The 285,529-nt window shown below is 39.0% G+C and overlaps 4 protein-coding genes across 5 annotated transcripts; all 4 read right to left on the minus strand.

Moving 5' to 3' along the window:
* Window positions 1-958: 958 nt before the first annotated feature.
* Window positions 959-20,231, minus strand: LOC145994214 (uncharacterized). Its single transcript, XM_083130309.1, has 4 exons — window positions 20,112-20,231; window positions 10,108-10,260; window positions 6,876-7,034; window positions 959-1,159 (listed from the first exon to the last, which is right to left on the minus strand). Exons 1-4 carry the CDS (start codon window positions 20,208-20,210, stop codon window positions 1,004-1,006), a joined length of 567 nt encoding a protein of 188 aa, XP_082986435.1. The 5' UTR covers window positions 20,211-20,231; the 3' UTR covers window positions 959-1,003.
* Window positions 20,232-21,943: 1,712 nt separating this feature from the next.
* LOC145994216 (uncharacterized) lies at window positions 21,944-46,584 on the minus strand. The gene is made up of 4 exons (XM_083130310.1): window positions 46,417-46,584; window positions 36,886-37,038; window positions 28,782-28,940; window positions 21,944-22,573 (listed from the first exon to the last, which is right to left on the minus strand). The coding sequence occupies exons 1-4, from the start codon at window positions 46,510-46,512 to the stop codon at window positions 22,076-22,078; spliced, it is 906 nt and encodes a 301-aa protein (XP_082986436.1). The 5' UTR covers window positions 46,513-46,584; the 3' UTR covers window positions 21,944-22,075.
* A 46,805-nt stretch (window positions 46,585-93,389) lies between these two features.
* LOC145994217 (uncharacterized) lies at window positions 93,390-128,502 on the minus strand. The gene is made up of 4 exons (XM_083130311.1): window positions 128,333-128,502; window positions 122,387-122,548; window positions 107,927-108,088; window positions 93,390-93,811 (listed from the first exon to the last, which is right to left on the minus strand). Exons 1-4 carry the CDS (start codon window positions 128,435-128,437, stop codon window positions 93,626-93,628), a joined length of 615 nt encoding a protein of 204 aa, XP_082986437.1. The 5' UTR covers window positions 128,438-128,502; the 3' UTR covers window positions 93,390-93,625.
* An 8,790-nt stretch (window positions 128,503-137,292) lies between these two features.
* LOC145994218 (uncharacterized) lies at window positions 137,293-241,288 on the minus strand. Of its 2 annotated transcripts, none has more exons than XM_083130314.1 (4): window positions 241,242-241,288; window positions 152,900-153,055; window positions 144,292-144,450; window positions 137,293-137,620 (listed from the first exon to the last, which is right to left on the minus strand). In XM_083130314.1, the coding sequence occupies exons 1-4, from the start codon at window positions 241,260-241,262 to the stop codon at window positions 137,423-137,425; spliced, it is 534 nt and encodes a 177-aa protein (XP_082986440.1). In that variant the 5' UTR covers window positions 241,263-241,288; the 3' UTR covers window positions 137,293-137,422. The 2 variants fall into 2 exon arrangements, with proteins under 2 accessions (XP_082986440.1, XP_082986438.1); XM_083130312.1 differs by lacking the exon at window positions 241,242-241,288 and adding an exon at window positions 176,874-176,999.
* Between the last annotated feature and the right edge of the window lie 44,241 nt (window positions 241,289-285,529).

The raw sequence follows: 285,529 nt of genomic DNA on the forward strand, positions 1-285,529 counted from the left end.
TGAATGGATATTCACAAACAACCAAGCCCGAGCGGGTTTCGAACCCGGGACCCTTGGCGTCGCAGCGCGATGTGCTATGCTAACCACTCGTCCACAGGGTCCGTCAGTTAGTAAAGGAATTAGTTACTTTATGAATATCTGATGCACACTAAAGTAGCAAATTAATTCCTTTTATAGCATTTAATAATAATGTATTTTTAAAATATTTAGTAATTTATGCTTAGATTCAATAACATTATAAATACGTATATCATATATTCCTGCAGTCGTCGAAGGCATGATGAATGGAGCGACGTAACATGTTCACAGGAATCAGGGCAATTTCCCCACACATCCTTTCGACTCGGCCTGCTGCAACTGAAGAATCTCTCTGATTCATGTAGACATGTTACGTCAAGCTATACAGGATGTCCCTTCACGACTGCATGAATGGTTCCTTAGAAAGGTCGTCATCTACTGGGCGTCGTCATCAAGTAATCTCTTCAGCGGTATGTAATGGCATACTCTTCACTATTCATTTCCATCTGTATGTTTCAAAATTTCTCGTCTCCTTGAGACACCCTGTATGTGATAATGGTTAATATGTTTTAGTCCTTCCCAATAATTTCTATGACTCAACCCGCGCGGGGTCTCCGAGATACGTATAATAATAATAATAATAATAATAATAATAATAATAATAATAATAATAATAAAAGTTTCTGTGGCTCTGCCCCCCCCCCCCCTTTCCAGAGAAAAAATCCTGCGGGCGCCCTTGGTCGGATGCATAAGCATTACCAAGCAAAATGCCCATCATCATACTTACTCTCTTTGTCTTGACCATTGAGATCTTCAAGAATTAAAACGAAACTTTGAACAAGTTGCTGACAAGCTCTGTACCATAATACGTAACAGCCTCTTCAGGGTGGAAGGGAAAAATCAAGGAAATATTTGAGAGGAAATTTCTATTTTATTCACATTTCACGTAAAATTACAAAATAGTCAGCCGTTCCAGTAGTGACACCTAGTAAACGGAGCACAAGGTACGCAGGCACACCCTTGTCTTACCATCTTGATCTTTCATCTTAACAGTGAAGGTCAAATCACCGATCAACGTTTCGAGTTTGTCCTTGTTGATAGCTAGATCCTCTTCGTGGCGTGATTTCAACTTTAGGGATCCCTGTTATGAAAACAGAATGAAAGAAAATATTAAAATATTTCATAATTAACCAGATACAGAGTAACTACGGCGCTATATATAAGTCAATTTATGTTGATTTTCCATTCTTAGATTAATCTTAACAATGCGGATGAAGTTTATGATGGGGACAAACACAATGACCAGTGACGTAGGTACGTAGGTGATGTCCCAATTCAGGATCTGCTATTTCACGTGGAATGCTGGGATAGCAGCAAGTGCCTCCTATGTCGCTCGTAGGAAGTGTATTCAACAAGACCCATGAAAACTAATAATCTAAATATGTTTAATTTTATTTTGCCATTAAAATATTATGTGTTTGTGTCTTCGTCTCAAGCAATAGTGTGTGTAAATGTGTGTGTGATTGTGTGTCGTTGTTTGTGTACTCGTTTCCACCCGATGAAGAGAAGAAATAACCTGGATGTGTGTCTTAGAAATTTTCGTGTAAGTCAGGTAAGTGCTTGCCTTGATATATTGTTCGCCTTTTTTTATCAAAGAACGTCCCCACAGCTACGTATTCCGATCGGCCGCAGAGAGAGGGGAGGGAAGGAGAAACAGTAGCGCCTTTTTCTTTCAAGAATGGGTGAAAACGTCATGAGAGAGAGCGACCCCTACCCGCCTGACCATCAAACAGTCTCAACCCCCGTTACTCGGACAAAGACCCACGACGACCATGGTTCGGAAGCAGAGGTTGCCAAATTTATCCGACCTCAGCATAGCACACGCAAACGTTCGTTCTTTAATCCCGAAAATAGACGAACTGAGGTTCGTGGTACGCCAACGTGCTTACGATATCGTAATAATAACGGAAACGTGACTCTGTAGCGCAGACGGGACGAACGAAATCAACATCCCCGGTTACTCGGTTTTCCGTAACGACAGAAACAAGAAAGAAGGCGGGGGCATTGCCATATTTATCCGCTCGGCGCTGGCAGTAAAATTCGTAGACTTCCGACCATCCGAAGACAATGATATTGAATATATTAGCATGATAGTTAGTGTAAGTGACTTAAAATTTGGCATTTGCGCGTTTTACCGTCCACCAAATGTACCCTATACAAATCTCGCCATCATAGAAGAAATTATTTCAGATAACTATGCCAGTGTAGACACTTTCCTTATGCTAGGAGATTTTAATTGCGACATGCTCAGCACACAAAAAGCGGAGACCCTGTTTCTTAAAGATATTATAAAATCATATAGTTTAACACAATTGATTGATAAACCCACTAGAATAACAGAATCTTCCGAAACATTGTTAGATTTAATAATTGTTGACAACCCCAACATTGTATCTTCTTTCGAAATCGCGAGTCCAATCGGAACTTCAGACCACTGCTTGACGAGCGTGTCACTACATTGTGCAAAAACCCAGGGATAAAGCGAAGTACGTTACGTACCGAGATTTTAAGAAATTTGAATATGAAATTTTTTGTCTAGATGCTGTAAACATAAATTGGAATGAAACGTTTAAACTTGGAAACATCGATTCTAAAACAGAATTTCTTGAGAAAAATCTCGTCGACCTGTTTAACGTTCACGCCCCATTACGAACGGTTAGGGCGACGAAAGAGCCAGCGCCGTGGCTAACGGATAATCTTAAGCTGCTCATGAAACTGAGGGATGGTGCGCTGCGAAAATACAAGCGAAGCAAATTAATTTTACATTGGGACGAATATAAAAGATTAAGAAATTTTACCACCTCTGTTACGAGGCAAGAGAAGAAAGCTTATTTTTCTTTTATTGTAAATAACAATAAGAGAAATTCAAAAAATATGTGGAATAGCCTGAAAACAATTGGTATCGGTAGCAAACGGAACGCGGGAGAACTTCCGCCTCACCTGAGCAGTCCCTTTGAAATTAATAAACATTTTGCAAATGTCTACGACAGTGTTCCTCGAGACAACGCCATTATTGCAAAGGAGTGCAAGTATTTCTTAGAGAACTGCTTTCAAAACGATGCAAAAGAATTATCCTTTCGCCAGGTTCAAGATTCTGAGGTTGAAAAGGCATTGTACAGCATTCGATCAAATGCTGCAGGAGTGGACAACATTACGTGCAAAATGCTTAAACTGGCCCTTCCCTTCATACTTACGGCACTCACGCATACCATAAATTTTTCTCTGAAAACCAGCCAATTTCCAAATGCATGGAAAGAAGCTCGAGTTATTCCGCTCCCAAAAAAGCAGACGTTAACCTCTCTAAGCGATTTAAGACCAATCAGCATAATTTCAATATTTTCAAAAGTCACAGAAAAGATAGTATCTATACAATTAAAAGAGTACATTGCAAAATATAAAATCTTACCTGATTCTCAATCAGGTTTCCGTACTTCTCATAGTACAACCACGGCATTATTATCTGTCGCGGACAATATTTTACGTTCGATTAACCATAAAAAACTAACTATACTAGTATTATTAGACCTTTCTAAAGCTTTTGATCTTGTCAATCATAACCTTCTCCTAGCAAAAATGAAATACTACAGTTTTTCGAAGCCTGTAATAAACTGGTTCCAATCATATCTACACGAAAGAAGACAAAGGGTTTTTTTACCCTGCCGACACCGGATCATCACCGATAACATTAAATGGAGGAGTCCCGCAAGGTTCCATTCTGGCCCCCCTTTTATACACCTTATACGTCGCTGATATATCAAAGACCATCAGCCATTGTAATATACATTGTTACGCGGATGATACGCAGTTGATGATATCGTCATCACCATCGGATTTGTTAAACAAGATAGATAATCTAAACAATGATCTACATACCCTTAACAAGTGGCTCACTGCAAATGGGCTCATAATTAACCAGAATAAATGCGTATACACAATTTTAGGCTCTAACTATTATCTTGAAAAAGTAAATTATGATACAATTAACATCAAAATTAAAAACCAAAACATAATTTATGCACCAACCGTTAAAAATCTAGGCCTTACTTTTGATCCCAAATTTTCCTGGGCAGGGCATATTTCAGCGCAATGCACAAAAGCGCTAACAATAATGATATCACTCTACAGGAGGAGAGACTTTTTCACTAGAGAAACGAAATTATATCTCATCGAAACTCTAATATATCCTATTTTCGATTACTGTGATGTGGTGTACGGCACGAATTTACAACGTAAAATATCGAACAGAATACAAAAAATACAGAATTCTTGCATTCGTTACGTTCTCTCGATCAGGAGAAATCAGCACATCCTACCCTTGCTCAATACATACAAAATCCTTAACATGTCTAGGCGACGCCTTCTGCATCAGTGTACTACAATATATAAAGTATTAAAATTGCAAACACCTAGCTATCTCCACGAGAAACTGGCATTTAGAAATTCCATACATCCATACAATACTAGAGGTCGGCGAAAAATCGACATTCCCCGCCACTCTGCTGTCAGTTTCGAAGGCTCCTTCTCCCTTTGGTCTGCAAAGGTTTGGAATGCTCTTCCCGATTATGTTTCTTTTGCTACAACACCCAAAAACTTCAAAGAACACGTCATATTATTTTTATTGCAAAGACAACAATTGAGCATTAGCTCGTACGGCTAAGCAACAGGAATCAAGTAAAGTAAAACCATGTATGTTGCAAACACTTATCTGACACAACGAATATTTCAACCTGTGTGCATGCTATTTTAGTATCGATCTTGAAATAGCGTATGTACACGTGTGTATGTGTGTGTATGTGTTAATGTATCTGTCATTGTATTCTCTTATAATTTTATTATTTTTCATTTATGTCATATTCATTCATGTTATGTTATTTGATTTCAGTATTATTCAGTATTATAAATGTATGTATTGTAACTTTTATTCACCAGAGTTAGGTGGTAGAGCAGCCCAAGGCTGAATCTCACTCTGTAGCAAATAAAAAGACTTTTCAATTCAATTCAATTCAATGCTTGAAGTGGAATGTCCCAACTTAGGAACGGATGCCTCGGAAGGGAAGATGGAGTGGTAAGGACAGGTTTTTGAGAGGTTCTTGTCGTTACTGCACGTTACTCTGAAATACTACTTACATATACAGTATATCCATTTGCAGAAAAAGGACAGCTTAACGGGGAGTTCCTTGTTTCCTCTAATATATTTTGAGTATATTGCAAATCTTTTGCTTGTGGGTTAGGTAATGTTAGCAGTTACACAGGTGTGCATAATGTAAACTATTTCAAACGCAAATTGATCTTTCCCTGGATCAATTAGTAGGATTTCCTGCGTTGGGAAGACATTTCACTGAAATATCCAACTGGTAAAACCAACTCCTGAAATGGCACTTTTTTTAATTGGAATTTCCATAGTTTCTGAGTTGAGAAGACATTTCACTGAAATATCCAACAGGTAAAGACCAGTTCCCGAAATGGCAATGTTTTAATTGGAATTTCCATAGTTTCTGAGTTGAGAAGACATTTCACTGAAATATCCAACAGGTAAAGACCAGTTCCCGAAATGGCAATGTTTTAATTGGAATTTCCATAGTTCTTGAGTTGCGAAGACATTTCACTGAAATGTCCAACTTGTAGAGACCACTTTCTGAGATTGCACTGTTTTCATTGGAATTTCCATAGTTAGGAAATCCTGAATCTGGAATAAATCGAAACGGAGGGTACAGGGGACACAGATATTTGGAAGGAAATATAGTAGAACACTAAATCCTTCTACGTAATTGCATCCCTTGTACCCACCCTAAAAACAATTGATATGCACAAGATGCAGCCTTTCGGAGAATCTCGTCTTTAGTAGTCAAAACACAAAACGTTTCTTTTTCCTCATTATCTCTCCATCCAAATAATTGAACCACGTAAACGTATCATACTACTCTTATCTGTGCTCTCGGAAAACTTTGTAAGGAATTCTTAGAAACTGTTGAAACATGTATTGTGAGAACACAGAATCATGAACAGCATTTGTGCGTCAGTTGTTTTCTTTTTATTTAACCTTGTTGACAGACTGATACGAAGACATGTCCCTCCTAATAAATTTAAAATGAATTTTAATATATTTAAAATTCCATCTTATTTTTAATCATGCTTTGTACTTAGGTTGGAAGGTGCCTTGTCATCCAAACATGTGATGTGAAATCTGACCTATAGCATACGTCGGATAACAGGTTCAAACAAGAATTATGTATTTAATTAATAAATAACACGATATAGCACACGTTTCTTCGATATTTATTAACTTATTTCATATATTTAATGTTTGAAATAGCCTATTCATAACCCAGAGGTGCCCATCATCCCCTCAGATCACACCATTGTGACGGAGCTTTGTCGGTGATCCATACTCCGGGGGTGGCCGCACTATGGCATTGACTTTCGGGGTCTTCCCACATGAAATCTATAATCTTGGCACTTTTTAACTATGCTGGAACTACTAAAAGTTGCATCGGAAAGTTTTACAATGTAGCCTTCCCAGAATCGATTCAATTTCAGCGGCATTAGAATTTGCACAACGCAACCACTCTTCTACCAGATACAACAAGCACTCATGTGTGCGTGGTGAAAGTTTCACATCACTGTGTTGCTCCTGCAGTGTAGTGTCACGTTTCAAACTTGTCCTGCTGAAAGTCAATCAACCTCTGTACTCTATGGACACTGTAGGGGGCCGTTTACTATTGGGATACTGGGGAAAGTTTCACACTACTCGATGAAATGAAAGTTTCTAAGAGTGTAGAAAACCCCACTTTACTTACTTTCTTCAAAGGACAGTCGTCAACAGGGTAGAGTCCAACCAAAAAAGCGCCCAACCTCCTCATAAGATCGGAAGGTGCATCTGTGATATCCAGAAGATTTTGGCAACCCAAGTCCATTTTGAAGGTGGTGCTGGGTTCCCCTTGAACACTTACTTCAATCTGAAAATAATTTTAAAATTTTCTAGGAAATTATTAAATGTTCATTGATAAAAAAAGATAGGTTCTATTTACAAGAGACGAATCATGAAGGAAAGAAGTTGACACCGGAATTAATTGCAAAACATGCGTGTGCAAATTCGCAGAAGAATCGTTAAAATGTCGTACCAAACGTCCATTTAGACATAAACTCCTAACAGTGAGCTATAACGTTAAAACGATGCTAAATTGTGGATGTTGTACTGTTGTTCAGACTCGTGTGTGAAGATACCTTTAGTATGAGCTGCGAAAGAAGAACCTTACCTACAAATTGGCTTACTTAAGTCGACAATCTCTTCTATTACTTCCATGTAGTATGGACTGAAAAGAAACGTTATATAACTTTGACTTACTTCAAAGTTATTAGTCTCTTTCACCATTAGATTTATCATGGGGTTCGAAAGAAATTAAGCTAGATTTAGTATAGGCAGCGAAAGAAAACTTTGCATGCACACATTGGCTTACTTCAAATTTATAGGGTCAAGTCCTGTAATACGGCCACATAAATTTTCTTACCATAATACATGATAAACTACAGAGCATTCCCTGACATTCGCTACGAGACTCGGCGGAAAGCGGCCCGGCATCAGCGCTTGTCTTTCCCGGTGAACGGGTCCGCTACAGTCGCTAGAGTCGGCTATTAAAATTACAGTTTTCCTATTGTGTACTAACTTTGACTTCAGAAGGTGTTGAAAATGATGTCCCTCTGCTACAACACATTCCTGGCATATCCGAAGAAAATTGGCATTTACACGTGCAAGTTCGTCTACTGTAATTCTCCCGATTTCTCGTACAATACTCTCTTTTAACTCACTGATGGTGTGCAGATTGTCTTTGTATACTTTATTTTTTAGATTTCCCCATTTTCCTTTCCACTTTTGTTCAGAGCTGACACTGTTACTCTAAACTTTTTTACGAGATTTAATATAGTGGTCCTATGTGGAACGGGAACACCAGGAAATTTTGTTACAAAACGTCGTCGCACTTCTCCACAATTCCTCTTTCCGAAGTAACGCTCGACAAGATAAATCCTTTGTTGTAATGTAAACTTTTGTGGTGCCATATTAAGCCACAATCTTCAACACACGGACAGGACACAACACAACTTCCGAGGGAGGATTATACTGGCGTCAGTCTGCAACGCCAACAGAAAGGGAAAGAGAGCGAAGGCAGGGAGAGCGACAAAAACAGACTGTAGCGTGCGACTGCCGCGGTACCCCGTTCGCCGTGAAAGACAAGCGCTGACGCCGGGCCGCTTACCGCTGAGTCTCGTAGCGAATGTCAGGGAATGCTCTGTATAATCGGAAATACCTTGAATTTAGGTTTAATATGAAAGGCAATACAGTAAGTAATAAATCAGGAAAAATGGTTTATGTTGAACTTTTTCTACACACACTAATATTAATATTTTCACAAAAACAGTAAATTGGCCAAGTCCTTCAATATGGCCAAGGTATTACATATGATGTTCTCAATGAGTACTACAGTCTTTACACACGAAAATGCCCACATTTTCAGCATGTGCACATTCCTTGTGAGATCAGTTCTCACAACGAGTACAAGAAACCCATATTTCACCTCCATAATCATCTCTGTAAAACATGTTACTGTGAATTGTTATCTCCATTTTTTATTTTTGTTTGGTAACTTTTTCGTTCCCTTTCTGCTTTCTGTTACTCTTTTTCTTTAATTTATCCACTTTCTTCTCTGACATCTTCCTTATGTGGTCTGGTGACGTCAGGACTAGAAGCCAGGCCATTATACAAGACTATGTAACAATACATCGTTCCGTTTGTGGCTCATAGATGGCAGCAGCTGTTGCCTTCACACAGTGCCTTTTGTATACTACAATGAGCACATGTTACCGACACAGGACGCTCCCGTTTGCAACACACATCTAATACTTATGCTACGTAAGGATACAAATAATAATAAAAAAACAATATGGCTGTTCTTTACTCACCTTCAGACACAGTTGTTTAATTAAAAGACGCGTGCGGCTGAACAAAGCGCGGAGCTCAACATTCACTGCCACAAGACGGTCGCCATTACTGTCACTAACAGTTCGGCAGTACCCGAACAGATGTCTCTTCAGTCGTCGAGGCACAGCAGTACGAAATACAATTTCTGGCTATTTTACAAGACTGGCCGTATAACAGGACTTGACCCTAAGTTTGAGGTATATAGGGCGCTCTTCCTGCATAAGGCACCCAAACGTCAACCTTACTTCCACGTAGTACACTCTGGTTGCAAGCCAACGAGGCTCTGGCGCCTGAACCTAGGGCCATTATGATCCTGTATGAGGTTGTGTGGTCCTGTGTTGGTTCTATGTGCTAAGTCCTCAGTACTTTTAGTTCTTGCTAAATAATGAGTGAATGAATTAGGTTTAGAAATTTAATAAATAATTGTTATTGTGGGGGAGGGGCTATCCTCAATTTCGTGTTAGTTAAGAAACTTGTCTCAGTATTGTGTGACTGACAAAAATAGCATATGTCAGCGTTTTCCAAAGTGTTACAATATTTTCACTGAAATGACACCTGTTAGCCAATGATATGACTGTTCCAAATGTGTGCTTGTGTAGTACTTTTTACACATAAATTGTTTCTGAATTTTAAAGATGTGTTAATTTTTTTAACTTAAGGCAAGCAACCTTACCACACTAACGTAGCCTTTCAAGTGTTAGATAGGCCTACATTCTGACTTAAGAACCGCGGAAAGATCTTGAAACACTAAGGGGCCGTGAAACGAAAGAGTTTGGGAACCTCTGTACCATAGTACAACCCACCCATAGTACCATAGTAGAACCCACCCATAGTACAATAATCAATCAATCGAAGTCAACAATCTCTTCCACTTTTTACTATATTTAGTAAACTTTGTTTCTACTTACTTCAAAGTTATCAATCTATTGCACCACTTCTACTAGATCTAGTGTGGGCTGCGAAAGACTATATACACACACAAAAGTCATCAGTGTTTTCCATATTAAATTCAGTATAGACTTCAAAGAGAAAACATTTTGTACACATTTGCTTACGTGAGTATTATCAATCTCGTCCAATACTTCCAACTGCCCCTCCGTCTTGAAGATGCATCCGTCTAGAAGGATCTTGAAATTTCCAGCTTTGATCCAAGGGTCTTCCGCCACACACTCCTTGAAACTGTGAACCTTAATCTTGTAGTTTCCACACTGAAAGAAAAGTAACAAAAGATTATTCTTACATCTAAATCATACACTCATCGGAGAAAAGTTTGTAGGTTGGGTTCAAAATAGAAATGGGATAAATTGAAGCGTGTGTGTGTGTGTGTGAATTAGGGATGGCCAGATCCGGATCCTGGCGGATCCGAAATCCGGATCCGGTTGGTTCCGGATCCTTCCTAAAATTTTTCGGATCCGGAATTTTCAGATCCGGATCCGGATCCAGAATTTTCGGATCCGGATCCGTTTTACCATCCCACATTCGCTTCTTTGGAAAGTAAGAATGTGCTTATAACATATTGTTACCTGCTAATATACATATATATATATATATATATATATATATATATATATATATATATATATATAGTGTGTGTGTGTGCGCGTGCGCGATTTGTAATTAATTAATACACTTACAAGGGAGGTCTAAGTCTCCCCCTCCGATTTCCATGAAACTTGGCAGGTGTATAGAGCCCCCCCCCCCTCAAATGTCAAGATGAGGAGAAATTGAAGTGGGGATCTGACCCTGAAACAACGTAAATATGGCATAGGAAGAAACAGGGGGCATAGGGCCTCTCTATACACCTGTCAAATTCCATGGGAATCCGAGGGGGCACAGGGGTCAGATGATCCCCACGTCAATTTGTCCTCATCTTGTCATTTGAAGCGGGTTTTGCCCCCTAAAACAGTTTTTTAGCCGAAACAAAAAAAAACACGTATTTCTTCCTTTGGGCCCCTCTATACACCTGACACGTTTCATGGAAATCGGAGGGGAACACAGGGGTCAGATTCCCACTTCAATTTGTCCTCATCTTGACATTTGAGGGGGTTTTGCCCCCTAAAACAGTTTTTTAGCTGAAACAAAAAAAACACGTATTTCTTCCTTTGGGCCCCACTATACGATTGCCAAGTTTCATGGAAATCGGAGGGGGACACTTAGATAACCTCCCTTGTTAGTTTTACACTTTGTAATTATATAACACTGCATATATTATAATGTTTTATTTTAATTTGTAAAACTGTAACTGTTGAAGAATTGTATAATTTTTCTTTAACATTTCTATCTTGTTATATGTGTTAAAGGTTTCATCCTGAAATGGAATGTCTCACATTTATGTGTGTTTTCATTTCCAATACATTCGAATGAATACATATTCGTTTCAATGGCATTTACAAAATCACCTCTGACATTTTATGTTAAACAAGTAAGATTATTTTTGTGCACGAGTGTGTTAGCCGATGCGTAGCAAAGTATTTTAGGAACAACACTTGAAAAAAATTCTTGTAGGACTAACTAATGAAAAATTTCTTTGTAATCGAAGATCATAATACATTTTAAGGTGTGGTAACATTATAATGGGATTGAGATACGAAACTCTGGCGGAATTTTCGGACCCAGATCCGGATCCAGATCCGGAACTCTCGGATTCGGATCCAGAACCGGAACTTTCGGATCCGGATCCGGATCCGGAACTTTCGGATCCGGATCCGTTTGGCCATCCCTAGTGTGAATAGAGAAAAAGGTGGGAAAAGATATAAATTGAATGGGGGAAAGTTTTAAACATTCAAGATAGAAATGGGGAGAAGAGGAACGTGAAGGAAAAACTCAAGATTGTTAAAAAGAATCGAGAATATAGACAAAGATTAAGGAATGAGCAAGGGAAACAAATAAAGGAGAAAATAAGAAATAACTTTTCCTTGTCCTGTTGAGGAAGGGAGAGGGCGCCTAGCGTCGACTTGACAGCATTTTCACAAACCAGTTTATAACTTAAATCGCCTATCCAAGCATGGTAATTAGAGCACTTGGGTAAATAAGGAGATAGATAACTTTTACTGGTTACTTGGATTGAACACAGTAGGAGGAGAAAGGTAGTTGACCGAAGGATACGCAGCACTTACCTCTCCTTCCTGGCGACGGCCCTGGTCGCTACTCTCAACGATACACTTTGATAGTTCTTACTAAAAAGGAGGCCTGCCTCAGGACTTACATAGTAGCCAGTTCCGCTGTACTTCGTAACGTCCGTTTTCTGTGGAATTCTCCTACGCAAGTCTGAGCATTCCAGGAGATGTGAAGAATAAATTTTTTGAAAGAAACCACAAGTGGCATCCTGTCGTTCAGCTTAGACTATCTTTCGACGGCAAGTGTCCTTGTGTGCCAGAGATGAAGTTCGCTTCTGTTGGACCCCTAACGGCTGTTCGTAAACTCTAGCCAACTCAGCCAAGGTCTTACGAGTGGATTACGCAGGCGTCACACGAAACGTTACTAGCGAAGCTGTTCCACGCTGCCGTTTACGAACAGCGTGGATTATGGTGTGGTGGATCGTCTGCTTGACTCTTGAGCATGTTTAAAAGCAGTTAACTTTCTTTGGAAGTAGTATTAGGTGTAAATGGCACTAAATCTCACCTCTATATAAAGCTCGGCTACATTATATAAATTAATAGAATATTTTGACAAGTTTTAGAATTTGGCCCAAAAAATAGATCGCAACGTCTACGCAAAAAATAACGGAAATAAATGAATCAACCGTAGGCCTACACATCAAAAATAATTATTTTGTAGTATTTTATTGGTGGTGAATTTAGTTTTGTGTACCGTGTATTAACACCCAACTAATAACGTTGAATTATGGTAAATGAATTGGTTTTAAAAATATTTATTTCATTACAGTTCAGATCAAAATCTTCTTTTTTCATTGTTTTATACTTTTTTCTCTTCGGATACCAGTCTTTGCATATTTTTCCCATATATATATCTACGGAAAGAATTATAAGATAATATTAACCTTTTCCTTCAGCTGTCTTTCTGACTTACGAAGGCAGCAAATAAATGATTGTCTGCCATTGAAAGCTACTGCATCGTGCTTTCAGCTAATTTTCGTCTGCAGTCAGCCAACTCAGTCACATCGGGAACGGCTTACAAATCTTACGAGCCAAGTAAGCCGGATACGTCACCGTGACGTCACGGAGCCGGAAGTGGGCGGAGCTAGCCGTACTTGGATTGAGTTTAAGAACAGATGAAGTCGACTTCGGCTGACTTGGCTGGAGTTTACGAACAGCCGTCTAGTCACGTGGGCATCAATGGGAACGTAGCAGCCAAATCTGCTGACGACGGCGTTTTCTTCCACCTTCTGCCAGCTAGGGAGCTTTTGATTGTTTTTCGTCATTCCATTCTTGACACGTGCCAGGCAGAGTGGGATGAGATAAGGGAGGAAAAGCTTCGAGCTATCAAGTCCATTAGAACTTGGCGTTCCTCGTCCCGTTCCTCCCGCCGAGAAGAAGCTACCTTAACGCGGCTCCGAATCGGACACAGACGTCTCCCACATCTTCATTTCCTGCAAGGCCTGGACCATTCGTTGTGTCGTACTTGCAACGTTGTTTTAAATGTAAGGCACATTCTTCTTGAATGTGCAGATGTTAATTACCTCAGACAGGGTTTTAACCTTCCAAACGATTTATCATCCATGTTGGGAGACGATGACAGTGTTTTTTAGCTTTTTTGAGAAGAGAAGGTCTTTTTCACTGTTTCTTTTTTAATATGCTGTGTTTGCCCTAGTCAGGTCCATTCACAACTTGCATTTTTATTCTTTCCCAAGGGGTTTTTACATCCCTTTATAATTTTGAGGTGAGGGTTTTAGATAAGGGGACCTTGCCGGCATACACTGAAGGGTGTAAAGTGGCCTAAAGTGACGACGCACTCAAACATTTTAAATCAATCAATCAATACAGTCTGTAACAAAAAAACTGCACCAATTAACACAATGGAACGCAAACTGTGTTTTAGGTGATATGTAGACAATTATACCGCTCATATTTTACTTTAGATTAATCCTGGGGCTTGTTGTATATGTTAAAGCCTGGATATTGACCGTTTTTCATTTTTTTCATTTTCAGCAAAATAACCATTACATGTTGATTTTGAACAAACTGACATTATTAATAAATCGCATTTCAATCACAATTTTTTTTAGCTAGATTTGTTTTAGTTTTTGCTAGCAAAACTCATTGTTTCTGCTCAAACTATGAACAGGGAATAGCCCATTTAACATTAAGAGAAACATGAAAATTATTACAACACAAATGGCACTCAGAACTTGGTATGCCACCCCTTACAGGCGGCAGCCATTTGCACACAGACGTCAGAGACACCTGTTGGCGGAGAGTGGAATGAAAGACAGCAGTGCAAAAATGATAAAAAAGAATCAAGATGCACCAAGGAACAATCCCAGGGTGCGATTTGCCAATGGCCATTGTTTTGCACATTATTACAATGGCAATTTAAACATATTTCGATATTCGCCTCGTTCTTAGCGGTGGTGCAGTTACTTTGTTACATACTGTAGTTTACATCTGCCACACTCAGTACTTCCAAACACATGTGTCTCAATGTGACGTGGAGTAGATGGTTAGCCTAGTTTCTTCAATTAAAGACGAGAGAAGATCTGCAGTGGTGTTCACGTATCAAATATTTTACTTCAATATGTTATCACGGACGACCTATATTTGTCACAAAAAAGATACATTTTGGCGTCGAGTTTTACGTTCGTGTTTTGTTAAGTTTATTTTCTTATTGTATATGGCTGGAGATGCGGGCGCGGAGAGTTTGCTTTCTGGTGTACTTCACCTATCACTCTCTTGCAGATCTGGTTATTATTTTTGTTTTTAGATTAGCATAATTTTCTTACCTTCTGCTACTCACAGAAATCCATCTGACATATATAATTGGGACATAATCTCCAGAATAGTCAATGGATCACTTTCAAAGAACTTGGATGAAGTGTTCAGTCACACTATTAGATCTTAATATTTCTTATATTTGGATTTTTGCTCATAAAGCCACTTTCAATCGTGCATTTTGTATCTGGACATATATGGGATCTATCTATTCTTCCAAGTCTATTACAATGTAATCATTGTAATGAGCTAATTAAGATTTATACATCTTTATGTACTGAAAATCACAAAAATAATGTTTGTCTCTTGAATTAAAAAGTGGTCAAATTGATGGACTTGTATTTGATCGCTGTTGAGAGTTGGACTATAATGTAGAATCTAATATGGTTGTTGTTTCATAGTACGATGTTTGCTGCCTATGTAAAGAGTTTTCAATTCAAGTAATTTAAAAAAATGGTTGGATATTTACAGAGAAATACAGTTTTTAAATTAACAAGATAGCATGAGCGAAATTTTCAACATAGGTTTTTTCTTGTAAGGTAGGTGTGCGCAATTTCGCCACGTTAAGCTTTGAACGGCCGTTACAAATTCCTGATAAGTATGATGATAACGTCTGTACTGGAAATTGATAGTATATATGTTACGGTATGTGTGGAAAAAAAATCACGTTCATGCGCTATTAATCAGGTACTTCAAAAGACAAAAGAAAAAAACCTTGCAACTGGCGAAATTGCATACACCCTGTACACAATTTTGCCACCCACTGTAAACAGAGGGGACAGGACAAACCGCGCTACAAAACAAACATATTTTCACCCCATGAATATAATGAAAAAAGTATAGATAGTAATGACATACATAATATACAGGGTGGGCCAAAAGTCCCTTACCACCCCCTTGTAAAAATCGTTTTAGTGGAAATTGATGAATAACAACCATGTGTGACCACATTAGGCCTAGGGGGAAGTCATAAGGGGGGGTGCCCTTGACGGCGGCCATCTTGAAAGCCGCCATCTTGGATACAAGTCCAGTTTTGTAAATAGGAAGGTAGGCATGCGATACATGGCGAAATTGCAAGCACTTCCAATGACTACACAAATGGGGTGAAAATATGACTCTCAATGTATACGACACAACACTACACATATCATTGTAGGCAGAAAGCGTTCGTCTTCACAATGCAATACTTGCTACATAGCTTCGAACCCTCCTTCCTGGACAAAAGGACCGCACTTTGTTGCTCTCGATCTTATAACAACGCTACGTCTCGCACACACAATGGCTGCCTGTCTTTTCCGTCTAGCTCCTCCCCATCAAAATGAGACAAAACACGATCAGCGTGCGCTACCTACCTATACACTAGCACCATCTGCCGACTTAGGCCGACGTGTTGGGAAATACAGGTATCTGGCAGAATTGAAAACATGGCGAAATTGCGCACACCCACCTTATATTCTTCATCGATTTTTGCATTTCAAGCTTTAATGAGTTCATTATACAATATATTTTAGTCCAAACTGGATCTTAAAGCTGAAGACATTATTTTTGTTTTCATTTTAAAAGGAAAACTCTTGAGCAGCAGTTTTTGCTTTCTCATCTTTTTTTCTATTTACTTTTTGACGATATTTTATAATATCTCTACTTTATAATACATGATCCGTAAGGCAAAATATGTACTGAGATTAATTGGATAGCTGATATCATATTCGCTGCATTTTGATGTTGTTTTGCATTTTTTGATTTTTGTTGAAATAATATGAAACTAATTTCTTTATAATACTGTACAAATGGATTTTTATTTTAAGTCATGTGTCAATTCTAGAGTTTATTAGTGTGTTACGGAACTTGGAAAAAAATTGATTTCTTGTAATTTTTTTTGCGTCTATGCAAAATTGTAAGTTACAAGCTAATATGCTGGCCTCCAGGCACTTTGCCAGGGGGAAGGCTGAGGGGACTGAAGCTTCCCCCGAAATCCTACAAATATCTGATTTGAACAGGGTATAGTGGTAATTAATTTTACTTCCTTAGCAGGAATGAACATTAGATCGAGAAACGTTTAGTGTATAACAAAGGAACCTGGTTATATTTTTATTTTCTACCATTTAATCCAAAGATTAAATGGATTCACAGCACTCAAAATGTATAGTTTTCTTTGTGAGAGGTCACAGAATATAAACTTTATGAGTAAAATTTGGCCCTAACTTTTAAAGCATTTTTTTAACGAAATGTGTAAAAGTTAATAACAAAATACAATAACTATGAATTTCAGTACACTAACTGTACAAGATGTAAGATAAATGATGGACAACAGTGTTGGATATTCACTCATAAGGTGGATAGAGTAGCAAAGTGTCTCCATTTATATAATAATAATAACAATTATAATAATAACAATAAATTTGGAAACGAAATTGGTTTATTTTTAATAAGTTATAATAGTTTTTATTGTAAAATGACAATTATAACCGTGGTATTAATTATTACTGTCATTATTATTTGTAGTAATCAAGTTTTATCAGTGGCCTCTAGCAATATTTCTGGCGACGCCTGTGCTGATAAGGGATAAGCCCTCCCCGAAATAAAATCTTGGCTACGGGCCTGCCGGCCTCTGTATCGGAGTTGTTAACACAGCACGCTACGACGCTAGGTGTCCAGTGTTCGAATCCAGGCCCGGGCATGGGTGTTCTTTGTGGGTGTCCCTTCATCAGTTTCATCATATCATCACTCATTCACATCTTGACGATTAGCCAAAAGTGGCAGAAAAGCGAAGCGAAATAAGCCAAATCAATCAATATGAGCTAATAAAAGCTGCGTGCAGAGAACGCATGTGGATACGGTCAGTGGCGTATCCTGGATTTTCATAAAGGGCATGCTGTACACAATTTTTTTAAAACATATATATTACGGAATGGGTGATAGCATTATACGTATTCAATAGTTGACGATTTGCACATTAACATTACTAAATATTGCATAACATATAAAGTAATGAAATATGGATAATAAAGTATAAAACTCACCAGGTTTGATGTCTGATGTGGAAGTCTTCATAAAATTATAAGACCACTTGATATTTATAAACAGTTTATATGTACATTGAAGATTCACAATTTAGGTTTATTTGGATTATGCAAATAATATTATAGTAGAGGCCTAAATTAAATGTAAATGTAAATTCTGCTATTCTGTTTTGAGTGGTAAATTCCCTTATAAGATCTTCGTAAAATGAGGGCAATGCTTTAATTTTCAGAACCAGCTCTTTTTCAATGGATAATATACCAAGCGCACTTAATCTTTCTTGCGATTGGGTTGCTCTAATATAATTATTCATTCTTCTTAATGCTGAAAAGGATCGTTACACTGATGCAGTTGAAGCTGGTATTGACAAAATGAATGTAGCCAACTTGTAAGTTTCACTCATAATGTTATGAATAGAGACCGGATGTTAGGCAAAATGCCTATTCTTTCCTGTTAGAGATATGATGAAAACGAATGTTGCGAAGGCCAGGGTGGAGGGATTAGCTTCATTTAAAGGCAATTTAATTTTGCCTATCTTGCCTATTTCATACGATATTGCCTATATTATTTCACAAATGGCAGATATTGCCTATTTTAGGCATTTTCTTCAAATTGGGACATGACTGAACTCGGTGCATACAATTTCCTGTTCCCAGGATTAGTTTCCGATGCTTCCCAAAAATTTAGAAATAACAGTTAGCGAGTTATTGCAGCTAATAAGGACTTGGACAAATTCAGGGCAATTCAACAAGTTCTGTAAGGTGAAAATATACAAACTGAGTTAGATCCACATGTTCTCGCGTGCTTTAAGTATGCTCCGGTAACATCTGTGGAGGTTGAAAGATCTTTTTCAATTCTAAAAAATGTGTTGTCCGATCGCAGACATAACTTGTCGGTTGATCACCTGAAGAAATACCTTGTTGTGATGTGCAACCGCAATTAGTGCTTCTTATTCAGAGACTGCAAAACCGTACAGTACAAACTTGAAATGCATTTAAACAGATTCTTCGTTCGAACTGCTGTGTGGAATATATAGTGTAAATTTTTTAACTGAAATAACCCTGTGTGCAGTGATAAAATGTATATTTAAATAATTTGCGTACTGGTTGGAAGTAGTCAACAATTTCTTTTGTCAGACTATTGTGTGTAGCCATTATACAATAGAAAATTTTGGGCTGACGTGACTCCTGTTTGCAGTGATTTATTAAGTACAATATTGGACTGCTGTCTCTCTCTAATGATGAGCTCCTGGTTTATTTTAAGCAACTATAAAGAATGTACAGGTATGTTTCCATATTTTTTAAACACCTATTTCTTTTTGTATGTCTATGTTCATTATTTTGAGTTAAATTTAATTGCCTATTTATTGCCTATTTGTATTTTAATGCCTATTTTACTGCCTATTTTGAAAATTATAAGTGCTTATTTGCCTGCCTATTTTATATGTTTTTAGTGCCTAAACATCCGGTCTCTAGTTATGAACATTGTTCGTGTTCATATATAGTACTTGTTCATGAACAGGTTCATTTTCAAACTCGGGGGAAGAATAGAGAGCAATCAACTCATTCTTTACCTTTACAAAGTCAAATAATAATAATAATCCTGTATCACACCCTCTATTTCATTTTCCGTCATTTTTTAAAAATATTTCGGGAAAATATTGCACTAAGCCATGTAGAACTTTGAAAGAGGCCTAGAAATGAAAATAAACCAAACTTGAAACTAAATGTGCATTACACTGTACGTCCAAGGAAAAAAAATCAATCGCTGCCACCTCTTTGTTCAACGAAACAACAAGCATACTCTTCTCTATAGCTGTCACCTCACAGCATGCAGACAATGCGATATTCACGCATTGTGAAGGGGAAGAAGCGGAAAGGGGAGGGAAGAAGCACGGGAGCAGCGCTTGCCCACGTTAAAATCTTCCTTCGCTGATGCGGTAGATCGGACAGCTTGCTCTGCGACGACATTAATGAGCATTTCTACATTCTAATTTCTTCGTATAGGAGAAGTATTTATTTTACACGAGAGCGCTCAACTAAGCTTATATTACATTTCTTGGATCTGAAGTGAAAGAAAGTAATAATTCTTTTGCCACCAATGCATCACATGCGCCCAGAATACGCCTCTGGATACGGTATATACGCACTTACCTTTCCTTCGGCCATAGGCTTGGAATTATCCACCGTAGGCATTGTGAAAAGAAGTAGGCACACGACGATTAAACAGTACAAGATTTGAAACTCAGTCATCCTAATTGAATGTTGAAGCAATGGTCGCAAACAGAAAAAAAGGAAAGAGACAACGTATTTATATCACTCACACCAAATGTAGACATACTTATGGCTGCACTTAATGTCATTAGTTGATTTAGTGTGTCCTCCCTTTAATGACTGTGGAACTATACGCATTGTGTAATGGCTAATCGAACCTTGAGAGCAGAAAATAACGACAGACGCTCTGATGAAGTTGAAGGGTGTTTGGTCGAATACGTAGATTACTTGCAGACAAAGCGTACGTTTATCATCAGATTCTGATGGGTTTGTATAATGAATATTCGGATCGTTTTGAATTCATCGAAAAATTAGATTTGGATTGTAAACGAATCACATTAGATTCTCCAATATAGTCCAAATCTCAACAGTGATCAAATACAAGTCCATCAATTTTGAAAATCAGTTTACAAGAAAATGAACTTTTAAGAAAATTCTTGAAAGAAACCATAAGTGACATACAGTGTAGCACGAATTATAGTTTAAATCCTCCGTACTCAGAATTCTTTATACGAGACATGTTACTTCCACACACACAGGGATATCAGCGTATCGTGGAGTAATTGGTTAACACACTGAATTTGTAGTAGTTCATAGGTCTGTCATAGATTCAAACTGAACCACCGAAAGAAAATAAAAATGTTCACTTGAAGACGAGAGATGCTTTCTAGAAATGTAGTGTTAACAGAGGGGGGGGGGGGGGGTTGAGAGCCGTGGTTCTAATTTCGATCAGAGGACCTGTTACAGTTGAACGGAAGAAGACAGATTTGCTTAAGACTCACTTTCCGAACAGACAAATAATTTTAATTTAGATGCTTTCTATACAATTTCCGAAATATGCTTTTCTTTTCCTCATTTCACATTTTCGTTTGTAAGCACCACTTGCACTATGTATTTTGCCACGCAGCGCTAATACCGCGCACACACCAAAGGAAAAGAAACCGACACTACTTTACGGTAGCCACATTGGCCGCGAACCGAGAAACAAGGATGTTGATTTCAACCGGCAGTATGTCTCCAGTTGAGCATTCAAAATGCTTACATTCATTTCTTAGAGGAACAATTGTATATTCGAGCATTGTTACGTGACCTCAAGCGACTTGCTTTGCAGTCTGCTACACAGACTTGCACTCCGGTTAAAATACAGTACTGAAAATTGGGTTATGATGTAAGAAATCGTTTAAACGCAAGAAACTCCTTGCTTCTTTCATGAAGTAAACAAGTAAAGGGACTTGACATGTTGGCGTCTCATTTTTTTGGGCCCCCTTGGACTTGTGGCCACTAGACTATAGCCTAGTGGAAAATCCCCCCCTGAGTGTTAGAATGAATGTAGTTAAAATCACTAGATAATAGATAACTAAAAGCATTAGGCAAGGACTGCGTGGTAAGAAAAATAAATGCCACTGACAACCCTGAATTTCTGAAAGATAATCCAGTTGTTATGAGGTGAGGGCTTGTAGCTTCGAAAGGACACCTCAACGATCAAAACGTTGCCAAGGAAAGTATGTAGGTCTTCATGTTGTCTGCACGCTATGATATAGTTGTAGGGCAACGTGCTGAGATTTTGTTTCGACGCTATGAGTCAATTTCCTATCCTGTACTTATACAACTACGCAGCAGATAATCAGAGTTGCCACTGACATGTTTTTTTTCTTCCTGTCCGCCGAGCAACAGTATCATGCCAGAAGAGACGATGAAATGAATATACTCAGTGATGCCCCAATACATTTAATACCTATCACTTACAGGATATTAACAAAGCATTCCAGAACAGTATCAACATTTTCTTTCACCACAAACCTTACGATGGTTTGCTGTACACTTCTTCAAATTTCTTCCTTCTTTCACCCTCTTTTATTTCCTCTTCCACCAAATCCACCTCCACCGCCAGGTTTGAACCCACCCCCCATTTGGAACCCTTTCCCGCATTTGCAGACATGGTAGTAATCTGTGAACTTCTTTCCGTTGGCCAACGTGAACGTGTCAGGATCGAATTTTAGGTCCTTAGGGCTGTAACGGGTATAGTTGTGAGTCCCTGGGGTGATGCTGAAGTCGGATGGCGAGAAGGAGTTGTCCTTCAACTGGTAGTAGGTGTAGTCGCCAGGGGCGTGGCAGGGGCAGACAGGGCCCGTAGGTACAGGAGGAACTTGGCCCCCAGCTTTCTTCATGATGTTCTCTACGCTATCCCGAACTATGGAACAGTTAGCGCGTAGGCAAACTCTCACTTTCTCATCCTCGTCTTTCATCTTGACGGTGAAGAGGAGATTTCCTGCCAACTGTTCTAATTTCTCCTTGTTCGATTCGAGGCTCTCTTCGTGACGTGGATTGTGGCGGAAGATGCCCTGTAATGGAAATTAATAACTATATAAACAATACTGTGTGTTTAGGAAAGAATTAAAAGAAATGAAACTTGTATCGCCGTGGCTTAGAGTTTTAAATGACTGCCCAAATAGACGCTAACCTTAGTCGTTCACAAGATGGCGTCTATGAAACAGAATGTTAAATTTTGCAGACTCTTCAAATGACCAAAACGCCGGGAAATTATCGACCGCTATAAAAAGTAAAATCCAACCGATATTTTCCGGTACCGATGCAACGGTATTGGCTCAACACTAATCTTGAATGAATATATCCAGGGCTCGAAATGGACCGGAGCGGACCGAAACAGCATTCCGGAACCTTCCCCTTTCCGTCTCGTCAGAAATTGCAACGAGTAGAATAGAAAAGAATAGCGGGACGTAGCCTATAACCGCACCTGCACCACGTAACGTTGCCTAGGGAACTGGGACGGAATTCTGGGTGGCGTAGCTTAATACTACTCGCTTGGCTATTGAGGGCACACCTGACCAAATACGAGAGGTACACAAATAATTGAATGGCAACACTAACATGAATTTTACACTCTTCAAGACTGACTTGGCATGATAAGGTAAAAGTTAAAATATCTGTCTTTGTTGAAGATCTGCTCCGTATTCAACTCAAACTCCAGTCCCTTTAGGAGCACCAACTTAACTCCCTCCTCCTGATAATTCAAATCACAAAAGGCCCCTCATTTACTTTCTATTTACTATTTATTCAATCCCCTGACATTTCCTGACTCCAAGTCATTCACTCCTCACATTTGAAGCTTAATCAAGCCTTTAGTAATTTCCACGTACCTGTGTTACTTTAATGCTTGCTCAAAACTAATACCTCTTGCTAGTCATGTTGATGCTTCCTAACTTACAAAGATTTCTATCTTACTATTAATGAGTGATATATATACGGTATGCGCCAAAATATACAGTACTGAAACTCGCGCATCTCGAACACGTGGTTGCGTTTGTCGACGGGCATAGCTCCAGCTGCACGTGTAAGCAGTAGTGGAAAGGAAGTTGTGTTGTGCAGTTGTTGTTGGACATGGGTCTCTCGACGGAGGAAAAAGTATTCATAGTTGAGTATTATTTCCGCTCATACGGAAGCGATCGTGAAGGTGGACCGAGTTTGAAAAAGGTGACTGGTCTCTATGCAACCCAAATGACAATCGTCCACTCCACATGCCCTAACCTAACCTTAGGTTTCCTGACAGTTATGCAACCCAAAAGGCACGATTGTTATTTGGGTTGCATATAGACCAGTTACTCTACGATAGAATTGTCTTTATTTAAGCAGTCGTGTTTCGGCCTCATGGGCCGTTCTTACAACCAACCCTTGTCAGAGATACAATAAATCAATAAAAACAAAGTGAGAGAGAAAAAAAACATAATGATCATGATAATACAATAAAGATAACATAAAGCTTAATAAAATGATACATTGATTTGATTAGTATGTATACTGTGGAGGAAAGATAAGTAATAAGTAATCAGTAGTGTGACTGTGTGTGTTAGGTATATATTATATGGTGTGTAAGTACAAGTGCAATTGTTAAGATGTGTACGTGTTTCGGTATTTTCAAAAATAGATATCTCACTGCATTTTCCTTTTGTGTAAACTATACTCTACAGCATTCATATAAGCTTTCCTATACATGGTAATGTGTTGTTGCAGCGAGGGGGTTTAGCAGAGTATGAATGCGTCTATGTTGTCTAAGTTGGAACTGCAACCAGTACAACTGCAGTATTTTATTTCTTTTGAATTCCCCTTTTTCAGTGCCCTTTCGTCGTTGTTTTTTCTTTGTCCCGATTAAGCCAACAGTAAAATTTCAAGTCAGTCAAAAATAAACCCAGTCCATGATCACACTCAAAATAACAATATTGAAATATTCTTCACTTCCACAAATTGATTTGTTAATAAGTACTACTACAGCGCCTTGAATAACGGAGTGTGGAAAACGCCACAGCTGGCTGGTTCCACTCGAAAATGATCCGCTAGAGGCGCTGGTGTTGAACCCGGTGCTTGGTATTCGTCTGCTTATAATGAAAGTAAATGTAGTTTTCGCTGCAACGTCTGATTCTTTTACATGAAGCATTTCTATGAATGTGATAATTGCTATGAACAATTTTTACAGTGGTCGCGAAGATATTAACGAACATTCTAGGCAGTCGACCACGTCCTGTTATCGTCATAGTTTCGTTAATAATACGGGAGAAAAAAATACGCGTGGAATGCTCTTGGCAACTACATTTTTGTGTATGAATTAGGTTCGTTATTATTATCATCATCATCATTTCTTTTAAAGACATACACACTGAAGCATTTGTATTTTGGATATTTACTGTCTCTTTTCTTCCGCTTTAAACTAATCGCGGCGATGATGATAATGATGATTCCATGAAACGACAAGGGGAACCCCACAAAACGTTCTTAGTGCCATCGACATGAGTGTAAGGAAACTTTCAAACCAATGGGACAAGCGACATGGGATGTTCACACTGTCACACTAGTGACACACACTTCCAGACTGTAAAATAGAATTCATTGCACATGAGGGTCCAAACAGCAAACGACACATTCATATGGCGTATTCGCGTGCTACTTGTTACTTCGGTCGGAAAGCTCCTTGAAGGAAGGTTGCTCAGACCGAAGCGACGCGCTACAGGGGAAGTTCCCAACTAAGTGACAAGCGACATGGTGCCTTCAGTCTATTGGCAAGCGTTCGCTGCTAATTGTGCGAACAACAGATAGGCGACACGGAAAACAGCACATTACAACAACAGATCTAGGCGACACGATAAGTCACACTTGTCGCTTTGTCGCTTGTGCGTCGCTCAAACTGGGCCATTTCCTCAATAGCTTGCAACATGTTGCCGTGGTTTGTTGTCCGCGCAAGCGCGATGCAATGAGTGTCTTGCTTTAGGGAGATTGCGCACCAAAGCGACAAGGGGCACGCAACACTTATCGCTTGAGGATTTCACCAACCGAACGCTGGCCTGTGCTTCTCGTCATGCCGCTAGGATGTGAAATGTTGCTCTTGATTGGCTCGTTTCCAAGCAACATGTGTCGCTTCGGTGTGAAAGTTGCCTTGGACCGAAGGACCCGTGTCGCTTTGGTGCGAAATCCTCGTATCGTTTGTCGCGTGTCGCTTTGGTGTAAAATCTCCTTGAGGAAACGGTGCGGTCAGAGCTTGTGTCCCTACGGTTCGAAAGGCTGCATTGATTACGGACTGCTCGCTTCCAAGCGACACTTGTGGTTTGTCGCCTCGGTATGAAATATCTCTCAGGATACTATTTATATTCTAATAACATAGAAAAATAAAACTCTAGTACACAATCAAACACCTGACGTCCGGAATCACTTTGCGATGTATCTTCTTGTGTTGCGCATGCTATAAAAAAGAAGTAAAGTGTTCCCCTGTGCATAGTACCACGCCATGAAGGCGTATAGGGGGTGTGGGGGTAACGCCCCACACTTTCTTGATCCGGTCGTGAGTGGGGGTGATGTGATCAGCATCACGCCCCTGACCGCCAGGGTTTCCCCCAGGTACCCATGTTATTCGACGCTGGGTGGGCGCCGGGGCCGCTTCCACCGTTAGAAAAGTTCCCGGATTTGAACCGGGCCGGGGATCGAACCCGGGAGCTTTAGCATGGTAGTCAGACGCGTTAACGACTGAGCCACCGCGGCCATTTATTTATTAATTTTATTTTACTTTTCCTTCCAAATTAACGTCATTTCGTGACTGCAAATCACTCCACAAATATTACTGTTTCCATCAATTCACGTACCGACTTTCAAGACAAACAAATCTACATAATATATTCCAAAAACTAACTAAGCCGCATTACTTTCATAAGAAAATTAGCACCGACATTGATCGCACTGCCATCTATGTTTCTCATCCGTCTGGGGAACCAGTTTCTTGGGTCGTTTTCCACACTACGTTATTCAAGGCGCTGTAGTACTACTAAGGCAAAGTATTGAGGATATCAACATTTAATTGAAAAATTTCCCCTTTTGGGCGAAGTACCATTCAAGATTTCCGTCTGTTTGAATTTATAAAATAAGAAAATTCCAGAAGCCACTTGTCCAATGTATTTTGCATTATTTGATTTCATGTAAATATTTTAATAGTTATTATTAATTGTAATGCAGGACGCGCCATTTCAGTAGTAGTTAATCTCGTCGCTGTAGTAATCAGAGAAAAAAAGACAACACCATGTTAACGAAAATAAAGCGTTCCATTTGGTGAAAATTTCCATTTCGACCCTGAATATATCAAATTTAAATTAAGTATTTTGGCTTGGTTTTACGAAATATGTACAGGGTGTTTCATTCGTTTTCGGCCCCTGATTGTAAGCAATCAAAATTTGCTATTGTTCATAATGTAATGAAATCTGCTACGAACATACCCTGGAGTATGAGAAGCATGGTGACGTCATTGGAGATGGCGCCACAGTCTCCCTAGCCCCTGCGTGGGCATGCGCGTGCTTCTGTGCGATTCTGCCATTAAATACCAATCGTAGGGACGTGTGCTTTCAGTCTGAGTTATTGGCCCTGCTGTTGTAACGCACCTGACACTGGCTCGTGTTTGCTCGGGTTCGGTTGAACGTTCGTGCTTACAATCAGTGGTTCATGATTACAGTAGAGTAACAAAGCAGTACAGTATGAGTCGGTACTAAGTTGAACAGCCTGTGATTTCTTCGTATGGGGCATGCTGAAAATGAAGGTCTATCGCTACAAGTCACGGACTATCGTGGAATTCTAAGACAGCAATCGGCGAGAAATTGGCGCTGTGTGTTGGTGGCTATCTTCTGTAACATGGAGAGGCGTGTGCAGGCATGGATAGATGCTAATGGTGACCACTTCTAATACTCGCTGTGACGTCACCATGTTTCTCATATACAGCATGGTATGACCGTAGCAAATTTCATTACATTATGACCAATAGGTGGGTTTCATATGACGTCAGGATTCGCACCGCCGCCATGTTTCTCGGTGACATTGCATAAAAATGCAACGAAAGAGCCAACTCTAGTTCATCTGTGTTTATTTACTTGACCCAGCTACATGGAATCAGTTTGTTTTCGTATTTATTAGTGGTTCTGATTCTGCTTGAAATATTTGCATCCATTAAGTAACCTATGTTTCCCGCTCGGGGTGGGAGAAAGTGGACAACGACGACCTTGAGTACAGATTAACTGAAAATTCCAAGACTCAGCCACTATCTTCTATGTGTTTTTAACGTTTGTTCAAGCGCAGTAATTTGAAATGTTGAGTTGTTCAAAAACAGTAATTTCACTCCTTGCTTTTGACAATTTGGGATATGCAGGCCTCAGTGACGGAGTGGTTAGCACAACGCACTACGATGCTAGGTCCCGGATTCGAATCTCGGCCTGGGTATGACTGATCTTAACAACTAGCAAAATATAGCAGAAAAACGAAGTAAAATAAATCAATCAATTTGAGATACTTTGATATATCATTAACATGTTTTAACCATGTTCTGATAGTGGGCAAAACCTACTACCGGCACCTTTTCTCATGAATAGCATAACAATTAATAACAGTTTGTGTTAACGAATTAAATATAAATAATCAAGTACAAGCGCTCAATTATCAATATGAATTTAAATTTGAATGTTATCATTTTTATCACCAAACTTATCAACACCTTTCTACCAAATAACAAGAAAACGCTACTTGCAAGCCTGATAAAAAAACACCAGTTCAAGCCATTTGTACTAAAAGTCACAGAGTAAATGCGATATATGAACTTACCTGAAAAGAAATGTTCCACCGCTCTGTACTGTTTGTTTTGTTCGTTAATGTTGGCACGATTTGTTCTCGCCATGACGGCGTATTCTAATCAACAATCGGAAATTCTGTGCCGTGAATTGCACCTTCTGTTCTTCCTCGGAAAATTCTAGGATAAACCTAAACAACCAAATATTGCACAAAGTATACCATCGTAAACAAGGTTCAACTCTCCCGCCCGCCCGCTTGAATTCCGAAGAAGAACCCCGCCACAATCATGGCTGCTCGATCCCACAATGCAACAGTTTGTGATGTAGGTGAAACTCACCTATAGTTTGATTTTTGTATGCGAAAATCAGCGTCCGAGAACGAGAGAAACACCTTGAACTTGTGCACCCAATTTTTTCTAAGCGACTGTGTGTCTTAAATTAACTTTACCTTTTGCAGAGGACAGCTCTCCACGGGGTAGAGTCCACCCAAGAATATGACCAATCGCTTCAGGATATCAAAAGGCGCGTTCGTGATTGACAGAAGATCTTCGCACCCGCCGTCCATCTTGAAGCTGTACTTGATTTTCCCTTGGACTTCAAATTCAACCTGGAAAAGAAATTACACGAGGTAAGCTAGATTATGAGAGCTTTATTAATAAACAGAGTGAATTTGTGTCAGCATTTGTTTTCCCACGAGAGGCAGAGCCTGTACTGTAGTCCCAAATTGTCCACATCACCAAGTTTCCTGAAGCATTAAATGCAGATATGCTTCCATTAACTTTGGATTGTGCTTCCATTAAATGTATGGATGAAAAAAATTAACTTCTACAAAAACGTTACTCATGGTAGAATACTGGTGGTGATGTTGTTATACCCATAGTTTCCATAAAACAGGCATATTACAACAGAGAATACATCTTCTTTTTATATCTTCTATATATATGAAAATTGATGTACGTGTGTGTGGGGGTGTGTATGTTTGTTTGTTCCGGCATAACGCCTGGAGAAATTTTAACCAAACTTGGTACACGTATTAATTGCAATCTGGAAATAATATTTTGGGGTAAGACACCCCTGGCACCCTTAGGGGTGAGGTGGGAAGGGGTGACATGTAAAAATAGTTGAGAACCACCGATATTAAGTTCCGCACAAACAGACATCCGTGACTCTTTGCAATCCGCACAACGATAGTGTTTCTCTGGTTGTCTAACATTCAGGCTGTGTTGCGAATGGAATCCATAGTTTTCGTGACACTCCCAATGCGGTTCAACTCCAAGTTCATCACCTATCGGCATAGGCGGGGAGATGGGGGGTGAGAGGGGTTGAAAAATAAAATGCCACAAATGACCTAGATTAGTGTCGAATCCATAGTTTTCGGAGTCGCTAAGCTAATTGGTGACATTCACGATCACATTTAAAATTAGTTACATTTTACACAGAATTCATTATTTTCCTGTCTAATACAAGATTGGGATAAATAAATACCCGGGCAACGCCGGGAAATCAGCTAGTATATATATAAAAAAGTATGTATGTGTGTATATATGTATGTATGTTTGTTCCGGCATAACTCTCGAACGACTGCAGCAATTTCAACCAAACTTGGTACACGTATGGCTTACAATCTGGAAAGAAATACTATGGGGGTAACACACCCTAGGGGTAGGGGTGGGGGTGGGAATGTGGTGACATGTAAGAATAATCGAAAACGACCGATATTAGTGTGGAATCCATAGATTTCGGGGTCGCTAAGTTGAATAGTGACACTCCCAACGCCGTTCAATTTATTTATTCTTGCTCCTGGAGGTGAAACTAAAAATGTTGTTTATAATCAAGTTTTGAGTTAAATTAATATTATAGTGAATTTGTAAATGATTTTACATTATAATTTGTATACTGTACTTATACTTTTAAATACCTGTAAATAAAATTAGTTACATTTTACACTATAGTTAGAATTCATTATTTTCATGTCTAATAGAAGATTTGGATAAATAAATGCCCGGGCAACGCCGGGTAATAATCAGCTATTTTTAAAAATAAAAATATATGAAACACGTAGCATTTTATTTTATTTTATTGTTAATACTTAAGTATAATAAGTATTGAAAATACTTAAACTAAAGAAAAACGAAAAGTAAACAGAAAGAGCACTCCTTTTTCGTTCTATCCGTGTTTAGAAATGAAATACAAACATATATCAATTGCCGCGTTTAGCAATTACAGCTTTAATAGTCTGTCGCCAATTGTTGAGGTAAAGAGAAACAAGAACATTGTTGAGACTTTCGCTTGATACTTACTAGATTTTTCTAAAACTAAAGTCACGTAAAGTCAAATTTATGAATTGGTTTTGATGACAAAAGACAGTTCTCAATAAGCTCACTGGAATTATGGCCAAATTTCACAAATAGATATCAACGAAACGAAAGCGGAACATGTACGCATTGTAGCAGAATGTATACAGCTAATGAGCACCTTTAACCACAGGGTATCCAACGTTACACGCCGTGTACCCTCTACTACGACCCTGGACAGAGGATAGTACAGATGCATAAGTAGGCCTATTACGCAAGAGCCCCCGCATATTTTTTCTCAGGTGGGCCAGAGTCACAGAAACTTTTATTATTATAATAATTATTATTATTATTGCTATTATTGTTTTTATTTTTGATATTATTAATATTACATTACCTTTACTACTACTAGGTATGTTTCTTAAATGACATACATTTGTAATTCCCATATTTTGTATATCTACGTATATAGAATTTGCATAACTGTACATTAACATTAATTCATGTAGGACGAAAAGCTGTTTTTTATAGTTAGATAATCAGTGTAAAATAGACTGTAAGCTTAAATGTAACGCTACTTCAAATAATAATAATAATAATTGCTGTTACTTATGGCCTGTAAGTCACAGAAAACAATACACTATTCGAATTGAATTGCATTAACTCTTTCCACAGATCTCAGGGGGGCAAGTGCCCCCTGTGGCTCCCCCCTGCGAGCGCCCATGCTATTACCTATGAAATTATCCATCACTGTTTATTCTCTTTGTTTTAAGCAACGAGATTTTCAAGAAGTGAAATAAAATGCCAAACAAGCTGCTGATGAAATTTTCCGCAAAAGCGCTAGAACAATAAATTGTAGAGAATTATTGGAATGTTGGCAAAAGCAATCGTCAATTGTAGGGAAGACTTACTGTGGGAAAAAATATTACTCAATCCAACCACATATACCTAATGAACTTTGGTAACAACATACTAAACCTTCAACAAACTCTTTAACAACCCTTCTTAACGCCTAAATTACACTATCATCGCACCGAAAGACTAAAAACCAGGAAGACTGTAACATCCCCATGCTGTCAGTGTGGTCCAACTGAAGGATCATATTATCTTGGAATGTCGACGTGCGATTATTAAGAGAACTAAAAGAACCAGAATATTATGGGCCATATGCCTTATCAACACTTTTCAAGAATCTAACTTCGAAAATAATATACCGACTAAATTATAGAAGAAAAATATTGTATTATAAAATTATGAAATTGTAGTATCAAATTGTAACTAGTGAGTAGCTAAATAGCTGAAACTAAGTCAATAAATAATAATAAAAGCTGCTGACAACTTCTCTACGTAAGATTCGCGAAAATTTAATGAAAAAAATTGTGGGCAATTTGCCGAGCAAATTCGTGCATCCCACTGTATCAAACTGTACTTCTGAAATATACAGGGTGTCATTTTAATGGCGCCCACGGACCACGGAAACGTATAGAGGACATAAAAACAAACAACTTTTCTCCGTAACATTTTTCTCGTTGGTGCATTATTTCGGCGCTACAGTCGTTCAAAAAAGCCCGTTTTGCCGCCTGAATGCTGGCAACCACACACAACATTTGATTGCATTTGTGACGTCATATCCCGTCGTGAAGCGATGCGTTCCAGGGTTGCCAGGAACACACATATTCTGTGAAAAATGACATAGCTACAATCAGCCACATTATGTACCGTAAAACAAAACGAGAAAACACGTTCTGTAACCTAACAGGAAAAAAAAACAAACGATACGAAAAATGGTAGAAAGAAAATATAATTGAAGTGGAAGTGGTCATATCGAATTTTGTCTCAGCTTACATGTCAAATATTCGCAAATCTACTTGCCAAGTTGGCATCTACAATTTAGTCTATTCACTTCGTCCATCTGATACTAGTTGTCTGTAACCACTGAACGGATGACAAAATAGAAATGAAAGAACTCAAAATTCCAAAGGTAAGCAACACATAATATAATGTACATTCAAGGCATTATGAGGCAAGTGGCAAAAATGGTTGAAAATTCAGGGATATAAGTAGTAGTAATACAAACTCTCCGACGCTATGACTGTGTTTATCTACGCACCGGATACACATGTAATAGTTTGCAACTGTGAACAGGGCAGTATATTCGCTACTGATTCATCATTAGTGGTTGTACGTGTTTTAGCCGTGACGAAACAACGCGAACCTCGGATACTTCCGTTACCAGCACAAAAGTACTTCAAGGCATCTAGACACAAACCTGTAGATATCAACCTTGCAACGAGATTTGCATATATTTGACATGTAGCTGGGCGTAAACAGCCACATGTAAGCTGTAAGTTCAATAAAATTTATTGTTGTTGATATTTGACATGTAGGCTGCAACAAAATCCGATATTGACACTTAATTTTAAATACTTTTATACAATTTCTCATATCGTTGGTTCACTTCCCCCTTCCACTGAGATGACTGATGATCTTCTGGCTGGTAGGCTATGATGTTCGGTCTACTGGACGCGTTTCTCGCTTCGTTTTACAGCTAATAATGTGGTTGGTAGTTTGTCATTTTTCAGAAAATTTGTGTGTTCCTTGCAACCCTGCCGTGCGCTGTTTCGCCGCAGGAAATGACGTCACAGATACGATCAAATGTTGTGTTGGGTTGCCAGCATCTATGCGGCAAAATGGTCTTTTTTGAACGGCTACAGCGTCGAATCGACGCACCAACGAGAAAAATGTTACTGAAAAAGGTTGTTTGTTTTGATGTCCTCCATACGAAGAATCTGTGGTCCGTGGGCGCCATTAAAATTACACCCTTTATATAGAAATTAGCATCTGTGCTTTTATAAACAATAAGCAGTAGATATTTCGAAACTAAAAGATTCATTACATGTAGCAATTGACACAGTCCAACTTGCCACGGATGCTACTTTTTACCCTCATAATCTAGAGTAAGACTTGTTTGACTTAAACCAATTACTTAAATTATTGCCGTAACAAGTTGTCATTCAATAACCATGTGTGAACATTCTTGATAATGAAATCTGAAATTTATCGTTCAATTCCCAGCTATTTGTCCGATAAATTACAAATATTTTGTTCATCTGAACATTGGTTAAATAGCATAGCCAGATGTCGGGCACATCTGGTAACATCTGAAACGACCAATGTTGCCAGTAAAACTCGTAATTTCGAAATTGTTTTTTTGAATATGCCTTAATTTACCCCATAAATAACCTTGATGCATAAAAATGCGTAAAATATATCGCTCTTTATAAATTCGATAAATACCCATACAAGCAAGACATCGATACACATCGAAAATTTTTGCAAGCGACTCCACACAAGTCCGTTTTAACTTCTTACCAGTGGCGTAGCGTTATAGTACGCCCGTACGCCCGGCGTTCCCAGATTTAAAATTTCAAAAATGCTAAAATGCTGTGATTATAAAGTAAAACGTGACTAATTTCAAATATGTTTGACCTTCATGGCATTATAATAGCTATTTTTCGCGATCCGCTTGTAACGCTCCACTCTCAACACTCGTTCAATGCCTTTCCCGGCCTGACGCCGAGCAGGTTCGGCGTACAGGACTCCTATATTCCTTGCTGCCTTTATGGAGGGAAAGCTTCCATTTCTACAGCACGCGCGTAAATAGGCTCTCTTACGCTGGCGTATGAGAGGTCTACCGTGATTGGTTCATGTGACCCTTCCTGCTTTCTGAAGCAGACGACAGCGGTAGCATTCCTACCCGGTTCTTCGCTCTCATGCAACTCGTGCTATGTGATGCTACAATACGCAATATTGACTGACGTAACTTTACCAATCTCAAATATACTGCTTCTTAATGGTCACTGCATTGTATGATTTATCGCACGAACAGCGATGTGCATTAGAAACTAAAAGATCAACACAGTTTTTGTGAAGTAAGTTGGTGAAGTCCTCGTGGTAGAAATTCAGCGTGTTGCTGCTTCACCACTTAACCCGCAAAACTATTAATTTTTTTATTGTATTTTTTCGTTATTATCTAACTGCTTAATATTGTGTCAATGGAAATGTTTAGCATTCATTTGAAAACTCTTAACATAGAATGGTCTCTGGACAAAATTATTTTAAAATGTTTATCAGCATTCTCAAGATGTAATAAACAGTGGTCTGAATTACTAATCGGCACTGTTACGTCAGTAGAGTGTACGGTATTTGGATCATCCACTCTGCTTTGCACAGTGCGCTAAGACGACAGAGGTCCCTGGTTCAAATCCCAGCGTGAGCACGGGTGTTCTTTGTCAGTGTCCCTTCATCAATATCATCACTCATATTCATATTCGCGATTAACCAAAAGTGGTAGAAAAGCGAAGTAAAATAAACCAAATCAATGAGTAGTTGGATCAACCACAACAATGACGTCTGCTGTTGTTCAAAGGCGCTTGTGATTCAGGTAGGTTCTCTAATGACTTGCGTCATGCAGAAAGGTATAAAACACCAGAGTTCAAAACATTTGTGGCATAGTGAGGCATCTAATTGTCTAGCTAAAACATGCATGGATGATGTTTTATTGAAAACCCAGCTGACTTCAGGCAAATAAACAATACCTGTGGCGACTAATACCATAAGTAAGTTATTAAGCAAGAAAGGGCCGACCCTTCCTTCGGACTTGGCGTTCCCACCCGAAATGTCCATGCTACGCCACTGCTTCGTACAAGAATTTTTTCACAACTTACTAACTTTTTCCGCATACTGAACGTTCATGTAGAGTATGATTTTCTTGTTCAGTGTTTGAAAAATATCTACATGGACAAAGCTAATACCCAGCATAAGTTTCATGTCGCTTTCGCTATCTGTAACAAACGTTACATACGTTGAAAATCTCGGTTGAGTTACTTTTCGCACACCCGCACATTAATATATTTATAAACTGATCAAACGTAATACATTTTTGTTTAGGAATCGACCTTGTAAATGGGCCAGTTGAAGTAATCCAGAATATGGTTATTTTTACCCAATGAAAATCTGCTTTACAGTCCTTGTTTGTGTCACGGAAGTTTTATAGTTTCCAAGTTTAAAAAAGAAAAACGTTAGTTGGTAATCAAAGTTTCTGTACTGTTGAGTTTTATATATCATGTGTACTAATTACATTTCTTTTATTATTGTGAAAGGTGTAAAAAGAAAAAGGATTAAACATTGACAATCTTTTGAATCTACAAGCCACGTTAACAAGTCTCGACATCAACAATTACAAGTCTAACCTTGTATCCCTACCAACTGCTCTTCAGGTCTAGTTTTGGTGCAATAGCTACTCAGTCTAGTGCCGAAGGGGCATGGGGGGCTAGAACTCCGGGCCTGTGTCTGCAAAGGGGCATACACTGGGGAAAGGTTTGCTTCGAAAGCGGATACAAAATATAAAAGTGAGGTATTTCAAATATGATAAAAATATAACTTACCATATGACATAGCTTGGCCTGGAGCATCTAACTGAAGTTGTTTGTGAGCGTGCGTGGGGAGAGGGCTATCGATAATGTTAACACCAAACCTTCGTCCCGTATAAATCCTGGATTTTAATTAAAACTGTGTGTTAGTCGGCAATGTTATCTGTAATGTCCAATCTATCGACTCTGTGGCCGAGCGCGTTAAGTCTCCCGCCTTGCGATTTCTCCACTGAAGTTCCGGGATTCGAGCAACGAACCGAGCATGGGTGTTCTTTGTGAATGCCCCTTCATCGATTTCATCTAATCATCACTCATCCTCACCGAAAATTGCAGTAAAGTAACGCAATATCCACTCGGATATAAACAGCTGCGATTACCAATCTGCAACTCGATGTCTGTGAATTGATCAAGAAGAAAAAGGTAAAAAAAAAGGTAAAGTGCTCCTCTGTGCATAGCACCACGCCATGAAGGCGTATAGGGGGTGTGGGGGTAACGCCCCACACTTTCTTGATCCGGTCGTGAGTGGGGGTGATGTGATCAGCATCACGCCCCTGACCGTCTTTACCCCCCAGGGTTTCCCCCAGGTACCCATGTTATTCGACGCTGGGTGGGCGCCGGGGCCGCTTTCCATCGTTAGAAAAGTTCCCGGATTTGAACCGGGAACGGCCGGGGATCGAACCCGGGACCTTTAGCATGGTAGTCAAGAAGAAAAGGAAAATGAAAATCCAATTTCAATTTTATATTCTGACTAATTTCCTCAACGCACTTGTACCGGTTGATGTAACAGCTTCTAGCCTATAGACCTACTAAAACCTATTATACTTACTTCAAACTCGTCCATCTCTTCGAAAATTTCCACCTCCCCTTCAGTCTTGAATGTGCATCCGTCTATGATGATTTTTAAGGTTCCGGTTTTAATCAGAGGATCTTCAGCTTCGCATTCTTCGAAGCTATGGACCTGAATCTCGTAGAATCCACACTGAAAGAGTAGGAATAATAATAATAATAATTAATAAAACAGTCTCATTTGCTGCATATAGCCCTTCTTTCAAATTCCATTACGTAATGCATTTGCACACTTACTGACACACACACACAGCGTGGTGTTTAAATTTCCGAGATTAAGGTATCCCAGTAATTTCTTGTTACATACATAGGGGAAGGAGTACAAATATGGAATACCATTATGTCTCGCCTGGTAAGTGCAGCACTCTAGCAAGAACTACGTGAAATGATGGCAAGTGTCCCTCACCACCACAGGAAGCGGTTAGAATTCGAACAAGTGTTCTCAGGTTACCAGCCAAGTTAAGTCTATGTTGGCTTCCAACATTTCGAGCGTTTCGAGGATGCGATTAGTTCGCAGGTCGTGGTTCAACAGTGCGCGTTAGAGCGATTATTGTGTTCCCAGCCCGAAGTGAAAAGTTTGGAGGTAAGTACCTTTTTGCCTTGTGCTTATGCACTTATTAGTATACAGAATTAAAATTCATGGTGTACAGTTTTCTAGCATATCAATCAGGCTTTATTCTGGTATATTTACGTACATTGTTGGGGTGAGTTTTAACACACTTTTGGCTTTTGATATTCGAAGGTAACAGTGGCTCAAATATGGAATAGTAGTATTCCATATTTATACTCCATATATGTAAAAAAAATATTAACGTGAAAACAATGGATTTGTTGTTCCAGAGAGTGTATTTTAACCCCATGGGACATCTCACCTGCTCGTGCAATTAAGAAGAGGCAAGGAAGTAGGGTAAGGAAAGCGGGGACCTCTAATATCCTGACTTCATGACCATATAAGACTTCCATTGAAATGTGCACTGTTGTTAAGAAACAGCCTTTAAAAACGCCATTAGGAAGGGACTGCTAATCATCAGACTCGGGCAGTATCCGCGTATTCAGCGTGCGAGGACTCTTCTGATCTCATTATGTCAGGTGGCTGCGCACCAAGTAGTGGCGATGCTGAATGTCTCTTGTGTTCTGGAAGATTTTCTGATAAGGGTGGAGAAGGATGGGTTAAGTGCGATATGTGGGTTCATGCTCAATGTGCAGGATATGATAATGGACTTTACGTTTGCGATTTTTGTAAGTAGGTAAATAGCAGCCTCATAATCATAGTGATACAGACATGTGAAGTTCAGGAATTTTCCCATACTTGTGACTTTACAGTGTTCACTTATATAATGTTTTCATAATAACTGTGTTTATATGTTCATTTTGTGCACAGTGTTTCTAGTATTCCATATTTGTAACCCATTTTTTGTGGAGCAATCATGTCAACTTTTAGAAAAATAATTACCATAATGTAATGTAGTATAAACATTATATTATATTAAAGAACTAACACACACTTTTTAAAAATGTGTCGTTGAATGCGTGCGTTTTTCTGCCGCGCGCTTTTCTTTCTGGCGGTATGCAACGTTGCTTTTTTGGGGGAAGAAAGGTTCCAGGACTCTTCAAGTTGGTTTCTTATTATTGTTATCGTGTTGATAAAAACTACTAAAATATTTTACTCTGTTCATAAATGATAGTGCATTCATGTAGTAAAGAAATAATAAATAAAAAAATCCTTGGGCAATATATAATGTTATTAACTTTTATTCTCACCTATAAAAAAGATCCGGTTAAGTTAGGTTGCGAACCGCCAGAAAAAAGCGCGCATGCGCACATACTCACACACGTATGTAGGTTAGAGTATTGGACCATTAAATAGTATGCTGCGCCTCTCCGTGCTGTAACATCTGCTGCTGTTTCCTTCCATTGAGATAGCAGTACACCTGAACTGACACGAGAACGATTTTACAGGGCGCTAAAACGAAAAATCGAGAAACTTCCGGACTTATGGCATGGAAATTCCGCAAGCTCCTTCCGTGCGATACGTTGTGGTGGGGGGTTGCGCTACTGAATTTCATAGGAAATAGACAACGGTATTTTCTTCTTGGTGCCTGGCGTTGTTTGGCACCTCAGCATGGCGCGATAAGCCCTAACCAGAGCTCGAAATGGACCGGAACTGCTTTCCGGTTCGTGAACATATGGAATTTTCCCGTCTCATCAGAAATGGCAACGGGCCGTTCCGTTTCTATAATTCTTTAATATTTCACTACATTTATCTTTTCAGTGTGAACTAAATGGTTAATATTCTTTAATAGTTCATAATGGTATTACCAGTATTTATATCACCTTTCCCTCCACGTGGAGATGCGTTGTTGCTTCGAGAGGATAACGGAGTATTATGCCATTTAGTGGCTTGTAGTTCTCTCTCTTGCTTGTTAACCCTAGCTTGCCCGTGCCGTACGAGAAACATACTTAGCTAAGGGGGAGCGGGGGCTCAGAGGCCCACACTTTTTATCATTAAAATTCAAGAAACAATTTTGTTATTGAGTCACTGTTTCCTTTGTTGATTATATGTGTGCAGTTACTTATTAATTATAATAATTACTAAAATTAACATCATTAAGAAAAAATAATAATCAATTATTGTATGAGTGTGACGCACATATTTTGCCATTCGTTAAAACTCACAAAAACATATTTTCTTAAATGCTTTTTTGTTCATAGAGGGCCAGTTGTTTATTAATTATTATAATTACATTGCACAAATAATACTATCATTACCAACCAATTGTACAGTGTCATTAGCATGAGTGTCGCGAATATTACGCATTCAAAGATGGCGCCGGATAGCCCCATGTAGTGCATTTTGCCTCTTATTTACATTACATTTATATTTTTATGAACAAAAGTAATACAGAAATATTGAGAACATCCGAGGAAACTATGTAATTTATTTTCAATTTTTTATAAAAATTTCACGGTTGAAAATTCGACAAAATAGAGGTGGTGTGCCTCACAGTCCCCCTCCCCTTATCGGGTAAGCTAGGGATATTAATTATTATTTGTAGGGTTTGTGGATTCAATTGTTCTCACAGAAATATCCTTCTGCACAAGATTTTTACACAAATTAGGGTTCTCTTTTTATGTCATACTTACGTATTTTATATTTTCCCTGTTTAACCTAACGGTATAGTGTGGATTGGGTATCCTAAATGGAACTCAAATCAAATCGATCTTGTGGTCAATAATTTCTGCAATGTTTTTCTTTGTTTGCAATATAGTGAATTTACATTGTTAGGCTATATATCTCTACTGGGATTTGATAAAATTGAATATTTGGAAATCGAATATTGAGTTGTGGTAATAATTTGTTCACTTTATTTCTTAAGAATTGCATTGTTGTAAGTGTGAAGTTTTGTAAACATATTAAATATAGTTATGTGGCCATTGGCCATTCAGCATGAAGTCTCAGACATTAATTTTTACATGCATTAATAATTAAATCAAGTCTAATTCACTTGTTAAATACAGCTTCAGTTGTCATCTTAACCGGCGCCTTGTGGTAGGAAATTTCATTGAATAAAAATATATATTTTCTTAATTTCTAGCTATATCTAAGTAGGGATGATTAAATAAATGCTAAGAAAAAAATAGATCAAGAAAAGGTTAGGTAGGTCAAGAAAATGTCATGAAAAAGTCAAGAATTTTGGATTTGTTATTTTGGTAGATACTCTGCTGTAGTAATCAGAGTCCAAAAAAGTACAACATCATGTCAACAAAAGTAAAGGGTTTCTTTTCGTGAAAATTACCATTTTAAGCCCTAGCACTATCAAATAGAAATATCAGCTTAGGAAACCTTTTAAATGTGCCAAACTTTCAAAGCTTAGATTGGTTTAATATTATACAAATAACATTCCTTTCTACACGTGTCGCTTTTTCGTTGCATGTTTTCGGAAAGGATGTTTGAAATTCTGCACGCATATCCTCCTTTGGCCGAAAAAACTAAGACAATCCAAATACAGCAAGGTCAAACATGCACATTTTCAGGAAATTATTTCAATTAGATCTTAGATTTAGATATGAGTGACGTTAACTCCATTGCATGTCCTTTTATAGAACACGTGACTCGTTGTCTCGAATATTATGCATTCAAAGATGGCACCTCATACGCCAACCAAATGCATTTTGCCTCCTATTTACATTAGATTTATGTTTCTATGAACAAAAGTAATACAGAAATATTGAGAACATCCGAGGAAACTATGCAATTTATTTTCAATTTTTCATAAAAAGTTTCGCTGTTGGAGATTCGACAAAATAGAGGTGGTGGTCCTGACAGCCCCCCCCCCCCCCATCGGGTAAGCTAGGGTTAATAATTTATTATTTGTTGGGTTTTGTGGATTCGATTGTTCTCACAGAAATATCCTTCTGCACAAGATCTTTACACAAATTCGGGTTCTCTTTTTATGGTCAATCTCTTTTCTTGTACTTTGATACGTATTTTATATTTTCCCTGTTTAACCTAACGGTATAATGTGGATGGAAGCTAAACTCAAATCAAATTGTTCTTTATATATTTCTGATACTAAACTGAGCAGATAGATTGTTGAGGTTTTGAATTAAATATTAAAAAGGGGAACACAATTACGGAAGACTCGTATGATTTCATGTTGATGTAAATATTTTAATATGAACTATTTGTAATACCACACTTCATTTCACTATCGCTAATCTCGTCACTGTGCAGGATGTCTACAAAGTCAAGAATGTCAAGTAATCAACAGGTAGGTCAAGAAAGTCAGGAAAATGATTAGAAATTATGCTTGTGGTCAATGATTTCTGCAATTTTTTTTCTTTGTTTGCAATATAATGAATTTACATTGTTAGGCTATATACCTCTACTGGGATTTGATAAAATTGAATATTTGGAAGGGTTAAAGTTACAGCCGTGTAAGTCACTTTCTTAAAAAGAAAAAAAAAGTCTCACTCACAGCACTTTGCTGATGAACATAACAGCTGTATCCTTTATCACTGGACCTTAAACTGTCATCTGTTGTCAGTTGAATGAATCTCTGATTTACTTCACTTTTTCTGTTAACAGATTGACATGAATAGATCTGGTTTCTGTGTCTAAGTCTTTTTTTTTTTAAAAAAAGTTACTTACACCGCTGTAACTTTAAAGAATTACATTGTTGTAAGTGTGAAGTTTTGTAAATAAAGTTATGTGGCCATTGGCCATTCAGCATGGAGTCTCAGACATTAATTTTTACATGCATTAATAATTAAAGAAAGTCTAATTCTCTTGTTAAATTACAGCTTCAGTTTTCATCTTAACCGACCTTGTGGTAGGGGTTTTTCATTGAATAAAAATTATATATTTTCTTAATTTCTAGCTATATCTAAGTAGGGATGATTAAATAAATGCTAAGAAAAAGATAAAAAAAATCAAGGAAAAGTGAAGAATTTTAGATTTGTTTGGTTTGAGTTGGTGTTTTAAAATAAACTTTATGCACAGTAAGGCTAATCGGGACTGAACCTATAGTTTGAAGTGAGATCCGAACCACTTGTGCCTTCACCGGGTATCGAACTCGGGACCTCTTGATTACAAGGCAATGACGCTACCACTGCACCATGGGAGAGGACCTTTTGATTTGTTATTTTGGTAGACACTCTGCTGTAGTAATCAGAGTCCAAAAATATACAGCATCATGTCACAAAAGTAAAGTGTTCCATTTTAAGCCCTAGCGCTAACCAATGGAAATATCAGCTTAGGAAACCTTTTAAATGTGCCAAACTTTCAAAGCTTACATTGGTTTAATATTATACAAAAAACATTCCTTTCTACACGTGTCGCATTTTCGTTGCATGTTTTCGGAAAGGATGTTTGAAATTTTGCACGCATATCCTCCTTTGGCCGAAAAAACTAAGACAATCCAAATACAGCAAGGTCAAACATGCACAACTGTCAGGAAATTATTTGAATGAGATTATATGTTTAGATATGAGTGACGTTATCTAATTTCCAGGTTCTTTTCTAGAACACGTAAAGTAATGTATCAAAACAGACTCCATCAAAGTCCTCCCGGGCGGCGTTAGCTACGTTGCTGTCGTCAAGGTGATATCCGGTGGAGGCGTAGGTACTTTAAACTGTAGGTCCAGTCCCGACGAACCTATCTGTATATAAAGTGGACTTACAACAATTCCAGGCTTCTTCGTCAAGATTTATCGAAGATAACAATTCTTAAGTAGATGAAATACGAGTACAATATTCCATACTTCTAAATTGGTTGTAAGGCAAAACTAGATATAAAAAAGGAATCTAAATCAGAGTTATTAAAGGTCCAGGAATTTTAAATGAATCCAATTCCGGTCCAGGAGAGAAACAAGCATAAATTGGTTCTGGACCGTAAAGAACCTTTTTATCTGTAAAGTATTTGAATTCGGTCCAGGAACCTTTTTTTCCGGATCAATTCAAATACGGCCCAGGATCCCTTTTTTTTCCGGATCAATTTAAATACCGTCCAAGTTTCACATTAAATGAACGTAACGTTTTCACCGGTGCTATTGGATTTTCCTACTAAAAGAATTGGTGGGAAAGGGGGGGTCAAGTAAGCTTGAAAAATGGCAATAAACGGGCGAGGGAGCTCTAGCTCATCTTCAAATAGTTTTATCTCATCATGCTGCCCACCAAAATAACCTAGAAAGAAAGGAGAGAAGAATGAGGGACCGATGTACAGAGAGAATGTGATAACGAGAGACAGAAAAGATAAAAGAAGAAATAGAGGAAAAAGAAGTCTAGGAAGAGTAAGAGAAACTGAAGAAAGAATGAAGCTCGAACGAGAGAGGGGGGAGGGAGAGAGAGAAGAAACTGAACTATACAACTTTTCCGGAAGGTCTGGAGTAGCAACGCGCAGAGGCGAAAGCTTGTGGGCGGGGCCACACTCTCCTGAATGCAGAATTCCCCTAGTAGGCTTGCGAGCTGTCATGTTTATTACAGAACTACTGGACCGCGAATGAACAGTCGAGTCGCCCTCTCCCGCGCGTTCATTGGACGAGGCACACACCCGTAACGTGCGCCAGGACGCGTTCGCGTTCTCTTACTCCACGCATTCCGGAAAAGGAGTATACGTGTTTGTTAATACGATACATAATCAGGGGCGGCTTAAGGGTCGAGTGAACCGGGCAACTTCCCGGGGCGCCATCCTCGGGAAGGGAAGGGGTTGCCAAACAGTGCCACCCCCCCTGATTAGCTCCAAAACTTTATTTCTGATTACATAAGCGTGGCTATTTGTTTGTTTGAGTTTATTTTTAAGTCCATATTACTCACGGAAAGACTTGTCGTGACTGGACTTGCAGTTTAAAGTGAAATCCGAACTACTCAGAAATATACTTACTTCCACCAGAAACCCAGGACTCTTTGATCGCAAGATGTACATTAGTACATTTTTGTGAAATAGAAGTATTTAGTTGTACGTTATTTCAATCAATAATGATTATACGAGTATAAAGGAATATCGGCTCCGGTACCCTTTTCTACACCCTTGATTTTCCGCACTCTTCGAATGTTTTCTTTACAAAAATTAGTTTTTAATAAGAAACGATGTTTCTTAATAGCGCGGAAAGTAATTTTTTTTAGATCTACGTGCTACGAAACTTACGTTTTTCAATATTTCCATTCCTTATGTAACGTCAAAACTGTTTTGCAGCGATTTCATCATGGCGCATCTTGGATTCATGTTACAGGCGCAAGTCTGAAGATTTCGGATAATCGATTCATGTCACAGGCGCACGTCTGATTTTTTCTTTTTCTTCTTATGATTGACTTGTGCAATGGGAACATTTGCGATTGCGATATGTCATTTGTGTGATATATTGGCGGATTGGACATTTCAGACATTGGATTTCATTTATGCGACTTCAGAAATTGGAAATAATTATTATATCAATTATATGACTTGTGGGATGGGATAATTTGCGACTTCTAATATTTATGATGGGAAGGGCGTGGAGGTTGGTATTCTGTGGAAAAGGACAACAAGGACTTCCAACGTAGGAGTTACTTCATTTTTGGACTTACAAATTGAACTTCGACCCACAATTCAATACCTGGCCTTGGTAAAAAGAGATAAGTTACCTTCTTAGGTTTAATTTTAGCCTTCATTTTCGGTATCTTCATGTATCAATGCGGAAAACAGTGAGAAATAGTGTTGGGGGTAGGTGACTCCGGCCAATTTCTAACATGCCTTTAAAAGGGACTCTATAGATAAAGGCGGGGCCGCGGTAGCGGTAGGTGGCGATAAGTCAATTACCCCAGGGGCGGAGCCCGGAATGGGTGGGAAATTTGGACTCAACAATTTCAAACGACAAAATCTCAACTTTAAACGGCTGTTCAGTCGTAAATACTTCTCTCCGTGCTCCAATTTATTTTATTCACAATTAGGATCACATAATCTTCATAATGAAAGAAAAAAAAATTGAAAATTCGAGGGTGTAGAATAGGGGGGGAAGTGGGGCCACGCGCTCCTTGGAAAATGAATGTCCACCGAAAAATTATATATATCACATAATTTCATTTCGGTCACAGTGATTTATGTTAATTGAAGACTAAAATTGGTAAACGCTGTAAGTGCAATAATAATTCAAACACCGTTTTCCACTTTAAACTGTGAAATGTGCCATGCTTTATAATGTGGTAAACGTGAAATGTGGCTGGTAGCCGTCTAAGTAGTTCAAAGGGCGTTTAAAGAGGTCACTAGTGTGCACGTTCTTACGGGCTGATGTGTGGAACGATTTCCCAACACTTTCGCTTTTGGCATTTACAACGTTTACCACTTTTAGTCCTCAATTATTATAAATCCGTTGAAGGAACATGATAATTTGGGACTGGAGTAGTGTTTCTTGAGGGGGCATGCATGTTATGGAGAAACATATGACTCCTTTCACCCCCTTGAAAAGAAATACCTTGCTTGACCCTCCCTGGACAAAATCCTGCGGACGTCCATGCATACACTTTATAATACTTAGACATCCCTTTGACTGGGGCACGTGCCCCTGCGTCCCTACAGTTACATCCGCCAATGCTACAGTGTGTTCATTAATTCATCTATGCATGCTTTAGTTGTTACGTCGACTTTCACAGCCCGCATGTTCCAAACACTTAGGAGGATTAGAGAGAGAGAAAAAAGTGAAAAGAAACTAAGAATCTTTGTTTCCATGACCACCACTGGCGTACGCAGAGGGAAGGGGGGCTTATGGGGCTACAGCATTCTCCGAAATTTTGAGACAATCAACATTTTCAAATGCAGAGAACGCAGGAGAAACAGAGAGTGGTAAATGCAACCCCCCCAGTCAATATGACTCCAAATCGTTACTTTTGAGAGTGCAAAGTTCTAACTATTCGAAATGTCTTATTGTGTATGCAACCCCCCCTAGAAAGCGGGTATCCCCTTTATAATTCCAGCCCCCTCCACCCCACCCCCAAAATCCTGCGTACACCAGTGATGCCCAACTACAAGGAACTCACCACAGCGCTTGCATACAGATCCATAACGTTGCTTGGTGCCCCAAAATGCACCATCGACACCAGACAGAGAACTTGAAGTATCAGTTTGCCTTCCATGGCGAATTCGTTGAAATTAGAACGTTTCAAACCTTGCACTCTGGAAGCTTCAAAGCAATATCTGATTCGTGACACAAGGCCTTTGAGGAACTTCTTTGAAACCTTCTGTTATTGTGTGCTGGCCAGATTAGCGGGCGAGATAGCATTAAAGCTTTGGTTGAAACCGTGTTGTCAATCACACGCTTGCACGAAAAGTTTCCCGTTTCCTCTTTTACCTGAATCCAATGCTTACAACTTGTCAAGTTCATGGTTTCGCTGCAGAACATTGATAGAGACATCGCCGATTGTACCCTGTTACCTAGTGATGTAAGCAGGAAGCCAACAATACATAGTTATGAGTTTTTTTGTGTGTGATATTGTTGCGTTACATTCTTGGATCACGCGCAGATCGTTCCTAATCATTTACGCATTTGATGGATAAACGTCACGGATTTTTCCATCGAAACTCACCAATAGAAATGAAGCATAGATAATGGAAATAAAAGGGGACATTTAACTGTTCGAAAGTGGAACTTGATACAGCCATTTAACTCATTGTTGAACAAAGCCACTTTCCTCCGGGGAAAGCTTTAATGCTATCTCGCCCGCTAATACTTCACCCTATTTTCTACCTTACCGTGAGATCTCGAAGTAGCAGGAACTCTCTATTTCTTTCTCTATCTCTTTCCCTCTCCTTTGTTCTATTACTTTCTCCTATGCTCTTTGTTTTCACTTTCTTTCGTTCTATTTCTATCTCCCTTGCTCTTTGTTTTCACTTTCTTTCATTCTATTTCTATCTCCCTTGCTCTTTGTTTGCACTTTCTTTCGTTCTATTTCTATCTCCCTCGCTCTTTGTTTTCACTTTCCTTCGTTCTATTTCTATCTCCCTTGCTCTTTCGTTTCACTTTCTTTCGTTCTATTTCTATCTCCCTTGCTCTTTGTTTTCACTTTCTATCGTTCTATTTCTATCTCCCTTGCTCTTTGTTTTCACTTTCCTTCGTTCTATTTCTATCTCCCTTGCTCTTTGTTTGCACTTTCTTTCGTTCTATTTCTATCTCCCTTGCTCTTTGTTTTCACTTTTTATCGTTCTATTTCTATCTCCCTTGCTCTTTGTTTTCACTTTCTTTCATTATATTTCTATCTCCCTTGCTCTTTGTTTGCACTTTCTTTCGTTCTATTTCTATCTCCCTTGCTCTTTATTTTCACTTTCCTTCGTTCTATTTCTATCTCCCTTGCTCTTTGTTTTCACTTTCTTTCGTTCTATTTCTATCTCCCTTGCTCTTTGTTTTCACTTTCCTTCGTTCTATTTCTTTCTCCCTTCCTCTTTCTTGTCCTTTTCTTTCTACTTTATCTCTCGTTCTCTCTTTTCCTATATCTCTCTCTCTTTCACGCACACAACATCTTCCTTGCTCTTTCCGGCTGTCTATATCATTTTATCTATATGTGTGCTTTGTACACTGTCATACACAATCGTTTTGTTGTTGTTGTTGATTTGGTGTCTTAAGTCCACTTTATGCACAGTAAGGCTAATCGGGACTGGACCGACAGTTTAAAGTGGGATCCTAACCACTACGTGTCTCCACCGGGTATCGAACCCGGGACCCCTTGATTACAAGGCGACTACGCTACCGCTGCCCCATCGGGGAGGCCCTATTTGTTGATTGCTTAGGGAATTGGCGTTTATCGGAAATTTGTCACATAGAGATTATTTTATTGGGCCGGGGTTCTGCGGTACACACTGGTGGTGGCTACGCATGCCTTCACAAAATTAACATCAGAAAGATTCACAAACAGATACTAAGATTATGTCATTTGCCGGACGTATTTCCACATTTTAGTCAGGTTATCAAACAAAATTGTACAAAACACAGATTGTTGCAATCCTTTCTTTCAGTGTTGTATTTCATAAAAATAATTGAAACCACAACATGTAATGCTCACCAGATATAAATAAGAATAACTTTGCACGATTTCAAACATGTGTGGCACATGTAGTGACATAATCTTCAAGCTAATGACCAAATAGCATGTGTGCCTGGTACTGAAATTCAGTACAAGAAATGAAGAATGGGCAGTGTATTGCAGTCACTTTTGTACACCTCTAGCTTTCCATTGGCCAAATATAAATATTCTTCGGTATGGATCCAGCACATGCATGCCCTTTCACAAGTCCGCCAACACACATCCGTTTAGGACATTCAGCGAGAGATACTATCACAACATAAGCTTCCTATGATATGGAAGATGTGCGGAGTATCTCAACATCAAAGCATTACAAAAGGATTGGAATTACGTTAAGTGTGACCTTAACTTTAAAAGCGAACATGTACCTTTTATACTTAATTTACATTTTTTTTATCATACATAGAACTCCTTCCATGGTTGTCAGGGAAGGCACCTTGATTTTTCGCGAGGGCGACAACACCAAAGATTGCTAATGGTAACGTGCACGTGTTCCAAAATGTTATCCTAAAGAAAACTATATTCGAATCAAGCAATGATTTGGCTGTCGTTGAATCAGTGTATTTTGTAAATTTTTGACCTGTCAGATGTAAGTAAAAATGCTTAACAGACGAAACAATGGCTAATGCCTCTCTTTCTCCCTGACAGTAATTTTTCTGATCAGGTGGAAGAGTAGCTGAAAAACACCACCGTGCGATGTTCGCCATCTATCCTGTGCCCTAATCGTCCTCCAACACCGTAGCAAGAACTATCCGTTTCTAGAATTATTTCTTTTGAAAGGAATTAAGGGAGGTTTCTGAACAATCTTCTCCTTAACTACTTTTAATTGTAACGCACATTGATCAGTCTATACCAGTTTTTGCCTTTCCTCAGAAGCCAATACAGGTGTGGTATTGTTGATGACAAGTTGTGTAGAAAATGGTTTTGAAATGCAACCATTCCCCAAAACCTTTGTAGTCGTACCTATTCCTTTGACTCTGGACTTTCTAAAATAGCACGAACATGCTTTTCAGTTTGTGTGATTCCATTTTCCGTGAAACGTCTTCCTAAGTAATTCACTTCTTGCACTAGGAATTCAGATTTACTTAAATTAACCTTAACTTTTCAACATGTTCCAGGACTTGTTTTGTTCTCATGAATCATTCTTGTAGACTATCTCCAGAAATTATAACATCATCAAAAAATGCTGCAACTCTTTCCAAACCTTTTAAAATTGAATCAGTTATCTGTTGGAAAAGCTGAGAAGAAACATTTGTTCCAAATGGTAAACGTTGCATTCTATACAAGTGAGAATCATAATTTAAACACAATATCTTTTGTGAGTCTGGATGCAAACTTGTAAAAATGCTGAACGCAAATCGAGCCTGGTGAAGTATTTTCCTATTTTAACTTTTTGTAAAATACCAAGAAAATCTGTTGGAGGGTACAATAAAATGACTGTTTTCGAGTAATCTACACAGATATGTATATAATTATTTGATTCTATTAACTGGCACAATAGGACTAGCCCATTCTGAATGTTCTATAGGAGCTACGGTATTTTGCTTACACAAAATATCTATTTCTAGCTTGATTTCGTATCGTAATTAATATGCTATTCTGTACGCTTTTCTGAACATAGGCCGTGCAATCTTCTGTAAAGGTATTGATACCTGGAAATCCTTAATGAATATACCAATATCCTTATTAAACACTTCCCCAAAAGATGTCAGCAATTGTGTACGACAGTCTTCAACGTTTCTTTGTTCCAAATTACTAAAAATATTTACCTCGCCCTTGTGTTTATTCAAAATCATGGCTTCGCTATTTTGTTCTTGTACGAGGATCACTATTAATATTTTAAGCCTTGGCAACACTGATTGAAGGTAGGTGCGATTTTACGTTTGCACGGAATCGTCTGGCATTATTGACCATAACGTACTTCAAATGTTTTGTCAATAACTTCATTTGTGTTGTTTATGTTGCCTTGGAGATTGCGCGACAACAATAAAATGGAATTAACTCGTGAACATTTTCGTGCGATGATTTTTTACGACAAGACAAGAGTGCATCGATCAACTTACTTATACATTTGGCGATGAAGCCCCATCCTTTGCCACTGTGAAACGCTGGTATAACGAATTTAATCGTGGCCGCCATTCGCTCACCGACGAGATTCGCGAAGGTCGTCCAAAATCAGTTGTTGTTCAAGAAAACATTGATGCTGTGCAAAACCTAATACTGCAAGATCGTCATGTGACATACTGTGAGATTGAGCCAACCATAGGCATTAGTTCCACCAGCATATATAAAATATTACATGATCATTTAGCTGTGAGAAAGGTATGTTCTCGTTGGATCCCACACAATTTGACAAAAACTCAAAAACACGCTCGCGTCAATTGGTGCAAACAAATGCTCAATAAATACAATCGTGGTGCTTCAAAAGACGTATATAAGATTGTAACAGGTGAGGAATCATGGATATATGCATATGAGCCGGAACGTAAACAGCAGTCGACTGTATGGGTGTTTGAAGATGAACCCAATCCAACAAAAGTTGTTCGCGCTCGAAGCACATCGAAACAAATGGTCGCCTGTTTTTTCGGGAAAACTGGTCATGTGACAACTGTGCCTTTAGAGGTCAACGGTCAACTCTGAATGGTACACAACAATTTGTTTGCCAGAGGCCTTCGGTCAAATACGGAAAAGAAACAAACGCCGTCGGATCATTCTTCATCAAGACAATGCCATCTGTCACACATCTCGTCTAACAACCGACTTTATGAACAGTCAGAAAATCGAATTGATGGGTCATCCGCCGTACAGTCCTGATTTGGCACCCAATGACTTCTTCTTGTTACCGAATGTCAAGAATAAATTGCGTGGACAATGATTTTCGTCGGCGGAAGACGCCGTTGATGTGTTCAAAAACCATATTATGGAGGTGTCTCAAGAAGATTGGAAAAACTGCTTTGACAAATTGTTCGAACGAATGCAAAAGTGTATTGACCATAAAGGAGAACACTTCGAAAAACAATATAGCAGTTTTCAATGCCAAATTCCTGTTTTTTCATTGTTAGGCTCAAAATATAAATAGTGACCCTCGTACATGAATTGTTCTTGAACGTTTACCAATTTCATCAACCTTCTGTTTGTGTACATTTTGCGTATCCATTATGCCTGAACGCTGAATTTTCGAACAAGCATCTGGAAGCAAATCTTTCGGTTCCAGACCTAAACAAGCGTGTGTGGAATCTTCCTTTTGAACGTACACGTTTCAGAAAACCCACTTAAAAGTTTGCTACGCCAATCACCGAATAATATGTTCATTCCAGCTCTACACATTAATATACTACGTGTGTTAATATTATCGCCAACAACAAAATGCATCTAAAGTTGTAAGCTTAATTGGCGCAATAAAGTCAATCTTTCACCTGAAATCGACGTTTATGAATTTAATAACGGACTTAGTCTGATATTGCCTACAAGATTTGTCAACAAATCTTTGGAAATGAAATTTGCAAAGCTACCAGAATCGACAATAGCTTCTAATGACTTGTCTTGTTCTGTAAGATTAATGTACAAGGGTAAACATTCATTTCGCAATCAAGTTTGATCAGGCGCAGGCTTCAAAATAGATTCGTTTGCTTTTTTTATTGTGCGACATTTGTTGCGTATTTGTAGTTAGGAAAGTATATGTTCTATCTTCTTGCACAGAGAAAAAGCTATTTTGATAATTGAATTCTCCTTTGGTATTCAAATTACTGTTCCTCATTTCACAATTTCCCTTACACACATATTGGATAATTTAACTGCTGGTCCTTTCCATTGCTTATTTCTTTCGAAACATGCAGCCGAGAAATCCCCTTTCTTTTTACATAAGCTACAAGTAACATTGAATGCAGGACAGTTCTCTTTATATGTGCAATCTAACCTTGCACAGCGCTTATTTTATATAATTTTCCTGTTCTTGCTGTGATACAAATTTTGGGCTATATATACGCTGAGGTTTATATTGTAGCATGCCTTTATATGAATTATGCCTTCCGAATCTTGATTCTCTTGTGTCTTGTTGTTCTTTAAAAAAATAGCTTTTGCAAACGAATTCTTTGTACTCCTACTTGTGCCTTGTACGTACGTACCTGTTTACTTGCACCAACCAAAAATTAATTTTGATTGACTTTATTTTTTATTTGTGGGTATTATTTCATGTTGAAGTACTACATCACAAACCTTTTCGAATGTGTTGGGCATGTTGTAAGCCCATAGTGTACGATAACTCATTGGTGACGTATTGAACACGCAATAGACATGTGACTAAGGTAGGGTATGCCATTGGCTAGGCTTCTGCGCTGGATGAGCGAGGAGTTTGGCGTGGCAGATCCTTGCCGACTGGGGGAGACATTGGACTAACTGGACACAGGCTGAGTATACTGTATTTCCGTGCATCACCCTTTTTGGGCCTGCATGGGTAGATTGCTCCGGGTCATGTTGGCTGTGGAGGTTTTGGGCGGGGTTGCAGTTGACTCGTATAGCCGTTACGTACTGACTTTTGACGATTTAATTGGACTGACTGTTACAATTTAATGGGAAGATTAGATATGGCTATTTTTGTTGAGTAAACTAAAATGTTGTTCTTAGGTGTTTTGATTAGTTATGAATAAACCATGTGATGCATATATAAATTTGGAAAGTATATTTAATGATATGATTTGTTAATAAATATTATGATTGAATGAATATTAAGTTTACATTAAATAGTTTAAATACCTACTGAAAGATAATTAACTTCCACTGCGCAGATAATATAATCCTCGTCTCACTTCTTTATTATTTATAAAGGGGAAATAAGAGACGTAGAGGAGTATAATGTCTGACAATAATCTATCTTTTAGTATACTGCCAGGTAGTCCAAACATGAGTTTTTATCTAAGACGAGTATCCAATTCATGTGTTGTAAATTCACTTGTTATTGAAGCAACTTTCAAACGATTTATGTACGATGAAGCCTCCTCACCTTGTTCTTGCTTTAATGCATAAAAGAAAATTGTTGAATCCATTTATTAATTTCTGGTGCATATATTTTTCTCAATGTAGTAAGGAGTTCCTCCAAGACGCAATCTTGTGGATCCTTTGGACTATGTTTCAGCTCTTGATATGGTAAAATACCGATTACTGATAAGAGAGTAAACACTCGCTTTCTTTCTTGTATATTGGCTTCAGCAAAAGCCTAGAATCTTTTAATATACGAATTTATATCTTGGGTAGGATTATAAACCTCAAAAGCAGGTATACAACTTATGTTTTTTCCATAGTGGCTCAACTTGGACTTAGATACTATAATTATACTTACAGTACTATTATTTTGGATTGCTGCTTCTTGCAGTTTTTTCCATATCTATGTGGAATATCTAAGAGGAATTGCACAGTTTATGTGTTTTGCAGAATGTAATTCTTTCTTGTATGTATCTATTACACTCAAATATAATGTGGTGCATATCTTCCTTATTGCTATATATACAGTTTAGGTTTTGTACAATCCGAATCTTTTGTAAATGACTTTTAGTAGTTGCATGTCCTGACCTAATACGATTTAGCAATACTATCACATTTCTTGTACCTTTAATTTTTGTGAACCATTGTCTGATTCTTGTAACGATCCTGCTTGGTCGTCATCTAATTATTATTAGACCTTGCGTGGTCGCTATATTCTTTTTAATCGGATGAAAGAGTTAAGCGGAATGTCCCTGCGAGGCGTACGCTTTTAGTTTAAATGTATTCTGAAAACGTTAACGGTTCCACCTCTACGTTTACTAGCTTCACTCATTATTAGACCCTGCGTGGTCGCTATATTCTTTTTAATGTTATCAATTATTGGCATTTACACTGTTCAACGTTTTGTTTAGAATAGCAGAGTCCTGCGTGGCTCATTATTAATTGTATTGTCTGAATACACACAGTTTTAGTTTATATTGTTACGTGCATCTAGTGATTTTCCCACTAGTGATTTCTCAATGTCAAAACCTTGATATTTCTCAGTACGAAGTTTGCAATATGTAAAAAAAAAATGAGTTAGCAACGCGTATTTGTAGTTTAAATTTTCACCACCCATGCGCCACCGCGAGTATAAAACCCAGCGCAGCGAGACCGGAGCTCAGTTGGCTCCCGGATGTCAACTGGCAAACATCCTGGGAAAAACCAGCCAGAAGCCTAGCAGCCATCCCGGAAGAAAGAAGAAGAAGAGCCTAGCAGCAACCTAACTACCCGGTCTAATCGCTTCGGCTGATAGGTGCCAGGTTCTACCTGTCCGGCTTGTCTTGGAGCACCAGGACCTCCTTCCTAACCTGACGCCTTTGTACAGGAGACACCGGTCGGCTTGCCGATTCCTAGCTAACACCGGGGGTGTCGCGGCATCCTTTACCCAGCGCCCGCTTGTCGGAGGTTCCGGCTGACTACGGCCAGTTCCCGGCTGTGGTTGGGGGTACCGCGCACATACTACTTTCTCTTACAGGGGAGCCCGTGACGTCGGCCGCGAACAGCGCCCTAAATAAAATTAGGTCCCTATACTCCCCCTGGCGCCTCACTGCGAGGAATAAATTGAATGGTCCCTTCCCCCCTTTTGAATCCAGAAGTGGTGAATGCACGTGTATGGTAAATGTAAATGCACTTAAGTGATAAAGGTTAAAGACTAGTGTGCTAACAGACTTTCTTATGATAAGTTTATAATAAACATATATTTATATAAAGCTGTTGTTCACGTTTTACCCAGCAAGCCCTGAGATACTTGAGTCTATGTTCAACGACTGGAGGAAGTTAGCACTTATGGGTAGACTTTTGCCGTCCTCCTAATTGAAGTGTTTAGAGTGTGGTAATTGTGTGTAGGTGGGACGTTGCATTCTATTGAATTAGCTATCCTCTGATACAAACTGCCCGCATTTTGAAATTCACTTTTGCACCATTCCTTCCAGTTTCCTTTCAATTTTTTGTTCACCCTCGGTAAAAGGTACCATGTTTTCAGCTCCAGGACATGTTGAATTTCCCTAGCTTGTTTTGCATATATATCTGCCATTTCATTTCCCAAATTTTAATAATGTGCTTTAACCCAGATTAACTCTTTAAGGACAGGATATGTTTTTTCAATATACTCATTTGCAACATTGATTATATGTATTATTTGCCTTTGGACTTTTTCTTTATTTTTATTATTTTCATCGTTATTGACAATTACAATGTGGTTACCTATACTAACCACTGCCCACTTAATACACACATTTACGTTTTTGGTAAAGAATATTATGTAATGTTTATAAGAATGATTGTATCTAAAATCTTTTATTTAATCACTTGCTTTATTGCATTTTTTGTGATACTTTAATTTGAGTGAAGCATCAGAAAACATTTTCCCTTCCTTAGGCAGAATGGCACCTTGCAGGCTCTGCATGTCCAAATTGTCCTGATTTGCGTTGCACGCGTACTGAATGCAAATTGCACATTTTCTTGAAATTCCCTGCACTGGTTGCTGTGCATTGCCTCCAATCTTATTTGCTTATTTACTTTTGGTTTGTGATTACTTATTTCAACACTGTTCCCCTGCAAACGTCTCAAACTGTCTCCATTTTCATTATTTACAATAACCTTATTTGACAACAGTCCCTCGTACACTCTTCATCGCAAATCCCAGTTTGTCAGGGGATCATAGCCAAAATCCTCAATAATACTTAATTTGCTATTCGATCCAGATGGAAGTTCCTAATAAGCAAGATTTTCTACGAATTCTTTACACAAGTTCCAAATAAACAAGCTTTTCTAAGAAATCTTTATACGGAGTTCTCGAAGTTGGCAAGAATACACCGTCGCCTGTACGCGGTGGTTAGTGACACTAACCACAAATTTTATAAGTAGTCAGTGTCAGGACACACACATAAATCAAATCACAAATACTTACATGTGAGAACTACAGCTCAATTACTTATAAATATCTACGATCACTTCGAGGTGAGACTTATGTTTACGAAAAGCTAAGGAGAATCGAACTCTTGACCACACACCTTGATATCTAGCGCTGAAGTGAGTAAGAAATGTTCCATGCTTCTCTAACCTCAAACGAAGCAGCCAAGTGTAAAACCCTACCATCTACTGATGAATTGAGGAAATACATATGCGGTCAGCGTTGATAACCACCCCACAGGAAAAGAACCGTTGCAGTTTGAAAATGTGGTTTGGACTGTAATGAATTTAATACAGTTTTGGAATCCGTTCATGTTAATATATTTTTATTCCAAATTATATGCATAAATTAGTTCTTGGTAAATCGCATAAGCCTCAGCAGTAAAAATGGAAAAGTCTTCCGTAAATGTATCATAATTTTTCTTTCTTCTGTGCATCATAAACGGCACATCCTATACTTTGATTACTTTTTGATCCATCTGTATAAATAAAATAATAATCTTTCCATCTTTCCATGTAATCATATTTTGTATATTGTTCAGGAAAATAAACATCTTTATATTCACAAACAGGATAATCTAGAGCATAAAAGGGTTTACTTCTTATTTTTAATAATTTATGATGATCCTCATAGTACTCATTATATAATTGCACCCATCCTATATCTTCACTGTTGTTAATTTTGCCTGTATCATATAATTCAACCAAGTCAAATAGAATGTCGTTAAATGGATGATTAAATTTTAATATTGTTTTTAACAGATATTTAATGGACATTTCTTATTTCCTATAACTCAAGTTCCATTCGCATGCCTCCATGTATACTACAACATTGGGAGTACTTTTCATCAGTGCTAGACATATCCGAAGAACTCTCGTTTACGTACATTACTTCCAAAGGTCGTAATACACCTTCCGAGACAGAATTAAAGACTATCATTCCGTATTGTATTGTTGGTTTGAAATACTTTTTGTAAAAATTCATTGTGGTACTTGACTGACATCCCCATTTTGTTGTAGCCATATAAAGAAATACGTTGTAAATTTGTTCTGCATTTTTCAATAACTTCTTTACATAAAGTTTTCATTGTTAATTCATTATCAAATATAGCGCCTAAATATTTTACTGTATCTTCTATGGGAATGTTTAACTTTTTTGTGTACTGATTGAGATTTTTCGGTGCTCCTTTTTACTAAATATTATCAGCTTTGATTTTTTTGACGATATACTCATAATCCGATTCTCTAGAAATTTCATTATCTCTATTATTTTCTGTTTCAATTTGTTGATTCAATTATCATATAGCGTGAGCGTAAAACACTCCCTGATTTCAAGATGTCATAAAATTAATAGTTAATTGAATATATTGATAAAATTGATATCCAAAGCTCAGTTAACTCAAACAATTTTCATATCTTTCTTTTCGAATCGCTAGTTATGACTTCGGCAGCTAGAGGGCAGTGATAGCAAAGAAGCTGGCACGTGTTAGAACTTGCCAAAACATGCAGTGTTGTGAGAGTGCCGCGTGCATTTAAAAGGAATTTTGATGTTGATCCACCAACACACAAATCCATTTTGAAGTTGCATAAAACATTGGTGGAGAAAGATTGCATTTGTGATCAAAGAAAATAACATTCTGTCCGCCGTCCGTCTCTGAGGAAATTGTGGAGCGTGTGCCAGAAGCCTTTGTACGCAGCCCGAGGAAATCAACACGTCAAGCTAGAAGGCAGTTGCAGGTGCCACAAACAACCGTAAGCCAAATTTTATGGAAGCGTTTGCGGTTTTACCCGTACTGGCTGAAATTGGTTCAAAAGTTATATCCACAAGACAAGGTAAAGCGACGTGCGTTTTGCAAGACTACCCACACTTTTCTGACAAAGATAATTTTAGTGATGAGGCGACCTTCCACTTGAGTGGAAATGTGAACAAGCATAATGTCAGGATCTGGGGAAGCGAGCATCCGCATGCCACTCTTGTTGTGGAAAGTGACTCACACAAGGTGAATGTTTGAGTGTGTTGAGTGTACGGTCCGTTCTTCTTTAAGGAGCCAACAATCACAGGTGAGAGCTACTTAACAATGCTATGTGACTGGTTAATTCCTCAACTTGCTGCAGAGAGAGGTGACTACATTTTACAAGCTGAAGCGCCCCCATACTGGCATCAATCTGTACACAGTTTTCTGAACGACAACCTCCCACACCGAGGGATAGGACGAGCTGCACCCAAAGATCAAAATGTATGCAAGTGGCCACCACGATCACCGGACATGCCAGTTTGTGACTTTTTCCTTTGGGGATTCGTGAAGGACCAGGTCTATGTACCTCAACTACCCACAACCCTGAATGATCTTCAGTAACGCATCAGTGCAGTTGTCAACTTCATCACACCGGATACGCTTGAGAAGGTGTGGTTGGAGCTGGATTACAGTCTCTGTTTCCCGCGTAACAGGTGGCACGCACATTGAGTGCTTGTAATTCCAGTGAACACCACCAAAAACTTTATGAGTTTATGAAACTAGTGTGAACATTTCCGCAGAATATTACTTTTGGTATTAAAGTTATACCCTTTCAAAACCAGGGACTGTTTTTGTGCTCACCCCGTATATGCACAAATCGTCTGCCGGTTCTGCGCCATCAAGTGAGGAGCTGAAGTGAGGCTCGCCTTAATGGATTTCTCTCGTAAGGCATGAGCTCTATTTGATGGCACAGTGTTGCCAGCTCCTTACTCGAAAAAATCACCAAGGTTTTTGGTCTAACCTAACCTAAAGCAAGGAGCTGGCAACCTTTTTCTCGCAGTGTTGCCAGCTCCTCACTCGAAAAAATCACCAAGGTTTTTTTTTTTTGGCCCAACCTAACCTAAAGCAAGGAGCTGGCAACCTTGCTTGAGGCTTGCCTTACAGTGCATAAAGCAAGGTTGCCAACCTGCTGGTGCTTTTGCCATGGCTTTTTTACAAAAAAAGAGAGAGGAGAGAGAGAGAGGGAAGAGTTAAACAACCGACAGCCTACCTACAGCTTTTTTTTCTTGGTCTAACCTAACCTAAAGCAAGGAGCTGGCAATCTTGCTTGAGGCTTTTTTAATAGTTTGCTCTTGTAAGGCATAAGCTCTATTTTCTCGCAGTGTTGCCAATATTTTACTCGAAAAAAATCACCAAGGTTTTTGGTCTAACCTAACCTAAAGCAAGGGGCTGGCAACTTTGCTTGAGGCTTGCCTTACAGTGCATAAAGCAAGGTTACCAACCTACTGGTACTTTTGCCATAGCCTTTTACAAAAAAAAAAGAGGGGAGAGAGGGAGGGAAAAGTTAAACAGCCGACAACCTACCTACAGCTTTTTTTTGTCTAACCTAACCTCAAGCAAGGGACTGGCAACTTTACTTAAGGTTTGCTTTACAGTACATAAAACAATTTTTGCCAACCTACATATACAGGGCAAGGAGAGTCGGCACTGCCGTAAAAGAGAGAGATGGATGGATGGGAACACTACACGGGTTCAACGTCATCAAATAAAAATCGCCTTAATGGTTTTTTCTTGTAAGGCATGATCTCTATTTTCTCGCAGTGCTACCAACTCCTACCTACACCTTTTTTTAGTTGGCAAGGGCTAGAGAGAGAGAGAAAAACTTATAGCTGGGAACAGTAATGAGCGAATGCGCCATATCGTAATTTTCCAACTCCGGCAACGTTTGTATATCGTGATTTTTGTAAACCTCTCTCTCTCGGGGGAACGGTGTTTGGATATAGAGTTTTATTGTGAGATATAGATAAAAATAATTATGTTTATTATAATATTTTCTTGATGAAGATGGAGAATATGTGCGTGTTACAAATAAAGTTGCATGCTTTTTTCTAGTGTGTGTGTATGTGTTTTTGATGTTTCGACAGCATCTGAAACGATAAAAAAAGAAATTTTATTGTTAATTTTCACGTGTAAAAAACAACAAATTTTTTTGTGCAAATTTTCTGATTGTCTCGTGCTATAGTGCAAAAAAGATATTGTAACTGATAACTAATGAAATTGACATTTGTAACTGATCTGAACTAGTGAAATTCGTATTGTGCCATTGTAACTGATTGTGCTAGTGCAGAAAATTTCTTATTTGTGCAAGAAAAGATGTTAAAAACTTGTTAAAACTGCTCTGTGACCCTCTCGTTCTTCACGTCGTAGGCGAAGGACTTCTCTGCAATCAGGATGACACTGCATAGGGTATCCTCGGGCAAGGCATCGTGGAACTCGCAGACGACCTTGATGTTGGTTCGATCGTTGACCACAACCTTCTTTCTCTTAGATGTGTTGATGACGGTCATGGGTCTCCGTGCTTTGAACTCGCTGGGCGTGTAGTACATGTCCACGCTTCCCTCGGTCACGCGTTTGTAAGCCGAGAACGCTTCGTAAAGTTTGAGGTAATCGTTTTTGGTCACGTCGAGGTTGTAATTCTCGCGCGGGAACACTTCGTTGCGTCCATTCTTCAGATAAACGTTCTTGATCTTGCAGTCGTCGAACTTGCTGGAATCTTTTTCCTGATTCTTGTCCCTCCCGGTCTGAAAAAGCACTACGACGAAATCTGGCATGTCGAACTGTATGTTGTTGAACTGCGTCGTCACGTCGAATTCCATGTGACTTCCCGACGCCATCTTCTGCACGCACTGGTAACCATGAAAGTGAATCGGCACCTGCGGACTTTTCAAGATCTCCGCTTTGTACTTGAGGGCGTAGTTCGTTTCGTATTCCACCACCGGCATTCTCAATTCCATGCTTTGGATGACGCACTTGGCTGCTTCGGGTAGAGTGTTGGCTATCGGCGTGGTGCCGTCCGGACCCAAAGTAGCGTATCGCATCAGTGCGTCGTTGTCGTTGGCCGCTCTTCGAAACGTGACCCTCAGTCCTCCCTTCCACATGATCTCCTTGTAGTCCGAGAAGAAACCCGGCAGCAGACGCATGGGAAAGAGCACCGTGTGACTTCTCGTCGATATTTTGGTCCCGGCTTCGAATCCCCCGGCCTGGTAGTACGCTGCGTCCGTTTTGGATAATTTCAACGTTTTTAAATTTTTTTACAGGGATTATTAAAGCACATATTTGAGGAAAACAACGCCACCCATATATAAATAAACCCCCTCAAACTAACACTAATTAGAATTATCCTACAAAATTTTTCTCGTAAGGCATTTTTTGTAAACACTCTACCACCAACAGATCACATATAAATAAACATACCCCCCCCAAAAAAATGCGCTCCATGAAAAGTTGTCCTGTGTGCAAGATAACCATATCAAGCCAAAATTTTGCAAGACATCGTCGCACCTGCGCACCTGGTAAGCGTGTAACCGCTAAAAAATCATGTCCCAGGTGCGGTATACATATTACCATTACTAATTTGAAGAGGCATATAACATCATGCAAAGTTGTTGTTGGAGCACCTGTTCCACAACCGTCGACCAGCTCGACCAAGAGGAAAGCGGAAGCCGACTCGCCACCATCCGCCAAACGCGTCAAGCCTGTGGCGAAAGCGAACCAGACTGCTTTCGAGCGGTTGTTAGGGGACTTTGTCCTCACTTCGGAGGGCTCATGCGACGTGCGTAGCTTTTTGGAGAACGTGCAAGCCAAAATTATTTCCATCCTCGGCGATGCGCTTGCAACGCACTCCACCAAATTCTACGCATCGCTACGTTGCCAGTACAAGAAGCCGTCTGATGAAATTTACAGCTTCTGCCACAACACCAAGGCGAAGACGCTGCATCTGGCGGATGTCGACAACCTCGAGGTCATCTACAACCAGTTTGCAGAGGAGCTGGTGACCAAACAAGAAGAACATCAAGCTAAAGGCTCGGGGGGTTCGCTGTGTGGCGAGCCTCACGAACTGTGCGTCAAACTTTGTAAGTTCGTGCCTCTCTCCGCCTCCAGCTACGCCCTCTTACCACCTACCATTGTGGCAAAGAAGGCTGTCCTGAACATTCAGAACAATGACGCCAAGTGCTTTCTCTGGTCGGTGCTTGCAGCGTTGCACCCTGTCGACAGGAAAAACCATCCACACCGAGTTAGCCACTACCTACCCTACGAGTCAGAGCTGGAAGATGCGATGGTTGGGATCGACTACCCGGTGGCGCTTTCGGACATTCGAAAGTTTGAGGTTCGTGCACGGTTGGCCATCAACGTTTACGGTCTCACTGACGAAAATGCGGTGTACCCCATCCGGGTGAGCGACGTAGAGGACGATGGTGCGCAGGAAATTCACCTTCTGCTCATCAAGGACGAGACCCATCACCACTACACTCTTATCCGTTCCCTCTCCCGGTTGGTGTCGAGCCAAACAAGCAAACACGAACACCACATAGAAGTTTGTCGCAGGTGCTTGTCAACTTTTGACAATCGAGAACAGCAGGATTATCAGCACATCAAAGGTCCCAACATCGCTGTCGAGAAGCTCGCTCGCCACAAGTTCTACTGTAGTAACAACGAGCCTGGTGTGGCAGTCTTGCCCAAACCTGGCACCGTGGAGCGTTTCCACATGCACGGTGCTATGGTGGAGCACCCCGCTATCATCATCGCGGATTTCGAGGCCTTCCTCAAACCCCTGTCCACTTGCGATCCTGACCCTGAAGTTTCTTCCACCACCCCTTACCAACTCCACGAGGCTTCGAGTTATGCATACGTTGTGGTGCGACGTGACCAGCACATCGCCCCCGAGCCCTACGTGTATCGCGGTCCCGACGCAGCCAAACACTTCCTCGAGAGGATGGTTGTGGAAGCCAGCGAGATAGGGAAGGTACTGTTGGCCCCCAAGTCTATGCTCCCACTGTCTCCCGACGATCAACGTAGACACGACGAGGCCATTGCTTGCCCTGTCTGCGTCAAGGAGTACACCGCCAACAACCGTAAAGTCCAACACCACGATCATTTTAACGGTAGGTATGTTGGTCCATGGTGCAACGGATGCAACCTCATGGCTCGGGACCCGCGCTTCATCCCTGTGTTTTTTCACAATGGCTCGGGATACGACTTCCACCATCTGGTGCCTCACTTTGGGTACGACGACATGCGAATCAACGTCCTGGTGCAGAACGAGGAGCGTTACATTAGCTTGAGCAAGTGGGTGCGAATCTCAGGATCACACTCTACCGTCGAGCTTCGCTTCCTCGATTCCTTGAGGTTCCTCCCAGCCAGCCTCGATGCTCTCGCAGGGAAGCTTAGCGACGAGCAAATGCTCATTACCTCCGGAAACTTTCCGAACTTGGACGCCGGCCTCTTCAAGCGTAAGGGGGTTTATCCCTACGAATACATCACAGACCCTTCCAAGTTCACAGAGACGTCGCTACCTCCTCGAGCAAACTTCTATAGCAAGCTGCGAGGCTCGAACATCACCGACGAGGAATATCACCACGCCCAGTCCATGTGGCGCGAGCTGGGCTGTCGAACTCTCGGGGACTACCACGACGCCTACCTCAGACTTGATGTGACGCTCCTCGCCGACGTGTTCCAGACGTTCCGTGCGACTGCGAAGACCATCTACCAGCTGGACCCTGCCTACTTCTACAGTCTCCCCGGACTGGCGTGGTCAGCCATGTTTCTGGTGACGAAGATCGAGTTGGAGCTTCTTTCGGACGTGAACATGGTGCTGTTTGTGGAACGTGCCGTGCGGGGTGGAATGGTCCAGGTGTCGCAGCGACACTCGCGCGCCAACAATCACCACATGTCCACCGGCTACGACCCCTCACAACCGTCCAGCTACATTATGTACACGGACGTCAATAACCTCTACGGGCACTCCATGATGCAGCCACTCCCCTTTAGAGGCTTCGAGTGGGCTGACCCCTCCAACTTCGACATCGAAAGCTTCGACGATTCGGAACATGGGTTCTTCGCCGAGGTGGACCTTGAGTTCTCCGAGAAGCTGCAGGATTTGTTCAGCGATCTTCCCCCTGCACCCGAGTTGAAGTGTCCACCGGATTCCAACCAGAAGAAGCTCGTCATGGACTTCGAGTCCAAAGAGCGTTATGTCCTGCACTACCAAAACCTCCGGTGGTTGATGAAGCAAGGGGTTACCGTCCGCACAGTACATCGAGTTTTGATGTTCGAGCATTCTCCATGGTTGAAGCCATACATCGAGCTCAACACCGAACATCGCACAGTCGCCACTTCTGATTTCGATCGCGATTTCTTCAAGTTAATGAATAATGCGGTGTTTGGCAAAACTATGGAGAATGTACGGAATCGCATGGACATAAAATTGGTAACGAGGAAAGCACAATGTCGCAGGCTCGTAGCAAACCCGTTATTCAAATCGAGGACCATTTATAATGAGCAGCTTGCTCTGGTGCATATGAGGAAGAGTGAGGTGAGGCTCGACAAGCCAATTTATGTTGGTGCCTCAGTATTAGACCTGAGCAAGCTGCACATGTTCGAGACGTACTACGACATATTACGTCCACATTATAGCCACAACATCTCGCTTCTCTACACGGACACGGACAGCTTGGTGTACCACGTCCACTCAGCCGATGCATAGAGGAATATAGTCACGGTACCAGCTTTGGTTAACCTCTTCGACACCTCGGGCTATCCCCAGCCGAACCAGTACGGCATCCTGCCCCGAAACAAAAAAGTGCCTGGCAAACTCAAAGACGAGAAGGACGGTGATGTAATTCTCGAGTTTGCAGGTCCTCGCGCCAAGGCCTATGCCATCAAAGCCGAGGGCAGCGTTACCAAGAAGGCCAAGGGTGTCGGCAGACAGGTGGTTCGGGAGCATCTCACATTCGAGGACTTCGTCGATTGCCTCAAGACCAGGTCGTCGGTTCTAAGAGTAGAACAGCGCATCCAGAGCGTCGACCATGTGTTGACCACAAACAAAGTTAGAAAAATTGCGCTGGATCCCAACGACGATAAGAGGTGCGTCCTCGAGTGTGGTATTCACACATTGCCGTGGGGGCATTATCGCTTAGCAGAAAGCAAAACCTGCAACATATGCCCATCTTCAACAGAAGATTCATAAAAACAAAACAAAACAAAAAAAAATCATGTTGTTAGTTATTACAAAAAAAAAACATTGACTGTCATTACAAAAAAACTTTGACCGTATTCTTAAATAACCAGCATGCCTATGAACTTGTTCGGTTTCAAAAAACAGATCATTATGGAAACCATACCAGATCATGAAGTCTTACCTTCCGTGTTACCTAAACTCAACGGTCTGTTGATCATTCACCTCAACAGCATTTGGACGAAACTGAATGACGATGTGGGCAAGATGTTTTATGTTTTTAATAACAATTTACATTTCTACGAAATTCCGATCGACGGGAAACTTCGAATCACCGTGAATCCGGAAAACGCAGGCGAAATCAAAATTTCTACCGGCAAGAACATTTTTCGAATTAAGCACGACAAGATGCTTTCTAACATTACGTACGATGTGTCTGCAGGAGATTATCTTTACATGGAACTCCTCGGAGATTACGACAAACTTATTCCTATCTTCGTAGAATTACAAATCGTCTATCCTATTATAAATAACCGTTAACCAAAAATGCCTAACGACATTTTCGGCAACACCAAGCGTGTAGACCACGCAGAAGAGATTCTCATGTTGGACATTCGAGTTAAGAAGTTGAGGACCGATTTGATCGCTTTGCAGGAAACCTTAAACAAAAGTTTAGAGTCGGAAATCGCTACGCTCCAAACGCAATGTCTCGACCCCATTCTGAAAATCGATTCCGAACTGAAGACGCTGATAAAAAATTATGTCGACGTACCTTCTTACGACAGCGTTCAAAATATACAGTTGAGCGTGGATTCGCTTCAAAATGATTTGGCCAAATTACAGCAATTTCAATCGCAAAATGAAGATTTGGAAAAATTGAAACTCGAAATCGAAGAACGAACTTCCGCAATAGAAAAGAATTTCTCTGAACTTCAAACCGTGGTGAACGATATAGACGCAGAACGCTTGCATGTCGTTGTTTCCAAATTACAAGAAGAATTCACCAGCACGTTGGAAGAAATTAAATCCAAGTTGCAGACTTTGGAAGATACAATGACGAACCTACCATCGTCGGACGAACTGCAGGTCATCGGTAAAAGCGTCGCGAACATAAAAATTCAATTGGAGGCCTATCAAGATTTCGAACACATTCAAACCACCATCGCTACGCTTCAGGCGTCCTTGGAGTTGATCAACGAAGAAATTAAAAATATTCACGCTGAAGCGAGCGCGCTGACGAGCATTCAAGACACGTTGAGCACGGTTCAGCAGAAGATCGAATATTTAGAAAATTTAAACGTCGAATCCAATCTCGCTCATTTTCATCATGTACTGGACAACATACAGGGTGACTTGGAATCGTTACGGACGAGCGTGCCTTCGAGCGAAGATTTGGAAAAATTGAAAACGGCGGTGACGGCACTATCCGAATCGAGCGACATCAAAAGTTCTTTGAGCGATCTCGAGAGTAAAGTGGCCAATCTCCCCACCTCCAAAGAATTGCACGCTTTGAAAAGAAACATATCTCGAATGCTGAAACGACTAGAAACGGAAACGGCGAACGTGGAACAGATTCGAGACGAAATTAGTTCGCTGGTGTCGACGCTGCCCACTTCCCAGAGCGTCGCCGACCTTCACACGCAGTTTACAGAGATGCGAAGCATCGTGAACGATCTTACCGAGAAGAGCTCGAAATTGAATCAAGTCGAGAACCTTCAGAACATCGTCGTCAACATCAGAGATCAAGTCGGAGTGCTGGAATCCACGCAGGAATCGACGCTGGCCTCTTTCGGCGCCAAGTTGCAAGAACTCAACGAAAACTACAAGCAGTTGAACGTGGAAGTGAAAATCAAACCGTCGTTTTCTGCCGTAACGGATACCATAGTCGAGCATTTGCTGCCCATCGAAAATAAACTCGGACAAGTTCACAGTAATCTGCTCGGCGTCGACACTAAATTCGCTAAACTGCATTCTCTGCAAGCCATCGAAATCAACAGCGTACCCAATCAACAGAGAATCTCCACGTTCGTCGAAGGTAACAAACTGTACATGTTGCATCCTTATCATCCGTACTACAAGTTTCTCCTCGATGGCACGATTCAGATAAACGAATTTTCGTACTGGTCTCACGGCAGAAAAGCTAGCGTTCCCACCATGACCTTGATATCGAATCGTGGTGTTCAGAAAGCAGGAAACATTCCTCTGGCACGTTGGAACGAAACGCGCAACATATATGAAATACACGAAGACGAAGATCTTACCGTTTTCGACGTGAGTGCCGGCGATAAGCTGATCATTCAAAACACGAGCGAAGTGCCACCCTCTTTGAATCCCATCACGCTTGTGCTTCTCTTGAAACGTAATCTCTAAAAAAATGTCTAGGCAAGCCATCGTCGAAGAATTGCATAAACCTGCACGCCGTAACTACGAACGTTTGGCTGTGGTAACCAAGGGCATCGACGACCTCTGGCAAAGCGACCTCGTGGAGATGAGTAGCGGCAATTTGAAAAGCGTGCATAAATTGAACAAGGGCAACAAGTACCTTCTCACCGTCATAGACACGTTTTCGAAATTCGCATGGGCTCTACCTTTGAAGGCGAAAACGGGAACGTGCGTCACGGAAGCATTCAAGACAATTTTTCGCGAAAGCGGCGGCAGACGACCACGGTTTCTGCAAACGGACAACGGTAAAGAATTTTACAACGCCGTATTCCAAAAATTTATTCAAAAACATGGCATTCGACATTATTCGAGCTTCAGTCACATCAAAGCCAGCATCGTGGAAAGATTCAATCGAACCTTGAAAACACACATGTGGAAACGATTCACGCTTCGGGGAAATTACAAATGGGTCGACATCCTGTCGGAACTCGTCGACACCTATAATGATACGGTACACAGAACGATAGGCATGAAGCCAGTTGACGTTACCAAGTCTGACGAGCGGCGTTTAATTTCTACAGTTTACTGTCCAAAGTACACTCCCACGACAAAAAAAGCTAAATACAAAATTGGAGACCAGGTGAGGATCAGCAAATTCAAACGCACCTTCGAGAAGGGGTTCACAAAAAATTGGAGCACGGAACTCTTTACGGTGGTTCGAGTTTTAGCCGGAAACCGACACACGTATATAATAAAAGATAGTAGCGGCGAGATTTTGAAAGGAAGATTTTACGAAGAGGAACTCTCTAAAACGAAACACCCCGACACGTACCTCATCGAGAAAGTATTGCGTAGGAAAGGTGACAAACTGTTTGTCAAATGGCTGGGACTTCCGGAAAAGAGTTGGATCGACGCGGACGAAGTGATCTTGTAAGTACGTGGAACGTGGTGAAGCGTCTACCGGATCCGGAAAGTCAAACGAGAAAAAAAAAGAACGGCGAGTTGCTTCCCGACAGCATCCGCTGTCTGATCGTAGGTCCTTCGGGGTGTGGGAAAACGACACTGCTCGTGGACAATTTTCTCCTCGCACCGAATTGGCTAGATTGGAAGAACAGGCACCTGTACGTGTTCTCGAAAAGTTTGGAGCAATCCAAATACCAGCAACTGATGAAACTGTACGATGGTCTGGACATTGCAACGTTCGCCTCGGAAATAAAACCACTCGACGATTATCGTGAAAATTCAGTTGTTGTGTTCGACGACGCCATCCTGGAAAATCAAAATGAAATTCGCAACTTTTTCACGCAAGGTCGTCACAAAGGAATGGATTGTTTCTACCTAGCTCAAACGTTTTCCAAAATTCCAAAACAGTTAGTACGCGACAACGCTAATTTCATATGTTTGTTTCGTCAAGATCACACCAACCTCAAGCACGCGTACGATGACTACGTAGGCGGAGACATGAACTACAATCAATTTTCGGAACGCTGCTACTCTACTTGCTGGAACGGTGACGATTTCGGATTCGCGACGATCGACATGACGAGGAAACCCAACGACGGAAAATACAGAAACAAAATCAACGACTTTCTAAACGTTGCAACGTTGTGAGAAACGACGTATATAAATAACGTCATGACGAAACGAAAAATCGAAGACGAAAATCTCAAGCTTCGCGATTACCTCGCGAAACGCTTCAAAGGTTGGAAATCCGAGAATCGCGGATTCTACGAAGAGAAGAAACGTCAGGATCAACCCGTGATCGATGCCATCAGCGGTCTAGGTAAAGAAATTAAAAGTGTCACGGAACAAAATAAAAATTTGATTAATGAACTCGTACCGCTCGCAGCTAAAAGTTACGCCGTACCCACGCCCATTTCGAGCATTCCTTCGACGCCGTTCGAACTGAAGGATGCACCGGCACGACGTCGAGCCATTGGTAGCACGTCGTCTTCGGATAAAATCGAGTTGGGACCTTTGGCACGAGACTACCTGAGCACGGGGAAATTCGACAAGGATGAAGTGTTCGGATTGTATCCCAGCATGGAAACCAGCGAAGGCGGCGGTGTGGTGTGGAAGATTGGGAAATCGAAGGTGACCTTCGAAGGCAACGACATTAAAGTCAATTTAGGCGACAAGGATAGTTGGAACAGGTATCCGGGTACGGTGGGACTGTGGGAACTCGTTGCCAAAAAGCAGCCGAAAGATTACACCGACGAAGATTACCAGAGTTACAAGGAAATTCTGATCATGACGGATGCCTTGTACCAGAACAACGACGCCTCGCAGAATAGGGTGAAATCGAGCAGCGGCGAGAAGTACAGGAATCTCATCAAACCGATTTGGAACCAGGTCAAAACGGGCAGCGGCGTCAAACGCTACAACACGTTACCCAAAGAATTCGTTTGGGTGGACGACGTTAGGAAACTCGTGGACCGATTGTTGGTGATAGGCGGCGAAGAGAATGCAGGCAATCGTAATTTCTACAACGAGAAGGTTGGCATCGTGGACATGATCAGCACGAAACTTTCCAACTTCATCGTGAACGACGACAAGGGCATAGGTTACCTGATCAAAATCATCAACACGCTGCCTCCGAAATTTTGGAACGTGGCCGAAGGAAAGGGACTCGTGAACGACATCATCAACAAGTTACCTTTCGAGATGCATCTACCTGGCTACCAGTACTGCGGACCGGGTACCAAACTCGAGAAAAGATTGGAGAGAGGAGACAAGGGTGTGAATCCGTTGGACGCAGCATGCAAAGATCACGACATCGCCTACAACACCACGCAGACGGATCTGGACGCACGTCACGAAGCAGACAAAAAATTGGAACATGCAGCTTTCGAAAGGTTCGTGAGCAGAGACGCATCGCTGGGTGAACGGGTCGCCGCACTGGGTACCACCATCGCCATGAACACAAAACAAAAATTGGGGTGGGGTATATAAATAACATAGAGTAAAAAATAATAATAATAACAACATGTCTCGCATAACTGATTTGCTACCCGAGCTACTATCTAAAATATTCAAAAAGGTAGTTAACGGAGATGTTAATAAACTTGTAATCATGGCAAGAACAACGCCGGAATTTCGCATCCCTTGTGAAATGGTTCTCAAGGACCATCTTCGGGAGATCAGCGGCCTGAGGTGTGGTGATCTCAACATTCTGCTTTCGGCTGCAGGGGAAAAATTGAACGAGAGGTTGGACGAACTGGAGGAGGCAAGGCAGGGAAGAAGATGGTACACAGTAGATTGGTACAAGTCTATGCAGGAGACGAAAGATATCATTACGCACATCATCGCGTTTTCCGAAGCACGGACTTTCTTCCTCTGTTAAAAAAATAATAATATATATACGTGTCAAAAAAACTTGATATATAAATAAATAATCTTCGGTATATATAAATAACACACATCGTGAAAAACAATTAAATTTCTCTCTAACACTTTGAAATTTTTTTTGATATGACGACTGAAAAAATGAGTGATCTCCAAGCATTAAAACAAATGCTAAATTTGTCAGTCGAGTATGTAAAAATTCAGGAATTGGAAGTCGACAAACCTTACACGATAAGTTCCGGTTCAATCGTTTCTACCCAGTATGGTCCCAAGGTACGCCTGTTGCTCAACGCACAATACAGTCTATTTTTACCAGATCGATACGCTAACATGTTATCCGACGAGAAGCTATCTATTTTAATCGAGAACAAAACTCGAATCGTGTACAAGGGGACAAAGGAACTTCTTGGCAAGAAAACGAAGCACGTAATAGAATTTGTGTAACGACTGCGAGGCCTTGAAAATATATAAATAACATACCGTAAAAAACTACACAAGAAAAAATCTCAGAATATATATATAAATAACATACCGTGAAAATAACACATAGAGCATCAACATGAAGCCCAAGGGTGTCGTGTACCAGATACCATACTCCAATCTTAAAAATCTAGGTGCCCTCGATGGGTTACTCACCAAGAAACAACGCGAGAAGAAACGTTCTTGCTTGAGCAAAGGACACGGAATGAAATTGCTGCTCAGCACACCTCAATTGAAAAGATGGCAGCGTTCGCGGAAACAGCAAAAGATCGGAGGTTTCATATTCAGCATCCTGGCCATCCTGGCAGCATTGGGGGCCGTTGGAAGTTTGGCCGGCGGAAGTGCCGCCATCGCGAAAACCGTCATCGACTCGAAGAAGAACAAAGCGGAATTGGAAGAACAGAAACGTCACAACCTGGCCATGGAGAAGAAAAAGGGGAAGGGCGTGATGAAGAAGTTTAAAAAAAAGAAACAGAAGCACTCACCAACCGAGACATTGAATCTCTGATCGGACCGTTACAAATCAAACACTTCAGAGGAGTTTTCATGTCCGACTCGTTACCTTCAAGCGTTAAAAGAAGAGAATGCGGAGTAGTCAACTTGGACGGTCAAGAAAATCCAGGCACGCATTGGATATGTTACCACAAAAATGATGATAAAGCATTCGTTTTCGATTCTTTCGGAGGTGTTCCACCTACAAATTTAATTCATTATCTGAAAACAAACAAAACCTCTATATACTACAACGACGAACGCATTCAAAATTTCGGAGACGTGAACTGCGGTCATCTCTGCCTCTCCGTGCTCGCGTTTCTCTCTAAAATAAATAACCCTACGATCGAGGATTTCCAGAAAGCATTGTGGAACCTCAAACAGCATCACTAGGATGGGCGTGTTCCATCTCACGAGCGAATCATCGATCTTAAAACTCACGCTGCACGACGACATCGTCTATCCTAAATCCGTGGCTCTGCGTGCATTCTACAGCATGTACCTCATACCCAATGTTACGCAGTACAACAACAAAATTAGCGTCGGAAGCGAACACATCGTCGTCACGCCAGGACAATACAATCTTTCCACTTTGCAAGCTCAGTTACCCAAAGGCACATACCTTTCTCAAAATTCGGTCACGCACAGAGTGGAAATCCTATCCGCGACGGAGACCGTGGACCTGGGCACCATGGGAGAACTTTTAGGTTTCGAGAACGACACCAAACTCGAAGCTGGCATCAAGCACGTAGCAACCAACATTCCTAAATTCTTGGCCATAGAGACTCTGAACGTACACTGTAACGTGGCCGAAGGTATGATCACGAAATCTTCGGACGGATTGTTAGGAAGTCACAAGCAGACGGGAATCATAGCCACTTTCAAACCAAGTTCCGAGTTCATGGAACCGATCATCTACACGCCCTCTTCGCCGATCTATTTTCCAGTATGTCGCAACCGCATAGACGACATAGAGTTGGTGGTGACGAACGAGAAAGGAGACGTGGTGGATTTCGCAGGTGCCACTACGACGGCCATCGTGGAGATCAACGTATAATAAATAACCATACATGTAAAATGGAGCAAATCGAAAGTTACGAATTGCAATCTTTCCCTCCCAACCGTCGCACGTTCGCCAATCTCAACGAAGCGAACAGGGAGATCGAATACGATGTGGACGTAGGCGATGGGTTCGTTCATCCTCACAGAGCGGACCTCTACCTTCAATTCGACGTGGTGAAGAAGGAAAGCGGAGATGCGTTTCCCGCAGCAGCAAACTTGATACTCGTGGACAACTTCGTGCCTCACCTGTTCTCGCAGGTGGAGGTGAGGAAACACAACACCGTCATCGACAGAATAGATTATCCAGGCATCACGTCGACGGCGGTGGGAACGTTGAAATTATCCAAAACGGACGCAGCGTACTACCAGGCCGGGGGATTCGAAGCCGGGACCAAAATATCGACGAGAAGTCACACGGTGCTCTTTCCCATGCGTCTGCTGCCGGGTTTCTTCTCGGACTACAAGGAGATCATGTGGAAGGGAGGACTGAGGGTCACGTTTCGAAGAGCGGCCAACGACAACGACGCACTGATGCGATACGCTACTTTGGGTCCGGACGGCACCACGCCGATAGCCAACACTCTACCCGAAGCGGCGAAATGCGTCATCCGGAGCATGGAATTGAGAATGCCGGTGGTGGAATACGAAACGAACTACGCCCTCAAGTACAAAACGGAGATCTTGAAAAGTCCGCAGGTGCCGATTCACTTTCACGGTTACCAGTGCGTGCAGAAGATGGCGTCGGGAAGTCACATGGAATTCGACGTGACGACGCAGTTCAACAACATACAGTTCGACATGCCAGATTTCGTCGTAATGCTCTTTCAGACCGGGAGGGACAAGAATCAGGAAAAAGATTCCAGCAAGTTCGACGACTGCAAGATCAAGAACGTTTATCTGAAGAATGGACGCAACGAAGTGTTCCCGCGCGAGAATTACAACCTCGACGTGACCAAAAACGATTACCTCAAACTTTACGAAGCGTTCTCGGCTTACAAACGCGTGACCGAGGGAAGCGTGGACATGTACTACACGCCCAGCGAGTTCAAAGCACGGAGACCCATGACCGTCATCAACACATCTAAGAGAAAGAAGGTTGTGGTCAACGATCGAACCAACATCAAGGTCGTCTGCGAGTTCCACGATGCCTTGCCCGAGGATACCCTATACAGTGTCATCCTGATTGCAGAGAAGTCCTTCGCCTACGACGTGAAGAACGAGAGGGTCACAGAGCAGTTTTAACAAGTTTTTAACATCTTTTCTTGCACAAATAAGAAATTTTCTGCACTAGCACAATCAGTTACAATGGCACAATACGAATTTCACTAGTTCAGATCAGTTACAAATGTCAATTTCATTAGTTATCAGTTACAATATCTTTTTTGCACTATAGCACGAGACAATCAGAAAATTTGCACAAAAAAATTTGTTGTTTTTTACACGTGAAAATTAACAATAAAATTTCTTTTTTTATCGTTTCAGATGCTGTCGAAACATCAAAAACACATACACACACACTAGAAAAAAGCATGCAACTTTATTTGTAACACGCACATATTCTCCATCTTCATCAAGAAAATATTATAATAAACATAATTATTTTTATCTATATCTCACAATAAAACTCTATATCCAAACATCGTTCCCCCGAGAGAGAGAGGTTTACAAAAATCACGATATACAAACGTTGCCGGAGTTGGAAAATTACGATATGGCGCATTCGCTCATTACTGTTCCCAGCTATAAGTTTTTCTCTCTCTCTCTAGCCCTTGCCAACTAAAAAAAGGTGTAGGTAGGAGTTGGTAGCACTGCGAGAAAATAGAGATCATGCCTTACAAGAAAAAACCATTAAGGCGATTTTTATTTGATGACGTTGAACCCGTGTAGTGTTCCCATCCATCCATCTCTCTCTTTTACGGCAGTGCCGACTCTCCTTGCCCTGTATATGTAGGTTGGCAAAAATTGTTTTATGTACTGTAAAGCAAACCTTAAGTAAAGTTGCCAGTCCCTTGCTTGAGGTTAGGTTAGACAAAAAAAAGCTGTAGGTAGGTTGTCGGCTGTTTAACTTTTCCCTCCCTCTCTCCCCTCTTTTTTTTTTGTAAAAGGCTATGGCAAAAGTACCAGTAGGTTGGTAACCTTGCTTTATGCACTGTAAGGCAAGCCTCAAGCAAAGTTGCCAGCCCCTTGCTTTAGGTTAGGTTAGACCAAAAACCTTGGTGATTTTTTTCGAGTAAAATATTGGCAACACTGCGAGAAAATAGAGCTTATGCCTTACAAGAGCAAACTATTAAAAAAGCCTCAAGCAAGATTGCCAGCTCCTTGCTTTAGGTTAGGTTAGACCAAGAAAAAAAGCTGTAGGTAGGCTGTCGGTTGTTTAACTCTTCCCTCTCTCTCTCTCCTCTCTCTTTTTTTGTAAAAAAGCCATGGCAAAAGCACCAGCAGGTTGGCAACCTTGCTTTATGCACTGTAAGGCAAGCCTCAAGCAAGGTTGCCAGCTCCTTGCTTTAGGTTAGGTTGGGCCAAAAAAAAAAAACCTTGGTGATTTTTTCGAGTGAGGAGCTGGCAACACTGCGAGAAAAAGGTTGCCAGCCCCTTGCTTTAGGTTAGGTTAGACCAAAAACCTTGGTGATTTTTTCGAGTAAGGAGCTGGCAACACTGCGCCATCAAATAGAGCTCATGCCTTACGAGAGAAATCCATTAAGGCGAGCCTCACTTCAGCTCCTCACTTGATGGCGCAGAACCGGCTTAATTGGACTACTGCTCAAGACATATTTTTTGAACATCCATTAAAGATATACTGAAAAGCAAAGGGCTTTCCTGTGGAAGTCGCCTTGTTATCCAGTGTTTAATTAGACTAGATATTTATTTTGAATGTTATGGTTATTTTAAAGATATGTTTTTAAAACCTGTTGTAAATGTTTGTTCTGGTTCTCGCATCGGTCTCGTCAAAGTTTATTTTAGGTATGCTGAGATAGGCTAACAGGACAGGACAGGAACTAAGTTTAAACTGGAATTGGAGCCATGCAATACATTATGTCTCCGCACAAAGTCTCACAACGTTAAAGCAACGTTTTTCTGCTTCATTCCTCATTTCGATGCTGTGAACCCTCGAAATGTGAAATTTTATACCGAATATATGAAAGCACGCAGCACAGGCTTTCAACTATAACTGATTAATTAACAAAATATGTGACTTATTTGTCAATAATTAAGTAGAAATCCACTTTATATGTCTGAATAACTCGAAAAGTTATATAAATTCAAGGCGAATCCAAGAATACGAAACTTCTATCGGTAACACTTTTATTTTCCACATAATCTCTACATATAGGTTTAACTATACTTTTCCCAACATCCCCTCACAAAGTTGAGAAAAGAAATCGGTGAGCAATCTCAGAAAAACTGAAGAAGTTAGCTGATGAATACTATACTGTATAGGATGATATAAATAGCTAAAAATGATTTATTTGTTAAAATTACAATTGCATTTTAGGTGCCTTATTTATGCGGAAAACGAGAAAGATATGAATTCTGCTTACAATGGCTGAATATAAAAAGCTTTTATTTATGTGTTGGAAGCAGTAAAAATTCAAAATTACATTTTTGAGACAATTGCATCAAAGAGATAAAAAAGTAAGAAACTTTTGACCAAAAGTGACTTGAAGAGTGAACTCTTGTTATTAAATAGTTAGTTATTTCTTATGGTTTTATGGAAGTTATAGAAAAGAACATTTCATGGTTCTTTTATCGCCCTTGGTGTCTGTGACGTGTCAGTTGTATTTGATTTTGTCCATTAATGGTAGGTGCAGAAAATTGGAAAAGCCTGACGACTTGCTGGCATCAGGAAATTGCATTAAAATGCCAAAAGAGTCAAGTATTCCTCCGACATTTCACTGTAATTGTGTAGAAGAACGTCGAATGACCATATCCCTTAATTGTCAGAATTAGGCAGAGGTATATTTAGTTGTGCACTTTTGAACGTATACAACTTGATAACATATTCAACAGTACCTTCGTTAAACTTTTGTCCCCTTTTCCTACTCTTTTTCTGTTAAAAATGAGCCTCCCCGATGGTGCAGTGGTAGCGTCATCGCCTTGTAATCAAGGGGTCCCGGGTTCGATACCCGGTAGAGGCTCATAGTGCTTCGGATCCCACTCTATACTGTAGGTCCAGTCCCGATTAGCCTTGCTGCGAATAAAGTGGACTTACAATACCAACTCAATCTGTCAAAAATGAGCTCTTAACAAGCTTTCTCATTTCGATGTAAAATGTATTTCCTGAAACTTATTGCACGGAAGTTTCATATTCGAATTTTACCGTATAATTTTGATAAAATGTAACTAATGTTTTATAGTAGAAGTATATAGTTTCTAAAAATTCCATTTGAAAAATTCGAAAGTGAAGCTCAGCGCTACTCTTCTGAAGCATATTTATGTCTTCCAATCCACCTACACAGAGAAGTTGAAGTTCTTTAATTATCTGAATCCAAACTTTATCATAACCAACCGCTTTACACCCATTTTCATGCCTTTAGAAAAGTTTTCCCAGAGTGCAGATCAAGTGTACTAACTGGTAGGACAATGTATAGTAGAATAGGTTTTAATTATTTTGCAAAAGAAGATAATGTTTCAATAACAAACAGAGTCTTTGAACAGCAGCACCATGCCCCTGTCAGATTGCATGAGGGGGGATACAAGGGGTACAGCTTGGATCAGGGATGTAGGGGTGGTACTGCACCCTGTTCAAAAATTTAGGGGGTAAAATTGTACCCCTATACACCCACGTTCCTGCGCCACTGGATGCATGTATGGTATTTTCAGATTTTGTTGTAGGTTTAATAATTTATTTATATTTACATTATCATATGCTCCTTTAATATCTAAGAAAGCAGCAATAAGACTCGTTTTCCTTTTCATTGTAGGGCTATCGTAAATTTATGATGATAACATTTTCCAAGGCATTTGTACACACACCCCATGCTCTTCAGAATGGCCGCGGTGGCTCAGTCGGTAACGCGTCCGACTACCATGCTCAAGGTCCCGGGTTCGATCCCGGCCGGTTCAAATCCGGGAACTTTTCTAACGGTGGAAGCGGCCCCGGCGCATACCCAGCGTCGAATAACATGGGTACCTGGGGGAAACCCTGGAGGGTAAAGGCGGTTAGGGGCGTGATGCTGATCACATCAGCCCACTCACGACCGGATCAAGAAAGTGTGGGGCGTTACCCCCACACCCCCTATACGCCTTCATGGCGTGGTGCTATGCACAGGGGAACACTTTACTTTTACTTTTACCCCATGCTCTTCCTAAATCCAACTTGAAGCCTTGAAAATAATCCCTGTCGCTCTATATTCCAACATATTCTCTTCCGAATTATTTCTTTCAAAACTTTTTCCCCAGTAGTGAAGACAAAGCTATGGATCTATAAGATTCTCCCCTATGTGGGTTTTTCCAAGGTTTCAATATTGGTAAGATGATTTGAGTGTACCACGATTGCGGTACATTTCCTGATTTCATTATGTAGTTGTAAATGGTACAAAGGTATATTTTACCACATCATTCCGGCAAATTTTGTACTATTGAGTTTGATATTCCATCTTTTCTTGGAGTTGTGTCCTCGGCTCTTATTATTATTATGGCCATTGGTATAAAATCCTTCTGAATGTCTATCTTTAGGGCTAAAAGATAAAATTTCATCAGGGGCATCTGCAGGTTCGTGTTTGTTGTTACATGTTACGTTCTTAATACATTCATCTTTCCATGTTTCTTTGAGCGGTATTAATCGATTGGCATGTGGTTTGCGGATTGACTAAAGTTTAGCCCACATGTTACTGATAGACTCTTTATTATTTATGTCTTCACAATACTTTGCCCACGATTGCCTTTTTGCACTGATATAACTTTTCTTGGCCTGAAGCCCTGAGCTATTGCTTTCCTATACAGGGTGTCCCACTAGCTTTCGAACCCGAAAAAAACGTTATAATTTACGACCAAACATACATAGGAAAATGAAATTCACAATGCATATACCTTGTTTCATGCTGAATACAGGATCGTCACAGCAGTTGCTGCAAGTGTCTTCCCTGGACGTCCAGACATGTTTATACACGGCGTTCCATATGGGAAAAGTCCGATGTAGAGTCTCCGGCGTTATCTTGTGAATCGCATTCTCGATGTTGTTTCGCAACTCTTGCAGGGATGGTGGTTTGTTTCTGTAGACACAACCTTTAAAGAAACCCCAAAAAAAGAAATCTGGAGGTGGCAAATCTGGGGATCTTGGCGGCCACAATCGTTTGGAGATGATTCTGACACCAAAAAAGGACTCAATTTCTGCCATGGACACGTTGGAAGTATGGTATGTCGCTCCGTCTTGTTGGAAATAACCGCGACGCAGTTATTCATCATTAGTGTTGCCCACGAGACGAGACTTTGGCCTGTATCGTCTCGTGGAAGTCTCGTGGAAATGCTGTCTCGTCTCGAAAATATTAGTTTTTCTCATGACACATGGTCAATCTCGTCTCGTCTCGAATTTTTTAAAGCCTGTCCCGTCTCGTCCCGTGGACAACACTATTCATCATCCAGCTGATTCAAAAATGCACAGAAGATGTGTAAGTAAACTTGTGTGTTTACTGTATCTTCAAAGAAGATGGGTCCAATGATACGCTGTCGGGAAATTGCACACCAAACTCCCACCTTCAATGGTCCAAATTCACGTTCAACGGTCTGAATCGATCCCGATATCCAATATTTCTTTACAATGAACACGCGTTCTGGTACGGTGTACCGTTCCATCCTCGCGATGCAGGGACTAGCGCATCACACTAACCCACACGCACCACTTCCCCTGGCGCCATCTACCGTCTTTGTTTTGGCGTGTGCGTTTATGTTCAACCCTGCCTCGTGTTCAGCATGAAATAAGGTACGTGTATTGTGAATTTCATTTTCCTATGTATGTTTGCTCGGAAATTATAACGTTTTTTTCGGGTTCGAATGCTAGTGAGACACCCGTTATTTTATCCAAGTTTCTTGATTTGGTACTGTTTTATAAACTTTTGTAACTTCGATTGTCTGTATTTTATACACTCATTGACAAAAAAAAGTTAAAATGCGTGTATTCTTTCCAGATATCTTAGGGTAACAAGTTCCCCCCCCCAAACTGCGGGCACCCTTGGCCGTGTACACTCGATTGTCTGACTATTAATGATTTCAAAGTGAGAAGAGATTACCCTCGCGATATCATAGTGACTATCGACGTCACCTTGCAATCAGGAGAATTCGCGTTCGAATCCTGTAGCTGGCAGTGGTTGAGATCAGTGGTGCAACCACAAGGGGGCAGGGGGGCATTGCACCCCCGACCTTGGAAGGAAACATTGATGGCCAAGGGCACCTGCAGGGGGTCACAGAGGGACAATTGCTCCCCTCGAATTCAAATTTTATGCAAATAAAAATACAATTAATAAAATTTTCCTGATCGCTTCGCTCACAATACCTGCTTTTTTTAGTTCCATCTAGTTCAGAGCAGTAGCTATGTGCGTCGAACGATCTAAATGAAAAAGTTGTAATAGTGAGAATGTCATGGCGCCCCGTGAAATTATTTGCGCCCTATTAACTCAATATTGTTTATAGTTTGCAAAGAATTGGGTCTAAAAATTGTCTTACTTGCTTCGATTGCAGTATGATTATTTTCTTGGAATGCATTGTAAATTACCAGAGAGAGAAGAAATACTTCTCTTCATTGATTTTGTCTTAAGTGCATAAGCAATTGTTTTGAAGGAAAGGAGCGTACACATTTGAGAGACTATTTATATAATTTTTACTGTTGATATATTATGATGTGGATGAATTGATTATGTAATGCATTTAAATAATATGTATGTTGTATATTATCAGGGACGGCGACAGGGGTGGGCACGGGTGGGCAAGCGCCCACCCAAAATTTCCTGTGCCCACCCGATTCCCCACCCAATCAAATTCAATAAGTACATATACTTGGGGATATGTAAATGCTTCAATAAATAAGTGTATTCTGGTGTTCATAACATGTATATTTTACTTGTGAATATCATCTATGCTAGAAATGTTCACATATTATCAACCCATAAGAAGCTATTGAAACAAAAACTGTGATCAAATGAATACTTCCATGATTAAAAGCAGGTAGTAGGCTCAGGAGGCTCAAAATTATGCATGGTATGATCAAGATTAGATCAGAATTTAGGGTGAACTTGAGGACTGCAGCTTCGGGCCTTCACTGGGAAAGATTGCTTTGAAAAGTACCACACAATGAAAAAAATAGGTACTTCGGATGTGGTAAAAAGTATAATAACAAACCACACAATGTAACTTGGCGAGAAGTTATAACTGAAACTGTGTAGAGGGGATTGGAGTGAGGTCTTGGTGCTGTAAGCTCCGGGCCTCCACATACGTATATAAATCCCGGCCTGGCTATGGTTAAAATAATCTCCAAATAAACAAATCAAAACATCATCTTAGCGTTACTTCCTCCGGCTACACAATAAATTATTTCGACTTTTTAATTATTATTAGAATAATTTTATCAAGAAGACTTAGATGGGCAGGCCATGTGACACGAATGGCAGAGGATAGAATAGTTTACAGGATTCTTGTTGGGGAACCTGATGGTAAGCGACCAGTAAGAAGGCCAAGACGAGGATGGAGGGATAACGTTGAGATGAACCTAAAAGACATCAGTAAGGATGGAAAAGACTGGATTGATCTTGCCCTGGATAGGGACAGATGGAAGGCTTGTGTTGCTGCAGCCATAAATCTTCGGGTTTAAGTATGCTAGAGTGTATAATATAGTTTCAATTAGCTCTGCATTGAAATTCCAGAAGTGTGCCTTCTTTTTTATTTCATTAGAATTTTTATATACCTGTCATCTTCAAATATCAATATGGTATGCGAAATATCAACTTTATATTCGTTCTACTAATAAGACGGAATCACAATAATCACTACAATACCGAAGTGAATAAATTTTAATAAACCAGTTATGTATGGAAAAAGCTACAGAATTATTCAATTCTAATGAGTGGCTTATCCTATTTAGAAATCCTCGTTCCACACATAAATTTTGCCACATGAATCAGCCGAAAATGTCGACAGAATCTGAAGATGCAGCTGAAGTAAAGAAAAAAAAAGTTATGTCACGAAGTATCCAGAAGATGATTTTGTTAGTTTGTTTCTAAGCCCACTTTTATGCTCAGATGGGCTAATCGGGACTAAACCTACAGTTTAACGTGTAGTCCGAACCCGTGTGCATTGTGCTTCCACCAGAGGAGGGGGGAGTCGAACACAGGACCTCTTCATTATAATGCGACAGCGTTATGCCATTGGGGGAAAAAATATACAGAAAGAACTCGCACCAAACGTGTCATTTTATCACCACAGAAGATGCGTCCATTTTAAGAGGGTGATTGCCTGAGACAAATATTTGAGACTTTCGAAAAACAACGTAATTGTTCACGGAATTAGCTGCCTTGATCCACTAATGAAACGCTGTGCAAATAAAACTACCACCTCAACTTTCTAAGAGGTATGAACTAATGAAACTCAATTTCTGGAAGAGTAAGTTGTGGTTGATTTGTTATATTTTAAGTCATTTTTCTGCTAAATTTGATAATAACTACGATAAGGTTCATGAAAGCAACGAAGGGGCGTAAACAAACACATGCCGACACTCAAAATACAAACCCTCATGAATTCATAAATTATTACCCTGACAGTGGTTCTAGGCGCCAGGGACTCGTTGCCCTGAATGAATAAAGTTTCCAGGGTATGCTGCACAGGATAGAGGTTGACATTCTAGTGTGTTCGAAATTGTCACGCCATACAACCCAAGTCATCTATGAAAAATAGATGAATTATTACTGGTACGGTGATCAACTTCGATTAATTCCTTGTGTCCTAAATCATTGTGTTACCTCAAAAAATATGCACATGTAACCATACGTGTATTGCTTCTTCCGCATTAGTAACATGACTGTTTAGAAAACGAATAGCAACTTAGCTAATAATCTCTTCAATTCTGAACAGATTTTTCAATCTTGCTTGTTTATTACTTATGAGTGATATTTTGTCAAAATAGCCTTTCATTAGCCTAGGCATACTTCACGGACAATGAACAAAGAATTGGTTTTCCGTGTGTGTTTTAAACCATTCCTAATAAGACGTTCATTTTCATCCAAACATTCAGTGGCGGCGATTAGGAGGAGCGTGAAGTGGGGGATGCAGTTCGCCCCGCCACTTTTTGCCCCCGCACTATGCCTTCTTTATGCTAAGCCTTTCCTACCAAGAAAAGTATATTGTCCTTGCCCCTCAAATGTTGGCACCCAATCGCCACTACTACAAACATTCAGATAGATTTGTCAGTTGTACAAACCCTGTACGGTAGGAAAAGAGACCCCCAAGGAGTAAGGAAACTCTTCCAGTCAAAAACTCATACGATGGAAATACTATGCTCAGAAACATGCACTAAAATTACGAGAAACTTCACGATTGTCTACCATCGTACTTTCTATCACTGTCGCCGAATACATAAAATCAAGTATATGCCTTGTATTTGCAACACAAGCTTAAACCTAATTCACATTTATTTCACTGTATTAACATGCATGAAAGAATGTGATTAGAATGTATGGCTGTGCATGGGTAAACACTTCCTTGAAATAATTGTGTCCATTAGAGACAAAGCGCAAGGAAATGGAACAAGATGCGAGAATAGATTAGAAAATAATAAAGAGGAAAACAAGAAAAGGAAAGAGGAAAGAAGTAAGAGGAAAATAGGGAGTGTAAGAGAGAGGGGTATACATACGTATTATATACTATATATGGTCTTACATTTATACTGCGCACCCTAATCTATCAATATGGAGCTTCTGCCCACCCGGTCGAAAACTTCTGGCGCCGCCCCTGTATATTATAGACTTTGAATACGTACACAATTTAGTGTTAGCATATTGCATATGTATTTTATTTTATGTAGCTCCATGTTGCATATGTGTAAAACATATGTCATACATGAAAGTTATACATGTCATGTGTACAAAAATAATTACATTCGTCATTCATTTTTCATGCATTTTCTGCCTTCCAAAAGTACAGTTTGTGTGCTTTTTTCATTATTAGTTAGTGTGAAATCGAACGTTTTGGAATAATATTTCAAATCGTTTGTTTTAATACAAATGCTTTAGCACCGATTTCTACCCCCTTTTTGCGTAATTTATGGGGATAATAACGTCTTTGATGCTAATTTTAATACTACTATTACTACTACTACTACTACTAATAATAATAATAATAATAATGTCATTATTATAATTATTATTATCGGTACGTTTATCATTGGTACTTGTTCCCCCACCAGACAAAAAATCGTGGTTTCGTCTCTGGTTGAGATAAAGATCCGATCAGCCTATCTGAGCATAAAAATGTAGTCCCAGTTTGTAATAGGGCTTTAGGTTGAATGCCCCTGTCAGGAAAGAAGTATAACTTTGTAATCAAACAAACGTTAAGTAATATTATTGTGATAGCGGTAAAATAAATGACAAAATGACTCTCTCATCCAGCGTAGTAATTTCCAGGTGTTTGTAAGTAGTATAGTCGTTTCGCAACAGGTGACAGCACATGCCAGTGTGATCTAGTGCCATCTAGTGGCGTTTTTCAAAACTTTTAGAGATGGCAAACCTTGTGCATATAGAAAAAGAAATACACAAGCTAAACTACGAGTTGGAGTTTCCATCCATTCTTAACCAGCGCCGGGATTGTCATAAATTGTCAAAATAATTTCACACATATGAAATGCAACTATCCAAGTTTAAGTGGCAATGGTTCTGGCGAAGTTAACTCACAAATGCTCAATGTGAGAACCAGGGCCGTATCAAGGTTTGTGGAGGCCCCTGGGCAAAATGTTTTGTGGGAGCCCCCCATTTTTTATTATTTTTTACTAGGAGCTTTATTAGCTCAATATGTTAACCATCAATTTTCATCAGTTGAAATGGTAGACCTGATTTTAGAATCAGTAGTCATTCGTACATTTCAACATATACCCTGCAGCTAAGTAAATTTCAAGTAAAACGTTCACACATCGCCACTGACAATCCACGACAATTCAACAGTAAGGGAACTAAAACACAGAATAACAGCATGTTTCATTATTGTTAGGAAGTGGAACAGCATTGCCAACTTTTTACGATCAATTATTATTTCCGTTATTCAACGTCACTTTTTCCTATTTAAGTTAATCGGAATGATGGGAATGAAGAGATGATGATTATGAATGGAATGAAAGGACACATACAAATATCCATGTATTTAGAATACATGTATGATTGTTACTTTATGAGAACCTAGTTTAACTGGTGCTTATACATAAATAAATACACACATAAATGCAAATTGAATCACCGTGTCAGAACAACAATATGAACTTAACAAACGCCTCGCACAAGTCTTTCCGCGCCTGCTGTGCTGCATCACATCCCTGCAGGTACCAACATTTTGTGGTATTTCTTTAAAAAAATGCGATAACTGAGTCTTAACTTATGACTTTATAAAAAGGTAAAAAAAAGGTAAAGTGTTCCCCTGTGCATAGCACCACGCCATGAAGGCGTATAGTGGGTGTGGGGGTAACGCCCCACACTTTCTTGATCCGGTCGTGAGTGGGGGTGATGTGATCAGCATCACGCCCTTGACCGCCTTTACCCCCCAGGTACCCATGTCATTTGACGCTGGGTGGGGCCGCTTCCACCGTTAGAAAAGTTCCCGGATTTGAACCGGCCGGGGATCGAACCCGGGACCTTTAGCATGGTAGCCAGACGCGTTGCCGACTGAGCCACCGATAAACCGCCATGTGCTTTGCCTAATATGCTAGTAAAACATTAATCAAGGAAAGAACATACGTTTGTACTTACCTTAAAAGTCCTCAATACTACGTGAAGTAAGCCGTCTAGTTAAGAAGACGTCAGTATTCAACAATAACACTTAAGTCACACACTGTTGAGAAAAGTACTCAATGGCCGAAAGCCGAAAGGAAGAAATCAACTCATTCCGCCGTCCGTTAGCTTATGTTAGTGCGGTTCACAAAAGCACTGCTTAAAGTTAGGTGTCCCGTAGTTCACTGATGCACCGAAAGAGAGCGTTTGTATTTCCACAATTTTTCCCCCCTAGAAAAACTCACAGTTCTAATACGATGTTATTAACGAAAGAAAGTTATGTACTTCGGAGGATTATTTATTATCTTAATCGTATCTGAGAATTGATTGTTTGAATAAGTGTGCCTTATTTCCACACCACAGCTAAATCAATCCATGGTATAAAGTATACTGAGCTTCAGATATCTACAAACAGATCGACTGACAGCTGTGCAATAATTGGATCCAGAAGAGTGTAGACATACGACAATATTGAAGTTTTTTAAAATTTTTAAAATACAACTTCTTATGTAATTTTTCACAAGCATAGCCAGCTGGTTAAAATTTTTTTTTTGATGGAGGTTCTTCGCAGCTTCCTTTTGGTGGGGGCCTCGGGAGCAATTGCCCCAGTTGCCCATAGTTTAATCCGCCCCTGGTGAGCACCCTTCGTTACTCTGCACGCGTCAATACGATAATCTACTCCACTCAGACACGTTTCACCATGTTTCAGAATGTTCTCATCAATAATTTGCACCGTGGCGCTAATACGGTGGATCTAATAAGAGTTCTTTGCTGGTGGATCAGTTTGAGATCCACTGCTTTACAAGACACAAATAACTTAATCGTATTGTCGAACTGTTGTAAAACATTTATTGTTACCTTCAGGTTTGCAGATTGATACAAAAATGTAAAATAATTAGATAAAGTTATTATTCAACTAATTGCGGGTTAACAGTAGTGGCACCGGAGATCGCTGTATAAATGAATTGCTTTTCTTTCGCTATGATTAGGGTGTTTTTTGTTGTTGCTTCTGCTTTTTATGCTGCCTTTTTTAAACAAAAGATGGAGCAACCGTAATTTTACGGTGACATTACTGGTATCACTGAAAAGAGTTGACCGTAGAAATACGTTCTAAAGCGGCCCATATACAGCCGTGCAAATACGGACGTAAATCCTCTCCTTATTTACGCAAGTACGTTATGTCAGATTGCCGACACATACACTGCGACGTATACTTTCATCCGTACATCCTTCCCTAGGAGCCCAGTTCTTCCAAGCACAAGCTTAGGTAGTCCCATACTACCTGTTTTCCACAAAGGGGGATCCCCAGGGACCGACCTTTCAGCGGTGGTACCTCACGGATTACCGTTGTTCACAATAGCTGGATCTTGGCCGCATGTTCCTTCCAGTCCCAACCTGCCTTTTCATTCACCACCGCCTTTACGCACGCGTATGCGCAGAAAAGTTAAGGCCTCCTAAACGTTTGGGCCGTAGGAAAATTACGGTGGTGCGTACGAATATTACGGTGCGTACCATCCGCAGGTCTCCAATACTGTCGGATTTCTACGTTGCGTCCAAAATTTAATGACTTCGACGTGTTTTTACGGCTGTGTATGCCCGCCTTAAGACCGTCAATTTTGGCTGCCATACATCTACCGTAAAAATCACCATGATCGTATTTATATTATTAACTGTCATTACTTAGTTACCGTAATAGATTATGTAATTATTATTATTATTATTATTCACTTTATAAAAATGCGTGTATATTTATGATGCAAGCAACTGCAATTTGTTATCATTATCTATATTATGTCCCGGGAATCTGTGGAGTAAAGCCCGCATCATACGGAACTGGATATCCAGTAGGTATGCCCTAGTTGGCGCTGGACTTGCTACCAATTTGCTATTTTTCGCTTCACACGATACTTACCAGCGAACTTGTCGATATACTTTTGTTCCCATACGAGGGAAGTTGTAATGGCGGCCGCGTGAGATGTAAACAATGTATGACTTCACATTTTTAAAAGCCGATAACTATTCAACCGAGAAGAATAACGTTTCGTGTAAAACGTTATTAGGTTCAAAACAATGGCTTAAATACATCCTTTACAACGTTTACTGTACACGTATACCTTATACATTGCTGGAGTAATACTCAGAAACCACAGACAAAAGCGCTCCTTGGCACATTCACAGATTATCTTCACATGGCGATACTTTGCTCTGATTGGCTGTTCCACAGAATCCAGTCGAGGAAGGCTAGTAGCAATTAGAACATGTCATATTCCTCCAAACCAGTCAAGCAGTCAGCCAGGCGGCCATGATTGCTACGTAGAAAGTTAGTTCAGCGCCAATGAATGCACAGGTTTCCCCGCCACACACACACACACACACACACACTACCTTCACAAATGTTCGAATACATGAAAATTATATGTAAAAGTAACTTAAATATGTTGCTAAAATTATGATATGTAAAGATATGGAAAATAATAATAGCATTCTTCGAGTTTACCGCTATTCGCAAACATACAAACACATAGATTTTAGCATCATATGAAAATATTTATTCACATATACATCCGTTCCGCATGTGACATTTACAAGCTGCCCTTACTTCCTTGCAGGATAGTGCAAGGATCGAGTCATCGATCCTTGGGGACACCTAACCCCCTTTGTCCCCCCTGTTGTCTCACTTTGGTTTCCTGTACTGTACATTTTAGCTTAAGGATATCCGGATATGATCATTGATATTTGCAACAAGAATTAATTTAAGTCATACTTCACAAAATCCTTTTATTTATAATATTCATATCACTTTGTGCTCCCTTCCCCAGAACGACATGAACATTATTTCCATTTCAAAAGTGAAAATCACACTAAAAATTACACCAAAATTATTTCATTGAAAACAATTGTATTCACAATTTTGAGTATGCTGTTTGTGGGGGCATTTGCCCTTTTCCTTTTCTGTTGTTGTAATTACACGTGAGCTTCTCTGAGAATAATTTTAAACTACTGCTTATCATATGTATAATGTGTTTTTTTTTCGAAACCCATATACGTTTTTAAAGTTAGAAAAAATAATATTTTCGCTGTCTCCACCACTCACACAAGGAAGTGAAAAAAATTCTGCAATTTGAATTGTTTTTCTTGGTAGAGAATTTTGACGAACATTACAATACTTAGTGCTGAGAGCATATCTTATAAAAGGTGAAAAAGTATTGTCAAATTTTATAATGGCTATTTTGATGACGTCATAAGCAGAGTTAGGATTTTTAGGTGCGCACCTTTTTTTCGTAGTGAAAGTGAGACCTCTCTGGAAGGACTCAGTGTGTGTAATGTTGCCTCAACGTGAGAATGGAGCTAATTTTCCAGCACCTTTTTTCCCCTTTTTTGATAACCTTTCCCCTTCCCTCCCTTTTCTGGGACATTTATCTATTTTCCCCCTTTTTCGTGTTCTTAATCGCTTTTCCTCCCCTTTTTGTGTCCTTTTACTGGTGCTGTTAAATATATTTCCTCAGCAAATCATTGAATTTTTATTTTCTTTTTTCGCGACACTTTTCTCTTTAAGATGTTTTCACATTGTTAACTGAAATTGAATGTATTTAAACTGTGCTTGATTGTTGCCTACTTGAAATCAACAATGGAAAGACCACTACTGATACACACCAGATCGCCGTTATTTTTTTTAAGATAGAAGGAAGAAGGAAACGCAGTTTGGTTGTTGAAAGCAGTGAAGCAACAATGTGTTTCTGAAGTGGTGGGTTTCACGTTTCATGTGTGCGCAGTGGACAAATATTGTTTGTGGATGTAAGTTCCTTACCTGCTTTTTCACTCTGTTAGATCCTGTTAGTGCATGTACTTTACCATGCCGAAAGTGTCCAGATCCCGATTTCTCAGTCTGGCTCAAGAATTTAAGCACGAGTTCATAGAAAGTGATGGAACTGTTATTCGATGCACGGTTTGTGATACGGGAATCACATTAGATGAAAAACACCAGAGAGATCGCATCCAGCAACATATTTCCAGCTCTAAGCATCAAAAGAACAGAATCTGCAAGGAAGTAAATCTCGGCAGACTCTCTTACGCAATGCACTTGAGCAGTGTTCTTCAAAGAACCACAATTTAAAGGAATTTAATGTTGACTTGTGTGCATCTTTTACACAGGCGGGGATTCCACTCAACAAGGTGAACCATCCGGCCTTGAAAGGGTTCCTTGAAAAGTACACACGGTTGTCAGTGCCCGATGAGAGTACGTTAAGGAAAAACTATATTGAACCTGTGTATGAAGAAACTGTTCGTAAAATTAAGGTGAAAGTGTCAGATTGCGATATAGGTGTCATTCTGGATGAGACAACAGACTCAATCAATGTTTTGAACATTTTGGTTTTCCTCTGACAGGTGAGGAAGTTAAGCCCATGTTACTAAACATGTAAGAGTTGCAGAAAACCAATGCCCGTACAGTGATGCAGTCATTTATGGATTTCTGTCAAAAACTGTGGCCTGGTGGAATTCAGTTCGAAAAAGTTGTCGTCGTAGTTACTGACCAGGCTCCCTACATGCTTTCGGCATTTAACTAATTGAAGCCGTTGTTCCCTAAGTTAAAGCATGTAACCTGTTTGGCTCATGCTCTTCACAGGGTTTCTGAATCTATTAGGAACGAATACAACATTGTAAATGAGTTCATATCTGATCTGAAAAAAGTACTCCTTAAGGACCAAAGTCACATTCTTGCCTACAGAGAAACTACCTGCCTGCCCCTGCCACATTTCCCCATCATTACTCTGGGATCATGGATTGAGTGTGCTGCATTTCTGTGTGAAAATTTTGAAAAAATTAAGGAGTTTGTACTTTTCCTGGATTTAACCGACGCAGGTGCAATTTCCAAGACACAGCAACTTCTCCTCCCAGACAAGATAGATGATTTGCAAAAAGAATTATTTTGTGTACATTCCTACATGTACCTGTCGACAGCCATCAAAGCTTAGAAGAACAAGGCATCCAAAAGGAAAAACAATTGGATATCTTTACTACATTTACTACTGTGAGGGGACAGTTAGATGGTTTTGCCAGAGACAAACTTGAGGCTAGTCTTGACAAGAATCCAGATGTTGTTGAATTTGCCACTTGCACAGAGTTGCCATTCCGAGTGAATACTAAATTTGCCCCACTTGTTTCTGTGGATGTAGAGAGAAGCTTCAGCCTATATAAAGATATTTTATCTCCGAAAAGAAACAAACTCACTTTTGAAAATTTGGAAATGCTTAATGTTGTAAGGTACACAGCTTTGTGTTTTTCCCTGACTGGTGAATAACTGTAACACAACCTATGTGTGTGATGTGTACACAGCTTCGAGTGAATAGCTTAGACTAATAAAATAGGAGGGAAAGTTTTAATAAGTAGTATAATTATCAGCACCTTTTATTTGCCCCAATCAGCACCTTTTTTTGCCCCTTTTTGAGTCTTATTTTAGCACCTTTTCCCTTCCTTTTTCCCAATGAAATTTTCCCCTAAAAATCCTAACTCTGGTCATAAGAACCAAAAGATAAGAAAAATCCGAATGTATCTGAGCTAAAACTAGTTCTAGAAGCACACTCATGTTGGTTCTCGATTTCGTGGTTAACGTTTAAGGACCTATAATTAGTAGCGATTCTAAATAAGGCCTTTCATGACACACTGCCAACCTATCAGAATAGTGAAATCGAAGCTTCGGTACAGAATGCTGTTGCATTTATTTCTATTTTGTGGCCAAGAGCAAGCGAAGCGAAAAGTGTAAACACATGTTTGTGACTTGCGAGAAATGAAAGGCAGCGTGGTGGAACATTCTCGTCTGTATTTAATCTCAATTATACAACAAAGAATAATGAATATTTGTGCAGCAGTGAGTGGTCATATTCGACAACGAAACGTAAAATACTTGGTGTTTCAGAAATAGTTGGGGGGTTAACAAAAATTTATTGCGATCACGAAACCAGTCCGGAACGAAAGAGTAACGAAGTTTTTTTTCCACCTACAAATGTGGCATCGCGGGTGACACTGCACACATCGACAAGATAGTCTCGTGCCACAGTCACATCAACATTGGCCTGTCAATACTGTATATCGCTGCGATGATAAGCTCCCTTAGGGCAGCGATATAACGAGGTGGGACGAATACCCTGTCTTGGATGGAACCCCAGAAAAAGAAGACACACGCTGTAAGGTTCGGTGATCTTTGGGACCAAAATATTGAACAAAATACTATGAGTGATTTGAGTGTTGCCTAGCGGCAGGATTGTGAACTCTCAGTTTAACAAAACATACACGCACAGACTGTGTGCGTTCTTCGTTCATTCTGGTCTGGTTTCATTAACGTAAGTTCAATAGTTTACTTGCAATACATTTTTGTAACCTCTCAATTATTTATGAAACACCCGGGATAATGTTTTTGTATTAATATCAAATTGTAGTTTGTTCTTGAAAATGATAGTTCGTGAAATTATTTTTAATCATGTGCGGACAGCTTTAGGTTGTTATCCAATAAATGTAGAATCGAAGAGTATAGTTGAAACTTTATCCATCCAGATGACATCACACGCCAATTTTTGTTGGAGTATGACCACACACCTCTAGATACAGACTGGAAACGATGCGCTTTTGTTTGAAGCAGTGCATCTTCGCTCGCGCATTGCACTGGGGATAGAAATATGGCGGAGATGCGCATTGGAGCTTATTAAGTTTATATTTTTACGCTTGAGGAGTGTAATATGTAGTGTTATATGCTTGTTAGTAAACTTAATCGTCCGACTACCATGCGAGAGACCCGGGTTCGATCCCCGGCGGGTGAGAACCGGGATTTTTTCCACCTGTTCACCAGGCGTCGTATAAAGTGGGTACCTGGAGGAAACTCTGGGGGTAAAGGCTGCCAGGGGCGTGGTGCTGATCACATCACCCCCACCTTCGGCCGTGATCAAGAAAGTGTGGGGTCCTAACTCCACACCTCCTATACCCCTTCATGGCATGGTGTTAAGCACAGGGGAGCACTTTACTTTTCTTTAGTAAACTTAAAAATTGCAGGCTTGTGTGGTGCAATGACTCATGGTTGTTACAAGTAGATCTACGTATGAAGATATGCTCGAAATTTTTGGCTTCAAGTTGACCCATGTTAAAAGACTAATGTTTCCAGTCTGGTATCTAGAGGTCTATGAGTAAGACTACGCAAGGATGCATAATGATTAGATGAAAATTGATGAAGGGCATGGGCAGGACGGGACTTGAACGCTGCACCTCAAACGGTTTTTTTTTCCTCGTGACAATTAACGAAAAGGCGTAAACGTAACCGAAATAAGACGAAAAATAATTGCTTTAAGATAAATTTATTTCTCTCAAAACGAATGAACAAGTTCAATGAAAACAAATGGCTACCTTAGAAGTGAAGAAACTAGTTCATGCATCATGCCACGTGTTTATATATACTATATATACTGCCCGTCCGAGCAAGTGCGTAAAGAACCTTTCTGTATGCGTCGAGAGTGCGTCGGTGTGTGTGCAGGAACGGACACATCCAGGTGAAGGCTTAAACGACCAATTCTCCCCTAGCGCCCGGCTTTGGGTTCATCCTTCGTGAACCGACCAGCCACACGAATGCAACCGGTCATAAGTGAAGGTTCATCTAGGTCGTAGACTTGGACGAACATGGTGAGGTTGCCTTCCAGTTTGGATATCTTGTCCCTGTTATTTTCCAGATCTTCCTCGCAGTTGTCGATCCTTAGGTAGGGACCCTGGAACGTGAGACGTAACATGAGTCACAATCAATAACGTATTTAGGGTAAATCAGGTGATTTTTTAAAAGCAAAAAATCTGATTTAAATCCCTCTAAATTAATAATTTTTAGTAAGATGTACATAAGGATTTTGTAGATATCGGAAACACTTTTGGAGAAAGTACATGACTCTCGTAATCATTTAACGGTGATTATTAGATTCTAAGATAGGAAAATAAAGTAAGTACAACATGTTTACTGATGGTGTGAAGCTCACATGAAAGAAAATGTAAACACAGGATTTCTCTTGATTTAAAATTCAATAATTTTATGGGCAAAAATAGCAAACATTTTGTATAGAAAAATACAAAATACTAATAATGTGAAACCATGAATAGTTTCATTATCATTGAACTGTAAATAAACATGGCAGCTGATGTTTTTCAAACTATTGTTAAAAAAATCTCCAAAAGTCAGCTACCAAGACTACAAAAATATTTTAGTCAATATTTTAAGTTAAAATTATCGTAGTGTACGTTTCCTCCCAGTCTCGAGTTACACTTACCTTTGTAGAAGGCAGTAAATACAAAAGAATGCGTTTCTATACCCCGCGACAGGTTAAGTTTGCAGCAGGTTTTATGTATTAAACCGCGCGAGAACGGCGCTCAGCTTTTCCCGTGCGAGTCTTGCCTCGACCGCCGAGCTGTTCATGTCACAGACATTGAGAAAATCTGCAGTATTGCAGCGGAACTATATTCTGCGCGCACGTTTGGGTCTACATGGGCGAAAAGTTGCTGCAAACTTAACTTGTCGCGGGGCTTAGCTACAAGAAAGAAAAATGGAGGGATGAAAAAAGGAAGTAGGAGGAGTGTAATTTGGAGAACAGGCAAGTTGAGTCCTGAAGGTTGTCGGTTTTGAGTTTTGGAACGGACTCGGTCTGGAGTTTGGAAAGTAAACGTTCGTTTGAAAAATTGTTCGGGAGAGAAGTACAGAGGAGTTAAACAGGGTGCGAAATCATTGAAACCTGGTGGTGGGGGGGAGAAAGTTATTCATATACAAACCCCCTCCCCCACATACGATACATATTTGTAATGTTATGAAAAGTAAAAATAAATTACTCAATTAAGAATATATTATTATTACTATCATTAATTAATTAAAGTAAATTAATTTGTTACTTTTAAACATATCAGATATTGCAAAGCAGATAATTAATTCCTTTACTGACTGGTTAAAGAGGTTAATAAATTATGAAATAGTTGAAGTGGTTTTATTATGTGTAAGTTTTTCTTTAGTTTGTGCTTTATGATAAATCAGATTGCATAATAGTTATTGTGAACTTGCATTCTTGTTTTAATTTTATTGTGCGTATTGATGTAGATTTGTTATTGATCTCTTGAGAGAGGAATGCATTCAATACTCACAACTACACTAATTTGTGTGTGTTTTCGATATTATTCTTAGTAAAGTATGCTTAAAATTAAAAGTAATTGCTTATCTTTTGTTTGTTATAACAAAAACTGGTGGGGGGATTTTTGAGGCCACAATTGTTGGTGGGGGGAAATCCCCCCAGGATTTCGCAACCTGGAGTTAAGAGAAAATTTAAGAGACTAACAAAAGTGTGTGTGAGGGGATTAACTTTGGAACTCTTTTTCGATCATATCTTCGAGAAGGAGACAGGTAATATCCTTTTCTCATAAGCTAACCATGCCGATCCAGTCTTAAGGTCATTTAACCAAAAATGTGTGAGTTGCCATTCATTTAAGAGTTGTCTAGGTTAGGTTTTGTCTAGGTACCTCCGGAGATGAAGGATGCAGCATAAGCGAGTGCTTATGAGCTAACATAACCCCCATTAAGATCCCGACACAGGGTTGGTGTTAGACGTTATATATAGTACATCCAGAATGTTTTATTTTCACTGGGAGAAAAGTTACTGAAATTATTATTAGTTTCATTAACACACTCAACAAACATTGCCATAGTAGTTGGAGTATCAGAAAAATGTACATGTTTACGTATATTTTTTATTTGCTTTAATCAAACTGTTCAAATATTGAACAGGGCCATTTACTAGAAAAAGCCTTTCTATAACAGAACATATACTCGTATATATGTGCATGGTGCCAGAAACCATGCAAGAAGTTTTAAGCGCTTTTTTTTTTAAATCGATTTAAATAAAAAAACAAAATTATTTTTTAAAATAATTATAATATTTTTATCCACCCTCCCTTCACCCCCACCCACCCATTAAAGTTGCCCCTCCCCCCTTGAAGCAACGGATTGCGCTGGAACTAGGTGTAGAGCAGGGTTGTTAAAAGGTCCAGCAACCCGTAAATTCTAATGGGTTGTATTGAGTTTCGCTGCAGGACCGGAACCTTGTTTCCTCGCCACAATTTAAATTCGGGTTAAAGTTGCGTTTTGTTTCATTTCAATACTGAACTTGAATCATATTAAAACTGATCCGGTAGAAAAGGTTCCTGGACCGTATTTAAATTGATAAAAAAAATGTTCCTGGACAGAATTTAAATTAATCCGGAAAAAAATTATCCTGGACCGGATTTATATTCAGCCGGAAAAAGAGGTTCCTGGACCGAATGGAAATACTTCACAGATAAAAAGATTATTTTCGGTCCAGAACCACGGAATTGGACCTGAACCTGGACCATTAACAACCCTCGTGAAGAAGCTGTAGACAGCATTGTGAAGCGAATGCTCACATGGAAGAAAATAGTTCTAATTTTCACCACCAAGCCGAAACATGGCGCTGAAATCTGGTGTACAGTGAACAACATCCTGGATCACTGATCACACTGCCTTACACTTCCAAAGGGTTATTCACGTTCACAGGATGTATACTGAACACTGCTGTACCGACATAAACTCAAATTACTCGTTGTTGTTACTTCAGCGCCACGTTTCCACCTAGTGGTGATTTTTTTCGTCATGGGCTCCATAGCCTCTCTACCAAGTTTTAACGCAATCTGTGGTTTCGAAGGGCTTCCAAAGGGCTCTGAGTAGGGAGCACCAAGTACTAAAACGAAATAATAAGAATGTACTTGATTACAATTTCCTATGTAATGAAGGGTTACTTATTTCAGCCGTCATCAGGAAAAGGCAAGGATTACATGCGACTTTGAATTGACATTAACTAATAACATTTATGCACACTACTACTTATGATACAGGCTGTCAAAAGTCCCATAACACACACTATAAAATATAAAAGCGTTATACTGAGTACCATTGGTCATGATAGAAATAAGTTAGGAACAGGGAGAACCATAGTTGTCTGTGACAAGTGAAGGTCCGCCATATTGTTGACGGCCATATTGAATTCAACTGAGAAATGTTAAATGGGAAGGAGGTGATGTGACATATGAAATCAGGCTAGAATTTCACGAGAAATGCAATGGTGAAGGTTTTTTCCAACGTATCTTCAAACCCGTAAAAAATTACATGTATACATTCCAAGTATAAAATCTGCTTAATATGTTGCTTCATGCAATACTTGTAGACGTTTTCCCCACTCATGCAGAACATTTTGCAACGTAGCAGTTCTGACAGCATCGCATCACTCATATGATCACTATCACGTATTTCAGTGAATGTACTATTGTCTTATAATGTCCCCAGAAGTAAAAGTCCAAAGGTGTTAGATCCGAGGGACATGCAGGCCATTCAAGACGCTCCCGGCTGCCAATACATCGACTGGAAATTTAGCGTGAAGAAACTGTTTCAAAACGTTCCCATAGTGTTGTGGCGTTCCGTCCTGTTGTAAAAATCTTACCAGAACCAACTACGAACATAAAAATTAGACTTATCACTCCGAAGGACTTTTCATTCCAAAGGAAGTATAGTAATTGTTAGAAACACACCATTCACAATATTCAACTCTCTGGGGATGTCGCTGATTAAAATCAGGTGCAAGAACAGGTGCACTTCTCTCGCTAGATGTCAGTATGTTCTCCATGCGTTACTCACGTGTTTTAGGCATTTTAATGGATTTTCCCGACATATCAAAAGGAAGAAAATTGTTACAAGCATGCATTCATAACTTTTTACTGGTAAAAGATACGTTGAAAAAACTTTCACTGCTGCATTTCTCGTGAAGTTCTAGCCTGATTTGATATATCATATTAGATCCTTTCTCATAGGCGCCGACTTTGGGGGTTGGGGGCAAGGCATTTTCTGCCCCCTCCCAAATTCACGTAGAGGGACATAGGTATTTACACATATAAAATATTGTTTATGCGAACCTTGCCCCCCCCCCCCCAAAATACCTTGCAGCCAAAATTATCATAATTTGGCACCTCTGCCCTTTCTATTTAAAGTTTCTGACTTGAATTCAGTATGGCGGACCTGCGCTTGACACCAAATCTGTTTCTACCATGACCGATTGTAACCAGCGTAACTCCATTACACTTTATATGGTGTATTAAGTACTTTTGACTCACCCCCTAAGCGTAATATACATTAAACACTAGAACTTCACTTTTCATAAACTGGACTTAATACTATTTTTTGACATTGTAACGCTATTCCTCGCTCGCAAAGGAACATAAATTAGATTGTGTGCAATTCGATATTCATTTGTTTCCCTTGTATGAAGAAGTATTACGTCACCAATCATGTGACTATGGAAAGGGAGGGCTCTCGCGTGGCTTGCGGAGTTCTCACTCTCTCTCTTACTCTGGCAGCGGTTGGAGTTACCTGTCGTAGCTCTACCTTGGACTGGTGGAATCGGTTAGCTGAGATTGTCATCTGTGTAATGGTGGTATAATTAATATATATTTAAGTTTATTTTAAGAATTATAATACTTCATTTAGTTAATTAGTTTCATTTGTGCACTATTTAGTTATTCCATGTTTAATACTATCATTGCGCAGATGATCATTTCAGATTGGCCGATACTTACTAGTCTTGTTCATTTGGTATCTAATTAGATTTAAGATCTCTCCATCCAAAATTGCTGACTAATATATTATATACGGAATAATAATATCGAATATTGAACACAATCTAAGTCCGGTACATCTATTTGGCCTTGTATGAAATGGGTTGGTTGGATTTGTGATTTAAATTAATGTAAATCGGATATGTATATATTATACTAAATTTGTTATTGGAAGATTTCTATTGTTGACGTTACTGCTGTTACATATGACCAATTTCTAATAGTTATTTCATAAATAAATTGTTAAATTTACCTTTTTAATTTTTGTACTTCCCACAAAGGCCTCTGAGCTGGGCGAATAGTTCAATAAGCAAGGTAGTCAAATTGTCAGCCATTAGTATATATAATTGTAGAGGGCTAATGACATAATCCCAAATCTAAATTATATGTGAAAATACTAGGGTGGTGACAGAGAAGAGCATAGTTTTGTTCAATGTGGGAAGTACGTAACATTTTGAAAAGTAAAATTTAGGGAAAAAGGATGAATTTAAATGAATCAAATTCTCTATTGCAAACATTAGATCAAACTGGTTATTTAGATCCGCCTAGTGCATTAGGAATACAGCCGATTTCTTCCACGATGTATTGTGAAGGTCAGGAACAGGTGGCGATGAGTTCGTCACGGCCAGGTGTGTCTCGGCCGGAAGTGAAAGTTGAGGTTAAAAGATCGTATGATCGAATGCCTTGTAGGCATAAGTGGGTAAATAAACGTCCTTCTAAGAATTTAATTGACTTTTCTGATTCTAATGATGATGAGATACATAATGGGGGGGATAATTCTCCAATTTTTGCTGGTAGTTGTATTAAGAAAATAACAAGTAATGTCGCTAGTCAAACTCTGTTAAGTTTGATTAACAATGTCCCCTTAGTAATGGATGAAAATCCTCTTAATCTGTTTGATTTTATATGGCATATAAACAGCATAATTGAAAAGGATATTTTTCCAGCAAGAGAAATACTTCTCTCTGCTTTACATAAGTTGCCATGTAAAATAAGTGACGTAATATGGAAACTTATAGGTAGTGATCTATCTTGGTCTGCAATTGTTAAAAAAATAATGGATAAATTTGTAACAACGTTAGGAAAAGAACTCATTGTTAATAAGTTCATATTTCGTATCCAAGACAAAAATGAAGATGTAGTAGAATTTTTTGAAAATCGATGGAAGGCTGCAGTTTTAGTAGATTTGGGGTGGCCTGAAGAAGAGCTTATTCAGTGCTTAATTGAAAGAATGCTCCCTAACTATTCTGAACATTTTATTTTGAATGGTGTCCCTTCGTGCGTGTGTGATCTAAAAGCTAGATTACAATTATTGCAGAAACATCAGAGAATCGTTAAAGATTTCAGATCAGTTACTTCAAGTGACAAATTACGTAACACAGGGGAAAGTAAACCAATTATTTGCAGACAATGTTATAAGGCAGGACATGTAATGAAAAGTTGCCCCTATAGACAGAATAAAACCTTCATGCCAGCATTTGCAAATTCTTCGAAAGAAAGTGATACCGTGGTTGCAGTGTTTGTCCCTATTGTTCTAGAAAATCAAACATTAAATGCTTGCATAGACACTGGCTGTACAGATTCAATTATCAGGAGAGATGTGATTCATAAACTGAATCTTAAGAGACAATTGAAGATCAATGAGTGCAATGATAAATTAAAAGTGGGGAACGGAACATACATATATTTTCACCAAAAAGTAACATTAAATGTGAAGTGCGATTATTTATCGTGGCCACAAACCTTTTATGTAAGTGACAATTTGCCTGTTGACTGTATACTGGGTGTGAAATTTCAAATAAAATCGAAAATGGCCATAAATATGCCGAAACAAGAAGTTAGTTTCAACAACGGCGGAGTGGTTTTGCCAATTAAATGGAACTGTTCAAGTTTTAATATTCAAAATGTATCTTTCCAGGAGAACTTTATTAATGCACCTGTGTCTTTACCCCCTGTTAACAATGGTAATCTACAACAAAGAAGATACAACCAGCAGCAGCCAAGAACAAGTGGATTTTCAAGGAATGCTTCTCAATTCAATCAGGCAAGACGTGGTCAACAGCGTGCTCCACAGCAAACAAGAAGTGGACAAGTTCCAGGAAACCAATTCAGGAAACCCTTTACGTCAACTTCCAGTACTTCTGTTCCGGATGGATTTTGTGGAGTTATGAACGAGCTTTCGCAGGATTTTGAAGAAAAACTAGGTGAGCTTAAAAATCAATTTTCTGACGTTATTAGTGATTCTATTGGACACATTAAAGGTTTCGAATACCGTATTCAATTAACAGACAATATTCCAGTGAGAATGATGCCATATAATTTGGGTCCAAAGAAAGAAAAGGAAATGGAAGAAATTATTGATAATTTGTTAAAGCAAGGTGTTATTGAACCTACTAATGGAGCATATGCTTCTCCAGCATTTATTGTGTATGGAAAAAATGGATCTAAAAGAATGGTCATTGATTATAATAAGGTAAATGATCATATTTTATGGGATGGTTTTCCTCCAAATAACTTAGAAGACACCTTAAGTTTTTTGAGCAAGGGAAAAATTTATTCCGTTGTTGATATTAAATCTAGTTATCACCATATCTTACTTGCAGAAGAATCCCGAGACGTGACTAGTTTTGTAACAAAAACAGGCCATTTTAGGTATAAATTTCTGCCATTTGGTTTACGTGTAGGAAGTGCATGTCTAGCAAGAGCTATGGACATGGTCTTAGGAGATTTAAGGGGCACATTTCTTTCTTACTATTGTGATGATATTTTAATTGTATCAGATGATGAAGAATCTCATATAAATCATCTGAAGATAGTGTTTGAAAGATTCAGAAATTATGGAATAACAATATCACCTCAAAAAATGCAATTGGGCCAGACAAAAATAAAATTCTTAGGGTTTGAAGTGAGTAATGGAAATCTATGTATGGATCCTTCGCGGATCGAAGCAATTAGAAATTTGCCAGCTCCCAAATCCTTGAGAGGATTAAATAAATTGTTAGGGTTTATAAATTATTTTTCAAGATTTATTCCTGACTTTCAGAAAATAATTTCACCATTAAATGATGTAAAATCTGTGAAACAAAAATTTTATTGGGGTTCTTTACAGCAAAATGCGCTCGATACAATTAAGTTAGCATTTGAAGAAAATGTAATATTGAAATTACCAGATATGGACAAGCCATTCATAGTTCAGGCAGATGGGTCTTTATCAGGCTATGGTTCTGTTTTATTGCAGGAAGATGAGGATAGGAATTTAAGACCTGTCTTCTTCTATTCTAAGCGAATGAAAGAAGCTGATAAAAATAAAACCATATATCAGGTAGAATTGGAGTCTTTAATGTTAGCTTTAGATAGATTTGATCCTTATTTGAGATGCCAACCATTTCTATTGCAAATAGACAATATGAGTGTTGCATGGATGATAAAAAGAGCATCCAAATACCCAAAATATGCTAGATATTTAGAAAAACTATCTATGTACAAGTTTCAGATAGAGCATATACCTACCACAAGTAATAAGTTAGCAGATACTTTATCTAGAATGTTTGATGGTAAGGAGTTTAATACTGAAGAACTAGATGTAAGTGAATTAGATGGTATTAACTTGAGCATGTGGGCCCATCCCTTATTGTCAGTATCCATATCTGATGAACAACTAAAAGATAAAAAGCTAAAAGAAATCATTGATAAATTGAGAGCGAATGAAATAGTACAGCATTACAAATTAGTAAAGAATGTCTTGTTCTATAGAACTAAATCAAATACTATGCCATATAGAATTGTTGTTCCTGAACACTTGCGTAGATCTGTAATTACTTATTTTCATAGTAATGTTATACAAGGTGCTCACATGGGTTGGTTGAAGACACTAAAGAAAATACAAAAACATCTAACTTGGGTAAGGATGGCTAAAGATGTTAAAGATATGGTACAAGCCTGTGATGTTTGTCAACAAAGTAGAAGTAGAAATGTTGCAGTGGTAAATACATTGTCATCTGAAATTATTTCTGCTCCATGCCAAAAATATCATATTGATTGTGTCGGTCCACTGGTGCCATCAAAAGGATTTAAATTTATATTAGTTGTAGTCTGTGCATTTTCTAAATTTGTTATCTATGAACCATTAAAGATGTTGTCATCAAAGGTCATTGTACAGAAATTATATAATATATTCTTAACGTATGGATTTCCGAGTGAGATCACTTCTGATAATGCCTCATATTTTGTTTCGCAATTCTTTGAATCATTCTTGTTTAATTTGGGCATTAAACATACAACGATAAGTCCTTACAATAGTCAGGCAAATATGGCTGAAAAATATATATCTCACTTAAAGTATAGCTTGAGAGCATTGTTTGCTAAAGATCAAACCAAATGGGTAAATGCATTAAAAGAAATACAATATTCACATAATTCATGTATCAGTTATGCTACAAAATTTACACCTGCCCAACTTTTTCTTGGTAGAGATTTAAGCGATATGTTATGCATTAGATGGCAATTAAAAGATGAAAATGAAGTTATTTCTGACGATGAACAAAAAGAGAGGTTGTACCAGGCATTTCAAAACTTAAAGAAAGCTTGGAAAAAGAGGGAGGAACTCTATAAGAGGAAATTTAGTCCTGTAAATTTTGCTGTAGGTGACAAAGTAATGGTGCAAAACCAAGTTATATCAAAAAAAGTTGAGAATATAACACGTAAATTATCTTATAAATATACAGGGCCATATGAAATTGTGAAATTTTTAACTAATGTGTCCGTCTTAGTAAAACATTGCTCAGATCAAAATAAGTTTAAGAGAGTGCATGTCTCGAAAATAAAGAAGTTTTACGAAATGCCTGTTACTCTTCCATCCAGTAATAATATCAATAGCAATTCATTACCAGAGTAAGAGACCTAGAAAAATCAATTTGATTTTTGTTGTTTGTTTTCATGTCTGTTACAATGGGTACCCTGTGTTGTTTTTGTTACGTATATCAAAAAAATATATATTCTAATGTTGTTGAAATTGGAATTTTAAATGTTATGTACGTACGTATGAAGGTATTGTTTCTTGGTATTTTTGTATATCACAGGTTTCGTTTGGAATTAAAAAGATCGATCAAATGTCAACTATTAATTAATAAATGAACCTGAGGACCGAAAGTACCAGGACACAAATGATTTGTGGATTTGAATGTATGGTGTTTGTAAGTACCATATGTTTCTTTGCGGGCGATGAAATGCTTTTTATGTATATTTAAAGGGGGAGAGGGAATTTTGTAACGCTATTCCTCGCTCGCAAAGGAACATAAATTAGATTGTGTGCAATTCGATATTCATTTGTTTCCCTTGTATGAAGAAGTATTACGTCACCAATCATGTGACTATGGAAAGGGAGGGCTCTCGCGTGGCTTGCGGAGTTCTCACTCTCTCTCTTACTCTGGCAGCGGTTGGAGTTACCTGTCGTAGCTCTACCTTGGACTGGTGGAATCGGTTAGCTGAGATTGTCATCTGTGTAATGGTGGTATAATTAATATATATTTAAGTTTATTTTAAGAATTATAATACTTCATTTAGTTAATTAGTTTCATTTGTGCACTATTTAGTTATTCCATGTTTAATACTATCATTGCGCAGATGATCATTTCAGATTGGCCGATACTTACTAGTCTTGTTCATTTGGTATCTAATTAGATTTACGATCTCTCCATCCAAAATTGCTGACTAATATATTATATACGGAATAATAATATCGAATATTGAACACAATCTAAGTCCGGTACATCTATTTGGCCTTGTATGAAATGGGTTGGTTGGATTTGTGATTTAAATTAATGTAAATCGGATATGTATATATTATACTAAATTTGTTATTGGAAGATTTCTATTGTTGACGTTACTGCTGTTACATATGACCAATTTCTAATAGTTATTTCATAAATAAATTGTTAAATTTACCTTTTTAATTTTTGTACTTCCCACAAAGGCCTCTGAGCTGGGCGAATAGTTCAATAAGCAAGGTAGTCAAATTGTCAGCCATTAGTATATATAATTGTAGAGGGCTAATGACATAATCCCAAATCTAAATTATATGTGAAAATACTAGGGTGGTGACAACATTCAATAAATATTCAGTACTTTTTTCTTTACTCCGTGGTGGAGTGGTTAACACTACACGATCCGACGCCAGGCGTCTTGGTTTCTAATCCTGGCATGGGTGTTCGATGTGAGTGTCTCTTCATCGATCTCATCATGTTATCACTCATCATCATCTTTGCGATTAACCAAAAGCGGCAGAGAAACTAAGTAAAATAAACTAAATCAAATCAAGTTGTTTTACATTAATTTCTTTGCCAGGACACTTATTTTTATGGAAATTTTGACCACCTTATTTACACGTAAGGTAGATAATGAATAGCCTACATGCTGTTATATCTATATTCTTCAAAAAGTTGAATCAGTTCAAAAACTTTTATCAGGTTATTATGCACAAAGTTTAAAAAAAATTACTATGACCAACATTACTCTGAATGGTTATCAGAGTTGAATATGTTTTCCTTAGAAGAAAGAAGAAAAATGAAAAGGATAAATTTTGTAGAGAAGATATTAAATTTCCAAGTTGACAGTGAATACTTTTTGAATAATATAGCTTATAAAATTCCCAGATATTCCCATAGGTATATCTCAATTCTCACATGCCTAAACAAGGCAAGAGGTTTAGTAGCTGATCTTGTTGAAACCTATAATTTGAATTTATGTTGATGTATAAGATTGTAGGATCCACTCTTATATTTTATAATAATGTATTCAATTTTTTAATTTTGTATAACATAGTGGTTGTTTAATCGTTATCATCACTTCAATAAATATGATGATTATTATTATTAGAACAATACACAGTTAATTGAACAATATATTATAACACAATAAACCATTATTAGTATCAGAGATATAATAGATCTCGTTGAAAACTGTAACTTGAAGTTTAAATATGCTAACTTGTTATGTTATGTTATGTTATTCTACAGCTTATGTATTTGATTCGTGTAACTTTGTACTTTTGTATTTGACTTAGTGCTGTATTAGGTTTCATACTGTGCTCAACACTTAAAATAAACGATTATTATTATTATACCGTATTCATGCAATAGTAACAGTAACATTAATTAATTTATGTATTATGAAAACACATTGAATTACATTAACATAATAATTATGCACATTTTATAATTATTGCTTTTCAGACAGTTGGTTGTGACCCCTCACCAGATATATTTCTAGAATTGCCCTTCGTTACAGTTTCATCTCGTAATGGAAGTTATACTGATAAAGCAACGAACACATTTGAATTCTAGTGACAATGGTTCCTTATTATTAGCATGCAATCCTATTTATAAAATATTAAATTATTCTAAGCACTACGTTCCCAGACACCACTTCGTCTCTCGTCTTCAGGAAACTAAATTTAATTTTGGAGATTAAACATACGACTGACCTTTAATTTCTACTACACGTCCGACACGCTAACCAACTTCGATGTTATGAAATAGTTGGTTAGGACATTTTACTTGCGAATATCTTTGATTTCTACTATACATCCAACGACCTAGCCAACTTCTATGCTATTGAGTAGTTGGTTAGGACATCACATTTGTAGTACAATCAATGTTCCAGTCTTGACCATGGTTTTACATTTCTTGTAATGTGTAATTGGTAAAAGACATGTAATATCATGTAACTCACAGTGTTATAACACCATTAAGCCTTGTTTCCATGTTATGAAAAACTCAATATGCTGACCAAGGCAGAAATTTATTTTATTATAAAACATAAACTAAACATAACGTTTCAACCTTCTAGCAAGGTCTTCTTCAGACTCTGCACCAAGTACAAATGTAACAAGACATGACGATATATATACACAAACATTACTCCCCTCCAGACTATTAGAAAGTTGTTCTGGAACATTCTAGCAGGTGGCTTTCCCTTGGCAACTGTACTTTCACCTAAAAGACTAAACATATTCTCTTCCATCTATAATGTGGATGGACTCTTTATCTCACATTCTTCTTCCTTCTTCTCTCCTCTTTCTCTCTTGTCCTTTCCATTCTTTCTAACACCTTCTTCCATTCTTTGTTTAACTTCATTCCCCCATTCCAGTTCATTGTGTCTTCTTTACCTTAATAGAGAAGAGAGGTAAGAAAGAGTGGAAAAGACAAGAGAGAAAGAGGAGAGAAGAAGGAAGAAGAATGAAGGAAAAAGAGCGTGAGATGAAGAGTCCATCAACATTATAAATGGAAGAAAATATGTTTAGTCTTTTAGGTGAAAGTATAGTTGACAAGGGAAAGCCATCTTCTAGAATGTTCCAGAACAACTTTCTAATAGTCTGGAGGGGAGTAATGTTTGTGTATATATATCGTCCTGTTTTTGTATCTTGTTACATTTGTACTTCGTGTAGAGTCTGAAGAAGACCTTGCTAGAAGGTTGAAACGTTACGTTTAGTTTATGTTTTATAATAAAATAAATTAGTGCCTTGGTCAGCATATTGAGTTTCTCACAGTGTTGTAGCATTTTTTTTTGTTTTAAAACAGATTTTTACAAAACAAATTTGCGTATTTCTTATAGTCTCTCATCAACGCTAACTCGAATCATTTATTGATTTTTGTTCCAATTTGTTTATTTGAAAATACCTCCATGTAATGAACGAAACATCGTTTTGTATAACAGGAAAGGAATAAGTTCTTATACATTACTACGAGGCATGGCCAGAAAGTGTGCCTTGGCGATAAAAGAGCGAGAGATATTAGTTGAACAGAAAATTTTTACCCTCAAAGTACATACCTCAAGGTGCTCCATTTCACATCTTAATACTAGAAGAAATAGGAATAACATGAACCAATTGGCTAATAGTAGTAACTATTCCAAAAATCGCCCGATCACGTTACTTAGCTACATCACTAACAATATAAATATAATCCTTATCTATTTTTCTACATAGGCACTCATGGCATTGAGGCATTTACCATAGCAGAAGAACAAGTTTTTGTACACCTTAGTCAAATACCCTGCAAAGTTGAAACGCGAATTCTAGGGGGTGGGGGGACAACACTAAAAAGTTAAAAAGAAAACGACACAAAAACGAAATATCGAGGTCCCTACTGATAACCCAAAGAACCTCAAAAAGTTAGAATTACCTGTGGCAAGGGGCAAGCTGCAATTGGCAAGACTCCTAAACCAAGGAAAATCAAGCGCTTTGCAAGATCAGACGGGGCTGCCATGTCTATTTGTTGCACTGATTCACATCCATATTCCATCTCGATTGATGATTCCACGGAGCCCTCGGTAATAGCCATAATCTGGAAGGTAAAGTTTTACATGTATATTTCGATTTTAAGGGGGGGGATCGCATTACATGCATCGCCACTTAACTACTATCAGAGTTCAGAAAAGTTTATATATATATATATATATATATATATATATATATATATATATATATAGTAAGTGAGTTGCAGTAAGTGTTATTTTGTTTCAAAAAAGCAACTCAGTTACAGTTATTTAAAAAAAAGTAACTCAGTAATATTTACTGGTAGATAGATAGATGGATATATAGTTTTATTCACCTTTAGAATAAGTACATTCATGGTTTCGTCATGGTTTTCATTGGACAACATTTCACTACATTTCACTATAGATTTTTTCCTTATGGATTTATATGATGTAGTACAAAGTATACTACTTCATGGGATGAATTGCAATTCAATACATAATACAATATAATACCAACTACAATACATGTTACTTGACAAGTAACTGTAATTCAATTTTACACTTACTTTCTGCTCAACATTTACTTGCTAAGAAATTACACACAATCAATAATTATTAATTGTAATTAACATTATTATATTTATATTATTACAATAAAAATGATGGAAGAAGGAGTCAGCTTTACTTGAATTATTGTTCATTTTAGACACACACATTATATATATATATATATACATATATGTGTGTGTGTGTGTGTGTGTGTGTGTGTGTGAAATGTGGGCTATTCTATGTCAAATTAGGCAGGAGTTGACCCTCATAGTCACCGATTTTGATTATATTTGGTACACAGCTTCGCTTTCCTCCAAAACCGACACCTGTGAAAGGATTTTCCTGCAATGTGATTAGTACGTATTGTGTAAGGGTTGATGAAAAACTCATTTTTTAAAAACATGCAATTTCAAATTGTGTATATATAGGGAACGAATAAAGATACAGAAGCGTTCTTGAGCTCGTTGCATAGAGAAACGAGAGTAGAATATTACGAGATGATCCATATTTGAAACGTAGTGCAATTTGATAATTCCGTGAAAATGTTCAAATTTCAAGTTTGAACAGCCCAAACAACTCCAATCGATTTTAAAAATGTTTCGCTTTTTTAACTACCCTCATTCCTCTTTCGACTGAAAAAGTTTTATGGCTATGTTTTTCCATCTAAGGAAAAAAAATGAGATTGAAATTTGTCCTGCACCAGCTTTTAACTGAACCGCAGTGGGCCTATTCTGAAACTTTTGTTCTTTTGTTTGAAACTTTTGTTTGAAACACTTGTGCGACGAACTATGAACATGCCAAAACATATGAGACCTGATACTGTTTGTTGGTTGTCTTTACATTTGTGGGAAGAACTATTTCTTATTATATTTGAATCCATAAGTTAATATGCTACGAGGGGCGATCAGGTTGCTCTGACCCTAACATAGAAAGAGCGGCAATAGGGTTTCAATTTTTTTTTATTATTTTCAACATACTCCGCTGCAACTCCAATGCACTTTTCCCATCGGTGCTCCAACGCCTGGATACCTTGCAAAAAAAAATCTTCCGACTGGTCCTCCAACCATGAGTCCACAGCCCTTATCACCTCAGAATCATCAGGAAATTTTTGCCCACGAATGTCATTCTTCAAATGTTTGAACAAATAGAAATGACTGGGGGCCAAATCTGGGGAATAGGGTGAGTGGGGCAACAATTTGAACGATGCATCTGCGATAGCGGCCCTCGCAATGCGTGAGGTGTGGACAGGTGCGTTGTCCTGGTAAAGGAGCACACCACGGGTCAACATCCCACGCCTCTTTTTCTTGATGGAATCACGTAATTTTATTATTAGGTCACTGTAGTATGTGCCAGTGATGGTTTGGCCTCTTTGTAGATAGTCCACGAGAAGGACACCCTTGCAGTCCCAGAAAATTGAGGCCATCACCTTCTTAGCTGACGTTTGCACCTTGACCTTCTTCGTTGGTGGAGAATGTGGGTATTTCCACTCCATGCTTTGTGATTTTGTTTCTGGGTCGAAGTGATGGACCCATGTTTCATCCATAGTTACCAATCGGGCAAGGAGATAGTCTATATCAGCACGAAACTTGTCAAGAAGTTCTTGACTGAAGAGCACTCGGGTGCGCTTCTGATCTGGGGTGAGGTTTCGAGGGACCCATCTTTCAGCAATTTTTTTCATTTGCAATTCCTGGGTAATTATGTTTTGCAGAGTGCCATATGACAGGCCACACATCTCAGCAACATGACGGATAGTGACTCGACGATCCTTCAGCACGATATCGTGGACTTCGTTAATGTTTTCGGTCGTCATGACAGTTTTTGGTGCTCCACCTGCATGTTCATCCTCACACGACTCTCTCTCACAATGAAACTCACGACACCATCTCTTCTCGTAATAAATATATTTTCTTAACTAACTTTCTCTCTCTACCAATTGGAACATTGTTTCTTTCCAATCAGGATCATATTTCAGATTGATTGAGTAGGTGTTTTAAGTCCACTTTATGCACAGTTTGTCTGATCGGGACTGGACTACAGTTTAAAGTGGTATCCGAAGCACTATGTGCCTCCAACGGGTATCGAACCCGGGACCCCTTGATTACAAGGTGACTACATTACCACTTTTTTTTATTTCCAATTTAAAGCAAACAATTACAGTAAATCTTTACAACTCGTACCGGTATGTTATTCAATTATTACATTTAAAAAGTTGGCATAATGTGATTTTCTATAATCTAAAGACATTTGTTCATATTCTTGTATTAGAGTTAGTCCGAAGTCCAAATAATTGTAATTTTTTCCCGCAGGAAATAGAAACATTAGGTATTGTGCTATTAGCCACTGAACTGATTTTTGCTTTGTACTTGGGAACAAATGAAACTCTGGTAAGATAATGTCTTTTGCTGATACTTGGTTAGATGAAGTGCGACAAATTCTGCTGAGCATTGTTCTTAATTTAGACCAAGCTGTGGCTGCTTTCTTACATTCTGTTAACTTATGGATAATCGAATCTGGAACATAACAATTATAACAATTTGGTGAATTACTGAACCCATACTTATGACATCTATCTGCCGTTACAATTACTTGTTGAATCACTTTGTACCATATAGATAATGCCTTGTTCGTTAGATGTGTCGCCGTTACATTGTTCCATATTTGTTTCCAATTATATTTGGGATTTTCTCTTTCGATTCGAACTGTTATTATATTTGCGTTAAGTTGCTCTCTGTAAATCTGTCTGACCGAAGGGCTGTTATAAGTATGTTCCACAGTTCTATAAAATGTATGAGTAGCGATCTCGGTATAAAACTTTAATTCTCTGGGAATGCTTTGTATGTCCATTGTTGCTGTTAATGGTCCATCTTTTAACACTGTAATTATTATTTATTGCGTAGTGGAGTCAATTGGAGAATATATCGCTGAAAGACCGCTTTGAATAAATAAGGCTCTTGATTGTATCGCCACACTCTTTAAGTTCATACCTCCCCTCTTTTCCGGGAGATAGAGCTCGCTCATGGCCACGCGGAACACCGAATCGTGCCAGAGGAATTTACCAACCTGTTGCTGTACCCTAGCTATTTGCTTCGCTGACAAGGTCAATGTCTTGGATAGGTACCAAAACTTCGATAAGGCGTAGATATTTACGTATCTCACTCCCGATTTCAAGCAAAGAAACCTGAGTTGATTTGCACGTAAAGTATATATAACTTTTTCGGTCACTATCCGACTATTATGTTCGATGGTATCTCGGATATTTGTATAAAATTGTATACCTAGTATTTTCACTTTCTGTGCTACACGTACACTAGTGTTATTACTCAACAAATTGTTGACTCCCAAAGGTAACAAAAACGTTTTGTTTAAATTTAGCTTTGCATCCGAGACATTTTCGAAATATTTCAAGTACTTTTGTGCATTCTTTAAATCATTTCGCTATTTAACAATAACGTAATGTCATCCATAAAACTACTAACTTGAATCGTTTTTGACATGACAGAAATTCCCTCATTTATTTCTTGTAATCTTTTAAGTAAGGGAACAAGTGTTAATACATATAATGCACTACTGAGTGGACTTCCTTGTAAAACACCTCGTTTCATTTGAAATGTTTTCGTAAGACACCCATTAAGTTTTACTTTTAACTTAGTGTTTCCGTACAAAATTTGTATCCATCTTATAAAGGTATCTCCGAAACCAAAAGCCCTTAAAACACTGTACATATATTTATGACTAACTCTATCATAAGCCTGTGAGAAATCCACTGTTAAAATTGCTTTGTTGACTTGCTGGTTTTGTGTTGTAATAATTACATCGCGTATAGTTTGTAATAAATGGTGAATTGTTCTTTGAGGGTTACATGCATATTGTGTGTCCCCTACTAGTTTATGCATGTAAGGCATTAATCGGATGTTTATGCATTTGCTGATAATCTTGATATCGCTACTTAGAATTGTGATCGGGCTGTAGTCAGTAACCACTTTAGGTTTCGGTTTTTTTGGAACGAAAACCACAATTCCTGTTCTACTTGAGGACCCTAATTTCTCACTCTGTAATACGTCATTGACCCATTGCGTGAAAACATCCCCTATTAGATTCCAAAAATTTTGATAAAAGTCTGAGAGCAGGCCATCCTCTGCCGTTGATTTATTTCTGGCCGCTTTGAAAACTGCATTTCTTACTTCGGTGTTCGTAAAGGGTTTACTAATTTCCTTTCGCTCTTCTTCGGTTAATCTTTCTGTTACTTGATTCGTAAAGTCCCAATCGGAGTCTTCGGGATTATGAGCTTGGCCCATTAAATTTAAATAATATTGTAAGAATGTATTCTGAATTACTCTGGGATTAGTTGTAATCTCTCCTGTGTCGTCTGTTATCTTGTTATTAGGTGACTTTTAACTTTTCTATGCTCTTGTAAAATATGATATAAATTTGCCTCTTCATCATTATCCAAAGGTAACTTTTTGCTTTTAATTTTTACAATGTTTCTCTTTTTTCGGTGTAGAGAGAGTAATTTTGATTTCATCTCGTTAATGTAAGGCATATTTACATTACCTTGTAATGCTAGACTTTGTAAATCATGTAACACGGCATAATAGAAATTATACATGTTGTTAAAATCTCTACTTTTTTCTATACTATGCATTTTACTAATATAACGAAATTTTGGTTTTACAATGAATTCCCACCAGTCTGTTAGGGACTTACTGGGTGATCTTCGCTTAACTAGCTCTAGCCAATTGTCTTTTATTAGCAGTTCATAATTTTTGTCCGCTAATACTGAACAATTTAGCATCCAGTATCCTCTTCCCATACTTGATTTGTTTTGTTCCAATTTTATTTTTAATATTAAGGCACTATGATCACTGAAACAAACGGGAAACACACTTACACTTTGTACATTTTCTTTATAACCGTTCGCTATATAAAATCGGTCGATTCGTGAAGAACTTTGAGTTGTAAAATGTGTAAAGCCTGGTTGATCTCTATGGTTACAACTCCATGCATCTTGTAACTTTAAGCCCTTTGTTAGGTCATATAGTGCCCGGGAAAAATTATAGCCTGGTTGTTGATCTTGCCTGTCTAGGACGGAATTGAAATCTCCAGCCACTAACGCATTTAGTGTGTGCGATGTTAATTCTGGACTTCAGATTGTTGAAAAGAAATGTTCTCGTTCTTGCTTATTATGACTTCCTGAAGGCGCGTATACATTGCATAAAAACAAAGGGCCTAATTCCGCATTTATTAATCTTCCTGATGGGTGGAAGGTGACATTATGTAAGTCAATTCTTTGATGCACCGCTATTGCTGTGCCTTGATATGTGGCAGTAAAATTATTATGAACCTTGTACCTTGCCAAAGATGAAAAATTGTCAATGCCTACTTCTTGTAGGAAGGCTATATCGATATCCGACTGTGACAAAAAATCGTTTAACGCCTTAGTTTATTCTGGCTTTGTAATTTGTTAAGGTTTATCGTTGCTAATGTAAATATGTACATTAGGAATGTAAGTATCTTATTTAGACAATGCATTAATAATTTTTCGTACTTCGTGCTTTGCAATTGTTCCACTTTTGACGCTGGGCAGGCGCACTCATATCTCTTCGTCACTACCTGGAACAAGAACTGTACTCATTTCTGTATCACTTGGTTTATGTGTCCCTGCCCCTATTAGTTCTAAACTTTTTTCCTCTTTTCCTAAAAAAGGGTTCGGTGAAATAGGGTTTTCTCTCTTGGGCTTAAGCTTTACTTCTACTGCTGTACTTACCACGTCATCCTTTTTTTGTTTCTTCGGACGTAAGGTCATGTGGTCTGTAGCATTTTTCCTCGCATCCCTGGCGGATCGTGAGCGGGTTTTTTTGGGGGTAGGTTCTGGAAATTCTGCTTCTGCGAACATCAAACTTGTAGGGATTTGGGGGTCTTGAATCGGGAATTCGAATGGATTAATTGGAACTATAGATTCGTTCTCACTTACACTTTCACTTGCACTTTCGTGCACACTTTCCTTATTCCCATCACTTGCATTGTCTTCTTGGTGATTTAACAGTGGGGGTTTGGGAGTCGTAGTACTTGCCTTGGACTCGTTGTCTTCAGTGACTACCATCTGCTCGTGTTGTTCCTTGTGGACCTCTGTTGTAGCCTGTCGGTATGCCGGTACTGGTAAAATGGTTCGGGTGTTCTGTTCTTGAGCATTTGATTCCGTATGAGGGTGAGAAGAACTGGGGAGTGTATTAACCACCGCTGCAGCGTATCCAGCAGTACGTGTCGTCCTTGCCGCCCTATACTGGCACTCATGATGTAAGTGGTCCTGCGCTTTACAGCGAAAACAGAGTTTGGGTTGCCCTTCATACGTGGTCCAATATCGCTCTTCATTTACCATGATGTAAGATGGCGCCGGTTTTTGTAGGATGATGCGCACTAACTTCCTGCCCGTTCAGACTGGATAGGGGAGGGAGGTGGAATAAACTTCATCTCGTACTGTTTGTACTATTCCGTATTTTGACATTTCAGATGTTATGGCACTGCCTGGTAATTCCATGGGCACTAGATGAATACGAACGATTGTGACAGGTTTGTCCGCTCGGTGTACTGGTATATCATATTCTCCCGTTTCGTCTGAGAAAACGAAAGTTCCCGTACTACGTTCCATTATTTCCGTGCAAAATTGTTCGGTGCTTACTTTAACAAACACTTGGTGTTTTACGAAGTCTGCTTCGATACTCAATACGTCCGCTACGCGCAATTTCACTACATCTCTCATCCATTCATGAATGGCGAGCGTGGTCGGTCTTTGTTGCACTCTGGCGAAGGAAAATTGCAAAGTGTTTAACCTTTTGACCGGCATTCTGAGAAATCACATACGTTCACTGAATGTCACTAATATAGAGCTTCTCGCTCTGCTGTTAGTATAATATTCACCTGTCTGTAGAAACTAATTCCGCGTTTTGATTCTACTCTACTTGACGAATGTTCGGGGAGCGCTCGCTAGACACTTCTGCTCTCTACCTCGCCTCGTCGCGGAATGACTTCGCCATCGGGGAGGCCCTACATCGTACTTCAGAAAAGAATATTATAAACGATCAAGAGTAATCAAATTGTACATTTGTCCAGCGTTTTTATAAAGGGTGTCTGAATTTATTTGTTACGGATGCCAACAATGGTGCCAAGGCACGTACTAGAGGAGAGGATTTCGTTCGAGCGCCAAATAATTCGTACGGACGACACTAGATAGCGTGCAGAATCGAGAGGTTCTTCGCTCGAGCGAAAATAACGCTGGAACAAGCAATACCAGCGGTATGCACTTGAAAAGCAGTAGTACACGTATAACCGTAATTTGTCTGTAGAAGTAGACCCTCAAATGTGGATCGTTAACTGAAATACCCCTGGCGTCGAAGCGCGATGTGCTAACCATTCCGCCACGGGGGTCGGCAAAAGACAAATGAAATTGAAACTTAAGTAAACGTATTCATTATGTCCATGTTAAAATGTAGTTCAGTCTACCTTACCAATATAGTGATATATGAAAATGAAACATATGATTGTGGGCTGAAACTACCAAGACGAATATTTTACATACGATTATCGTCACATTAAAAGATATTCCATTGTAAACGCTCGAGTATTGGATAGTCGATTTTAACATCATTGAAACTCATTTAAAGTCTATATATTAATAACATACTGAATAACATGCATTATATTTAATGTAGGTGGGTTTCATGTGACATCATGTTATGCACAGCCGCCATGCCATGTTTGGGGTCAGTTTTATTTGCAAGGAAATATATATCATGTTGCGTACGTTACATCTGCACTTTTGTTTTAAATCACGAATGCCTGTGAGTATCTATCGCCCTCCCGCTTGAATTCCTCATGCTTACAAGGCCTGGCCACAATCATGGCTGCTCGAAACTACAATGCAACAGTTTGTGACGTAGGTGAAACACGTCTACTCGATATTTCGATTAATTATGCAATATAGGACATTTTAGTGCAAATGATTTAAGCAAATCTAGTCGAAAGACATTCAGAACAATGAAAACGTAAACAATTAATACGTAATAATCATATTTCGGCAAAATCCTTTTACAGGTGTTGGTTTTGGAGCAAAGCAAAGCAGTGTATCAAATATAATCAAAATCGGTGGCAAGGAGGGTCAACTGCTGCCTGATTTGACATGGAATGACCCCTAAACACAGCGAACACGGACTACAGAAATCTATAGAGGACATCAAAACCCACAACTTTTCTCAGTAACATTTTTATCGCTGGTGCGTCGTTTCGACGCTACAAACGTTAAAAAAGGTTAGTTTTACCGCCTGTATGCTGACAACCCAACACAACATTTGACTGCATCTGTGACGTAACTTTCTGTAGAGAAACAGCGCACGGCAGTGTTGCAAGGAACACACGAATTTTGTGAAACATGGCAAACTACCAACCATATTATCTGCAGTACAAAGAAGAGGGTAACAGGTCCAGTGAACCAACGACTCGAAAAATGGTGGAAAAACAACATATTCAAAAAGAAGTGGTAATATCGGATTTTGACTCTTTGCCACGACGCAGGAGATGCCCGGTTCGAATCTCGGTTATGACATGGATGTTTGCGTTTGTCGGTTCTGAATTAATAAAAAAGTAGAGAATTGAGTTGAAGTAATATGATGTTTATGTGTGACAAAAAACACTGCTTAGGAAGTTACCTTTCTGTGGAAAAAATGTTGCGTTGTCGCCCTGTTGGTACCCGGTGGAGGCATATAGTGCTTCTGATCCCTCTTTAAACTGTAGGTCCGGTTCTAATCGGACTGTCTGTGCATAAGTTGAGTTACAAGGGTCAGCCAGTGGAAAACAGGCCACCTCGTATATCTCGACGTGTAGATGCCGCGGCTCCATGAAACTCCTGCTGCTACTAAAAGGGGGTTCCGTTGTCGCTCGGTAGATGGCAGTCGCGTTGCAGGCTTGTGTGAAGCAGTGCGAGTGTGAGCCGTGTGAAATGCAGACGTGCATATCATGGAGGCCAGTAAGGAAGAGCAGCAAGGATTTGTTCGTTTCCTGGTGGCGGAAGGCGCTAGTACGAGAGACATTCACCGTCGAACGATGACAGTTTATGGGAAACATTGTTCATCTCTGTAGCGGGCGAAGGAGTGGAGTCGAAGGTTTCGCGAAGGCAGAACGTCACTTAACGTCCACATACGGCCAATGTTGTCCGGGACCTGTTATACAGATTTCGGTGGGAAACACTCCAGCACCCACCTTATAATCTGGACATATCTCCGTGCGATTATACCGTCTTTAGTGAGCTCAATTGGGGACTGCGTGTTTGCCGGTTCAACTCGGACGCTAAGGTGAGGGATGCACTGCGTGATTGGTTGTTGGAGCAACCGCCCACTTTCTACAGGGCTGCCACTGACCTACTGTTAGGACGGTGGGACGGAGAGCATATCGTTTCATAGTGATACAGGGTGTTGATAGGTTCGGAGTGAAAGACATGGTAATGTGGATTAATATACGTTGCACAAGATAAAAACCAGACGGTGAACAATTAACATATTTAATATAAACTGGACGTTATGTCCGAAACATTCAAATACATTGAACCCATGATATAGCAAGAATTGCACAGAATACATCTGCTTAAGATTTATCTTCTTCTGGCCGTGAAGACCAAGCCTTGTAGCCATACGCTTAATACCTGGACCGTATCAGGTGTCCTGTTTTCCACTGACTGACCCTTATAAAAACAAAGTCAAGTGAGTAATGCATCAGATCTTTGACAAAATCAAACAAAGCAATTATGTTCCTGTTTTTTCCGACAATTTTATGAACTCCAACGTAATCAGCATTGCAATGTTGATTCTACAGTAATCATTAGAGACCGGATTTTAAAAGGAAGTCCTTTTTTAATTTTCAACACGGATTATGGAATAAATTACAACAGTGTTCATAATTGAAGGGTAAGGGGAAAGAACAAGGAATGTCACAAAACCGGTTTTCGGATAAAACGACATTTTAATACTAATCTTTCCTATGTTCTTTCACAGTACTTCAAATATTCTATCGTCTCTTACACGCACATTTCTCATTTCATTCCAGTGGTTTATGTACAGTTGTTTAGCACAAGTTCCAACCAACAGAATGAGCTGTAAACCTCAAAATCGAAAAGAATGGACATTTCTTGTTTTTTTCCCCTTACCCTTCAATTATCTTCTAACAACAAAATTACATGGTTTTGACTTCCCATTCTTCCCCTTTTCAGCCCACATTCCCTTCTTCCACTTTTTTTTAAAAAAATTACGTTTCTGGTCTCTTTATTGACTAGTTTTCAGCCTACATTCCCTTTTTTTACCTTTTTAAAATACATCTTGATTGGTCCCTTTTTTGGTACGACTGTATTTTCTCTAAACAAAACATTCAATAATTATCTATTTGGTGCAGTTTAGAGGAGAGAAATAACAAGCACCTTCTACGGGGTGGGCCAAGATAAACCGAACCGAACCAAGTAATGATCATATGAACTGCAAGGCTATTTTATTGTATATTTTTATACAATTAGATCACAGACAGAAGCCTACTCACATGCATTTCTCCGTCTCTACAGGTACTGCTGGAAATGTTGACCACCATGGTTCACATGGTTCACAGGGTGGCCCGATAGATCACGTTCAGTGCGACTTGCTGTAACTCGTTCCGTTGGATGTCGGCGATGGCATTGCGTATGTTCTCTTTCAGTGCGTCAATAGTTCGTAGATTGTCGTGGTACACCTTGCCCTTCAGGTTGTCCCACAAATAAAAATCACAACTGGATAGATCAGGGGACCGTGGAGGCCACAGATCTTTCGAGACTGTTCTGTCAGGTGTGAAAACAGAATGCACTGCTTCCAAGCAGGCGTGTGCTGTGTGGGCTGTTGCTCCGTCCTGCTTGAAATTCACGAAACGTCGTTCGTGTGGCGTCAATTGTTGTGCGAAGGGCTCGAAGATGTCGACAATGTAACGCGCCGAGTTCACTGTGTCTTCGAAGAAAATTGGTCCAATGATTTTCGTTGCCGACACAGCTCACCACTGAACGAAGGCGTTCGCAATTGCCTCGTCATCGTCTAGTGTAGTGTCATTGTATTTGAGGGGCATGGACGTATTTTTCCTCCCTTTATTTTGGACGAAGGACCAAAAGTGTCTAAAATTGAGTTTTATATAATTTTCTGTTTCTGCTATGTAATTCCTGTACGCTTTTTCAATTTGCCCTTTGGTTATTTTGCGGAGAGTTTCAAACTGTGCACGATGAACGTTGGTATTACCAATTCCACGTTTCCATTTCTTATGGTGGTGGAATTTGCTTTTAATGTTTTTAATTATGCCACTGGTGAACCAACTAGGATATCGTGATGTTATGGATTTCTTTCTGTACGGGACGGTGATTTCGAAAACTTTATCAAGATTTTCGTAAAATATATCAAGCGCGTCATTTACATTCTTTTGATTGGATATTTCTTAACAGTTGATGGTAGCAATTTCACGGTACATTACTTCAAAGTTTGCTTTTTGGAAATTACCCATGCTAATTGTTTTCTCTTTATTTGCTTTAACATGTTTCGTAACAAAGAATTCGATGCTAAGTTGGGGGTGATGTTCATCCTCCGGTACTAACGTTTCAGTTTCTTTACAGACCGACACGTTTTGGACGTTAGTCAGAACTAAATCTAGTGTTTTGTTGTTGGTGTTTAACACATTGTTTACACTACTTAAAGTGTAGTAAGACATAAAGTTGGAGAGAGTTTTAGATTTTTGCGAGCCTTTGCTGAAATCATAATTAGAACCTGTTACTTCCGGCAAGTTAAAATCACCTACGAGGAGTATGCGTGAACTGGGAAGACATACAGAATAAATCGCTTCATAAAACGCTTCATAAATTGAAATAGTACACAAGGGTGGGAAATATACTATGCATATATACAGAGACATAATATCGTTAATTACAGTTTTTTCGAGGACACATTCAATTGGTAGGTCAGCTAATTCTATGGTGGTTGATCTGTATTTGTTTTGTATTCCTAAAATAACCCCCCTCCATCCTTTTTTCCCAAGGTTTTCATTTTCCGGTCACATCTAGTTACGCCATATCTGTCATCAAACAGTTCACTGTCCCTGATGCCAGGTACCAGCCAGCTTTCGACTACAGCCACTGCAGCATAGTCGTTGGCAAAAACGCTTTGAGAGAAAGTCCTGATTTTCGTACGGAGTCCTCGGGTATTTTGAAATGCTAGATTAAATAATGCTTTACTCACCGCCTCTTTCCCTTTTTCTGGGGATGACCGTTGTCTGCCTGTCAATCATTGGGTGGAATGACCTCTCTCCCTATTGTTGTTCCTTACCCTCGGGTCCCGACGGGAGGAGAGGGTGGATGTGTACGGCGGACGTTGCTTCGGTCCCTGCCCTCCTGCTGCTCCAGCTGACGTCGCAGCCTCCGACGGAGGCGCGGAAGGGGTAGGTGGAATTCCTTTGTCACGTTGCCGAGAGACAGGTACTTCGTCCGGTTGCATACTCTCCAGGTCGCCGAGTGTGTAACGCCTCCCGTCGATGAACAGATACCGAAACTGCAGGTACGCTGCGTACGTACCGTACGCATACTTTCCTTGTTTCCTGGCCTCGATCATGTGGTACTGCAGCTTCTTCCGTTCTTCTCGAACCTTTACAGAGTAGTCCTGCTCCAAATAAACGCGGCTTCCTTTCAGTTCTTTGCTGTTGCGTAACACTTCTTCTTTCTTTTTGTCCGACAGAAATTTGCATATCACAGGTCTGTTCTTGTTTCCTTGCTTCTTCCCGAGACGATGCACACGATCGAGATCGAGCTCACCGAGGGATACTTTGAGCTTTCCTTCGATCAGTTCCCGGATTTTTGCCTCGGTCATGGCATACGATTCGCGATCTTCTTCCTCGATGCCATGAAACACGAGATTTTGCCTTCTCGACCTGTTCTCTTGGTCCTCAACACGCCATTCTAAAAACTTACAATGTCCCTGTAAATCACTCACTTCGTCTGCCAAGTTATCCATATCCTGTTCCATGCGTTGCGCTACGGGATGCAGGGAATACGGCGAATCCAGAGTCTGCAACACGCTGGTCGAATCACTGCACACAAGAACTTTCTTCAGACCATTGACGTCTGCAAAGTCCAGTGCCTTTAGAATGGCGTACAACTCTGCCGTATAGATGGAACAGGCAGGATGTAGCGAGTAACTGGAACTTTGAGTCTAGGACGAAGGCGCAACCAACTGATTCGACTGTCTTGGACCCATCCGTGTATGTTGGGTTGAAAGTGTACTTATCTGCTAGATTTAGACTTTTATTGTGAAGTTTCTTAGAATAGTTTAACTTTACTGTGTAGCAGTGGCGATAGTATTGAGTGTCAGTGAAATGGCGAAGCCAGGTACATGTGGCTGCTAGCTATGGAATGCGGCAAGCTGTTACAAAGAAGATTTCATCGAAACACATGGTAAGATCATTTGCTTTACTTTACCTTTAAAAAAAGGAAATAAAAAGAACTATAGTTTATTTTTGCACTCCACTAAAAAATATCATTTTAAATGAAAGCACAATACATTCCATTTCATTCGAAATTTAATGTGTCCTTTTTTACATACGAAAGGTATGTATTGTGCTTTCATTTAAAATAATAATTTTGGTGGAGTGCAAAAATAAACTTATAGTACTTTTTCAATCCACCTCTTTTTGGGCAATAATTATCCGTTATAATGTCCTTTTTAGAGTAAAGTTTTTCCCTTTAAAATCTAGTCTGTAGGAATCATGTTCTTAATTAATTAATACCCCGAGTTAATATTACCTACCTTCCCTTCACCTAATGACTTTTTAAATATTGGTTGACCCTTGGGTATGAATCTACAACCGTCCAATTCCACAGTGGCATCATTCAGGTCTATCACCTGCTCCGCCACTATTCCTTCTCCACAGTAATCCACGTGGAGAATCTCCATGAAGTAGTTGCCACACTGTAAAACACAGAGAAAGAATATAAGTCTGAAACCTCTTTGGCTATCTGGAACTTGAGCGTCTGTGATTCTTTTACCAGACCTAGAAATGTATTATTTTGAATCTAATTATTTTGGCCAGGGTGCGAAATCCTGGGGGGGATTCCCCCCCCACCAACAATCTGGACCTCAAAAATCATTCCTCACCAAAAGAATATACTTTATTAAGGATAATATCGAAAACACACACAAAGTAGTGTGGTTGTGAGCTTTGAATGCTTTCTCTCTCTTTCTCTCTCAAGATATCATTAAGAGATTACACCAATAACAATACACGCGCAATATAAGTAAAACACCAAAATATCTGTGAAATGTAATATATTTATATTCATATAAAGCAATAACTAGAGTAAACTTACACATAATAAAAACCATTTGAACTTTTTGTAATTTATTGACATCTTTAGGCAGTTAGTAATGGAATTATACACCCACACACATACTCGTATATATATAATAGCATTTTTTATAAATATGTGATATATATGTTAAAGTAACAAATTATACTCCTTTATATATTTAATATTAACAATAATGCATTATTATTTTTTTATTATTTTATATTTAATGGCATTATTAATATGTATATAATTGTGTGTGTGTGGGTGGGTGGGTGTAAATTATGATCTTCCTCCCCCTACCAGTCTTCAGTGATTTCGCACCCTGACTTGGAACACTGTCAAAAGTAATGTAAGTAGACAATAATTTATCAGCGCTGTTTTTCAAATGTCCTACGTTCATTATGTTATTATTACATGATGTTTTCCGAAAGGCTTTTTAAACTTCCTATCACATTTTAAAATGTTTTTTTAAAATATAAATCACGATCTTTATCCACCCTGGTTTCATGTATGTCAGGTAAAGAGAAAATAATAAGTATAAATGGGAATTAGTTACAAATAAGCTTTATTTACCATGTCATATCATTTCATCTATTTTGAGCAACAATATATAATGCGGGTTATTTTATGTCATAAAGCGGTGAATTAACGAATCTAAAAGCTTGAATCTTACATACTGATAAGAAGATTTGATTTGAAAAGTTTAGAATATTTAAGAATATGTCAGTTATGTCTTACTGTCTGTTGAAGAACTATTACTATGGGAAATAGATAATTCCAGCAGTGTAAAAGCCTACAAACAAATGAAGAAAAGAAAGGTTAAGAATAATAATTGAAACAAAAACAATACAGTGTTCTCAGTAGAAAAAATTGTAATTTAAAATTATTTTACTCAGCTCGAAGAAAATAACTTTTAAAAAATAACGATTATTCTAAGAAAAATGTACAAGTATTACACATTATTCTAAATAATATATATTTACAAATTATTAATAAAAACCCAAATTATATTTCAGAAAAAGAATCTTCGCAGGACGGCCTCTGACATTGGCGCCCCCCAGCCTACCCCTCGCTACGGGCCTGCCAAAAGTTGGTACGAATTTTATGCGTTAAGTTGATTGATTGATTTGGTGTTTTAAGTCCACTTTATGGACAGTAAGGCTAATCGGGACTGGACCTGCAGTTTGAAGTTGGATCCGAACCAATATGTGCCTCCACCGGGTATTGAACCCGGGACCCCTTGATTACAAGGCGACGACGATACCACTGCGCCATCGGGGAGGATCTTAATGCGTTAGGGTCTTACTTACAGGACAAAAACTAAGTCAATCAATTATGCTAAGATAATTAAACCTAACAAGACTAACCTAACATCGAAGGTATTCCGCATTTACGTCAGAAGACTCCAGGGGTCCTGAGTTCGAATCCCGGCCTCGACGCCAGGGGTCCTGATTTCGAATCCCGGGCTAGGCATGGATGTTTTTGTGAGTGTCCCTTTCTTACGTACCCAGTGAACCAAGTACATGTAAATAGTTGCGAAGTTGAAATAGAGATGGCAGCACAAGGCATACAAAATAGAAGATTGCGGTATTATAAGAAAATGATAGTGTAAATAGGCGTAAAAATAAATTTAAAAAAATAAGCAATAGTAAAATGGAGTGTAAGAAGAAAGGGAAGATATAAAGATGACAAATTAAGAAAGACATTCTTGAAATGAACAATGTTCTCATATGCAAGTATATACGAAATGCAAAGAAGTGGAAAGACTAAAGCCCCTATCACACGGAACTGGATTTCTATTTGGAATGCTCTAGTTGACGCTGGACTGGCTACCCATTTGCTAGTTTTCGCCGTTGTTATACCGTACTTGTCGATAGTCTTTCGTTTCCATAATGGCGGCCGCGCGAGATGTAAACAACGTATCACTTCACACTTTTAAAATACGATAACTATTCAACCGAGAGGAATATCGCTTCGTATTAAATGGTTTTAGGTAGAGAAGAACGGCGCTGATAAAATACGTACTTTACAACGTTTACACTTATGGAAGAATATTTTAGCTTTTTCAATTGTAAACTTGCCTTTCGTGTTGTATGCACTCGGAAGCCACAGACAAAAAAAGGCTACTTTACAAACTCACAGAATATCTTCACATGGCCAAACTATGCTCTGATTGGCTGTTCCACAGAATCTAGTCGAAGAAGTTAGTAGCAATTAGAACATGTCCTATTCCTCAAAACCAGTCAAGCAGTCAGCCAGGCGGCCATGATTACTACCCAGAAAGTTAGTTCATCGCCAACTAACTAGAAATCAGGTTCCGTGTGATAGGGGCTTAATATAAATTTGTGTGTGCGAACAGATTTTCAATCTCTGAGCTTATTACTATCCTCGTGTGGAAATTTTGATACATTATTGGTGGCGCGTTCTAGTCGCGAGCCACAACACTTTTGGCTGCGCGTCACAATTGCGGCATCAAAACGGGAGCACGTTCCAGTCGTTGCACCAAGTCTACACTTTTGGTCTCAATTAGTAGTGGCCTGGCGTTCTAATCGACGCCCCAATGTGGGTTAATAGATTAATAGGACTTGTTATTAGTGATTGGAAGTATAAAAATAGAAACTAGTTAATCCATAGAACGTAGTGTAAGGTTGAAACACATGTACGAGGATAGGACAATTAGTGAAGATAAGGATCCTCGATGAATAAGATATATAAGAAAATAAGTCCAGAAAGAAGTCCGAGTTCAGAAAGAAGTCCAGATCCAGGAGGAAGTCCAAATCTAGAAGAAAGTTCAGATCCAGAAGGAGGCCGCCATCCGTGTATAAAGGGAGGAAAGTCGACGGACGATCGATTGAAAAAGAAGGATATCAATCTGAAGACAAAAGTTGTGAATGTTGAAGCGACGACAAAGGAATAAGAACTTTAACTTGAATTAAGATTATATCAATTATGGAAATATTAGCATTTATGTAAAAGTACGATTATCCATACGATAATATATGTGTATATGTTCTCAAATATAATGTCAACGTAAGAAGAAAGATATAATACAATTTATTAACAGCCTCCATTGGAAGACGCACTGTCTGGTTTACATTCCAGAAAGAACCCCAACCCTGTAGATATACCCGTGGAAGTATTTGCACCCCCAAAGGGAGGTAGCGCCTTCATCAATTTCATCGTATCATCATTCATCCTTACCGTCGCGGTAATCAAAAGTAAAATAACCTAATTGAACCAATCAATTGAGCACTGTCTAGGATCTTGACATAATTCAGCGATAACATCTTCCAAAAAATGTCTTACCGTTTCGGCATGAAGCTAGGATATTCGAATTTCTCTTCATAATTAGCTAAATCTACTTTAGAAGCGTTCAATAACATTGGGGAAAATTTTGTAGAAATTGCATCACAGCTTTTTTTTTTTAAATCCATAATAGTTGCGTGTCGCTGTAAGCCTTTGTGCATTACAAATATTTAGACAACAACTAAGCATTTTCTAAAAATGCATCTAAGAGGATTTCTAAAAGCATCTCGTTCGGAATCAATGTTTTTTTTTCTAAACACGTGGCAGCCCCAAACACCAGAGAAATCTCAATTTTGTGCCGAAAGTGAACTATATGCAGACTGTAGTCGAGGGTAAACAGCGGTAGTATATTTAACCTGTATATTACTACTATAATAATTTTGTAGACAAGCGCAAAATGTCTGCAGTTGATTTTAGTAGAACTTTTCTAGCTTGGTTAGTCTTTTTGTGCATGTTTTAAGTAATATGAGATCTGCCCTTTGTTATCGAAACCAATGTAGAAGTTTGATTTGAATTGATATTTCGAAGTATCGTGTAGTGTAAGCCACATGTGAAAGGTTCTTATCGTTAAACATGACAATTGAGGTAAATTGGATTTCAGGTTATAAAACGGAGAGAACAAAAGATCATTGCTTCGCTTATTTTATGTAAGGGTTTTTCCATGTTATTCATTTTAGTGTGATTATCAGGGTTATCAAAAACTGATAATTGAAATTAATGTCAACAAGAAAATAAAATACAGTAACATATTGTACTGTAGCCTGTAAAGTACTACTGTAACTGTTATGTTTAAATGCAATCCTTTAATATGCTTCATCTATCCTAATTACGAGTATATCTTTACCTCTTTGTAGACCTTTATTTATTTCATTCATATGCATTCAATGGAAACTTAATCTAAAGTTAATGAAAACGTAGTTTCCGCCTAACGTTTCACGCAATTCATTGAAATCCCTCTGAAAACATTTGAACTACAACACTAAATTCAGGTGACTACTCACCGGAAATTCCGTGAATTCAGCGTGAAATTATTGGCTCCGAGAATTCTGCGTGAATTTTTCTCCGTAGATGTTAAAAATTGCAACTTGTATTAATCCAAATCCCATTGAATTTATATATATTTATAGTTTTCACAGTTCATCTTTTATTTTTATCAAGGAAGGATAAAGAAAGCTGTGTGTAAAATAAAACAGAATTCTCTCAATCTGTTTACTTTGCTAGTGGTCTTTGCAGAACACGATTATAACAACATAAGATATCTTGATGTTATTAGGTAAATTTGAGTTGGAAATTCTTATAGAATTAACAATTTTTCTTAGATTAGTATATTCCGTAACACCTGTGACTTGTGTTTGGAGATTGGAGCCTGGAATGACAAATATAGACAAACTAACTAACTCTCTAGCTTTCTGAAACCAGAAGGTTCATGGCTGCAGCAACACAGGAATTCCATCTGTTCCTATCCTGAGCAAGATCTATATACTCTTTTCCATCCCTATCGATTTCCTTTAGGTCCATCTCAACGTTGCCCCTCCATCTTCGTATTAGCCTTCCTATAAGTCTCTTACCATCAGGTTTCCCAACAAGAATCCTGTAAACTCCTCTTTCCTCTCCCATTCGTGCCACTTGGCCTGTCCACCTAAGTCTTCTTGATATAATCATTCTAATAATATCTGGGCCTTCGGCGCGTCGTCGCCTTGTAATCAAGGGATCCCGGGCTCGATACCCGGTGGAGGTACAAGTGGTTCGGATCCAACTTTAAACTGTAGTTCCAGTCCCGATTAGCCTTACTGTGCATAAAGTGGACTTAAAACACCAAATCAACCAACCAATATAATAATATCTGGACATGAATGCAAATTATGTACTTCTAAATTATGTAACCTTCTCCACTCACCTGCCTCCTCATCCCTTTTAGGTCCAAAATTTTTCTAAGGATCTTACTTTCAATTACTCTTAATTTATGTTTCTCTTTCAATGTAGGGGACCACGTTTCGCATCCATATAATAATACAGGCATTATATCGTGGTCCAAGAGTGAATTGTATCATTTACAATCTGCAGGAAGAATTTCTTTACTCAATCGTAAAACTCTTACCTTAGATTTGCGATAGTAAGGACTCTCTTCCTCGGTCAATGCGTCTTGGCAAAGACAGGCAAGCAAGACAACAATGAGGGTTGGCAAACTGTCAATGCTGGCCATTTTCGATCCGTATGTTCCTTCTGGATTGAAATTCCACGACCAAATAGACACTTCACATGAAATATAAGTTAATATATATATATATATATATACATATAAACGCAGATTTAGTACATTGATTGGACGGACCACTTTTATTGGACATTTCACAACAAGCACAATATAATTTTTTTAGTCTTTTCAGAAACCCTTGGCATATAGTTTTACTTCCGGTAATTGTTTGCGTTTCCTTTTAGCAGGAAGTGCAGACAACCGATACTGACAGTTTGTCCTTCAAACCTCATCAACGGAAATTCCGAAATTCAAAAGGCACAATGCACGTGTCGTTTATGTTGTTTATGGCCATATACATTACGCAATCATCGCAGAGAAGGGTGCATCCTCCTTGTATTCATAATGAGATAAAGAAATACTTATTTATTATATGTGTACATCATGTTGTGAAATTCGCCAAAGGCCCCTTTGTTCAAATATTGACGTCTATAAGATGAAGGAAGGGGAGGTACGTGGTATTAATTTATTTATGTGAATTGTTCCTGGAATTACACGTGTTCAACTTCATGCATGAGTGAAGATGGGATTTCAAAAATTATTGAGAGCCATAGCGATATTGGAATATGTACATAGAAGCATATTAAATATATATTTTTTTAGTTCCTGCCACACTGCTAGTGAACAACAATTAACAAGGTACAGTTACAGCGCCTTGAATAACGCAGCGTGGAAAACGGCACGGTTCTGGGCGCTCTGCTGGTTCCACTCGAATATGATACCGCTAGAGGCGCTGGTGTTGGTTTCGGTGCATGGTATTCGTCTGCTTATAATGGAAGTAAATAGAGTTTTCGCTGCAACGTCTGATTCTTTTACGTGAAACATTTCTATGAATGTGATAATTAATATGATATTTAGTACAGTGGTCCCGAAGATAGTAACGAACATTCTATACAGTCGACCACGTCCTGTTATCGTTATACTTTCATTAATAATACGGGAGAAAAAATACGCGTGGAATGCTCTTGGTAACTAAATTTTTGTGTATGAATTAGGTTCATAATTATTATCATCATCATTTCTTTTAAAGATATACACACTGAAGCATTTATATTTTTTTGTATTTACTGTCTCTTTTCTTCCGCTTTAAACTAATAGCGGCAATGATGATAATGATGATTGCATGAAACGACAAGGGGAAACCCGGAAAACGTCCTTAATGCCATCGACGTGAGTGTAAGGAAACTTTCAGACCAATGGGACAACCAACACGGGATGTTTACACTGATGTGACTATTGATACAGACACTTCCAGACTGTAAAATAGCATTCATTGCACATGAGGGTCGAAACAGCAAACGACACGTTCATATGTCGTATTCGCATGCTACTTGTTACTTCGGTCGGAAAGCTCGTTAAAGAAAGGGTGCTCAGACAGAAGCGACTCGCTACAGGGGGAGTTCCCAACTAAGTGACAAGCAACAGCCTTGAAGCGGCACTTCAGTCTATTAGCAAGCGTTTGCTGCTAATTGTGCGAACACCAGATCTAGGCGACACGATAAGCCACACGTGCGCGATGCAATAAGTATCTTGCTTTAGGGATAATGCGCACCAAAGCAGCACGCGACACTTATCGCTTGAGGATTTCACCAACGAACGTTGGCCTGTGCTGCCCGTCATGCCTTTACAATGTGAAATGTTGCTCTTGATTGGCTAGTTTCCAAGCGACATGTGTCGCGTCTAGCTTCGGTATGAAAGTTGCCTTGGACCGAAGGATCCGTGTCGCTTTGGTGTGAAATCCTCGTATCGTTTGTCGCGTGTCGCTTTGGTGCAAAATCTCCTTGAGGAAACGGTGCAGTCGGAGCTTTTGTCCCTACGGTTCGAAAGGCTGCATTGATTTCCGACTGCTCGCTTTCAAGCGACACTTGTGGTTTGTCGCCTCGGTATGAAATATCTCTCAGGATACTATTTATATTCTAATAACATAGAAAAATAAAACTCTAGTACACAATCATAAACCTGACGTCCGGAATCACTTTGCGATGTTTCTTCTTGTGTTACGCATGCTATTTAGTTATTGATTTTATTTTACTTTTCCTTCCAAATTAATGTAATTTCGTGACTGTAAATCACTCCACAAATATAACTGTTTCCATCAATTCACGTACCGCCTTTCAAGACAAACAAACCTACATAATATACTCCAAAAACTAACAAAGCCGCATTACTTTCATAAGAAAATTAGCACCGATGCTGATCGCACTGCCATCTATGTTCTCATCCGTCTGGGGAACCAGTTTCTTGGGTCGTTTTCCACACTACGTTATTCAAGGCGCTGTAGTACAGTGTTACTCAAGTTTTGTTTCTAAATACAAATTGTGTCTTTAAATTGAATCTTCAAGGTTCTTGATAACTAACTAACTAACTCTCTAGCCTTCTTAAACCCGAAGGTTCATGGCTGCAGCAACACAGGCCTTCCACCTGTCCCTATCCTGAGCAACATGTATATACTCTTTTCCATCCCTACCGATTTCCTTTTGGTCCATCTCAACGTTGTCCCTCCATCTTCGTCTTGGCCTTCCTACAGGTCTCTTACCTTCAGGTTTCCCAACAAGAATCCTGTAAACTCCACTTTCCTCTCCCATTCGTACCCCATAGGCTGCCCACCTATCAATTATTCTAATAGTATCTGGACATGAGTACAAATTATGTAGTTTCAAGGTTGTTGATATTAGGGCAATATTAGGATAATGCTGAACACACTCATGTGTGGAGGCCCTCCCCGATGGCTTAGTGGTAGCGTCGTCGCCTTGTGATCAAGGAGTACCGGGTTCGATACCCGGTGGAGGCACATAGTGGTTCGGATTCAATTTCAAACTGTAGGTTCAGTCCCGCGGTGGCTCAGTCGGTAACGCGTCTGACTACCATGCTAAAGGTACCGGGTTCGATCCCCGGCCGGTTCAAATCCGGGAACTTTTCTAACGTTTGAAGCGGCTCCGCCGCCCACCCAGCGTCGAATAACATGGGTACTTGGTGGAAACCCTAGGGGGTAAAGGCGGTCAGAGGCGTGATGCTGATCACATCACCCCCACTCAGGACCCGATCAAGAAAGTGTGGAGCTTTACCCCCACACCCCCTATACGCCTTCATAGCGTGGTGCTATGCACAGGGGAGCACTTTACCTTTCACCTTTAGGTCCAGTCCCGATTAGCCTTCTGTGCATAAAGTGTACTTACAACAACAATTCAACAACTCGTGTGTGGCCCAGACCATGTATTTAAGTGCATCATGGAGAAAGATGCAGAAGCTGCACCACGAAAATGCATTATTTGATGCATTAAAGTACGGCTCGACACAGAAAGAAACCCTCACGTGCGTCATATGATGCTCTTAAGAGTTGCATTTACAATTGATGGGCAAAAATACATCAAGCTGTAAACCTGAGTCTTGGCTATGCCCAAAAAGCCCACTTTAATGCATAAATGGATGCGTTTCTGGTTCACCAAACAGATTTGAAGCATTTAGTTTCTGTGTGCAGCCTCTGATAAATGGGTTTGGCCTCTCCGATGGCGCAGTGGTAGCGTTGTTGCCTTGTAATAAAGGGATCCCAGGTTCGATATCCGGTGGAGGCACAATTGGTTCGGATCCCACTTTAAAAACTGGAGGTCCAGTCCCGATTAGCCTTACTGTGCATAAAGTGTACTTAAAACAATAAATCAATCATCATAAATGGGTATCTTCTTGGGGGAGGGTGGTAAATGTCGGCGGGTGTGGTGCTGATCACATCACCTCCGCAAATGGCAGAGATTGTGAATGTGTGGAAACCTACCTCAACATTCCAACATTCCCCATATGCCTTCACGGCATGTTCCAATGCAGGTGGCTAGTTTAACACACACATACACACACGCAGTGGCGTAGCTACATATCGCGAGGCCCTAGATTAGAATGAGAGGTCCCCCCACCCCTCCGTTCTTTAAATTTGAAATCTCAGTGTGAATTGATACAGAATCTTTAGGAATGTGTGAGCAATTTATCATATTTAAAGATACTGACGAAAATAATATTTAATGTCGGTCACCCAAAAAATGTATTTCTCTGTTTTCCGAGAGCTGAAATCTGAAGCTGTAGGATAGGCTCGTATCCAGCGAAGGAGCAATGCAGGCCATACCCTCCCCCCCCCCCCCCCCCTGCCACGTTGGAACTATGAAACATTACAATGTGAAAATATAAAAACCTACGAAAAAAAGATTGACAATTTTTAAGATTATCCAAGAATTTCGATTTCTTCCTTGCATATATGAATGAATTATTTTAGGAGAAAGGCAGACACCAGAAGTCTTCACTTCTACAAAATTGAGTTATTTTTTTTTATAATCATTGATGAAAGTCTACAAGGCTTCCCGATTTAGTCGGGACAGTATATTAATCTCTGTTGCGACTTTTCTTAAACTGCAGTAGTGTTGTGAAAATGTTTATATTTCTTTTTGGATAAGTCACATTTAGGCATGTTCTTGATTTTAATAATCATTGCTGATACGTATAATTTAATTGATAAATATATTAATTTCTAACTATAGAATTATCATGACTGTTCAATAGTGTTGGCATAAGATTTTTTTTTAAAAAAATGATGTTAATTTGCAAAACACAGTACAATTCGAATACTTCTGAGAATTGAATTTGAATTTTGAATTTGAATTTAAAATTTTGGGTGCGTAAGCACTTAAGGCTATTTTGCACCCTTCACATTATACGGGGGCCAGCCCCTTATCATTACCAATAACAACTCTAACGTTGCAGAACTAAAAATCTTAAAATCTTCTGACTTCTGTTAAAGCTGAGGCTGTAAACAGGCACTCAGTACACACAAGGGCAAGAAACAGGACAACACACACAAAATTATACTGGCCATAGTGCCAGTCGCCAGAGCCTCGTTAGTCTTCAGTCCAGGGTGTACTACGTGGAAGTGAGGTTGACTTTTGGGCGCCTACGTGGAAGGTACCCCCCTTACACCCCTTCTAAGAAGTGAATGTAAACAATAAGCACCAAGCTATACGCCTTGTGACAACCTTTGTCTGTAAGCGACTGTGTTGTTGATTGTCGTATCGTTAGAGAAGGATGGTTCTATGGGTGAGTTGATTTTTACCCGTTACTTTGAACCATAACATTGCAACTCTACAATTCTACAGCCAGTAGGTAAGAAGATAGTAGGCAAATTTTTTCATCATTATTTTCATTCCGTTTTTACTCTACATCTTGTGTTGTTGTAAGGGATGGAATTCTGTTGATGCGAACCTGATGTTGGCATCTGCTTAGTGGCGTTTTTATTTCAACCCATTATCATCACGCTGTGGGAAACAGGCTGAATGAAAATAGTAAGGGACACGCTACTTTTGTCGTTGGGTGTACACTTAGCACTGGCTGCAATACTACCATAACATTTGTGGTCACATCTAATACTCTAACACCATTTCGTCGACCAGAGTGACTTAGTGGTTAGCACAGTGCGCTACGGCGGCATGGGTCCCGCATTCAGGGCTGGACATAGGCGATCTTTGCTTGTAAGTATTCCTTTATCAATTTCATCATATTATCACTCAGCCTCATCGTCGCGATTAGCCAAAAGTGTCAGAAAATCGACGTAAAGTAACTTAATCAATCTAACAGCAATTCGGATCTGCCCTCCCTTCCCTCAAAACAATCCTGTGTAAAGACCTTCTGTAGAAAGGAAACAACGCAAGCACTTAAACGCCTCACACTTGCTTCGTGGCAGTTGGAGGTGCTTTATTGTTAACTTATTAAAATCGGAGTGAAATTGAAAGAGAAAGAAGAAAATATAAAACAAAGTGATTTTTATTCAAGAAATAAATTATTGGGTAAAAATGTCCAAGCAAGTTATCATGAATTTCTGCGTAAATGTTTCACATGAGAAATGCGACGATAATATTCACTTTTTTCGGGCCTCCTTAGGCTTAGGGTCCGCATACCTGTATGCTGGTCCCTGATTTGACGTATTAATACAAATGATATCGTTTAAGTAATATTTAAAACCAGATAAGAACATAATGTTTTAATTTTATTGCCCATAATAATTAACCTTCCATATTTTTTTCTCGCTTCTATACTACTATATTACATTTTTCGTATCAGCCCCATGGGATGGGAGGCCCCTATGGGCGCGAGGCCCCGGGCGATCGCCCACTTGGCCCACCATTTGCTACGCCACTGCACACACACACACACACACACACACACACACACACACACACACACATATATATATATATATATATATATATATATATATATATATATATATATATATATATATATATATATGCATACATGTCCCTAATAACATAAAAAGATAAGAGAATAATTTTAGCGATAAGATCAAAGCATCACGTCGCAGGGGTCCCGGGTTCGAATCAGTGAGTGTTCCTTCATCAATTTCACCATATCATAGCTCATTCGCGGGTAGCCAAAAGTGGCAGAAAAGCGAAATAAAATAAACCAAATCAATCAAGCAATAACGAACAAAGCATCACCGATAGGCGCCGAATGGATAATCCTGGCGCTCTAAGAGACTTCATTTCAGGGTACAGATCCGCCACTGCCAATCTCAGGAACTACAGGAGTTATAAAATAAGGTAAACTGAATAGAACGACAAAACAGGAGGTCATCGATAGGACAGCTAGAGACAAAAAATCGATCTAAGTAACTTTTCGGTATCTCGGAAACTAAGTAACGTGAAGATTTCGAAGAGGAGACCCAAATTTATAGTTGATTTCAAGCAACGTATCTTACCAGATCTATAATTTCCTGCCTGAATCCATCTTCTTTCCATCCAGGCTTTCGAGTCACTGGAGAAAGTAGGCGACATGATTCGTTACTTGCGAGCTGCCTTTCCTATGCGTCACAGCAGGCGCTCGAAACAGCCAACGAGATGAGCATGTTCCAGAAATTTTCCCGCGCTCTAATTCTATTGGAAGCTAGGAATAACGCCGGCCCTACTTTGGTGTTAATTCGTTGACTCTTCTTTATTTGCAGTAATCAATTCTTTGTATGTGTGTGTGAGTTTCAATATATATGAAACTAATCAAACTAAAAATATTGAGTTCGGCAAGTTCAAAAATATTGAAATATTTACTTGTTGTGATATCTATCTTCTCAATCGATGAGTTTATTTGTCTCTGTACTACTAAACAATCGATACCTATTTATTACTCAGAGATTACTAGAAATGCGTAGTTATATTCACAAACTGGAAGATCTATGTAGTACTATCTTACGTGTTGAGAATCAACCTGGTAGTTACCACACACTAAAGTACAAACAAAGAATAATATAATCTAGAACTAGGATCGCCGTTTAGGCTGAATGGAAACTCTATCTTGTTAGGATTCCGTTTACCAGACGTACTGGAAATGTATTAATTTCAAACTTATAATTTTTTAATAAGGAGGCAGTAATTTATGTGATCTGTTTTTCTATACGTCTAATTTCGTTACGCTGTTAATACGTACATTATACTTTCCGTCAGTTCTAAAGTTATGTGACGAAGATTGTTATGGAGATCGTAAAGTCGATTTTCGTGCAATCGGTGAAGTTAGTTCTGGAACGCAACGCGTCGACTGGGAGACTGGTTTGTTCCGTGAAGATCGTGTGTTACATGCAGACAATGTGCCTGTGTGGTTGCTTCAAACTACATTACTTGGGAAAGTATAATATAATTATTTTGATCAAAGTGATATGTGTGTGCCTCACCTGTACTTAAAACATGATTAAAATTAGAAAGAACGTCTGCAATAGAGCTTATTTCTGACAGAAAAACAGGGGTCCCGCTGGACGCCATGAACAACACAGCACCACAGTCTGTCCATGTCTCACTTATCGCACACTTCTCAAAAACATTTCTGATCAAGCCCGCCCCTCGTCTTCTGACGTATGCTTTCATTGTTAGGTTAGGTATGTTAGGTTTAGGACTCTTAGCATAAATACACGTACATATAAGTAAATATATTATTAATGCTGAGAGACCTAAATCTGATATGCCTAACTTAACAACGAAAGCAATTCACGCTTACATCAGAAGACGAAGGGCGGGGCTTGAACCAATAGGTGTTTGAAAAGTGTGCGATAAATGAGATCCTTCTATCAGAGCCGAGCAATCGATATCTCGGCATCAACGGAAAATATAAACATGCAATTTTATATGTGTAGAGATATAAAAGATCCATTTAGCTAACATAGTGTCCATTTAATCATGTATTGGTTTGTTAGAGTGAACAATCAAACTGTTCGATTTATCTTTATCACTCACAAAATCTAACCGCTAGATTTAAATTTCGTGGACCGAAAGAAGTATCAAGTTTCTATATCATTGGTCTGCCTACACTGTCTAGCAATGAATGTAAAATAATGGATGATATTCAGCGAATAACTCACCCCACAATTCATTGCACCATATAACATTTGCCTTATGAAGTTGCACATTTTGACAATTTATTTCGTAATCACTTGTTATTACCTTGGAAATTTAATTCTTATGTATTTTATTTATTCACACACATTAATTAATAATAATGCATTCATTTATTTTCATAATATGAAAAATGAACAACTGCAAACTTGAAATATGGCGGATTGCCATACCTCAAACAGACGGAAGACTTCAATATCTTGTAAATATTTGGTAAATCCACATTCCATTTAAACGTCTTAGAGCTGGTGCTAATTACAATTAAAATTACTTTGAAATAAGAAAACGATCACATTGTGCTAAATTGATTTTATTCATTTAATCAAGTCTTTGCAGACCAAAGTACATATGCATGGTAAATAAGATACAATGGTACATGCAAATTTTTGAGTGGATTTTCCTTGTGTACTTAAATGTGTGGTCGAGTAAAGCAGATCTACCGTGAGTGTTTGCAGATTGCATAAACTTTTAAACAACTTGAGGATTTCTCTAGCTGCTTAGATGGTGTTTAGCGCCCGGGGCCCGCTGGGGCTTCGGGTTCAATCTTCTTCACGCACCCCTTTGCCTCGATGCAACCGATGACCTTATCATCTTCATCATCGTCGTAGACTCGAACACTGAGAGTGAGATTACCAATTAATTTTTCTATTTTATCTCTGTTCATCTCCAGGTCCTCCTCGTGGAATGCGGCCTTCTGAAAAATACCCTGAAAGAAAACCGAACGGGTCGATAACCAGAGTTTGGATTTTTAGGATTTAATACAGGGTGGCCCATAAAAGGTAACCCACAGTATTATCCCCACAAAATTATGTTGTAATATATTAATTTCTCGCTGAAACCTGATTCTACAGGTTGGTACTAATTTGAGTTCAGAATGGAGCCTTATGACCTGTTACGTTTGAGGTCACCGTTCCCAAATCAGCGTTTTTGACAGAAAGGAAAGTCGTTATACTGAAGAGAGAAGAATGAATATGCACTAAGTACAGAGAGTGTAATGTTATAATTTTCAAACTTCCTCTCAAAATACATCTTAAAAACACATATTAGTTTCTTGTGTTTTTTTGCAATTTGGGGGATAAATAGAAAGAGCTTGCTGGCTACAACTTTTATTTCTACAGCAGATGTTCAATGCGCAGTGGAAAATTATTCTTCTGAGCGCCATACGGCAACACTGTCGCCATAAACATCACATTGTACTCTTAACTGGGAATAGCGAATAGCAATTTATACTGTCGGATTAAAAAAATATAGATACTCGGGTTTGGACTCCAATTAAAAATTTACCAGTAGAGCTAGATAAAAATGGGTTGCATTAAAACTTAACTTATTCAATTCTGCGTTAATCTATGCTAACCATTTTTTATCCTAGTAGGCCTTTTTTTTTAATCGTGGTGAGAACAATAAAAGTGCATGTTTTTTTTTTCAAATGATTGCTCTCTCTTTGAAATTCTATAAATGAAAAACGGCTGGTCTGATTGTGATGAAATTTTAGTACTGTCCAGGCAGAAAGATTTTAAACTATTTTTCAGATTTTTAAAATTTGTCAAAAAAACATTTATCATCAATTTTGCGAAACAACTTTTTCTTAGTATTGGGTAGTCCTACAAATACAATATTGGTCTTGATTTGAAGCCCTTTGCATCTGTTTTCAAAATCCATTATCATTGTCAATTCACATTGCGAAATCAATTTTATAGATTTTTTTTTCAGCGGAGTAAAGATGAACGTGGCAACAGCAATGTCCGTTGAGCCGTGGAAACTGCTGACTTGTCACCGCGTGAGGTGTTGCTCTCCAGAGATATGCCGACTTTGGCGGCGGAGTGATTAGAACAGCGCGCTACGATGGGGCTACCGGGTTCGAATCCGACCCTCGGCATGGGTGTTTTATGTGAGTGTTCCTTTATCAATTTCACCCAATCATCATTCATCCTCATTGCCGCGATTAGCTAAAAGTGGTAGAAAAGCGACACTAATAAAAATCAAATCTTTCCAGAGGTGTACACGTATAGCCTATACGTTGATACACACACTGAGGAAACTGAATAACTGCTAAAGTTTTGGCATTTCCTTCTACAAGTACGTGCATTTTATAGAAGAGGCATTTCGTAATATCTTGCGGGAGGACCCAAAATTTGTAGATCCACCACTGGCATTACCTTACACCAGTAAGCTAGGTAGTTTGATTCGATGATTGGACTCCAGTGGTCGAATTGGGCATACCGGTAGTAAATTAAGATGCCGTAAAGCTTGTCTATCATACGTCATTAGAAACGCAACAATAGCGCCGAGAATGTGCTAGAAAGTTCTAAATCGCAACAAATAGAGGAAATAATAAACCTACTCGATCAAGAAGACAGAATCAATCAGTTGTTTAGAATTGTACATAATATTGGTAAGATTTACAGAATTATCACATAAACTTGCAATAAATAAAACAATGTATCAGTTGGCAGGATAAATCACAGTGATCATGCATGTTAATTTTCTGGCTGGTTTTGGTGGTCTTAGGAACTTCTGCAGTAGCGAGTGGTTTAATGTCTAATAAATTATTACTACTACTATTTTTTTATTACAATTCATACTTGGCACAAATAAGGAAGGAGCGCAAATTTTGGTGATGAGAGAGAGGATGAGAATCGATGTCCTTTTTTTTAAGAAATCACAAGAAGAAAAACAAACATTGTATCAAAGTACAGGTCTGTGCATAATGAGCATACCGGCAGTAATTTATTTCCAATTTTACCACTGTTGGACTCTGTAGAACACTAGGCCTCCACGATGGCGTAGTCGCAGTGTAATCAAGGGGTCCTGGTTTCAATACCCGGTGAAGGCACATAGTGATTCGGATTCTACCGATTAACCATTTTGTACATAAAGTTGACTTAAAAATAAACTCCTGAGGAAACACAAAGATGAAGCAACGTGTCGCGAAAGACAGCAAATACCATTTTGACTCTACAAGCAATCAATGTATCAGGTTTTGACTATTGCCCATAATACGTATGACCGATAGGTAGTATCTTATAGGAGGTTTTCAAATCTAACTGACTTTATGAGTCATATTCACTTACATCCATGGTGGATAATTATAATGATTTTCATTAAAAAATCATTTTCGATAATTTTTTTAATTTTAATCGGATTTTTTAAAAATTAAATCGATTTTCATACTTTTCTAAAATCCCACATATACTATACATATAGATATATGTTTCTTTATATAGAAACACTTTTTGTAGTAAACGGCTCTGTAAAGTAATTGAACAGTTTGATTAAAGCAAATATTTTTTTTCCATTTGTGGTAGTGTATAGCCTATATGAACTTACTATGGAAATGTTTGTTGAGTATGTTAATGAATCTATAATAATTTCAGTAACTTTTCTCCCAGTGAAAGTAAAATATTCTACAGCGTGTTTATAAATGAATGGTGCGGTTTCAAAAATTAATAATAAATCTATTTATTACCTTACACTGGCAAAACTTACACCGTAAGCAGCGGCAACTGTCCAAGTTTGTTATGCATTAATCACAATCCTTCAATGTGTGCACCCTTAGTCACACGACACACATCTACACGGTAATCAAATTCTTCCCATACTCGGTGTAGCATGTCCGCTGTAATGCTCTTCAATGCATGCGTTATCCGATCACAAAGTTCCTCGAGGGACACGGGCAATGGTGGTACGCAAACTCTGTCTTTAACAAACCCCCAAAGAAAGAAATCGCATGGTGTTAAATCCGGCGAACGGGGTGGCCAGGGGAGAAGTTGGTTGTCTTCTTTTGCAGCACGTCCAATCCAGCGCTGGGGAAGAAAACGGTTGAGAAGCTCTCTTACATTCCTGTGAAAATGGGGGGGCACCGTCAAGTTGCAGAATGTAATCATCATAATTGGTGTTCAGTTGGGGTAACAACCAGTTTTCCAACATGTCTAGAAATGAGTCACCGGGCACAGTTTCTTGTTGGAAGAAAAATGGGCCGTGCACTTTCTCGCGGGGTCACCGCAAAGAAAACATTGACTTTTGAAAAGTCACGCTGATGCTCTATCTGTGTATGTGGTTGCTTGGTTCCCCAGATACGGACATTGTGTTTGTTCACCTTGTCACTTACATGAAAAGTGGCTTCATCGCAGAAGATGAGTCTTTCTACAAAACCATCTTCCTCCATTTTCAACTGCATCTCTTCACAAATGTCACGCCTTTTCACTTTGTCTGCTGGTGTAAGGGCCTGCACTAATCGCACCTTGTACGGTTTAAAACATAGCCGCTTACGCAACACCTTCCACGCCGTATTCTTTGGCATGTCCAATTCCCTGCTTGCTCAACCAAGTGACTTGCGGGGACTTCGCTGAAACGCCTAGCGCATTCTTTCAACGTTGTCATCAGACACACGAGGTAGACCAGAACTCTTGCTCTTACACAAGCATCCAGTTTCCACGAACTTTCGGTACCACCAGTAGCGTACGCAAGAGTTCATCAAGGGGGGGTTATTTCTAAAACTTTCTCAAAATTCACATTACTATTGTTTTATTATACTTTAATTAAATAATAATAATAATCACAATTAATTAATAATACTTATAATTAATTAATTAGCTGAATTATTACTAATAATACTACTAATACCAGTACTACTATTAAGTAGTAGAAATCTACATAAATATAATATTTATGGAAACAATAGAACGAAATTACTTTCTAGTCGTTCGATTTTGCTCAAATCCTGAGAGCATTTTTTTGTTCCTTTGTTACGAAATGATTGTCTGGTCAACGAGGTGAAACATTTTAAGGGTGAAGAAAATCCATAAAAGCAAGAAAATATATTAAAATAAATTGAAATAATCAAAGTATGGAACTCATCCAAGGAGCTGCGGTGGTCCTGTCGGTAAAGCGTCTGACAATCACGCAGGAGATCCGGATTCGAATCCCGAATTTTTCCGGCTTCTTCCCCGCATAAATGTCTCCGATAATTCACATCTGACTGTCCTCTCGCTGTTCTTACCAACAAAACATTTTACAATAGTTAAGCTTATTGCCGCTTGAATAATTGTCTAGTCAACAAGGTGAGAGATTACAAAGAGAGACGTCCTGCGGTAAACAATGGTAAGGCGGACTGGTGACTGTATTCTTGTCCGCCTAGCCTTTGTCTACACATTAGTCCCTTGCAACGAACCAAGAACTTTATTTAGTTAATTCTCATTGTTCACACACAAAAATACATGTTCGTTGAACACTGGCGTACGTAGAGGGATGGCCGATGGTGTTACAGCCCCTACCGAAATTTTGAGAAAATCAGAATTTTCAAATAAAAATCCGTTAAGAACTTTAAAAAATCAAAATGTGTAAATGCGAAACCTCTTTTAAAGTGAGTCCCAATTATCATTTTTGTCTTTGAATACAATTTGAATGGACTGAAAAGCTCCAAAAATACGAAGTATTTTATTATGCATCCTGCCCTCCAAAACGAAGCCATGTGCTATCCACATTTACTATTCCAGCCCCTCCCGAAAAAAATCCTGCGTACGCCAATGTATTGAACATTGTTGCAACTGAGATACAAAACATTTTTTCCTCTTTTAAATCATAGTTACCCTCATATTTTATTTTCAAGAACTCGTGTTTATTTTCAACGCATCACTCTGAAAGACGCGTGTGTTTGGAATGCTGTGCTTTTCTCCATGCTGCATGGAAATAATAATTCAAATTGTTATTATTACTAGTAGTAGTAGTAGAAGTAGTAATAGTAATAGTATTGTTCCAGATTTTTGACTGTGATAAATTGGCCATTCAATTTTTTTTTCCACAGCATTCTTCATAATATTTTACAAGTTCAAGGGGACGGGTTTAAACCCCGTAAACCCCCCAACCTTTGCGTACGCCACTGGGTACCACCTACTTATGTTATTCTTGTGAGTGGGTCTTTCCTAAACCGTGCACGAAACTCACGCTGCACTGTAACCACAGATCTGGACACCTCAAAACGGAGCACACGGAAAGCCTTTTCCTGTTGCGACGCCATCTCGGAAACTGACGCCGCGGCTCCGCAGTAAGCATGACAAGCAAACTGCTGGTAGCGCATAAGAAAGTTGGACAATTTCCGCTGCTTACGGTGTAAGTTTTGCCCGTGTAAGGTAATAAATAAAATTATCATTAATTTGTGAAACCGCACAGGCCAAAACCAAGTGTTAGGTAATAAACAAAATCTAATTATTGATAACAACTAGTTTGAACCAGTCTCCAAATTCAAGTACTTAGGAGTAATATTAACAAATGAAAATGATATTAAAGAGGAAATAAAAAGCAGGCTTAATTCATGAAATGCATGTTACTTTTCTCTTCATAAACTTTTGTCTTCTCGTTTAATATCTAAGAAACTAAAAGTTAAAATATACAAAACAGTAATTTTCCCTGTATTATTATATGGATGCGAAACTTGCTCCCTTACATTGAAAGAGGAACATAAATTGAGAGTATTTGAAAATAATATCCTCAGGAAAATATTTGGACGTAAAAGTGATGAGGAGACAGGAGAGTGGAGAAGGTTACATAATTTATAAGTACATAATTGATATTCATGTCCAGATATTAATAGAATGATTAAATCAAGAAGACTTATGTGGGCAGGCCATGTGGGCACGGAGAGGAAAGAGGACTTTACAGGATTCTTGTTGGGAAACCTGATGGTAAGAGACCAGTAGGAAGACCAAGACGAGGATGATGGGACAACGTTGAGATGGACCTAAAGGAAATCGGTAGGGATGGAAAAGAGTATATAGATCTTGCTCAAGATGGGACAGATGGAAGGCCTGTGTTGCTGCAGCCATGAACCTTCGGGTTTAAGAAAGCTAGAGAGTCAGTCAGTCGGCACCATTCATTTCTAAACACGCATAATTGTAATTTTTTTTTTAAGTCTTTGTTGCTGAAAGTTGGCATTTTTTTAAATGAACGTTTGCAAAATATCAGCTGCCATGTTTATTTACAGTTTAATGATAATGACACAATTTATGGTTTAACATTTTATTTTTAATATATTTTTCCACAAAATGTTGCCATTTTTGTCCATAAAATTATTGAATTTGAAATCAAGAGAAATGTAAGTGTGTTTGCAGTTTACATATTACATTTCCTTTCACATGAGCTTCCCCCATCAGTACATATATTGTGTTTCCTTTCTTTTCCTTTCTTAGAGCCTAATGAACACCATTAAACGATTACGAGATTAATGTACTTTAACGTAAAGCGATTCTGATTCCTGCAAAACCCTTATGTGCTTTATTCTACAAATTATGTATTTAAATCTTGATTTGAATCGAGATTTAAAACCTGATTTAAGTGAATTCATCTTGCTTACAGCTGTCTTTGAGCATAATTATGACTTACCGATATAATGGGGCAGGTATCAATTGGAAACAATCCTAGTGCAGTCAAAATAAGACGTTTTACAAGGTACGCCGGGGCCTTGTTAACCTGCTGCATGGAAGCGCAGCCATACTCGAACTCATTTGTGGATTCGATGGATCCTTCGGTTTTTACAATGATCTGTAAAGAGGAAGAAAGGCGTGTTTCAGAAAAGACTCAATACCAGCTGTTCTCAATTTTTTTTTTCTCATTGTACCCCTTTAGTCGTAACCAAACGTCTAACCATAGGGTTTCTCCGAATAGTGGATTTTGGGGAATTGTTTTGGTGGGGCGTTTTTGATATGTTGGAAGCGTGTTATCTGCAATAGAATATTGATTGATTAATTTCCTTTATTTTACTTCGCTTTTTGTGCCACTTTTGGCTAATTTGCGAAGATGGGGATGAGTGATGACATGATGAAATTGATGGATGGACACCAGGGTGCGTAATCATTGAAGACTGGTGGGGGGGAGAAAGATCTTAATATACAACCCACCCCACAAACATATTCATAAATTACATGATATACATATTTATAATGTTATTAAAAGTAAAAATAAATTAATTTAAAAATATATTGATATTATTAATTACATAGAAAAAATTAATTTGTTACTTATATATATATATATATATATATATATATATATATATATATATATATATATATATCAGATATCATAAAGTAGCAAACTAATTCCTTGTTTTACTTTTATTCTACGTATTGATGTAGATTTGTTAATGATCTCTTGAGAGAGAGGAAGCATTCAACACTCGCAACCACAGTACTTCCTGCGTGTTTTCGATATTATTCTTAGTAAAGTATATTTGAAATTAAAAGTAATTATTTATATTTTGTTTGTTGTAACAAGAACTCTCCGCCGGAATTTTGGGCGGGGGGGATTTTTGATGCCAAGATTGTTGGTGAGGGGGATACCCAGCCCGGGACTCGAACCCGGGAACCCTGGCGTCGTAGCGCGATCTGAAATAGAGGAAAATGGCATTCCGGCTGTATGTGGAAAGATGGTAAACAAATAGACATTAGAATCCTACATTCATTATTTCATTGAGTGTTCTTATGTTTACAATCTTTATGCTTAGTTACAAAAATAAAAGTGTGAAACTCGTGTGTGCTAAGAAGTACATGAAAAACTTTAATTTTCACATACTTTTCCAGAGTTATTTAAAAATATAGTAAAGAACAAAAATAAGTTCGTAAACAAACTGTCAAGCACAATATTGGAGATTTTTTTTGTAAATCCCCAGAGTTTCTAGGAGAAGGATGTGCCTGCATAGCCTGACACAGTTTCTTGATGTCTGTTTCTGTACTTGAAACTTTCAAGTGGAGATTCGGCTACAAATTTAGCCTATTACAGATTTCGAACGAGCATTTTAATTCAAAACATGTGAAACAAAGATATGAGTGTCAGTGACAAAATCAGCCTTATTTTCCTGTTGAGTGTTAGGGAGAATTCACACCGAAGAAACACGCGACATGCGACACGAAAAACGTGTCGCTTGGAAGCCAACACTCAGTAACCAATGCAACCTTTCGAACCGAAGAGACACGGCAAGATGCACGTGTCGCGTGTCGCTTACGTGCCTCTCGGACTGTGCCGTTTTCTCAATACCGTGCATCGTGTTGCTTCAGTTTGTTGTTCGCGCATGCGCAGCGAATGCTTCATTCCAGCGGGCTGTATTTAGACTCTAGAAGAGAGCCCAAGCGGCATTATGTTTGAACCTCTAATTTGTTGATATAATAAAGTATCGATATGTACAATGTTTTAACAATGTTTTAAGATTTAAACACAACGTTCATTTCGCTTTATCAAGTTTTTTGATGCAGTTATCTATCGGCTGTAATTTGCCTTCAACATCGTGAAAAGAGGCCGTGTTTTGGCCATTTACCTGACTGCTTTTATTTGAAAAAGTCAGCTTATGGAGGCACTTTAGTCCAAACTATATTAGTCAACATGGTAAAGTACTCTAGTGCATTGTTTTTCAACCACCGGGCCGCGACCCGATACCGTGCCCTCGTATCAACTATACTGAGCTGTGAAATGTTCTGCTGAAACTGGTTGACAACTATCATAATCCCAATATCATATTTGAGTTGTGAGTTTTTGTTTTTTAAGTCCATTTTATGCACAAAAAGACTAATCAGAACTGGATCTGTCCGGTGCCTCCCCGGTTATCGAACCCGGGATCACTTAATTAATTACAAGGAGACGACGTTACCACTTTGTCTTCCATATTTTTATATTTGTCAACAAATATACACACGTAATGAAACTATTATTACTCTTATGATTATGCTAGAATTTATTTATCAATATTTAATTTCATAGGTACATGTTAATTCATGCATGAAATCTTCAATACTGTAAAGATTAACGACGAAAATTCTTCGGCTAAGGGCATTGACTTAAAAAAAAAATAGCGTGACATGGTTTCACGAAGGTTGAGAACCATTTCTCTAGTGTTTAGGTATTCGCTTTATTCAGGCTGAAAAGTCTAGCTTATACAGTTTGAGGTCAGTGCATATTATTTCTCGGTTTTCTCGTGCACAACATGACTCTCCCTAGTTTCAATAACTTGCACAAATTTTACAACGCAGTTTACATGTAACAATGTCTCTTGTTACGTTATTTTCGGGTGACTAATAAACTGATTAATGCAATTATATCGGTACCATCATGCAAACTGAGCAAAGAAACCAAGTGTCGCTTGCCGCGTGCATCTTGTCTCTTCGGTGTGAAACACTCGTGTCGCGTGTTGCATGTCGCATGTTGCATGTTGCATGTTGCGTGTTGCGTGTTTCTTCGGTGTGAATTCTCCCTTTAAGTGTGACATCTGAAACAATAAAGTCTGCTCTTAACACCTGCAGCAAAAATGTTGTCGTGTGGGTATTCTCGGCATTTCTCTTCCGAGCTGATCGCGTACACTCTTCATACTGTTCATGTATCCCTGGAGGTCCGCGTACCACAATTTGAGAACCACTGCTCTATGCCATACGTAAATAAGCCAATGAAATACATCTGTGTTGCTGTGTATCAAACTCTCCATTATATTTTTCGCAGTATTTCGACATTATTTTTTGTTGCAAAAATTTTCTTTTTTTACTTACCTGTATCTGGTGAATAGGCGGATAATTCTTTGAATCACTTTCGTGCTTGTTGATAGTTCATGAAGTTACACTTGGATAGGTTAGGCATTAATTCAATTCCATGCGAGTAGGTTAGGCAGTTAGATTCTATTACACGTGAGTAGGTTAGAGTGAAACGCACATGAGCAGGTTGGACAGTTAGTGTATTGTACGTGAGTGGGTTTGGCAGTTATTATAGATTTACTTAAGTAGGATAGGCAGGTAGTTTAGGTAGTTAGTTTGAATTGAACGTGAGTAAGTTAGGCAGTTGGATTTACTTGTACGTAAGTAGGTTAGGTAGATAGTTTCAATTGAACGTGAGTAAGTTAGGCAGTTGGATTTATTTGTACGTAAGTAGGTTAGGTATATAGTTTCAATTGAACGTGAGTAAGTTAGGCAGTTGGATTTATTTGTACGTAAGTTGGTTACGTAGATAGTTTCAATTGAACGTGAGTAAGTTAGGCAGTTGGATTTATTTGTACGAAAGTAAGTTAGGTAGGTAGTTTGAATTGAACGTGATTAAGTTAAGCAGTTGGATTTACTTGTACGTAAGTAGGTTAGGTAGATAGTTTCAATTGAACGTGAGTAAGTTAGGCAGTTGGATTTATTTGTACGTAAGTAGGTTAGGTAGATAGTTTCAATTGAACGTGAGTAAGTTAGGCAGTTGGATTTATTTGTACGTAAGTAGGTTAGGTAGATAGTTTCAATTGAACGTGAGTAAGTTAGGCAGTTGGATTTATTTGTACGTAAGTAGGTTAGGTAGATAGTTTCAATTGAACGTGAGTATGTTAGGCAGTTGGATTTATTTGTACGTAAGTAGGTTAGGTAGATAGTTTCAATTGAACGTGAGTAAGTTAGGCAGTTGGATTTATTTGTACGTAAGTAGGTTAGGTAGATAGTTTCAATTGAACGTGAGTAAGTTAGGCAGTTGGATTTATTTGTACGTAAGTAGGTTAGGTAGGTAGTTTCAATTGAACGTGAGTAAGTTAGGCAGTTGGATTTATTTGTATGTAAGTAGGTTAGGTAGGTAGTTTCAATTGAACGTGAGTAAGTTAGGCAGTTGGATTTATTTGTACGTAAGTAGGTTAGGTAGGTAGTTTCAATTGAACGTGAGTAAGTTAGGCAGTTGAATTTATTTGTACGTAAGTAGGTTAGGTAGGTAGTTTCAATTGAACGTGAGTAAGTTAGGCAGTTGGATTTGTTTGTACGTAAGTAGGTTAGGTAGGTAGTTTCAATTGAACGTGAGTAAGTTAGGCAGTTGGATTTATTTGTACGTAAGTAGGTTAGGTAGGTAGTTTCAATTGAACGTGAGTAAGTTAGGCAGTTGGATTTATTTGTACGTAAGTAGGTTAGGTAGGTAGTTTCAATTGCACGTGAGTAAGTTAGACAGTTAGATTCAATTGCACGTAAGTAAGTTAGGCAGTTGGATTCAATTGCATGTGAGTAACTCAGGGAGCTAGATTCAATTGCACCCGAGTTTCCATCTAAAAATCGTCGATATTTCTCATTATACGTAACATGAAAATGTTTTCAGTAAAATACAAGTGGTGAAATGCTATGAAAATTGCAACAACAACAAGAGATTATAGCCCCATTGTTCAAAACGAAAACATGTATGTGTGGGTGAGAGAGAAATACAAGAAAGAATAGAAATATAGGTGGAAAGTAGACGATGGAATAAATAAAAGTGAGGAATGGAAAAGAGAGATTAGAAATAAAAGGAAGAAAGAGAAAGAAAGAGTGAGAGAGAGAAGGAGTGGGGGGTGGTAAAGGAGAAATAGATTCAGAAAACACGAGTCAAAGAAATGACTTACAAGAAAGAGAGGAAACGGGGAAACCATGATTCCAGACTGTGGAAGTATGGCGACAATCTAGAAGAAAAATAGGTAGAAGGCAAGGGTGAAAAATAAGAGTGAAGAAAGAGTAAAAATCACCTTTTCCTTATTTTAGGCAGGGCCGAGAGTTGGGTGATGCAATGCACTGGACGTGAAACAGGAAACGTGCTTTTCACTCTTTTGAGTGAAAGTTTTTATCAGTACAAATTATTTTATATTAATAGTTATTTTTGTAAATGATTATGTTAAACGGATCGATCACAAATAAGAATAATAGTAGCTCAAAAAGTGAAAAATAGGCGCTAATTATAACAGACACAGATATTTACAAAATTTTCGCTTTACGTATAGTGCATTTGGAGCTGGTGTTAATGATGGCTCAGAGAAGGGTAGTACACTGCTCTAGGGTGTCCTATAAGTCTGCACCTATACGAGTTTTCAACATGATGGCGCCCCTCCGCATTACGCGCTCACAATGGGACATTACTTTAACGCACAGTTTACCCGAATATTGGACTGTACGCAGAGGATCAATGAAGTGTTCTTCATATAACCCATCTCACTCCACTCAGCAGGGGCGGTCCGTGGTTTTTACAGCAAGGGATGCACGTAACGTAAGAAATTAAAACAAGCATTATTATTTCTATTATTGTAAAACCTATTTCATGAATTTTTCTATCACTATAATAACTGGGTACTTTATTATTATACGGACTACCTCATTTGTCTAAGTTAAATTATAGTTTTTACGGTACTTTAGTATTATACGTAATTTCGAAGTATTTTCGCCGCTATTTGTTAGTAAAAACTGTTTGTATGTACACTAAAATAGCGAAATAACACGCCGGAAATAACTATGAGTACCAAACCTAACAATCCTAACCTAACTACGTAAAATTATAGCTGCTGTTGTGGAAAGTCGTTTTGCGTGCTATATTCACTTGCGTGAAACTTTCGGGCTGTTCTGCTTCACAGTAAAGACAACATTCTCATATACAATTCAAAATATTTCACTTGAAACATGTACGTACGTATAACGCAGGTTGTCCGTATAATATTAAAGTACCATAACTTCTTTCGCATTCTTTTTTTCAACTAATTGTAAGAAAAGAACAAAAAAACTATAACTTCTAATTTTGATTCATTACACCCAGTTTCCTCTGTTGATCTCATAAATTCAAATGTCCTCAGCATAATTTCACAGCGGATGTTAGTTTGTGTTTGGTGATGGTCCCGTGATGCTTTAAGGAAACTCTACATGTCATCGAAACCTAAACTTCTCCACACGCCCTTTTCATTTGAAAAAAAAAAGGGCCTGCTTCTTGCATGGCGTAGTGATAACGTCGTCGATTTGTAATCAAGGGGTCTTGGGTTCTATATCTAGTGCAAGCACACAGAGGTAGGCTCAGTCCCAATGGGAACTGTGGATAAAGTGGACTTAAAATCAAAACTCATTTGAAAATAGTTCCAAAAGCCAAGGTATTAATGCTCTTCTGCAACCAACCTATTTTTCCACATTATTGGTGTGAATTAAAATGACGGACACATTTTGTCCTACACTTTACCCAAGTCACCTACCTCGCGACCTGCCTCAAGACCCGGAATGAGTTCTGTGGATTCATTCCCTTCGAGTTCGTTGAACCACAGTGATTTCGTCAACTGTTAAATGTGATTTTTAAACGTATATTTTTTTTATCCAAATTCCAGAAATAACGCGAATAGAACTGACAGGGATAACTCACAACACAAAATTCGCTGTAAACGAAGAAAAAATGTTACAATATAAATATTCTTTAGGCAGCTTTAACTTGAAAGACACTATCATGTCGGAATGAGTAGCGGTCATGCGTTCTCTTACCGAAGATCTACGAAAAATACCGAAGTATGAGGAAACAACCGAGCGACGAGTCAGCGAAATACTGATGTCTTCTGCTACTGGTAGGACCAGGACGAATACACACGTCTCGCGGCTTTTACAACAACACTATACCGAGTGATCCGTTTGAGATGTCAGAAAAGTAAACCTTTATACACAAGAGGTTAATGTACGTATCTGTGAGCAGTTTGTTGTAATATCAGCACCAGAGGCGTCTCTTGAACGCATGCGGTGCATGCTGCGCATGCGTCAATTGTGGGAAAAAGGACAGCTTGCTCTGCGACGACATTCATGAGCATTTCTACATTCTAATTTCTTCATATAGGAGAAGTATTAATTTTGCACGAGAGCGCTCAACTAAGCTTATATTACATTTCTTGGATCTGAAGTGAAAGAAAGTAATAATTATTTTCCCACAATTGACGCATGCGTCACTTCAGATCCAAGAAATGTAATATAAGCTTAGTTCAAGCTCTCGTGTAAAATAAATACTTCTCCTATATGAAGAAACTAGAATGTAGAAATGCTCATGAATGTCGTCGCAGAGCAAACTGTCCTTTTCCCCACAATTGACGCATGCGTTCACGAGACGCCTCTGATCAGCACAAAGGATGTAAGTTTTGAATGAGTGGAGGTTTACTGACTTTAGCTGCGTGGCGGCAGTGACATGCATGTAATACTCGAAAATTTCGCATACCATACGACATTACTGTGTGCACTGTTGTGACGTGACCACCACCTTTGTTACCATATACATTAGCGCCGCCATGTGGCTGAAGTCTGTAAACCTCCACTCATTCGAAACTTACATCCTTTATGCTTATATTACAACAAACTGCTCACAGATATGTACATTAACCTCTTGTGTATAAAGGTTTACTTTTGTGACTTCTCAAACGGATCATCCGGTATATTAACCTCTAGCCCTTAGAAAAAAAGATATGCGGCTAATAAAGGGTAGTTTGAATGAAACTGTAAACCACATAAACATACGAATAAATTAGTGTGTGTTCTACTTTGTAAGAGAAAGACTCATTCCCTTCATTCCACAGAATATCCGCCCATGCCACTCAGTTTGGTTTCATGAGACCACCTAAAGATCGTGGTGCACAGTGTCAAAATTTAGAGTATTTCTTCTTAAATAATGCGCTGCGCAGGCGTGTAAGCATATTTCTGCCACTGTAATCCGTAAGTGTTAGAGGAGGAGAGATTTCGTCTTCAACTGTGTATGTGATACTATGATGGACACTTTGAACAAACTCTGTAATTCTATGTTTTTCTCCTCTGTGTCCAGACTTATGAGACACCCTGTATTAATGTAACACGACACCTCCACAGAAAGAACTGTGGTAGGGCCGGCACTTTTACATAAACCTATACTTCTTCCCAGAAGACTTTGAAGTAACACCTCGCATAACTGTAGAGAAGAAGATAAAGCGAGTGGGCGGAGCAAAACAGGGCGCTCTGTTGCAAGCGGCTGGTAGCTGCAGTCGCGTTGTTTGCTACATGCAATCCTTTCCCTTCACACTCGTTCGTTGATCGGACCCGTCTCGAGTCACTACGTGCACAGACTCCTGCGACAGATTAGAGCCGAAGGCATTAAAATCGGTCCCTGATTAAGAGTAATTACAACCTTTTGAGACCTTCTAGCACAACCGCTGTCGAACGTTACGGCAAATTATTGTTAAGATGACAATGATTTTAAGTCTGAACTGAAGTTGCATTCTACTTACCTTTTGATCTTCTAATTGACGATTTAATTTCAGCTGGCCTTCCGGTCTGAAAATACACTTCTCAAGCTTTACTCTGACGTCATTTAATTCTATAATTGGTTCCTCAATGTTGTCACACAGGCTGACGGATTCTATCTCCAACTCGTAGTTACCACACTGAAAGAACAGAATAGAGTGTATATAAATCTGGGCTTACCTTCACATAACTCAATAGACGTTTTGAATGTTATATCTATTGTACTTCAGGCATTGTTTAATATTGTACTAAATACATAAGCATTTTCTAAGAAGATTAATTTTTAATATAATTTAATGCCAATGATTTTTTTTCACCCTGTCTCTTAACCGCCCATCTTAATTTTTTCATCAGGCATTAGTACACACTCTGAACTACCTATTATGTAAAATCCAGGAAAATTGAATGGATGTCAATGCATGAAGTTATCTTTTGAAGTTAGTAATTTGTTTTTATATTAAAAAATAAACATAAAACTACACATAAAACACATGGTTATTGGCACACTCATATGAAACCTTGTTGAGCCTCCCCGATGGCTCAGTGGTAGCGTCGTTGCCTTGTAATCAAGGAGTCCCGGGTTCGATACCCGGTGGAGGGTATCGGATCCCACTTTAAACTGTAGGTCCAGTCCCAATTAGCCTTACTGAGCATAAAGTGGACTTAAAACACCAATTCAATCAATCAATATGAAACCTTGTTTAAATAAAAGCTTACACCATTCTGAACAAAACAACAACCTCGAAGGTCCTAAGGCGAACCTGAGGGAAGATACGATCATTTATAACATAATGCATATCATTTAAAGTGGAGCCGAATGTGGCGTAGACCGATATTTTGACAAGCACGTAACTTCTGACCACCCCTTGACCAATCTCAATAAAATTGACATTTTTGGAATCAGCATCAAAATTTCTGCAAGAGTACCAACGATATTGATGAACGAAATCGGAGTAGTTGGTGATATGGCCTGGGTGATTTGACATGGAATGACCATGGTCTATCGTCTGCTGGAAGACGTTGGCACCAATAACATGAGTGCTTCCACCCACCAACAGGAGCGCTGGAGACGGCACATGCTCTGTTTTGCCAATCAGAGCTGGTCGTCTCCTTTGAGAGGGAAATTTGAACACTTGGTTGACACATTCACTCTAATGGTTTCAATAGGTTATTGATATTATCACTTGCTCTCATGTTTCATAGGCGTGCGCACGAGGGGACAAGAGGGGGCAGTTGCCCCTCCTAACACCTTATAAATTTAGTATGGAGAAATTATTACCGTTATTAAACACTACTATTTTCTTTAAAAAAATAAAGTATTTTAAAGCCAATGAAAGTTCTTATCGACTACGGCAGGTTTATTTCCTATGTATTTAACAATCTCACTTCGTTCTCCAGCAAATTACTTGTTATTAAGACAAAAGCATTTTATTCGTTAGCCTAGTTGTGTTACACATATGTGATCACAGAATAAATTGGTCACACATTGGAAATGAATAAATTATATGTACACACAGAACCCAAAACGTGTTAATTGACACATATATATATCTTGATTTCAATAACACGTTAACGTGTATAAACTGAAAATAATGCACCTTTTAGTGTGTCAAAATACGTATAGGAATGTATTAAAGGGTATTTTTATCAGATGAAGTTCCATGTGATGCACTAAAATGCATAAATTTGGAAGATCAGACAAAATCATTTCGAAGATAACAAACTTTCACTTTTAATGCATCAATTGACACAGCTAAATGTGTAATTTTGTTTTCTTCGAAATGATCTTCTCTGATCTTCCAAATTGATGCATTTTAGTGCATCACACGAAACTTCATCTCATAAAAATACCCTTTAATACATTCCTATGTGTATTTTGACACACTGAAAGGTGCATCATTTGCAGTTTATGCACGTTAACGTGTTATTGAAATCAAAATATATTTTTCAATTGACACGTTTTGGGTTCTGTGTGTACTTGTTTTGAATCTGCTGTAAATTAGTCTGAACCACGGAGAAGGAAAACTAAAGGGAGAGGGGAACAGAGAACTTTTGTGTGACGGAAGCTGGAATTCTTCTAATAGAGTGATTGTCGGTGGGTCCGGACACACACTATATACGCCCCTGTTTAGTATCCATCAATACAATAAAACAGTGAGATGGAATGAGGCTTATCTTTCCCCGACTAAACTTTCATCAATGCTTTTGCCCCCATTAATCAGAATGTATGCCCACGCCTATGTTTGCCCTTTCAAAGGACTCGAGCAACTGCACGGCCAATCGTCATTTTTACACGGAGCGTACGTTTGGCAACGAGGGTCTCGCTTATAGCACACCGTATTGAACACCGCCCTACTTACATCAGCGCGAAATACCTTCGTTGTTACGTTAGCCAGTCTCGCACAACATTTTAGGTATATCTTCACTTGCAGACCGACCGTCGACTGGAAACTACCATAATATTTTTAACGTCTTCAGTTCTCGAAGGCAGCAAGAGGGATCTCACACGATCCTTAAAATCGCATCTTTAAAAATGGCGACTGCACAAACGCGGTATACCACTTCGCAAGTTTAGATGTTAATAACTGCTGAAGATAAGGGAAAATAATATTTTCTCTTAAAAGAATAAGAGAATAACATTGGTGCTGTTGAAAATTTACTGGACAGGTAAACCCGTAGCAGTGAATGTGAGGACATAACATATGTTATTTCAAGTTTATATACCACTTTACGGACACACTAGCATAAAGTTCCATTACCCAATACGAACTAGTCAAATAAATTACATAAACTTCACTTGTTATGTTTATATTAAGTTACCATGTTTTACTTATATTACATTGACACTTCTTTGCTTATAAAATACTTACTGTGATATTTACTTTGAAGACCAGGAAGAAATAATTGCAATTCATAATTTACATGTCATTACAAAATTTGCAGATTTATTTACTGCGATGCTACACACAGCACAGTCTATTTGTTACAGTCAACATATGTGGCCGCGGTGGCTCAGTCGGTGAAGTCTCGCGGAAGCAGCCGTACGAGCAACATCGTCTCGCGTGGCGCTTGCAGCTTGGTTTGAACGAGGCCGTGTCCTGGTGAGTAGGAAGGAATACTAGTTACGAGTCAAATAGAAGTAATTCGGACTGTTGTATAATGGAAACACGTCGTGTTAACACGTTAAAATTGTCTTTTTCGAGTGCTCAAAAGAGACCCACGTCAGTGAAGTTACACCGTTGGATTAGTGAAACGCTGGCTCTCACCGAAGACCAGGTTCTAAGCATTGAAATTGACCATTTTCGTAAGTGTGTATACATTAAACTGGTATCACACCTGTTAGGTGAGCAAATAATACGGACGTGTGGACTAATGTTGGTGTTTCGTGATGAGGATGGTGATCATGATGTACGATTGGAATGGGCGGACAGAATATCAACAATGGTGCGACTACATGTCATCCCGATGGAAGTTACGGATGAGGCATTATCTGCGGTACTCATAAAATATGGCGAAATACAGTCTATCGACGACGAGACTTACTCGCAGGAACATATCTATCGTACCCGCACGGGCATAAAAGTGTTGAGGATGGTATTGAAGCAGTCAATACCGTCTTACGTCACGATCCAAGGTTCGAGATATTGGGTCACATATTATGGGCAGCAGCCGTCTTGCAAGATCTGTGACGAATTGACACACGCAGCAGCCACGTGTCCCCAAAGACGACGACGCACTAATCCTAACGTAGCAAGTTCAACCGCAGTCCAAGCGGGCACATCTATGAACAACCAGGAACCCAGCACCTATGCCCAACGTGTCAATCGACCACCAACGCAACTCACTGTCAAAGAAACACAATTGGACTCTCGACCCACAGTGTTGCCAATACCCACCAGAACGAAATTGAGTCAGAAGACAGAGGGTGATGTACCAACAGCGTCAACTGAGAAAGCACCGAAAGACGATCCTGCAGTGGTAACAATTTCGGGGAACAACGCGACGGACGAAACCATGGAAACTTCACTGTTATGGGCTGATGAAGTGGAACGGGAAGAAACTGTACAAATGGAACTACATGAAGATCTACCAGAGGGTGCCCACCAAATTAAGTGTGAAGACCAGATGAATGTGCATGACAATTCTGATATCCAGCTGACTCCAGATGAAGTCCCAAGTTATGTGAAGCCTGTTGCTGTTTCAAGGGTCCCGCTGAAGGATGCCACCAGAAGGAAGCTACCCATGGAAGGACAGCAGAAGCAGCTGAAGAATCAGAAACGCAAGAAAAGTTCTCAAAGAGATTCGGAAATCAACCCACCGACCAAGAAGATTGATCACCAACGCCCCCTCTCTCCCTCCCCAGTGCGAATTACCCGGTCCCAAAGTGTTAATAATCTAGGTGCTAGTGTTAGTGCTAGTGAAAAGATAATTCTTCATGAAAATTAATGATGCGTGTGATAGTGTTACTGTTTTTTGTGTTAATGTTTGGTATAATGTATACAACGCGCTTCTTGCCAGTAAGGGGGCTAAAGCGTCCCTGATCAGGTTTAGGAATACCCACTTAGCTATGTTTACCTCACTCAGAATACCACGATTAACATTAATAAATTGCAAAACCGTAATAAACAAGAGGCGCTGTGTGACTTTTTCATCCAGTCGTCTCTCGATATAGCCTTCCTCCAGGAGGTACAAGTGGCTAATTTTGACTTACCCCCATCAATAGTAGTCTATAACAATGCAAATTGTCAGGCAACGGGGACTGCTATTCTAGCGAGAAATACTGTGCCGATCACAAATGTTTCGTGTCATCCAAACGGACGAATTATATGTGCGAAAGTGGCAAATGTTTGGATTTGCAATATATATGCCCCGTCAGGTACTCAACAGAGACAACAGAGAGATAATTTTTTTGCGACAGACGTGGCGGCTGAATTGCAGGGTGCAAAGGAACATATCATATGTGGCGGGGACTTTAATTGCGTATTGCGACCACAAGATCAACGTCCTGGTTTTTACACATCAAATTCTCTTCAAAAATTGGTGTCGGGTTTTAAATTTGTAGACGTTTGGACAGATAAACATTTCGGTAAGAGGGGATATACATACATTAGAGACAATTGTGCGTCCCGTTTGGACCGGTTCTATGTTACCCCGTTACTGCGTCAGAAAGTAACTTCGATTTACCTCACACCTACATGTTTTTCGGACCATCTGGTAGTGGTAATGGCAATTAACATTGATCTTCCCTTAGTGCCTCGGGGAAATGGGTATTGGAAATTGAATACGTCAATCTTTTCTGATGACGATTTCAAACGAGCATTTCATGAGCAATGGAGTCTTTGGGAGGCGCACCGCCTTAGACATACTGACATCCTTCGTTGGTGGGACGAGTTCTTAAAACCGGCAATTAAACGATTCTGTTTAGCATACTGTAAAGAGAGGTCTCGTGATTGGAATAATAAATATCAGTTTTATTATTGGGTTTTGCGCGAATTAATAGACGAAGCATCGGCAGGGAGACCGGTCAACACTGATATAAAACGTGTACAGGCTATCCTCTTACGCATAACAGCGCACAAACGTATGGGTGCTAAAATTCGAAGTAGACTTCCTCAGGTGGACCATGAAGAAGCTGTCTCGATTAGTCACGTGATCCAAGAACGACATAATGCACAACGGAAAATCATCACTGAACTCTCAGATGGTGCGGGTAATAAAATCACAGCACCTAAGGATATACAAGGTAAAATATATGAGCACTTTAGTTTGATGTTTTCGCAGAAGCACCCGGACAACTCAAATTATGGTACAGTGGTGGATGCCGTGTCGGAGGTACTCTCAGATGAAGATAGAACTAAGTTGGACGCGGATTTCACAATCGAAGAAGTGTATAAAGCGGTGAAAGCGGCGAAGCCATTCTCCGCCCCTGGCGTTGATGGGCTTCCTACAAGTTTATTTCAAACTTTTTGGACGCTAATGGGACAGACCTTAACTGAGTGGGTCAATGCTGTCTTTCAGCTACAGAAAATGGGTAAAATTTCCAAGATCGGAATTATAGTATTAGTACCGAAATGTGCAAAGCCGACAGAAATTACTCATTATCGCCCCATTACTCTCTTGTGCGCAGACTATAAAATTTTCTCACGATGTATGCTTGCACGTTTAATGCCATACTCCACCAACTTGGTGGGTGATATGCAATATGTATTTGGTGGAAACAAAAACATTTATACCGTGCTGCAAACGCTGCGTGAGGTGGTTACTAATCATCACAATACAAAAAGTTCACAAGATGAAGCGATTTTAGCTCTGGATTTCGAACGTGCGTTTGATTCTCTGACCCATAACTATATGTTTCATGTTTTCCAAAAACTTGGAATACGCGGGACATTTCTCGCAGCGTTGCAGGGGCTTTATCACAATGCTGAATCGCGAATACAGATTAATGGTTTTTTGACAAAATCGCTTCGCATAACGACAGGTGTCCGACAGGGAGATCCCCTATCAATGCTAGCGTTCTGTATTTCCCTAAGTCCCCTGCTTACTTCTTTGGAAGCACAGCTAAAAGGCATTACTATACTGTCGAAGTCTCTAAAAGTGTTAGCTTATGCGGACGATGTCAGCATCTTAGTTCAGTCACCTGTGGATGTCGATATGGTTCATAAATTAACGACGGCATTTGGCGTGCATTCAGGCCTCCACATTAATGTAAAAAAATCTTTTCTGATGTATTTAAATACGACCCATCCAACACACCTGTACAACACTTCCCTGTTGTTAACACCTTAAAAATTCTTGGGGTAGTCTTTACGCCTTCTCTGCAACAAATGATACACGTAAATTATGATAGAGTGATTGGGAGCGTTAAAGCAGTGTTGCAAATTAATAAGTTTCGAACTATTAGTTTGCAAGCACGTGTCACGTTTGTCAATGTATATGCACTGTCGAAAGTCTGGTTTGTAGCAAAAATAATTCCAATGCGTATGCTAGATGTAGCAAAACTGAAAAGTGCGGTGAACTGGTTTGTGTGGAATGGGCAGTTGTTACGAGTTAAGCACGAGACCTTGTGTTTACATAATACAGGAGGAGGCTTGAATCTTGCACACGTGCAACATAAGAGCCAGGCGCTCCGCATTCAAGCGGACATCGAGACGATGATTCAGAGGCCGGATAGCATTACCAGTTACGTCCTTCGATACTGCTTGGCTCGTATACCGTTGGAGCCTCCCATAAACGTGACCTCAATTCCCCCCAACCTTAGGTACACTTCGCAACATCTTATTTGACCGCTCTGAAAAATTTCAAAGTCCGGAATTCGTAAATTTGGCAGCATAGCGCTTCAGAGCCAACTAAGAGTATCCAACTTTGCAACATTTCTTCTTCCTAAATGATAACGCTCTTGTGATTTTTTTTTCATTCCTTCACATTCCATAAAGTAAAGATACCCTAAAGCAGTAATAAAAAATATGAGTAGACAAAAATTGTTAAGTGGAAATACTAATGTTGAAAATATTTCAAGATTATTCGTTCTGAATTTGAAAATAGGGAAATTTATGTGCATTGTGAAACACTGAACAGGTTCTCATCCACCTGGAAAGAATTGCGGTCACATTTTAATGCAAGAAGGCAAATTTATGATGATTTTATGCGAAATGATTAGTAAAGATACCTTGCACAACACCTCACGATTCTGCAAAGTGTGTCTTTTCCTTGGTTCTTGGCGAAAATTGGTTCGAAACGACGGCACAATGTTGCTTCAACTGAGATTAACGTGTTTTACTGAGCTTTCTGTTAGCAATCTCTTGGAGTAGTTGATTAGGTGACAGAACTTTCATTTTTTACTGTTTTCGTCAAGATCGAAACATCGTAGGTTCAAATCCCACCCTTTGCTTATTATGTTTTCCTTTTTATTTACCGAGTACGAAGTGTTCTAATAACGTAATATAATATTATATGATATTACTGTAAATATTTATGCGATGGTGGCCGCGGTGGCTCAGTCGGTAACGCGTCTGACTACCATGCTCAAGGTCCCGGGTTCGATCCCCGGCCGGTTCAAACCCGGGAACTTTTCTAACGGTGAAAGCGGCCCCGGCGCCCACCGAACGTCGAATAACATGGGTACCTGGGGGAAACCCTGGGGGGTAAAGGCGGTCAGGGGCGTGATGCTGATCACATCACCCCCACTCACGACCGAGATCAAGAAAGTGTGGGGCGTTACCCCCACACCCCCTATACGCCTTCATGGCGTGGTGCTATGCACAGGGGAACACTTTACCTTTTTCTTATGTTCAGTGGCGGCGATTGGGATGTTAAGCATAGTGCGGGGTCATCTGCCCCTCCACACTCCATAATCGTCGGCACTGTGCATGCCTCAAGTAATGCTTCTACTAATGTTCTTAACCTTTCAGTGATTGGCAGGATTTTAGGAAATACTTTTCCTTTCATTCAGCTGTTATAAGTTAACACATATTAAGAACTTGCATGTCAACTTTCTCCATCCGGAAATGCTGGACATAAATCGCATAAATATCAACGGAAATATCCAAAAGACGTAGATAAGCATTCTCGTCCAAAGCCGTTTACTTCCCGAAAAAGATTTTGCAAAAAAGTAGGTTTGAACCAATGACCTTCCATTCCATAAGCAAACGATCCCCCTATACCACACGGTTCACGTTATTTTATGCACTCGGTTCGGATCCCACTTTAAACTGTAGGTCCAGTCCCGATTAGCCTTACTATGCATAAAGTTGACTTAAAACACCAAATCAACCAATTCATTTCCTTTCAGAGTTGGCCCTCTATGATACTGTAGTCGGCCAGCATCCGAAAATACAGTTCTGCTTCGCGTATACCAGAGTGTAATTGCATTTAATATTGTGACTAATTTTACTTTAAAACTACAGATTAAAGCGATAATAGGGTCCAGAAAAAGAACCTCAAAGTAGATCTTCACACAAAGTATTTTAATCCATTGCCAAACATTTCAGTTAAGAATAATATTATGCTTTTCCATTGACCGTATTTTCGATTCATGGTGAATTTGCTAAAACGACCATGTCAAGAAATCTAAATATGTAAGTTTTACTAGTAAATGCATTTAAAATGCACGAAACAACAGGGGAGGAGAAAAATAAACATCAAAAATAAGTAAAAATGCAACAAAACTGTTAAAAATACTGACAAATAAACTAAAAGCCAAAAAAGGCCGAAAAATGCCAAAACAAAATGTTAAATAGAAAGTGTTTTCCGTCTCTAACTGAAGGGAAACGGACATGATATCAGGTTTAGTATTGTTTTTAAGGGTCAGAGAAAAAAAGTTGATTTTTCATCAACTTCCGGACCCTAATTAGTAATTATGACCATTGAAAAAGTTGGAGGTAGCTTACTTAAAATTTTTCTTGCTGAGGGATCGTATAGTCCCATATCTCCACTTTATAATACAGAAAAATATTAAGTTCATATTTCGAAAATGACTTGGAGTTTTCCACAACGAAAATATGTTTTTCATAGTTTGAAGTTAGTTAGTATTATCTTTCAAGGTTTCCATTGTTCAAACATATTTTATATTTCATACGTTGAATATCCATTTCCTCTCTCTTTTCATACAGTCTTTGGAAAATAGCTGAAGTTTCTTGTCAAACGGGGTCTGGTTCAAATGAGTCCTTTTTTGCTCTCCTGTACTATTTTCCAATTGCTTTCGCTGTAATAAAACATGTAGTTTAATTTGCAAACTGTATTGTTGAATGTATAATATTTTAATATGTATTTTTAATTTTCTTTTCTTTTGTAATTTTTTATATTAGTATTTATATACTTATTATGACGAAGTCTATTGCAATCAAATTGTCTAATGACTAATAAAGTACGGCCTACGTAAAGGGCCGGTGGCAACCCACCATCGTGAGGAAATTGTGGAGCTCCGAGTGAGTGAGCGTAACCCGGTCGAGAAGACCTGCAACGGCTGGGGGCTCGTCGGGCTGATCACCCGTCACCCCAATACTGGTCTAAGACCTCCACGCTATAACAGGTGACGGAGGAACAGTGTGGGAGGGAGACCAGCAGTCGGTAGGTAAGCCAAGGCCCGCCAAGGTGCTGTAGAGCTGTGGGGTTATGTTATTCTATTCTAAACAAACAACAACATACTTCGTAACTAAACGATTGCTTGTTCAAAGCACGGAATTTTTACATAATTTACAAAATATGACAAAACGTCAATAGACATTTTTCCCTTTCAGCGATTCTCGATTTTATTTGAATTCGTTTCCTCATGAAAATTGCCATGAGGAAATTATAGATATGACATTATGTGTGAATTGGTTTCTTCAAACTGGTAGCAAATTTTAACATGAGAAATCTGGAGAAGAGGAAGCGTGCTTGATATTCACGAGGGAGGTCGTAGGTTCGATTCTCCACCTAGGCAGGATTTTTTTCAGGAGTTTATCGTTGCATGTAAAGTTTATCCACCGTGCTAAGAAGTTAACATTGGTCGTTTCTGTATTTCACGAGGTGAAAGGAAATAGAGGAAGTTATTTCGATGATAGGAGGAAGTCACATGCCACGTGGGATGCGCAGATTCCAGTTACGTAGAGCTAAGTCTGTGATGGTGGTTTCGAATGTTGCAAAGTTAGTGCGGAAAGTTTGTTATATCTGATACTCGTACTTTCTGTTCAAAGAAGACAAACATTTTAGATACAAAGCAGTGAGGAATTAACGATCATTATGAGGTTCTGAATTTTTTGTTTGTCACTCACTATATAAATACTTATTAGTAGTTTCTTATCGAATCGGCCTCCGTCGTAATAACAATTTACTTATGTTAATTAACGATTTACTATTAGTTTTAAACGCATGGTAAGATAGTGGTGAGGGGATTGAAAACAGTCATTACAAAGGAACGGACATAAAATTACCAATCTTAGCAATTTGAACTCATTAAACGCTCTCCTTCGTTACAGTACTGCACTACATCACTACTTAACATAACTGTATATCTTTTTTTAGTATATCGAAATCAAATAATCAATATTTTAGGTGTCAGTGAAGAACAAAAATACGTAACTTAAATAACATTACATTTTGCATCCTGAATACATATATGTGATTTGTGAATTAATCATGATGTGTGTGTTAACACAACATATGAACAATAACTAAAAAGGAAAGTTTTAACTTTAAATTCTGGAAATCTCCAACTTCTAAGGGGAAATATGCGCAGAAGGTACGTCCCTCAAATGTGCATCGGATTCATTTTTTAAATATTCTAATATCAACGGTATCTGTTCAGCAAACATGAAAAAATAAAAAAAATAAAGAGGAGAGGGTGAGATTTGAACGAGCGACCTTTCACGCTTGACGAAAAATAAGAATAGCAGCGCCTAACCAACTTTTTTTTTATTTCACAAACAATTACAGAGTTACATCTACTTTTGGTTTACAGTCCACAATCTTGCATAATTACCTCTATTTTTTGCTTACATTTTTACCTAACTTTCCATGTTTTACATTCCTATAAATAATACATTTCTTAAATAGTTTGCATATAAATATGTACGGGCATCGGCCTCAATTTGTAAGTAAACTGATTGAAAGTATTCGCACAATGTTTGTTTACACATGATGCCTTTTGGTGTACAGGCATAATAGATGTAGTGTGCTAATAGCCACTGTATTGCCTGTAATTTTCTTAACGGGAAAAGCATAAAATCTGGGAAGAGGAGATGTTCCACTGTAAAATATGCAGGAGGTTTCCTACATATACTGCCGAGACAGCGGCAGAGGAATTTCCAATTGTCTGTCATTTTAGTACAAGTTGTTAATCTATGTCTGAGGGTATCTACTTGATCACAACTTATGCAATTAGGTTCTGCCTCTAGATTAATCCGATATGCTCTTTCTTTAGTTAATATTGTATCATGAATCACCAAGTACCATATCGAGCGCACGGAGGCTGGAATATGTTTTGCTGTTAAGTTGCGCCATACATTCGACCAGTTAATATTAGGTTGCTGGTTCACTATTCTGGGTTTGACCTTGAGCCTGTCGCACTGTTGACGATACAATAATTGCACTGTAATTGCTTCAGTCTGTATTTGTGGACTAGTTATCAAAAGATACACAAATTCTAATACCGTTGGACGGAAATAACTTGTATCACTGTCAAATTTTGGCAGTAATACAGGTGCTGTAAGTTCGATGTCTCTTAAGTAGGCATGGAGTATATATCCGGTCAAGTTCGGCGTATCTTTTAGCGCTAGTTGAATATTTCTATGATTGAGGAGAGCCTGTGCTTGTATTTCAATATTCATTAGATTTAGTCCACCTGTTCTTAATGGTAAACACAAAGTGGTATAGGCCACTCTAAGTACATGGGACTGCCATATGAACTGTGTGACCAGCCGTCGTATTTCTGCTGCACTTGCTGGTGGTAGTGGTAATACTTGAGCCACATACCACACTTTTGAAAGAAGAAACACGTTGCTGTAAGTCACTCTAGAGATTATGGATATATTCCTTCGCTTATCACAAAACACTGCATGTCGTAATCTTGATATCACCACACTATATGTTCTATTTTTCATTTCTTGTATCGTTGAACAAAACACTACCCCCAAGATTGTCACTTCATTCGCAATATCATAAAGTGAATCTTGATAGCAGTTTATTGGGTTTTTTCCTAGCTGCAAAATTTTGGATTTTTTATCGTTTACTTTTAACCCTGTTAATTCTTGCGTTGTTTTTAAGATAGCCTGTAACTTCTGCAAGTCGTTGTCATCATTTATCAGAACAGTTACGTCATCTGCATACGCGAATGTTCGAAACGATTTTCTGTAGACTTCCACTCCCCGCACCTGTTCTTGCATCCACCGTACAATGGGTGTAATTGCTAAGCCAAATGCAAAGAGTGATAATGGACACCCTTGTCTTAATGATCGCTTCAGTGGGAAAGACGTTGACAGTGTCCCGTTAACATTAAGGCGTACTGTTGCATTTGTGTAAAGCAACTGAATAGCAGATACAATTTTTTCTCCTAATCCTACTTTTCTTAACAACGTAAAGAAATAATCGTGCTTGATTGTGTCGAACGCGTTTGCAAAGTCCAAGGCCAGGATTGCTGCTTTTGATCCAACTTTCTGTTGTTGAAGTGCCACAACGTCTCTTAATGTATTTAACAGTTCAAAAATTGCACCATGCGCTCGAAAGATGAATTGTTGTGGTCCTATTAATTTCTCCGCCAATTGTTGCAGTCGTTTTGTGATAAGTCGTGTGTATATTTTATAGTCCACACACAAGAGTGTCATCGGGCGAAAATTCTTTGCCGAGATGAGTCGTCCTGGTTTCGGCACGAGTACCATCACTCCTAACAGGCTCGTTTGTCCCATGCGTTGTTGTCGGAAAACTTCATTTACCCATCGCGTCAGCATGGTCTGTACCACTGGCCAAAATGTTTGGAATAATTCAATAGGTAAGCCATCTATGCCTCCAGCGCGATTGCGTTTGCCGGCCATTACAGCTAGTTCCACTTCCTCTCTTGTAAAGGGCTGTTGGAGGAAATCCCTTTCTTCCTCTGTTACTCTTGGTATATATTTTTCAATAACGGAAAAATCTTGTTCCTTGTCAGCACTTGTGTCACTGAATTTATTGGAAAAGTAATCTACTAAATGTCTTTGAATGTCTTTCGTATTTGTAAGTTTTACTCCTCCTTCATCGTCGATCTCTGTTATCAACTTCCGTTGTTCTCTGCGTCTTTCTCCTAGGACTTGCGCCAGCGAAGGTTGTTCTTTGGGATCGAACATTACTAATTTGCTTCGATAATTATATCCTTGCATTTTTTGGTTGTACATTCTCAGGACGACCGCTTGTATTTTCTTATATTCACTCAGAACCGTTTGATCTGTTTTGAGTTTGTTTGCTAATTCTCTCAAAACTGCATGGTAAAAGTTATACTTCTTATAAAAATCCGCCATTTTTCCTTTACTGTATTGCATGCAAAAGTATTTAATTGAGGGTTTTAGATAGGAGTCCCACCATTTTATGAAGTCCGTCTGTCTATGGTCATGGCTTCCCATTTTCCCCATTGTTCCTCAAATTCCTTACGAAAGGCTTCATCTTGAAGTAGTTGAAGGTTTAATCGCCAATAACCTCTTCCTTTCCGAACGTGTGGGATATTTAAAGCTATATCTAAATGGACACCTAAATGATCACTGAAACAGTTTGGAAGTACCTCTATTTTTGTGGAATGCGAGAACAGTTCTTTTGTTACATAAAACCTATCTAGTCTACTAGCAGTATTTGTTCTAATGTATGTATATCCTTTTTCGCTAGGATGTTTTCTTTGCCACACATCTATTAGGTCAAACCCAGACACTAAAATGTTTAAACTTGGTGAAGTATTAAACCCAGGGGTTTGATCCTCTCGCCTTAAAGTACAGTTAAAGTCTCCCGTGCACAATATATGTTGTCTATTTCCACCGAGGGCTGTAGCTACTTGAGTATTGAAAAATTCCTCTCTCTCTTTTCGTGCGTCACTACCTGACGGAGCATAAATATTACATATCCACACGTCACCCACATTTACACAAATTATTCTACCTGATGGATGGTATAGTACATTTGATACTGTAATACTATTTCTAACTATAATTGCCGTTCCCGTTGAGTTATGATTACTATTATTATATACTACATAATCAAACCCAATATCAAGATTTCCTATACCTAGTTCTTGAATACAAACGATATCTAAATTATAAGAACGTATATAGTCTATGAGAGCTTTTCGTTTCAGTTCAGATGAAAGTTTGTTGATATTTATGGTAGCCACGTGATAAATTATTTCCTGTTCCATATGCTTGCTTTGCATTAATGTTTTATAACACTCGCTTGAGTTGTCAGAACTTAAGTTATTGGTTACAAATATTAGAACTAGACACCATAGAACAGACACTACTACCATTACTACTATCTATATACTTTGTCAAAGTTACTTATTATCCTGTGTTCTATCACCGGTACCTGTGTCCACTGTCGTATTTACTGCCGGTTTCCTTGCCTTATTTCGTTTGGGGTGAGGTCGCTTCGACGCGGTCGGCGATCTCGACGTACTGCGTTTCTTCTGGCGATGCTCAAAGGTGTCTTGGCGACGGCGCTGAAGTTGCCATTCCGCTTCCTTAGCCTGTGAGGACTTCAAAGTTCCGGCATCTATGGACATAGGCATCTCACTGTTCGCACCTTCCATCTTCGTTGTAGCATCCATCATCTCGGGGGTGGATATCCCCGGATCTGGCTCCGGCGTGCCGTCGGACGTATCGATCGACGTGTCGGCATGCTGCTCGAGATCCATGTTCACTGGTTCCAGTATGGGGGTGTCTTCTGCATTCTGGTTCTGGTCTGTTGACTACTCCGTTATCACCTCCATTTCACTTGCGTCGACGGTCTCACTCAGGGGCTCAACTAGTAGCTGTTCCGTCTGTTTTGGGGGGGAGTTCGAAGTCGAAGCGCGATCCAAGTTATTGGTGTCGGTCTCGGTATGCTGCGCAGATAGGTTCGTAAAGGTTGCCGACATCACTGGTTCAGTGGCATCGATCTGGTTGGGCCCAAATCTGGCGACATTAGCATACAGGGTAGGATTCTTCACAGGCCCAACAGGACGTCGTTGGGGGCACTTCCCAGCCACGTGTCCCCCCAAATCGCAGATAGCACAAGTGCGTTCCTGACCAAGATACGTCACCCAGAACCGTTGTCCACATATTGTAACATACGAGGGAATCGGGTGACGTAATGACATTTTCAAGATTTTTCGTCCCGTTTGAACTTTATAAATATGTTCTCCCGTGTACACTTCGTCCAAAATTTTGTCGATAATTTTGCCATATTGGCTCAAAACTGAACGTATTTCGTCATCTTTGAGTTCCTCGGGTACAACGTGTATCCGGACCGTCACATAATCCATATCTGCCCACGTCATGTCAACACTATATTCATCGGTATCGTCGTGATATTTAACACAGCCATTTGAGTTCTGTATCAAACGTTCACCAAGCACTCGCGAAGTTAATTTCAGGAACACACACTTATGATACAAATCAATTTCTATACTCACTACTTGTTCTGGCGTTAGCTGCAACGTGTCGTTAATCCAACGATGTAAGTCTAAGGTCGAGGGCCTAGTTGCAACATTCCGAAAGTTTAATTTCAGGGTATTAATTCGCCTAAGCACCATTCTACTAACTGGTTCTATTCAACAGGACACAAAAGTTGCCACGCGAATGGAAATTAACCGCTTATGCAGGAGCAGCGCGCACGACGTCTGCTCACTCACGCGTTCCATGCGAGACTGACCAACTGCTCTACGTTAACTTAATGACGTTATACCCTTAAAAACATGTTGACGTTTATGAAGACTCCCACCTTCCTGTGTTTCAAGCACATTTTCTCGACAGGTCGTGTAAAATATATGTTTTTGAGAACTGTTCGATATTTTGCAAGGTATTGTAAATAAAATGTTGCATAAAATCCTCATAAATTTGCTTCTACCTGCACAAACGTGATGGCAATTTCCTTCAGGTGGAGAAATACTCTATTCAATGTTTCAAACCCCCAAAATATCAAGTCGAGCAAGCAGAATCGTAAATATCCCTCAAGGTTCTTTTTTCCAATTTATTATTTCTGTTTAATTGTGTATTTTAATAGCGGTTTATAGTTTCTAAGTTCATGGAAAGTGTTAAATTGAAAACCTCTCACCGCAGCGTTTTTCGTCTAGTGGAAGGACCTACTCAAAGTTGGCTACTCTCACCTGGAGCCGAAGTGCAATGTTGCTAAGTTTACGATTTCGGGACTTAGAATTCTTTCGGGGCGGTCAAATAAGATGTTGCGAAGTGTACCTCCGTGATACCTTAGTAGAGATCTGCTATGGCTTGTTACAAACTCCTACCCTGCCTGTTCCAGTGGTGTCGCAAATGTACAGAGGAAGCGTGTAGCGTCTCAAAAGGCGGTCAAAATAGTTGCAAGACACCCGGAAGTTCGTTGGACTGTGGTGTGGAAAAATATACACGCGAGGCATCTCCCAACAAGAATACGATCGGCGTGGTTCGTTATAGTGCATCAAATACTGCTGACTCGAGTGAAACTCTATGATCTGCACGTGGCAGATTCGTCATTATGTGTAACGTGCCTGATAGTTTAGTGCATAAGCTCAGTGAATGCTTAATAACCGCTACGTCATGGAAATATGTTGCGAAACTCGTAAGTGTCATTTGTCGTACCAATGAGAAGAATATTACAATTGATCATCTTCTGTTTCCCAATTTTAGTTATTTCCCTAACAAGAAACAGAACAGTGTATTGTGGTTACTGGGGCACTATGCTTGGTTTGCCGCTACTTATCAGCAACTTGACTTTCATGAACAATTTGTGCATTATTTAAGGCACACATTTCAAAATATGTCGGCAAACAAAAAGAACAATGTCTATGCAAATTTTCTAAATGTAATATATCCTAGTTTGTAAAACCTGTATAGTAATCATGAAAAGTTTGTTATAATCAGATGTAAATAGTAAAGGAAATAAAAAAATAATAAAAAAAAAAAAGTCGAAACGCGTCTGACTACCATGCTCAAGGTCCCGGGTTCGTTCCCCGGCCGGTTCAAATCCGGGAACTTTTCTAACGTTGGAAGCGGCCCCGGCGCCTACCCAGCGTCGAATAACATGGGTACCTGGGGGAAACCAGGGGGGTAAAGGCGGTCAGGGGCGTGATGCTGATCACATCACCCCTACTCACGACCGGATCAAGAAAGTGTGAGGCGTTACCCCCACACGCCCTATACGCCTTCATGGCGTGGTGCTATGCACAGGGGAGCACTTTACCTTTTTTTACCTTTTAACATATGTGGCTGTTCGGTGTTCACTTCAAAATAGTATTTCTGTTGTTTGTGAAAATAAAATACCAGTATCACAGAAGGAAATTTAGAAATGCGAACTATTTACTTAAAATATACTCTTCACTCAACAAATACAATTTTTCCCTCAAATGGACGTAACTTGAGGCCTAATTTTGAGAGGGCAGAATCAGACTTGGGGCCAAATTTTGAGGAGGCAGAATCAACCCTGAGGCTTAACTTTTGGGGGAGGGGGGAGAGACTCGAAAAGGTTTCCATCTCCTAAAACTAGCGTCCAGAATTATTTGCTAAATAAGAGTGACGTTTCCGAAATCACAAATATTACTCTTTATTCCTTTGCTCCTCAGGTCCCCTAATTTGTAAATTTTAATAAAACCTGAAAATTTTGAGGGGCAAGTTCCCCCTTTGCTCCCGCCAAGTTACGCCCATGCATTTATGTAGTTGTATTTCATTGGTCTCAATTATTTATTTAGTTGTATTGGTTGAATGTTTTTCTTCTTCAAGCTGCCTTGAATGAACAGTCGAACTTCTATTGTCCTTCTTCTTCTTTCTACTTCAGCTGGCCAGTGTGTTCCTCAATTCTGATTGGTAGTTCTATGGTATTATTATAACGATAGATTTAAAGATGGTTTCTAATTCCGTCGGGAACTGAAGAAGAAAAAGCTCTCACACGATCGTTAAGTAAGGAAGCTAGAAGTCCATGGCGTAGTGAAGAGGGTCCTAACTGCCGCGTGAGACTGCCATTAGATTTAGTTCCCTAACCATAAATACACTGCAGTTCTTCAAAGGGTTTGACCAAAGAGCAGGCCCGTAACCAGGCAGGGGCCAGGGGGAGTTCAGCCACCCTGGCACTGCCATCAGCCCCATTGACATTACGTAAAACTATTTTGTATAATTTGCATGCAGTGAAGAGTGACAGCAGATATTATTTTTCTCACAACTTGTTGATTGATAAATTCACATAACATAAACAGCAACTATTACATTCGTTCATCTTGTTTATGAGCAAAAGTGTATGTAGCGGCAAGTATTTAGAAGATTCTCTAGAATTTAGAACGTTTAGGACGAGCTTCTTTATTGACCTTCGCTCAGGGGTGGAATGTAAGCTGGACACTATGATTGAATATTGTGCATTTTTCTCGTGTGATATAAATATCTGTACCTATGTATTATGTAAAACGAACGCAAATGAAATGAAGGGTAACAATGCAACGAAACATTTTCAGAAAAGCAGTCCAAAAAAGGGAATTGACAATTACATGAAAGTGACTACATAATTTCGTATTTATTGTGTTATTTTCGTTTTCAAATTGCAGAACTTTAGGTTGCATAGCACCCTGAACACGGGGTGATTTGCCCAAATTGACGTTCATCTGTTTATTTTTCTATGGTTCTTTTGCTATAAAACTTACAGTAATAAAACTTACAGGTAACAATAACAAAACATGTAGCTTTCATTTGACATCCTTCTCATTGCGACACTCCTTCATTTCGCGAAGTTATAAACCGCCAAAAAAATGTAGGGCGTATTCCTCCGAGTGACTCTACCTAAATTGGTTGTGCATAGAAATCAAGGGATCCCGGGTTCCATAACCGGGGGAGGCACATAGTGGTTGAGATCCCTCTTTAAACTAAGGGTCCAGTCCCGATTAGCCTATGTGCATAAAGTGGACTTAAAACAATGGATCTCAATCTAAAAGTGTACATTTCAGTCACGGTCATTTATGTGAATTATTATGAAAGCGTTGCAGGAACATGGTAACTTCAAACTGAAGGATTTTTTTTAGAGAAGGAGGAACATTATTAGGAGGGAGGGGGGATATACTTCGACCTCTCTCCGTGGAAAAATACCTTGCTTGCCTCTCCATGGAAAACATCCTCCAGTCGTCCGTATTTGTCATTGGCTTTCCTTGAAGAAGCTGTTCTTTTCAGATTTCCAAACGTTATTGTTGAGCTAAAAATCAGGCAAAAATAAAGCAAGTCGCTATTCTTCAGTCCCATTAGCATATTATCATACATGCCTACTAAAAGTTGATTGATATTTAATTTAGGGACTAAAACATGCATGCATATTTCAGTTTTTCTTCATTTTCAACGTCGCACCCCCTAAATTTCATTCCGCACCCCTTCCTCAGTCCTAGAAGTTTAATCTTGGCGCCGCCGCTCGCCCCCACAGAGGCATCTCCCCAACGTGATAGTTGAAAATGGTACTAACATGTTGCTACGCCACTTGTTCCACTCAGAATGCAAAAATTAAGCAATTGTTGTTGATACTTTCAGAGGAAAGAAAACATATTTTTAAAAGTAATACAACACGCCCGGTATATAACAAAAAAGTAGTATTTAATATATATATATATATATGAAACTAAATTCGGCAAAATTGCACTTCACTAATTACTAACGACATGCCTCAAGGCTCGTATAAGGACCGCTTTAGACGAAAACATTTTCTTTAGCATTTTTCTTAACATTTATGGCATAACCAAAATGCTACCGTGTAAAGTGAGAAATTTTATGGCATTTCAGATGCATGGCATATTTTATGGCATTTCTCAAGGATATAACCCGTCCTATTTCCGTAGCATTATTCGTAGCATAACCAATCAGAAGCCCCCCCCCCGCAACTTTCAGTTATGCACCCCTACTCTTTTTTTTATCTTTCCTTTCTAAAATATTAATTTACGCTTAAATTTATATTATACATATACAAATATGAAAATGCATGCATGTAAATTTGAATCAATATAAAAACTGGTACGAAAGGTTAAGACGAGACAAACTGTAAACATTTTTTTTATAATTAGATATGACAATGCACTGTTACTACAAAAATTACGATATTGTTAAATGTCCATTACCAGTCCTCTGCGTTTTTTGATGGAAGCAAATTATTTTGCTAATTTGCTCAAGTCCATTTTTCAAGTCGATGCTAAACAGCGCCAGTCGACTCAATCTCACTCTTGTCATTGTGCTCTTCAAGTAAGTTAGTTTTGATCAATTTTAGCTTCGAAAACGACCTCTCAGTTCACCGGCGTACGTAGAGGGGGACTGAAGGGGCTACAGCCCCCTCCGAAATTTTGAGAAAATCGACAATTACAAATAAAAGTAGTGAAGAACTCAGGAAAAAGACAGTGGTAAATGTAACCCCTGATCTTGAAATGACCACTGATTGCCATTCATGAAAGTGGAAAGTAATACATTTACGAAATATCTTATTGTGTATACCACTACCACCCCCATAGAAAGCAGCTATGCACTATCCGCCTTTGCAATTTCAGCCCCTCTCGAAATAAAATCCTGCACACGCCAGTGTCTCAGTTGATGAAGACGTCACAGTCACAGGTATGGTCAAAGACAGCATATGATAGGCTATATTAGTATAAGCAGTGAAATACGTCAGGAATGCTACTAGCCAGAATTTTGTTTTCTGTCAAGAGGAATTCTAAGACTTCGCTGATGTTCGATTTTTTAAAAAATATTTCTCGTATTATTATTATTTCAGTTTTGACACTACATTACGAAAACAAACAATGTCTGTAGCTACAGTGAAAAATACATTGTCTTCATATTTCTCCCAGAAAATAGCAGATTCCACTAACTGTCTGTCTTTGTATTCCGTTAGGGTGGTGGGGCTTAAAAAGGTGAAGCTTTCTTTGAATTGTTTCATACTCTGAAATCTATTGTTTACTTGATTTACTACAATTTCTAAACGCAGTTGAAAAACGTATTTTCTTGCCTGTCGTCTACCCTTCGGCAACGCAATCAATGAAGAACTATTCAGCTAATTAAGGTTTTCTTCTAATCTGGTATTTCACTTTCTACTTTTATAGTGATTAACATTTTCTGTTTGCTGTTGTAAAGACATAGAAATAAAATATGTTTGATTGAAAATATAATTTAACTCCGAAAGGAAAACTTTTGTCCACTATCGGTCTTTCTTAATTTATCATTCTTAATGCGCCCCGGAAGCCCGTGCGCATCCCCCCGCACCTCGGGGGATGCGGGGTTGCTATTTACGCCACTGGAAGCGACCTCTAGATCACGGGTGCAGATGTAATGGCGGCCGCGTGAGATGTAAACAATGTATCACTTCACATTTTTAAAAGCCGATAACTATTGAACCGACAGGAATAACGTTTCGTAAAAATCGTTATTAGGTATAAAACAATGGCGCTGCTTAAAAACATACTTTACAACGTTTACTGTACACGTATGGAAGAATATTTTAGTTGCTTCAAGTGTAAACACCGTGCACTCATCATAGTAGGTGTAACTCGACATGCCTTTCATGCTGTATATGTTATACATTGTAATCGCAAAAGCTAGCCGAGAGTTACATGAAATGCTTGCTTGCAAGTACTATATGCTATAAGATTTTTGGAAGTATTTACATAGCATTTCTGCTAGCAAAAATTCTAAAGGAAATGCTTTCGTCTAAAACCAGCTTAACAATCCACACTTGTACCTGAGAACAGGCTCGTACCCCCATGTTTTTTTAGGGAGGGGCCATTCGCAAAAGTGTTTATATATATTTATATATACATACACGCGCGTGCGTACATTCATATATAATTACCGGTATATAAAGCGAGAGAGAGAGAGAGAGATTACAAAATAGTTGAAATGTTTAATTGTTTTTAAGGTGTCCCGACAGAACGTACCAGCGACAAAACGTACCACTCAGATAACCACCTACCTTCAAAATATTTACTCCGCGACAAAACGTACCACTTCAAGGAAAACGCTTGAACATGTCAGACATTCCAATACGGTGCGCTATCTGCCACCCGTTTGTGGAGTCCCGAATGATGCTCAGTTAGATGTGAAGAAGCGTATGCAAGAAAAGGGTTCGAGAGGAAGACACGCCAATTACCAAGATTTACAACGATACTCTAGGCAAGCTACACGACAAAGGTGAGGTTAGGTTAGGCTAGGTTAGGTTAGGTTAGAACTGACATAACTAAAATAAAGATCGAAAAAAGATGAAAAGATAAAAGAAGAGAAAAAAATGTGGACGACAGCTTAACCTCAGCTGATTTCAAACACGCCAAAATAGCTATATATGCATTATATAGTAATTTTGCCAGTCCAAAGCCTGGATAAAGTGTGATGGAAATCAGCAACACTAGAGAAAATCGTAATTTCGGTAAATGATATTTTGTTGCCGTCCCATCAAGTGGTACGTTTTGTCGCATCGCAAATATTTTAAGACTCATTAGAAGAACCTTCGCAGGTAGCCAGTCAGGTGTTAGGTGCGTTTTGTCGGTGGTACGTTCGGTCGCGTATTCGTTTTTTAAGTATTAGATTTTATTTAATTCTTGTTTTGTGCTAATGATTATCAATAAAATTTCATACTTATATTAGTCTTGCGTTCGTGTTATATTGTTTTTTTTTTGTATATGTTGCTAAGACCCATACCCAGAATTTCTTTAAGGGTAGGAGATAGACCCGAATATGTGGAACAAAGAGGATCAGAAATGCTGTGAGAAATGTTATTTTAGGTTGCTTTTCTACCAAGTTTATTTAATCGCGACAATAAGGATGAGCGATGATATGATGAAATTGATGAAGGAACACACTCACAAAGAACACCTATGTCTACGCTGAGATTCGAACCAGAAGCTCCCTGCGTCCTAGAGCGCTAACCACTCCGCCACGGTGGCAGCCTTGCTCCACTGATTATAAAACTAAAACTACTCAATATTGCAGACTACACACTTCTACACAACAAACACATTTATTTATGCAAATAAAAAAAAAATGAAACTTTTAGAAATTTGCAAAATTGTTATTTTCGTAGCTTTTATAGGTTCATATTCAGATATTCATGGTTCGATGGGGGGGGGGGGGGCATGGCCCCATGGACCTTCCCCTGGGTACGGGCCTGTCTGAGAACATTACCTCAGACACAGTATGTTTCAGAAGTACCATACAACATGAAGTCTCTGTTTGGCACACATTTGTATCAGCTGGGCGTTTAAGGGATAACGTCGATGAAATGAAGTTCAGAGCACCATTTCGTGAGAAAATAACAAACTGGAAGAAATTTTCCACTCACCGTCGACTTGCATTGGTAGTATTCAGGATCCATTATATTGAAAACCCTTCCAAGGATGGTGGCCAAGAGGAAGAAAGTGGACAATGCGAATTTACCCATGACGCTTCGTAATGTTTCACTTTTGACAGAAACGTAAACACTCTTGGTGCTCGATGCGCTTATTTATATACTCAGGCTGCATTAGAACGACATTCCGCAGAATGAAGTGCACAATAAAGTTACAAAACAATGAAAGATTGTACCCACTTTCCGAAACTGTTTAGAAATTTTGACTTCCTTACCCTTGTTCTCTTTTGAAACCATGACAGGAAGGTCAGGTAAACTACAAAGCTTTCCAGAAACAAATTGATGGAAGACCTTTATTAGATAAGAGACAATGGTCAAAAACGCGAAGTCCAATGAAAAAGGAAATAAAATATGCTGATATAAGCTCATTACTCATGTTCATTACAACAGGCGATCTGATTACTCTGTAGGTTCCTAACCAACTCGGTTGGTGCAAACGGGAGTGAAACTTGTTTCGTTCCCTATTATGTTGAGAGCTTCTGTGTATCTGTTTTCTGCCACATTTGGCTCATCCCGACAAGGATGAAATTGGTGATGAGCAGGGGCCGGATTTTGATGACCTAAAAATCTTTGAAAAATGACCTTTAAAATGACAACAAAAATCCTGTAAAATCACCTAAAATCTTTGAAAAATGACCTTTAAAATGACAACAAAAATCCTGTAAAATCACCTAAAATCTTTCAAAAATGACCTTTAAAATGACAACAAAAATCCTGTAAAATCACCTAAAATCTTTCAAAAATGACCTTTAAAATGACAACAAAAATTCTGTAAAATGACCTAAAATCTTTCAAAAATGACCTTTAAAATGACAACAAAAATCCTGTAAAATCACCTAAAATCTTTCAAAAATGACCTTTAAAATGACAACAAAAATTCTGTAAAATCACCTAAAATCTTTGAAAAATGACCCAAAAATTCGTACAAAACTCAATCTCCTTATTGAAAATAGTGTGTATATATTTATATTGTATACAGAAACAGAACATCCATAAACAGAAATTTGACAACACCGCGCTCGTATTTCCCATAAGAAAAGCATTGCCCATAAGAGCCCATTGTGTCTTCTGAACGTGAAAACGACTCTAGTATTGACTCGCAGCGCCAGCGTAGTTTCCACGGTTCAACGGACATCGCTGTATGCAGTTCAGGATCACACTTTAAACTGTAGGCCCAGTCCCGATTAGCCTTACTGTGCATAAAGTGGACTTGAAAAAATACCAATTCAACTCAACTCAACGTTACTTCACTTTTTCGCCCCCTGTCGCTAATCGCGAAGATGAGGATAAATGATGATGACTAGGGCTAGGATTTTTATGACAGAATATTTTTTGGGGTAAGAGTGGTATTCCCTAAACATAGAGAAATTCATATTATGAAGAAACCAATTAAATTAAGGTGCTTTTTAAGGGCATATTTTCGCATATTTGGCCATTTCTGCGTGATAGAGCATATTGTGATGGATTTTCGGTCATATTCAGCATATTTTTGCAATTCGTTCTTACTCCATGTTTTTATTTACTGCAGCAAAATCTTTTTCATTTTTATTTGAAAATTTAGATGAAGTATTCATTGTGCATTGCAACTCAGGCCCCTTAAAGTGAACTAAAAATAGTACGTATGTGAAAATATCTCAGCATTTAGATATAGATGTTTGAAACAGTCCAGTTATAAGGGCATATTTTTCAAATTATAGTGCATATTTTGTAAAATTTTAGGTCATAAGAGCATATTTTATTTTGCATATTTTGGTGATTTTTAGGTCATGAAAATCTTAGCCCTAGTGAGGAAAAAAGATGGACGAAGGGACAGTCACAAATATATAGGGACAACAAACAACACAAGCCTCACATAAGATTATACTGGCTGTGAGTCCAGACACCAGAGCCTGACTAGTCTGTCAAATGCAGCCGAGGATGCATTCATAGATAAAACCAGTCTAATTCTCTTGTTGAATACAGCTTACGTTTTCATCTTAACTTTACCTAAGTAGGGTCGAATAAATAATGGTTAAGAAAAAAGTGAAATATTAATTAAAAAGTCAAGAATTTTGGATTTATTTCAGTAGACACCCTGAAAAGAAAAATAAATACAAATACCAGACTCATGATATTGGTACTCGGACAGTAACAGGCTACCGATAATGGAATTGCAACAGCATACATTTGTCCGGATTGAATGTCAAAAGCACTTCCTTTTTGCTGTCACAGATATAACATCTGCACTAAAAGACAATGCACAGGAGATCAACAGTGCTTTGTTCGGGCAGTAGATTCAAGGCTATCCGCTATCTCTTGCCCAAAGGAAACGTTACAATTGCTACATCTGATATGATCAGGAACGCCAGAGCATAACAGATGTTGATTATTTTATTGGCCTTGGGAAACATTCATTCAAATGTCCATCTCATCACGAAATACATCCATACATGTATGTGGCATATACAGTATGTTGAACAAAAACTGTTCATAAAACTCAAATATTGTGATGACAAGGCGAAACGAGACTTGCCTCGATTTACAAATACAAGTGTGTCTCCAAGAACAACGTCTTATCTCCAATTTCGAAATATGAGTTTTCAGTTTATGTTTTGAGTCCACTTTCCACTTTAAAAAAAAAAGAGATAGGGTAATCTGGACTGTGCCTACCAGTTTAAAGTGTGATTGGAACAACTATGAGCTTCCACCAGGCAATGGCGTAGCAACATATCGTGAGTCCCTGGGCGAGATTAGAAGGCGAGGCCCCATCCGTTTTCAAATTTGAAATCTCAATGTGAATCGATCAGGGGCGATTCCTCCATGTAGGAAGTAAGGAACTTCCTACAGTCATTTTTAATTATTTCCAGTTCTCTACTTTTTACGAGTTTAATGCGTGATATAAAATTATGAGCGCAATGTATGAATAATTGCCTAGGTTAGCTACTGTCAAGGGTTGACTGCTCTTGCTCGCTCCAAAAGCAGTCCAAAGACGATGGACACGAGCTTTTCTGCCGCTCGCTGAAGAACATCGGCGGTCATCCTACAGACAGATGGGTGGTGGTGGAAGGGGCAGTGCAAGGGAGTGGAGAAATGTTACCAAGATAGGCGAAGATCGAGGAACCAGCAAGACGTTCCTCAATCAGCGATGCTAACCCCAACAAAATGTTACTAAACCAAGCACAATTTGATCTTTGTTGGCACTTAGCACCGTTTCTTGCATAATCTGCAAACACCAATCCTTGGGAGAGGAAAATCGAATTCAAAGGAATATGTTTTCAGGAAATAAAAATAAAATTATGTCCAAATCTTATTTCTACTTCACCAGCGGACATGTTTCAAACGAAAGGGAGTATGTCGATCCAGCGGAGAGCTTTTTTACAACCATGCCACGATCCTCTGCCTCTTCTTCATCCTGCCCGATTTCGTTCGTCAGGAGATTTTATGGTAGGAAATCGGTAGAAAGTTGGGGGTAAACAATTTTCTCAAATCTTTTTAAGTTCGATGTTGAACACATGTTGCTTGTTGCACCATTTTAAACAATTTGGGGGGGAAATTTGCACTATTACATAACTGTTAAAAATAAGAAACGCAAGTTCAAAGCTCTAGAAAAGCAGATGCAGACTTACAATTATCCGAAGAAAAAATAATAATATTAAATCCTACCACAATTTAGAAGCATTTAGCATAATTTCGAAGTTTAAGCAACACTTTTTATTATCGTCAATCCACACGACAGGTAGGGGGAAGAAAATATGAATTCTTGCAAAATCTGAAATATCGTGAATGTTATTTTCGTCGATTTAAATAATTCGTAGTTCAAAATGAGGAGCAAGGGTCCCTTGCCACACCTTGAGCATGGGCCTTCAGCTAACATTCTAAATACAATGGGTGGTATGTACAAGCAAGACGTATGAATGCAATTGAACCCATGTTTCAAACCTTCACGGTTTACCATAACTTCTTCCTACACTCCGAAAAAGCCACGAGTCGCCACTGGAATTGATAGAAAATCTTAAGGGATACGTCAGCAAATTATTATATTTAAACAATAACAAATTACTGAAGAAAATTATATTTAAAAATTTCAAAAACTAAATATGCTGACCAAGGCAGTGATTTATTTTATTAAAAACATAAACTAAACGTAACGTTTCAACCTTCTAGCAAGGTCTTCTTCAGACTCTGTATCAAGTACAAATGTAACACGATACAAAAACAGGGCATTATATATACACAGACACTACTCCCTCCAGACTATTAGAAAGTTGTTCTGCAACTTTCTTACAGGTGGCTTTCCCTTGTCAACTGTACATTCACCTAAAAGGCTAAACATAATTACTTCCATATAGAATGTGGTTGGACTTTTTATCTTGTTACATTTGTACTTGATACAGGGTCTGAAGAAGACCTTGCTAGAAGGTTGAAACGTTACGTTTAGTTTATGTTTTTAATCAAATAAATCACTGCCTTGGTCAGCATGTTTATCATGGAAACAAGGCTTAATGATGTTATGTTTTAATAATTTTGCTCACCCTAAAAATGTTTTTCTTTGTTTTCCGGGAGCTGAAATGTGAAGCTGTAGGAAGGAAGTAAGAACTGCTTATATTATCCATTGCCTTCTTGAGTTGCAAACAATCCAAGCATTAAAATGCCTCACACTTGTTTCGTGGCAGATGGAGGTGCTTTACTGTTAACATATTAAAAGTGGGAGTGCAAGGTCGAGAGAAAGAAGAAAGGACAAGACAAATTGTTTTTTATTCGAGAAAAGATAAATGGGTAAAAATGTCCACGCAAATTATCGTGAATTTTTGCGTGTGTGTTTCATATGAGAAATATGACAATAATTTTTACTTTTTCCGGATCCCCTTAGGCTTAGAGCCTGCATGTTACGCCCCTGATTTGACGTATCATAACGTTTAACTAGAATTTAAAGCCAGATAAAAACAGAATGTGTTAATTTTATTGCCAACAAAAATTAGCCTTTTCCATCTATTTTCCCCTCACTTCTATTTAATACATTTTTTTGTATCAGCCCCATGAATCGCGAGGCCCCGGGCGGTTGCCCACTTTGCCCACCTCTTGCATCGCCATTGTCACCAGGTATCGAACCCTGGACCGTTTGATTACAAGGCGGCGACGTTACCACTACGCCATCGCCAAGGCTTGGAATGTGTGGTATAAGCAACACATACAACGTGCAAAATATGTTCCACAAAAGATTTGTGTGGGATTCGTATTTTTCTGATTTTGCTTCGCTTTTTTGACACTTTCAGCCAATAAGGGGTGAGACGATACCGCTTTGATCCTACACCGATTCCTATCGATACTTGGAATTTGAAACCAATCAAAGCAGTTCAAAATATTTTAAACTTGTAAAAATACTTGTAGTTCCCACTTTACCCAGGGTTGTGCAATTACGCGTCACAGAAGGTTTTCTACATGACACGTAAATTACGCATGAAATACGTGAAAAACGTATCAAACATAAAAATTAAAATAAAACATTGCGATGAATTGTTATGTATGGCAGTTTGTAGTGGTAGAAAATTAAAAAAACGCTTTAAAACACTTTCCTTTCGAATTTGTATGAGCTGTTATATTGGAATTGTAAAAACTGCCATATTCACATTCACATCATAACTAGCCTATGCAAGTGTATAATGCACATGAAAGAGGAATTTGAAGCTCTTACTAAAGCTTTGAAATCCAATCCAAATAAATTGTCATTAATCGTTATGTTATGTTGTAAATACAAGTATGTGATAGTGCAAGACGTACAATATCAACAGGTTTCTCAATTTTTAGAAATGTGTGAAACAACAGTTCTATTTTTAAAATCTGTTAGTGAGGGTGAGGGCTTGAGGTGGCTGTATAAACAATCTTGATACGCCTTGTTTATTTGGGCCATATGTAATATTTTATTTGTTTTCTGTTAATTTCACAGAAATCTGTTTGATTTATTTGTTAGTTTCAATACTGTTGTTTCTGTTGATTTAAATTTGTAATTTTTGCTGTATATTTGTTACACGCAATATCGGAAGCGGAAGTCATTTCCTGTTTATAAACATTTGTAGAACTGTCCAATCTTTTATTGATTCCGTTGCCAGGACAACAGTGCGTGAAAAGGAAAAAGTAACTTGAGTTGCGTGAGATGATGTTTATTTGGTGAAAAACACTGTTTTAAAGGAAAAGCCGCAACTTAATTGAAATGTGATTGCGTTTGTGAATATTGTTGTTATTTTGCACTGATTGTTTAAAGGTAAAATGGGTTATTAAATTTGTAAAATAGCAAGAAGCTATTTCATTTTTCAAATCGTTACGTCCTGAGAATGCTCAGTGTAGCATAACGTTAAGGAGAGTCTCATAACTCCGCCGCACAGGGAGATTGGGTAGTTACCGTGACGTAGTGATCTGTGATCCAGTGGCGAACACCAGAAAGGAACGTCACAATCTTCAGAAAATAATGATTCTGTGAAGAAATATGCAAGAATATTAATGTTTATAATGTAATGTAATTAAAGTAGTTTTTATATTACTAATTTAAGAAAGAAAATTAGTTTTTTACATCTGCGTAAAAAAACAGGTTTTCTACGCGTAGTTAACGTAGAATACGTAACGAGTAAATTACCTTGCCAAACTTGACTGTACCCTATCAGTCTACTAGAGCTTTCCATTAAAAATATTCCTAATTTTACATAATGTAATTATTTCATCACAAAGTAGTCGTATTTCCTCCCTGCAATGCTGTTACCAATATAATGATTAATTATGAATGCATTTTTCATAATTTTCAGATTATTTCGACTCCGCAAAAGTGTCACGTGTAATTTTTACGGACCCCGTTAGATTCCAAAATTCCGTAAAAGTATTGACTGTTATCGGTGATTATTTTTTTTTCTATATACTCTATAAATATTGCATTTATTCATATAGAGCTCAAAATACAGCGAGCACAATTATGGTCAGAGTTAGAGGAATGGGCGCCTCCCCCTGAGGTTTCTGGAAAGAGTTAATGTAATTCGAATGGTGAAATTGTACAGATATTTTATAACAAAAAGTATTGTTTTGTGACTTACAGGTCGTAAGTTACAGCAACTATTATTATTATTATTATTTGAAGTACGGTTACATTTAAGCTTATCTAGTAACTACAGAGCATTCCCTGACATTCGCTACGAGGGAATGCTCTTTATAAATAGAGAAATGTTTGTCCTACATGAATTAATATTAAGTATAGTACAGTTATGCAAATTGTATGTAGATATACAGAATATGGCAATTACAAATGTATATGATTTAGAAAACATAAGTAGTAGTAGTAGTAGTAGTAGTAGTAATGTAACAATAACAACAACAACAAAAATAAAAACAATAATAGTAGTAGTAATAGCAATAATAATAGTAATAATGATGATGATGATGATGATAATAATAATTATATAAATGTATACAGAATATGGAAATTATGTAATTTATCAAACATAAGTAGTTGTTGTTGTAGTAGTAATAGAAATGTAATAATAATAATAATAATTATTATTATTATAATAAAAAGTTTCTGTGACTCTACCCCCTGAAAAAAAATCCTACGGGCGCCCTTGGTGAGAGGCACACCCAGCTGCTAACACGTCCCGAAAATAGGTTGCTAACAGCTCTAAACCTGGCCTCCTAACCTAACCTAATTAGAATTCTAATTGTGAAAATAATGCACATAGGTTGGCTGGGAGGGTTACGTTTGGTGTTATCAGCATTTTTGAGAAACCAATTTTCGCCAAGTGATAGCAGCTAGGATGTGCCCCGTACCAAAATCATGTTTAGTGCTCTAATGACATAATGTAATTACAATAGATTCACTGCAACGTTTATTTTTAAGCTTGTATTTCACTGAAAAGATATGAAATTGCGTTAAAAGTGTTGCACCACAGGTGGTTGCACGCTCTCCATATCTGAGATGTTGATAGAACTTTGGTTTTCGTCAGGGTTGTTAAAGGTACAGAAATTATAAATAAATTCAATTTCGGTCCAGCAAGCGTAAATGGGTTCTGGACCGTAAATAACCTTTTTATCTGTAAAGTATTTCAATACGGTCCAGGAACATTTTTTCCCGGCTTAATTTTAATACGGTCCAGGAAGGAAATGAAACAAAACACAACTTGAATCGAATTAAATTGTGCCAGAAGCAAGGTTCATGTCCTGCAGCAGTACTCAATAGAACCCATTACTGTAGAATTTATGAGTTTCTGGATCTTTAACAACTCTGGTTTTGGCTCTTTGGCAGTGAAAGATTTTAGGACGTGTTTTGAAAACAATAAACGTTACGGCTGATAAAATGTTGCAATCGTTAATTACTTTGTAGAGAAAAAGCAGGTCACTTACTTCTCGCCGGAGGGCTAATTTGCTGAAGAAGTTCTCTGAAAGCAGATTTTCGTATGGACTGAATGTTGGGTATTCTCGCCCGACCCTGTAGCCGAGTGGTGAGAGTTCCGCGGAAGTGCCCGTGCGAGCAACATCGCCGTGCCTCTGCTCGTGAACCGGTGAGTCATCGGGACTCTGGCGTGCTAGACGACGCGAAACGCGTAAATTTTCAAGTCACGTAAAGTTGTTAAATTGAAGGAAAATGGAAATCCGTCGTGTAAATACGCTAAAGTTATGGTTTTCAAGTGTGAAGAAGTGCCCATCATCGCTGATGCTTCATCGTTGGATACGGGATACTCTTGCCTTGACTGAAGACCAGGTATTAAGTATTGAACTGGACCAATACCGTAAGTGCGTATATATTAAGCTAGTGACGCGTCTATTAGGCGAACAGTTAATGAATAAATTTGAAGGGAAGTTAGTGTATTGTGATGAGGATGATGAACATGAAATTAGATTAGATTGGGCTGATAGGACAACTACACTAGTGAGACTACATGTTATACCAATGGAAATAACCGATAGTCATATCCGTACAGTGCTTGCGCAGTATGATGAAATTAAGACCCCTCCGGTGGACGAGCGATATTCGGATGAGCATATTTATCAAACTCGTACAGGCATTAAGGTGGTGAGAATGGTTCTGAACAAGCCAATCCCGTCCTATGTATCAATACAGGGCATGCAATATTGGGTAACATATTATGGACAGAAACCTACCTGTAAAATATGTGAAGACACTCAACACACAGCACGGTTTTGTCCACACCGACGTGGTGCTATGGGTGAGCGAGTGATGCAAGATAATACTGGAGCATGTGCTACTCCTGTAGATATCCAGCCTAAGCAGTCATATGCAGCAAAGGTACATAGACCACCTAGCCAACGTTCAGCGCACGAGACGGATATAATGGCTGACACACAATTTACAGTGTTGCCAATTCCAATGCAGTTGCAAGAAAAAAGTGTGAACAATGAACGCGATAAAAATCTGCAAATAGAGCCGAAAAAAGCTGATGTTTTAGAACACAAAATGGACCCTACGAAGGAAACACCTCTACCTGCGTCTATCCACAGCACATCGTGGGCGGAAGAGGTGGCATCTTTAGACAACCTCCACAGTGACGTACGGGATAACGTGTTGGTGACTGACAGTCTGGAAACAACTGATCAAGCGATGCGCGAGTCTGACACTACGAGTAATCTTCAAATGGAGACTGACATGTACGAAGCAGGAGGATCCCATACACTGGAAGATCAACAAAACAAGGTTCAGCTTGGTGAAACCACAACAGGAACTAAGGACAATGCCAAAAGAAAATCAAATGTGAAGAGACTCCAGGAACAGAAGCAGTTGAAGAAGAAAAAAGTACAACAAAATGTGGCACCTGACCCCCACCACAAGAAGAACGTGAAGCAGCAGGCAATAGCCCCCTCCCCAGTGCGTATAACCAGATCCCAAAGTGTGACAAATTTGGCCCCGAGTGTTGATTTACAACCTGTGATCGGATCCAAATTCAGTGTTTCCCCTAGTGTGTCTAGTGAATGTGTGGGTGCAAGTAAAAATGAAAGTCAGAAATAGCATGTGTAAAATGAGTAAAGGTATATGATGCTTGGTCACGTGTTTACACGAGGTACCGTGCACATATGCAAGGTTTACGTTTCGTGTGCATGGAAGTGAGTGGAAAAACAGTGTACGAATGTTAGTGTCCTCTGGGCAAAATGTATAATTCACAGTGTTGGGTAATCCTAGTTCTTAAATTTCTGTTGGTTGTATATATGATGACTACTCTCCGTTTAGCTACGATCAATATTAACAAAATGCGATCTTTCACTAAACAGGAGGCGCTAGGAGATTTTTTCCTACAATCATCTTTAGATATAGCACTTCTTCAAGAATGTGGAATAACAGCATTTAACCTCCCCCCAAACATATTAGTCTATAATAATGCGACTTTTCAAGCAACGGGAACAGCCCTGTTAGTACGTAACACCGTACCGATTACAAATGTGATGTGCCATCCCAATGGTAGAATTATCTCAGCAAAAATAGCTAATGTTTGGGTATATAATTTATATGCACCTTCAGGGACACACTTTAGGAAACAGAGGGATGCGTTTTTTGCGACGGATGTCGCTACTGAAATGCAGGGTACAAGAGAACATATAATTTGCGCGGGCGATTTCAATTGTGTCCTGCATCCGCAGGACCAAAGACCTGGCTTTAATACCTCCAATTCTTTGCAAAAATTAGTAAATGGGTTTAATTTTACAGATGTATGGAATGACAAATATTTTGGACAGAAAGGGTACACGTACATTCGTAATAATTGTGCTTCCCGTTTAGATCGATTTTATGTAACACCACATTTACGCCAACAAATCAAGTCACTTAGTATAACACCCACCTGTTTTTCAGACCATAGTGCCGTAATCATGGCGATAAATCTGGATATACCAATAGTACCGAGAGGGTATGGCTACTGGAAATTAAATGCTTCTATCCTTACAGATGCAAATTTCCAACAAGCCTTTCAGGACCAATGGAATGTATGGGAAGCACACCGTACCAGACAAAGTGATATAATTCGCTGGTGGGATGAAATTCTTAAACCGGGCATAAAACGGTTTTGTCTTAGTTATTGTAAGGAACGTTCTAGTGACTGGAATAATAAATATAATTTTTATTACCGTGTGCTGCGTGAACTTATTCATGAAGCCACTGAAGGGAAACAAGTGCAAACAGAGGTAAAACGTGTACAAGCTGTACTGCTGAGGATGACAGCTGAAAGACGACAAGGTGTAAAAATTCGCAGCAGACTTCCCCACTTTGATAAAGAAGAGGTTGCATCTATAAGCCATGTGCTGCAAGAAAGACACAATGCGAAAAGACAATTTATTAGCGAAATAAACGACAATTCTGAAATTAAAATAACAACAGCCCCGGAAATACGTAACAGATTTTACAACTATTTTGAGAATCAATTTTCCCAACCAATAACACATAATGTAGATTTGACGAATAAATTGGAATCCTTGTCCGAGGTCCTTGACGATGAGGAACGTGAGCAATTAAATAACGACTACACAAGCGAAGAAGTATTCCGTGCGGTTAAGTCAGGGAAGCCGTTTTCTGCACCTGGTCTGGATGGGATACCAAACAAACTCTACCAAACATTTTGGACGTTGATGGGAAAAACACTAACTGAATGGATAAATGCAGTGTTCCGAAGGTATAAAATGGGAAAATCCTCGAATACTGGGATTATAGTTTTAATACCAAAATGTGTGAAACCCACTGAAGTTGGTCAATATAGACCCATTACCCTCTTATGTACTGATTATAAAATATTCTCTCGCTGTATGCTAGGCAGACTTATGCCTTATGTAGAAAAACTAGTTGGAGATACACAATATGTTTTTGGTATGAACAAGAAAATTACAAATGTCTTACAAACGCTTCGTGAAGTGCTTACTTGTTATAGAGTCAATAGCTTAAATCGTCTTCTTTACATGACGATTGAGCCCTTACTAAGGGGAGAAATGAGAAGGTCAGATGGAGTTTTACAGTTTACTCGGCTAATCAAATGAGAGTAGGAGGTGAAGGGTAGGTGGCTGAGGGAAGCGCCAGCACTTACCTCTGCTTCCTGGCGTCGGCACTGGCTGCTACTACCAACTGATAACAACCCAAAAAAGACCTGGTGACAGGGCACCCTTCGCTTAAATAGCAGCCAGTTCCGCTGTACTTTGCAACCTCCGTTTCCTGTGGAATTCTCCTCTGCAAGTCGGAACATTCCAGGAGACGGAGGAAACCGGACGAGAAGTACACCAGGAAACAAACGTTCCGCACCCGCATCCCCAGCCATCTACACTCCCCCGCCCTGAGGAACCTTGATATGGGGGGAACCATAGCAAGGTTCAATTGCATATACAGAATAGTAAATGAAAAAAAATAATAAAATAATATACACCTACACCCATACATAACGAATTGCAGAACATAAACTTTGATAAATGAGAATCAGTCTTTTATTTTTTTTCCATTATAGTGTAGAATATCTTCAATTTTTTATTCTCCGTTGAAATTGTCCTTTGGAGTAATACCCATAGATAAATTGAACATAACATTAGGGTACTGTAACATGTAGGAACCACTAAGTGGTTTTCCTTGTTTTGTTTTGAAATCCCTACGGTGCGAAACATAACCTTGCTGTAGTCCCTGACGAAGGTTGTCTGTTTGAAAACAGAAGGAGAGCCAAATGAAGAGAAGTTATATCATTGTGTGGAGAATGCTGTGTCGGCAGGTCTCCGAACTCAGACGCACGACCTTGTGACGTCATGAACACACATGGAGATAGATCATCTTCGTTTGTCACGATCAAAGCTCGCAACACTGTTAACTGACACCGAAGAATGCCACACTACGTGACCGGTTGTTGGGTCGGAAAAGCTCCCTCTGAATACCTCTGGTGGAGCGAAAGTCTATCCGAAGATGGTCCGGTCGAGTGGGTCTGCTGATCACTGGCGATCAAGGGATCCCTTACCGTGTCCTGTCTCTGGGTAAGGGATGGCTGGCCATTCGATGTAGGGCACTGATATTATTGGCACTGGGGGGGGGGGGGTCAATGGTTCAAGCCCTAGGTGCGTGGGCTTGTCACTGCTGAACATCTTCTGTCCAAGGTGAAATAAGTCTTTCCACGGCCCACTGCTGATAATATGGCATCTTCCGCTGCAGAATGGAGAGTTCAGGTCTGACTGGTAATTAGAGGATTAAGGTTTCGGTTCCTTGCGGGGATACGTAGCACCATAATTTGGAATACACTTTGAAGGTCTGATCCTGGGGGATAATTGGCCACTGGGTCTCCAGAAAACTAAACTGGAGCGTGGGTAGATTGTCCATACATGGATGCGTGACTCTCGGGAACTCGTGTCACGGACGTTCACTGCATTGGCGGCAAGCTGTTGTTGCTTGTCCGGTTGGGCTCGTGCTGGCGTAAACAAAGGCAATTAGGGTAAGGAAAAGGTATTATTTATTGGGTGTCGAACATGATTGAAGCTATGTCGGCGTATGCGGAATATCTGACCTGGTCGGGGGGAGGGTTGCGAGGAACTTGATATGAAGAAGCGTCGTTGCAAGTAGGGGGCTGAGGGGCTGGGTTCGAGGGAACGGCGGTGGACACAGTAGGTACTGGGGGCAGCGGTGGAAGTGCTCTGGGTCTAGAAATATGAGTGTGGCGGGTACGTCGTTTAGTGGGTGGCCTGTTCTTAGAGCAATGACACCAAAGTAAAATACATGGGCATTTCAGGACAGTGTACAATAGAAAAATGACACATAAGATAAGAATAAGAAGGACCAACGCGGAAGCAGCAATAAGATGTGTTGGAGATTCCAAATCAAAAGCATGAGCTTGCTGTATGAAGCATAAAGCGAGTAGTTTCTTGTGCAAACCTGTGATAAATAATAATGCAAATGTGAGAGCCAGGTTCCAAATATAGAGCGTGTAAATAGGTACATCGCTGTGCTTATAAAATGGCTTATACTCTGGGATGGGAGTGACCTGAAAGGTCGGGATATCCAACGAGGGAATTTCCATTTGCCAATCTTGTTTCAGGATGTGTGAAATGTTAAAGTCGTTGTTAAGTTTATACAAGGTGCCTAATGGCATTTCGTGAATCTTCGTCCAAGCCGAAGGAACAAGATGGACAGTTTTAAATTTAGGGTGTTGCGTCTGTGGCGATGCGGGGAACATAGCCGAACAATGCCTCAAAGGGTGACATTTGGGTAGAACTGGACTCATTTATATTATGAGCAAAGACGACGCTTGGAAGGTACTCACTCCACAAGGCATGTTTTTCCTTGATGTAGCACTTCATTACGTTTTGAACGTACTGATGGCTACGTTCCACATTTCCTATTCTGTTGTGGAGGTGAGTAGCAGCAAATTTCAGATTAACACCTAATATGTTGGACAATTCCTGAAAAATGCGAGATGTATGCGCACTCGCTCTATCCAGATAAAGATATTTTGGAATACCAAACACAAGGAAAATATGGTCTATTAGAAACTGAGCTATAGTTTCGGTTCGTACATCCGGAACCGCTTTACTTACAAGGTACTTTGTACAGTGGTCTACGGCAGAGAGAACATACTGTTCGCCGTGGGCGCTTACTTTAAGGGGGCCGAATGCATCGACCGAAACTGCCTCAAAGGGGGTCAGAGGCGTGGCTACTTGTGTGAGTTCATACGGGGTGGGACCTTTTGCTCGTTTGGATATCTGGCATTGGGTACAAGTGCGTACTAGGTTATAAATGAATGCTTTCATTTCCTGAAAGTAGTATCTTTGCAAACATAATTTGTAAGTTTTATCTGCTCCAAGGTGTGCTCCCATACTTTCGGATTCATGTATTTTGGTGACCAATTCGTGTCTCAATTTGGATGGAATGCAAAGGAGGTGCTGTTTGGTGTTAGCATATCTGTGGACTCGGTACAATTTATTGTCTATAATTTCGTATTGATACGATGCTCTTTCGTATTTTGGATCCAGGTCTTCACTTTCAGTAAGGTAAGCTAAAATTTTGGAAAAATATGGATCCGAATTTTGCAAGTCTCTAATGTTAAAATTCGGGTCGGCAAGAAAATAGACGAGTGTGTCTTCAGTGACATCCCCGTCATCCCTGTTCCTTTCTTGCGGTTCTCTTGAAATTGCATCCGCCATTTTGTTGAGTGTGCCTTTTAAGTGGATAGGTACGATCTCGTATTCCTGCAGATACTGACTCCACTTCGTCATGCGAGAATTTAGGCTGGTTTTGTTATTCAAGAACGTGACGGCTTTATTGTCAGTTACTAAATGCACTGTTTTACCTAACACATAGTAGCGGAAGCTACGTAAGGCGTAGATGCATGCAAGAATTTCTAGAGAAAAGGTATCATATCTGGTTTCTGTGTCTTTTAATGTTCTACTAGCAAAACAAATGGGATGAAAATCTATTTCACCGTTTTCGTTGGTTGCCGGTTGACACAAAATGCCACTTATACCCTTTTTTGATGCATCCACAAACACGTAATTTGGTTTTTGTGGATTGTAAGGGGCGAGAACAGGAGCCGAAACAATCTTGTTCTTCAGCGTTTCGAACGCTTTTTGGCACTCGTCGGACCAAGTGAACGGAGTGTCTTTTTTCAAAAGCTGTAGAAGGGGGTGGATTAAACTACTAAATCCGAAAATATAGGCGCGCACAAACGAGCACATACCGATGAACCTTCGCAATTGTTTAATGTTCTTTGGTGGTGGATATTTGGTTATGGAATCTAGGCTTTTGGGAGAGATTTCAAATCCAGTTTCACTTACTTGGTGGCCTAAACAGGTGATTTTTGTGTAAGCAAAGCGTGATTTTTCTACGGACAGCCGCAGGTTCGCGTGCCGTAGTCTATTGAATGCATTACTCATTACTCGAAGTAACGAGTTCAAGGAATCGGCACTCAAAACAATATCATCCACATAGATGGACACTTCATCCTCACTTACCCCATTGAACACTAATGAAATAACTTTATTTAAGGCATATGGTGAGTTTTTGTATCCCATTGGCAAACGACAATATTCAAATGATTGAAAATTTGGAATGGAGAATGCTGTTTTCTGTTTACTTTCCTCTGAAAGTCTGACCTGATAGAATGCATTTTTCATGTCTAGTTGGGTGAAATATTTCTTTCCAGCCAGGTTGTTTAGAACAGATTCTACGGAAGGCAGTGAAAAACTAAGGTAGGGCGTTTGTGAGTTCAAATAACGAAGGTCTGTTAGAATTCTATACTCGTTATTGGGTTTCTTGATTAAAAATGTAGGAGAGTTGTAGGGAGACCCCTGTGACTGACGAATGATTCCCTGACTTTCCATTTCTAACAACTGATTTTTAATTTGCTCACGTAAGTGTATTGGGATATTAAACTGGGGTCGGTGAAAGGCTGGATTTGTCCCCGTGTCAATTTCATGCTCGTAATCTTCAAAATCACCTCTATCTTTGGAATCCCAAGCAAATGTATCGCTGTATTCCTGTATTAAACTCAATATTTTTTCTTTTTCCTCAACTGTCAAATCTTTGTTTATGTTAAGACGAGAGGGATCAAATTTTTGTTGTGCAATTTTTATTTTCTCTGTTAACTGCTCTTCTGTCATTTTTAGACATGTGTCAGTGGGGGGATTTGAAATATTGTCACTTGATATCTGCTCCTTCTGTATATCGTTCCTTGTTGGGGGGAATTGCATTATAATTTTCCCTGTAGATAGGTTACCTAACACTGTGTTATTTGTGATTTTTATCTTATGAGTTGTAGGATTAATTATGTGAATTACAGGATTTTCTGTATTTAATAAAGCTCTAGGAACCAGCAGGCTCCTTTTCAAGAGAGAGGGTTCTGGCTCGAAAATGTTACAGTCTTTGTCTGCAGTGTTAATAATGTTTACAGGAACAAACATTTTAGAACGGGGTGGGATTTGAACTTTCTTTACTAATAAAACTTGGGGGATATTATCAGCAGCAATTTTCTGAATAACGTGTTCGGGTAGCGTATTCACCTCAATTTTGTCTTTGGGAATCTGGAACTTAGGTGGTTTCCCAAACCGAGTGAGTTGCATGGTGTTGTTACAGGAATTTATGCTTACGTCATGTGTCATCCAGAAATCGTTGCCTAACAATGGCAGCATGGATGGCATGTGGACGACTCTAAATGGATGAAGAAACCATTTATTTCCTAGACGAAATCTAATAATTGCAATTTCCTTTATCGCTATTTGATTTCCCGTGACACCCCGGATAACACAATTTATTTGCAATTTTTTGGTTTTTTCAGGTACTAGGTGATCTGGGAAAATTGATGTCATGGCACCTAAGTCGACGCAACAGTTGGTAGTTTTCCCCTTACAGTTACCAAGTGTAGCGTGGACCATGTATAAATTATTCTGCTTAATTAGTGGGACATTAATTCGTACCCCTCTTTCCATACGTGGTGTCCCTCTACGTACGGAAGTTAACCGTTTAAAGAATCACTTTGGACAGCTTGTTCAGAAAGTTGATTGACGTGACCACAGCGTCCTCCCCTGCCTCTAAAGCCTCTACCTGCACCCCTGTTACCTCTAGGGAAGTATTGATTTTGCCTGTAAAAGTTCTGGCGTGGAACTTGGTTAGAGAAGTTACCATTATTACTAGAGACGTACTTTCTATTCTTGCCACCTCTAGATGGCCAATAGTTGTTTCTGGGGGTTTGATTTTGCATTTGTTTTATGAGCTTGTTGCTATCTGTCACAGAATTGATCAATTCTTGGTGTGAAATTTGCATATCGTGAAGTTTGTTTGCAAGAAGGCTAACGTCTTGATTACCCTGAGCGGTGCTATTTGGAACGGCCGTGCGTGGAAAGGAGGCGCCCTGAACGGTCGTTGCTCTGGCTGACTCGACTGGATGGGCAGCTGTTTCCGCCGTGGGAGCTGCTGCGCTCGCAAGTTTGTGCCTATGAACGTGTTTCCTTCGTGTCGGCTTCGCAAGGATTTTCTCCTCGTCAGACGAGAAGGAATCGGAAGACGACGTGTCGGAATCAGAACCAAATATTGTATTGAATTTTTCTTGCCGATTACGTTCTTTAGCGATGACTCGACGCTTCTCCACGCGTCTGAGCCAGCTAATAAGGTCTTCCAAACTTGCGAACTCCTTCTCGGCGGCTTCCAGGTATTTATCCTGGAGGCCACTTATGATGGAATACATGAGCTTATCCTCTCGAATGCCAGGAACAAGTTTCCTGACCAGAGCGGATTTACTCGTTACGTAATTCATCACCGTTTCATCCTTCCTTTGGATCCTAGCACGGATCCTGTCCTCGGCTAACCTGAGGTCACCTTTCTCCGGGAACGTGTCTTTTAATTTGTCCTTGAGATCGTTGTAGGACAATGTAGCAAAATTCGGGGAAAGCTTAATGCCAGAAAACCATTCCAGGGCGATTCCCTGCAACGCTAACGCCAGAGCCGATTTCTTTCGTTCTTCGTTCCACCCGTTAAATTCCGCCAGGTTGTCGAACTTCAACAAGAACTGATGGACACTGTCTCGTTTTCCTCTCGAAAATGCGGGCGTTTTAAAAGATGCGGTATGCGACATGTTGACCTCAAGGTCGCACGAATTTACTTGATGCCCTAAGGACTCTTCGGGGTGGTTTGGACAGTGCGGATCAGCTAATGCATCGATTCGAGTGGCCTGTAGTTGCCTACTTAACGATCTGGTAATGACTCGCCGATTGGTGTGGGGGATGGGGGTAGACGAAACAGCTAATGAATGAAGTTCATCGAGGGTGCGATCAAGTTCATCTTCGAGTTCATTGAGCCTATCCATTGAACACTCATTGCTTGGCAAATGGAAATAGACATGCCAATTGGGGGGGGGGGGGGTTGATGCCAAAAGAGAGAAAATTAAAGGTTGAAAAACCGGGAAGCCAAGCCTCCACCACTTAAATCGTCTTCTTTACATGACGATTGAGCACTTACTAAGGGGAGAAATGAGAAGGTCAGATGGAGTTTTACAGTTTACTCGGCTAATCAAATGAGAGTAGGAGGTGAAGGGTAGGTGGCTGAGGGAAGCGCCAGCACTTACCTCTGCTTCCTGGCGTCGGCACTGGCTGCTACTACCAACTGATAACAACCCAAAAAAGACCTGGTGACAGGGCACCCTTCGCTTAAATAGCAGCCAGTTCCGCTGTACTTTGCAACCTCCGTTTCCTGTGGAATTCTCCTCTGCAAGTCGGAACATTCCAGGAGACGGAGGAAACCGGACGAGAAGTACACCAGGAAACAAACGTTCCGCACCCGCATCCCCAGCCATCTACAATAGCAATAACCATGATAATGCTATATTAGCAATAGATTTTCAACGAGCATTTGACTCGGTACACCATGATTACATATTTAATGTGCTTCAAAAGTACGGTATACGTGGACATTTTTTGTCAGCATTTAATAGCCTTTATAGTAACGCAACATCCAAAATACAAATAAATGGATTTATGACAAGAGAACTTCCTATTCGCAAGGGAGTAAGACAAGGTGACCCATTATCGATGATAGCTTTCTGTATCTCATTGAGACCCCTTCTTTCTGCATTAGAAAAGCAAGTACAAGGCATCACCATACAATCTATAAACACAAAGGTGTTGGCCTATGCTGATGATGTCAATATATTAATAAATACGCAGTCTGATATTGCTGCGACGTCTAAAGTATTACAGGAATTTGGTCCCCTTTCAGGGCTCACAGTAAATCAGAAAAAATCAACTCTTATGCATTTAAACCCGGATATAACTTACCCTCAGAGCGGAGAATTTCATGTTGTTCCATCGATAAAAATACTTGGAATAATTTTCGCGCGCTCCCTTCAACGAATGATCCAGTTAAACTATGACAGAGTGATAAATGGTGTTAAAGCAGTCCTACAAATGAATAAATTTCGACTACTTAGTATACAGTCAAGAGTGACGTTTGTACAGGTGTACGCTCTCTCCAAGGTGTGGTATGTAGCAAAAATCCTCCCGTTGCGGCAACTGGATATTTTTAAGCTCAAGAATGCTGTGAGCTGGTTTGTCTGGAACGGTCAAATCTTGCGTGTAAATCACGCAACGCTTTGTTTACCCTATGCAGAAGGGGGAATGAACCTTGTAAACGTGGAATATAAAAGCCAGGCTCTACGTATTCAAGCTGATGTAACGACACTGATTCAACACCCAAACAGCCTCACTAGTAAAGTTCTGAGACACGCCTTGGACAACATTCAATTGGAGGCCCCCATTGATGTTACAAGACTTCCAGACAGATTATGGTATTTTAATAATACAATAGTGGATATCAGTTACGCTTTAATACAATCTCCAATCCTTCCAACGCAAGAGACGTCAAAAATATATAGAAGAATGTGTTCACTATCACAAAAACAGTGTAAAATTGTAGATCGGAATCCAAGAGTCAATTGGCGGGAAGTATGGAATAATATACAGGCCCGCCACATTACGTTAGGAGTCAGATCAGCGTGGTATATAATTGTACACCAAATATTCATTACTGGAGTTAAACTTTATGATATAAAATTAGTAAATACTCCAATATGTGCTACATGTAATGTACAAGATAATTTAGTGCATAAGCTTAGTGCATGTCAAATAATCCAAAAATCATGGTTATATATCAAAAAACTTGTGAGTACAATTTGTCGTACATCAGAACGTAACATTTCAGTAGATATTATTTTGTATCCTTCTTTTGCATATTATCCAAGAACAAAACGCCACAGTGTACAATGGCTCTTAGGCCAATATGCCCTTTTTGTATCCATATATAGGCAACAAGATTTTCACATCCAATTCATCAATCACCTGCACCAGGAATACCAAATGATCCCTCGTTGTAAAAGAGATATGTTATATGCAAATTTCCTAAATGTAATGTTAACTTTATAATGACAAAAATGTAAACATGTACAATAATATGTAATAGTTTCAAAAAAAAAAAAAGTGGTTAGCACATCGCGCTGCGACGCCAAGGGTCCCGGGTTCGAATCCCGGTCGGGCTTGGTTGATTGTGAATGTCAATTCATCAATTTCATCATTTCATCACTCATCCCCATCTTCGCAAATTAGCCAAGAGGCACAAAACGCGAAGTAAAATAAACTAAATCAATCAATCAATCTTGGGTATTCTCCACAGGCTTGATTTGAGACGTCTAAGGAACTTTGACGCACCACACTTTCCAGATCTCACCGGTGAATGGGCTGGTACACCGCTGATGCACGCTTCGGCGTTCGGTATTTCACCGGGGCGCCCCAAAGCTTTAACCAGGATAAACCATGACGCCATCCTTTTGCACCGGCCTCAAGAGCTGGTGCGGCTGGTGAATCAAAATGGCGTCGTCTGCACTGAAGCTTCTTCTGACTCGTGATATGCGTTCTGTAGGGAATAGTACGGAATGTCACTCCAATTTTGTTGCACTGAGGGCGAATAAAGTGGATGCAGGCGTAAACTGCCGATATTTTAAATACTACTGCTTCTTCACTTGCACGCAAAGTGAAATAAAGTATGCCGATGCATCAAAACATGCGTCCATCTTCTGCTGCAACATGCAGGAAAGCATCCATTTGCAAAATTCGATATCTTTACAAAAGAATACCACTTAAATTCGTTATGCACAGGGCAAAATAAGATGCCGTTAAGTGAAAATATATAATATTCATGTATCTTCTGTGATTTAGTCACTGATGGTGAAATTTTCATGATGAACGCGAATATACATGCGCATTCCGAATATAACTTTCATTTGTTTCAGTATGAAGCTTTCCGAATTTCACCTGATGCACGCTGGTGAATTCTGGAAAGCGCGGTACATACGTTCAAGAGATTCCAGATAATTGACACATATTCTACTTTTGACCATACGTAGGAATACTAAATTTGTTTTACTGGTTCTAATTTCCTGAAGTCGTGGTTCGCTGAATGCGTCCTTAGTAATATTTCCAATATGCTTATTAAATTTGAGCTTGGTGTCGAAGGTATTTTTAATGCAGTATGGAGAAACATAAGGTCCTTTCCGTTGATTCACTGATTGATCTGATTTATTTTACTTCGCTGTTCTGCCACTTTTCGCTAATTGCGAAGGTGAGATGAGTGATGATATGATGAAATTGATGAAGGGGCACCCGCTAAGAACTCCCATGCCCAGGCCGGGAATCGAACCACTTGTAGCGCGATATGCAAACCACTCGGCCCCGGAGATCGGCAAGGAGCTTTGCGTTTTGAGTAAGTGACTACGCTGCATTGATCTGATACTTCCCGATATCGATACATCGGCATAAGTATCTGCTAGGGATGTGACGAAGTTGAAAATTTACCGATGCCGATGTACTCACCGATAATTTTTGGAACCGATACCGATGCCGATATTTAACCGATTCCGATACATAATATTATTAAGGCTCCTTCATACATTGACGAAAACGCGCAGTGCAGACGTTCCGTTTTAAACAGATTTTTCAGTTACGAGCAAAGATAGGATCTCGGGTTTTTTTTTCTATCCTTCAGAAAATATGGCTGCGTAATTCCTACAAAGCAGAAATTTAAAAAAAGACCCTGCTTAATAAGTAAATTGGGCATAAAAAAGGGAAAAACCGTAATTTTCACATGCAATTATCTCGTTAACCACACAAGCTTATGGAAAACTGTTTTGTTGGGGCCATACAATGTTCATTGTACTTGACATTAACATCATCACTCTAAAAGTCAGTTTTCCTATTTTGAGACTGTTTGAGGAAAACGAAACCCTTGCAATACGTAAAAGTGTCCCTGCACTGTGGCGACATCTCGTGCAGATAGTTAGAAGCGTTCTAAACCCCACCCACATTAGAACGCGGAGAGATACAACAAAATAGCTCGTGAAGACAAAACACGATCGCAAGAGACAGGGAAGTGTGCTTGCGTCAACTGGACGTGTTCAATTGCAAAATATGGGTGACGGCAGCAAGTGTGTTTGGCGTAAGATGTGGGCTCCGAGAAAATCGTCTGCTGCAGAAACAACAATGAAGTTTCAAGCGCTACAAAATCGCCGGCAAAATAAGGGTTCAGAATGAAATATAAATAATACCTATCCGTTTACTACATCATCAAATGGGGAAGTATTTATCGGTTTCCATTAGACGTTTACATTGTACGTACGTAAACCAGTAACGTTATTTTGAGTAATTCAATTAAACCGGTGTCCTTGGCAAATATTACACTATAATACGTAGAACAAGTTTGCTGGGGGTCCGGACCCCCCCCCGAAAGGATTATGAAGTACTAAAATTAAATATACTCCTTTAGCAATATTTGCATATTCGATGGATAATTTCCTCTGAACACGTATTGGAGGGAAGGATTATAGCTATAAATATAATACGGCTTTGAAGTATAGCACCCGAAATACTTATCAAGTACTACTATTTTTACCTGGATATTTTGGAAGGCAATGATTAGGATTGAGATCATAAGGCTTTGAAAGACATAAAGGATTTATTAGGGCGTCTGGACCCCCTCCCCCAAACGAAAAGATTACCAAGTAATAAAATAATAACAATACTCGTTTAGCATTTGTTGTATATGATGGTTGTTAGCTTTATCTGAAGAGACTGAACTTATTGGAAGGCAAGGATTATATTGGGATAGCACGGCTTGGAATGATATTACAAAGAAGGTTTATGCATACTACAACTCATAACAATATGTATACAATATCTATCAGAAACTTCACTGTATCTAACATTTATTTCGTTATGCAATTATCGAAATTAAGTGTCCCTTTTCTGTCAAACATGTAACACCTGCACATGCCATCAAGACGAAGAAAGTAACTTTCTGGAAATTTGACGAAGAGCTTAACGCCAATATCGTGAACACCACACATAATTACTATTACCACGTGTAGGGTAATAGTAATTATTACACGGAGAAGGTACTGTATTTTTGGTCTGTGGACACAGAAAGGTGTTAAAATAGAATACATCCAGAGAGATAATCAATTCTGGAAGAAGAATATGGAAACGCAGCTACAACAATTCTATGTTGAGTGTCTACTACCAAAACTTGTCTATCCACGGCACACATGTTCAATGCAGATCCGAAATCCCACGAGAATAATCCAAGCCCAAAATAGAAGGGAAGAAAAAAAAAACACCGGCAAACTGATCAAGAAGGAGAATCTTTCTAAACGAGGTAACCTTTGTAAGTAACGTATGCACTGTTTGTGGCAAGTAGTACAAAATTCACCCTCCCCCATATGTGTGTGTGTATATATATATATGGGGGAGGGTGAATTTTGTACCCCCCCAAATGCAAAACGTTCCTGCGCCACTGTTCACATACAACGATGCCCAGGCTAGGATTCGAACCCGGGACCCCTGGCGTCGTAGCGCGATGTGCTAACCACTCCGCCACGGGACCCGGCAATACATTATTTTTATTATATACACACACACACATACTACTTGAAACCAAGTGTCACAATAATAATAATTATTATTATATTTAATTAAATTAAAATATTAATTAAATATGTAAATTAATTAATAATGAATTATTATTATTACATGAATAGGTAAAATATAGTAAAATAATATAGATATAACAGCACGTATTCATTATCTAGCTTACGTGTAGTTAAGATCGCCAAGATTTGCATAAAAACAACTGCCCTGGCAAGGAATTTAATGTCAAATAGAAAAATGATTGAATATTTATTAAATAACAAAAAAGGAGTTTGATCCAATTAATGAAAGGTAAAGTTCCTGATTAATATTTTATGGATGATATTATAAGTGTCAATAAATGTTTGGAACCCTTCAAAGCTGTATGCGTCAAATTCCTTGCCTTCCAATAAGTTCAGTGGAAATAATCATGGAACAAAAGCTAAACAATATTTTGATTATTTACTTTTACTACTTGGTAAGCCTTTCGGGGAGGGGGATCAGGAACCCCCCCCCTTAAATACGTTCTTGATATCTAAGTATAATGTGAAATATTATATTTTAGAACAACACACACGGATGTCCTGTTATTTAATGCATATTTTGCATAAATATTTTTTTCTTTGTTTTTCTTAGAATTTAAAAAAAAAACAGATTTTAAAACCAGATAAAAATTCTGAAACATATAAAGCTCTGGACCTCGTTCGGGGTTTGTTTTAATTTAACGGAACGGAAAATCATAAGTTTTAAATGTGAAAATTGCGAACAAAGATACATCTATTCATTTTAATGCAGGTTGAGATTAAAGGGGATGAGGAGGATCTTGGTCCACCCCAACCAGAAATAATCATCTCCCTCCCAATGGATATAGAAATTACATTATTAAATATATAATACTATGGAGTTCCACTTCAGTTCTTTTCATTCTAATTTTAAAGTGCCATAGCTACGCATAAAAATATCTTAAACAATTTATGGCAAATGTGTACCACATCCAATGCCTTTTAGAAGCCATGTATTTGGTATTTTCTCAGAAAAAGAAAATAAAACTAGAGTTGAGATGGTTCCCGATCAACTCGTAAGAAGTCTAAGTTTGAAATATTTGTGAAACATTTGACAAAGCATTTATTTCTTATATAATTACAATTAGCTGTACCTAATGACACTCTACAAGCACTTTATCATTACATATACAAAACCGAAATCCTTCAGATCTCAGAGGAAACAAGGAAAGTTATATGCTCAAGACTTTTTTTCTTCTTTTCAATCCTTGGTGGACAATATGAAGAGCCGGCCAAGGTTTATTTTCGTATGTAATGGTATTAAATGCAGGTGCATGCGTGTGTTTTTGGGTGACATGTCAATTTGTCGTTTATGTGAAAAGGTAAACTTTAATGTAAGCAAAAGCATGTGCGCGTCACAGTTAAAGATTTTCGCATCTACAGAGAAAATCCAAAACGCATTCCCACTTCGCCGGCCTCCGTGACGATGGGGGTTAGAATAGCGCGCTATGACGTCAGAGGTCCCAGGTTTGAATCCCGGCCTGGACATGGGTGTTATTTGTGAGTGTATATCAATTTCATCATATCATCACTCATCCTCATCTTCGCGATTAGCCAAAAGTGGCAGAAATGCGAAGTAAAATAAATAAAATAAATGAATCAAACACCTTGTGAATCCATCCAATCCAAAATATACCAATGGAACCTGCAGTGAATCTCATTTATGTCGTTCATTCATTTGACTAATGTAATGTACAGTTTGACTTTACGGTTTCACTTAAAATGGCGTTGTGTTTGTGTTGCATTCGATAACACAATTAGATTATAAGCAATTAATATCCAATTATAAGTATACCCTATATACATAATATGTATTAACATAGGTAAAAATAAGTCCCCCTGATAAAGTCGCAAATTGCATCCTGTTTAAATGTCTAGGAAAAATATAATTTCACCTAGGAATGATATCGCTATGCGATGAGTCGAGAATTGTCACAGCCTCAGCTCATCTCCTGTGTGGTGAGGTCCTTCTCGTTCTTTTTTGTGCTTATTTTTGTTTCGGTTTCCACTCTGAAGTTATTAAAACTTATTCTAGATTCACTTCATGCTCAAATAGGCTAATCGGGACTCTATTTCCAAAAAAAATCTTAAAATATACGTTTAAGTTTAGTTTTCCGTACACCATCTTACAAAGTTATGAAAAATATGGGTGAGGTACAGGAGTACATTGTACCCCCCAAGTTGGTCTGTCGTGTCTCGTCTCGTTTGTGTAAATATTTCGTTTCGAAAAATTACATTTTAAACATTCAAAAGAAAATGGAGTCAGTCATATACATTTCTGATGAAGATTTGTATCTTATCTTCGAATCGACGAGACCACTTCTTTAGCATTCGTCTGCAGCATGATTTTCTGAGAGCAAATATGGTTCCATCGTTGCACACACATTTTAAACAATTTTCATCTCCTTAAGGAGGTTACCAAGAACACAGGTCAATGAACTAACTAGTAGCAAGCACAATGTAGTAGAATAAGTTTGCAATGGATTGAATTTCTGTGGTAAGAAAGATAATGCTCATAAATTAGAAACAATATACACTTTCTTTATTGGGTGAATTGAAAATAGGTTCTTTTAAGAGTAGCACCTTCCGTCTGCTGTAAAATTACCAATGGGGGGAACAACTCGATTTACGGGGGTACAGTACCCCCCTTTAAACATTTGGGGGTACAATGTACCCCTGTACCCCCCCCCCGTTCCTGCGCCACTGTATGTGAGTGTTCATTCATCATATCATCACCATCTTCGCAAATTAGCCAAAAGTGGCACAAAAGGCGAAGTAAAATAAAGCAAATCAATCAATCAATCAAAAAACAATGTATTGTTATTATTACTATAAATACTAAAATCTAAACAAACTTGAAACACCTCGCGACAAAATTCTGCGTACGCCAATTATAGTTACAAAAATTGTAATTTTTATTTAGGAACTGTATCTACAAAATAGAAACAGTTTTCGATTTTTCTTTCATTGCTCTTTATGGAAGATTAAAGAGAGAGAGAGAGAGAGAGAGAGAGAGAGAGAGAGAGAAAGTGCCTTTTCCCCTCACTGCCTCTCCCACATAATGATATATCCAAGATTCAAGACATGAAAGCGCGGCTGTGTTTACTATCTTCCATTTCATGAATATTTGAGAATCTTTTGTCATCAAATTACGGATTTACTATCCATGAAAAATTCGTTACGTGTTAAAAGAACGATAATTCATGTGCTTTCTTCGCTCGCCTGCGCGCCAGATTGTCAACTGCTTCACAACAAACAAATTCTCCTCCTTCCACCCTTGCAAGCGATTGTGTAAGTTTCCCCTCAGGTACCCCCACCCCACCCCAACTGCTCTCCCGTCAGCCGTGAACAGTAAACAGCGAATGCCTACCTTCAACGATCTCATATGAAGATCTGTTTCCATGTGTTGGTAATCTTTTATACTTTTTTAAAATCATTTCGCTGTTTCTTTAACATAACTTGTGTAGGTTCGTTAGGGACTATTACTGTGTCGGAGCTCTACGAGGAAGTAGAAGCTGAGACCCAAGCAAACTGTGAAGACTGCCCATCTCGTGACGTACTCGGTTACGTCCGAGATACGTTACAGAGTAAGCCACGCAAAAACCAACCCACATGACCCTCCTTTTTTCTTCTTCTTCCTCAGATTCGACTTTCGTCAAATGTATGAAGGAGCCTTAAACAGAAATGAGATGTTATTTTCTGCATGACAAAAATAAATTTGCTATGTACATTTCTATTGCATATCATATGTATATACATATATATTCTCAAGAGATGCGAATGTACAGTCTTGGACAGTTCTGCGTTGTAACGACCCTATTGAAGAAACACTCAAGCAAGCCATCCATGTCTGACCACCAAGCGCCTTGTGACTAGACAACCCAAACAACATTGTAATTCTGCGGCTTGTATACCAGTCACGGGTATACATTTCTGTAAATTGAGTAGTGATGCTAAAGAGAAATACGAGATGAAGATTGTCGGAAGTAATGTCTCGTGTTCTCGACATGGAATAATACTCGGTCCACGTTATGTTCCATTAATTAATGTTGTTTGGGAACGAACCTGACTGACTGGGTTTATATTTTCACTCCTTGCATTACAGTAAATTCTATATTTTACAATTATATTCATGCTTTGAACGAAGATAATACCTAGAGTAACATCAAACACACGTGCACACCACTCTTCTCACACACATGCACGTGAAAACAAACACACAAAGCTAAGTTTTAACTTCCAAGTGAATGTCCAAATAACAGTAAACGGAGAAGCACGATGTGCGAAACATGGGATATTTCACAGAAAGAATGTGTCTATTGGAGACATGCGTTGTTTCTATTAATAGACAATGAAACAATTATCAGAGAAATTAGATGCATTTGCTTTTTCAGGTGTTGAGGAAGGAAACAGACTGACTGGAAAAAAGAAAACGTAGTGTTATTGATAGTGTGTTGGTTAGCGTGCAGAGCTTTCATCAACGAGGCCTGGGTTCGATCCCCACCATGGGCAAAACATTTTATTATTTTCTATCAGAGAACAAGTATATTATATTGTTTTCTAGGCATTTTGACTAAAGGATACAAATCAAATTTAATATTTTAATCTGTCTTTATTATTCTTCTGATAGGTTCTCTATCACAAGGGATATAGAGATTCTCTATCTTGGTGAAGGATATCTTCTCAATGGTTCCGTAGCTACGATTCTCCAGTCCCTTGCATCCACTTGTCTTATTTATCTACATTCTTCATATCTACTCACGAAACACCATGAATGTAACGAAAACACACAGATATAGTTAGAACAAGAAACACACCTCGCATCGAAGGTTCCAAGCTCGAGTTCTGGAATTTTTGCGAGGGTGATTACTCCTGTGTGTCTATTTATCATCTTCGTCTAAAAAAAACATTCCTCACTATTCCCGTGATTAACCTAGGGAGAGACCAAAACTACTCAAATAAAAAAAAATACACTGACTGGAAGCTAGACAGTGCAGTGTTATTGTTAGTGTTGGTTAGCGTACCGGGCTCTCACCAGAGGGATCTATGTTCGATCCCAACCAAGGACAATTTTTTTCCATCAACGAAGAAATGTGTAATATTGATTTCCAGGCATTTTGACGAAAAGACACACATGAAATTTGATCTATTAATGTATCAATTTGTTCTAATAAATCCTCTGTCACAAGAGATCATAGAGATTCTCTAGCGAAGACAAATATATGTAATATTTTCTCGAAAAATTCTACAGCTACGATTTTTTACTGCCCTTCACCTGTTGGCTTTATTTACATCGTTTGTTCAAACTAACTCACGATATATCTTACAAAAATACACACAACAATGGGAACATTATCCCTCTGATAGTGAGAACCATAGAACCCCGAAAATTACCAATATAAACAAAATACTCCAGAATAGAAAATATTTCAAAGTAGCACGTTTTACAGTAATATCCGAATTATTATCAAAATAGTTTTATTCAGTCCACTACTTGACTACACACGTCACCGTGTCTCTTTTCGAGTGTTGGTTATCATGTCAGGCTACCATCCGGACAACCTGTGTTCGATTCCAAGAATAAGCATGAATTTGTTTCCTAATTATCTCGCTTGTAATACTTTTAAAAGTGTGTATTTTAGTTGTTTTTTTTAACTTTTAATTTATGTTGCACTTCGCATGTTGGCTATCTAAAACCTGTAAAGATGAAAATTTGCAAACATGTGCATCGTTCCGATGAAGTGAATGAAAAGTTGCAGTGTATTCATGTAAGTGCTGGAACAAGATAATGATTTATTAGCGCAAAGGATGCAAACACAATTGAGATTCTCTCCTGGATGTGGGTGGTAACATCAAAGCGAAAACGTCATCTCTAGTGACGATGCTTCACTTAGCACTGACAGTAGCTTTCTTCTTTCAACTTATCAATTTCCACTTCACAACGAAACCGTTAGGGGTTGTGAGGAGTGGTCATGCCTGCTACGGCATCGAACTTCCATGCTCACGATCGCAGGTTCGAGTCCAACTCTGCGCGAGTGCTCTTTTTCTTTCTTAGAAAATCACGTGGGAACTATTAACGATTTCTGCTTTTTTAATATTTTTTTTTTATTTAACCAAATGATGCGCACCTCTACCCGCATACATTCCGTGGTAAGCGCGTATTGTCCTATCTGCTAATGTGGTACGCTAGGATGTCAGTTTTACATCGTGTTTTGTTATATTTTCCCCTTTTTTGGTTTATTTCTTTTGCATACAAGATTCAAGACAGATTTACATACTGGTTTGTATAGTTTGTTTAATGTCGCATTTTTACACCTTTTAGCTAATCACGACGAGGAACCATTAACTTCTTGCAATGTGTTTTTAATATAGTTTGAAAGATTAAAAGGAGAACTTCGAATAAGGTTTCTTGGAGTTTCATTCTGTGAGAACTCATGAGAGAATGTCGTGTCTCATCTAGAATGAGTAGAAAAACAGTATAAGGTTATAATATAATTGTTGTTGTGTTGCATAATCGTATGCTTACCGGTTCGACCTTATAATTTTCAAACTTGAATGTCAATAGTTATAGAAGAAAAAAATCATGTATCTGCTGCACTTTTGCACTCACAATATGACAGTCGATATTTGATACACGGAAAACATAACTTTGCTTAACATAAGTACTTTTCATTTTATTAGAAGCAACTCATCCTACCAGGGTTTGAATTCAACTCTTGCAAGCTACTAATTTACCCAAGCAAAACGTCAGTACCACTAGACGCATGCGCTTTATTCGTACTGCGAAGGAAACCGGCAAACTTAGTAGCTTCTTCCTGCCTGCTAGTAGACAGGTTCTCTACGTTAGACAGTGAGTCACGTGGTCGGTTCTTATCATTGGAACACGACCTTGGGCATGCAAAAACACACTCCCACCAAAAGAGAGAAATCTAAGGAAGTTGTTTCGATTCGTGTGGAGAAACAGAACATTGCACGGGATATAACCGATCGAGGTTTGTCTTCAGCGTACTTTATAAAGGCAGAACGACGATACGAGACATAGCAAATATAATGTGAGGCAATTATTTGTCCATTTTCCTATACGGGCAACTTTATTGCCTTTTCGGGAGTTATTCGTCATAGTAGCTGTTGCATTATTATTGAATTTCTTCAGTATACTGACAACATTTTGAGACAGGAAAAGCAATTCATCATATTTATACTACCGCTTTAATCTGCTTCCTTCCCCACTTCATTTCAAATACATACGAGCGGGCGCGCACAAACACACACACTCACATAATACAGTTATGACATTGGTTTTATTAACAGCTGTAATAAAAGCCTTCATTACTAAATAATTAAGTAATAATTGGAAGGTATAGTTCGCAGTTCAAAATCAAGTCATAAAATTCAGACCACGTGCAAGTAAAAATACCTCCTCCTGTCCATCTAACTTCCTGAACAGTTGCGATTTCTAATTTAGGCGTAGCTACCACAGTAGCTACCACAGTAACACACAGTAGTAGTCCACTTACATCGTCATCTCTGCCATTTGTGAGGCATTCGTAGAGGCATAGCAGACATGTCCTACACACATATCGTAACGAACCGTGAAGTTCGTGGGATCTTACCAAGAACATTAACCAATTAATCAATGGGTGATGTAACTTATTCATCCTTCATCCTCGATGATGAGAGTATGACGAGTTAAACGCTTGGCAGTGCGAAAGGCACAACTAAAACTAAACCCCTAGCAACTCAAACTAACAACTAGAAAAGACAATGGTCACTCATTGGGTTTTATGAACCTTTGAACCTGAATCATGGCTGGGTTAGGATAATTACCTGTCTATCTGAAGAATGAAGATAATTTCGAAGAATAAAATAAACTAAGTCCTCTCTAGGCTTCGTTGCAGGTTGACCAGGCCTCGCCTCACTTTCCCTCAACTTCTTTCTCAACTCTTCTCTCTCCTCAATCCAAATCAAAAGTCAGTCCCCTCTCAGCCTCTCTCACCTCTATATCACCCAGGCCATGGGGACCTCCCTCCATGCCGAATTGTGACTTTTACTGCCTCTATTGCAAACAGCTGACTCCATAGGCTGATGCAACTTCCTATATCCTGAATACAAGTTTGCAAAGCACAACACTGTGCATTATTTACATACCACAGAGGTTGAGACAACCGAGATAAACAAGTGAATGCCCTGGTCAACATCAAGCATCAGAGAGGCTTTAAATAAAATATAATCTTATGGATTGATACGTTCTACCGCCGCGGAAAAAAATGTTCCATTCTGAAAATTTAAAATTCAAATCTCAAAGCTTGACATGGCCCAGGTTCTCCAGTTTGATATATTTTCTTAAAAAAAGGACAAACAAAAAATATAAAAACAACAGGATAAAATTAATTGAATAACAAAGTATAACTTTCTCTTTGCTTCCTTACCCATAGGAGATGGGTTAGCTGTTGACTTTGTTTGTTTTTAAGGCCACCTCAAGCACAGATAGCCTAATCAGGACTGGACTTAAAGATTATAATAGGATCCAGAGATGGGTTCGCTCCACTCAACTAAATATCTGCTCTTAGGTGCAATAAAAATTAAACTGTGGTTTTAATGCCAAATATGGAACTTAAGTTGAGCAATACTACTACTCAATCAATAAAATCCAAAATATGTCACACACCATCTAAGAAATTGAAACACTGCACGCAACTTTATGATTTCTCAAAACCATGTCCCCTATCTTATCCATCTTATCCATAAAACTAGAATGAAAATGTGATATTTAAGGACTAAGAAAGAAGATATGGCACAATCGATTATTATGGTTGTAGTTATGAAAAACACTGTCACTATGTAAATAAACGATAATATTGTTGCTTTTTCCTTCTTGTTCGAGAAGAAAAAAAAGTTTTAAAATAGTGACCATTAAAAAGAATTTGATTTTCATTTGATTCTGTTACATGTGATCCATGGGCGTTTCCTCTATTTTTAAAAAATTTTAACACTAGATAAAACATAACCTTCTTCTTGAATTGTAAACTATCTATTGCCATCCAATTCTTGGATCATTGTTTCTTTTGGTTATTTTGTTATTAAGGAGAAAAAGAACAATCTTACCGATATTTGGGTAACTTGAAATAAAGGATCCTAATTGTTAAGAGAGGTCGGCGTTTTAACTGAAAATACATATCTTGATGACATCACTTTCTTTTGTGAAGCAACTCTCATATATACGGTATTATCCGCGATATTAATAACTTAAATAAATCAGCCAATCCTGGATGAAAACATGATATATATTGTGTCCGTAAAACTATTTTCTGGCAATCCCTTTGACATAATTCAATTGTCACAGATATTATAACACAAAACAAATGTATGTCAACATAAATGCATATCCCCTTGCGACAGAATCCATGTGAAAAACTCAGAATATACTACACTAATCCAATTCTTGAGAGCAGAATTTACAAGCCAGTACTGTTGCTATTTTTAAAGTTGGCAACTTATCACACAATTGTAATTCCAATTGCACGCGCCCAAAAAGGAAATTCAGTGCAAAATAATTAAAATATAAACATCTAAATGGAAAGAAAATAACCTGAGGAAGTGTTTAATAATGGGTCCACCATCCTTCATTTTCGATTACTTCCTGCAGACGTTGTGGCATGTTAGACACCATCCTCGAACATAGTTGAGGACGCCGACGCATACTGTCCCAAACTTCGTGCACGTGTTGTTTCAAATTTTCCAAAGAATGGTATTGCCTTGGATCCCAATCCCTGCTGATTATTCCCCATATGTTCTCGATGGGATTAAGATCCGGTGACTTGGCTGGCCATTTCAAAAGTTCAATTTCAGGATGTTCCTGGAACCAATTTATCGTGCCTCGTGATGTATGCACGCTACTGTTATCTTGCATGAAGGTTATAGTTGGCATTTCCTCTGCTGGAAAGAGTGCTCGAACACTAGGAATCATCGAGTCCTCTAGTAAACTGGTGTATTCATCTGTGTTCATGGTAGAAAATACATCGACAAGTTCTCCAACACCAGAGGCAGAAATCCATCCCCAGCAACACAGTGATATCCTTCCCTGTCTGTAGGTGGGCACTACGTGTTGGGCTTCGTATCTTGTATTGTCTGGCCGCCAGAGTGTTAGCTGTCCAGATGAATCGGAACGGAAAACTTTCTCATCTGTCCATATTACCTTTTCCCAGAATTCTAGAGGTTTATTAATATATTCTCTAGCAAACTGAAGACGAGCCTCTCTGTGTCTTTGTGTGAGATTGACCTGTAAGCAAAGAGGAACAGTACTTTTAATATCATACCCACCAATCTCATTACGCGGCAGTGTTATTTTATGAGACTAAAATACGGGTGCACCGAGTCTTCTCAGAATTTTGAATATTTGTCTTGAAACCAAGCTTTGTCGAACCATATTATTATTACAACATATAACTTTACAATAATCCCCATGTAATAGTCTTCCATGTCTCTTCTGAACACTAAGTCTTGGAGTATTTCTCTAATGTGGTAAAAAGAAAAGTGTATTATTGTCAAGCATTGTTTTTTGATCTATCATGGCAAATTCTAATTTATTGTTTGTGTCTAAAGTATTAAATAATATATATATGAAATTTATATTAAATGCAAACTGTGTAATCTCTGAGAATAATAAAATCGTTGTCCCATTCGGCATCAGATCTCGGAACCGCAAGCAATTGGCGGCGCCGCCGCTGTGGTCACGTGAAGCTGCTGTGCTCCCAGCAGCCTCCACGGAAGCGGGCAACTAGGTGGAATGCAGGTACGGGATCCGGTGTTTGGCTGGTGAGCCAGGAAGACATGCATATTGAAATTAACTCGACAAATTGTAAATAGCTACATGTCACGAGACAACTATATAATTCGAATGGAACTTGCCCCATTTTAAAGACAAAATTTCCTTCTCTTTCCACTCCATGTAATAAATATTCAACACAACTCCAATAATGATGAACTCAAAAATAACAGTAATAATAACATGTATTACTAAACGTAGTAGTAGCAGCCCGAAAATGAGCAAAGCGTAACAGCTTTAATTAAGAAAAGTGATGTTAGGATATTTTGGGTCTGAAATTCGATTCAATGAAATATTCTGTATCGGTTTTTGATGACTGGAAAATGAGAATATAAGCATTATTAGTATTAATTGGGGAATTCAGGATTATATACTCTTGAGTGTATTCTAATTAGATATGACAGAGCATTCAATTTAAGGGGTAATATCCAGCTCTTTGCACATTAATATTAATTGGAGTGTAATATATGTAGAGGGTGGTTTATAGTTCAATTGTTGTTCAGTACTATTTACGTATTGCTCTTTTGTGTAAATAACATAGCAATCTCTACAGAAGCAGACAAAGATTTAGAACGAAACTGAAGGGAGATACGTAATATCAAGCATTGCATTCAAAAAATAATATACTCCAAGAATAATTTCTAATTTGCGGAAGTTAGTGAGAGATTTACTACACGTAGAGAAGATTAATATTATTTTCATATGTTGATTACAGAGTTTCTAGCAGATACAGTAGACCATTTCAAAATGGAGGTCTTTGGAATTGGCAACGAGTAAAAGATAACAAATAAAAATAAAATATATTCTATTAGTGAAATATACTGGGAATTAATATGTTTACACCTGGTTATGTAATAGTTACCTACGATTTTCGTTTGTCTAATAACTGTATGATTATCTGAAAAGAAGGAACGGCAAAATACCAGGAGGTTAGAGAGAGATGTCATGAAACACTGGAGACTAACTACAGCACTAAAACTAAATTTCACAAATACTTCTTATACTGTACTTTGAGAATTCAATTTCACATCTAATGATGAAATGAACCACAATGGTCGTTAGAAATTCTTATTTCTCTACGAAACACCAGATATCCTACACATGACGTCTCTTTCTCATTTGCTGACGTTGGTATATCAAGCGAATCAAAACTAAATTACATTTATTGTAATGTCCTGTGGTGAAACATGTTTCATGAAACTGTATCTCCCCTCGGAATTTATTAGACTAAAATAACTCTATCTTCCATCTATCGTACCGATTAAAGACCAATCAGAGTGCTTCAATAGTTACCTAAACCTTGAAAGTACACAACTAGTGTGACGATTTTTATGTTCTTTTTTCATTTATTTTTCCACTTTAGTATGTCACACTTCAAGACTTCCTAGAGCTTATTATTGGCAGGTCTACTGAATGGTAATACCTTGTATTTGCAGAATGATACGGCAAATATTGGCACAGAGAATTATAAGGGAACAAAACGTGAATCTGCAAGAATTTTGCTCACGAATGGTGCACATTTATCCGCAAAATGTAAACAGTTGCAAAAAAACTTTCGTAAACTTAAATATTTGTAACAAAGAGGAAATTCAAATTCTATGCATAACATTTTATCCTTTACGATATGATCATTTAAAGGTAAAACATACAAATTAGTAACTTTGTTTGTATGGGTGTAAAACGTAATCCGTTATACTATAAGACGGCCTGGCCATAGCTTAGCTTACATTCAAAGTTTTTAGAATAAAATCTTAATAAACAAATTTAGACATGGGAGAGATTAAACAAGACGTGAGTAGAGAAGGAGACATAATGCTGCACTAAGTAATCTGTTTGCATGCCCCCACCAAATTAGAATATTAAAATTCAATACACCTTGATGTATGTCCTAAAAATATATAGCAGCTAGGTTGATCTTCCAGAGTGTTTGGGAGTATTTTCGCTTTGGTTTTATGTTTTTTTTCTTCATGAGATTGGAACAAAAATATAATTGTTCATTGCTACGGAAAATCTAAACTGTTACTAGCATCTGATTTTTATTAACTTTTTTAAAAAAATATATTGTTATGATTTCTATTTTTTTCCCCTGATACTGGATTATTGACCTGATGTTGCGAAATAATATTACTTTGAAAATCTCATTCGTGAAACATGCCGAAATATTCAGTCCATTTTTATTTACGATTTAGTTATAGCGTACTTGCATAACCTAAAATTATGGCGTTCAGTCAATGACACCTATACATTGCTTATGCCAGAATTTTATTTCGGGAGAGGGATCATCCCTTATCACCAGCCGCCAACTGAAGGCGATAAAGTGGGGTAGAACCACTGTAGCTGATTTTCTCCGTGCATTACAACTTATTATACTACAATATGTTTAATCAAGGGGTTGCGAGTTCGTTACCTGGTGGAGGAACATTGCACAGTGGTTCGGATCCCACTTTAAACTGCAGATCGAATCCCGATTAGCTTATCTGTGCATATAATGGACTTGAAACATAATTTATATTCAAACAAGATGTTTGACCCTGCAAATGAAGTAAAATTAATTACCACTATACACTATTTAAAGTAGATATTTTATAAGATATTAAGAGGGGGCTTGAGCTCCACAAGCCATCCCCTTCGCTACGTGCAAGATTACTTACCTTCCTTGCAGCAATGCGTTTCCGAAGCCCGTTCTCCCTTAGTCTTCGTCGGACAGTCCGTTCCGAGCAATCCAGTTGCAAAGACCGCAAAATAGCTGTTGCGGGCTTAAAAGGATCTCGCCTACTTTCCTCAACAATTGCATCTATTTCCTGTTGAGTGGTTGACTTTTGTCTGAAACGCCTCTGTTTGGTTTTCAATCCACCTTCTCCTTCTTCTTCATATCTCCGTACCCACTTACACACAGTGTTTAAAGATATCCCCATTTCTTCCGAGATACTCTTTTTGCTTCGGCCTGCTTCCCATTGCCCAATTATTCTTCCCCGAGTCACCAACGATATGTTAGCCATTGCTGTGTATCACGAACTGATTGCGATTCACTTTCCTTTGCTGCATTCGTGTCATTGCCCTTCTCATCACGTGGCTTCCGAATTCACCAATGAATTATTTTCTGTGGTTCATAAATTAGAATTCAATAAGTAAAAAAGTACGCACATTGTGAACCAGATTCGAACGTACGACCATTGACACCCTATGCAGGTGCGCTAACCCTCACGGCTACTTTTACCACTAGCCAGAAGTATCCACAAAATCGAATGAAAGCAACACTGCATTACAGACAGCGTAGTAATGGAAAACGAAATTCCTGATGCGTTCTCTATCATTCGTGTGTATTAGACAGAGTAAAGAAGAAATGTGGATATTAATAAATTAACATTTGTGCTAGGTATCTTATATGTATAACACATTGCAAGAAGTTAATGGTTCCTCGTCGTGATTAGCTAAAAGGTGTAAAAATGCGACATTAAACAAACTATACAAACCAGTATGTAAATCTGTCTTGAATCTTGTATGCAAAAGAAATAAACCAAAAAAGGGGAAAATATAACAAAACACGATGTAAAACTGACATCCTAGCGTACCACATTAGCAGATAGGGCAATACGCGCTTACCACGGAATGTATGCGGGTAGAGGTGCGCATCATTTGGTTAAATAAAAAAAATATTAAAAAAGCAGAAATCGTTAATAGTTCCCACGTGATTTTCTAAGAAAGAAAAAGAGCACTCGCGCAGAGTTGGACTCGAACCTGCGACCGTGAGCATGGAAGTTCGATGCCGTAGCAGGCACGACCACTCCTCACAACCCCTAACGGTTTCGTTGTGAAGTGGAAATTGATAAATTGAAAGAAGAAAGCTACTGTCAGTGCTAAGTGAAGCATCGTCACTAGAGATGACGTTTTCGCTTTGATGTTACCACCCACATCCAGGAGAGAATCTCAATTGTGTTTGCATCCTTTGCGCTAATAAATCATTATCTTGTTCCAGCACTTACATGAATACACTGCAACTTTTCATTCACTTCATCGGAACGATGCACATGTTTGCAAATTTTCATCTTTACAGGTTTTAGATAGCCAACATGCGAAGTGCAACATAAATTAAAAGTTAAAAAAAACAACTAAAGTACACACTTTTAAAAGTATTACAAGCGAGATAATTAGGAAACAAATTCATGTTTATTCTTGGAATCGAACACAGGTTGTCCGGATGGTAGCCTGACATGATAACCAACACTCGAAAAGAGACACGGTGACAGTAGGGGCAAATAGAGAGTTCTGAATCATCATTTGGGGCTCGGTGGGGCAGAGCACAGTTTGGTTGCACATATTCACTTTCCCGGCACACAAGTACGACAGTGTCTTTGAAAATGTTGTAGTACAAGTGGCCCGGTACTGAATTTTCATTTGGGGCTCGTGGGGCTCGTCGTAGCCTTTTATGATGTATATTTTGAGGGGCACAGAGTTGGCGACACTGTGGGTTTTTACTGTAGCCTTTTATGAGGGGGGTTTATTGCTTTTTTGTTTACATCTGGTAACACTGCCGTAGTTTGACAGTGTTGTTAACCTACTGGGTTTTTTCACTGAGGCTCGAATCATCATGTGGGGCTCATCGTAGCCTTTTATGATGTATATTTTGAGGGGCACAGAGTTGGCGACCTGTGGGTTTTTACTGTAGCCTTTTATGAGGGGGGTCTATTGCCTTTTTTTTATATTTGGCAACTCTATTGGATGTTCCTTTTTTGAGGCTTGGGTTTTGCCAACCCATCCGAAGAAAATTCCACTATATGATCTTTCACTGGCTAAGCTAACCTACAAATAGGAATTGGTAACACCGACGAGTCTTGAATTATTATTTGAGGCTCGTCGGTGTTGCCTACCCACTCTACAAAAATTCTACTGTATGATATTTTGAAACTTTTGAATGCAACTTATCGTAATTTTCCAACTGTGGGACCAAATGTTTATATATCGTGACTTTTGTAAACCTCTTTCGGGAACAATGTGTCGCACACACACACGTGCGCGCGCGTGCCTGTATTGTGACGCAAGCAAACAAAAAAAACTTTGCGTGTTATTACAAAAAAAACTTTGACCGTATTCTTAAATAACTAACAAAGACAATGAATCTTTTTGGCTTCCGCAAACAGATCAACATGGAGACTGCACCACCAAATTCCAATAACCTCTTACCTTCCGTATTATCTAAACTCAATGGTTTACTGATTGTTCATCTCAACAGCATTTGGACGAAACTGAATGACGATGTGGGCAAGATGTTTTATGTTTTTAATAACAATTTACATTTCTACGAAATTCCGATCGACGGGAAACTTCAAATCACCGTGAATCCGGAAAACGCAGGCGAAATCAAAATTTCTACCGGCAAGAATATTTTTCGAATCAAGCACGACAAGATGCTTTCTAACATTACGTACGATGTTTCTGCAGGAGATTATCTTTACATGGAACTTCTCGGAGATTACGACAAACTCATTCCTCTTTTTGTAGAATTACGAATCGTCTATCCTATTATAAATAACCGTTAACCAAAAATGCCTAACGACATTTTCGGCAACACCAAGCGTGTAGACCACGCAGAAGAGATTCTCATGTTGGACATTCGAGTTAAGAAGTTGAGGACCGATTTGATTGCTTTGCAGGAGACCTTAAACAAAAGTTTAGAGTCGGAAATCGCTACGCTCCAAACGCAATGTCTCGACCCCATTCTGAAAATCGATTCCGAACTGAAAACGCTCATAAAAAATTATGTCGACGTACCTTCTTACGACAGCGTTCAAAATATACAGTTGAGCGTGGATTCGCTTCAAAATGATTTGGCCAAATTACAGCAATTTCAATCGAAAAATGAAGATTTGGAAAAATTGAAACTCGAAATCGAAGAACGAACTTCCGCAATAGAAAATAATTTCTCTGAACTTCAAACCGTCGTGAACGATATAGACGCAGAACGCTTGCATGTCGTTGTTTCCAAATTACAAGAAGAATTCACCAGCACGTTGGAAGAAATTAAATCCAAGTTGCAGACTTTGGAAGATACAATGACGAACCTACCATCGTCGGACGAACTGCAGGTCATCGGTAAAAGCGTCGCGAACATAAAAATTCAATTGGAGGCCTATCAAGATTTCGAACACATTCAAACCACCATCGCCACGCTTCAGGCGTCCTTGGAATTGATCAACGAAGAAATTAAAAATATTCACGCTGAAGCGAGAGCGTTGACGAGCATTCAAGACACGTTAAGCACGGTTCAGCAGAAGATCGAATATTTAGAAAATTTAAACGTCGAAACGAATCTCGCTCATTTTCATCACGTACTCGACAACATACAGGGTGACTTGGAATCGTTACGGACGAGCGTGCCTTCGAGCGAAGATTTGGAAAAATTGAAAACGGCGGTGACGGCACTATCCGATTCGAACGACATCAAAAGTTCATTAAGCGATCTCGAGAGTAGGGTGGCCAATCTCCCCACCTCCAAAGAATTGCACGCTTTGAAAAGAAACATATCTCGAATGCTGAAACGACTAGAAACGGAAACGGCGAACGTGGAACAGATTCGAGACGAAATTAGTTCGCTGGTGTCGACGCTGCCCACTTCCCAGAGCGTCGCCGACCTTCACACGCAGTTTACAGAGATGCGGAGGATCGTGAACGATCTTACCGAGAAGAGCTCGAAATTGAATCAAGTCGAGAACCTTCAGAACATCGTCGTCAACATCAGAGATCAAGTCGGAGTGCTGGAATCCACGCAGGAATCGACGCTGGCCTCTTTCGGTGCCAAGTTGCAAGAACTCAACGAAAACTACAAGCAGTTGAACGTGGAAGTGAAAATCAAACCGTCGTTTTCTGCCGTAACGGATGCCATAATCGAGCATTTGCTGCCCATCGAAAATAAACTCGGACAAGTTCACAGTAATCTGCTCGGCGTCGACACTAAATTCGCCAAATTGTTCACCTTGCAAGCCATCGAAATCAACAGCATTCCCAATCAACAAAGAATCTCCACGTTTGTCGAAGGTAACAAACTGTACATGTTGCATCCTTATCATCCGTACTACAAGTTTCTCCTCGATGGCACGATTCAGATAAACGAATTTTCGTACTGGTCTCACGGTAGAAAAGCTAGCGTTCCCACCATGACTTTGATATCGAATCGTGGTGTCCAGAAAGCAGGAAACATTCCTCTGGCACGTTGGAACGAAACGCGCAACATATATGAAATACACGAAGACGAAGATCTCACCGTTTTCGACGTGAGTGCCGGCGATAAGCTGATCATTCAAAACACGAGCGAAGTACCACCCTCTTTGAATCCCATCACGCTTGTGCTTCTCTTGAAACGTAATCTCTAAGAAAAAATGTCTAGGCAAGCCATCGTCGAAGAATTGCATAAACCTGCACGCCGCAACTACGAACGTTTGGGTGTGGTAACCAAGGGCATCGACGACCTCTGGCAAAGCGACCTCGTGGAGATGAGTAGCGGCAATTTGAAAAACGTACATAAATTGAACAAGGGCAACAAGTACCTCCTCACCGTCATAGACACATTTTCGAAATTCGCATGGGCTCTACCTTTGAAGGCGAAAACGGGAACATGCGTCACGGAAGCATTCAAATTAATTTTTCGCGAAAGCGGTGGCAGACGACCACGGTTTCTGCAAACGGACAACGGTAAAGAATTTTACAACGCCGTATTCCAAAAATTTATTCAAAAACACAAGATTCGACATTATTCGAGCTTCAGTCACATCAAAGCCAGCATCGTGGAAAGATTCAATCGAACCTTGAAAACACACATGTGGAAACGATTCACGCTTCGGGGAAATTACAAATGGGTCGACATCCTGCCGGAACTCGTCGACACCTATAATGATACGGTACACAGAACGATAGGCATGAAGCCAGCCGACGTTACCAAGTCCGACGAGCAGCGTTTAATTTCTACAGTTTACTGTCCAAAGTACACACCCACGACAAAAAAAGCTAAATACAAAATTGGAGACCAGGTGAGGATCAGCAAATTCAAACGCACCTTCGAGAAGGGATTCACAAAAATTTGGAGCACGGAACTCTTTACGGTGGTTCGAGTTCTACCCGGAAACCGACACACGTATATAATAAAAGATAGTAGCGGCGAGATTTTGAAAGGAAGATTTTACGAAGAGGAACTCTCTAAAACGAAACACCCCGACACGTACCTCATCGAGAAAGTATTGCGTAGGAAAGGTGACAAACTGTTTGTCAAATGGCTGGGACTTCCGGAAAAGAGTTGGATCGACGCGAACGAAGTGATCTTGTGAGTACGTGGAACGTGGTGAAGCGTCTACCGGATCTGGAAAGTCAAACGAGAAAAAAAAAGAACGGCGAGTTGCTTCCCGACAGCATCCGCTGTCTGATCGTAGGTCCTTCGGGATGTGGGAAAACGACACTGCTCGTGGACAATTTTCTCCTCGCACCGAATTGGTTAGATTGGAAGAACAGCCACCTGTACGTGTTCTCGAAAAGTTTGGAGCAATCCAAATACCAGCAACTGATGAAACTGTACGATGGTCTGGACATTGCAACGTTCGCCTCGGAAATAAAACCACTCGACGATTGTCGTGAAAATTCAGTCGTTGTGTTCGACGACGCCATCCTGGAAAATCAAAATGAAATTCGCAACTTTTTCACGCAAGGTCGTCACAAAGAAATGGATTGCTTTTACCTAGCTCAAACGTTTTCCAAAATTCCAAAACAGTTAGTGCGCGACAACGCTAATTTCATATGTTTGTTTCGTCAAGATCACACCAACCTCAAGCACGCGTACGATGACTACGTAGGCGGAGACATGAACTACAATCAATTTTCGGAACGCTGCTGCTCTACTTGCTGGAACGGTGACGATTTCGGATTCGCTACGATCGACATGACGAGGAAACCCAACGACGGAAAATACAGAAACAAAATCAACGACTTTCTAAACGTTGCAACGTTGTGAGAAACGACGTGTATAAATAACGTCATGACGAAACGAAAAATCGAAGACGAAAATCTCAAGCTTCGCGATTACCTCGCGAAACGCTTCAAAGGTTGGAAATCCGAGAATCGCGGATTCTACGAAGAGAAGAAACGTCAGGATCAACCTGTGATCGATGATATCAGCAGTCTAGGTAAAGAAATTAAAAGTGTCACGGAACAAAATAAAAATTTGATCAACGAACTCGTACCGCTCGCAGCTAAAAGTTACGCCGTACCCACACCCATTTCGAGCATTCCTTCGACGCCGTTCGAACTGAAGGATGCACCGGCACGACGTCGTGCCATAGGCAGCACGTCTTCGGATAAAATCGAGTTGGGACCTTTGGCACGAGACTACCTGAGCACGGGGAAATTCGACAAGGATGAAGTGTTCGGATTGTATCCTAGCATGGAAACCAGCGAAGGCGGCGGTGTGGTGTGGAAGATTGGGAAATCGAAGGTGACCTTCGAAGGCAACGATATTAAAGTCAATTTAGGCGACAAGGATAGTTGGAACAGGTATCCGGGTACGGTGGGACTGTGGGAACTCGTCGCCAAAAAGCAGCCGAAAGATTACACCGACGAAGATTACCAAAGTTACAAGGAAATTCTGATCATGACGGATGCCTTGTACCAGAACAACGACGCCTCGCAGAATAGGGTGAAATCGAGCAGCGGCGAGAAGTACAGGAATCTCATCAAACCGATTTGGAACCAGGTCAAAACAGGCAGCGGCGTCAAACGCTACAACACGTTACCCAAAGAATTCGTTTGGGTGGACGACGTTAGGAAACTCGTGGACCGATTGTTGGTGATAGCCGGCGAAGAGAATGCAGGCAACCGTAATTTCTACAACGAGAAGGTTGGCATCGTGGACATGATCAGCACGAAACTTTCCAACTTCATCGTGAACGACGACAAGGGCATAGGTTACCTGATCAAAATCATCAACACGCTGCCTCCGAAAATTTGGAACGTGGCCGAAGGAAAAGGACTCGTGAACGACATCATCAACAAGTTACCTTTCGAGATGCATCTACCTGGCTACCAGTACTGCGGACCGGGTACCAAACTCGAGAAAAGATTGGAGAGAGGAGACAAGGGTGTGAATCCGTTGGACGCCGCATGCAAAGATCACGACATCGCCTACAACACCACGCAGACGGATCTGGACGCACGTCACGAAGCAGACAAAAAATTGGAACATGCAGCTTTCGAAAGGTTCGTGAGCAGAGACGCATCGCTGGGTGAACGGGTCGCCGCACTGGGTACCACCATCGCCATGAACACGAAACAAAAATTGGGGTGGGGTATATAAATAACATACCGTAAAAAAACTACACAAGAAAAAATCTCAGAATATATATATAAATAACATACCGTGAAAATAACACATAGAGCATCAACATGAAGCCCAAGGGTGTCGTGTACCAGATACCATACTCCAATCTTAAAAATCTAGGTGCCCTCGATGGGTTACTCACCAAGAAACAACGCGAGAAGAAACGTTCTTGCTTGTCGAAAGGACACGGAATGAAATTGCTGCTCAGCACACCTCAATTGAAAAGATTGCAGCGTTCGCGGAAACAGCAAAAGATCGGAGGTTTCATATTCAGCATCCCGGCCATCCTAGCAGCATTGGGGGCCGTTGGAAGTTTGGCCGGCGGAAGTGCCGCCATCGCGAAAACCGTCATCGACTCGAAGAAGAACAAGGCCGAGTTGGAAGAACAGAAACGTCACAACCTGGCCATGGAGAAGAAAGGAGGAAAGGGCGTGATGAGAAAGTTTAAAAAAAAGAAACAGAAGCACTCACCAACCGAGACATTGAATCTCTGATCGAACCGTTACAAATCAAACACTTCAGAGGAGTTTTCATGTCCGACTCGTTACCTTCAAGCGTTAAAAGAAGAGAATGCGGAGTAGTCAACTTGGACGGTCAAGAAAATCCAGGCACGCATTGGATATGTTACCACAAAAATGATGATAAAGCATTCGTTTTCGATTCTTTCGGAGGTGTTCCACCTACAAATTTAATTCATTATCTGAAAACGAACAAAACCTCTATATACTACAACGACGAACGCATTCAAAATTTCGGAGACGTGAACTGCGGTCATCTCTGCCTCTCCGTGCTCGCGTTTCTCTCTAAAATAAATAACCCTACGATCGAGGATTTCCAGAAAGCATTGTGGAACCTCAAACAGCATCACTAGGATGGGCGTGTTCCATCTCACGAGCGAATCATCGATCTTGAAACTCACGCTGCACGACGACATCGTCTATCCTAAATCCGTGGCTCTGCGTGCATTCTACAGCATGTACCTCATACCTAACGTCACGCAGCACAACAACAAAATTAGCGTCGGAAGCGAACACATCGTCGTCACGCCAGGACAATACAATCTTTCCACTTTGCAAGCTCAATTACCCAAAGGCACATACCTTTCTCAAAATTCGGTCACGCACAGAGTGGAAATCCTATCCGCGACGGAGACCGTGGACCTGGGCACCATGGGAGAACTTTTAGGTTTCGAGAACAACCACCCAAAACTCGAAGCTGGCATCAAGCACGTAGCAACCAACATTCCTAAATTCTTGGCCATAGAGACTCTGAACGTACACTGTAACGTGGCGGAAGGTATGATCACGAAATCTTCGGACGGATTGTTAGGAAGTCACAAGCAGACGGGAATCATAGCCACTTTCAATCCAAGTTCCGAGTTCATGGAACCGATCATCTACACGCCCTCTTCGCCGATCTATTTTCCAGTATGTCGCAACCGCATAGACGACATAGAGTTGGTGGTGACGAACGAGAAAGGAGAGGTGGTAGATTTCGCAGGTGCCACTACGACGGCCATCGTGGAGATCAATGTATAATAAATAACCATACATGTAAAATGGAGCAAATCGAAAGTTACGAATTGCAATCTTTCCCTCCCAACCGTCGCACGTTCGCCAATCTGAACGAAGCGAACAGGGAGATCGAATACGACGTGGACGTAGGCGACGGGTTCGTTCATCCTCACAGAGCGGACCTCTACCTTCAATTCGACGTGGTGAACAAGGAAAGCGGAGACGCGTTTCCCGCAGCAGCAAACTTGATACTCGTGGACAACTTCGTGCCTCACCTGTTCTCGCAGGTGGAGGTGAGGAAACACAACACCGTCATCGACAGAATAGATTATCCAGGCATCACGTCGACGGCAGTGGGAACGTTGAAATTATCCAAAACGGACGCAGCATACTACCAGGCCGGGGGATTCGAAGCCGGGACCAAAATATCGACGAAAAGTCACACGGTGCTCTTTCCCATGCGTCTGCTGCCTGGTTTCTTCTCGGACTACAAGGAGATCATGTGGAAGGGAGGACTGAGGATCACGTTTCGAAGAGCGGCCAACGACAACGACGCACTGATGCGATACGCTACTTTGGGTCCGGACGGCACCACGCCGATAGCCAACACTTTACCCGAAGCGGCGAAATGCGTCATCCGGAGCATGGAATTGAGAATGCCGGTGGTGGAATACGAAACGAACTACGCCCTCAAGTACAAAGCGGAGATCTTGAAAAGTCCGCAGGTGCCGATTCACTTTCACGGTTACCAGTGCGTGCAGAAGATGGCGTCGGGAAGTCACATGGAATTCGACGTGACGACGCAGTTCAACAACATACAGTTCGACATGCCAGATTTCGTCGTAGTGCTTTTTCAGACCGGGAGGGACAAGAATCAGGAAAACGATTCCAGCAAGTTCGACGACTGCAAGATCAAGAACGTTTATCTGAAGAACGGTAGGAACGAAGTGTTCCCGCGCGAGAATTACAACCTCGACATGACCAAAGACGATTACCTCAAACTTTACGAAGCTTACACGGCTTACAAACGCGTGACCGAGGGAAGCGTGGACGTGTACTACGCGCCCAGCGAATTCAAAGCACGGAGACCCATGACCGTCATCAACACATCTAAGAGGAAGCAAGTGGTGGTCAACGATCGTACCAACATCAAGATTGTATGCGAGTTCCACGATGCCTTGCCTGCAGATACTCTGTGCAGTGTCATTCTTATTGCAGAGAAAACATTTGTGTATGACGTCAAGAATGAAAGAGTGACTGAACAGTTTTAAATAAATAAGAAAAAAATAGCACACAATAAGAAATGTGGAATTTTATATATATAAGTACAAATTGCAATTAGCAGTTTCCAGAAGTTTAATTTTGCTGTGCCATGCATGCATGTAATCGAGGAAGTGGAAGTAAATTAAAATTGTTTTTTTTCGCATTGCCTATTACTTTTTGTTACACTCTGGGCAGGTCTTACTAGTTTGGAGGCGATAGTGGCCCCACGGAAGTGTATGGACCCCACATTCAAGAATACACCTCTTGTCGTCGTGTGCATCCAGAGCAACTTTCCTGACAATATTAGTTGTAAGCACATGATCGACGCTTTGGATACGATGCTCTTTTTGTAGAATGGGCGATTTTGTTCTGAGGCACTCGAGGTAATCCTCAAACTTGAGGTGCTCCCGAACCACTTGCCTGCTTACACCCTTTGCCTTTTTTGTTACAGAACCCTCAGCCCGGATCGCATAGGCTTTGGCACGAAGTCCAGCAAACTCCACAATCACATCCCCGTCTTTCTCGTCCTTGAGTTTGCCGGGTATTTTTTTGTTCCGGGGCAGAATTCCATACCGGTTTAGCTGGGGATAGCCCGATGTGTCGAAGAGCTTGACAAGAGCTGGAACTTTGGCTATATCACCATACGCATCGGCCGTGCGAACATGGTACACCAAGCTGTCTGTGTCTGTGTAGAGGAGCGAGATATTGTGGTTGTAGTGTGCACGTAGTATGCCGTAATATGTCTCGAACATGCACAACTTGCTCAGATCCAAAACTGCAGCTCCCACATAGATGGGCTTGTTGAGTAGCACCTTGCCCCGGTTCATGTGAATCAGAGACATCTGTTCGTTGTAAATTGTTCGAGACCTGAACAGCGGGCTTGCAACAAGTCGACGACACTGTGTTTTCTTCGTCACCAACCTCACATCAACGCGATTTCGCACATTCTCCATGGTCTTCCCAAATACCGCATTGTTCATTAATTTGAAAAAATCGCGATCAAGTTCCGAAGTGGCAGCAGTGCGATGGTTGGTGTTCAGTTCGATGTACGGCTTCAACCATGGAGACTGCCTGAACAAGAGCACGTGGTAAACTGCTTTGACCGAGACCCCTTGCTGCATTAACCACTGGAGGTTCCGGTAGTGTAGCACATAACGCTTTTTGGGCTCCAAGTCCATGACGAGCTTCGGTTGATCCGAGCCAGGTGGGCACTTCAATTCCGGAGCAGGCGAGAGGTCACAGAATGTATCCTGCAGCTTCTCGGGGAAGTCAAGGTCCACCTCGGCAAAAAACCCAAACTCGTCGCACTCTTTTTCGATGTCGTGGTATAAAGGATCAACCCACTTAAACTGTCCTGTTGGGAGTGGCTGCATCATGGAGTGCCCGTAAAGATTATTCACGTCAGTGTACATGATGTAGCTTGATGGTTGGGAGGGGTCGTAACCAGTGGCCATGTGGTGATTGTTGGCGTGTGCGAAGCGTTGCGACACTTGGACCATGCCGCCCCGGATAGCTCTCTCGATGAAAAGCATGATATCATTATCGGAGATAAGTGAAAGTTTAACTTTAGTCAGCAGGAGCATGGCCGACCATGCCAGTCCAGGAAGGCTGTAAAAATATACAGGGTCCAGGTTGTAAATGTTTATCGCAGTCGCCCGAAACGCCTGGAACACATCGGCAAGAAGCGTCACATCAAGCTTCAGGTATGCATCGTGGTAATCACCGAAAGTTCGGCAACCCAACTCGACCCACATAGACTGAGCATGCTTGTACTCCTCGTCGGTAATACCTGAACCTCTCAGCTGGCTGTAGAACTTATCCTGGGGAGGCAGCAACTCTTCTTCGAACTTGGAAGGGTCTGTGACGTATTCGTAGGGGTAGACCCCTTTACACCTGATGAGTGCGACATCTAAGTTCGGGAAACTTGATGTAGTAATGGCTAGTTGGTCGTCTCTGAGCTTCCCAGCAAGAGCATCGAGGCTTGCCTGGAGGAACCTCAGAGAGTCGAGGAACCGAAGCTCGATGCTGTTGCTTGAGTTGGGGATCGGCACCCACTTGCTGATGCTAATATAACGCTCCTCGTTCTGTGCCAGGACATTGATTCTCGCATTGTCGTACCCTAGATGTGTAACCAAGTGATGGAAATCATATCCCGAGCCATTGTGAAAAAAGACCGGTATGAAGCGCGGGTCCCTGGCTCTCAAGTTACATCTGTTGCACCACGGGCCAATGTAGCTTCCGCTCCCATAATGGTCATGGTGGTGGACCTTTTTGTTATCGTCAGTGAAGACCGAGTTGCAAACAGGACAATTTAGAGCCATTTCGTGCTGATGCTTGTCTTCCGGAGACAGAGGCAGCATGGGCTTGGGGGCCAACAGCACCTTCCCTATCTTGATGGCTTCCTGTTGCATTCTCTCCAGGAAGTGTTTGACCGGGTCGGGACCGCGATACACATAGGGCTCGGAGGCAATATGTTGGTCTCGCCACACCACAACATAGGAGTAACTCGAGGCCTCGTGGATTTGGAAAGGAATGGTAGAGGATGTTTCGGGGTTGGGCTCGCAGTTAGACAGAGGTTGAAGAAAGGCCTCGAAGTCTGCTACAATATAGGCAGGATGCTTCACCATAGCACTGTGCATGCGAAAGCACTCTACTGTACCAGGTTCGGGCAGGATAGTTCGTGCAGGCTCGTTGGTACCACAGTAGAACATGTGGCGAGCTAGCTTCTCAGCAGCAATGTTGGGACCTCGAGAGTGTTTGAATTTATAATGGTTTTGGTTGTCGAAAGTGGACAGGCACCTGCGACACACCACGATGTGACCATTATGTCTATTTTTCTGATTTGAAACAAGTCTGGAAAGAGAGCGAATAAGGGTGTAATGGTGATGGGTTTCGTCCTTGATGAGCAGGAGGTTGATTTCTCGTACCTCGTTGTTGTTGCCCACGTTGCTCACCCGGATGGGGTGGACCTCATTTTTGTTCTCGGTGAGACCGTAAACATTGATGGCTAATTGTAGGCCCAACAAGTCACGAGCACGAACCTCAAACTTGCGAATATGCAAGACTTCTACAGGGTAGGCAATCCCGGCCATTGCATTCTCCAGTTCCGACTCATACTGCTTGTAGTGGTTAACACGGCATGGACTGTTTTCCCTAGGTATAGGGTGTAATGCTGCCAGCACCGACCAGAGGAAGCATTTGGTGTCTTTGTTCTGAATATTGAGAACAGCTTTCCTTGCTTCAACCTCGGGCGGCAGGGCAATATAGCTAGACCCTGCCAGTGGCAGGGACTTGCTAAGTTTCAGACAAAGTTCGTGGGGGTCGCCACACAGCGAACCGCCCGAGCCTTTAGCCCGATGCTCCTCATGCTTTGCCACAAACTCCTCGACAAACTTGTCGTAGATGCTGTCGAGGTCAGTGACATCTGCCTGATGCAGTGTTTTTGCTTTTGTGGCATGGAAGAATTTATATATTTCATCAGACGGTTTCTTATACTTGCAGCATAGCACAGCATAGAATTTAGTGGAGTATGTAGCCAATGCATCGTTGAGGATGGATATTATCTTAGCTCGCTCGCTCTCCAGAAAACTACGCACATCGCAGAAGCTGTCTGATGTTATGTTAAAGTCTTCTAATAAATGCTCAAACGCAATTCGGTCTGCTTTCTTCGCCAGCTTGACGCGTTTGGCAGGTGGCGATGTATCGAGGGAGGTTACTTCTACCTTTCGCTTGGAAGGTTGCGGTAGAGATGTTCCAGTGCTCTTGCAAGTAAGCTGGTGTCGCTTGAAGTTATCAATAGAAAAATTGTTTCCACACTTAGAGCACAGTTTGGTCGCACATATTCGCTTTCCCGGCACACAAGTACGACAGTGTCTTTGAAAATGTTTACTTGACATAGTAATTTGGCACGTAGGGCAATTTTTTTCAGAACGCATAATGCAGAGATTTTTTGGGGGTATGTTATTTAATACCTAATGCTGTGCAATGCAAAATATAATTGTTTATTTTTTTTAACTATTTTCTATGACCTTACTTGGTTTTTTTTTCGCCAAATTATATGCTTCTAGTCTCCTATACAATACAATATACGTACAATATTGTCAACAGTATCATATTTGAGCAGGTCGCTTGTCACCTAAACACTACAGCTCACAGGTTGGGAAAATCTGACATGAAAGCAGATAATACGCTTATGCCTTATTTATATATAATTTTCACGGGGCGTTCAATATTGTCAACAGTATTATATTTGAGCAGGTCGCTTGTCACCTAAACACTACAGCTCACAGGTTGGGAAAATCTGACATGAAAGCAGATAATACGCTTATGCCTTATTTATATATAATTTTCACGGGGCGTTCAATATTGTCAACAGTATTATATTTGAGCAGGTCGCTTGTCACCTAAACACTACAGCTCACAGGTTGGGAAAATCTGACATGAAAGCAGATAATACGCTTAAGTTTTATTTATATGTAATTTTCACGGGGCGTTCAATATTGTCAACAGTATTATATTTGAGCGGGTCGCTTGTCACCTAAACACTACAGCTCACAGGTTGGTAAAATCTGACATGAAAACAGATAATACGCTTATGCCTTATTTATATATAATTTTCACGGGCGTACAATATTGTTAAGAGCGTCAGTTTCCGTAGAGCTCTCTTTTTCCATCTTCCCTCTATACAGTGAAGCTGTAGAAGACACAATTAGCTAACCTAGCATACAACATACTTTCCTAATTAATATGGATATTGTCACACATTCCTCTTATTTTATACTGTTGTAAATGGAAAAGATTATGTACGGTAAATGTTTTGTACATTATAGGGAAAAAATGCAAAATATCCCCCAACTTTAATTCGATCCACCTCTGAATCGAATTTTTTACATATTTTCACGCCGCCATATGTTGTTCTATTTTGCTTCTTTTACTTGCCTTGCTTAATTAACTCTCGCTAATTAGCATTTTGTACACGCAAACATTCACATGTGCTTTTTATTATTTTGTGTTCGGTAAGTACAAGTATATTCTTACATAAATTATTGTTTAATTTAATAAATTGTAAACTCGGAGCCTGCTATACTAACATTCCTTCTGTCTATTGAAAGCAAATGTTGCATACATGCGGAAATAACACAGAAAAAAAGCTGTAGGTGGGCTGTCGGTTGTTTAACTCTTCCATCTCTCTCTCTCCTCTCTCTTTTTTTGTAAAAAGTTATGGCAAAAATACCAGTAGGTTAGCAACCTTGCTTTATGCACTGTAAGGCAAGCCTCAAGCAAGGTTGCCAGCTCCTTGCTTTAGGCTAGGTTAGGTTAGGGTGGGTTAGGTTAGGTTAGGTTAGGTTTGAGTAGGTTAGGTTAGGTTAGGTTAGGTTAGGTTAGGTTAGAGTAGGTTAGGTTAGGTTAGGTTAGAGTAGGTTAGGTTAGGTTAGGTTAGGTTTGAGTAGGTTAGGTTAGGTTAGGTTAGAGTAGGTTAGGTTAGGTTAGGTTAGGTTAGGTTAGGTTAGGTTAGAGTAGGTTAGGTTAGGTTATGTTAGAGTAGGTTAAGTTAGGTTAGGTTAGGTTAGGTTAGATTAGGTTAGGTTAGAGTAGGTTAGAGTAGGTTAGGTTAGGTTAGGTTAGGTTAGGTTTGAGTAGGTTAGGTTAGGTTAGGTTAGGTTAGAGTAGGTTAGGTTAGGTTAGGTTAGGTTAGGTTAGGTTAGCCAGTGAAAGATCATATAGTAGAATTTTTGTAGAGTGGGTTGGCAACACCGACGAGCATCAAATAATGATTTCAAGCCTCAAATAATAATTTCGAGACTCAAAAAAGGAACATCCAATAAAATTGCCAAATATAAAAAGGGGGCAATAAACCCCCCCCTCATAAAAAGCTACAGTACCCCAACAGTGTCGCCAACACTAGGCCCCCAACAGTATTGCCAGACATAAAAAAATACATAGGCCCCTCAGGTCCTTTTATGAAAATTTACAGTGAAAAAGCTTTCATTTTTCATGATGTCAAGAGCATCTACCTCTAGCGCAGGTTGCTTGTTGCTGACTTACAGACTGATAAGAGCTTATGCAAGAGCACCCTGCTTGGCGAGCTGTAGAAGCCACAATTACCTAACCTATTTTTTTAAAAATATATTTGTAAAATCCATCTAATGTCTGAATTTAAAAAAAATATATATTATATTTGTTAACTGTTTAAGGAAAATTTTTGCAAAATACCCCGACAACGTTTCAGCTACTAGGACCTCATTACCATGAGCCTAATCCTAGTAAGCCACATACACACCTGTTCTTCGTATCGCATATACTAGTAAGTCAGATGACATCATGGGAGAATCACATTTCCCCCAAGAAGCCCACCACAACAAACGTCGCACATGCTAGAAGAAACAGGATCAGGATATTTTATGCTAAATTTACGGCTGCCTGTATGCAGTTATAGGCAAATCATTAAAAGAGCGCTCTAATATACGATGATTTCTCCTACCATGTACCCTAACATACAATTTAACATAACAAGTAAAATTTCGATTCGTCTATATATACCCAACAAAACTCAGAAACTGCCATACGCGAGAGCTAATATTTTGCAACAACTGTAATTACCCAACACTAGCAACAAGAACAAAAAAAAATATATCAATTATTTGTATAATATTAATTAGTAACTTTAGATAATATTAATTATTAGTTTTCAGTTGTAATTAATTTTAAAAAAACAATTAATAACATGTTAGGTGATGATAACCAAGTGCAAAAAGCATTGCATTTTTTTTTACACACAAACAAAACACCACATAGTTCACAAAACCTCTAACAGATGGCAGATAGTTACATGGTTCTAGTTAGGATGATTTTTGGGTTGTTGGATTGGGGTTGAAGAAGACTATTTGTTGTAGTGACCACAGTATTGTTTTTTTTTTGTGTGTGTGTGTTTTCTGTTCTCTTACGAGAATTAATATAGGTTGTCATAGAACCCTCCAATTCATGACTTAGGAAAAATCTGTTTGGTGATTCATCACGTACACCTATATGTGAGAAAAAGTATGAATAGTGGTAGTGTTGCCAGATGTAAACAGAGGGCAATAGACCCCCCTCATAAAAGGCTACAGTAAAAACCCACAGTGTCGCCAACACTAGGCCCCCAACAGTGTTGCCAGACATAAAAAATACATGGACCCCTCAGGTCCTTTGATAAAAATTTACAGTGAAAAACCCAGTAGGTTAACAACACTGTCAAAAAATCTACGGTAGTGTTGCCAGATGTAAACAGAGGGCAATAAACCCCCCCCTCATAAAAAACTACAGTGCCCCCCACAGTATCGCCAACTCTGTGCCCCTCAAAATATACATCATAAAAGGCTACGATGAGCCCCACATGATGATTCGAGCCTCAGTGAAAAAACCCAGTAGGTTAACAACACTGTCAAACTACGGCAGTGTTACCAGATGTAAACAAAAAAGCAATAAACCCCCCTCATAAAAGGCTACAGTAAAAACCCACAGTGTCGCCAACTCTGTGCCCCTCAAAATATACATCATAAAAGGCTACGACGAGCCCCACGAGCCCCAAATGAAAATTCAGTACCGGGCCACTTGTACTACAACATTTTCAAAGACACTGTCGTACTTGTGTGCCGGGAAAGTGAATATGTGCAACCAAACTGTGCTCTGCCCCACCGAGCCCCAAATGATGATTCAGAACTCTCTATTTGCCCCTACTGGTGACGTGTGTAGTCAAGTAGTGGACTGAATAAAACTATTTTGATAATAATTCGGATATTACTGTAAAACGTGCTACTTTGAAATATTTTCTATTCTGGAGTATTTTGTTTATATTGGTAATTTTCGGGGTTCTATGGTTCTCACTATCAGAGGGATAATGTTCCCATTGTTGTGTGTATTTTTGTAAGATATATCGTGAGTTAGTTTGAACAAACGATGTAAATAAAGCCAACAGGTGAAGGGCAGTAAAAAATCGTAGCTGTAGAATTTTTCGAGAAAATATTACATATATTTGTCTTCGCTAGAGAATCTCTATGATCTCTTGTGACAGAGGATTTATTAGAACAAATTGATACATTAATAGATCAAATTTCATGTGTGTCTTTTCGTCAAAATGCCTGGAAATCAATATTACACATTTCTTCGTTGATGGAAAAAAATTGTCCTTGGTTGGGATCGAACATAGATCCCTCTGGTGAGAGCCCGGTACGCTAACCAACACTAACAATAACACTGCACTGTCTAGCTTCCAGTCAGTGTATTTTTTTTTATTTGAGTAGTTTTGGTCTCTCCCTAGGTTAATCACGGGAATAGTGAGGAATGTTTTTTTTTAGACGAAGATGATAAATAGACACACAGGAGTAATCACCCTCGCAAAAATTCCAGAACTCGAGCTTGGAACCTTCGATGCGAGGTGTGTTTCTTGTTCTAACTATATCTGTGTGTTTTCGTTACATTCATGGTGTTTCGTGAGTAGATATGAAGAATGTAGATAAATAAGACAAGTGGATGCAAGGGACTGGAGAATCGTAGCTACGGAACCATTGAGAAGATATCCTTCACCAAGATAGAGAATCTCTATATCCCTTGTGATAGAGAACCTATCAGAAGAATAATAAAGACAGATTAAAATATTAAATTTGATTTGTATCCTTTAGTCAAAATGCCTAGAAAACAATATAATATACTTGTTCTCTGATAGAAAATAATAAAATGTTTTGCCCATGGTGGGGATCGAACCCAGGCCTCGTTGATGAAAGCTCTGCACGCTAACCAACACACTATCAATAACACTACGTTTTCTTTTTTCCAGTCAGTCTGTTTCCTTCCTCAACACCTGAAAAAGCAAATGCATCTAATTTCTCTGATAATTGTTTCATTGTCTATTAATAGAAACAACGCATGTCTCCAATAGACACATTCTTTCTGTGAAATATCCCATGTTTCGCACATCGTGCTTCTCCGTTTACTGTTATTTGGACATTCACTTGGAAGTTAAAACTTAGCTTTGTGTGTTTGTTTTCACGTGCATGTGTGTGAGAAGAGTGGTGTGCACGTGTGTTTGATGTTACTCTAGGTATTATCTTCGTTCAAAGCATGAATATAATTGTAAAATATAGAATTTACTGTAATGCAAGGAGTGAAAATATAAACCCAGTCAGTCAGGTTCGTTCCCAAACAACATTAATTAATGGAACATAACGTGGACCGAGTATTATTCCATGTCGAGAACACGAGACATTACTTCCGACAATCTTCATCTCGTATTTCTCTTTAGCATCACTACTCAATTTACAGAAATGTATACCCGTGACTGGTATACAAGCCGCAGAATTACAATGTTGTTTGGGTTGTCTAGTCACAAGGCGCTTGGTGGTCAGACATGGATGGCTTGCTTGAGTGTTTCTTCAATAGGGTCGTTACAACGCAGAACTGTCCAAGACTGTACATTTGCATCTACAAAAGGTTGGTTATGTGAACCTAGAGATTTAACATTAGTCCACAAGCAGTTGTTTGAAATGCAAAATGAATTCCTGTTCTGCCAGATTCAACTTCAGAAATACGAGATTTGGAAGCACTTCAGGAAGTAACCTACTTCTTCTCTTATCGCAAATCTGTTCAGCAATACTGAACACTCAATCACTGAATACTGATGCAGCAGGTATGCTCAAGTATTTTCTCAGCACTTGCTTCAGGTTTGAATACTCACTTTTGAATTTCCAATACAACAACAGATCCTGGTTCAGCAATGTACTGTTTTATTTCCGATTTATAGTTAGGTTGATCTTCTGAATGAGAGTTTGCAATAATTTTATTACAAAAACTCTACAATAATGACGAATCATAACCAAACTTTCAATAAATCTTACAAAACTAGAATATAAAACTTGTTAGAAGGTAAAACTCTAGTATAATCTGTACCGGTTTAAATATCGGATTTTTGCCGATTCCGATACCGATGCCGATATGTCAATTTCTGCCGATTTTCATACATCTGTAATCGGCTTCGGCACATCCCTACTGCTATGTACACATATTATGTATATACATATTCATGGACACACACACGGCTATGTTGAAATCCACGTATCACGTGATCGAGAATTTCTGCATCGGCATGAATTTCCTTCCTCTGGGTACCTCGCTCAAACACGAATCGTTTTCCGCTCTACCTGATTAGCAAATATGGGCGATTTAAATAGCAACATTTCAAGAACGTAACAATAAACAGGAAGGTAACTTACGTGACGTTATGAGGCAACCTCGATTGCAACGGCGAAAAGGGGGGAAGCAGAACTTTCGTCACATTCGTCTGACGTTAATGCTAATTTTCAGAGAAAATTAGCTATTTTCTTCAATAAAGGTAAAATTAATGCCTTAAGATTACTATTTATGGCTGTATATAAAGGGGGAGTGGGGTTAAACCCCCCACCCTGAAAGTTTTGGCATGTTGGGTTAATGCGAGTTCAGAAAACAAAATCGGGAAATCATTTTCAAATATTTATTCAAAGCTTTAAAAATACAACAGGGAGACAATATTGAGAGAACTTCTTCGTGGCACAATCGAGCCAGAATTTTAAATCCCTTGGAATTCCTGAAACTTGTGTGAAACAGGTTTTATTCTTAAAGTCACAATTCGCTCACGACCAGAGGTTTTCACCATACGGAGGGCGACTCTCATGAGGGCAGACCGGTCTCTGGTAAATTGATTGATTGATTTGGTGTTTTAACTCCACTTTATGCACAGTAAGGCTAATCGGGACTGGACCTACAGTTTAAAGTGGGATCCGAACCACTGTACCATGTGCCTCCACCGGGTATCGAACGTGGGACTTAGTCTCTGGTAAAAATGTCCAAGTAAAAATAGCAAGCGGAAAAAATGGCAAAAGTGAAATTGACAAAAGGAAAAAAAATGGCGAAAGTAAAAATGTCGACAAAAAGAAATCAAAAGCAAATGATAAATAATCTTCCGTAGCCAGTCGTGTACTAACACAATCTTCTTGCTCTTGTAGAATCTCTGCAAATACGTATTTGCAATGGTACGTACACCGGCCGCAGGCGTGGAGCCACGGGGAGGGCGATCGCCTCTCCCAACTGCCAGGTTTTTTGATATAGTATTATTATGTCTAATATTTTTGAAGATTCAAATGTTCTGTCCTTTATCGCATAGTTTAACAGGCCTGAGAAGAAATTTTGAAGTTCGATTTAAGCTCACTTTATGCTCATGGTAGACTAATCGGAACTGGACCTACAGTTTAAATTTTGATCCAAGATACCGTGCAATATTACTCAAGAGGGGATCGAATAATCCTAGACCCCTTGAGAAAATAGGTTTTTGTTTCTTTGTTTATTCGCTTCACTTCTACAATGATTTAATATCAATTAATGCCATTATGTAATATATACTCGAAAGAAAAAAAACAGTTGAATTTCAGCCGGACCCTGTGGCCGAGTGGTTAGCACATCGCGCTGCGACGCCAAGGGTCCCGGGTTCGAATCCCGCTAGGGCTTGGTTGTTTGTGAATGTCCATTCATCAATTTCATCATTTGATCACTCATTCCCATCTTCGCAAATTAGCCAAGAGGCACAAAACGCGAAGTAAAATAAACTCAATCAATCAATAAACACGTAGAACAAATAATTAGTGAAGCGTTCAAGAACCTTGGGTTTAGTCTTAGAATGGGGAGGGATTTCAAGAGTATAGACACACTAAAAGTTTTGTATTATTCATATGTAAGACCAAAACTCGAATATGCATGTGCTATACAGACACATCAAAGTACAGAGAAGCAATTGAAAGGGTCCAATCAAGATTTCTTAGATTTTTAAAATACAAATTTCAGAAAGTTTACCCCACATTTGAACACTACGACAACCTAATATAGGAATGTCGGTTTACAAAGCTGTGTCACAGAACAACGTTAGATGAAATAGTATTCTTGTGGAAATTGTTAAATCACGAAATAGATGCTGAACATCTACTCTGCAAGATTAATTTTCGAATCCCGTCGTCGAAAACTAGGCTCGAGAATGGAGTTTTTCTTATAAAGAAGGCTAGATCGAAAATTAAAAAGAAATCTTCATTGTGGAGAATGTGCACCAGTTACAATAAATTGCTTATCAAGAATAACACCATTGACATCTTTTCTATGAACCTAAGGGACCTCAGTAAAGCCACTATTAACACAGTGACCTAGCTTAAACACATAAGTTCCTAATGAAATGGTATGATAAAGTGTATATATATATATATATCCTAATCCTATTGCGCAGCAGCCCAATATCGGGCCAAGGCTTACCTACCGACTGCTGGCCTCCCTCCCACGCGAGCCACCAAGGGGGCGTGCAGATCTGCAGCCAGCGTAGGGGGACGGGTGGTCAGCCCGACCGACCCCCAGCCGTTGTAGGACTTCGCGACCGGATTACGCTCACTCACTCGGAGCTCCCCAATTTCCTCACGATGGTGGGTTGCCACCGGCTCTATACGCAGGCCGAATAAATTCCGACCAGAGCCGGATTCGAACCTACGCCGTCCCGCAGCGAACGATCTCAAGACGAGTGAACGCCTTAACCCGCTCGGCTACGGAGGAGGGACACACACACACACATATATATATATATATATATATATATATATATATATATATATATATATATATATATATATATATATATATATATATATATATATATATATATATATATATATATATATAAATACACACAAATAAATAAATTTCTATCTCTATATTACAGAAATATGTGTAATTGTATTCACTATGTATCCTTCATATGGGCTCTGTAATTAGGTTATGTACCTGTTGAGTTGAATAAATAATATGGAAATTATCTGACCCTTCAGTTTACCGTAGTGATGGAGGAATTATGCTAATATTCAATATTTATTAATGCCCATTTACAGTGTCTTGTATTATCACATTGTTTGTTACACAGAATGGGCAATCAATGGAATCGATAAAGTACAATAATATGTTTTAAAGCAATATGATAATTAATATAAAAATTAAAAATTATTATAAAGATCAATAAGAAAAAGTAATATGAAGAAGGAATAGAAAGTAGCAACTCACAGGATATGAAAAGAATAGTAAAAGCGATAAACAAAACAACCAAAGACAAAACATGAGCCAGGCCATGTATTACAAATAAATGACGATGATGTAATCATCTATTACAGCCCTGAACTCCTATTTTTGGAAAACAATAGAGTAATCTCGACAACAAGTAAATCGCCTTGGTACATAAAACAGTGAAGTGCACGTTAGCCTCCCTGATGGCATAGTGGTAATATCCCAGGATCATTACCCAGTGGAGGGACAGAGGTTCGGGTGACACAGTCAATGCATAAAGCGAACTTAAAAAACTCAAGTAAGTTTAGGTTAGAATTGGTTCTCGTTCAAGAAAAAGCTTAAAAGTTAAAGTTGAAAATGTTGGAATTTTGAAAACTGTGCAACAATATTTTCTTCGGATTAAATAGTAGAACATGAAAAAATAACCTCATTCTTGCATTTTGCATTCAATTTTTTCGACACGAGACAGTTTTCACTTCGGTTATTCTGTTCGGAAACTAACTGAACTTCATTTCTGTTATTAACAATATAAATAATAAGCTTTCATCTCTTATTCTAACTTTAAATAAACCATGTCACTTTGCAAGGGGGAGGTAATCACGACGCCCATGCCCCCCGAAAAATGCAGGAGCGGTGAGGGCGTGTGAGTGTCAAGAAGTCTGATGGCGAACCTTTGGGGTGAGAATATATCTACAAGCAAGGTGGATTGGCTTAAATCAGACTGATTTAAATCGCGATTTAAATCAAGATTGAAATATCTTTTTCTTTAAAAAAAATCACTGATTTATATCACTTTCAATTAATTATTTATAGAATAGGGGAGACCGGGGGTTAGCGGTCCCCTTGGGTAAAGTAATCCCTTGAAAAAATGCACTTTACGGTGCTGCTTCCAAACGGAAAACATGTCAACTGATGAGCAGCTATCTTGAGTGTGTTGTAGCCGATGAGTGTTGCGGATCGTAGGTTGTGAACAACAAGTGGCGATAAAAATATTTTTTTTTGGAACGTCTGGACTAAAGTAAGCAGTTTATAATATCGTGTATACCTAACCTGTTTCATATTTTCTTATCTGAATGAGACCTGTTTTCTTCAACGTGTTTGTGAGTTATTTACTTTTAATACATTTACTTTTTACTTTTTATTAATAAAATGAATTAATTCTATACTTAAAATCGTATTTGATAATAACAATTTGAAAAGGGATCAATTTGCCCCGAACCTGGGGCAAAGTGATCCTTTTGCATTACCTTACTTTTGGCCAAATTACTTCTTAAATACACAATGAAATAACTTCAAACATATATCAATGTAAAAACAACTGTGTTAAGTTTCAATGTATTCGTCGCCATACAGTGTTCTGTCAGTCAAAGCTTAGGGGGTCACGCTGCCCCGGTCTTTTGTAGATATCAGAATTACTTTTGGTGAAGTACATTAATCTCATAATCATTTAATAGTGTTTATTAGGCTCTAAGAAAGGACAAGAAAGGAAACAAACTAGGCCTATATGTTCTGATGGGGTGAAGCTCATACAAAAACAAATGTCATATGTAAACTGCAAACTATCTCAAATTTCTCTTGATTTATCAATCATTAATTTGAATAGGCAAAAATAGTAAACATTAGGCTATATGTAGAGAAATATACAAAATACTAATCATATTAAACCGTAAATAGTGTCTTAAACTCTAAATATACATGGCAGCTGATATTTTGAAAATTATCATTAAAAGAAATTATCAAAATTCAGCTACAAAGACTATAAAAATATATTAAACTACAATTATGTAGTACATCCAGAATGTTCTATTTTTACTGGAAGAAAAGTTACTGAAATTATTATAGTCTCATTAACACACTCAACAAACATTTCCATAGTAGGTTGAGGGCCTCCTCGATGGCGCAGTGGTTTCAGTGTCAATGCAAATTTCGCTGCAATATCACTACAGTGAGAATTATCACCAGATGGGCCAAGCTAACCGCTAAACACTGTATGCAAATTTCTTGCAGGTCCGTGTCTAATTCTGTAAGTACACCTAATTATGTAATCTATATCTGATATATGTGTAATGTTATCCTAGGATCATTTAAGTAGTCACTACTGCATAAAATAAAGAATAATACAAAAGTGGTAGCGTCGTCGCGTTGTAATCAAGGGGCCCCGGGTTCGATACCCAGTGGAGGCACATTCCACAGTGATTCGGATCCCACTTTAAACTGTAGGTCCAATCCCAATTAACCTTACTGTGCACAAAGTGGACTTAAAACACCAATTCAATCAACCAATCAAAAACCATTGTAGGTTCATGTCAGAAACAGAAAAATGTATATTTACGTTTTGTTTTGCTTTAATCGAACTGTCCAAATATTTTACAAGGCTGTTTACTAGAAAAAGTCTTTCTATAAAAAAACATATATAGGGTCAAGTCCTCTAATACGAACATGTAAATCTTGTTTCCACAATACATGGTAAACTATAATCGGAAATAACTTGAATTTAGGTTTAATATGAAAGTGGGTAACTTTTTCGATCCCTTTCTGCTTTCTGTCACTCTTTTTCTTTAATTTATCCACTTTCTTCTCGCACATCTTCATTATGTGGTCTGGTGACGTCAGGACCAGAAGCCTGGCAATTATAAAAGACTATGTAACAATACACAGTTCCGTTTGTGGCACATAGATGGCAGCACCTGTTGCATTCACACAGTGCCTTGGTATACTACAATGAGCACATGTTACCGACACAGATCACCAAACAAAAAAAAAACAATGTGGGTGTTCTTTACTCACCTTCAGACACAGTTGTTTCATTAAAACACGCGTGTGGCTGAACAAAGCACGGGCTCAACATTCACTGCCACAGGAAGGTCGCCATTACTGTCACTAACAGTTCGGTAGTACCCGAACAGATGTCTCTTCAGTCGTCGAGGCACAGCAGTACGAAGGCCATTTTTACAAGACTGGTCGTATTACAGGACTTGACCATATCTATGTGTATGATGCAACAACTCATACAAGCAATTTAAAGTTTATTTTTTTAAATAAGAAAATCGATTTAAATAAAAAATCTGATTTAAAAAAAAATCATCAAAAATTTTTTAAATTAAATATCATGATTTTATCCACCCTGTCTACAAGTAGCAAAGAAAATCTCGATTGGAGGACACTGAACCACAGTTGTCTAGTGACGTTGCCATCTCTTAATCACTTTCCCCCTTACATGTTGCCAACCCTTGACGATATTTTGTAATTTCTCGTATATTAAGAACATATATATGGTTTTACACATAATATTAATTTGTATTAGTCTTAACTATATCACACCAAGCACAATTGTGTCAATTGATTTGAGTACCCTTTGTGTATATGTTTTCAATTTTTTTTAGTGTGTAGACGAGCCATTGTCCTCAATTTTGTATTTGTTCTCTTTGTGTCTTCTTTATGTTTCTATCTTTCTTCTTTGTTTATTATTGTAGTTGTATATGTATCCATCAGGGTTAGGTGGTAGAACAGCCGCAGGCTGAACTTCACCCTTTAATAATGGAAAATTGAAATTGAAATTGAAAAACTACAGGTTCAGTTGTCGGACATGGAACAGCCATCCTGTTGTCACGAGCCACAGGCATCATGGCAGATTCACAGATTTGGGACGAAGCTTTTACTTTATTTCTTTCCTGAAATACCCAGGCACATCGCAGAGGTGCGAGAGACCTCACCCCACAAGATTTGTGAGGGTGAGGGCATGTGCAAGTGTGGTCGAGGGTAAGTCTTAAGGATGAGGGTACGTGAGAGTGAACGCAACTGGTTGAAACTAAAAATTCCCTTGTGATTGTCCCACAATTTCCTTTGAATATCCTGTGTTGTTGGACAACACAAGGACAAGAGTTTGAACCTGAAACAATAGGCGTAGCTACGGGGTGTGCCTAGGCACACCCTAATGGGCTGTTTTATCAAAGAGAATTAAATACAGATATTTCAATAAGAGAGAAAATAAGCGGCAGTTTGTAAGAAGTTGAAAATGTCATTACTTGGTACAAACGTGTGCATTATCGCTGATTAAACGGGTGTCCATAGATTTTCGATTTTTTGATGTCATTGGAGAAAGAAGATATTTACTGCATTCTACTCTGTACTGCAACGCCTTTCTTCTATACCTGTCACAAGCTGCACGTGTGAGAGAGCTTTCTCCAAGTTTACCCAAGTTAAAACTAAATTAAGAGCAACTCAGAAGCAGGATAGATTGGAAGCCCTGCTCTTGCTATTTGTGGAACAGGAAAAAGCTTAGTCTATTGATGTAAATAAAGTTATTGATGAGTTGAAGAACATTGTACCTTTTGACAGACGTCTCTTGTTATAGATGACGTGTATTTTGATGTATTTGTTTGTAACATTTATGAACATTTTTTGTGTGTGTAATTTCTATGCAATTTGATTTTTATCTACTACATACTGTAATTTAGTGAATTTATAATCCTTTACAAACATCAGTGCAGTTAAAGAGCCAAGTGATTGTGTTGCAAAATGTGCTATTAAAAAGGTACAAGACCTCATTTTTTTCTTTGTGCACACCCAAATATAAAGTTCTAGCTACGCCTATGCCTGAAACCTTTGGCTTCGTAGCGCCCTCCCCCCTCTCCTCGGTCTCACAGTGGACGGCATAGTATTGGTCAGATAAAACACATATGCTTCTATAGCAGTGACTGTACTTGATACTGTTACGTATGGGATTAGTTATGGGTTGGGTAGAGCTAGGATTTGCATGTAATTACATATTCTATTCCTTTCTAGATACATACCTTGAACACGAAAATGTCAACGAATTATGTAACTGACATAATTTTGCATATGTTTTATGTGACATATTTTTACATATTTGCCAGGATATTACATATTTGACATATTTGCTAATTTACTTTACATAAAACAACATATGTTTTCCTATCTTGATCCTTTTTCCAATATTTTCGATCTCTGAAACATGATGAAGAAAGTAGTATAAAAGTATATACTACTGGGACGAGAAAGTATGAGCCCCCTCAGGCAGATTTGGCTACACTTAAACCTAGCTCAAGATGTGCATATGAGCTTTTTGCTCAAGTGTAGCACCCTGTCTAATCCAAGATTTTTGTAAAAATGCCCTCGGGAATTTCCCGTGAAAGTATGACCCCCCTCAGATTGATTTGCCTACACTTACTAAAGCTACATCTGTGAGATTGTTGTCCATAAGCCTGTCAAAAAATGCCCCTCTTGATATTTTTTTTGGCTACACCTAAAACTAAGCCAAAAAGCCACCCTCACCACCCACACCCACCCACATACACCCACACACATACACACACACACACACACACACACACACACACACACACCCCTCACACACACACACACACACACACACACACACACACACACACACACACATGTTTACTTCTGGTTTATTTCTATTGCATCATGTTGTGCAACAAATTATTATCCAATATTATGATGCAAGAGCTTTTGCATTATGTTGTGCAACAAATTATTATCCAATATTATGCAACAAATTATGATGCAAGAGCTTTTGCATCATGTTGTGCAACAAATTATTACCCAATATTATGCAACAAATTATGATGCAAGAGCTTTTGCATCACATATCAGTTAGTATTGTGAGAGTGGCTGAGGAGTACAGATGTGTTGTTGCATTGCTCCTCATACAGGTCTGATATTTGACACATCTTGCTTGTTTGTTGTAATCCACTCATATTTGGAGTCAGGCTTATATCTGCCCCAGTTTGTTATACATGACACATGGTATTAGGTTATTGTTTTTCTAGGACATGCCTGTGTAAACATGCATTTGTGCTAGGGCAGTGCTTCTGTACTTATTCTACCTTTGTGCATGTAGGCTATCAGCTTTATACAACCTGTCATAGGTTTATTAAGTATAGAGTTTTTATTTGAACCCCAAGAAATTTTATATAAATACCAAAGCCAAAAATATTAACACACATACACACACACACACACACTAAATATACAAAGCACACTGCTGAACCCAACTGATATTTTTTATTAAGCATAGAATTTTGATTTGAATCCCAAGAAATATATATAATAAACCAATAATAAAAATGCCAAATCAAAAACATTGTAATCAATGCAAAAAGAATATATCCAGCCCCAATTGGGCTAAGCATAAAAAGAATTGTAATCCAGACAAATGCAGAACTCCCACAAAAATATGCCCTAAATGCCATAGAAAATATAGTCTGGAATATTTCTTATATAAACATAAAGGTACTTGTTCTGTACAGTCATCAACATTGCCCTCACAGCCATCTACATCTGGTCTGAAAAGGAAGCATGAAACACCTGTTAATGCTAGACCGGCAAAGCAGCCACGCTATGAACCCATCCAGAGCAGTTTTAATGGCCAACTTAGGGATCACCGTTTTGTATCAGAGCCAAGATGTGACATTAAGAAATTTTTGAACAGTATAAATCCTGATGTGCAGGCAATTCTAAATGCACAAAATGGCTCTTATAAGCTGTCCCTCAAATTGTTTACACAATATAAGAAACCAAATGGCACCAAATTTACACAGCCCCACATAACAGAAACTGTAGCTATATATTCAAATACAAATTCAGACAAAATAATAAGCAGTTTGATAGATCAATTGAATATTAAACACTCTGAATTTGCAGCAAAAGAATCAGGATGGAGCCTATGCGGAACTCCACACAAGCTCTATGTTAATATTTCTGAATTCAACCCATTACAAGGATCTACATATGTGTCTTTACCTGATAATATTAAAAACAAAAAAGCCGTGGTTAACATAAAAAATAATGATGAGAAATGCTTTCTGTGGTGTATTTTAACTGCTTTGTTTCCAGTTTTAGATCATCCAGAGAGAATAAGTTATTATAAACAATATGAACACAATTTTGATGAAGCAATGGAGGGCTTAGAATATCCAATGTCTGTTCAGAATATTGATAAATTTGAAAAAAAGGCCAGGGATATCAATGGTAAACAATTATCTATTAATGTATTTATTTGTTCTACTGGCCGTGGCAATTGCTTGATAGATCCTCTCAGAATCAGTACACTTGATGATGATTTTGCTGTTCCGATTGATCTGCTCTTAATTGAAGGGGATGGCACATATCATTACACTCTGATACACAGTCTTGAAGCTTTAGTCAGAAAACAACTAGACAAAACTCATAGAATATTCAAGTTGTGCAGAAGATGTTTGACTGTATTTGATGGTAAAAAAATAATAAATGGGATTAGTGAAGTGAATGCAGAAATTGCTAAAAACAAGTTAATTGAACATTTAAAATACTGTTGCAACCATAAACCTGTTCATATGCTTATGCCTAATCCAAGTGAAAATGCCAAATTCAAAAAATTTGAAGCCTTGTTGGAACACCCAGCATATATAGTGTGTGATTTTGAATCAAACCTCAAACCCCTTTCATTATGCAGCCCAGATCCTGATGAATCTTCAATTACATCATACCAGTTACATGAACCTTCTAGTTTTTATTATGTTGTTGTACAGGATGGTGTGGTTAGTAAAGAATATTTATACATGGGAGCAGATGCCATCAAAGAATTTGCACATAGAATAGAATATGAGTGCCATAACATAGCATCTAATGTCTTATTAAAATCAAAACCTATGTTGCCTTTAACAGAGGATCAGATTGAAGATTTCAATAATGCAGAAAAATGCCCGGTATGTGATTCTGAATTTTCAGATACAAATATCAAGGTGAAACACCATTCTCATACAGATGGTAAATTCTTAATGGCCCTGTGTAATAGCTGTAATATTAAGATCCAGAGACCAAAATTTATCCCTATATTTTGCCATGGTGCATCTAATTATGATTTTCATCATTTGATCAGGTACGAGGGGTTTGACAAGCAGAATTTAAATATTTTATCAGAAAATAATGAGAAATATATTGCTATTAGCAAGATAATTAAAGTTAATGGTGTTCCTATTCACTTAAGATTTCTTGATTCATACAGAATTTTATCGGCTAGCCTGGCTACACTGGCCAGTCAATTATCTGATAATCAATTCAAAATCACATGTGCTTTGTTTCCAAATCAGGACCTGAAATTAATTAGGCGGAAGGGTGTATACCGATATGATTATGTTACAGATTTTTCTAAATTTGATGAGTGTGCTCTGCCACCAAAACAAGCATTCTACAGCAAAATCAGAGCATCTGGAATCACTGATGAAGATTATCACCATGCCCAGTTGATGTGGAACAATTTAAAATGCCAGACATTTGGTGATTATCACAAGGCATATTTAAAACTTGACGTCACTCTCTTAGCTGATATACTTCAGGCATTTAGAAAATCTTCCATGGAAAATTATAAGCTGGATCCAATGTATTTTTACAGTGCACCAGGCCTAGCATGGTCTGCAATGTTTTTAAACACTAAAATGTAATTGGATCTGATCCAAGATCAAGATATGTATCTGTTTATGGAGCAATGTATAAGAGGAGGGAGGGTGCAATGCTCTCAGAGATATGCCAGAGCTAACAACAAATATAATCCTGATTATGATCCAGCACTGCCATCAAATTATATACTGTATGTAGATGCCAACAGCCTGTATGGTTATGCTATGATGGATAAACTGCCATATGCAGGGCTTGAGTGGGTTGAAGATATTAATATGAAAGATCTTCAGGATTTTGATGACAGTAACTATGGCCTGTTCTTAGAAGTTGATCTGACAATTCCAGATAATTTACACAACACATTTTCTGATCTGCCCCCACTTCCTGAGGTTAAGTGTTCACCTGGCTCTAAACAGAAGAAATTGATGATGACTCTAGAGCCAAAACAGGGTTATGTCATATATTATAAAAACCTCCAGTTCCTGATGAATCATGATGTTCAAGTGACCAAAGTTGGCAAAGTTTTGAGGTTCAGGCACTCAAGATGGTTGAAGCCATATATTGATACAAACACAGAGCTTCGAACATCTGCAATGAGCCAATTTGATAAAACTTTGTTTAAATTGATGGTCAATTCAGTGTATGGCAAAACCATAGAAAATGTCAGAAAACATACTGATGTTAAAATAATTACTGACCCCAGCCGGAGCAAAAAATTGATTGCAAAGCCTAATTTCAATTATAGAAGAATTTATGATGAAAATATGGCACTCTTCAACATGAAAAAACAAAGATTAAGTTTGATAAGCCTATTTATGTAGGGGCTGTGATATTGGAATTGGCCAAATTACACATGTTAAAATTGTATTATGATGTGCTCAAGCCTTTTTATATGGATCGTGTAAAACTGATGTACATGGACACAGATAGTTTTATTCTTGATATTCAGACAGAAGATGTTTATCAAGATATGTCACAGCCTGAATTGCTTGAATATTTTGATACCAATGAACATACAAAGATTCAATCCCACAACAAAAAGGTGCCTGGCAAGTTAAAAGATGAGACACTTGGTGATGTTATTGTAGGATTTGCTGGGTTAAGGGCCAAGATGTACAGTTTTGAAACATGTAGTGGTGCTGTTGTCAAAAAGGCCAAGGGCATCGGCAGAGTAACTGTTGACAAAGAGCTCCAATTTGAAGATTATGAAGATTGTCTCAAATCACAGAGTTCAATCAGAACATCAGAATGCAGAATTCAGAGTGTGGATCACTTGTTGACTAGCAATATTGTAAGAAAAGTGGCTCTGGACACACATGATGATAAGAGATGTATTTTGTCATGTGGCATACATACTCTACCATGGGGTCATTGTGATTTGAAAAATGGTAATCAATGCCCAATTACAGAGCATGATTTGAAATAAATAAACATGCCTATGAACTTATTTGGGTTCAAAACACAGGCTATTATGGACCTGCCAACACCAGCACCCTCTCCTGATATAATATCTAAACTAAGTGGTTTATTAATTATTCATCTGAACAGCATACTTACAGATGTTGATGATAAAACAGGTAAAATATTGTACATATTTAACAATAATTTAAATCATTACCAATTACCTGTAGGTGGTCAATTACAATTTATTACAACCCCCGAGGGTAATGTCAAGATTTCAATAGGGAGAAATATTTATAGAATTAAGCACTCAAACATGATTTCTGGCACTGTATATACTGTTTCTGCTGGTGACTGCTTATATATTGAGGTCCCGGGATCCTATGACAAGCTTATACCTTTTTTTATAGAATTAAGAATCAGATATTCAATAATAAATAACCACTAAAACAAAATGCCTAATGATATATTTGGCCATACAAGACATGAAGATCACAGTGATGAGATTCTGATGCTTGATGTCAGAGTCAAGAAATTAAGAAGTGATTTACAAGCTTTACAAACCACACTCAATGCCAGTCTTCAACTAGAAATTACCAATTTACAATCACAATGCATGGACCCTCTTCTTAAAATTGACTCAGAACTCAAAGTGCTGCTTCAGAAATATACTGACCTGGCAACATTGGATAATTTTCAAAGTTTAGAGGAGGCTGTAACAGCTCTTCAAGCCAAATTTAAGACCCAGGCCACCAACTCTGAGCAATTGAAACAACAATTGGAAGAGCAGATAAATAATGCCCAGACACAGCTCCAAACAATTGTCAAAAGCATAAAATCACAAGAAGATTTCGATCTAGTGATTTCCACTCTAAAGGAACAGATTCAATCACTCCAGATACCTAATCTGGACCCTCTGAACAATGCCATAGCCAAGGTTAAAGAAAAAATTGAGACACTTGAAAATTTTATGAACAACTTGCCATCTTCTGATGCTTTGAGTGCAATAACTCGGAGTGTTGCCAACATCAAGCTGCAACTTGAAACATATGAAGATTTTGGAAAAATTCAGAGTACCATAACCCATCTTGAATGTGCCATAGCAGCAGTGCAAAGTGATTTGACAAATGTTCAAGAATCTCTAGAATCCCGCTTGCCTGGTATTGTAGACACACTTGTCAGTGTCCAGCAACAGATCACAAAACTTGAAAACCTCAACACTGAATCTGAGCTATCTCATTTTCATCACTTGATCGATGATATCCAAACAAAGCTTGAAATTTTACAACAATCAACACCCACTCAGGCAGACATAGCCCTGCTTCAAGATGCTATGCAAAATGTGGCTGATGCTTCTGAATTAAATAATGTAAAATTGGCACTGGAATCTTTGCAAAATACTGTATCAAATCTGCCTACATCACAGGAACTTAAAAATATAAAGAGAGCAGTGAATCGCATATTGAAATCAGAAGATATCAAGAATATCCAGACAGAGATAAAACAACTTACTCAGACAGTGGCCACTCTACCAACCAATCAACATATTAATGAACTGCATGCCCTGTTTGAGGATATCAGAAGACAAGTCCATGATCTTACTGCTCAAAATTCAAAATTGGCAGTTGTTGAAATTTTACAGCAAATTGTAGCTAATATCAAGCAACAGCTAGGGACCATGGAATCCAATCAAGCAAATGCTTTGTCTGTTTTTGCAACCCAGCTACAAGAGATTGTGCAACAATACAAGAAACTTGTTGTGGACATAAAGATCAAGCCAGGCCATGATGATGTTGTTAGGACTATCAATGAGCACCTTGAATCTGTAACAAGTAGATTGCTTACAGCAGAAAAAGAAATAACTGGCATAATCGAGAATCCTAAACATACAGTAATTCTTGAATTGTACAGTATCCCCAACAAAGAATATGATTCACCATTTACACCAGGTGGCAAAATATATATGCTGTCCCCTGCACAATTTTATTACCAGTTTTTTGTTGGGGGCACACTTAGACCAATCAAGATCAAATATTGGCTACAACCACAGGCACACCACTACCCTACCTTATCAATAACAAATGCTGATAACAAAGCAAAGGTCACCAGTGTAGAGTTAGAGGATTTTACAGACCCCAATACATTAGAAACATCTTATGCTGAAGATGATGGCTCTCTGGAATTTAATATACAAATAGGAGACAAACTGTATTTAGAAAATCCTGTAGTATCAGCTGCTGAACACCCTATATTTGCAAATATTCTTGTTTACATACTATGTCTAGACAAATTATTGTTGATGAATTACACAGACAAGCCAGACATAATTATAAGAGACTGCCAGTGGTTACAAAAGGCATAGATGATTTATGGCAGTGTGACTTAGTTGAGATGGCAAGTGGACAGCTGAAAAACTTAGACAAGATCAACAAGGGCTACAAGTATCTACTTACTGTCATAGATACATTTTCAAAATTTGCCTGGGCTGTGCCACTCAAATCCAAGAGTGGAAAATGTGTTACAGAATCCTTCAGGACAATCATCAATCAGAGTGGAAGATCACCGCGCTATTTGCAAACAGATAATGGCAAAGAATTCTATAATTCTGTGTTCCAACAATTTATTAAAAGCCAGGCAATACAACATTACTCGAGTTACAGTGATCTCAAGGCCTCAATTGTAGAAAGATTCAACAAAACCCTAAAAAATCATATGTATAAACAATTCACACTTCAAGGTAATTATAAATGGCTTAATATTCATCCAGAACTTCTACATAAATATAACAACTCTGTCCATTCCACAATCAACATGAAACCCTCTGAGGTAAGTTCATCTGATGAGCAAAAATTGATCAGAACTGTTTATTATCCTAGATACCAGCCAACAACAAGAAAAGCCAAATACAAGGTGGGTGATCAAGTAAGAATCAGCAAATATAAGCACTTACTCAAAAGAGGCTTTACAAGAAACTGGAGCACTGAATTATTTACAGTGGTTCAAGTTAAACCTGGGACCCTTAACACATATATAATAAAAGATCACCGAGGAGAAATTCTCAAAGGCAGATTCTATGAAGAAGAACTCAGCAAAACTAAGCAGCCTGACACATATCTCATAGAAAAAATCATCCGCAGAAAAGGCAACAGGATACTTGTCAAATGGCTAGGACTCCCAGAACACAGCTGGATCGATGCAGACAAAGTGATACTATGAGCACCTGGGATGTTATAAAGAGGCTGCCAGAGCCTGAACAGCAGAATAAGAGAAATGGAATGCTGCTGCCTGATAATATTAGATGTCTTATTGTTTGGCCATCGGCTTGTGGTAAAACTACACTAATGATTGATAACTTTTTATTGGCACCCAACTGGTTAGACTGGAAAAACAGGCACTTGTATGTCTTCTCTAAGAGCTTGGAACAATTAAAATATCAGAAGCTGATGAAGCTATATCATGGACTGGATATAGCCACTTTTGAATCAGATGTTAAGCCACTCCATGAATGTCTCGATAATTCTGTTGTTGTGTTTGATGACATTATACTGGATAATCAAAACAAGGTTAGAAATTTTTTTACACAGGGGCGGCACAAAAACATTGATTGCTTCTAGACTGACACAGACTTTTTCTAAAATACCGAAGCAGCTGATCCGAGACAACAGCAATTTTATATGTGTGTTTCATCAAGATCATACAAACCTCAAACACATACATGATGAATATGTAGGTGGGGACTTGAGCTACAATGATTTTTCCAAGTTTTGCAGTAGGTGCTGGAATCAGGACAGTTATGGGTTTGTCACAATTGATATGACAAGGAAACTTAATAGTGGCAAATACAGAAATAAAATCAACAATTTTCTAGACATTGAAACATATATAAATAACCATGAAAAGGCCAATCATTGAAGATCTTAAATTAAGAGATTATCTTGTAAAAAGATTTAAGGGATGGAAATCACAGAACCGAGGAATCTATGAAAAACACAAGCAAACACAACAGCCTATTATTGATGCTATTAGTGAATTAGGTAAAAATATCAAAACTGTTACAGAGCAAAATCAAAATTTGATCACAGAGCTTGTACCTGTAGCTGCTAGGAACATATTAGATTATCCAATCACCCCACTTTCTAGTATTCATACACCTAGTCCTGTTGCTCCTCGAAGAATTGAAGCTACTCAGGATCCTATTGAGTTGGGTCTTCTTGCTCAAAAATATTTAAGCACACCTAAAGACAACAAAGATGAGGTCTTTGGCTTATATGCTGACACAGAGCGTGATGGTAGCATCATACATAGAATTGGCAATTTCAGAGTAACATTCATGGGAGATGATATAATTGTATATTCAGAATCTCATCTTGGAGAAAGAGGTTGTTTTGTTAAATATCCCGGCACACCTGGATTGTGGGAACTGATGACTAGGAAGAGGCCTGGCAGTTATACAGATCAAGATTATGAGCATTACAAAGAAATATTAATAAAATCAGATGCTCTATACCAGAACAATGATCCCACACAAAAAAGAGTCAAGTCTAGCAGTGGAGCAAAACACAACAACTTAATCAAGCCCATATGGTCACAGATCAAGACAGGTAGTGGAATCAAACAATACAACACCCTGCCTAAAGAATTTTTGTGGGTTGATGATGTCAGGAAACTTGTAGATAGGTTGCTGGTCATAGCTGGGGAAGAAAATGCTGGCAACCACAATTTTTACAATGAAAAGGTTGGAATTATGGACATGATAAGCACCAAATTGTCTAATTTCATAGTGAATGACACTAAGGGGATTGGATATCTTATAAAAATTATTAATACTCTACCACCTAAATTGTGGAATATCTCTGAGGGTCGGGGGCTGGTTAATGACATTATAAACAAGCTGCCATTTGAACTACACATTCCAGGCTATCAGTATTGTGGTCCCGGTACAAAACTAGTTCATAGATTAAACAGAGGTGATCCTGGTGTTAATCCCCTAGATGCTGCTTGTAGAGACCATGACATAGCATACAACACACATTCTGATCTTGACAAGAGACATGTTGCAGACAAGAAATTTGAAGAGGCTGCATTTGGTAGATTTGTAAGCAAAGATGCTTCTTTAAGTGAGAGAATAGCAGCATTGGGGACCACCATAGCTATGAACACCAAACAAAAACTGGGGTGGGGGCTGTGAATATGTATATAATAAACCTAGGGTGAAGGCCAAGGGTGTCATGTATCAGATACCTTATGCAGGTCTTAAATCTCTTAAAACTATTGATAGTCTTTTAACCAAAAAGCAGCGCAAGAAAAAAAATTCTTGTCTTGCCAAGGGCCATGGTATGAAATTGTTGCTTAGTACCCCCCAATTAAAAAAAATTACAGCAATCTAGAAAAAAATCACATGTGGGTGGATTTATATTTACTATCCCGGCCATCTTAGCAGCACTTGGGGCTGTGGGGAGCTTGGCTGGGGGATCAGCTGCCATAGCAAAAACAGTAATAGATGCCAAGAAGAATAAGGCAGAATTAGATGAATTGAAGCGCCATAATCTGGCTATGGAGAAACAAGGCAAAGGTGTTAAGAGAGCCATGAATAAGTTTAAAAAAACAAGAGCCGCTTACAAACCAAGATATTGAAGCTCTAATCAAGCCACTGGGCATCAAACATTTTAGAGGTGTGTACATGTCCGATTCTTTACCAGAACAAGGACTCAACAAAGAGTGTGGCATAGTTAATTTGGATAAGGGCACTCACTGGATCTGTTATCTTAAATATTTAAAAGATGAGGCATTTGTGTTTGATTCATTTGGAGGTGTTCCACCTGAAAATTTAGTAAAATATCTAAAATCAACTAATCTTTATTACAATAATGCCCGTGTTCAAAATTTCAAAGATGTTAATTGTGGACATCTGTGTTTATCTGTTCTTAGATATCTGTCTCAAATAAATAAACCATCAATTGAAGATTTTCAAAAAGCCTGTGGTATTTAAAACATCATGGTGGTATTCCATCTCACCAGCCAAAATTCAATATTGAAACTTAGATTACATGATGATATAGTGTATCCCAAAACAATAGCTCTCAGAGCATTTTATGGCATGTACTTGATCCCTAATATTACACACCACAACAACACAATTGCAGTTGGTGACCAAAACATTGTCATCACTCCAGGGCAGTATAATCTGTCCACTTTAAATGCTCAGTTACCCAGAGGTATAGTATTATCTCAAAATTCTGTCACTCACAGAGTAGAGATTGTATTTGCTACAGAGACAGTGGATCTGGGTACTATAGGAGAGCTGTTAGGCTTTGAGAACAACACAAAACTTGAACCAGCCATCAAACACACTGCTATTAATATACCTAAATTCTTAGCCATAGAGACTCTAAATATTCACTGTAATGTGGCCGAGGGTATGATCACCAAATCAAATGGCATAGGCACTCACAAACAAACTGGCATCATTGCAACATTCAAGCCTAACTCTGAATTTATGGAGCCCATCATCTACACTCCATCACCAACATTATATTTTCCTGTGTGCCATAACAGAATAGATTACATTGAATTGATGGTCACTAATGAAAAAGAAGAATTAGTTGATTTTGCTGGAGCCACAACAACTGCAATCATAGAAATTAATATTTAAATAAAAATACATACAAAAAAAATGGAAAATATTGAGAGTTATGAGCTACAATCATTCCCTCCAAACAGGAGGACCTTTGCAAATTTAAATCAACCCAACACAGAGATTGAGGTTGATCTTGATGTAGGGGATGGCTTTATACACCCCCACAGAGCAGATCTATACATCAAATTTGATGTTGTAAAGCTCGATGGTACAGATTATCCGGCAAATTCAAATATAAGATTGGTGACAATTTTGTGCCACATCTGTTCTCTGAAATTGAGATCAGAAAACATGGTGTTGTTATAAACAGAGTAGATTACCCTGGCATTACCTCTACAGCTTTGGTCACACTAAAATTATCCAAAACCGAGGCCTCTTACTACAAAATAGGTGGATTTGAGGCTGGTGATAAAATATTATCCAAGAGCCACACAGTATTGTTTCCCATGCGCCTGTTGCCAGGATTCTTCTCAGATTACAAAGATATTATGTGGAAGGGTGGTTTAAGAATCACATTTAGAAGAGCTGCCAATGATAATAATGCTTTGATGAGGTACAGTACATTAAACTCTACAGGGGAAGCTCTGCCTAATACCCTACCTGATGAAGGCAAGTGCCTTATTCAGACTATGGAGCTAAGAATTCCAGTAGTTGAATATGAAGCCAGTTATGCTCTTAAATACAAAGCAGATATAATAAAAAATCCACAGATTCCTTTACAATTTTATACATATCAATGTCTACAGAAGCCTGCCACTGGTACCTATTATGAGTTTGATGCTACAAATTCATTCTCCAGTATACAATATGACATGCCAGATTTTGTGGTGGTACTGTTTCAGACTGGAAGACACAATAATCAGGAAAAAAATTCAAGTAAATTTGATAACTGCAACATCAAGAACATATATCTTAAAAATGGCAGAAATGAGGTGTTCCCCAGAGAAAATTATAATTTAGACATGTCCAAGGATGATTTTCTCAAATTATATGAAGCATTTACAGCATACAAAAGAGTCACTACTGGCAATACTGACATGTATTACACACCAGATGAATTCAAAGCACAGAGACCCATGTTTGTCATCAACACCTCAAAAAGGAAACAAGTTGTGGTTAATGACAGGACAAACATTAAAATTATCTGTGAATTCCACGATACACTCCCTGATGACACTATATGTAGTGTTATTCTTATAGGTGAAAAATCATATGTTTATGATGTAAGAAATGAGAGAGTCACAGAGCAATTCTAGAAGAATTACATTATCTTAATACTAGATATACAAGTTGAGCCTGGTGCCCAATTGAACTTAAACCGGAAGTGGACCGGAAGTAAATATGTGTGTATGTGGGTGGGTGTGGGTGGGTGAGGGTGGCTTTTTGGCTTAGTTTTAGGTGTAGCCAAAAAAAATATCAAGAGGGGCATATTTTTGACAGGCTTATGGACAACAATCTCACAGATGTAGCTTTTGTAAGTGTAGGCAAATCAATCTGATGGGGGTCACACTTTCACGGGAAATTCCCGAGGGCATTTTTACAAAAATCTTGGATTAGACAGGGTGCCACACTTGAGCAAAAAGCTCATATGCACATCTTGAGCTAGGTTTAAGTGTAGCCAAATCTGCCTGAGGGGGGCTCATACTTTCTCGTCCCAGTAGTATATACTTTTATACTACTGAAGAAAATTTGTATCTCATGTGATGTTATATTTTCTAAAATTGACTGCTAAGTCGAAAGACAGGCTGAAGACGAAGGAAAAAAATACTGGAACTGTTATTTTTCGAAAGATGCTGTAGTTTCTCTCCCCTCCCCTTTCTGGTTACATATTTTCGTTTTGCTTTTATGTTTAGACAAAGCACCTAGAAACTTAGCATTGGTGGAAAAGAAAGCTACTTTCCTGTACGAATTACACAATATGCTCCCTTGTACAAAAAAGTACAAAAGTAGATATGTATTTTCATTTCATTGTTCTTTCCGTAGAAGCTTTTTTTTAAAAAAATTGTTTCGAAAGTTACTAAGAGCTCTCGTACATATTTACATATTCTACAATAATTTGCAATGTGAAAAGTAATTAATAGTTGACAAAATTGGTATCTTAAATATGTGCATAGGGCCTCCCCGATGGCGCAATAGTAGCGTCGTCGCCTTGTATAATGAAGGGGTTCGATACCCGGTGGAGGCACATAGTGGTTCGGATCGGGGCCTCCGAGATGCGTATACTTCGTGTATACTCCGTATACGGACCGAAACCTGATGACGTCAAAGGACTGATGACGTCAAAAGATTAGTCGTGAGTTTTGGCGAAATACATGTATTTGAATGAGAGATTTGTACGATAAAGAGTTCCTGTAAATCTATTCATTTCAGAGTAAGAACAATAATTGTTATCGCAAACTAAACATAGTTATCTCCTGATCAGTTACAAGTAAATTTATGCGTTTGTATGTAGTACAACATTTAATTAGATATTGGTAAAAAAAAGTCTGTGTTCAATCAGTGCGATGTGTACGACATTTAGGAATTTAATATCAATTACACGAATGCCAACTTTGTAACTATTATATTACTTTATTTATCACGAAAGAATGTTGATTGTTATTTATATGTCCGTTTTATTGCTCATACGTTGTCTGAAACTGTGCTGTTTAAAGTGCAAGAGTCACGTCTTTAACACATTTTCTTTCCAATCAAAGTAAAGGATATTCACTTACTTCTTCGTGCTATGTTCCAGCTTACAAGAATTATGTGCTTGAGATACATGGCGTGACAGAAATACAATGTACATCAATAGAATTTTACGACTTTGTTCAATTTTATTAGCATATTTCACAAATATATTGTGGATAATTTTGTACCTTTGTACTCGGTAATGGATGTTATGTTTTCGCTTTGTCGATTATTTCTGTCAAAAACAGGAAGATCTTTTTGATTAATGCGATGTAGTTAACGAACTAATTATATAAAAACGTGTACTTGTGTCAACAGCATTTAAGGTATTTGGAAATGTAGACAAGTTGCTAAAGTGAAAATTTACTATGTAAAGAATAACGATTATTACATTTGCATAGTCAGTCATTGTGATTTCATGTAACACACTTGATTTATTTACATTTATGCTTTGTGGAAAAGTAGGAGAGCGAGATATTATCTCAACCTGTTCTAAATATCACAAGCACAAGGGAAAAATATAATTATCAATGTCAACAAATATTAGCATGACACGATTTCAGTACATGTCCAGGTACAGTTAGAAGTAAATTGTCGTTATTAGGGATGAATAAAACACGCTGATATATATATATATATATATATATATATATATATATATATATATATAAACTTACTCCTTATTCTGAAAAATAACTTGGCAAACTTGTCTCTTGGCTTTTACCATTATCTAGCATGCTTAGTACTTACCAAAAAGGAATATAATTATAAGAATTTTAGAATACGATATTCTTTAAAAAATAATCTCCTGATAGAGCATGAGGTTTATTGTATTCTCTTGGTTTTCGCTTTGGACTTCTTAATTAAAGTAAGTTGCTTGCATGTTGCATTAATATTCTCAACGAGTTTCATTTTCCGTGTGATCGAAAATCCCTTTTCATTAGCTTGAATTACTGTTAGGTTATTTAAGATTGATATTCCTAGCATTTAGGTATTGCGAATAGGTTAGGCTACACGTTTGTTGCATTACCATTTGTACACTTTCTCTCTTTGCTTGCATGTTAAGATTTTGATGCGAGAAAGATTTTTTAAAAAAAATGTAACCTACAACCAAACCACCTGAACTTGTGCATCCAAATATTTAACCAAATTTATATAAAATTAAACATTTATCAAATTAGACACGGGAATTGAGTTCCGAAAGTTGGAAAGCTTATTTAATACGAAATTCTAATCTTACAAGCTCTTTCCTCAACCATCTGTACGTAAACGTTTACACAATTATCTTGCATACATAACCTGGACAGTAAGTTCTCATTCCACAGCAATTTAATAGCAATTATATACTAACGACGATAATTCTTTACGAACTTACAGTAAGTTCCAAATGTAGGATGAACTTTTATCTATATCGATTTTTGTCCATTGGTAATTTGAAAAATTAAGGTACTTTATGCAGAACGGTAAAGATTGGATTTTATTTTTATCAATATTATTTACGTATTTTCCAATGTCATATAACATTTGAAACATTCTTCAGGTGAAAGCAACGTTCTGAACGAATAAGAGGGGACTATTCACTCAGAAAACTAAATATTATACTATTACAATTCACTTTGTTAAATGTTGTAAATGGTGACTAATCCTGTGACGTCACGGAAGCTGGTGTGAGGCCCGTACATAAGTATCTCTCGGGGGCACCGTTCGGATCCCACTTAAAACTGTGGGCCCAGTCCCGGTTAGTCTTACTGTTCATAAAGTGAACTTAAAACACCAAATCAATCAATCTTAAATATGTGCAAGTTGTTGTGTTTTTTTGAGTTCATAAATTTGATACAAACTTTAATTTGAACAACTTCAAATTACTTTGAATATGTTCAAATGAAATAAATATCTAGCAGAATTCTTGAATTGCCTGGATACTCGACTATTATTAATATTACATATTCTATGATACTACATATTTAGCTACATATCCTTTTGATATTTTGATAATACATATTTAGGTACATATTTTATCAATTATTGTTACATATTTATGTACATATTTTGTACTTTGATATTACATAAAAATCCGGGCTCTCACGGTTGAAAGCCCCTCGCAATTTTTTTTTCTGTGTAAGCCACGTTACAAATCCACTTGTGAGTCGACTACCATCATCCCTCCCTTCGGGGAGGTCCAGCTTTATGTTTTCTGTTTTAGACAATTCCACGTCAGTTTTCGAGGAAACATATATCGTAAGTATCACATGCTATTCAATGGTCAAAGAGAATATAATGTGCACATGAAACCAGTAGATGATATCGTTGTGAATGAGCATTTGAAACTATGTGTCCTTGGGTAAACAAGTTTCCGCAAACGCAAAGAATAGAATCACGCAAGTGGAGTACATTTTTATTTCCCCTATCTTATTAGTCACGACAGTATCACAATATGACCACGTAGAGTTTAAAAAATGAAGAACAGATGGCACTATTTACTCTATTTTTACCATAACTCGTGGAATTCCGTTCCAATGTGTTTCTAGTATTAATTTTTACAGTAAATATTTTATATTTATTGAGTTGGTAATGTGATTTTCCAAAAAAGAACTAACGGCTATTTCAAACCAACTAATATGGTACTGTAGTTACACTTCTAATTGTTATTGTCTCTTTGTCTTGATAATATTCTGCAGAGATTATTACAAATAACATTACTTTCCCCTTGTTCATTAGCAGAAAATATAAACTTTGGCACGTATCTAGGTATACGTATTGGGTCATTCCATGTCAAATCGACAAATTTCAGGAAAATTTCTAGGTCATAGTTTTGGATGAAATTTGGCTTGATAGTTCAATCATGTCTAGAAGGCTTGTATTCCAAATATTAGGTTCCTTCGAGGAATAGTTCTAGAGTTATAGCCTTTGGAAGAAGGTGGTGTGCAACAGAAAATGTGACCCAAATCTGAGAAATGGGCCTCAGAGCTAACTTCAGGACCCAATAACTTTGAAACTATTGATCACAGCTTAGTGATGTTTACACACCAAACAAACCCCCAACCAAGGAATACGTGTTTTAAATTTTATTTAATAATAATAAGTGAATAATGCTCAGCGGCGAACAATGAGACTCGCTGAAGTATGGGTAACCAGGGCAAGAGTGAACATTGGGGCAAAAGTAAGCATGGCATTTCTGTAGATTTGGCAACACCGCAAAACAAATGAATAGCGTAAACCGGGAAGTCAACATGGCTACCGAGTGTTAACAGCAGCAGAACGTTCGGCCTGGACTGTGATGCCGAGGAAAGTGGCATAGTGTTGAAAACTCCTACCCGAGCAAAGTTATTGCAGGTATGTGTTACATTTGATAGTGTAGTATATACGACTAGTGGAAGGTTGTAAACGTTCGTGCGAAAGGCATCATTCCTAAGTATTATTTGGACATGGTGTAGAAAGAAAACACGTGCTCAGCCAAGAGCCGGCATCCACGATTGTAAAGGACGACAATTCCGGGGCAAGAGTGAATGGGGTAAGAAGAAACGTTCACTCTTGCCCCTCCTCGAGAGATGTAATCTTGACATGCTTACATAGTAAACACTTGAAACAGCGTATATAAAAGTGACATTTTTATTGTCGTAGAACCATGGACGAACCCAAGAGGCAGGGCTATGGGGTGTCGGGAAACTGCATTACCCTGCAAACATGGTAATAAAAGTATTGAAATTCCAATTTCCTATCGTGAACATAGGCGCCGACTCCATGGGGCTTGGGGGGGCTCGAGCCCCCCCAATGTTAATGATGTGGGGGCAGAGCCCCTCAAATAATTTTGCTTAAGAGGATCTAATGTGTATATAGATCTTGCTCAAGATAGGGACAGATGGAAGGCCTGTGTTGCTGCAGCCATGAACCTTGGGGTTTGAGAAGGCTAGAGAGTTAGTTAGTTAGTTAGTTAAGAGGATCTAATGTATTATTTTGCTTCTCTTGTAAAGTTTACTCTGAATTGTGCAACATGAACTTAACTTTAAATACACATTTGAAATGTTCTAGACCATCAAATTTGGGAGGCTGAGACCGCTAAACCATCAACTTTGGGGGGGGGGGGCTATGAACGGAGACAGCAAAACACATGACTTATTACTATATACTAAGTATATAATTATGAGTATTGTTAACATTTTTACTAAAAAGAGTTTCTAAATAACGAGGTGATATGACAATTATACCAGTATGTTGTTTAGTGAATTCTGAACAATTTGAGGTTGAAAACACGACTTTCAGGCAATACCTATTGATATATATGTACGATATTTAGTTATCCTCGAAATCTCTTCCTCTAGTCCAAAGAATAAGGTGAAAATAATTCTAAAGTCTTTGAGTTTATTTAACACTGGTTTGCAGTAAAGTACGCAAGGAAAGCTTATGAAAAGTCTGTATTGCGAAAGCGGGAACGGCTATGATCAAAGGCATTATTGCTAAAGCACGGCGTGCTATGTGTTTATTTATTATTTTAAAATTAAATTTAAAAAGTAAAATATTGTAGCAAAAACAAAAAAGTAAAACTACTTGCCTGCAATTTGTGTTAGCACTTATGTAAATAATTAAATAAAACTGTTAAATATTGTAAATATTCGCTATTTTTATGGGTACGTCAACACTAAGGTTAGTAGTGTAATTGATGCTATAACCAGGACCAGAAAGTATGAGCCCCCCTCATGCAGATTTGCCTACACTTAAAACTTGCTCAACATGCCCATATGAGCTTTTTGCTCAAGTGTGGAACCCCGTCTAATCCAAGATTTTTGTAAAAATGCCCTCGGGAATTTCCTGAGAAAGTATGACCCCCCTCAGATTGATTTGCCTACACTTATAAAAAGGCACTTCTGTGAGATTGTTGTCCATAAACCTGTCAAAAATATGCCCCTTTTGATAATTTTTTTGCCCACACCTAAAACTGCGCAAACGTATTAACACACACACACTCACACACACACACACACACACACACACACACATTGACCTTGACCTTGACCATGACCTTGACCTTGACCTTGACCTTGACTTTGACCATGACCTTGACCTTGACCTTGACCACACCCACCTACATACACACCCACACCCACCCACATACACCCACACCCACCCACACACACCCACACCCACCCACACACACACCCACACCCACACACACCCACACCCACCCACACACACACACATATATTTACTTACGGTCCACTTGTGGCCTATTTCTGCTTTATTTCTGTTGCATTATGTTTTGCAACAAATTATTACCCAATATTATGCATTAGACACGTGTTGTTTTCTGATTGGTTGCTTATGACATAATGTGATGACGTGTTAAATTCTGATTGGCTTATTGTTTCAGATGTTTTCAATGCGGTCCGTGCTTAGGGTATATAAAGAGATTTTGCATTGCATATCAGCCAGTATTGAAAAAGTTGTTGAAGAGTACAGATGTGTTGTTGCAGTGCTGCTCATATTTTTTAAACACAAAAATATTGCAGATTTGTATAAATTGAATTACAAATCTATTTGATTTAATATACAGAATTTTTGACAACCTGTCATAGGTTGATTAAGTATAAAGTTTTGATTTGGACCCCAATAAATTTTATATAAATACCAAAGCCAAAAATATTAACACACATACACACATACACACACACAAAATATACAAATCACACTACTGAACCCAACTGATATTTTTTATTAAGCATAGAATTTTGATTTGGACCCCAGGAAATTGTATATAATAAACCACAACAAAAATGCCAAATCAAAAATATTGTAATCAATGCAAAAAGAATATATCTAGCCCCAATTGGGCTAAGCATCAAAGGAATTGTAATCCAGACAAATGCAGAACTCCCACAAAAATTTGCCCTAAATGCCATAGAAAATATAATCTGCAATACTTCACATATGCACATAAAAATACTTGCTCTGCACAGTTATCAACATTGCCCCCACAACCATCTACATCTGGTCTGAAAAGGAAGCATGAAACACCTGTTAATGCTTCACCGGCAAAGCAGCCACGCTATGAACCCATCCATAGCAGTTTTAAAGGCCAATTAAAAGATTACCGGTTTGTATCAGAGCCAAGATGTGGCATTAAGAATTTTTTGAACAGTGTAAATCCTGATGTGCAGGCAATTCTAAATGCACAAAATGGCTCTTATAAGCTGTCTCTCATATTGTTTACACAATATAAGAAGCCAAATGGCACAAAATTTACACAGCCCTACATAACAGAAACTCTACCGGTATATTCAAATGCAAATTCAGACAAAATAATAAGCAGTTTGATAGATCAATTAAATATTAAACACTCTGAATTTGCAGCAAAAGAGTCTGGATGGAACCTATGCGGATCTCCACACAAGTTATATGTTAATATTTCTGAATTCAACCCATTACAAGGTTCCACTTATGTGCCATTACCTGCCAATATCAAAAACAAAACAGCCGTGGTTAATATAAAAAATAATGATGATAAATGCTTTTTGTGGTGTATTTTAGCTGCTTTGTATCCAGTTTCAAGGCATCCTGAGAGAATAACTTATTATAAACAGCATGAAAATGATTTTGATGAGGCAATGGAGGGTTTAGAATATCCAATGTCTGTCCAGAATATTGACAAATTTGAAAAAAAGGCCAGGAATATCAATGGAAAACAATTATCTATTAATGTATTTATTTGTTCTACTGGCCGTGGCAATTGCTTGATAGATCCTCTCAGAATCAGTACATTTGATGATGATTCAGCTGTTCCGATTGATCTGCTCTTAATTGAAGGGGATGGTACATATCATTACACTCTGATACATAATCTTGAAGCTTTAGTCAGAACACAACTAGACAAATCCAATAGAATATTCAAGTTGTGCAGAAGATGTTTGTCTGTATTTGATGGTCAAAAAATGGTGAATGGGGTTCGGGAAAAAAATGCAGAAATTGCTAAAAACAAGTTAATTGAGCATCTGAAATACTGTGGGAATCATAAACCTGTTCATATGCTTATGCCTAAGCCAAGTGAAAATGCCAAATTCAAAAAGTTTGAAGCCCTGTTGGAACACCCAGCATATATTGTCTGTGATTTTGAATCAAACCTCAAACCTCTTGCATTCTGCAATCCAGATCCTGAAGAATCTTCAATTACACCATACCAGCTACATGAACCTTCCAGTTTTTATTATGTGGTTGTACAGGATGGTGTTGTTAGTAAAGAAAATTTATACATGGGAGCAGATGCCATCAAAGAATTTGCACTTAGAATAGAAAATGAGTGCCATGACATAGCATCTAATATTTTATTAAAATCAAAACCCATGTTACCTTTAACAGAGAAACAGATTGAAGATTTCAACAATGTAGAAAAATGCCCGGTATGTGATTCTGAATTTTCAGATATAAATATCAAGGTGAAACACCATTCTCATACAGATGGTAAATTCTTAATGGCCCTGTGTAATAGCTGTAATATTAAGATCAAGAGACCAAAATTTATCCCTATATTTTGCCATGGAGCATCCAATTATGATTTCCATCATCTGATCAGGTACGAGGGGTTTGAGAAGCATAATTTAAATATTTTAGCTGAAAATGATGAAAAATATATTGCCATTAACAAAATAATTAAAGTTAATGGTGTTCCTATTCACATAAGATTTCTTGATTCTTACAGAATTTTATCGGCTAGCCTGGCTACACTGGCCACTCAATTATCTGATGATCAATTCAAAATCACATGTGCTTTGTTTCCAAATCAGGACCTGAAATTAATTAGGCGGAAGGGTGTATATCCATATGATTATGTTACAGATTTTTCTAAATTTGATGAGTGTTCTCTGCCACCACAACAAGAGTTTTACAGCAAAATCAGAGCATCTGGAATCACTGATGATGATTATCACCATGCCCAATTGATGTGGAACAATTTAAAATGCAAGACATTTGGTGATTATCACAAGGCTTATTTAAAACTTGATGTGACCCTCTTAGCTGATATACTGCAGGCATTCAGAAAATCTTCCATGCAAAATTATGAGCTGGATCCAATATATTTTTACAGTGCCCCGGGCCTAGCATGGTCTGCAATGTTTTTAAACACTAAAATGCAATTGGATCTGATCCAAGATCAAGATATGTATCTGTTTATGGAACAATGTATAAGAGGAGGCATGGTGCAATGTTCTCAGAGATATGCCAGAGCAAATAACAAATATATTCCTGATTATGATCCAGCACTGCCATCAAATTATATACTGTATGTAGATGCAAACAGCCTGTATGGTTATGCCATGATGGATAAACTGACATATTCAGGGCTTGAATGGGTTGAAGATTTCAATATTGAGAATCTTAAGGATTTTGATGACAGTGACTATGGCCTCTTCTTAGAGGTTGATCTGACAATTCCAGATAATTTACACAACAAATTTTCTGATCTGCCCCCAATTCCCCAGGTTCAGTGCTCACCTGGCTCTAAACAGAAGAAGCTCATGATGACACTGGAGCCAAAACAGGGTTATGTTATATATTACAAAAACCTCCAGTTCCTGATGCATCATGGTGTTCAAGTGACCAAAGTTGGAAAAGTTTTGAGGTTCAGGCACTTAAAATGGTTGAAGCCATATATTAATACAAATACAGAGCTTCGAACATCTGCAATGAGCCAATTTGATAAGGCCTTGTTTAAATTGATGGTCAATTCTGTATATGGCAAAACTATTGAAAATGTCAGAAAACATACCGATGTTAAAATAATTACTGACTGAGCAAAAAATTGGTTGCAAAGCCTAATTTCAATTATAGAAGAATTTATGATGAAAATATGGCACTATTCAACATGAAAAAAACAAAAATTAAGTTTGATAAACCTATTTATGTAGGGGCTGTAATATTGGAATTGGCCAAATTACACATGTTAAAATTGTATTATAATGTGTTGAAACCTTTTTATGGTGATTGTGTAAAATTGATGTACATGGATACAGATAGTTTTGTTCTTGATATTAAAACAGAAGATGTTTATAAAGATATGTCACAGCCTGCATTGCTTGAATATTTTGATACCAGTGAACATACAGAGATTCAACACCACAACAAAAAAGTGCCTGGCAAGTTAAAAGATGAGACACTTGGTGATGTTATTGTAGCATTTGCTGGGTTAAGAGCCAAGATGTACAGTTTTGAAACATGTAGTGGTGCTGTTGCCAAAAAAGCCAAGGGCATTGGCAGAGTAACTGTTGAAAAAGAGCTCCAATTTGAAGATTATAAAAATTGTCTCAAATCATGTAGCACAATCAAAACATCAGAATTCAGAGTGTGGATCACTTATTGACTAGCAATATTGTAAGAAAAGTGGCTCTGGACCCACATGATGATAAGAGATGCATTTTATCATGTGGCATACATACTCTACCATGGGGGCATTGTGATTTGAAAAATGGCAATCAATGCCCAAACACAGAGCATGATTTGAAATAAATAAACATGCCTATGAACTTATTTGGGTTTAAAAAACAAGGTATTATGGACCTGCCGATACCACAACCCTCTTCTGATATGATATCTAAACTGAGTGGTTTCTTAATTATTCATCTGAACAGCATACTTACAGATGATGATGATGAAACGGGCAAAACATTGTACATATTTAACAATAATTTAAATCATTACCAATTACCTGTAGGTGGGCAATTACAATTTATTACAACCCCTGAGGGCAATGTCAAGATTTCAGTAGGGAGAAATATTTATAGAATTAAGCACTCAAACATGATTTCTGGCACTGTTTATACTGTTTCTGCTGGTGACTGCTTATATATTGAGGTCCCGGGATCATATGACAAGCTTATACCTTTCTTTATAGAATTAAGAATCAGATACTCTATAATAAATAACCACTAAAACAAAAATGCCTAATGATATATTTGGCCATACAAGGCATGATGATCACAGTGATGAGATTCTGATGCTTGATGTCAGAGTCAAGAAATGAAGAAGTGATTTACAAGCTTTACAAATCACACTCAATGCCAGTCTTCAATTAGAAATTACAAATTTACAATCACAATGCATGGACCCTCTTCTTAAAATTGATTCTGAACTCAAATTGTTGCTTCAAAAATATACTGATCTGGCAACATTAGATAATTTTCAAAGTTTAGAAGAAGCTGTAGCAGCTCTTCAAGCCAAATTTAAGACCCAGGCCACCAACTCTGAGCAATTGAAACAACAATTGGAAGAGCAGATAAATAGTGTCCAGACACAGCTCCAAACAATTGTCAAAAGCATAAAATCACAAGAAGATTTTGATCTAGTGATTTCCACTCTAAAAGAACAGATTCAATCACTCCAAATACCTAATCTGGATCCTCTGCACAATGCCATAGCCGAGGTTAAAGAAAAAATTGAGACACTTGAAAATTTTATGAACAATTTGCCATCTTCTGATGCTTTGAGTGCAATAACTCGGAGTGTAGCAAATATTAAGCTGCAACTTGAAACATATGAAGATTTTGGAAAAATTCAAAGTACCATAACCCATCTTGAAGGTACAATAGCAGCAGTGCAAAGTGATTTGGCAAATGTATAAGAAACTCTAGAATCTCGCCTGCCCGGTATTGTAGATACTCTTGTTAGTGTCCAGCACCAAATCACAAAGCTTGAAAACCTCAACACTGAATCTGAACTATCTCATTTTCATCATTTGATTGATGATATTCAAACAAAACTTGAAATTTTACAACAATCCACACCCACTCAGGCAGATATAGCCCTGCTCCAAAATGCTATGCAAAATGTGGCTGATGCTTCTGAATTAAACAATGTAAAATTGGCACTTGAATCTTTGCAAAATACAGTATCAAATCTTCCTACATCACAGGAACTTAAAAATATTAAGAGGGCAGTGAATAGGATATTGAAATCAGAAGATATCAAGAATATCCAAGCAGAGATCAAACATTTCACTCAGACAGTGGCCACTCTACCAACCAATCAACATATTAATGAACTGCATGCCCTGTTTGAGGATATCAGAAGACAGGTCCATGATCTTACTGCTCAAAATTCAAAATTGGCAGTTGTTGAAAATTTGCAACAAATTGTAGCTAATATCAAGCAACAGCTAGGAACCATGGAATCCAATCAAGCAAATGCTCTGTCTGTTTTTGCCACCCAGCTTCAAGAGATTGTGCAACAATACAAGAAACTTATTGTGGACATAAAAATCAAGCCAGGCCATGATGATGTTGTTAGGACCATCAATGAGCACCTTGAATCTGTAACAAGCAGATTGCTTACAGCAGAAAAAGAAATAACAGGCATAATCGAGAATCCTAAACATACAGTAATTCTTGAATTGTACAGCATCCCCAACAAAGAATATGATTCACCATTTACACCAGGTGGCAAAATATATATGCTGTCCCCTGCACAATTTTATTACCAGTTTTTTGTTGGGGGCACATTGAGACCAATCAAGATCAAATATTGGCTTCAACCACAGGCACAGCACTACCCCACCTTATCAATAACAAATGCTGACAACAAACCAAAAATCACCAGTGTAGAGTTAGAGGATTTTACAGATCCCAATACATTAGAAACAGCCTATGTTGAAGATGATGGCTCTCTGGAATTTAAAATACAAATAGGGGACAAATTATATTTAGAAAATCCTGCAGTATCAGCTGCTGAACACCCCATAGTTGCAATATTCTTGTTTTCATATTATGTCTAGAGAAATTATTGTTGATGAACTACACAGACAAGCCAGACATAATTTTAAGTGACTGCCAGTAGTCACAAAAGGCATAGATGATTTATGGCAAGGGGACTTGATTGAAATGGCAAGTGGACAGTTGAAAAACTTAGACAAAATCAACAAGGGCTACAAGTATCTACTCACTGTCATAGATACATTTTCAAAATTTGCCTGGGCTGTGCCACTCAAATCCAAGACTGGAACATGTGTTACAGAAGCCATCAGGACAATCATCAATCAGAGTGGAAGATCACCGCGCTATTTGCAAACAGATAATGGCAAAGAATTTTATAATTCAGTGTTTCAACAATTTATTAAAAGCCAGGCAATACAACATTATTCGAGTTACAGTGATCTCAAGGCCTCAATTGTAGAGAGATTCAACAGAACCCTAAAAAATCTTATGTATAAACAATTTACCCTCCAAGGTAATTATAAATGGATTAATATTTTTCCAGAACTTCTACATAAATATAACAACTCGGTCCATTCCACAATCAACATGAAACCCTCTGAAGTAACTTCATCTGATGAGCAAAAATTGATCAGCACTGTTTATTATCCTAAATACCAGCCAACAACAAGAAAGGCCAAATACAGGGTGGGTGATCAAGTAAGAATCAGCAAATATAAGCACTTATTCAAAAGAGGCTTTACAAGAAACTGGAGCACTGAATTATTTACAGTGGTTCAAGTTAAACCTGGGACCCTTAACACATATATAATAAAAGATCACCGAGGAGAAATTCTCAAAGGCAGATTCTATGAAGAAGAACTCAGCAAAACTAAACAGCCTGACACATATCTCATAGAAAAAATCATCCGCAGAAAAGGCAACAAGTTATTTGTCAAATGGCTAGGACTTCCAGAACACAGCTGGATCGATGCAGACAAAGTGATAATATGAGCACCTGGGATGTTATAAAAAGGCTGCCAGAACCTGAACAACAGAATAAAAGAAATGGCAAGTTGCTGCCTGAAAATATTAGATGTCTTATTGTTTGGCCATCGGCTTGTGGTAAAACTACACTAATGGTTGATAATTTTTTATTGGCACCCAACTGGTTAGACTGGAAAAACAGGCACTTATATGTTTTTCTAAGAGCTTGGAACAATTAAAATATCAGCAGCTGATGAAGCTATATGATGGATTGGATATAGCCACTTTTGAATCAGATGTTAAGCCACGTCATGAATGTCTCGATAATTCTGTTGTTGTGTTTGATGACATTATACTGGATAATCAAAACAAGGTTAGAAATTTTTTTACACAGGGCCGACACAAAAACATTGATTGCTTCTACCTGGCACAGACTTTTTCTAAAATTCCGAAGCAGCTGATCCGAGACAACAGCAATTTTATATGTGTGTTTCATCAAGATCATACCAACCTCAAACACATACATGATGAATATGTAGGTGGGGACTTGAGCTACAATGATTTTTCCAAGTTTTGCAGTAGGTGCTGGAACCAGGACAGTTATGGGTTCGGCACAATTGATATGACAAGAAAACCCAATAGTGGCAAATACAGAAATAAAATCAACAATTTTCTAGACATTGAAACATATATAAATAACCATGAAAAGGCCAATTATTGATGATCTTAAATTAAGAGATTATCTTGTAAAAAGATTTAAGGGATGGAAATCACAGAACCGAGGAATTTATGAACAACACAAACAAACAGAACAGCCTATTATTGATGCTATTAGTAAATTAGGTAAAAATATCAAAACTGTTACCGAGCAAAATCAAAATTTGATCACGGAGCTTGTACCTGTAGCTGCAAGGAACATATTAGATTATCCAATCACCCCACTTTCCAGTATTCATACACCTAGTCCTGTTGCTCCTCGAAGAATTGAAGCTACTCAGGATCCTATTGAATTGGGTCTGCTTGCTCAAAAATATTTAAGCACACCTAAAGACAACAAAGATGAGGTCTTTGGCTTATATGCTGACACAGAGCGTGATGGTAGCATCATACATAGAATTGGCAATTTCAGAGTAACATTTATGGGAGATGATATAATTGTTTATTCAGAATCTCATCTTGGACAAAAAGGTTGTTTTGTTAAATATCCCGGCACACCTGGAATGTGGGAACTGATGACTAGGAAAAGGCCTGGCAGCTATACAGATCAAGACTATGAGCACTACAAAGAAATATTAATAAAATCAGATGCTCTATACCAGAACAATGATCCCACACATAAAAGAGTCAAGTCTAGCAGTGGGGCAAAATACAATAATTTAATCAAGCCCATATGGTCACAGATCAAGACTGGCAATGGAATCAAACAATACAACACCCTGCCTAAAGAATTTGTGTGGGTTGATGATGTCAGGAAACTTGTAGATAGGTTATTGGTGATAGCTGGGGAGGAAAATGCTGGGAACCACAATTTTTACAATGAAAAGGTTGGAATTATGGACATGATAAGCACCAAATTATCTAATTTTATAGTGAATGACACTAAGGGGATTGGATATCTCATAAAAATTATTAATACTCTACCACCTAAATTTTGGAATATTTCTGAGGGTCGGGGGCTGGTTAATGACATAAACAAGCTGCCATTTGAACTACATATTCCAGGCTATCAGTATTGTGGTCCCGGTACAAAATTGGACCATAGATTAAACAGAGGTGATCCTGGTGTTAATCCTCTAGATGCTGCTTGTAGAGACCATGACATAGCATACAACACACATTCTGATCTTGACAAGAGACATGTTGCAGACAAGAAATTAGAAGAGGCTGCATTTGGTAGATTTGTAAGCAAAGATGCTTCTTTAAGTGAAAAAATAGCAGCATTGGGAACCACCATAGCTATGAGCACCAAACAAAAACTGGGGTGGGGGTTGTGAATATGTATATAATAAACCTACAATGAAGGCCAAGGGTGTTATGTATCAAATACCTTATGCAGGTCTCAAATCTCTTGGGCCTATTGATAGCCTTTTGACCAAAAAGCAGCGCAAGAAAAAAAATTCTTGTATTGCCAAGGGCCATGGTATGAAATTGTTGCTTAGTACCCCCCAATTAAAAAAATTACAGCAATCAAGAAAAAAATCACGTGGGGGGTTTCATATTTACTATCCCTGCCATCTTAGCAGCACTTGGGGCTGTTGGGAGCTTGGCTGGGGGATCAGCTGCCATAGCAAAAACAGTAATAGATGCCAAGAAAAATAAGGCAGAATTAGATGAGCAGAGGCGCCATAACCTGGCCATGGAGAAACAGGGCAAAGGTGTTAAGAGAGCCATGAATAAGTTTAAAAAAAACAAGAGCCGCTTACAAACCAAGATATTGAAGCTTTAATCAAGCCACTGGGCATCAAAAATTTTAGAGGTGTGTACATGTCTGATTCTTTGCCAGAGCAACCACTCAACAAAGAGTGTGGCATTGTTAATTTGGATAAGTACAAAAATCAGGGCACTCACTGGATCTGTTATCTTAAATATTTAAAAAATGAGGTATTTGTGTTTGATTCATTTGGAGGTGTTCCACCTGAAAATTTAATAAAATATCTAAATTCAGCTAATCTTTATTACAATAATGCCCGTGTTCAAAACTTCAAAGATGTTAATTGTGGACATTTGTGTTTATCTGTTCTTAGATATATGTCTCAAATAAATAAACCATCAATTGAAAATTTTCAAAAAGCCTTGTGGTATTTGAAACATCATGGGGGTATTCCATCTCACCAGCCAAAATTCAATATTGAAACTCAAATTACATGATGATATAGTGTATCCCAAAACAATAGCTCTCAGAGCATTTTATGGCATGTACTTGATCCCTAATATTACACACCACAACAACAAAATTGCAGTAGGGGATCAAAAAATTGTCATCACTCCAGGGCAGTATAATCTGTCCACTCTAAATGCTCAATTACCCAGAGGTGTAGTGTTAAGTCAAAATTCTGTCACTCACAGAGTAGAGATTGTATCTGCTACAGAAACAGTGGATCTGGGTACTATAGGAGAGCTGTTAGGCTTTGAGAACAACACAAAACTTGAACCGGCCATCAAACACACTGCTATTAATATACCTAAATTCTTAGCCATAGAGACTCTAAATATTCACTGTAATGTGGCTGAGGGTATGATCACCAAATCAGATGGCATAGGCACTCACAAACAAACTGGCATCATTGCAACATTTAAACCTAATTCTGAATTTATGGAGCCAATCATCTACACTCCATCCCCAACATTATATTTTCCTGTGTGTCATAACAGAATAGATAATATTGAATTGATGGTCACTAATGAAAAAGAAGAATTAGTTGATTTTGCTGGAGCCACAACAACTGCAATCATAGAGATTAATATTTAAAAAAAAATACATACAAACAAAATGGAAAATATTGAGAGTTATGAGCTACAATCATTCCCTCCAAACAGGAGGACATTTGCAAATTTAAATCAACCCAACACAGAAATTGAGGTTGATCTTGATGTAGGGGATGGCTTTATACACCCCCACAGAGCAGATCTATACATCAAATTTGATGTTGTAAAGCTCGATGGAACAGATTATCCGGCAAATTCAAATATAAGATTGGTGGACAATTTTGTGCCGCATCTGTTCTCTGAAATTGAGATCAGAAAGCATGGTGTTGTTATAAACAGAGTGGATTATCCCGGCATTACCTCCACAGCTTTGGCCACACTAAAATTATCCAAAACCGAGGCTTCTTACTACAAAATAGGTGGATTTGAGGCTGGTGATAAAATATTAACCAAGAGCCACACAGTGCTGTTCCCTATGCGCCTGTTGCCAGGATTCTTCTCAGATTACAAAGATATTATGTGGAAGGGTGGTTTAAGAATCACATTTAGAAGAGCTGCCAATGATAATAATGCTTTGATGAGGTACAGCACATTAAACTCTACAGGGGAAGCTCTGCCCAATACCCTACCTGATGAAGGCAAATGCATTATTCAGACTATGGAGCTAAGAATCCCAGTTGTTGAATATGAGGCCAGTTATGCTCTTAAATACAAAGCAGATATAATAAAAAATCCACAAGTACCTTTACAATTTTATACATATCAATGTGTACAGAAGCCCGCAACTGGTACTTATTATGAGTTTGATGCTACAAATTCATTCTCCAGTATACAATATGACATGCCGGATTTTGTGGTGGTATTGTTTCAGAATGGAAGACACAATAATCAGGAAAAAAATTCAAGTAGATTTGATAACTGCAACATCAAGAACATATATCTTAAAAATGGCAGAAATGAGGTATTTCCTAGAGAAAATTATAATTTAGACATTTCCAAGGATGATTTCCTTAAATTATATGAAGCATTTACAGCATACAAAAGGGTCACTACTGGCAATACTGATATGTATTACACACCAGATGAATTCAAAGCACAGAGACCCATGTTTGTAATCAACACTTCAAAAAGAAAACAAGTTGTGGTGAATGACAGGACAAACATTAAAATTATCTGTGAATTCCATGAGGCATTACCTGATGACACTATATGTAGTGTTATTCTCATAGGTGAAAAATCATATGTTTATGATGTAAGAAATGAGAGAGTCACAGAACAATTCTAGAAAAATTATATTATCTTAATACTAGATATACAAGTTGAGCCTGGTGTCCAATTGAACTTAAACCGGAAGTAAATATGTGTGTGTGTGTGTGTGGGTGTGGGTGGGGGTGTGTGTGTGTGTGTGTGTGTGTGTGTGTTAATACGTTTGCGTAGTTTTAGGTGTGGGCAAAAAAAATATCAAAAAGGGCATATTTTTGACAGGTTTATGGACAACAATCTCACAGAAGTGCCTTTTATAAGTGTAGGCAAATCAATCTGAGGGGGGTCATACTTTCTCAGGAAATTCCCGAGGGCATTTTTACAAAAATCTTGGATTAGAGGGGGTTCCACACTTGAGCAAAAAGCTCATATGGGCATGTTGAGCAAGTTTTAAGTGTAGGCAAATCTGCGTGAGGGGGGCTCATACTTTCTGGTCCTGGTTATAGCATCAATTACACTACTAAGGTTCTTTGCACTCGTCACATGTCCTTTCTTTACAAGTCTGTTGCGGACGTTAAAACACACCCATTCCCTCGCGGGGACTCGAACCCGAGACCTCCGGATCAAAGCGAGTTGAGAGGCCATCGAACACGCTCGGCTACCGAGGCCGGCATAAAACTGTTATGTTGGCCTATTAATGTAAATACATAGCCTACTTTTAAATAAAAATGTTAATTGTTACAGCGTCGAATAACATGGGTACCTGGGGGAAACCCTGGGGGGTAAAGGCGGTCAGGGGCGTGATGCTGATCACATCACCCCCACTTATGACCGGATCAAGAAAGTGTGGGGCGTTACCCCCACACCCCCTATACGCCTTCATGGCGTGGTGCTAAGCACAGGGGAACACTTTACCTTTTACCTTTATCTAAAAAACAAATGAGCAGACACACGTTTTTCATGTTACATTTCATTTGCATGAGGAATATAATAGCTGCTTAAAAACTGCTATACGAAGACGTATTTTTTATTTTTTAAAAAAGGGAGGGAGTGAGTCATTCATTCATTTATTTCAGTGATCAGAGCCTCCCAATAATTTTGACAAGTCGGCGCCCCTGAACGTGAATCGAAATTCTATAAGGTCAATGACTTTTCAGCAGTTGAACCACTTTCACAATATTCTGATTACGCCGATGCATAAAACAATACTGATTCTCATTTCTTTTACATTCTTTCAGGAATTCTCAAATATGGTGCGAAACTATTATACAAGAGAAAGACAACCAGAGGTGCCTACGGAGAAGACAATATGGAGGCAGCGATTGCAGCAGTGAAATCGAAGGAGATGACTTACAGGAAAGCAGCAGATAAGTAGCACGTACCGATATCAACAATAGCAAAAAGGATTCGACTGAATCAAAATAGTGTGCAAAGTTTACGTCGGTTCAGACCTGTGTTGACACAAGACCAGGAGACAGAGCTGGTTGAGCATGCCATTGCAATGGCGAAACTTTTACGGGTTTTCCACACACACATTTCGCAAACTGGCTTATGATTATGCAGTTATGAAAAAACATCACCCACCCCTTTAAGGAAACAACAAAACTGGCGGGGGAGGATTGGGAGATGTGTTTCAGGCGTCGCCATCCTCAGCTAACATTACGTGCTGCAGAAGCAACCAGTCTAAATAGAATCCTAGGATTCACTAAGGAAAAGGAACAAACATTTTACAGCAATCTCAAGGTGATTCGTGACAAACACAATATTCCTCCTGAAGGTTGTTTCAATGTTGACGAGACTGGAATTTCGACGGTTCATGTTCGCAGGAAGATATTTTGCAGGAAAGGGATGAGACAGGTTTTGAGAGCTACAAGTGGTGAGAGGGGAAGCAACGTAAGTCTCGTCTGTGTGATGAATCCCTCCGGTTATTTTATTCCTCCTATGTTTTTGTTTCCGAGAAAGACATGGTCATCTATATTAGCGTATTCGGTATATAAGTTAGTTGTAGATAATTTGAGTAGATATGATTTCCGACTAAATAGCTTATTAAAGCGAAAAAGCCTGATGTAAAAGCAATAGGAACCATGGCAAGTCACTGGACTGGATGGGGCACCTGTTTGTAACGATTGATAAATTTTGGTAAATTTCTTTATTATTCAAATTACTTTTCGATAGCCCTCGTATAAATTCTTTTGTAGTCTAATCTTTTTGAATGTATATTTTATCCTTGTTAATATTATAACGCAGTTTCTGCCAAGCGAAAAAGAACGCAAAGCAAGTTGAAGCTTGCATTCTTTTTCTTTCTTATCAACAATGAGTTCTTTTCGTTCGGCGCTACGCGGTTTTGTAAGTAAGTTTAGCTTTCATTGTGTTTCTCGATATGCCTTTTTGGAAGGGTTAATTGTTTAGGCTAAAAATAACTTTCCATATGTCCAAATCTTTTGTTCAGGGAATAGAATTGCGCAATCCCGCGAGTAGAAATACCAGCCGTTTCGCTGGCAGAATAATCAGTTGATCAGTATATTCCGGAATCTTTAGGTGATTAAATCGCTTGTAGAGGTTCAGGGCTGGGAGAATACGGGCGTTGTGTGGGGAGTGGCTGGTCAGCTCTCCCTTCCACAATGTCCGAGGTTTTCCGTAAGCCACCTTTCAGGATTAGTGCTGGTCAGCATGATCCTTAAAGGGGATTTTGGCAGGCTTATAAATAATTAATTCATATATAAATATTTAATCTTAATAATTTAAACTTTGAAATTATTCATAAATTTTAAATCCTGTCGAAGTTGGCACTGGTCAGTGTGGCTCCGATGTAAATTCAAGTTAAATAAATTAGGCTCATCAAAGATATACATCCTTCTCGGCAAGTTAATTTTTATTCTAAATCGTTCTGAATAGTGATGGGTCATGGCAGTTCCTTTTCGGGAAGCAGTTCACCGGAGCTCGCTCACCGAAAGGAAGCGTTCACCGGAAGTCATTCAAAGGAACTACGAAGCCACGGAGCATGCTCTCGGACGAGGCAGTTCCTTTTAGAAAGGCAGCTCACTGGAGCTTGCTCATTGAAGGAGTCGTTCACAGGAGGCGCTACCATACCAACACAGCTCGAAGTTGGTTTCGTTGGGCGGGGGAGGGGATGTGGGAGACTGCTTCTGGAGTGGGTGGAAATAATTAGAGGGGAGGAATCCGCTTTCGCGCACATATTAAACAGCTAATGTATCGACTGACCGACTGAGGTTCGGGAGCTGCTTTCATGGTGGGGGTAAATGAAAATACATTTTAATGAATAATTGAACTTTAGCGGACAAAAAGTCCTCGTCGGAAGGGAAAAGTTGGACAAGTTATATTTTTGTGACAGATGAGGGAAAATAATTGTAAATATTTTAAACATGGACGTCCGCTGTATTTTTTTCCAGGGAAGGGCAAGCAAGGTATTTTTCCAAGGTGTCAAACGAGGCATATTTTCTTCCAAAATAGTATAATCTTCTAAAAAAAACTTCAGTTTGAAGTTAGCATGCACCTGTAACGCCCTTCTAGTAATTAACAAATTGAGATTGAAATGAAATTATACGTGTGTAAAATGTACAAATTTTAGGTTGAAATTTATTTTCCAGGGTGGCCGTCGCCCCTCCCCACCTTTTCAGATTTTCATGCAATTAAATGGATACACGGTCAAACAAACACCCGTAAGAGAATGGAAGAGAGGACGCTAAACCTTTGACTACGAAGAATAGCATTCGTATTTTTCAATCTCTCTCCGCTTCCCGGCCCCACTTTTACTTTGAGAAAATGGAAGAGCACGAAAACGGAACGTTGTCGTAAGTTTGATATGATGATGTTATATCTATCAAGTTCCTTCTACAGTCCCTTGCAATGCGAGTTGCGAAAACATGCCACAAAAAGGATTAAAGGTGAATTACTTGCCTATCCCTCCCTCATTGTTGAGCTTCTGCAGCATTACTGTAAACAGAGTTGCACGCATAGCTACGCGGAAAACCGCCACTATCAACAATCAGCAACAAAAGACGGGACCTCGCGCTCTCTCTCGATGCTTCGTAGGAGTGAGTCATCGGCTGGGAGCGTTGGCAACATACAAGCAAAGCTCACGACTTCCGAGGAACTACCACGGGTCATGGCAGTTCCTTTTCGGGAAGCACTTCACCGGAGCTCGCTCACTCAAGCAGCCATTCAAAGGAACGAACGACCAATGTTGGTTTCGTGCAGCTGAAGTGAAGGGAGTGGGGGAGGACTTGCTGGAGTTAGCTTGAGTGAAAAAGATTAGGGGAGAGGGAACTGCGCTTACTTCAGGACTTCCCACAAGAAAACCAGAGAACATACACAGGAGTAACAATACACGCAAAGCTCACGACTCCTGGAACGAGGAACTTCCACAGAGGAACTGCTCGTTCACTCCGAAGGAGCGAGCGCTTCACAGTTCCCAAGAGGGAGTAGTTCAAAACGAACGGTTCGTTCACGAACGACCCATCACTAGTTCTGAATTCACCTGGTCAGGAGGTTCAATTAAATAAATTTGATTCTTTCTTAGTTTAATCCGAGAGCATACCTCTGGTAAGAGGGTGCCTTTTAAATCTCACAGCTTATATAGTTTTCATGTCCGTTTTAAAGTTTGAGTATCCGGGACGTTAAGGAAAGTTTATGGTTTCTGTTATTTAGGTTTACATTCGATGTATTTTGAAACAGCTATAATAGGTGACCGGTCGAGTATAGTTTTTATAGAAATTCATTTAATGTAAAAGTCTATTGTTTTGCTTTTGCAATGTGAGTAGCCAAAAAGGGTAGACATAGAGTCCCCTATTATGTTAAGGAATTCCACGTGGACATTTGTAATTTGTGGCCGAGATATGGCTTTGATATCGGGTAGAGAAAGGCTCCCCTTATATTTTGTTACGAATGTTTTTGGAGGTGGACCCTGAAGATGGTGGTTTACCTCATGAGTTCTAGAGAACATAATGCAGATGTGAAAATATGACAGAAGCACGAATAGAAATTTACGGAAAGATGTTATGCAAATTTTTCTTTGGTTTTGGTTAATAGTAATTTTGTCGACCTTTAGTTAATAATTTGTCATCCGTTATTTGAAACCAAGTTAAAGCTGTGTTAGTTCTATGATGGGATATGGACATGTTATATAAGAGAGTGCTCTCTGGGTTTTATGTTTACTCAATAGAAAGTTTTGACGATATTATGGAAGACGTTATGATCTAAATTTTATCTAGGCATTGTTGTAGTTTTCTTTTGATCAGAAGTTTGTATATTTTTCTTTTAACTTAACTATGTTTGAATTTGTGAATAAGTTGATTAAGGTTTAGACGGAGAACCTTCTCTCATGTTAATTTTGGAAAGTTTATTGGAAATTTGAGATGTAAATAAATTTGTAATCGCTAATGGGTATTTCCTTCAGAATAATTTAGTTTATAAGTACAAATTAACTGGCTTCCTTTTGGTTTGATGAGGTGTCCCGCCGTCACTGGTCAGTGAGGCAGAGGCTTTATCAATCCATAAGATGTCAGTTTAGATTATGCTGATTTCGCTCGCGACTCGCATGCGTATCCTCACTGGTCAGTGGGATGCGGGTGCGATCACGATGGAAGTTTAAGCGTAAGGAAGGTTACCTACTTTAAAGTTAAGGTTCTTGGTTAGGTAAACATATTATTTTTTTATTTTTATTCAAAAGCAGATTCTTACCCGAACTTTGGGATGCGGGCTCTCATGCCTCGCAGGAACTGAGAATTAGTCGTGGCATATATTATAACAGAAAGATAATTGGTAGGCAGCGACGGCCGGTCTTGGTCTTTCGAGGGGACCGAACCGGTGCGTCGTGTGCCTTGGCAACGGGCTGAAGGCCTATATTGTTGCATGTTGGATCTATTGGGTTGGCAGCTGGCTCTGGCTGGATGGATACAGACGCCTTTGTCTCTTATCCCTACCATTTCATTAAATACTTGCTCGCAAGCAAGAAACATAGGGTATTAATAATTATCGATGGACATGTTAGCCACAAATCCCTACCTGCTATTCTTCTTGCACGGTCACATGTAATTGAAATGGTTACGCTCCCACCACATTGCAGCCATAAATTACAGCCTTTGGACATATCTTTCTTTTCTCCTTTTAAAGCAAAGTACAACAAATGTTTGGACTTATGGATATAATCATCCAGGGCGAAAAGTTACTCACTTTGATCTTGCTAAGCTTGTAACAGAAGCTTGTAGCTCAACAGCGACGGGTGCAATTGCCTCTGCCGGATTCAAATGTACTGGGATATATCCTTTCAACCCCGACATATTCCAGGATGTCGACTACGTGATCTCCAGCCTTCCAGAGCACCAAGTGGCAGATCAAGTCCATCACAACGTTCCAGGCAATTCTGTCACAGGGAATAGTGATCCAGACGCAGTTTGTCGACAAGATGATATCTCAGACGGCCAAGTAACACAACAGGTAGTCCACCAGAAAGGCAATGAACCAGTTCCATCCACTTCAGCGCAAAGTATTTTAGATATTTCTCCACTTCCTCTCTTACAGGCATCTAACACAGGGCGAGGGGAAAAATCAACTGTTCTTACATCGTCACCACATAAAAATATGCTTATAGAAAGAGCAAGGAAACGAAACTGCCGGTCGCGCCAAGAGAAGGTCATCATTGGAGCCAGCAGTGCCAGGTAAACGATCCAAGAACATACCTTCGTTTCATGGATCTGATAATGAGATATCTTATGTGCAAGCGGACGAAACAACACCTCATGCTTCCAACACCAGCCACAATGCACCTTGCCAGTTCTGTGGTGAATTGTTTGCTGAAACTTCCGAAGGTGAAATGTGGGTACACTGTGCCATTTGCCAGAAATGGTCTCACGAGCAGTGCTCAAACTTTGATCCTGCACAGCCTCTGCATGTGTGCGACTACTACAAGTGATTTTGTTTGTGTTTCATTTGTATTTCATAGCTACTTTCTGCATCACATTTTCTTTCACATATGTTCCAACTACAATATTTGAGCTCTTATGGTGTAATAGTTTTGTATTCCATTAAATGTCTAATGTTTACTTGCGTGTTCCTTCTTGCCCCGTGCCCTGTTTATTCTTACCCCACCCACCGGGGCAAGAGTGAATTTTTGCAGAGTTTGGAAATATTCCCTGTGACATTTTTAGTTTGCTTAAGTTCATAAATGTGACATTCCTATGATACTAGAAACTTGTACTTTTCATGTGATACCATTGTCATATCTTTACTCTACGTGTTTCACTTGAAATATGTCTTCCGAAAAAAAAATGTTCACTCTTGCCCTGGTTACCGATACACAGACTCCTCTCAGGTAGAGGGGTAGTGTTGGGCAACGACAATATTTCACAGCACAGAGGAATAAAACCACATTAGTGCCGTAGATAAAATGAAAGGTTTTATTATTTATTTATTACAATTATAATGTGACCGCGGTGGCTCAGTCGGTAACGCGTCTGACTACCATGCTAATGGTCCCGGGTTCGATCCCCGGCCGGTTCAAATCCGGGAACTTTTCTAACGATGGAAGCGGCCCCGGCGCCCACCCAGCGTCGAATAACATGGGTACCTGGGGGAAACCCTAGGGGGTAAAGGCGGTCAGGGGCGTGATGCTGATCACATCACCCCCACTCACGACCGGATCAAGAAAGTGTGGGGCGTTACCCCCACACCCCCTATACGCCTTCAGGGCGGGGTGCAATGCACAGGGGAGCACTTTACTTTTTACAATTATAATGCAAATATAGGTACCTCCAACAAATGTGAGGATTTGAGATGTGATCAGTACAGCGCTCCAGTTGCTTCAAAGTTACCCCCGGTACGTATTTATTAGAGGCTGGATGAACCCCAGAGCGCGCTTCTCGATTCGTACGTAAGAATGGATCAAATGAAACCACATCCTCTCCGAATATGAACAACTATAAAGTGTCCCAAGATGATTAATGGGGTTTCATAGTCGTTTAATATCCCTTATATGTGGGGTACAAGGACAAAGCTTACATGGAAGTAAACAACAAGTCTACATAGTGTATCTTATAAATGTTCAATGTGAGCCCCTTTCGTGACATGGCACACATCCATCCAGTAGTTCAATTTCATATTTCGACACATTTGGACGTCCAGAACTCTTCCCTTTGCAGATACATCCAGTTATTTGACACTTATTAAACCATCGACGTATGTTGTTATCGAACGGAGGATTACTTCCAAAACGCCGTCGAAAAGCTCGCTGAACTGAAACAGCAGAACCACACCTTGCAAATTCAATGACACAAAAGGACTTCTGCACGGGAGTCGCCATCTTGTAATATGCCTACGCCGCTGTGACTGATGGGTAATAAATGATAGGGTAGCAAACTTCCATAGCCCTTCATATCGTACATGTACGATATAAACATTCACCTTCGTTTGTTGCAATATGTCAACTACTTGAAACCTCGATAATCATTTTGGGACACAGGGTACTTAAAGTCAATTTGTATTATGCATTTTTTTAACGGGGAAGGGGGGCGTTAGTTTTTCACAGTATGGGGTGAGTTTAAGAACGTAGAATATAGAACGAAGAGGGAATGAAAACCATTATATTTATTTTTTTAAAAAAAGTATTTGCTTATTTCAGTTGTAAGAGAATAAATGTAGTTTTGGAACAAATATCAAACGCACATCAAACAGGCACCAAATAGGGTAAGGACGTGGCAAACGGGACACTGGGGTAAACGGACATCCCCTAAGTACGAATATTTTCGGTTTGAAGTCAGCAACAATGCAGCAGTTGCAGTTGTGTACGAACCTGAACGTTTGCGAGCAGTTGTGTTGAGCATCGGAAGAAATCGTAAAGAAGAAACGCGAATCCAGCATAAAAACCTGAGCAGGTAAGCAGAAAATGTAAAAAATGTACGTGCAAAACCTTGAATACTAAAAAAATGTGTTGCAAACACAAGGATTGTGTACGTTACTATGGTCTCGCCGAAGTTGTGATTTCAAGTGTGGTGAAGGCAGTGATTGCTTTATATATATACACGCGTTGACAACATTGTGCTGCCATCTGGTGGACTTTTTCGGAATGTAAAGTCAAAGAGTATAAGTGGGGCAGATGGACAGGTTGCCGTTGGGGCAAACGGACATAGATGAATTGTATTGCATTTAACTATTGTTAGGTACTTTTTGATTGAGATACTAATGTATATTTGACTCAGTAATAGAAATGGCAAGTGTGAATTGTATAGAATGCATTTTGTACCCTTCAAATGTTTGTGTTTCTAATACCATGTGCCCTTGTTACAGGATGGTGAGACATCGAGAACGAACAATGCTGTAAATGGGTTCAATGCTTATGGAATATATCCCGTTAATCCACAACGACTGCCTGGGCATGTCTTTGTTCCTGCAACTGTCCATGTTCAAGATGAGCGATCATCAGAGCCTACAGCAAGAGAAGAGGATGTGTCATCTCGTGGAAGTTTTGAGGAGATAAACCCTTTGCCATCAACTTCTGGGACCTGCAGCAGGAAACGCAAAACTGGGCAATCACATGTATTGAGGGATCGTTCCTTCATCGCTTGCCTCAAGTACAAAAAACTGAAAGCTGCAGCCAAAAATCAAAGAAGTTTAAACGCATCACAAGTGATGAGTGCCGTAAATACAAAGATGTGTACAACCAGGGTCAAAATTGGCTGCAGTGCTTAGTGTTCTCTCTGGTTTCATGTAAATTGTGTTACAAAGGGAAATGACCCATATTATGTGTGTTGTTATTGCGAGAGTGATGATAGTTCATAAATCATCACGTGTCTATCTGCCCCGATCAAATGTCCGACTGGCCCGAACGTGCGGGGTAAACGGACACTGCCGCATCCAGGGATTTATCAGACTATTTTGAGACAGATGTTCATTTGCTTGCATACTATGTGCTATCATGTGTTAACTGAAGGTTCACACCTTTTATGCCAATACTTATTTTCATTCTTCAGTAAAATGTTTCACAGTTATTTTGAAAATTGTGCTTAGGGTGTCCGTTTGTCCCGTCCTTACCCTATATAAAGTAACAACCTGATCAGGTCGGGAGAAAAATTATTCATAAGGTTGATTCAAATGAAGTGATGTTTAGACGGAGAACATGCCAGAAATACGCACTTACTGCATCAAGACACTTGTCACACTGTGCAACAAGTTAATGATTCCACCCCATACAGTCCTTCGGTTAGAATTCCTATGACTGCCTTCTCTATGTCCACATCCGAAGCAAAATTGCGAGCATTCAGCTTCCTCTTTTATTTCACCAAACATATGGAGGTCACGTGGCGAAAGGTCTGCACTGTAAAAGGGGTGCTGCACCTTGTTGCACATTAGCTGCGTGCGGCCTTGCATTGTTCTGCAACAAGATTACCCCGAGACTATGCACCATGCATTGCGATACAGGCTTTTGTTTAACACGCAGCAACACAGGATGCAGAATGCAAAATGACGGGTTAATGCGTCACACAGTAGGAACTGCTCGTTTAAAAAATACAAGGTTTGTGATTTGCTGGCTGTTTTATCAATGACTTTGAAGGAGGGGATCAAATATCCCTTTGCTTTTCCAAAATCTCTGCTATGTATACACATATGCATCTATTCATTGAAAAAGTTGCTAGAAGTTTACATGAATC

This window comes from Lepisma saccharinum, chromosome 10 (assembly GCF_977018435.1).
Source record: "Lepisma saccharinum chromosome 10, izLepSacc3.1, whole genome shotgun sequence".
Lineage (NCBI taxonomy): Eukaryota > Metazoa > Arthropoda > Insecta > Zygentoma > Lepismatidae > Lepisma > Lepisma saccharinum.

Excerpts from the sequence above, each read along its gene's own strand:
- LOC145994218 (XM_083130312.1), bottom strand. The coding sequence starts at position 176,972 with ATGGGTAAATTCGCATTGTCCACTTTCTTCCTCTTGGCCACCATCCTT. Across the intron at positions 144,451-152,899 it reads GTCAATTAGAAGATCAAAAG|ATCATTGTAAAAACCGAAGG; the intron begins GTAAGTAGAATG and ends TCCTCTTTACAG. Across the intron at positions 137,621-144,291 it reads ATACCTGCCCCATTATATCG|GGTATTTTTCAGAAGGCCGC; the intron begins GTAAGTCATAAT and ends GTTTTCTTTCAG.
- LOC145994217 (XM_083130311.1), bottom strand. The coding sequence starts at position 128,437 with ATGGCCAGCATTGACAGTTTGCCAACCCTCATTGTTGTCTTGCTTGCC. Across the intron at positions 122,549-128,332 it reads CTTACTATCGCAAATCTAAG|TGTGGCAACTACTTCATGGA; the intron begins GTAAGAGTTTTA and ends TGTGTTTTACAG. Across the intron at positions 108,089-122,386 it reads AGTCATTAGGTGAAGGGAAG|ATTATGGCTATTACCGAGGG; the intron begins GTAGGTAATATT and ends TTTACCTTCCAG.
- LOC145994214 (XM_083130309.1), bottom strand. The coding sequence starts at position 20,210 with ATGACTGAGTTTCAAATCTTGTACTGTTTAATCGTCGTGTGCCTACTT. Across the intron at positions 10,261-20,111 it reads AGCCTATGGCCGAAGGAAAG|TGTGGAAACTACAAGATTAA; the intron begins GTAAGTGCGTAT and ends CTTTTCTTTCAG. Across the intron at positions 1,160-6,875 it reads ACGACTGTCCTTTGAAGAAA|GGATCCCTAAAGTTGAAATC; the intron begins GTAAGTAAAGTG and ends TTTTCATAACAG.
- LOC145994216 (XM_083130310.1), bottom strand. The coding sequence starts at position 46,512 with ATGGAAGGCAAACTGATACTTCAAGTTCTCTGTCTGGTGTCGATGGTG. Across the intron at positions 37,039-46,416 it reads ATCTGTATGCAAGCGCTGTG|TGTGGATTCTACGAGATTCA; the intron begins GTGAGTTCCTTG and ends CTACTCTTTCAG. Across the intron at positions 28,941-36,885 it reads AAGAGATGGACGAGTTTGAA|GTTGAATTTGAAGTCCAAGG; the intron begins GTAAGTATAATA and ends TTTCTTTTCCAG.